Source organism: Abramis brama, assembly GCF_963993115.1.
Source record: "Abramis brama genome assembly, chromosome: 19".
Lineage (NCBI taxonomy): Eukaryota > Metazoa > Chordata > Actinopteri > Cypriniformes > Leuciscidae > Abramis > Abramis brama.
The window spans coordinates 4,697,492-4,924,726 of NC_139981.1; the positions used below are offsets into that span (position 1 = coordinate 4,697,492).

The 227,235-nt window shown below is 37.2% G+C and overlaps 8 protein-coding genes and 1 long non-coding RNA gene across 28 annotated transcripts; 8 read left to right on the plus strand and 1 right to left on the minus strand.

The window, feature by feature from the left end:
- The first annotated feature begins 4,056 nt into the window (after positions 1-4,056).
- runx3 (RUNX family transcription factor 3) lies at positions 4,057-63,896 on the plus strand. Of its 2 annotated transcripts, XM_084093111.1 has the most exons (8): positions 4,057-4,197; positions 4,468-4,582; positions 34,848-35,092; positions 36,053-36,209; positions 37,619-37,723; positions 48,234-48,392; positions 54,243-54,314; positions 60,492-63,896. In XM_084093111.1, exons 2-8 carry the CDS (start codon positions 4,525-4,527, stop codon positions 61,013-61,015), a joined length of 1,320 nt encoding a protein of 439 aa, XP_083949237.1. In that variant the 5' UTR covers positions 4,057-4,197; positions 4,468-4,524; the 3' UTR covers positions 61,016-63,896. The 2 variants fall into 2 exon arrangements, with proteins under 2 accessions (XP_083949237.1, XP_083949236.1); XM_084093110.1 differs by lacking the exon at positions 4,057-4,197 and having other exon boundaries at positions 4,336-4,582.
- LOC311069729 lies at positions 4,651-9,196 on the plus strand. 2 transcript variants are annotated; one of them, XR_014603553.1, is made up of 5 exons: positions 4,651-5,180; positions 7,481-7,539; positions 7,742-7,886; positions 8,515-8,642; positions 8,799-9,196. It is a non-coding gene; the product is annotated as an uncharacterized lncRNA (long non-coding RNA). The 2 variants fall into 2 exon arrangements; XR_014603554.1 differs by having other exon boundaries at positions 4,903-7,211; positions 7,369-7,539.
- Positions 63,897-86,359: 22,463 nt separating the features above from the next.
- On the plus strand, positions 86,360-102,805 carry chp1 (calcineurin-like EF-hand protein 1). The gene is made up of 7 exons (XM_084092500.1): positions 86,360-86,679; positions 89,402-89,474; positions 92,900-92,980; positions 95,927-96,054; positions 97,279-97,340; positions 99,075-99,197; positions 99,395-102,805. Exons 1-7 carry the CDS (start codon positions 86,613-86,615, stop codon positions 99,446-99,448), a joined length of 588 nt encoding a protein of 195 aa, XP_083948626.1. The 5' UTR covers positions 86,360-86,612; the 3' UTR covers positions 99,449-102,805.
- Positions 102,806-104,693: 1,888 nt separating this feature from the next.
- Positions 104,694-116,309, plus strand: khdrbs1a (KH domain containing, RNA binding, signal transduction associated 1a). Of its 9 annotated transcripts, XR_014603535.1 has the most exons (12): positions 104,694-104,945; positions 107,532-107,653; positions 107,734-107,850; positions 107,931-108,077; positions 109,107-109,240; positions 109,354-109,591; positions 110,104-110,177; positions 110,405-110,463; positions 110,641-110,811; positions 112,955-113,008; positions 115,210-115,224; positions 116,153-116,309. XR_014603535.1 is itself a non-coding variant. In XM_084092849.1 (9 exons), exons 1-9 carry the CDS (start codon positions 104,702-104,704, stop codon positions 110,742-110,744), a joined length of 1,239 nt encoding a protein of 412 aa, XP_083948975.1. In that variant the 5' UTR covers positions 104,694-104,701; the 3' UTR covers positions 110,745-111,547. The 9 variants fall into 9 exon arrangements, 4 of the variants coding, with proteins under 4 accessions (XP_083948975.1, XP_083948976.1, XP_083948977.1 ...); XR_014603536.1 differs by lacking the exon at positions 115,210-115,224; XR_014603537.1 differs by lacking the exon at positions 115,210-115,224 and having other exon boundaries at positions 110,644-110,811.
- A 3,021-nt stretch (positions 116,310-119,330) lies between these two features.
- LOC311069394 (CD276 antigen homolog) lies at positions 119,331-180,656 on the plus strand. Of its 2 annotated transcripts, XM_084092518.1 has the most exons (5): positions 119,500-119,832; positions 159,296-159,643; positions 161,289-161,564; positions 162,216-162,296; positions 179,237-180,656. In XM_084092518.1, the coding sequence occupies exons 1-4, from the start codon at positions 119,787-119,789 to the stop codon at positions 162,284-162,286; spliced, it is 741 nt and encodes a 246-aa protein (XP_083948644.1). In that variant the 5' UTR covers positions 119,500-119,786; the 3' UTR covers positions 162,287-162,296; positions 179,237-180,656. The 2 variants fall into 2 exon arrangements, with proteins under 2 accessions (XP_083948643.1, XP_083948644.1); XM_084092517.1 differs by lacking the exon at positions 162,216-162,296 and having other exon boundaries at positions 119,331-119,832.
- Positions 180,227-196,843, minus strand: zbtb8os (zinc finger and BTB domain containing 8 opposite strand). The gene is made up of 7 exons (XM_084092519.1): positions 195,925-196,843; positions 194,681-194,705; positions 194,252-194,373; positions 189,621-189,703; positions 189,485-189,537; positions 183,199-183,235; positions 180,227-180,623 (listed from the first exon to the last, which is right to left on the minus strand). The coding sequence occupies exons 1-7, from the start codon at positions 196,004-196,006 to the stop codon at positions 180,537-180,539; spliced, it is 489 nt and encodes a 162-aa protein (XP_083948645.1). The 5' UTR covers positions 196,007-196,843; the 3' UTR covers positions 180,227-180,536.
- A 134-nt stretch (positions 196,844-196,977) lies between these two features.
- Positions 196,978-205,636, plus strand: LOC311069392 (uncharacterized protein). 6 transcript variants are annotated; one of them, XM_084092509.1, is made up of 3 exons: positions 196,978-198,438; positions 199,812-200,027; positions 204,731-205,636. In XM_084092509.1, the coding sequence occupies exons 2-3, from the start codon at positions 200,025-200,027 to the stop codon at positions 205,535-205,537; spliced, it is 810 nt and encodes a 269-aa protein (XP_083948635.1). In that variant the 5' UTR covers positions 196,978-198,438; positions 199,812-200,024; the 3' UTR covers positions 205,538-205,636. The 6 variants fall into 6 exon arrangements, with proteins under 6 accessions (XP_083948635.1, XP_083948638.1, XP_083948634.1 ...); XM_084092508.1 differs by lacking the exon at positions 196,978-198,438 and adding an exon at positions 199,314-199,642; XM_084092510.1 differs by lacking the exon at positions 196,978-198,438 and adding an exon at positions 201,395-202,846 and having other exon boundaries at positions 199,664-200,027; positions 202,997-205,636.
- A 1,366-nt stretch (positions 205,637-207,002) lies between these two features.
- Positions 207,003-215,040, plus strand: LOC311069393 (uncharacterized protein). 4 transcript variants are annotated; one of them, XM_084092513.1, is made up of 3 exons: positions 207,003-207,781; positions 208,612-210,215; positions 214,168-215,040. In XM_084092513.1, the coding sequence occupies exons 1-2, from the start codon at positions 207,707-207,709 to the stop codon at positions 209,392-209,394; spliced, it is 858 nt and encodes a 285-aa protein (XP_083948639.1). In that variant the 5' UTR covers positions 207,003-207,706; the 3' UTR covers positions 209,395-210,215; positions 214,168-215,040. The 4 variants fall into 4 exon arrangements, with proteins under 4 accessions (XP_083948639.1, XP_083948640.1, XP_083948641.1 ...); XM_084092514.1 differs by having other exon boundaries at positions 214,171-215,040; XM_084092515.1 differs by lacking the exon at positions 207,003-207,781 and adding an exon at positions 207,793-208,055.
- Positions 215,041-216,744: 1,704 nt separating this feature from the next.
- glo1 (glyoxalase 1) lies at positions 216,745-222,464 on the plus strand. The gene is made up of 6 exons (XM_084092521.1): positions 216,745-216,974; positions 218,089-218,171; positions 218,653-218,793; positions 220,163-220,230; positions 221,186-221,275; positions 222,080-222,464. Exons 1-6 carry the CDS (start codon positions 216,906-216,908, stop codon positions 222,169-222,171), a joined length of 543 nt encoding a protein of 180 aa, XP_083948647.1. The 5' UTR covers positions 216,745-216,905; the 3' UTR covers positions 222,172-222,464.
- The last annotated feature ends 4,771 nt before the right edge of the window (positions 222,465-227,235 follow it).

Genomic DNA, 227,235 nt, shown 5'->3' on the forward strand with positions numbered 1-227,235 from the left:
ACTACAATTCCTGTTAATCCTATAATTTTATATTATAATTTATTTAAAGTGAATAAATTGTAATGAAAAATAAATTAAATTAAATAGTAGCCTAAATCGTAAGTGGAAGTGCATCTGTCAATTCATTGAATGTTCAAAATATTATGAATCTTTATTTAGAAAAAAATACACATTGGTTGGCCTATTCATGAGCATACATCAGCAATTACACATGTTTAGGGGAATAGGGCATTATTAATATACCATGATGTAAGGTGGTATGTGCTAGAAATGGGTAAACTCGTTCATTCTGGTGTCTGTGAATGCCACGCTCTCTCAGTTTAACTTTGTTCAATAGAGTGCCAGATTTCTATAGAGCCTTCCAGGCGAAAACCCGGCTAAAACACACCGTAAACAGGCCTTAATATGTAGCGGAAAAAACAACCAATCTGACAACACCAGCCACCAGTGTCTACTGACTCTCTTGTTCGATCTCGTTCATCAAAATGAACAAATCTTTTTTCGAGTCATTTCGTTCATTTAAGGGGCTTTAAATGTTATACTATTAACTGGCAAATTCCCACAACACATCCACCTACGCAATCTTGATCATATTCTGAATTAAGAAATCATTATAATGCAGTCAAAAATCGTTTACAGGGAACATAAATAATTACTTTACCTTCCGAGTCTTTCGTTCATTTGTCACGTGACAGACGCAATGAATAGATCGTTCATGAACGACTCATCACTTACATTACAAATCAAAACAAAAAGCAGCAAGGAGGCGTCGTATGATCATTTAAACGAGTTTTATGACAAGGTTGGTGAGGATGGGAAAAATCTGACGCATAGCTTCAGTGTTAAAACTGATAAAATAATTGTCTGTGGTTCTATATGGGCTGTGGCAATCATTTTGAAAAATAATATCTCGCAGCAACATGGAAAAAAAGAACTATGAACTAGTTCATTTTTGGAACTGTGAACTTAGTTCAAAATTTTGAGTATGAACTAGTTCATTTTAAAATTTGTGAACTGAACTTTGAACTAGTTCATGTAGAAAGTGCACTTTCCCAACACTGCAGCTCAAGAACATCTGGAGCTCAAGAGACCTGTCCTTGACAACAAAGATTCACCTATTTAACTCCAACGTATAGTCGGTGTTGCTGAAACCTGGAGGATGACCAAGATGACCATCAGGAAGGTTCAAACCTTCATCAACAGCTGTCTTAGAAGAATTCTCCAGATCCGATGGCCTGACACCATCAGCAATATCAACCTTTGGGAAAGGACTCACCAACTCCCTGCAGAGGAAGAAATCAGGAAGAGAAGATGAGGCTGGATAGGGTACGCTCTTCATAAAGCATCAACCAACATCAACAGGCAGGCGTTGAAGTGGAACCCCCAAGGAAAGCGGAGAAGAGGTCGTCCAAGAAACACCTGGCGACGTGACCTCGAAGCCGACATCACCAAGATGGGCTACACCTGGAACCAGCTGGAAAGAATGGCCAAAGACAGAATAATCTGGAGATCTGTGGTTTGCGGCCCATACCCTGCCAAGAGTGACGGGCAAAAGTAAAGTAATAGCTACTACAGCATTGTGGAATGAAGCATGTTTTAACATTAAATATACATATATATATACGATGCTATTTATAGTTTTTAAAATGTAAGATAATGTAATTACAAGTATTTAATTTTTGGATTCTGATTAAGATTACTATAAGAATGTTAAAGCTGAAATAATTTCTACCAGAATTTCTCAATTAATTATTATTTTCAAACACATTTACATTAATTGGAAAAACAGACAGTCCCGCCCCAAACTCAAATGATTGAGTTAATATTGCTTTAATTGGGTAAACTTTCATTTTATTAAATTAAACGTCACAGGATGAATCACAAAACCTGTGACTCTGGGATTAATGAAATCGAAATGGCTGACTGTAGTTAGTTTCTCATATTCCTTTCTCATCCTTCCATCCAAGAGCCTATATCCCCCTTCAGCGGCATAGACAGATTTAGACTCTGGGCGTTTGCTTTTGGTCCGAAAATGCGTTTGAAGTGAAGATGGCCACCTCATCACTGTATTTTTCCTTCTGTCCTTTGCTGTGTTCCCCCTTTATGAGTTGCACATGGGGCAGCCTGCAATTTATTCACCACAAAATAAGCCCCTGCACATCTGCGCTCGTGACCGCATGCTCTAGCCACCGCCCCGCTCTGCCCCACCCGTGGGGTGGAGGGACATTGGCAACGTTTGGCCCACCGCAGGTCTCTCAGCAAAACACTACAGTTATATTAAACTTAAATACAGGGGCTTGATAAACAAGAGAGAGAGGAAGAAAAAAAAACATCTCTGTCCGATTGCTGCCGCACTGCTTTGACCATTTTTGCTTGTGGTTAGTGAACGACGCTGCTAAGAAACCCTTTTCCCAAAACACAGAGCAGATGGTGTTTGTGTCTGAGGAAAGAAGCTGGATGGCCCCATCCTCAACGTCCGATACACACTCTTCGGGAATGCACGCACTTGTGGTGTACTTCCTAAATTTATACACAGTTATAATGTGCATAAAAATTAGAATACGTATGTTGAACTTGACATCCAAATTGACTCCATTTAATGTCTTAATATGTTTCATCTGTGCACATTATTCCAAATTTAAAATAAAATAAAAATGTTGAAAAGTTATTTAGTCATTTTAGGCAATCATCGTTCTAATTTTCCCACTAGTAAGTAATTAACATTACTAACTTACTAGTTAGTTTAACATTACAGCAACAGTAGCAAATAACGATATATTGTATGCATCAAGATGCTCTTGAGGGTAAATTTGACCTACTTCCATACCATTCTGGTCCTGAATGCCCATCATTGGATCCTATCAATTCCTAATGACTAATATAAAGTCCCGCAACAGTGTTCTTCCTATATTCTGTTTCACTCATGTGAAAATGACGTTTAACCAGCAGATCCCACACAGGTGCACACACAAACACACACTGACCGAGCTGGGTCGTTCTCATAGGGGAAACTTTGAGATTGATTTGCATGTGTATATGTGTGAGGTTGGGATAAGGTTGATAAAAAGCCCTGAAGTCATTCTGTGGCTTCACCATAGGCCACACTCCCTGGAAGTGTGTTATTTGCCTGACACACACACACACACACACACACACACACACTTCCACTGTGTCATTTTCCCTGTGTTGCCGGCTGACCAGCACACAAGTGCTCATTTTCATGGCACTGTGGTTACAACATCAGCTCAATCACACACACAACCTTATCTATCTATCTATCTATCTATCTATCTATCTATCTATCTATCTATCTATCTATCTATCTATCTATCTATCTATCTATCTATCTCACTATCTGATCTGTCTGTCTGTCTGTCGTTGCACGTGAGGTTCGTTCTAGGGACGAATTTCACACGCACACATACGCATACCTCCATGCACAGTTAGATGGTGTAGATAAACAGATACACATGCTTGCTTTTAACAGGGCCACTGAAATCAGGCCATACATGAAAGGTGTGTTAAACACCGCAAATATTTCGGAAATAAAAAGTAGGCCGCCCACAGCCATATTAAACTGTGAAAGCAGAGTACTGAGTACAAATGAGGGTAAAAAGAGAGCGGGAGGACAAATTAAATGACTGGCATGGCTGTTTTTAATGAGGCTAACATTGATAAACTATCAAGTGGTGAATGAGGGTGGAAGGGTGGTTTAACAGGCCCCCAAACCACCAGAACACACTTCAACACTCTCTTTCCCCAAATAATTCTCTTCTGTCCCGCGTTTTCTGCAATTTCTTTCACTGGAGAGTTTGTGTTGGGTATGAGATGTGTATTTTTGTGGTCCCTCTTATAGAAGGCCACATCATCCTCTGAGAAACCATTCAAAAAACAAGTATCAGCCAATCATTGCTGAGAAATGCACATTGGAAGGAAAAGAGAACTTCACTGCATACAAGTGAGAGAGAGGGAGTCATGTGACCTGAGTTCCACCAATCAGATCATGGGATTGCCGTGCAGCAGCATTACCGCAGGAGCCGTGACCTCGGATACCTCAGACATGCGACTGACAGGCCGTTACCACGGAGATCACCATTGCAAGAGCGTCAGACACCTGAACTTTCAGCTATCTGACTAGAACCACGTAGACACTACCACTTCTAGAGGTGACAGACATACAAAAGTGTATTGTCAAAGGTGAGTCCATCTCTCAGAGCTGCTATCCTCACTTAGTCTTTCTCTCTCTCTCTCTCTCTCTCTCTCTCTCTCTCTCTCTCTCACTCTCTCTCTCTCTCTCTCTCTCTCTCTCTCCACTCCATCGCTCGCTCTCACCACACGGCACATATGCTGTTCTGTTAGTCGGCTTGTGGCGAAAGATTCCTGTGGCACTCTCAAACCCCAAATTCTTGGTTGCAGGCAGTCTATGTAGTTTCTCTATTTCTTTTTCTCCGACTGTCATTCTCTCAGGCTGAAAGTCGGTAAGGCGGCGGAGAGGCCAGTTCTTTTCCCTCCTGAGCGGGACACATGGCTTCAAACAGCATCTTCGACACATTCTCCAGCTACTCGCCCAGTTTACTGCGTGGTAAGTCACCCGTCGTAGCATTCCCCTCCCTCTTTCTGCGCCAGTGTGGTGTCCAGAAAGCTAGTTTTGGTAGTTGTAACATTCATACGAGATCTGTCTGGTGTGTCTGCTGTAGCTTGCATGTGTGTCTGTGGCAGTTTAGCAGTTATGAACGTTTGACAGTACATGCTTGCATGCATGTGGGTTTGACGTGTTGTATATGGACTACAAACTTCCTATAATAACACTTTTTAAAGTGCAACCTGACAGTTTCCAGAAAAGGGCAGTTTCTGCTTGTTTTGTTTTGTATCAAACTGACTGATTTAAATGTCGCTGTTGATGTAATAAAGCATCATATAGATGTTGTGTGTCGAGCCTGTATGGCCTTCTGAGATACTGTGTTAAGGTACACTCTAAAAAGCGCTGGGTTGTTTCCCTAACCCAAATGTTGGGTTGAGGCAGTTGGATCTAGGGTTGGGTCAGTTTGACCCAACGTTGGTTTATAAATGTCAACCCAACGCATTGGGTTGTAGAAGTAACGGTTGGAGATGCTTCTGCGTGCCCGCCCTTTCAAGAGCTGAGGACGACGGACAAGACACACAACTTTGCCCTGCTCCAAGTAAGTTGATTTATATAACATCAAACGGTGAGATATACCACATAAAGTTTTGTTTAATTGTCTTAGTTATAGGTAGTTAGCTTGATTACTGATGGGAACGCTATTTTGAGCCTGGGTCGTTTAAACTACATAATAGCCTACCGATCGCAAATTAGAAATCAGATAACATTTTGAACCGCTGATATTGAGGTCGCCAAATATTTACGATTGAATTTGCATTGCTTAAGTAAATGGCACTTCGATATGTATGAAATGTTCCCGAACTATTTCAAATTTCCATGCGAAAAAAGTAGTTTTGAAACAAGCTATAGCTAACTATTAGCTGCTAATAGGCTATGGCCATACGTCCGGCTATAAGGACAGTCTGGTTTTTTTAAGGGTCTGTCCGCCGTCCGGCGCAGCTTTGAGACGGACGCTCATTTGTCATACAGCTAACCTAGGATTGTTATGGTGAGTTTTCTTTTAGTTATATCTTATTTTCGGAAATGTATGTGACGAGTTTACAAGCTAATTAAGTCTCAAACGCCGTCTGTAAAACAGGAAAAAACTTGATTACACGAGTAAATAACTACTTTGACCGAATATATCTGTGTATATATAAACCCCATGCATTTTATTTTACTGACATAAGCCTGTATTTGGCGATAATCGCCTGTTTTTGCACTCGTGAAGTTCAACATGAAAGCTTAGCGGCAGCCTCGTTACTCACAGTAACATGCCATGCAGGATAGAATTGCGAAACATTATTGGATAATTCTTATAATTGACATTTCTTTGGGCCAATCGGAATCTTAGCACTTTTTCTCTTGGCCAATCGGAATCTTAGCACTTGCGTCAGAATCTTGAAGCACACAGCGTCAACTGAGCTCACCATGAGACGCCTGTGGGCCTGCTGGCTTCCGTGCGAGTCTAATGTAAACTCGCGCATGCATTTTCCTGCATTGAACTTGTTTTAGCGCCCGCCAAAGTCTTATTTGATCGGTGAGTAATGTAGATGAACAGCTGCGTTTGTGACGGCGTATGCTTAACTGAAAGAACCACCAGAGAGAGAGAGAGCCGGTCGCGCGCGCGCGCACTCTGTAAACAAGACTTCACCGTCTCCAAACTAAGCGCTGTCTTGCTCTCTCTCCCTCGCACATATTAATCAAAATAAATCGACACGGTGGTAAAAGGTCGGAAGACCAAAGTTTCATGTGGAGCATTCGGAGATATTTTTTTCCTGAATTACCGCTGGTGTGAATTGTGCTAAATAAGTTGTCTTATCTTCTCTGAAAAAAATTCCGGACATTCAGCTGACATAAAACAACACTTTAATCAAACGAAAAAAACTATCCAGTGTTGAAATGTTTTCTGTGTTGACACAAATCTTGGATGTCCATGTCCTAAATGCTGGGATAATCACACAACGGGCACGACACGTCCAATTCGCGAACTAATGACTCCTTTGAACCGATTCATTATCATGAATGGTTAAAACAACTGATCTTTCCAACAGTGAACTCAGGAGACGTCTGAATCGGTGTATAATCAGTAACACTTTACAATAAGGTTCTATGCATTACATAAAAAAGTACAGTTTGCTTACTCAAGCTTAAACTTTAAAATAAATAAAACCACTTGTTTTTGTTTTAAAAGCATATGACTAAATTTTTCCATACAGTGCTATTAAGAATCGATAAGAGAATCGTTAAAGAATCGGATCGATAATCAGAATCGTCAGTGGCATTATTATTGATAAAATCGTATCAATCTATGTGAAGACAGTAAAATTATAATCAAACATTAAAGAACATACATGTTTATTCATTTTTTTTTCTTTTTAGAGTTAAAAGATTAAAACATTTTGCTAACATGAGGTCTTATTGTGTCACTGTCAGTCTTTTTACATCAGTGCAAAACCTGCTCCCCTCCATCTCTCCCCCCGCTCTATTCCCCTCCACACACCCCTCCCCTGCTCCTCTACCTCTCTCCCACGTCCCCCTCTCCTCTCTCAGCCTCATCCTACCATAGAGAGTTAAAGGAGGTGTTCAGGTGTTAATTTTTTTGCAACCTGGACCTTATTTCTAGCATGAAATAAGTTAATTTACTCACCTAAACAATTTGGTGTAACTTGCATTCATTCAGGAGATCTACGCACAATTGTTTGTGTGAGTAAATTAACATATTTCATGCTAGAAATAAGGTCCAGGTTGCAAAAAACAGAACTTGTCTTTTAACAAGTTCAAAACTCTAAGCAATCAACTATAAGTAATCAAATATTTATTGAGTGTCCTTTTTCTTTGTCTTTGTCTTTCTAATAGATAACTTTGTGAAGGACAAACTGAGTGGAACCTTATTAATTTAATCCCTGCGTTTGAAGGTATGTAACAATCCATTTCATTGTTAGAATTAAACACCATGCCAATTTTCTTTCTCTTTCTCTCATGTGTAATACTGCATAGTATTGTAAGTACTGGTTGAATAAATGAATGTTGTGTATTTTGTATGTGTGACCCTGTTAAATATTTGTGCCCCATTGCTTACTAAATCATTGACTTTTCCTGCACTTTTCCTGGACTTAGATATCCCAAGATTTTGTGATGCTGCAGCCCGAGGCCCCAGACAAATTGACAGCAAATTGGAACACACTATTCGCCCCAAGGATCATCAATCTGGCACAATAGGAAAAAACGGAGATCACAAAAAACTTTGATCTTCTTTCAGCAGGTAATGTTATTTGTAGAATGTTGATTTGAGATTTACGCTTGTGGGACACTGGGACTTCTCTTCTGCTTATACATTGTTTATTGTTTCTGTATTGCAAACAATTAATCAATTAACACTTTTCGGTAACACTTTACAATAAGGTACAAAAAAATTCCTTGGTTACTAGGGAACTACCCATTAGTTCCTGATTAGTTCCCTAAGGAGTTCCCTAGTAACTAAGCATTCTTTGTGTCACTTATTGTAAAGTGTTACCAGATGAACTAATCAGGAACTACTGGTTACTTGCTAGGGAACTAATCAGGAACTGCTGGTTACTTGCTAGGCAACTAATCAGGAACTACTGGTTACTTGCTAGGGAACTAATCAGGAACTGCTGGTTACTTGCTAGGCAACTAATCAGGAACTACTGGTTACTTGCTAGGGAACTAATCAGGAACTGCTGGGTAGTTAACCAGTACTTACTGGTGAACTCCCAACTCAGCCTTATTAGGGGACTACTGGTTAGTTACCAGGGAAAACAATAAGTGTTACCCACTTTTCCTATATTGTGAAAAATCTTCCTTCCTCCAACCATAAGATACATTTACTGTTGTATTTGACTGATGAATCTATCATATATATTTTACAGAAAAACAAGGGGAGGTTGCGTTGCAGCTGCTCCCGGTGTTGCTGCCAACCGGGGTATACAAGGTTGGCAGAAAACTGTGCTGCCCCAGCCGCCTTGAGTTCAGAAGGGCTTTTATTGATGTTAAGCCTGTAAGTTACAATGATTTTTACCTGAATTTATTTTTCTTCCTTATTATGAAGCTAAGGCATAGCACGTAAATCATGACAACTCTGGTGATATTGCTGTTGCTGTTACAAGTACCTGACCTCTTCAAACAACTTCCTTTTGTTTTGTTTTTCTTACAGGTTGGAACTAACCTGGCGGAATACCTGACAAAGGCACCCACAGAGTACCCCTTTGTACTCATGTTGGGGGACGGGCATCAGTGCTCCCAGGCCTTTGTTGTCATCAATGGGACGGGTCTGGAGCACCCTTCCCTTCTGGGAGCTGTAGATGTCTGCTTTAAGGCTTTTTTTGTTTTTGACATCGCATACCCAAAAGTTTGCAGCAAAGTTTGGGAGTTTATCCAAACAGCGCTCTTTGAAATCCCTGGACAAGAGGCAAATGAGGTCAAAATTCTCCAGGCTCAATTTAATTCCATTTAAATCCTTGAACTTGAACTAAATGTTTAATCAATTGCTAATGAATTCATTTTAAATTGTAATGAATTGTATGAAATGAATAAATATATTTTTAAAGACCAACTCATGTCAATTGACGATCTTTTAATTGGTAAATAAGAAATACAAACATGCATTGATAGAATAATGTTTTGAATATTATCTTTAATTTTATAAAAATAACTACAAGTTGCTTTCATAATGCAAAGGTTAATTGAAAAAAGTAATTTTTAATCCAAATGATACCCATGACCCATAATTTGGGTTGTATTCTTCAACCCATTGTTTAGTCAGTTCAACCCAACAATTTAGTAATTTCTACCCAACTTTGGGTAGAAAACATAACCCAACATGTTGGGTTAAATCAATAACCCAACATGTTGGGTTAAAATAACCCAGCGCTGGGTGAGACCCTTTTTGACCCAGCAGCTGGGTTATAAAATAACCCAACTTGGGTTGTTTTCAACCCAGCAGTTTTTAGAGTGTACATATGAAACCTAGATCAGGGTATTCAATGCACAAATCTGTCTTCAGATGTAAACTGCATTTACAAACTTGGAGCGCAAGTTACCTGCGCATTTATCCTTCTTAAGATGTTTGTTTTATAATGCCGCAGTCTGTTTGGAGCAGTTCTGATGGGTTTGGATCATAATGGCCTGCTCACCGCAAGCATTAGCACTATAAACGCACTCTCAGCGCAGGGCGCAAGGGAGGAACCAGCTAGACCAACCTTTACTGGAACTCACAAACCAGTCAACTTCTGGAGCCAGGGCACTCTCGGCCTTTCTGTGGTCGCTGTGTATATGTGTGGGTACGGGCCCAAGTCAACATTAGTGATTTACTGGCATCTGCATCTCCTGAGCACCTCAGAAGAGGCCATTTGTCACTATGGTAACGTCAACATGTGATGAGGTGCTTCCTGTCCTAGGATTGAGGTTTTGTTTTAAAAACAATGGCGAATCATTATCCTCATGCAATACTCATTTAGGGTGGGATGGTGAAGTTTAAAGTTTACGTGAAGCCACAGCTGATCCTTGCGCTGTGTTGAAAACCCTGTAACACCTTTTGTGTTCCCGGTCAAAAATAACCGTCCTTTTAAAAATTGCTTGTAAATCGTTTATAATGCTATTTTATCACCAAATATTGGATTCAAGCATTTTGTCAACTTGTTTTCTTTCAATTAGGACATGTTTTGTATTTATTTCTGAAACATATTGATCATAGGCCTCATTGATCTGAGGATAAAGTTCATCTCTGACAAAGAAAGCCTGTAATACTCAAAATAGTTTGTTTATGTACATAAATGTGTGTGTCTGTGTGTGTGTATCCACACATGCACAGGTCCAAGGCCTTTATCTGTAAATATGTGAACATGAACATGATGAACATGCTCCTGAACACTACGTGTTTCTCTTATTTTCGATCTTCCCCATTCATTTTCAATGGATTGTAATTTTTTACAATCTTTTTCTACAATCAGACAGTTTCAAAAATAAATACAAATCCTGTCCTAATTGACATAAAACAAGGTGGCAGCTATTGAAGGTTTTTTTTTTTTTTTTTTTTGTAGGCCGATCATTTTTGACTGGGAATACCACAAGTGTGACTTTGTGCCATTGTGTACAAGATAAAAGCAAACAAACCTCCTGGATGAACATTAAAGCACACTAGTGTGATAACTTGTACAGAACATTTTAAAAATGTATTCGATGTTATCAAAATTACCCACAAATAATGCTTAAAACCAAATAAAACCCGAACACAACATGTGATGTACCTGGTCTAATTGTGCATGATGCATCACTGCACATTACTCCAAATTAAAAATGTCTTCTTCATAATGATTTTCTTAGTCAGCTGACATCACAAATCCCTCCAACCACCTGTCATTCTCCCAGTATTTGTAATGCCCAGTTTTCACAATCCAGTCAGTTCCCAATGGATAAATTCAAGTCCCCTCCTACATTTTTTGAAGTTTTACTTAGAAATATGTAATATTAAGGAAGTAAAATTGGTTTGAAACTGCATTTCATGTTGAGTAATTTGTTAATCATTTTGTCTGATTACACAAATTTCATATATACAGTATAATACGTATATATAATTGTACATACAAAACTTAGAGGCATAATCCACTCCTCGCTATGTTTTGCCTATTTCTGTTTTGGGTGGCTTAGGCCTATTGCTTTATAAAATGTGTGTAATTGCCTGAAATAAGATGCCAATGTTTAATAAAACGTGCAGTTTAATAAAATGTACATTTTTGCATGTGGCAGACGTTTTTATCGATAGTGACTTACATTGCATTCAAGGTATACATTAGTTCATGCATTCCCTGGGAATGCTTTATATTAATCATAATAATTATTCTAGCAAGTAATATTCATTAGAGTAGGCTGTTTACTGTGGCCAAGCAATGTATGTTGCGCATTAATGCAACTGCTTGAAGAGCATCTCATCCAATCAGAATTAAGAGTCAAAACTGTTTTAGAAAACAAGTTGTGTAACTTTAAGATCAAAGAGCAAATCACCCCTCGCCAAAATTACAAGTGATGCTTTTAGTCTGGTTAAGTGACGACACCCAGGCCTGCAGACACAAAATATATACGGCCCGCCTGTGTTGTTTTTCTTCTTCTTTGCAGTCCGTTTCACATAGATGACAAAGATCCACCAATATCCCACTCATCTGCTCACATGAAAGCGTAGATGGTTAAGTAATTGATCCTCACATGTATGGTTGAGTCTGTGTTTACATGCATCAGCAGAGGTCTGAGCTGGTTAACATTACTGTAGAGTCTGGGATGGATCTGTGTGTGTTAAATAAAGTAGCTCAGAATTGGACAGAGTGAACACTGATGTCATCCACTCTATGAAGTAAACAGTAGCTAAATGCTAGCAGGGGGGGGTTTGTTTTCTATGTTCCTATAAACTCCCAGCATGCTGTTCCACTCTCATTGTAGTGTTCACTCACATTCTACCTGTTCAGTACCTTCAGTCATTGAACTATCTTGATTGATCACTAATCAGAACATTTGGGGAAGATGTATCCCAATGGCTGTGGTGGTTGCGTCCCTGCAGGATGAGCAGAGAGTTTTAGTTTGAGGATAAATAAATAAGTGCACACATCCAAAAATAAGAAAGAAAAAGAAACACAGAGACGGAAAACAGAAGTGTTAAAAAGTGTGTTTGCTTTAGTAACAGTTGCCAAAATAAGAGTCTGGGATGAGAGAGGTACCAGCTCCAAACTGTTTGCAGGATTTTTTTAACCCGTTGTTTTCTGAACCAATATAATATAATTTGCAACCCAAATTTATTTCTGTAATTCATTTATTTTCAATGAAAAAATGTAGGGTGGGGCTTGAGTGTATTTCCAGAATTGATCCAAAGTGAGCGTTGCATAACAGAATGGAGTCAGGTGATTGAACAGGAGAGTTTTTTAATGACGGATGTAGAGTGTCCCAATTCACGTACTTGTGCACTTTTCTATGTTGTTTTGTAGTCAAGTCAAGTCATCTTCATTTATATTGCGCTTTTAACAATGTAGATTGTTCCAAAGCAGCTTTACAGTGATAATAGGAAATTAAAGTAACAGAGATTGTTTTGGCTTTACATCAGCTCTAGAATAAAGTTATTGTCCAGCTAAAGTTAGTTTTGATTGATTCACTTCCGTCGCAACGATCATTAGCTATTAACACGACACAGTTTTAACAGAAAACTCTTAAGTTCTCTCTGCGCAAACTTTAAAAACGCAAACCTGTGAGAACGCTGATGGCGTGCACATCCGTTTTACGAGTTCAGTCTATAGGTATGCGCGTTTGAATATATGTGTGCGCAGGCGTGTAGTCCTTCCCTACAAACCAAACCTTAACAAACTTCTTGTCTGGCCTTAAAATTTATAATACAGAATTTAATCACGTCCGGAATTATCCCGACAACGCTTTATCTGTAGAGAGGTAAAGGGAGGGGAGGGAGGCCTTCACAGGGGAGAGACTAGTTGACACTTCAGGACTGCGTTGTCGTCGCGTCCAGGCGCAGGTTCTTATACCATATGCGAGGAGTGTGTTCACACTGAAAATTCCAAAGAGAATGTTGGACACTTCATGCACTCAAACTGTTGCAGCTTTAATTAGCAGAGGGGGAGGAGCTATCAAAATAACAAAATAACCTTGTAAGACTTATACACTACACAGTTGAGTACAGTGTGTGCATAGTGAATAAGTGCATAGTGTATAGTTCGTCATTTGGTAAACAACTTTTTTTTACTAGAAATAATGTGCATTGATGAGTTGATAACAATTAAGTGTAATAATGGGTATTGAGAATAGTGACTAGGCTCAGTTTTGATGTAGACTTTCAACAGTTATAGATCTTTTTTCCTTTCTGAGTTCTGAATTCTGCTTTTTCTGTTTTTAGAGTCAGAATTGCTCAGATGTCAAAACACGGCTGTATTTACTATTGGAATTCATTTGTGAATATGCAATATCCATTTTTCAGTTTGTTCGACCATAAAAAAAGGAAACCAAAGTGAATCAGGTTTCATAGACAAATCTTAAGCCTATTCCCAGACTAAAATGCATGTTTTAGCTTTTTTAACTGAAAGCAACTTAAAAATGACATATCTTAAAATATGTAAGTGCCATTGTTTTGTCTCAAGATGCACATCAGTAATGTTTTTTTTCGAAGGCACGTTTACAAAAGCTAAGGCATAATCCTGGCTTAATCTAAGCCCTGTCTGTGAAACCAGGCCTATGTTATCCAAGTTATCTAAGTTTTTCAGATATCCTACAGATTGTGTACATAAACAAAATCACAAGCTGGCATGCTTTTGGAGCCATTCACATTATGTATATGAAATCATACTTTATTGTAGAGCATTTGCTGTGTACCATATGTTTTTATAAGGGTTTACAGTAAGTCTAATAAATATAACGATAAGGCGATCTGAATAAATGAAAACTATGTGTGGTATGTACATTTATGCAGAATGTTTCCCCTGAATATATATATATATATATATATATATATATATATATATATATACAGAATTTACATCAACTGCAATGTTTTTCCAACATTTACAGTATTTCATTAAATTCAGAATTTTTTTCAATTCCAAACTGAAGCTCAACTTCACTGGAAAAAGTCAGACATGAGACGTAGGCCTATGCCACACACAGAAAAATAAATAAATTTTAATATTTAGTATTTTTGTCTTGTTATCCAGTACAAATATTTAACCATGCTTAGAACTTGAGAAGCAAAATTGCATATTAAGACAATTATTCAGATAATAAAGTGTTTGATCTTGATTTATGCATAAATCTAACAAATTTTGCTGAGGTTTAGGAATAAAACAAGAACATTTGCCTATAGAATTTTTTTTTTATAAACTTAATTTAAATACATTCTGTTTTTAAGTCAAATTTTCTTGTTTTAATGATGCTTAGATATTTAATTGGAAAACACAAGACAAAAATACTGCAAATGTACGTTGATGTACGATACAGAAAGAGTCTTGTAAAACGGTTCACACGAGTGACTCACAAGAGTGAGTGTGAGAAATAAAATTGAAGGAACAAGTCGAGAGGGTTTGTGTGTGTGTATGTTGCGTGTTAATCTGATGCAGACTCTGTTTGCTTCTGCTGCTTACCAGCAACCACAATGAGGTCACACCTGTTGCACTGAAACAGCAGTCTAAAACACACACACACACACACACACACACACTAAATATATAAATATATATAAATGTATCTATACAATCCCGCATACTTGCATTTATAGACGCATACACAAACAACCACATTCACTAAAGTACGGGTCTGCTCACAAAAATAATGCAATGCACAATCTTAAACATGCAATGTAAAAATTATTCATTTACGTGATCATTTACGTAGTTCTCGGAACACCACTAATGCATCTCAGTGCATTTTTTTATATATACCCTTATAAAGATTTTTCCTATTGTTCAAATCAAGAAGCACAGCAGATGAGCTGGACTTGCATGCAGTATCTGCACTGGACTCTTCAGCCTTTACTGAAAATTATTTTAAGGTTCAGTCCCATTTACTTTCTAACCAGCATGCACTGGGCTATGAACTATTAAGAAGGTTGCATAAGTTTGACTGTTTGCACAGTTACTGTTGTTGATTTTGTTGTCACATTTAGTAATTTGTTGTCTTGTGTGGCCAAGATAAGCTTGTTCCTCTGTGTAAAAAAAATATATATATTTTTTTGATTTTGGTCAGTTGATTTTTACCCTAGTTGCGTTTCATTTACCAAATATTTGAGGTCTGGTGTGTTGTTGTTGTTTTTTTGTTGTTTTGTCTCATGATTGTTCATATGATTAGTGTTCAGAAGTTTACAATATTGTCCCAAACCTGCAGGACTTTCTACCTTGGAACATAAAAATACATTTTGTCCATAAAAATAATGTTAGAGAGTCAAACAGCATTGGAGCCCAAAGTTCTTCAAAATATCTTCTTTTGTGTTGCACAGAAGACAGAAATGCATTCAGGTTTAAATGCACAACATGAGGGTGAGTCAATATTGACAGAATTTCCATTTTTGGGTGGGTTAACTATCGTTTTGATGATTGAATTCAACTCAAAAGCCATGCAAACTGTTACCTTCAGGTTTCCACAAACACCTCGTTTTGTACAGTGTGCAATAGGGCTGGGTAAAAAAAATAACGATTTCTCGATTTTAATCGATTCTCATTATTACGAACCGATATCGTTTTTTAAATCCCAAGAATCGATTAGTATATCCTGTTTTAGGTTGATGAATGAGTGGGACATTGTAGCTCGCCTCCCAAATAGCAATAAGCTTTGTGCTTTGTTACTTTTGATATGAAACAAAAGCCGCGTTTCCACCGCAGGAACTTTCCCCAGGAACTAGGAACTTTGGGGTGGTACTCGGTGTGTTTACACTGCAGGAACCAGGGTCTAAAAGAAGTTCCAGGTAAATATTTCCCCCTCCGAAAGTCCCTGCTCGTGAGGTAGTACTTTTTCAAAGTTCAGGAACTTTCAGGGGTGGGACTTGGGCGCTGAACATGCAAATACGAGCGATGGACCGACGATGAGGTTCAGGCTTTATTAAGCTTAAATTCAGAGGATGAAATCCAGTGGGAACTGTAAACTCGCACGCAGTCCTACGCCACCCGACTATTTGCCTAATCTTCACGGTACTTTAGACTGCGGTGGAAACACGGCTAGCAACAGGTCTGGGGGGGAAAAAGTTCCTGGTAAAAAAGTTCCTGGGACAAATTGTTCCAGGTAAATTCAGTGGAAACGTGGCTAAAGTCTCAGATTTCAAAGTCATCGCAGTAGCGCCTCAGTTCAAGAGAAGCGGATCATCTCCTCCACTTTAGTACCAGTTACAGCAACAAATAAACATGAATGAGCATCTGAAGGTATGTTAAAAGATACAGAACAACTTACCGAAATTCGTCTCATGTTTAATGTAATCGCTAAATCAGGCTCCGTCTACATTAATCCGGATAGATTTTTCCTTGAGAAAATGTACTGTGTCTGATATATATCCAAAATAATCGAATGAATCGAAATCAAATCGGATCGCAAGCTTGTGAATCGAATCGAATCGTGAATATTGTGTCAATACCCAGCCCAAGTGTGCAAGCGTGTGTACACAAGCACATCTGCATGCATGCACATACAGAGGTGCACACAGTGGAGTTTGTATCACACATTTGAATCCTGCCACAGTTTTCAGGGTTGAATTCGACATGACCTTACATAACACTAGCAGAACTCCAAAGCAAAGTAAAACTCCATCAGTTGGAGCTACAGAAAACATTTATCACATTATGCTCTGAAGTGTTCGTGGCAGAACTTAAGGACACTGAGTACTTAGATTTACCAATGCAGCATGTAGGACATGCAAAACTTCAGATGACTGCACAGAGTTTATTAATTTCATAAACACATGGTTCGTGCTCCTATAAATTGATACTTCACTGCGCTGGAGCACATTCAAAGGCTTTCAACTCCTACCCATTACCCTCTCGGCCCCTGAAAATATCAGCATCCACGGCAAGAACTGAATTCTGTAACCAGATATTGAGGGTCTGGATATTGGACAGGGAAGAGCGTAATGAAAACTGCATGAGGGTCTCAGCGGAGGGTCTGGCTTCTGTGTCTAATTTAGCTCAGAACAATTCCTATTTATAAAGCACTTGGCTCTGTTGTGGGACTGGAGTTGATTAGGGAAATGTCCCGAGTAACGGGGAGTATTTTGTAGAGATTTCTATTCACTGGTCCTGAAGCTAGTGTTCAGAGCTTGTGTCCGGGCATCTGATGGCCGTGATGAAGGAGAAATCTTCTCCTGTAGTCCCTTTATATTTTCTGAGGGATCATTATTTAGTTTGCATCTAGAGTTGTTACAGTTTCATTCTATTTTCTGACAGGGTATTTAGGGGGCTGTTATTCTATCTTTTATGTACATTTACATTTATTATTTTTGCAGACGTTTTTGTCCAAAGTGACTTTAAATATGCGGGAACATGTTTGAGGATGTCTTGAGTTGTTTGCTTCGCCATTTCTTAACAAATTCTATTCAGACCTCAAATTGTTTCTTTGCTGTATGAACAGTTATATTAACAGCAGAAGATATTAAATTTGAAAAGTTATGCTTTTTAAAAATGTAAATAAAGGATAAAGTTCTACAACACAGTGCTCAGCTGCTTAAAGGGGCTATATGTAAGAATTTTCATGTATTAATCGATTTTTAATTGCAGATGTGTGAACAGCTTGTAACGAAACTTAAAAAACAAGACCTTTCCTGACTTCCTAGGTTGTCTATGAAAGCCTGTAGACTGATTTTTATGTTCAGGACTAGAGAAAATCAAAAAGATGTGACATTTACACACGCTCCCGAAGGCCTCACTTCCATTCAATGAAATGAATGCTTATACAATGTTCAGAATGTTCGTTAACGGTATATCACTGCAAACGTATTTCCAACTTCTTTTTACTTTAAAGTGAAGAACAAAAAGAACTTCACTGTGAGGACCTTGAATGATGTTCAGTCTCTTGTACGCTACGTGTGCACGAGCAATAAGTTGCTGGCTGCAGTTTACTTAACGCCCACCATCGCTAATAACAAGGGTTTCTGAATTCTACATTAATGTCCATATACACTCTTAAAAATAAAGGTTCTTTATTGGCATCTATGGAACTTTTAACATCCATGGAACATTTGCATTGCACTAAAGGTTCTTTATGGTGGAAAAAGGTTCTTCAGATTATTGAAATGTTCTTCACACTAAGAAAAAAATGGTTCTTTTAATTAAAAGCTGATTACTGGTAGGTTCTTTTTGAAACCCTAATTTTTTAAGAGTGAAGACAGCATCCTATCCATACATCATAAATGGTGCTACTCATGCAGAGTGTAGGAGAGACTTGACTTGGTGTGAGCAAGTTGCAAAAACATTGTAAATAGACACAAATATAGGCCAACTTTTTGTATAAAATTGAAGAGTTATAATTGAATGAATGAAAAATATTTAATATCATCTCAGTTTGTTGGAATGTTTTTCACTGGGCATGTGGCAATGCATTATTGGATTGTCTCCTCCACTAAGAATGCATTCAATGTAGTCCAAAAGAAAATATCTCACAAAGCAGCATAACTGCCTTTTGATAGCCTTTCAGCTTTGTAGTGTGTCTATGCATACTTGAACATGCTTAAAGGGAAAGTTCTCCCAAAAATTTTAATTGCCATCATTTACTCACCCTCATGTCATATTAAACCTGTATGACTATCTTTCTTCTAAGGAACATAAAGGAGATCGTTTGAAAAAAATAATAATTGTGTCCATGAAATGAAAAGAATAAAGTTTGGGATGTGCACGAGGCGGAGTTATTATGGCGGGGAACTATCTCTGTTCAACTATTCTTCTGCCGTGACTGTAGCAGATAATTCACTATAGTGCCATTGCAGCAACATTGTGTGATTGCATTCTTAACTTGATTTATAAATTACACTGAAATGCAATGATTAAACAAAACAAAAAAAATCACATTTGATCCATTACAATGTGTTAGTTAGAAGGTTTAAGATTTTGCGTTCACGTAATAGCATGTTTCAGGCTTAAAATGCTGTCTACACTATAGGTTTTGGAACCAAGCCAGTGTGTTTCTTTTGTAAACCAGAGTACTAGACCTTGAAAAGGCCATTGAGTGTGGATCAAAAGTGTTTTTCATGTATGTGTGCTCTATTCAGTGGCAGCAGTGTACTGGGTTCACCCAGAGTTAGTCTGTGTTTTCAGCGCTTGGCTGTGTGATTGTGTGTGACAGCAGCGAGTGAAGCCGAATCCTGGGTGTATGCTAAACACATTACCACAACACACAGTGAGTTTGAGGAACAAGGTGTTCGGTGGTCCTTGCATAACGATCTGTCATGATATGAGAAGGTAGAGGGATGTCAATGTCATTTATAATGTCTAGACGAGCTATTTTTGAGAGACCCTCACTGCAGTGGAACAAACGTCATGAAGTCAGGATGTACACTTCCAGAATATCCACAGCACTGGAAAGCTCAGTGGAAATGCTCATAAAATAGTTTCTGTTTGATTCTCTGAGCATGTTAAAATAAATGCATCTAACATCTTTATAGCTCACATGTTCCAGTGAGTAATGGACCATTAGGACAGACTGCAGTCCCACAGAACAATTTGTTTCATGCTTATGAAACTTTTCTATCCAACACTAGTAATATTCTTATTGCAGTATTGCTCGTTGTTGCTCCTTATGATTGATTGTATATAGAGAAATGTATGCAAGACCGATAAGAGAATGTATGCACAGATAACTCTAAATTTTACTTGCAGAAATGCACGTATTGCCACTTAAAAGTCTTAAGATTTTTTAAATGTTTTTTGAAAGAAGTCTTTCGTGCTTATTTATTTGATCCGAAATACAGTTATATTGTGAAATGCCCTTTTCAGCATCATTACTCCAGTCTTAAGTGTGTCCTTCAGAAATCATTCTGATATGCTGATTTGCTGATCAAGAAGCATTTCTTTTTATTGTCTTGAAATATAAATCATTTGTAACATTATAAATATCTTTACTGTCACTTTTATGTGTCCTTGCTGAATAAAAATATTAATTTCTTTAAAACAAATCTACTGACCCCAAACTTTCGAACAGTATGTACTCGAAATGTATGTATGTAACAGTATGACGTGCACTTGAATATGTAATATATATAGCATTTGACGTGCAAGGATGGCAGTTGACCATCAGCATGAGAAATCAGCCTCTAGCAGATCTACATGTAAAAATATACAGTGATAAGGTCTGTGTTGGGAGTGATCTTGTTTGGCAGTGGTGTGACATACAGTTGAATGCTGATGTTTATGTTATGTTTTAAAGTGACAACATTTTGGAGTGACAGGAACTGAAAGGTTTACACCCTACTTTCAGTGAGAACATCAACAATTTACCGCCTTTTTTCTCTCCATAAACCGTAATGAAGCATCTACACTTCCAGGCAAAAGTTTGGACAGACCTCATTCTTTATTATGATTATTTTTCACATTTTAGAATAAAAGTAAAGGCATCTAAACTATGAAATAACATAAACCTAAGTTTGGGAATGGATCAAAACATGACAGAAATGAAAACTCTTGTATTTGAGCTTCTTCTTTGCTTTCTCTAGATGTTCTCTCAAACAACTTCAAGAGGTACATCCTATATTAGGAATATTTTTAAATGCTATTGAAGGAATTGCAGCCGGGCGCTTGTTGGCTGCTTTTTCTTCACTATTCGGTCCAATGACTATTCATCCATTAAAAATATATAAATAATATTGGGGTTGCAAAGAAATTCATAAGTAGAAAATACATTTCGATTTCTTTACCAATCACATTTTAGGCATGTAAGCCTTTAGATCAAAATGTTTTTAAAATCATGAAAAACATAAATTCAGAAAAGTGTGTCCAATGTTTTGACTCGTATCCAATAAATTGAGTTTGGGGAAGATTATATGTTTAATATAAGACAGGATAAGTGTTCGGGATAGTTGTTTAATGTAAATTTTATGTAAATTAAATGTTATTTATAATTTTAAATTATAATTTCTTTGCCATTTATTTTGGTGCCACTAGTGGCACATGCCACATTTTGGCTTTAAATACAGTACAAGACTTAAAGGAACTCGACGACTTTTTGGGACTTTAGCTTCTTCACCGTATCCCCCAGAGTTTGATAAGTCCATACATACCCTTCTCATCTCGTGCGTGCCGTAACTCTGTCTGACGCACCCACCGCTAGCCTAGCTTAGCACAAAGACTGGAGTAAATCACTCCGCAGAAGTAGCAGTGCTTCGCCCTTCTGAGAATATAGTTCCCAGTATGTATACAGTTAGAAGATGGCTGTGTCTCATGTGACCTTGTTATTTGTACACGCTGTGACTATACAAATCACAACATGTAAATAGGAAAATGTTGGCGTTATTTTGTCACTTATTGGGATCAGTATGCTAGCTGGAGCCGTTTACCTCCATTCTTTGTGCTAAGCTAGGCTAGCAGTGGGTGCGTCAGACAGAGTTACGGCACGCACGGCGATGAGAAGGGTATGTATGGACTTATCTAACTCTGGGGGATACGGTGAATAAGCTAAAGTCCCAAAAAGTCGGCGTGTTCCTTTAACAATATCGAAATTCAAGATGTAAGAAAGAAGACCAATTTTAAGACTTTCAGAATAGATAGCACAAATACAGCTGCAAAATTGAGTCTGAATGAACTGCAGAGGTTTATTATTTAGAGTTAGAGGTTTAGAACAAGAATATTTGAGGAATATCAATAAAGTCCTGCTTTAATGTGTTTACAGATTGGACTATTATAGTAATTTTGACTGTAATAAGAACAAGCAATATAAAATATGAAGCTAAGTTGTGCAGAGCCACAGACCACAGGGATTTTATCAGACGGACCAAGGAAAAGCTGGTCAGTCTGACTTTGTGTGTCTTCAGCTTTTCCGGTGTCATTAAAATGATATTCTGAACTTTGTTCTAGTTGAATATGTAACTTACTGATGTGTTTTAGTCAGTCCTAGATCTTGCTGTTGTTTTTTTTGTTTTGTTAACTAATCATGTATTTTCACCACACAGCTCGACACCTGCTCTTAAATGCTGATAAGCTTGTTTTCCATTAGTATCACTTTCAGACCTCACCCAACACCTGATTGAAAGTGTAGAGAAACTAAGAAACATTCGCCATTTCAAGCAAACACACACAGAACCTCCCAAACACACCCTATAACTGTTATTGCTACGGCCCCACCAAGATGCAAAACCACTAAGAACATTAGTGCCGCATTTTTAGCTCCGGTTCACACTGTGTTTTCACAGCGTAACTTGAACATTTCCACATTGGGACTTTAACCCTCAGAGATTCACTGTCAGAAAATTGCAAAGCTTCTTAAAAGCAATTCAGTCATGTCTACTTTCACTTATTATAGGTTAATATGACATAAAACAGTAAATAACTTTATGAAATATTATATAATGTTTACAATTTAAATCTCCCAGCATGCCATCCTCTTAAGAAACTTAAGTTTGGTCAAGAATAAAATGGAATACATGGAAAATTAGACTTCGCAATGATTGAATTGCCTCGTTAAAAATATGCCCTGGAGCATCTGCGCACAATCGTTTTATTTGTCGTTAAAACCTCAGACCGACGCGTCATCATTGTCTCAATTATCCGTCTGAAAGCGTGCAAGACTGATACGGGACGGAGACTCTTCTACCATGAGAACTCTCACACACAGACAAAAATCCTTAATCGTCTTCAAAACGTCTCCCTTCCTCTCTCCCTTATTTGCCAGAGTGCAATAAAACAAGTTAATTATGGCGTTGAAAATATGAGGATAATGATAGGATATAAGATGATGATCGCCCTGAGGTTATGAGTTCTTGATTCTCTCTGTTCCTTTTTGTTTTTTTGCTTGCTAAATCCAAGGCGCCCTTCCCAGAAAAAGCTGAAGTTGTTTACAAGCGGTTTATTGACTTGTGTTGGATGATGGGAGATTTTCAGGTTGATGTTTGTGTAAGGATACAGCTTAGAGTTCTTTAAGTGAATAAATATTTCAGATGATTATTTCAATGCATCTGTGGTTCACTCCAGTTAGAATGCCATATAGAAGATTATTTTTTCTGTCTTTCTTTTTTGTTTTTTTTTAAAGAAGGAATAGTTAAATTTTCCTCCATGAATCACAAAAGGAGATGTTATTCAGAATGTCCGTGCTGCTCTTTATCTTACAGTGAAAGTATATATCAAACAAGAAAATTGTTGGGTGGGACTTTATTTTATGTAAGTTACTGATTGGATAGTAAAAAGTGTCTCTATATGGCAGGTGGTTTGAAGGAAGAGGTTGAAAATTAAGGGGGCTTGGTGACATCAACAGCAAAGGAAAATTGTTTGAAATTGGTGGAGCAAATTATTACATGTATAAAAAGATAAATTACAATCTTTTTGATTTGGAATAACATGCATGGATGAATCATCCATAATAAGACCAGTAACGTACATTGTGGAAATATATAGCCACTGTTTTGATTTCATGTTGGACTTTGAAGTCGCAAGCTAAATAGACAAAAGCACAAACATCCAATTTTATGAAGTGTGCATTTTAGATGGGCAGCCCTTAAACTACAGTAATCTAGTATCTTTGAACAGTTCACAGACTATAGGGAACTTGCGAAGGTGGCCTTTTTATTCATCTGATGAGTTAGTGATTTTAATTCACGAGTGAACTAGCTTTAGATTTAATGTCTGGCATAATTTATTCTTCAATTGCGCACGTGCTTGACCTGAGGTAACACAACAAGTGTGTTTGTGTGTTTATGGAGCTGTTGCAGTTCCTTATTTGAGGAAAAGCCCCAGACAAACAGACAGGGATTTCCCTTTCTCTCTCTCACACACAGACACACACACAGACGCGTGCTTTCTCTCTTCCCATTCATCTGCCCTTCCGTGTCTGGACTTTGGTCAGGCTGTCTGAATCGCTCTCACGGCATTCCCACAGAAGTTGCAAAATCTCTCACACTTTCTTTCATTCTTGCAGACAGATGACAGACATCATGCTGCTGACTCCTTATGTCACAGTGATGACTTTGTGATTTCGTTCCATCTAGAAAACTTCATGACTAATTTTTACACTGTCACTTCCTGTTGGACATTCCATGCTTCATTTATCTGTCGTCTGTTTGAAAATGCAAAAGCCAAATGTAGGAAGTGAATTTAGAGTCAACGTTTTACAGGAACAGTCCCCCTAATGCAGGTTTTAACTGCTTTTTTCCACATGAACTGAGCAACTAAAAATTTACCAGCAAGAAATATTTCTTTATGACTATTCAAATTGAATTATTTTTAATTTTGCAATGTTTCTTTTTTTATTTTATATATATATATATATATATATATATATATATATACTGTATAATATATATATATATATATATATATATATATATATATATATAAACATTGCTAAATTAAAAATAATTCAATTTGAATATATATTATATAATTTATATATAGACCTATATAAATTAGAAATATTATATGATAAATACTTTTGTGAATTATTTCCTAATGGCAGTTATTCAGCTCTTTTTCATATTGTTTGGTGGCTTAATGCATGGAATATTCCATATGTGTCTCAACAGAGTTCACAACAGATGTTTTCTTTAGTATACGCTATACTTTAATTTGTACTTTACTGAATTTATTATATTGAATTTCCTAATGAAGTCACAGGCCAACTGGCAAGTAATTTTTTATTTATTATATCATTTATGGGTTGGTACTTCAGAAGATCAGCACATGTAATGTTTTAAAACTTCATTATTTTCACATTTACTTCTTAGGAAAAATATGTTTGCAAGCGAATATTAGCTCAGCAGTGTGAAAACACTTTTACCGGCCACTGATAGGAAGTCAAATTTGGCAAGCCCAATATGAGTGATTAAACATGCAGCAAGTCTGTTAACAAGCTCATTTTAAAACTCAATGGTAAAGACTTTACATGCTCTCAAATTGATTAGCTCAATTAACAGTGACATAACAACACCTTCCAGCACAGTGACTGAGTTTACAAACACACCAGAAGAGGGCTTGTTGACATCAGTCATTAAGGAAAGTTGTTTAGAGGCAGAATAGGAGTGAAATTTAGTTTGAGGCCATATTTGAAATTCAGAGACTTTCAAAGTTTGCAGCATATTACAAATGTGGAAATCATTAAAATTATTACGTTTTTATGCACTTAGCAAAGGCTTCTTTCCCAAGCGACTTACATTGCATTTGAAGGTCTACATTTTAGCATTGAATTCATTCCCTATGAATCGAACCTATGATATCTTGGCGTGTTATGTTGTGCATCTGCACCTTGTGTGTTGCAGTCAGAAAATTTGCATCAACATAATAATGCGTGTTCACAGCGTGCGTTCATGTGCACATGCTCTGACAAGCGTGCTGTTTTGATGAATTCCTCTGTTTTATGTCGACCTACTTTTTAAATTCCATCATTCCTTTCATATACAGCATACCTCCTCCCTCTCAGACGCTTGCGAGATGGAGCGCTTCGTCTGAACAAAAAAAAAAGATAAACATGTGGCTTTTGTTGCAGGCATAAATGAACGACAGCATTCCGCATGAAACCACATGAAAGGCCTCCCATATCTCACACCATTTCTCCTCTTTCTTTTCTACAACTTTATCTTGCTTTCAATTTTCTTTTTTGCTCAGCATTTGTTTTCCTCTCATGGTTTGAACTGCCCATTTCATATTTATCAATACGCCAATGCATCTATCCATCTATCTATCTATCTATCTATCTATCTATCCATCTATCTATCTTTTTCACCCTTCTCTCTGTCTCTCTCTCTGTCTGTGTGTTCCGGCTGAGAGAGGCCCCACCGCACGCAAAAACAAAGGGGCATTGTATTCTGGGTAAAATGTGGTAAGCAGACGCTGGTGGACGGCCCTAGCGGTTGCTGGCAGGCAGACACACTTCCTAACGCTGCCGGCACATGAGCTCTTGTTTTGGGAAAGCCCTGAGTTATGGCGGCTGTGGCGAGGGGCATTTATGAAAGCGGGACATGGCTTATTTTGGGAGCCAGTGGGGTGGAGTGTGAATTTAGGCCCCACCGCAAGGTCACTCCATCTCTTTCTTTCTCTCTCCCTCATTAAGACACCCGTACATCCATCTATTGTCAGGGTGGGACCACCGTGTGCCCAGTGAAACTCATCTCTCACTTACTCCATCAAAATGGTTCCATCAAGTCTGAAAATACATCTCAGTGCAGTGGCTCAGGGGGCTTTGAAGTTTTCCTAGAGGGTCAGATTTCCCAGCGGTGGTGGTGGATTACTGCGGTCCTGCTGTAAAAATAGAGCTGCATAATAGAAATGCATGCCAAATGAATTATTATATAGATAGATTATAAAGATGTATTATATAGAAATGGGATATCTTTCAATTAAGGAAATTGTTTTAGTCCCCAAAGATGATTTAAATGGGAAAATAGGTAGTTTTAAAGGTGGTGTGTGTAATCTTTTAAATACTTTATTCTTTATCCATGCTTAATGTGGAGAAACTATAAATAGCCATTTGCAAAGCTTGAGGCACTGTTCAAAACATTGTTCAGTGTGTTCAAGCATCACAGCCAGCCAAACCCAGCTGCACTGAATAACCAGTGATGTGTGTTTGGGAGCAAGACAATCTATTTGCTGACCAGCTAGAGTTGGTGCATCATTATTTTGTGTTAGGCATGGAAATTACACACTTAACCTTTAAAGGATACATCTTATAATATATATAAAACTTTGTAAAAGTGCCTAATACCTTATAACTCAAGGCTTACACCAAAGAAAATGAAAATGAATGCTTCTTATTTAATGCCTGCTACAGATTTTCGGCAATCCTATAAGATGATTACAAATCACACTGTAGTGTACGACATGGATCAATCAAAAAAATGTGGGTACAACATGTATGTAGACTGTAAGATGACGACACCAATTGATTCGTAGGCTACGACTCAAGTTAGTATTCGATTATGATGATTAAAACGTCATCAGCATGTGCTCTAAACAAATAGAGCAAGATGAATCGCACTTTGGCGATTGTGGTTATTATGCGCGCTGGAAAAAAAACAAGAGGAAGCGAAAGAGGAGATTATGGACGTGATCATGGCTAGGGAAAAGAGGCCAACTTGGCATGCCAATCTTGCAAATGGAGCTTGAGGTAAGTAGGAGTTTTAGTTTTAGTGTCAGGTCGCATTGATTAATACACCATTTCATGTTGCATTTTTATTGGTTGTCAGTAGACGTAGGTCATAGTAGCAAACACACTGTAAGATGATCATTGCTAAATTTCTGACTCTGTCAAATTATCACAGACTATCTTTGGTCGCAAGACTGTGACAACAACCGTCTTTGAACCTTCATCACTGTATGACGAAGTACCACCGTTTAGGAGCCACAACCACAGAAATCACCATGATTGATCATCTTTAGTCTGGGACCGCCCAAAATGGGCATTAGAATCAACCATAAGAAGTGGTCTTTGAAGAAACCCTCAACACACAAATTCCCACACAAAAGGTTGTGTGTTTGAGATAATGGTGATGACTCTGTGTAAATGACATCATAAACGTACGACAGAGTCATGGTGATTCTCAAGTGTTATGAATTCATAAATGAATGCCACTGGTCAACCACAGTCACAGACGCAAAAAGTGCTTGGTCAACGGTATGATTAACGAAACGCTGTACATTGTCTGACCACATATGAAAGAGCATTTTGAAGGAGCAGACTTGAAGAGTCTGAGAAAGTGACTTTTTGGCTTGTTTTAAATGAGATACATTTTGGTGGGAAAAATCATGCTGTTCGTTACTTCAGTGAAATGTGCTGAAGTCGTTTTATGCAGTAGTATCAAGACTTTTTAGAACCTTAAGACTGGTGTGGTATTTTTAAAAGGATTCTAACCCATAACCCATAATTTGCACCAAAAAAAAGGCATAATTTAGTTTTATATGCACATTGTACACCCTTTCTCTGGCTCATAGAATTAAATGTATTATTTTCCTGCTGTGCCTTTTAGACCCTTATAGTATGTAAACTTCCTCTGCACATTTTTAATGAGATAAAGCACTGTGCTGAACTTCTGCAGAATCTTTTTGCTGGGGTTTTCTTTTAGAATTTTCTGTCTTTTGTACATTTTAACGGCCAAACACTTTTCTGAAACACGTAATTACTGTAGATCACAGATTCAGTATCACAGCATCAAACACATAGTGAGAGACAGTCATCTCACGAATGTGTGTGTGTGCGTGGGCATGTGAGTGCAAATGGATGTGCATGTGTTTGTGTCTTGACAGATCATGAGCAAATATAAGTGATTCAACCTGATGAATCAAAATACTATAAAACCCAAAACTGACGTGATGTTGATGTTTATGAGGACTTGTTATGCACATTTAAACAAGCAGAACGAGCCAGGGAGACCGTGCATACACTGGCATTTGTATGCACTGATTTGATGTTTGCAAATCAGAACTTACTTTGATGTTTCCTGTGTCTCCAGCCAATGATGTTTCAGAAGCCTCGCTTCAGCTGATGCAAGGGCCGTAGCCTCCTCTAGGGGCCAGGAGGGCGACTATACCACCATGAAGTTAGTCCAAATCCAACTGAAAGAGGAAATGACATTCCATAAAACAGCATTTGATTTATTTCTCAAGGGAGGCATTTTTCTCAGACAGTTCTTCCTGCGGAGTCTCAATATTCCTAACAGCGTAATAAATCTTAGTACTTTTCTACCGCAAACATTAACTCGGATCTCTCTTTGTAAAACACTTCCTGCATGCTTCATGAAAAACAGACTGTTTTGATGACACGGTCCATTATGCATTTTCACTGTTATGTCACATATGTTCTCTGAGCATTCTTAGTTCATAAACATTTCTTGTAAAATAGATACTTCTAGTGCATTCACCTGTGCAAAAAATGCACAAATTAATATTGAATGAGAGATAATAATGAATGAGACACTGGGAAGGCTGGTGTCATAGACAGACACTGTCATCTGAACCCATCAGATATTTCATAGAGTAAGGAGTTTTTTAAAAGTTTTTTCATCCTACACAGTTCATGAGAGGAAATATGGCTTTAATTCTGTGTTCTGTGATGGAGTGAGTGCTTCTGGAGAGAAATACAAAATAATTGTTTGTTTTACATTCGCTGAAAAGATCCATATACGCTTTGAATGCCGTCATCTGTAATATTTCTGTGCAATAACAATTCAGATTCATCCATCAGCAAAATATGCTTTGATCTGACATCCTTTACTTAAAATATAAAACAAATCATGGCTTAGAGTGAATCATTCACCACATGCTTCACTGTATTTGACAAAAGACGGTAAACTAAGCTTCGTTACAGTCAACAGCACCGAGAGCGTTTATATATCCTATTAATATGAGCGTGCATTTATGTTTTTTCCTCATTTGAATGTACATTTTATTTACACTGTATTCGCTGCATGCAATGAAAATGAAGAGATGACATCACAAAGATGCATTGCACGTCTAGATAGGACACTGTGATGATGTCATAGGGACACCTGATATGAGGTGGGGCTGAAATTCAAGCATGTAAACGGGAGATTTAGAGTTGACTGCAGGTCATCCGTGCTGCTTTCTCAGGCAGACAAACCCACAGTTGAAACACAAGGAGACACTGTACGGAAGGAATGCTCTCTGCGGCTTCCAGACTTGCTCCCTCTGTAATTTGTAAATGTACAGAAATGTGCTGCCGCCCACAGAGGGGGGAAGATAGCAAATCCACAGACTTATGTCAGCATTTTATGCCCCGATTTGATTTTTATCTGCGGGTATGGAGGCCTGTGTGTGTGTTCGGGGGGTGATGACCAATAAAGTAATGTTTTACCAGAGCATTTTGGGCAAATATCTGTGGTTTCTTCTGATTCAGTATTCTTCAGACTGTCGTGCTGCTTTTGCAAGAAATCTAAGTGGGTTAATTTGAGTGTGTGTGTGTGTGCATGCAAGCCTAAGGAAAATGTGTTTTGTTTTGTGGTCTCAGAGTATATGACCATTGATATACAATATACTTTATATATATTGATTGAGCAACATAATTTGTGTCAAAATTATTTGTTTCGATGTAAGTTTGGATGATGGCAGAAGGGAGCGGAAGGCCTCTGGTTTGGCTGTATATTGAGTAGATATGGTCAAACGTGATTTGCAACAAATGCATGATATTTTTGGAATAACATTTAAGCAAATACTCCAAAATAATCACATCAGCAATGGTTAAACAATGTTCCGTTTATTTAACCACTTTTGGCCCTCAAGTATTTTATACAAGTATTGTTTTTCTTTTAGTAGGGTGTATGTCTTGGAGCTGCAGTGTTAGTATAAGCGTATATTACAAATTAATGTCCTATGATTGGAGCAGACAGTGTGAGCCATATTTGCACATCATTTGCAATAAATCTATTCCCTCCCAATTATGGAAAGCAGTTTGTTGATGTTCAGGCATACTGTATCGATCCTGTGCCAACCAGCCTTAAAAAAATAAAAAAATGTTTGTGCCTTTTGCAGAACAATTACTTTTTTACTATTCAGAATAATTCCCTTGTTTATTACATCAGACTTATCTAAAATAAAGTATATGGTTTTACTTTAATCATCAGATCATTTAATCTTTCATACCATTTACTTTTTAAAATGAATAGTTTATTTTATAATCAGTCTGCATTTTTGCGCGTCTGAAAGGGAGGGGAAATGTATTTATTTTTTAAAAGAAAACCTTACGACATGACATGCAGTGACTTCACGAATCAGGATGTTTGTGCAATGCATAGTGACAAACGAGTTTAGGAAAGAGCTGTATGTTGTTTAGTGTTTTGGGGAGAAAATCAAATCAAAAGGATCTTTTACTCCTGGATGCATTTAACCCCATTGTACCCTTGTAAAGAATGATGGCATGTGGGTGCTCTCTGAGTCTGTGACTGGAATATTTTTCACTGTTTGAACTTGAGGCTGTTTTTGAGGGCTCGTGCCTCTTTGTATGAACTCACATCATTCCTCAGCGCTTGATTGCTCGATGTGTATTTGACGCGGGCTGTAAGCGCAGATCGCATATCAGAGGGGCGCGCGTCATTAGGGAGGGCACGTTGCTGCGCGACTGTAACCGTAGAAACTGCGCGCGGAGTCTGAATATGACAGGCGCGCGGAGTCAGTCTGAGCGCGTGCGGTCACATATTAATAATAAACAGATGCTGAAAAATCACCGATATATGCATCCACAACCACCCCTGACCAGCTTGTGTTTGGGGAGGTTTCTTGACCTCTATCGTGTTCAGAATAACAATTTATGTTCACAGTGTCCTTGTGAAAGTATAGCTTGTTCTTTTTTATATAGCTGAATCAGTAGGCTATATAGGTTTCAACAACATCTTTTTTTTCTTTTTTTTTTAAAAGATGACTGGCGTATAGAAAACTGGCACCAAAGCATATAGCTAATTTACGCGGCGCGAGACTATTCATATTGTCAGATTGCGCTCCAAAAAAAATATTTATATATATATACATGTAATCATTTAGCAGACGTTTAAAAATTGTCTACGAATATATTTCTATACTATAGCATATGTTAGGCTACTACATATTATTGTAGGCTATATAGGCTACATTGCTATGATATTACTATTACTAATTATTAAGAAGAACAAGCGCGCAACAATATAATGCAGCAATTCCCTTCATGTAGGCCTATTTGAAATGCATGCTTATTGTTCATTAGAAATGGTTATTTTTCTATTAATTTACCCGAAACACTGATGCAAAGTGTGACTCAGTCATTGTTGTGATTAATCAAATTATTCTGCTTTATTTAAAGTAGTTAGTCAGTGTGCAACACGTCAACGTGTGCATATTAGCCTACTCAGTGCAGCGCAATGCAATGAACGGGTGGAAATGTGAAGGCGTGAAAAGAGGAAGATTGGCTACATGTAAATCCTCCGAGCAGATGTTGATGAAACATGCTAATGATCTTGAGATGTAGGATAATGTGCATATGTTTTGCTCGCTTAGACCATTAGTGTGGGTGAGACTTTGACTCTTCTGTTCACATGATTTCCTTACGTCGAGATCAAAATAAACTAACAGCATTAATGCTATGATAACAGAAAAAATAACAGTCAGATAATAATAATAATAATGTTATTATTATATTATTATTATTATTATATCTACACGGCTGTTGTTTTTTATTGTATTTCATTCAAATTATTAAGCACGCACACACACACACACACACACACACACACACACACACACACACGTGTATTTGTTTTCGTTTGTTTGTTGTCATTGTGTTTTAAGTGAGTGGATGTTCTCTCATAACCAAACGCTGGTTTCAAACTGAGCTCATCTTTAGCATGTAAACCCGCAGAATTCTGGCTCGAATCCTGCCAGCACGAGTCAAACCTCAATCCCACTGCACATACAAGCTCTCTGAAACACTCTCGATGTCGAATAAATAATCAGAATAATATTAATGACCATTACGAATTAATCTACTGTTAAATTATGACTACTGTAAAGACATTTCTGTAGGCTTTATGTGCAGTCAATAAATCATTTTAAAATTGTGATAAAAAAAATAAATAAAAAAAGATATATATATATATATATATATATATATATATATATATATATATATATATATATATATATATATATATATATATATATATGAAACATTTAATAATTCAGTTTGTGTTGCGAATCATTGACGACCAAATTAAAAAAGAAATATGTTAATTCTGATTGCATTTGATTGCATTTGAACTCGGTATTAAATATGCACTATGCAATAGCCTATATATATATAAAACAGTGTGTGTATATATATATATATATATATATATATATATATATATATATATATATATTGTATTAGCTGTCGGGTCATTTGTGGAGTGAGAAGACATCTGTTTTTCCCGCACTCTCATCTGAAACAATGCGTTCATGACCTGTTAATCAGCCAGTGAATAAATTTGTTTGTATTGTAGCGATTTTAGCGTTTTAAAGAACATTATCTGTATCATCACGAATAACCTTCGAAAGACACGGAAAAACGGCTTAACTCTATAAAAAAAATATGCATTAGTCAATATCAGATGACTAACAGTAACAGCGATAATCGCTTTATTTCTGTCAGTCTATTTTCTGCCTTTCTCTCTGTCTTTTTCCCTCCCATTCAGTGTCAGTTTAATGTTGCTTTATATCACTTTTTGAGGAGACACTGAAGGTTTTTAAACGACAAATGCGCCTACTAGTGGCGACAGCGTGAGCGCAGGGTGTGTCAACCACACAAGAACTCATTAAATACCATATGAGACTTATAAAATACATTATCATAATTATTGTTGTTCTGTTAAAATGGGGCTAACCCATTAATTCATTCATTCAATTAATTTAGCACAAGATACATGGAAGATATAGAAATATCTCAACATTATTTTCATAATTTTTTCATTCAAAAATATTTGTTTGAATGTTCATATCAAAAAATGTAAGGTTGCCACTGAATGTGTTTAATTATTGTTATTGCTGCTGTTTTAGCCTATTAATTTTAAAATATATATATATATATTTGTTGAAACAAAAATTAAGGTTAATTAACTATTTACATTTTTTTATTATTATTATTATTATTTTTTTACAAAAACAATAAAGATAAACTGGCACACAGACATATGCTTAATAACTTCAACAGAAAATATTTACATTTTTGTCTGTGGTTTTTAAAGGTTACACCTGGCAGACTAAACCTTCCATTATGTGCCATAACATGTGAGGGGAGGATTCAAATATTTATTGATAGTTCATTAAATGCATCGCTGATACTAATAGAGCAGCTTTCAGTTTTGCTTCGGCGCGTTTGATGAGTGAGCCTTGGTCGCTGATTGGTCGGTTAGACCCAGCCCTGATCGCTGATTGGTGGAGCGCTCAGCGCACTCCAGGCTATAATGAGATGAGTAAATAACTCTTGTTGCATAGCGCAGAGCGCCCCGTTTTGCATTCAGGCACGTCTGACTACCAGAAACGTTTTTCTCGGTTTTACTCACCTTTTACGCTTGAACATTCATTTGGAAACAGAACATTTTACAACTAAAGAGGACTTTATTGCAGAAACTCTTCTGAAATTGGGATTAATTTGTGTGGACTTTATTTTCGGAGACTCTGGACTGATAAGACGTAAAGTGTCGCTCTGAAAGTAAAACTGACATCCAGGAGCTGCACAGACCTGCCGTACACACACTCTGGAATAAATGCTATTTAATACGTGCATTTAAAATAACAGTTCCATATGCTTTGAGAGGCATAGTTAAACCAGTTCAATATCTCTTCTATCGTGCAGCACGAGAGTGTGTGCGCGCGTATGTGTGTGTGTGTGCTTGCGGTTTTTAGTTTTTTGCTGAAGTCAGTGGGAAACTCGAGCGCACTTTAACGCTTCTGCATCCTTTGTGCGGCACTGAAACGCAAAGTAAACGGCCACGGAGGAGTTTTCCTTGTTCACTACCACGGACTTTCTGTACTTACTTCACTTTGGGCGACTGAGCTCTTCGCGGGGTCTCACTTTTAATCTGTTGTGATGCATATTCCCGTAGACCCGACCACGAGCAGACGGTTCACGCCGCCCTCCGCCTCGTTCCCGTGCCCTAAAGTGACCGAGAACCCGAGTATGAACGCATCGGGTCCGCTGCGGTCCGGGCGGCCCGTGGAGACCCGCTCAGTGGTGGACGTGCTGGCCGATCACGCCGGAGAGCTGGTGCGCACGGACAGCCCAAACTTTCTCTGCTCAGTCCTGCCGTCACACTGGAGGTGCAACAAAACTCTGCCTGTGGCTTTTAAGGTAAATTATTTTCTGTAATATAACTTATTTCACGGCTAGATTAAAAAGTCAGTCAACACACGCCAAATAGCTGCTCGCGAGCAGAGCTCGCGCTCTCCTGAAGAGATAACCATAGCAACAGCAGGCTGCGCGAGCGTTTTCCGTTAGAATCATAGGATAGGAACATCAACTAACCAAGTACTATTTTTTATTATACATTTGTACATAATATATATCATTATCTGGTAACAAAATGAGGTGTTTTTTATTTTTATTTTTTATATCTGTAAGATAGTTGACGTTTGGTTAACTATAGGGGCGCCAAAATACAATTATGTTGTGCGAGCCAAGTTTACCAGTTAGGCTACTGATAAAAAAATCCTTTAAAAAGTCAACTTACCTGAACGTCACTGAATACTTAAAACACTGCTTGCAGATTTTATCTATTTATTTGATCTATATCTATTTTTTTCATTTATTTATTTTGATAGCGTGGTGACATAATTCTGCTTGTCTGAATATGAACAGAATTTGAACAAATCACGTCAGAGACAATTCGGCACATTTTTCTCTTTTCTCTGCATGGAATTTTATTATTTTTATTTAATTGTAAATATAGCAATTTTTTTTAAATAATTATCGCATCAACGACATTTAGGTTATAATGTTTTATTTGCGAAAATAATATATTATTATTAGGCTATATGCAACTGATATTCATATCTAAATTGTATTAATTTTAAAAGTAATTTAAAATAAAATTGCTTCTTGCAGATTATATCTGAAGGAAGCGATGTTCTCGCAGAGCTAATCATACATCTAAATATTAAATGCATTTCAGTGTATATGAGCAAGATTATGTTGTAATAATTATTTTGTAGGGTTGCAACCCGGATTTGTTTGGTCTGGGGTTTGGGGTTTATTGGGTTTGTTTGTGTTGCTGATTAGGTTTGTTGGGTTTCTCTGTGTGTTTATTATCAGGTGGTGGCTCTTGGTGATGTTCCTGACGGGACCCTGGTTACGGTGATGGCGGGAAATGATGAGAATTATTCCGCGGAGCTGAGAAACGCGTCTGCCGTCATGAAGAATCAGGTGGCGCGATTCAACGACCTGCGCTTCGTGGGAAGGAGCGGGAGAGGTGCCACATCTACTAATCTGTTTATATGTCTGTGATCTGATGCATGCGTGTTGTTAAAATCCAACAACATTGTGATAAAAAAGAAATTAATTTAAAGCATAGCAGTTCATTTTTCTTCATTCATACAAAGACAGGGCACAACTTGAACTCCTGAAATGCATAGACTGCCATGCATTTAAACTTGTAATGAAGATTTAGTCAATAAATAGGCTAAGGAGTTGTGGAGCAAAGGCTAAAACAGCATTCTTCAGTTACTTGTCCCAGAGAAATAATTTCCCCACTGCAGAATTTTCTTAAACGATTTGAGCTTTACAAACCATCTTGTTTGCACACCTAAAAACACCCTACCTCTTACATAGCTCACATTCTTTCACAAGCTTTTCCTTCTCGTCTTTTTCCTCTTGGCTCCGCTCCTCGCACTCACATTTTTCCTGTAAATGTTTCACTTTAAATAGTTGCAGACGGATGAGTGGAAAGCGCTGCAGTGTGCGAATTAAAAGTACCTTTCATTTCTGCAGTCAATTACCCCACCCTCACAGCCCTCATACAAGCCACGGCTTTCTCCCCCTCAAAGCGCAGCTTCATTGCATTTAGAGATCACACACACACACACACATGCACACAGACACAGCGGAGTCCCGGGAACAATCTGGAACACATTGTCTGACTAATCCACATCATAAACGCATTTGAAAGCGCATCAAAGCTGTAGTGCTGTCTCTTTTCAGAGGAAACTCATTCATTTCTCCCAGCTGTATGTGACCCACCTCACTGGGATTGTGCATGAATCTTTTATTTCATGCAGCCTGTGGGAGTTTCTATCTTTACCTTAGGGCTTTTCCGGTATAGGCAACTTTATATAACAGTCATTTTTTACAATCGAAAAGATAGTCCATAGATAGTCCTGTACACCACTTTCCAGATTAAACTAAGAAAAATTATGCAAATGTCATGAAGATTATTTTGTCATCAGCACATTGCTAAAATACTTACTGCACAATATTTGTTATTGTTGTAAACCACAAATACTTTCCGTGTTTCTCACTGCTACACTCAATCTGACTCAACATGCCAACAGTGGGGTTGAAAAATCTGAGACCACTTGCTTCTAATTTGCACTGTTTTCTCATATTTCTTTAAAACACATTTTATTATATGCATAATATTTTCAGAGAAAAGTTGATTTAAAAACATTAAATTAAATTTAGAATGCCGAATTTCATTTGTCAACAGCACTCAAGCCACATGAACAAAACTTGATCACGTTAACAAGCTTGATTCGAGAATGTTTATGCTTATTTCTAGGATTAAATGAATTTATTTCTGCGGTCTCATACTTTTGGATCATGCCAATATCTTTTAAAACCGACAAGTGACATTGTATCTCTGTGTCTTCCGGTCATCCTCAGGAAAGAGCTTCACATTGACCATCACAGTGTTCACTGGCCCACCCCAGGTCGCCACATACCACCGCGCTATTAAAGTCACCGTGGACGGACCTCGAGAGCCAAGACGTGAGTACAATTCCCCTGAGCGACTATCAAAAAGAGTGTTAACCGAGGTGTATGATTGTTTCCAGAAGCGCTAACAATGACAACATTATCTTTGGAAACCACCTCTTTGCATGACAATGTTCTGCTTGAACTTGAATGGCGTCACGTGTTTTGTAAAAGTATTAGAATTATTCACTGAGCCATTTTTAACTGATTCATTAAAAGAACTAATGTGATCTGGACTTTCACCGGTCATGCTGTGTGCATGAAACCAGTGCAGTATGCAAAGAAAGATGTGTTGTCTGCTTTATTGATGTATTGTCTGCATATAATTTCATGCTAGACTGCAAATCACAACTCTGTTGAAATTGCATTTCTTTTGCGGTGAAGGAGGCACTGTTTCATAGCGAGGGAAAGTATTTAAGGAGGTGATATGAGATGAGATAGTCTCTTCTTTTGTGTCTGCTTTATACCGTGTTATTTACTGAAGTAAAAACCAAGCCGAGCAGTCTTTAGAACATGTGCCAAGTAAAACAGATTAGATAATCTGTTTGTGCCTGGAGTTTTTCTCTCTGTATTATAGCTGGTAGGTTTATTATTGCACACTACGTTGCATTTTGTAGCTAAATCGGTGAAGATATGTAATAGTACTGATATTATACTATGTTAGGTGGAGTGTTAGGTGGCGACGAGTATTTGAACTATTTTCACAACACCGACGGCTTTAAAAGACTTATGAGTCACCCGCAGTTGATACCTGGGAATAGAGCCACTGTATGTGTGTGTGTGTGTGTGTTCCCAAAATGTACCGTGCAGTGTATTTCTGTGAGTAAGTGTTGTTTCGATGGCTCCGTGTATTCTCGTGTTTGGGTTTATACATACCTGCACAGCAGCATGTGTTAATATTAAACAGCAAACAGTCCTTCGTGGTCTAGATGGTTGCCAACCTCAGATGTCAGTTGTGGTGTGTTATTAAGCCTTTCGGGCACAGAGAGTGAGGGTGCGTCGCTGAGCCGCAAACAAAGAGGGTTCAATGAAAGTGGCCACTCTCTCTGACCAGCGGGGTCAGCAGTGCCTGACCACATTAGAGCCGCTGAATTAACACAGCACTGAACGCCTGCTAGGGGTACAGATCCATAACACTAATGCAGCCGCGACCACAACCAGAGAGAGCGAGAGAGATAACGGATAAAGTCAGTGCTGCTGTTTACATTTTGTCTTATTTGTTCGTACACTTGCCACCCAAAAATAATTTGGACAGTGTAATGAATTTATTTAATTGCACTAAATATCAAACCAAGTGGCATTTATAGCACAAGTACATGTTTTAAGCGAAACCACAGTTTTTGTAAACTTTTTAAAACTTTGTGGTGGGCAAATACTAGTGGAACATGTCCATAGTTAATGTGATGAACTACACCTGTGGTTACTCTGCCAGGACACCTGGGTGAATTTGAGGAGAACTGACTTCATACATCCAAAAAAGTGATGTTAAGTGAAGGCTGTCAAGAACATGCCCTGGCTCACCCCATTTCAAAATAATCTTTTGACAATTATTCACATCCTCCTGCCAATTCTATATATAAAAAAAAAAATATTTTTCTTAAAAATATTAAATTAATATTTGAATATAATATTTATACATTTATTTATATAATACATGTGTACAATTGTATTTAAATTTTTGTTTTACTGTATTACAGCAATGAGAACTTATTTTGAGAGAAAATGTGCTTTATAGTCATTAAAATAATGCAAACGATGCAAACAATTCTTATTGACCTAAAAATTGGCTTCATTTTCTTTATAATTTTTTTTTTCTTTCTTTTGAATGTTTGAAATGTAGTAAAAATCGTGGTACCCAATTAGGTCTGTGGAAAGCTCTAGTATCACTTGAGCAAATCCCACTTGGTTTTATATTTTGTAAAATGCGATGGCATGTAATAATGCAAAGTACATGCAAAAATCCCTTTTGGTTCAATCCGGCGCTTTGTTTATCTTTTTGTTAGTGTGTAATGCTAGATTTCCTCATGCATGTCATATTTATCATGTTGGCTCTCTGACATTTGGCTTGTAATGAATCTTTAGAGCCGTTTCCCGTAGAGCGGGTCGCATTGCCATAGCGTGCCTGATCTGTAGCCTGCGCTCACTCAACTATCACTAATGAACAGGTGCTTCAGACACAATGCAGTGGGAAATGGTGTGAGTGGTTATGGTGCAGTTACATTAGACTTAGAGATGCAAAATTACTTCAGACTCCGCAGTGAATATGAGATAATCTTTAATGTTTTGGTAAATATGAGGTAAATAATTATAATCTTTAATGTTTTGATCCCCTGTCAAAAATCTTTTTCAGTCATGCAAAATGAAACCCAGCAAAAATGCCTGCAAGTGTATGGAAGTGATTGGAACACTAAGGCTACGTTCACACTGCGAGCCTTAGTGCTCAACTCTGATTTGTTGCTCAGATCTGATTTTTTTGTATAGCCTAGCTGTTCACATTGTTGACAATATCAGATTCCAGTGCAAACATATCATGGTCCTGGAGTGACCCGCATGCACAAAATAATGATAAAAAGCATGCTGTCATACGGAATAGGGCTGTCATAGGGCATTAAAGTAAGAGAATACGCATTTATTTATAGTGTGATCTGCCATGGAAGCCAGCGAATTTATGCGCAGGCGATATAAAAAAACTAAGACGAGGATGCAAAAAAGGAGTGCATAATTTTTAAACATTTATGAAACGAGCCCTCATGTTTTGCTTGTATATAGAGCTGTCACTGTTATACTTACGAGTTCTGAGACTGTCCTTCACTGACTACCTTTCGCGATAGTCTTGATAACTTCAGGAATGTTAAATCTCTGAAGTGACTCCCATGAGCGCAGAATTGGGACGAATGTTGGTTTAGAGGGACGTAAAAGTCGCATGAATTCCGATTTGACTGTTCAGATCGAGGTCGCGTTGCAAATCATCTGACCTGTATCAGATTTAGGACCACTTATGGAAGTGGCCCAAATCAGAATTGAAAAGATCAGATTCTATGTGGTTTGTGCTGTTCACACTGTCATGAGAAAAACAGTCACATATGAGCAAAATAATTGGATTTCGGCTAAGTGACCGGCCCATAATGCTGAAAACTACATGTTCGCCACAATCGTAGATTGAAGTGTGTGTGTGTGTGTGTGTTTTTTGTGTATTCTACTTTTGTCAGATATGTTGTGTTGATGGCATCTTTCATGAGAAAAACCACACCCTCTCCTCCCCCAGGCGCGGGCTGACTGAGGCTGTGTGTGTACTTTGATAGTGCTGCCAATGGAATAATACCTCATTAATGTTTACCTACAGAGTTGATAAACCTGATAGACAGGACACCCCCCCCCCCCCCCCCCCACACACACACACACACACACACACACACAAACAACAGAAGCACAGGCATCTTGAAATGTTGAATGCACTCCATACTTAGCATAGATAAATTGTCTCCAGAAATATTTAAACACTTTATTCGCACGTAAAATGCACTGTAAAAAAAAATGTGTTTAATTCAATTAGTTTTTAAGAAAGATGCATGCCCTCTTGTTAAGCAAAAATCACCAGTTAGTTAAGTTAGTTATATGAAAAGCTTATGCAGCATTTGAGCACAGATGCTAGGTGGATTGATATTGTATGAGAAGAGAAGAGAAGAGAAGAGAAGAGAAGAGAAGAGAAGAGAAGAGAAGAGAAGAGAAGAGAAGAGAAGAGAAGAGAAGAGAAGAGAAGAGACTAGAAGATTAGTCAGGGGTTTCGAGTTCAACTGTATTTGCATTTTGGCACACATCTCTCAGAGGGCATGTAAATCTTTTAACAATATCATTTGCTGTGTTATTTTTCCACAGATATCATTCTGTGTTTCTGTAAATAAAGGAGTGTACATACATACATTACTATGTATGTGTGTGCGTAAAACACCTGCCAGGTGTGTCATCCATTAAATAATGCATGCCACACCCATATATATAAACGCTTAGTTCTGCATATTGCAGATGATAATTTAATCATTCAAAAATAAAGATAAAACTATAGATAAAACTCCTACTGGCTCTTTGAGAGAGTCTGATTGCATGCTTTAAAGGGATCATATTTGCTGTCGTTTTCTTCATTTGAGATTTTTCTTTCCTTTGGGAGGATACAAATCTTGCATTTGTGCGAGTGTTCTGCAATTTGTAATGGTGGTATCATCACACTAATGCTATTAACAATCGTTCTGCTATCTATGCATCATAAGAATGTTTCTTCAAAGCAACGCTGGTGGACATGGCTAACGGCGAGTGGCAGCTTTCGTCACCACTGACGCTAAATATGAATGGAGCCAATATCGGATGGCAAATGAATGGAATGCGTTTGAAAAATGAACAGACGTTTCATTACAGTGAAAACAAATGGTCAAGCATGCAGTGCAGATTTAGCCACTGAATGTGCGCATGGCTGCTTTAGCATGCAATGAATCCTTGCAGATCCTAGAGCTACAGCTCAGCGTTTGACAAATAAAGGGTAATTGAGGATATAAAGTTATATTCTGTCCTAGTTATATTCACCTCCCAGTCATATTTTCTTTTCTTTGAGGGATAAACTCGACAAAGGCTGACAAGAGAGACATTATCTATACACCCATGCACAAGTCACAAACACACACTCAGTATCTCCATCCCTGATCTTCCAAGCTCAACCTGTGTTTGCAGACACCATTAGCTGCTTTAAAGACTAATTTAATAAAGTAGCATAATAAAGCACCTCACAGTCCATGATAAATGTCTGAGAGGCATTGGGTAGGAGAGACAGAAAGAAGAGGGAGGAGTGTTACGGGAACATTATAGTGAATCATCTGTTTATTTTTCTGCCATTTTTAACAGTGAGGAAAATTCTGCAAATAGCCTAATTGAAGAAGCGAGATGTGCCCAGACTTCCAGTAACACACACACACACACACACACGCAGAGCTTGTTGGGAAAAGGAGAATTTCTCTCTGTCAAAGCGTAGTGTTTCAACATTTTAGGTTCATATCATGAGGAATCAATTTATCCTTGATCTTTTTAGATAAAAGACTTCATTGTGCCACGAAAACTATAATTTTTCAAGCTCAAAACTTTCTGCTAACATGTCTCGTTCCGCACTTCTGACGTCAGACAGATACATTTGACCATGACTGCCATACATTAATGAGGCCTGTTTGAAGTTCAGAAACTTGGCCCACCCAATGATGGTAAGATAACAAAGAGTAAGTAGAATAAATTCAGTTATTTACAGATATGAGAATTATATACTATATATATTCTATGGTATGTCCTCATTTAGAGAGCTAAGTAAACAATTATGTGTGTGAACAATAAGACTGAAACCTATTCTGCGTGATAGAAATATCTCTGTATCAGTTCTCACACTCCTGCAAGCTGCAGTTGCGTCAAATCCTGTCACAAGCACACACACGCGTGGGCGCTTGCGTTTTGAAATCAAGGGTCTCTTCCTGCCCTTTAACACCTCTAGCAGTTCTCATCACATCACCTCCTTTCTCTGTCATCTCCTCCCTAATTTCCACTCCATCTTCCAGAATAATCTCAAATAAAGTCTTCAGACAGTCAGTCTCCTCTGAGAGCTGCACGCTTAAAGAGCCGGGTGAAATTCCTCACGCGAAAACTCAGTTGCGTTTAAATTTCATTAGCTTGGCAAGGGAATGCGCTCCTAAATCACACTCTTAACACAAAGTGTGCTCGTTCTTTTGTCCTATAAAACCCAGGCATTATATTTCAGAACATTCCAGCTGCATACAGCCAGCAGAGAGCAGAACACCTCTGTTAGATGCAACACCTCCGTCTTGTGCTTACAAGATTCAAATGCATGTCGTATCATCTGGGTCAGAAGGGTTTCTTGGTTTGAGTTACAACTAGGCCAACCAAACACCAAACCACTCATTTGCAGGTGCATGCACATATGAACACAATAGCTCTGACATGCACACTGCCAGTCAAATGTTTGGACTCAACTACTCGTTGTTTATGTGACTATTTTACATGTTTAAGAAAAAGAGGAGGGCCATCAAAATGATGAAATTACAGAGTATGAGAACTATGTTGTGAATTATTTTTGACTGACAATTGTGAAACAAGTGAACTCATTTTTTCTTTCATAAAAATGATTTTTTCAAGAAATGTTATATTATTCATTATTAAAATATTATAAAATATATTTCAAAATATATCATATTTTTGTTAAGGAGTATTTGTTGCACACATCCAAAAACACATATATAATTTCTCAGTGAAGTCACAAACACCCAGAAACACATGTGCGCTGTTACGCCCTTTTTTCTTTTAATGCTTTTCTGCATAAGACCTGAACAGGAAAAGCAAAGAGGGCGTAACAAACACTGACACTGAAAACACAAAGCGGTGGGTGACTGCCTCTGGCTCATGTATTGTCTAATGGATATGAATTAAGGACCAAAGATAATTATAAAAGAGACTCTTTATTCCCTCGGATTTCCACATGACGAGAAGTGTTTGAGACACTGTACAACTCATTACAGGGACTTGCTCAAGGCCAATAATGATGGCTTAACCACTACACATGAATATGTTTTAATTTCATTTCAATTAGGTAAATGCAGCTTCAATTTTTCATGTAGTTACAGTCATTTCTTCTTTATTTTCATGCATATGTTTGAAGGTAAAGTAGCTGTATCAGTATGAAAGAACCAAAAAAAAAAAGGTACAATAAAATTACTTTTTTTATTTAAGTATTGTCTTACTCCCAGGGTACTTTTGATATCATTAATATTCAAATTTGAGGGGCAGAATCTCAGAAACAGAGTGCCGTGTGCAGTTTGAGGTTGAATAGAGGCTCTGTTCGGGATTTTAGTTTACTCCCCAACACACTTCACTGGCACAAACCCATTTCCTGTCATGGGTTGATGGGATTGGTCAAGCACTGCGCTGACATCACAACAGCTCTCAGATGGACAGAGAGTGAGTGTGTGAGTGGTTCGAAAAAGAAGACAGGTGCAGTGATCTTAGCAGATGTAGAAACGTCTCCAGCGTTCGTTACTACGGAAGCACACTTTCAACTGAGGCCTCGGTAACCACACCTGACGTTCGCACAATCTTACTCCCACCAACTGTCAACTACAACGGTGGAGGATAAAACAGGTGGAGCTCTACATTCATTTAAAGTCATTTTCAAGTCATATAGAACTGCTTTACAATGCATTTTCAGAGATGGTAACCCTATTGAACAAATTCAGACTACTCTCATCCTCAGACGGGCCATCCAAAGTCTGTACACACACCATCCGAAGCATACTGTGCATAAAAACAGGAATCGCATGTTTGCATTGTGGGAGATCTAAGGTTTTTGTCAGTCTGCCTGAAAGTTGTGTTTACAAGATACTGAGTTGATATGCAATGAGCATTTTTACTAATCATTGAATTACCAAGTTAAATTTTTCCATGTCTTTTTTTATTGGTGTAAATGGCACGTAAAAAAAAAAAAAAAAAAATTAATTGTGGTTGGTCATTTTATGCCAAAAGTCAAAAGTATGTCTACAATTTCTGCAGAAATGCTTTTAAAAATGAATAATTTTAATGACACATAGCACATGAAAAAACGTCCCTCATTTCAGAAAATCCAGCAAAATCGTATTTTTCTCCAAACCTTCTTCAGTCGGTCGAGCTAAAGCTCGCGTTACCGTCTGTGCAGATCAATTTCACAATGTTATCAAGTGCCTATCAGCCCCATTTATAGACACCCGTACAAATATTAACAGTGTGCCCGCCGTAACATGTCTGGCCCTCCACAGCAAATGTCGAGTTTCAGTCCTGCCCAAATGCATACACACTCCGCCAGCGCTAAAAGAGCCTGTGTTCTGTCTGTCCAAAAGGGGAACATATGTTTCTTTCTTTTCATCGTTAAAGAGAGAGAATGAAGAGAGAGAGAGAGAGAAGGAAGGAAGCTGGGCGTATCAGTCAGTTGATCAGTGCAAGTATGAAAGCTGAAAGTGTGCGAGAGGGCCTCTGTGTACACATACTCCATGTGCAGAAAGTACGAAATCGAATGAATGATGACGATGGCTATACTTCATATATCCCAGAACTGTTAGTGGGCAGGATGGTTTTACTCTAAGAGCAACGATGAAACTTTAAGTAATGCTAAAACGGTTAGTCAAGATGAGGAAGACATAACATTAACCAGTTTGGTCATTTGTGGTTGTTCTTTTTACACTGAATTTCTGGTGAAAAATATGTGTTTGCATGTCAATCTGTGCATTATTTGTGTAAATTAGTCAGGGGTCATTTATGAACATTTAGTTCATTGCGTCTGTCACATGACAAATGAATGAAAGACTCTAATTTTTCATTCAGAAAGAAATTAAGTGATATCTTAATGAATGATCCATTGAATCATTTACTCAACCGATTCATTCGAAAACATTGAATACCCAATTCAAGTGTCTTTGAGTCATTAAATCATTGATAATCGAGAATTATATGACAATCGATAATGATTATATGTTTACATGGTAAATATATTGTTTATATAATTTGTATATAATCTGATATATAATATAACCTGACAATCTGATCATGCTTCTTCTTTTGTGACTTGACAAATTACATTTCAGTACAAATTAATCTATGCTGCATGAAAAATAACACACACCCTAACCCATGGTGAAACATTAAAATGCATGTGAAGGTGAGAATTTGATTTGAATATCTTTATTAAGAGGTTGTGGTGTACATCTATATCTCCATCATGCAGTGTCTGTTGCAGTTGTGTTCATCCCAGTCCATTTCCCCATGACATGTGCGTGTATGTGTGTATGAGAGGGATCCACTCTAATTAGTGTGTCTGTGTGTGTCCTGTGGTTATGATATCATTCTCACAAAAAGTCAACATTCCTGTCTAAGTGCCCCCTTACCTATGAAATATTCATTCATCCATAATAATTCAGACAGGGTGAATGTAGCCAGGGCAGATGTAGGGTTTGACCCCACAGCCGTAACACTGCTCACACTAGTGCCTGAACAGAAAGGGTTTAACTCTATGACTTTACAACTGCATTAAGAAGATATACAGGATGTCAACAAATAAAGTGACTTAAGAGTGCAGCTTTAAAACAAATGCTTACTAAAAGTTAGTGCCTGAGGTAAAAAAAAAGTAATATTTATGACTATGCATTGCGTTTGACTGCTCTTTTGTGCCATAGGAGCTGTAAAGGAGATCTCAGTTGTTTTGCATTTCAGTGTTAATTTTGTCTCCTGAAATGTATTGAGAGAAATAAAAATAGACACAAATGAGTCATACAGTAAGAGTAGAACTAGAAAATGAATGTGGATAGCAGCTCATATCATTTGATTGATGTTGATTGCAGATTTTTGGAGACATTGTTGAGATCTTTTCTCAAACACTTGTGAGATCTCTTCTTTTTCTCGTGAAACATCTGAAAAGTAGGGGGAAAAAGTATTTAGTTGTTTTCTATTTAATCTCATTGCAGTCTTGGAGAAACAACTGGGAAATATTTTTTTCTTTCCTCTGGGATTATGTGTTTGTTTATCTCTCACTTTATAAACAAACCAAAAAGTACAAAAAAATGACTATTTATCATTTAGATCGAATGAGAGAGGGAGACAGTGCATGGCAGCAAATGGAGGGAGCGATAAACTAACAGAAATATTACCCCAGGGGTAAAGAAAAACGTGGAGTGATGCATTGCCCTTGGGTGAAAGAGAGGGCAAGAACACACAAAATCCATATCACAGCGTCTGTTATCTCTCTGTATCTGAATAAAACATTCAAATACAGCCATTACTCCACATTAAAAACCACAAAATGTTCACATGTTCTTCACACAAGCCACTGATAGTCACATTAAACTCATCCATTAGAGCTGACCAGACTACACATATGATGATGATGATAGTGTGTGTGTGTGTGTGTGTGTGTTTGTGTGTGTGAGTGTGTGTGTAATTGCTATTGAAGTGGGATGGCAAATTATTGTCAGTGATAAACACACACACACACACACACACAAACTCATAGCGAGGATTTTCTTGGTGATTTCCTCTGTGGATCATCAAGCATTACATGAGTCACGACTGAGTACACAGCTCTGTCTGAAAGCCATAAGCTCTTTTCCAGACCATTTTACACAATATTTGTGTATTGTTATGCTTATTAGAACATGATGTTGTTAGTTTTGTGAAATGCTAATGTCAAAATTTATTGGAATCATTTGCGAGAGTTGCTGCCTATGTGGAGTGTGTGCATAACCATAAAAATGTTTATAGTAATGCATAACCATATTGTTTATTTGCATAAACAAGACAACTAAATGAGTCATTTGAAGTGCTTTAACAAGTTTCACATTTCTGGCTCGATTTATTTCAAATAAGTGTCTTAACTATAAATTGTCTGTACAAAAACTGAGGGGTGAGTCAAACGTATGTTCCGGTTCATTCTCATTCTAATAACCCATCGCATGTGTCTCTGCAGGTCACCGTGTGAAGCCGGACGACCCTCACAAGCAGTTTTCCGATCGCCTGAGTGACATCGAGCGTTTCCAGAGGGCCAGTCTGAGGATGAACCCTGGCAACGGGACCGCCCGCCCCCACCAATCCCATTACAGTCCCTCCAGCACCACACAGATACCAGGTGTGTTTTGTCCCTGGATGCCCTACAGATCCTGTGTATGTGTTTGTTAGAGTCAGACGTTAGCTCGTCACAACAACTCGCACCTCCACGTCTGGAATCTAGCAACCCCTCTCGATCTCGGCTCCCACGTCAGCGTGTGTGATAGTGGGCGAGGATACGTTCTCAGACGCATGTAAAGACCTTTGAGCATGATGTCTGCTAGCAAAACAGCAAAACTCTCACTCTCTCCAAGGCACGTATGCACCTCGCTTACAGTCTATCTTTCTATTTTCTGTCCCTCTCGCTCAAATAAACATACACACCCAGGCACTTTTCGCACCCCACCCTTCACTCACCCACCTGTTCTCATACGCGGCAATGTGTGTGTGTTGCTGAAATGTGCTTCTTTTATTAATTCTTGTTTGCTCACTGTTTCTGCAGTGTAGACTGAATCACTCACATTTCTAAAGAACTCAAACTGGTGTGTTTTTTTACAGCCATCTGAGAAGTCGTGACTCATGTTTCAATCAAACTCTCATAGTTGCTCATCTCTGCTCAGCACAGTCATTAGCTAAGAAAGATCAATCGTTCATGAGCATTTTGTTTAGTTCTTAGGGGCGTAAACTTATGAATGTATTCCTTACTACTCTCGATTTGTAAGTTGGATAGTGTTTGTAAGCTGGATACACAGTGAAATCTTGTATATCAAACAGATTGGCTTTGATTTTGTCATTTCGTTAAACAATTTCGCCTTTTTTATTTGTTTTTGTTTGCTCACTGCATCTGTAGTGTAGGCAGAATCGCTCATATTTCTAATATCAACTCAACAGAGTTGGCATGTGTTATACGATTATCTAAGCAGTCGTGACTCAACATCTCTCTGCGATCCATCAAAAAGCGAGAAAGACCAAATGCTCCCGAGGGGCGTATCACGGCCTGCAGTTCTTTCATCTTTCTTTTATTCTTTTGACCATTCACATGTGAAGTCAAATAATTAATAATATATAATGAGAATAATGAGAATGATTATAAAAATATGTAATAATTATATCAAGAAAAACATTTATATTATAATTGATATAATGATCAAATATATTTTATATTAGTATAAAATGATTAGTTAAACATTTAAATATTTGTGCATAAATTATATATAAACTATATATATATATATATATAACTATATATATAATTTATTTCTATTTCAAGGCATTTAGACAAACAATACCTTGTGTTTGGTTAGGACATGATGTAAAAGTCAAATAATTAATAATATATAATGAGAATAATGAGAAAGATTATAAAAATATGTAATAATTATACCAAGAAAAAAATGTATATTATAATTGATATAATGATCAAATATATTTTATATTAGTATAAAATGATTAGTTAAACATTTAAATATTTATGCATAAATTATATATAAACTATATATATACGTAACTATATATCTAATTTTGTTCTATTTCAAGGCATTTAGACAAACAATACCTTGTGTTTGGTTAGGACATGATGTAATGGTCAACCGGAACCAATAAAAGGTTGGTTTCTTTCGTAACCGTCATTATTTCTGACTAGTTTATCCATCATGCGCTGTTGAATTAGAGGCGCTGGATGTTTCAGTGGTGTTTTTGTTTGGGGTATTTGGTAAATTCCTCCATCAGATTGACCTAAATTCTGAAGGGTGGACTCTTATTCTAGCATTCTTGCAAAACCAAAGCTGTGACTCATCCAGAGCTCAGCGCGAGAATAATGGGAGATTTACACTTACCGCATCAGTGTGTTTGAGCGGGTAAAGTACGTCTAGTATCCATATCTGCAGGTGGATTAGGACAGGAATTATGTCTTCATGGAGCTGTCAGAGGCCAAGACTGCCGACACACACATTTCTAGCAGACATAACACATTAACAGAGCTTTAGCTGTCGGGAGACTGCGTGTCTGTCACTGCTGTAGGCCGGTGTGTGTGATACATCAAAACCTGACTGTTATGTCTGATATTAACACTGTCTCTCTGTCTGTCTCTCGTGTCGTCCCAACTTCATCTTTATATCTAAATCTTAACACACACACACATTGTGTCAGACAGCTCTGTGTGGTATGAGGTTTGCAGACAGACATGTGTAAGATAGACATGTTTAATCAGATTTATTACCTTCATCACACAGTAATTAGATGGTCTCTCATTCCACCTGAGTGATGCAAACTGTGTGTGTGTGTGTGTGTGTGTGTGTGTCTGGTGTTGATTGCATCATCCCAGAGTCTTGAGGTTAGCAGATTGTTGATGACTGTAAACAGATATTAAGTTACAAAATTCACAGCACAAACACAGACATGGTTCATAGTTAAACAGATTTGTCAAAGCACACAGCGCCGTCCCACAAACACGTACACACACCTATTGTCATGCCAGAGGAGCAGGGAGGCGAATTCAAGTTGGCATTAGTTAACATGCAGCAACTTGCTTCAGATGAAAATAAAACGAACAAGGAATAAACAAACGAAAAGTTCATTTGAGTTCATTGAAGAGAATAAAAGAGATGCGGGCAGAGCTGTGTGGTGTGTGTACTCATGCGCTCATGCACATCCCACAGTCTGCGCAACTGACAAACACATCAAATTTATCTGTCAAATATTTTCATTTATATTAATTATATGTTGTTATATATTTATTAAATGATAATTTTGTAAATTTGTAAATTATCATTTTCATTATATATATTATATGGCTTGAGAGCTGGAAGGGAATGTTCTTAATTGTCATAAAATAATGGCAAGCTGTGCAAGACAGTCAGTGAACGGACAGTCCACTCCGTGTGTGTGTGTGTGTGTGTGTGTGCGTGTGTGTGTGTGTGTGTGTGTGTGTGTGTGTGTGTGTGTGTGTGTGTGTGTGTGTGTGTGTGTGTGTGACTTCAGAAAACGTTTGAGAGTTTTAAGTAGGTGTGGTGAAAGATTTGACATAACCTTCATGACTTCATGGTGGCTGTGTTTGTTTTTGCTGGTCCTGACGAAAGCATGCATTTCCACTCAGTGTTATACAGCTCTCTCTCTCTCTCTCTCTCTCTCTCTCTCTCTCTCTCTCTCTCTCTCTCTCTCTCTCTCTCTCTCTCTCTCTCTCTCACTCGCTTTCTCTCTCTCTCTCTCTCTCTCTCTCTCTCTCACTCGCTCTCTCACTTGCTCTCTCTCTCTCTCTCTCTCACTCGCTCTCTCTCGCTTTCTCTCTCTCTCTCTCTCTCTCTCTCTCTCTCTCACTCGCTCTCTCACTTGCTCTCTCTCTCTCTCACTCGCTCTCTCTCTCTCACTCGCTCTCTCTCAAATTCAAATGAGCTTTATTGGCATGACTTGTACAGTATTGCCAAAGCATTGGCCATTACATAAGCAATGAACAAATAATCAATAAAGTCAATAAATCAATCAGTAAACAAATCAATCAGTAAACAATTGCATAAATACATTTATATAAACAAGAAAAAAAAGAAAAAAAAACACCTTTGTACATTTGTACCAACATTCAGACAAGATAAGAATGATTCTGACTGCTCTCTCTCTCTCTCTCTCTCTCTCTCTCTCTCTCATATTTCATATAGATAGAAAAAACACACCATCTATCATTAGTACTTCACAACAGGGTATTTAAATTAATCAGTAAATAGTTTATTTGATCAATGAATGAATCATTTACATGACTGAACTGATTCACTAGAACAAACTGATTCAGTAGTTCAGTCAATCTACACTGCTGTTTGTTGGCATTATAGCCAAAAATAGATGAGTTCCTGTCATCCTCGTCCTCTCAGAGATGCACATATTGTACTGCTCACAGACAGTTTCTGTGACACTGCTTTAATAGCAGTAGAGATCTGTCTGTTATTGACGTTGTGCAACGGCCAATCAAAATATTTGAGTGAGATGTTTATTTTCAGCAGAAGCACCAGCTGTGGCCTGAATAAGAGCATTTATACTGAAGAATTTATCATTGTGCAGAGAAAACCAGAGAGAGAGAGACTGGGAACAGTGTGCCATTAGTGGTGTTTGCTAAGGCAAGCATCATTATTACTATTGCACATACTTATGGATATAGGGATTTATTCAAACTCCTTACCCTAAGTATTAAACTCTAGTGTGTAACATGTCCCGTAATGCTTGTTGAGGACATATGTGCTTGTATTTTTGGATCTGATCTGATTTATGACTTTAAAAATAAAATGGGCAAATTGAGTAGACTTGTATTGAAGGAGGGACTCGGGCCATCTAGAGACCAGAATATGACTTGGGTAGCAATGATCTCTCCAGAACACTCTAGAAACCACGACTAGCATCATGCTGACAAGTTTTGCATGGACAAGCACCACTCATATTTTTCTCAGAAAATGTAAAAATGTAGTTGCATACGTCTCATATCTCATACGTGTATGTGTGTGTTGCAACGATTAGCTTGTAACAACTATCTCATCTCGGACTGAGAGCAAACAGGATTCATTTGCATGTCAAATTGGCAGTTCAGTGCGCTGACACACACACACACACACACACACACACACAAACATTCTCTATATTTCCCAAAGTATCTTATTTTAGACTTGTGCAGCGACTGTTGCGTTTGTGTGTGCGAGACAGCTGCGTGTTAATGCTGATGGAGTGATTTAAAAGCTCAGATCATACACACACACAGGCATCACGCGCTAAAGATAAGATATGTGATAATCACACACACCTTTAACAGACACCCAAAATATCATTCCTCGTGACACGCTGATACTTTTCTTGGCTTGTCAGCAAAACAGAAAGATTTCAAAGTTATCTACTCATACACATGCATTTTGACAGATGGAGCTCTAACGTGTGTGTGTGTGTGTGTGTGTGTAACGTGACACCAGCATAAGATTTCATGTTTGTTTTTCTCAGCACCTTTGATGAAAACACTAGCAGCTCTTTCACACTGAGCGTGTGTGGACAAATTCACTCTGTTGCAATCCTACAAACACACACAGATAGGGCTGGGCGGTTATAATATTCACTGTTTATTCATGATGATTTTGCTGCCTAATTAAAATTAAGCAACAGCATCTCCGGTTTGAACTTCGTTAGCAAAAATGATGTTGGTAAGTTCAGATGACTTCCAATAATCAGTTTAATCCACTGTCTGTTTCGTTCGGTGAACTGATTCAAAACCGATTCAACAATTAATGTTTCATTTTTCTAAAATTCAGAAATGTTTACATTTAATAAAATGTTCAAGGAAAATATGTGTTGATAAAAATTGCTGTTTATTATTATATATTGTTATATTGCTGCATATAAGTGAAAAAAATATATTTTTTATTATTTGTGTCAATTTAAAAAAAAAGTAAATAAATAGCAAATACATAAATATCAATATACAGATATCTTAAATATTGTCAAAAAAGTATATAGAATTTTCTTTTAACTGCATATACTTTTAACTGTCTTTTAACAGCGCTTTATTATTTATTGCATTCATATTTATGTTTTTTTTTTAATTTTATCATTACGTGTTATTATATCACTGCATATGAATTACATTTTATTTTATTATTATGTGTGTTAATTTACAGCAATTGTTAAGATCAAATACAAATTAAGAGCAAATTAATAGATATCTTAAATAATGTCAGAGGGATATAAAATATTACGATTTTTTAGCAATATCACATATCGCATTATTTATTTATTTTTGTATTAATATTTTGGTTTGATACATTTACAAAAATTGCATATGTGTGTGTGTGTGTGTGTGTGTGTGTGTGTGTGTGTGTGTGTGTGTGTGTGTGTGTGTGTGTGTGTATTGTATGTATCTCATAGATTACCAGTTGACAAGTGATTAAATATGTATATGTTTTTGTTGCAGGATTATGGCCAGATCAGATGGACCCTCCTGCACTGAAGACATGCAAAGTGGAAGATGACTTACGCTGGTCAGGTAAGAGACTTTACAAACACACACCGGTACACATTATGTCCATAAAGAATAAGAATTCACACAAAGATGTCGTTCCAAACCCTTTTGACTTTCTTTATTTCCTTTTTGTGGTGATCTATTCCGTACCCACACATCTTTTTCAGGAATATGATTTTTTTTTTTGCATAAATGTTCATTGGTGCTCTTTTATGTTGTTAGTAGTTTAATAAGAGAATGAATCACTGTTATATATAGATAATCAAAAACCACACACACACACACACACACACACCGTTTACCTCAAATGACTTCTTTGTCTTTGATATGCAGATGTGTGTGGGTGTGTTGCAGTCCTAATGGGTGAATCATAATATTAATGATCCAATCAAAACGCAGCATTTTTGTGGAGGGGGCTGAAACAAACAGAATGTAAAAAATTATCTACTTTCGCTTTCACACACACGCATGAACCCAGAAACAACAATAAACATTCTCTGTGTGTGAAATACACACACACACACCTGCTTTGGCACATACAAACACTCTCACTTGAAAACATTCACACAAACTCTCGCTGCCATGGACACACGGCCACATACCTGGAGCTGGCATGGTTTTCCTTCCCCGCGGCGACGCAGAATTCCTGCCCTTCCTGTTCCCGCAAACCCCACACATCCAAACCAGCAGAGTCATTTTTACCTCCACCACACACAAACACCCACCAGCCCTTGTGATATTTAAGTTATAGCTTTCTTTAATTGCACTTTGACTGATTTATTATTCCTAATAGACTTGCAGTTTGTCAGGTGGCATTTTTCAAAACACCAGATGGCAGTTTCATCATAATTCCTGCTCTGTAAAGTGAGGAAATATTTGACGTTTATTAAAGGCCACAATGCACACTGCAGCCAAATATACTATCACTCTTCTACTGAGTGTTTCATTTCAGTCTGTACAGTCTGTAGTCACTTATGGGAGTGATTTTTTTTTTTTTTATGCATATTTTCATGTATCAAAAATAGCACAAAAACTTTGCTTGTCAATAATCACAAGATAGTTCAGGATATTCACTCCTACATTTAATTGTGGTTGTCATTCTTTGCAGTGTGAACATGGCCAAAGAGAGTTTTAAAACTTTTTTTAAAAGTCTTATTTGGAAGACAAAATTCAATTTTAGAATTTAGATACTTGTTCTAGAACCCCCAAATATGGAATCATGATTCGATTCGATTCGATCAGAACATATTATTGCAAAGTTTACCAGAAAATATTTTTATTGCTCAGAGTTTGCTCTTACATTACTTAGAAGATTTAATGAGGTTTGTAAATATGTCTCATTTTAAGTATCAATTTTGTCTCGGATGTTTCTCTTCTCTTCTAAATCTTTAAAATAAGCAAAAATGTATTAATTGTTGACAGACAGTAAAAAGAACGTGAATAGCTCAGATCATTTGGTCTTGGAAGAACTTGATGAGAAATGTTTGAGCTCATATTGAGATGTCTGACTTTGATTGCAGGCTCATCTGAGCTCAGCATGAGACGTGTTTGAGATCGCGTCTGAAACTTTAGAAGAGACTACATCTGAGGAGTTGCAGAGTTTGCTTCTGCTCTCCATCTCATTGCTGTCCATGAGAAGCAGTTGTGATAGGATGTAGATCTAATTTGCACTTTCTCTGTCCTGTTGGTTCAGAGGCCATGTGTTCTCTGCTGCAGACTTGCGTGAGTGTAATGTTGACTCACCGCTCTGAACCGCGGCGATCAAAAACGCCTGCAGGAATTATGAGATCCAACCGTTCTTATATTTCATAATAATTGCTTCCGAAAGAACTGAATATTGATTCCTTTCAAAGTCCTAGAAAAGCAAAAGCTGCTTAATAATTGTGTGTTTTTTGGATCAATAATAATACAGTCATTTCAACAAATGGATTTTAGAGTCAACAAGGACAAAATTCCTCACTGGAGAAAAAAAAAAAAGAAGCATTCCTGATCTATTCACAAATGTGTCTCATTGTGATCCAGGTCTTGAATCAATGACCTGATTTGTAAATCTCCAGTACAGTATCATATGTTTGTGAATGGTAACCTGACCCATGCTGATGTATGAGATCGCAGCGCGGCACATGTCGGAGATTAGTTAGTTTGCATGCGACATGCTGTGTTGTCTTATGGACTACAGCTCTAACATAAACACACAAGATCTACATGTTTGCCTGCGTCTCAGGTTCTCTGCCTGTCAAAATGATATGCCATTACCTTCAGTTATCATTAGTCAACATCCAGTGCAAACATTGAGCCACTTCAGTCTTTTACCTACTTGGAAAACTAGGCTATAATAGTATTTGGTTGAAAGTTACTCAACCAGCATTTACAGTGATCTGCATCTGGACACTAAAGTCACATTTATAATAGATATACACACTTATACGTCTTAATATATTACATACTGAAACGATTAATCACGATTAATCACGATTAATCGCATCCAAAATAAAAGTTTGTGTTTACATAATATATGTGTGTGTACTGTGCATAATTATTTTGTATATATATATATATATATATATATATATATATATACACACACATGCATATATTTAAGAAATAGTTGCTTATATATACTGTATATATATATATATATATATATATATAATTTGTCTTATAAATATAAATATTTTATATATAAATAACACTTAACACATCTTAAATATATACATGCGTGTGTATTTATATATACAAAATAATTATGCACAGTACACACACCTATATTTTGTAAACATAAACTTTTATTTTGGATTCGATTAATCGTTTCACAGCCCTAATATATATATATATATATATATATATATATATATATATATATATATACAAAATGAAGATCTTATGGTTGTCAAACGTTAGTGGGACATAGTGTGCAACAACAGTTGGTTAAAAGTAATAGTTTGGGGCCACTGTGTATTTGACAGGTTGTAGCAATAGTTTGGTTGGTTCCTGTGGGTTTGTTTCACCAGTTGAGCAAAAAACCACATAGTAGAAACTCAAACCATGAACAAGTAGGCAAGTCTGGGATCCACATTATTTTCTGATTGTTAGATATGTGGTATTTTTGATATCCTAGATTCTGACGCAAATATACATGATTTGATTAGATTATATACAGAGTAACAAGTATATATTTCAGTCTTTATGTCTCTCTATGTCTTTCTCTCTCCTGGCCGCATGATTTGCCTGGTCCAGGTGTAATCCATCTGTTTTTGCATTGCCATTTTACAGGTGAGGGCCGAGATTTGCATCCTCACCAGAACCCTGATCCCCACTCAAACATGCAATTCCTGCTGACTAGCTACTGCTTGCTCTTCTGTTAACAAACAAAATCAGCAGTCAAATGAGGCAAACCTCTGTAGTGAGCCGGGTTACACGCTTGACTGTGGGCTAGTGGAACACGGCGAACTGAACTGCTCACTGGGATGGGGGAAGGATAACGTATGATAGGGGTCATTCTCATGGAACTGTGACAGTTTGTCCATCACATTTTTTTTGTAAAAATTACCGCTGAATTTTAAAGAAGTTCTAAATTGCCATGGAAGAACAATTCCCCCTCTACTATTCTGACTAGTCATCAACAAATATGTTAATATTCTTTATATTATATTATAAAATATTATATATTTTTATTTATATTAATATTGCTTCTGCTAAAAAATCCTGTTAACTGTTTTATTCATATTCATTTTAGTTTGAATCGTGAATCCAAAAAAGGGAAAACCCACACCAATATTTGGAATATTTATTTTATATTATATTAATATTCAATGTTAATATTGTTTCTGTAGAAAATGTGTTTTTTCCCTTAACCGTTTAAATTAATATTAATGTATTCATTAATAGTAATATTTTTTCTGTATGTTATTTTCCCCATAATTGTTTTTTCATCTTTATAATGTTATTTTCATCATTAATATTAATATTATTAAAGGGGAAATTTACATAGGTTATACCACATGCTTTCCTTCTCTTTGCTCTTTTAAAGAGTTGTTCCACTGATACTAATGTAGATCATGTGCATACATGGAAACACCGCAAACTAGTAAGTCTCGAAAGGGGGTCAATAATGTGTTTTCTATGATTTTTGTGGTACAGACATCATAAAGTATGTCAAAACATTAATATGGCACTATATGCAAGTTTTCATTGGCCAGGCATAAAATGAAACTCTCAATTTTTATAATAACAATAACAACATGTTTCTATCCACCAAGGGGATTTTCGATAGCCTGGTAATACCAAACTCTGCTACTTCGCTTTGCTTCGTAGACAGAGTCTGCTATTACGCTGTCTCAGACTGAGTACAGAAGCGAAATGAAATTGAGCGGAAGTACGAAGTCTGACGTAGTCAGGCTAGATGTTCGAGCAACCTTCTGGAAACTTTCATGTTGTTAGTATCCTGTGAGGCACTAGAGGGAGACACTGAGTCTGAACATGTGTGTGTGTGTGTGAGAGGGTAGTACTAGTGAGGGTTAATAATGTCTACAGTTTGGGTGTTATATCTGGTTTGCAGCTGTTTCTCAACTCATTTGTCAGATTTCCGCTTTTCGTAATTAATCTCGTATGGTGTGTGGTCCTGGTAAACCCTATGTTATGGGGACAAAATATCCCCACAAAGATTGGCAATATCTGAAATCCTTGTTCTTGTGGGGAATTTGTTTGGTCCCCATAAGGAAAACAGCTTATATATCAGACTAAATTATTATTATTATTTTGAAAATGCAGAAAGTTTTCTGTGATGGTAGGTTTAGAGGATAGAATATATATTTTGAACAGTATTGAACATTATGTCAATGGAAAGTCGCCATAAAACGTGAAAACCGAAAGTGTGTGTGGGTGTGTGTCACATGAGTCTGGCTGGAATTTGTGGCCATTTCAGTTGAATCAACAGCAGCTGAAATCTTGAATTCTCCTCGGTTCGAATCAGATCCTGGCCCCCCAAAAGTGTAAAAGAGAAAGTCAACACCCCTCAGAGAGAAAGAGAGAGGGGGGAAACCTGAAGTTGAGGATATTGAAATGGAACTGTATGCTTTTCTCTCTCTTTCTCTGTTTCTGTTTGTAAATGGACCCAGTGCCCCAGACAAACGGGGGAGAGACTTTTAAACAAGTCAGTGGCACGCACAGACGGCATTCTCCTCCCTCAGGCGCCTGCATGCCAAAGCCTGCTCCAGTATCCCAGCAGCCCTTGCTCATATGCGGGCAATAAGCAGAAAAATAAAGCTAGAAAACAGATCAAACTGGCAGAAACGGGCAGCAGTTTGTGTTTGTGTGCAGGTGCACAGATGTTTCCCTTACACCTGTTCACACAGGACATGAATGCTAAATGAAAACCCCCCAGAACATACCAGTCTTCGTCATCTTCTTCCTCACCAGCCTCGTAACCTTACGCTTGCACTGTTTTTACAGTTTATCAGGAGTTCACAAATTACACTACACTACATGGTTAGATCAGTCTCTCAATAGGGTTCTGTGGCAATTGTTCATCTGATGAATTCAACAGATCATTTTAATATAATGCATATTAAATATTAATATAGTATAATATAATCACTTAAATGGTAAAGTCATGAACATGTAAGAGTTTATAATAATTTTATTTATTTAATTATTAATTTATTATTTAATACTATTTTATATTTTTAAATAAACATTTTATTTTTTAACTTTATTTAATTCAGTCTTGGTCTGAAATTTTTTATTTTATTGAAAATTTGTAAAAATGCAAACATTATTTTGTAATCCTAGAAAGCATGGAAATTCTTCGCCCAAAAATTGTGGAATATTGTGCACATTACTTGCATTCTGTTTTTCTTATTGTTGTAATGCAAAAAAAAAGAAAAGATAAAATCATTTACGTTTACAAAAACAGGCATCACTATCTTTGTGCAAAATAATATTTTTGTTTTGATTTTGGGGTGAAATGTTCTGTTCCTTTTTATGACGTTGCAGTTTCTTTAGACTTGAGTGCTTTATTTGAACTCAGTTGTATGGTTTGACTTTTATTTGAGCAAAAAAAGTAGATGCATTCTTACTTAGGATCATTTCTGGGTCACAAACATTTAGTATTTAATTTAAAAATGATTTGATCCATCATTTATTTTGATGTATATTCATGAAATTGTGTAGATGTTAAACTGTCGCTTTCTTTATCCTCAGGTTCGGAGCTGTTCCAGCAGAGGACATCTTTCCCGTCTCTGTCTCCATTAACGGCTCCTCGTTTCTCTGATTCACACATGCATTATCCGGGTCCGTTCAGCTACTCTGCTAACCCGTCCAGCACTGGAATCGGTGGTCTCAGTGTAGCCGGCATGCCCACCTCCAGCCGCTACCACACCTACCTGCCTCCTCCCTATCCTGGCAACCAGAACCAGAACTCACACTTCCAGACCAACTCCTCGCCGTACCACCTGTACTACGGCACCGGGTCCGGCTCCTACCAGTTCTCCATGGTCCCGACCGGCGGCGCCGGATCAGGAGGCGACAGGTCACCCACCCGCATGCTGACGTCCTGCACCGCGGCGGGTGGAGCCGGCGTCACCGCTGGAGGAAACAACAGCCTGCTGAACGCCAGCCTCGGGAACCAGAGCGACGGTGTGGATGCCGACGGAAGCCACAGCAACTCGCCCACAGCGATGAGCGCGTCGACACGCATAGACGAGTCCGTCTGGAGGCCTTACTGAGAGAGACTGAGAGGAGAGGGCGAAATTAAGAGGAAGGTGAAAGTCTTGCATGTTTGATCGTTTTTTTTGTTTGTTTCTTTGTCCTTCTATGACGTCAGTCGCTGATCAAATGACCAGAAGTTAGTTTGACAGGCTGGTGACCTTTTGCTCTGGACGCTCCATACGGCACAGAAACGGACCAAAACTGAAGGAGGACACAAGTCTCACAGGAAATTAAGGTGTATATAGATAGAATAAAAATTATCATAAAAAAAAGAGAAGAAAAGGCATCCCATAGTAATATATCAGCGACTTTTTTGTTACTGAAAAAGCTGAACAAACCAAAGAAAAGCAGGTTCTTCACGGACATATTCTGACGTGCCTGTAACTGAAAAAAGACAATTTATCCAGCCTTACAAACCAATCTGCCTGAAAGCTGTATCCCAGAGTGCTTTGCAACCACGAAACGCTGCAGAGATGAAAGCGTTTGTCATGCAGACAGTATGAAAGAGCTTCACGGAGCTGCAGGACCGTGGGACTTTTAATGTGTAAATATACCAAAAATGTCGCCCGTGACTTTCAGGTACTTTCCAAAATTGCTAAAAAAAACTCTTGAAATGGTGAGATGTGATCATATAATGCAAATGTGGGTCAATGTGAGCTTTGTGAGATGTTATGACTATGGGTTTTTAATTTAAAAAAAAAAAAGAAAAAGGATTTTAGGGGGAATCACAAAACCTGTCAGGAACATATCCAGGTCATATTTATTGAGAAATGAGAAATCATATTTTGCTGAAAATGAAAATTTGTCATTCATATTTTTTTGCAAAATGAAGCACGTTTGACCCTCAGATTCTTATTGTAATGCAAAACATAATGATGTATTATGCAAAATCATTGAAATTTACAAAAACATAGACATCATTTTCTTTATGCAAAAAATTATTTTTGTTTAGATATTGGGGTGAAATGTGATCTGGATGTGTTTTTGTGAGATTCACCCTTTAGCTGTGGGGTCTTGATTTGTAGAAACGTAAAACAGTGTCTAAAGACAGACAGGTGTTTGAATTATTTTTATTTTTTTCATTATTTTTTTTTCATTTGGTGTCTTGCTTTTCACCAAAATCACAAACAATTAATTTGTCTTTGAACTTGTGGAGACTTGTCTTTTTTGGAATAGTTTTAAGAGTAACTATTTCTTTCTCAGTGTTGATCGCTTTTTATGACTTTGCAGTTTCTTAAAACGATTCTGATCTGTTTGCGCTCAGTTTTATGGTTTGTGTATTTTTCTTAATTTTTTTTTTTTTTTACATTTAATTTATTTGAGCCAAAGTGGACGCGTTCCTATTCCGGGTCTTTTCCGGGGTCACAAGCATTTCGTATTTCTTTTCTGTTTTTCATTTTTTTTTCAATTTAATTTTTAATCTTTGTTTTAATATAAAATTGGAAGTTGTGCTACTGTAATATATTCTTTCTAAATTATACAAAACAAATTTTAATGTAATGTCTATGTTTTTCCAATGCAGCTTTAATGCACTAAAACATTTATTTAAGATGTTATATGTCCTTGTAAACCACATAATGGAGACATTCTTACCAGATTGAGTTCCACATGATATTTAGTCATACTGCCTGAAAGGCTTCAGTCCTCACAAGCCAAAGAGTCCAACAATCACCTGTTGTCATCTATGTCTCTAAAGTGTGAAAAATATGTTGCTCTAAGCACTTACATTATGTGTCTATTTTTCCTACCTTGTTCTTGGAATGACTGAAATCGGAGACAATAATTGGGCACGTTTGAAAGGAGATCAGTCTCGATTATTTGAATAACAAAACCATGCATATGCTCATACAAGGAGGGTAAAGTGGCCATGACACACACACACACACACACACACACACATTCGCGTAACAGGTGTAAGTGAATATTTCGGCCCATAACCCAGAGGTTTTTCCCATGCTCACACCTGCTGCCTTCACCTGAGGGCGAAGAGCCCCAAAAGAGCAAAGGAAACAAGTAGAAAGATGGATGAAGAGAGCCATATCTCCTTTCGCAATCATTGGTCATCCTTCAGGCCTTGTTATCCAAGCAGAAGTGCCCGTGTTCAGCTTGATTCACGGCCGCTTTGATGCCTTTATGGCGGCGGTAATTTTCCTTCCCATTGTGCCTCCCCTTGATTATTGCCTAAAGCTGCAGTCTACAGGAAAGATGGATTCAAAATGTGAGCTGGTCTAGTTACAGGCGGGAGTCTATTCTCTCCTGCGAGGACTTCTGGGTAATAGAAAACCGTGCTACGGGAAACATTCGCGTTTAATAATTCTCTCAGTGCCTCAGTCTGTATCTATTAATGTCTGTGGATATCAAATCCTGTCGTCTCATCGTATGTGAGTTTGTTGTGATTGTTGATTATGATTGAGCTGGATAATCCAAATCAAGCTAAATTAATATTTGCTGGCCCGAAATAAGACCAAAAATGCATCTATTTATTTCCACTATCAATGCTGATTTTTATTGTGTGTTGCATTGAACAGTCTGTTGACACCAAGGCTCTGTTCCAAAACCTAGTGAGCTTCCTACACGAAGCACGGAGGCTGTAACAAAATGTGCACAGCTATTTAAGTCTATGTGGGCTGCAGCGAAGCTCGGTATGTTTTGGAACAAATCCCAAATGTTGCCAGTGAAGTGAATATCACTGAAGGCCACGAGTCTGTGATGTTTGTAATGTGCACAGATTATAATCATGCTGAAAGAGCTAAAAAGCACAACACACTCCTGTAGAACAAAATGTCTTTTTCACTCATTGTACGTTTGTTATTTTGGTTCTGAAATATGCTCTTTTGTTCATTCATTGTGTGTTAATGATGTAGTTTTTTATGCATTTTAATTAAAAAAAGATCAGGATTTGCTTGTGATTTCATTTGTCATTGATGTTTTTGTAATTCAGCCATTGATTTTACAATGCAGTAAAAAAAATCTTCAATATTTCCACATTTCAATTGTGTAATTTTATTGAGATCACTTAAAGTGTAACTTCGCCAATTTTCAACCCGCTTTTTATTGTTACAACGTCACTGAACGATGTTTAGGCTACTTTTTCTCCGTGTTGCCTGGACCGAGAAGTGAAAACGGCCATTTCTTTTAGTTTTTCCCCTCCGTTTGGCCTAAAACACTGTTTTCGATATCCAGGTTGAATCCAGTTTACAATTCTTTGCAGCCTTTAACTGTTGCCTACTGAACTTTTACTCTTTGAATTCTTTCACCCACAAACAAAACAAGTCAATACCATAATGACTAAAAGTTTGCAAACAAAGTATTTCCTACTAAACCAAAACGATATATAACTCTGGTAAGCGTATCCAATGCAGACTGGTGGGAGTGGACTTAGATGGCAACATGCACAGTGCATTATGGGTGTTGAAGTTTTCCTAACTTTTTGGCAAAAGGGAAGACAGCAGCCTTTTTCTCTGTTTTTCTCTAATCGGGGGAAAAAATCTAAGACCGACAAGTTTTATTGAAAGTCCATTTTGCCAGCGGTACCACTTTAAATTTAAAGGTTTAACATATTTTAGTCACTTAAAAACAGCTTTAAGCTTAAAGAAATGAAACTGCTTCTGACTTTGACAATTGTTTGAAATGATGTACCCTCACATAACCTGGTTCATGATACTCAAATAATAAATAAATACATTTAATTTGACACTACCATTCAAAAGTGTTGGGTATGTAAGAGTTTTTAATGCTATCTAGTCAAGAAGTCCTCATTATTGCTGCATTTATTTAATCAAAAATACATAAAACAGTAATAGGTTACACTTTATTTTAAGGTGGCATTGTTACAGTGTAATTACTGAGTACTGAGTAATATTAATTAACTACATGCACTTACTATAGGGTTAGGGTATGATTAGAGTTTGGTTGAGGGTTAGTTACATGTAATTATGCATAATTAACTGTTATTGTAAGTACATGTAACATATGTAACAAGGACACTGTAAAATAAAGTGTTACCCAGTAATATTGTGAAATATTATTACAATTTAAAATACCTGTTTTCTATTTGAATGTAATTTATTCATGTATTTATTTGACAGAAATCTTTTATTAATGTCTTAACTGTCACTGTTGATCAAGTTAATGCATCCTTTCTGAATAAAAGATACAGAATTTTTGACTTTTGACCAATGTAAGTGCCCTAGAAAAATCTGTTTTATAAGCCATGCATAATGTATGAAACCTGCAAAATCTGCTAAACGACTACATTTATTATAAACATAGCTGAGGAAATACTCATATTTAACTGCCAAGCTTCTCTTGCATATAACCTTCTAACGTGTTTTTTTTTTTTTTTTTTTTTAAGCCAACATTCAAAGTTGTTTTCTAATTGAATCAGAGTGTGTTTATGTGTGGATGTGCATGCAGTCAGAAACTTCACACTTCACACAATCATAGCTGAGCTCGTTTTTCACGCCTTCCACCAGACAAACAGCAGCAGATCTATATCTTCACTTCACAGAATGTGAAAGATGTGTGAATGTTCCTATGGTCTGTGATAGTTCAACCCCTACGTCAGATTTAACTGTCTCAAACTCCTCAGGACACAAGCACAGATTTCTGCTGTTGAAATGTGAACATCTTCCTCTACACTGTAAAAAATAAAATCGTAAAAAAAACGGTCATTGACTGTCAGCTACGGCTGCCAAACAAAAACCGTAAAAATAAAGTAAAATATCCTAATTTAAGTGCAAACTTTTACAGAAATTTTCCTTAAATGTTTTACAGAAAAACACTGTTATTTTACAGCTATTTCCTGAATTATTACAATCAAACACCTTCATTGTAAAAAAATCCCATAAAAAAACAGTCAAATGACTGTCAGCAATGGCTGCCATACAAAAACCGTAAAATTAATGTAAAATATCCTAATTTAAATAAGTGCAAAATACTTTTACAGAAGTCATCATTAATCTTTTTTAACAGAAACACACAGTTAAAGCACAGTTATTTCACATTTATTTTCTGATTTTTTTACTGAAAAACATGCAGTTAATTATATGCATGATTTGGTGTGACTATACGTCACTGCATCAGCAACTACACAGTTACTGTCTGTTAAATAAAGCAACACACAGCATATCATCAGTGTTTCTCTGCTCATCCTGGACTGAAGCTCAGGCTCTACTCTTCAACACAATGGTGACACACAAAACACACCATACAGAAACACTTTAAACCCCAACAGAACATTAAACACTACCAGATCTCTCAGGATCTCAGCATCTTCACTTATTACAATCCAGACTTTATTTCTTTCATACTAACATTCTTATTGAGAATTAACAGAGGTTTAGAAGTTGAAGCTTTATTGAAAATAATAAAGTTTGATGTCACCATGATGGAGATCAGTGTTTGCTTTAGTTGGGCTCTTGACCTTTTAGTGTTTAACTTTAATGTTTCTCTGGTTGCTTTAACTGTGTGTCTCTGATGCACATTTGTAATTGTAGCATTCCAAAAGAAACTCAGATCTGATGATGTTGGTCACTTTTTAGTGATAATAGTCATCATGTAGTGTCCTGCTTTATTAATACCACCTGAAGTGAAATATCTGATTCAATTGTTACATTGAATGACCAAGATCATCTGATATTTTCTCCTGCATTTATTGCTATAACAGATGTGTATCAAATACACAGTTAAAGCAGCCAGAGAAAAACAAAAGTTAAGATCTGAAGGGTCATGAGCCCAACTAAAGCAGACACTGATCTCAATCATGGTGACATCAAATTTATTTTATTTTAAATTAGCATATTTTACTTTAATTTTATGGTTTTTGTTTGGCAGCCGCAGCTGCCAGTCATTTGACCCTTTTTTTACGATTTTTTTTACAATGAAGGTGTTTCATCATAATAATGCAGGAAATACCTGTAAAATAACAGTGTTTTTCAGTTTATTTAATTTAGGATGTTTTACAGTTTTTTTGGGAGCTGACAGTCATTTGACCATTTTATCATTTAACTGTTTTGTTTCTGTTAAATTACAGATTATATTTGTCATTTTACATACATTTTTATGTAAATTGAGAAAACAGAAAAAATACTGTATGAAAATTACAATCAATTTTCTGTATAAAAAATGTGAATTACTGTAATTTGTCATTAATGTCACAATACCTAAAATAACAGCTGAATTTTTATTTTACAGATATTATTTGTAATTTTACAGTGTTTTGAGTACAATTTAAAATTAAAGAAAATGATCGTCAAAAAATCACAGTTATTTTCTGTAAAATTAGGATTTTTTTTTTACAGTGTACCTGTCATGCAGGCGTTACTGTCAGACCATGGATGAGGTCACTGGCATCACACTCACAGGACTGTAAATATAGACCGTGAATTCACCTAATGAGTCGTGTTCAGTGAAGATGATGGGGTTGATGTGTGTGTGCTGTATGCCAACATAAGAAAACTACTGTCGTGTTTTAGGTTCTTGGGAGAACATGCATAAGTTTGTTATTGTATAAACTTGAGTTCGGTAGTCATAGGCTTTTTTAATTATTGTTATTTTAATATACGGTAACACTATAGGCCGTGTGTCCACCAAAGCGTTTTTAGCCAGCTGAAAATAGTTGCACCTCAATGCAGTACACGAGATCCAGGGGGCGGAGTTGGATCCAGATATAAGGGGTGGAGATGGGTAGGTTTAGGTATATGTAAGGTGGGAGGAGTTGGATCTGGATCCGACTCCTCCCCCTGGATTTCATGTTCTGCAGTGAGGACCATCTCGCTGAAAACGGCGCTCTGCTGAAAATGCCTAGCTATGGGCGCTTTAGAGCGTTTTGGCAGCGTTGTGTTTTTTTCAGTTGAGACACTTTGCTTGTTATGATATGGAATATCCGCGAAAGTGTTACTAGTACATTTTATGTAACTAGTGTTACTAGTACAGTGTTACATTTCGACACATATTTTGTTTCTGTGTTGATTCTATATTAAAATGTCGATACAATGTAATGTATTTTCTCTGGCCCTTGTTTTAAATGATTTTGTTCCATTATTATGCTTGTTGTTGTCATCTGTTGACGTTGTACAAGCAGAATGTGGCGGTTGGTCGGTGTGGTATTAGTCCTGCCCCTCCTCCACTGTGATTGGACGGTTGGGTAAAAAGTGACAGTGCATGAGCACTCCGTTTTACCCAAAGTTGAACATTCTTCAACTCTCGGTGACCTGTCAATCAATCAATCAATCAATCAATCTATCTATCTATCTATCTATCTATCTATCTATCTATCTATCTATCTATCTATCTATCTATCTATCTATCTATCTATCTATCTATCTATCTATCTATCTATCTATCTATCTATCTATCTATCGATCGGGGGGAGGTCTCCAAGCTCGCAATCTATCTATCACCTGCAGGTGCTTCTTGTTTGTCAATCACTCTTTGTGTGTATAAAGCCCTCATGTTTTCCATTGTCTTATCATCTCTTGTCCGTCATGAATGTAAAATCAGTGAGTTTTTGGCATTTTCATTTGTTTATTTTTCTGGGCTCTTATATTTTGGCTTTAAATAAACACTACAATTAGAATCACAAGTTCTCTTTTCCTATTGAACCCCTTTTTACAGCCACTCTCCCATAGAGCAGAGACAAACGTCAAGCTTTTAATTAACTAAAGCTCAAGGGGAAAATAAGAAAACCTTATGTGCAAGAAAGTTTCTCTCTTTCTTGCACAAACTTTGTAAACACATGTGTTTATCTGAAAATCTCTCTCATCTTCTGCAAGCCTGATCCGCGGTCAGAGCGTACACAGCACAGAGTACACAGAATAAGCCTCTTTCTCTGATAAATATCTGAAGTATAAGATGGAAACACAACATGGTTTCATCATGACATTTTAATAAAAGCTTAAGAAATTATTGCTGTGTCACCTTTGTTTGAGGTCATTAAGATTTTTTTCTTCCATTTATTCAGCAAGGATGCATGATGATCAGTAAAGAAATGTATAATGTTACAAAAGATTTCTATTTCTATTTTCAACATTGATAATAATAAGAAATGTTTCTTCTTGAGCATCAAATCATCATATCAGAATGATTTCTGAAGGATCATGTGACACTGAAGACTGGAGTAATGATGCTGAAAATTCAGCTTTGATCACAGGAATAAATTACATTTTAAAATATATTACAACAGAAAACCGTTATTTTAAATTGTGATAATATTCCACAATATTGCTGTTTTTACTATTTTATTAAATAAATGCAGCCTTGGTGAGTATAAGGGACTTTCAAAAGCAAAAACAAATCTTCTGAAAAACAACTTTATGAACTGTGGCTGTGAGAAGGCGGCTTTGTTTGGTTTAAAACAAATAAAAGAAGAAGTGGAAAAGTGGGACAAAGACAAACAAGAGCTGATATATTTTGGAAAAATAGGGGACTGTCAAAAGCAGCTTTGGTTTCTCATGGAAACCACTTCCTGGGTCATGGGGGAGCCCTTTGGTACCTGTGTCCATACGAAACCCATTAGAACTGTTCTGACCTCTCTTTTCCCAGCCTCCGTGAGAAGAGGGAACAAGCGGGCTGGAACCGGTTTGCTTCGGGAGCCCGTGAGCGCAGGACTATTTTTTAACTGGACCGGAGAAAAACAGACTGGGATGGGAAAGAGAAACTGAGTCCAAAATCACGATTCCCACACAGAGACTGTGAAACAGAGACCACAGGGACCAAAAAATAATGACTGTTTTCACATTCCCACTCACAAGGGGAGAGAGAAACCAAAACGACTTCTTCTTAAAAGATTTAATGGAGAATAATGATGACAATGATTGATTAAAATCTCATCAAGTACACTCACCTTCAATATGTGAACAGCAGCACAGCAGCATATGAGAGAAAATTCACAAATGAATGTTTTTACTAGCTCAACTGTTGCCTTAAGACAGAAATGAGATCAACTAGAAAGTGTTTCTTTAGTCTCCTTCTGCTCGTCAGATTTTTCTGGTGATCTCACACATCATTAATGTCTCAAACTATGCTCAGATTTGACCAGATACCAACGTCTTTTACCAAAACTCACAATACCTCAAATGCTTCCAAAACTAAATTATCCGAGCTGATATATCCACATTCATTTTACAGCTCTGAATGATTACTCTACATCAACTATTGACATATTTGTCTGTCAATTAATTTACTTATTTAAAAATTCTGCATTTACTGCAATTATTTGTGATGAATTAATGCACATTTCATGTAATTATTTGATTTTTATTTCTCCTAAGGCATTTAAATCTGAGACAATGCTAACTAAAATCTCCGTTAAGTTTTCTGAGATATCAAAGAGCAACCTTTGAGAAATACAACGTTGCTCAGAGGAACCAACCTGGAAAATCAATCCTCAAATGCACAATCATCTGACTATGTGACGATCAGACATACATTAATGTCCACCTTCAAGGCTAAAAGCAAAAAAGAGGCCCAGTTCCCATAATGCATCATGAGAACTGTTGCACAAGGCTGGTTTTCTCACATAAAAATGACATGCGATCAAACTCCAACAAGAATAGATATTGTTTCCTGCAGAACCCGGGAAATCAGGAGGAGGTGCACGAAGGGCTTGAGACCGTATCTTATAAGGGATCTTGGCTCATTAGCTGATTTTGGGAGAAACGGAGATGGGGGGGGGTAAACCCTCTCACACCGCCTCATCTCCCTATAGACACAGACCACGGGAACAGCACTCTTCCTGAAGATCTGGGAAATGATCTCCGCTTCTTATGACATTTTCATTGGTTTCCTTCTAAAAGCAAAAAAACACATAGATACAACCCCCGATTCTACCAAAAGTTGGGACATTTTGTAAAATGCAATAAAATCAAGAATCTGTGATTTGGTATTTCTCTTGATCCTTTATTTTAAAGGGTTAGTTCACCCAAAAATGAGAATTCTGTCATTAATTACTCACCCTCATGTTGTTCCAAACCCGTAAGACTTGAAGATGTTTTTGATGAAATCTGAGAGCTTTCTGTCCCTCCGTTGACAGCTATGCAACTACCACTGTGACACTTCAAAAGGTTTATAAAGAGATCGTAAAACTAATCCATACGAATTGAGCGGTTTAGTCCAAATTTCCTGAAGGACTCGATCGCTTAATATGATGAACAGATTTAATTTAGGCCTTTATTCACATTTAAACATTCATCAACTCACACATCAGTTGTGATAAACGGAAGCTCGAGCATGTTCGATTGATGTGCAAGAACCAATGAGGTTCATTCTCATGTTACGCATCACGTTTGAGCTTCAGCAAGAACCAATGAGGTTCGTTCTCGCGCGTCAAGCAGGTTTGGTTGAGCTTCTGTTTATGTTCACTGATCAATGTTTAAATGTGAATAAAAGCCTAAATTCAATATGCGTATCATATAAAGCGATGGTGTCTCTTCAGAAAATGTTTAACTTTTTGAAGCGTCAAATCATTTTTTATTAACAAAGTTCGGGAGGAGCATTCAGCATTCAGTTTTTAACAATAAGAGGTATATATACTGCAGACTTACCTCGGTTCGTTGACAGTTTATCGGCATCCCTCCACCACACCTTCTCCACACTTAACTACGTCTATACTCTGGGTTCGGGCCAGATTGCGAGCTCGGAGACCTCCCCCCCGAACAGCACGCCAAATACGCATAAAGCTTTTCTCCATCTAATTATATGTAAGTGTGAACTCGTGAGTGCGGCCCATCATGAAAAGGAGAATCAGATAACGACGACCACAGACTGTTGAGCAGCTGTCTTGTATCAGGCGAGATTGGGCTAAAAAAAATGAACTTGCAAAACTGCAATAAACAATTAGTATCTTCAATTCCCAAACTATTAAAAAGTGTAATTAATGTAAAAGGAAAGGTGAAGTGACACAGTGGTAAACATGCCTCTGTCCCAACTTCTTCGGAGTGTGTTGTAGCCATCAAAATCAAAATGTGTTTATGTTTACAAAATACAATTAAGTTGGTCTGTAAAAACATTGGAAAAATTTTATTTGTTCTTTTGTCAGTTAAAGGTTGAAGAGAATTAACAAAACACAGATTCTTGGTTTTTTTTTTTTTTGCATTTTACAAAATGTTCCGACTATTATGGAAATTGGATTGAGATAGATAGATAGATAGATAGATAGATAGATAGATAGATAGATAGATAGATAGATAGATAGATAGATAGATAGATAGATAGATAGATAGATAGATTTAACTTTAATCTGTGTCTAATAAAGCAGCATCTTTAATCATGTTCCTCAGGCTGTCTTTGAAACGGTGTCGAGTTACAGTGAGCACAACAGCAGACTGTGTGTGAGTGTGTCAGAGAGGGAGAGCAATTATGGTAATTATAACAGTAAAATAGGTCAGCAATGACATCCAGTCTGAGTCTGGTGATGATCAAGACAAACTCACTGGTCTCGCTGGGGGTCCGATCACACTTCGGTTCTGGGACTCGTGATTCAGAGACTGGAAGGTAAACCAGAGCATATGTATTCATGGGGTTTTGAAATAAGGTCTGTGGTAAACACAAGCTCAAGATATTTGCACGTTTTATTCTACAACATAATACATCAGTATATTGTTGTATAGCCTACCCCTTGCAATATATACCCCCTTGTGATTCTTTAAAGACTTTACTTGTCATGAAAACAGCGGTTAGGCCTATTGATAAATGTCTAAATTGGACTACCAAGGTTGTAGTCAGGGACATTAAATGCCATCGCGCCAAACAGGAAAACTAATTTACTCACTAGTTGCTTTTACATTTTACATTGTGTTTATAATCAGACTCTTTTTGATGATTTATCAATGAAGTTTAATGATGATGACATTGAAGTCATGTGACCTTGATGTAGTTTGTTTATAGCCAACATTTAGCTTTATACTTCTGGTGATTGTATTAAGACTTTTAATTTCATAAAAGTTGTGTTCATTTGTGAGGATTATCGTGATGAACAAACGTGTCAGAATCATAAACTTTTGTTGATCTCAGAGCTGATTTTCTGCATTAATCCAAAAGCCAATATTGGGTTTTTGTCAAGGGGAACCAGGATGATGATGATGAGGTTGGACTATTTCATTTGGAGAAATAAAAAAAAAAATGCAGTTGAGAAAACTGAGCTGTAAAATGATTGTGGGTTGCATAACTCGTCATCCGTTCTTTGCATGAATTTGATGAGAAATGTGTTACTTTGATTTGACTTGGCATTGCTGAGATATCTTCTAAAGCTCTAGACGAGACGCATGTGAAGTTAATGGGGTCTTTGTCCCTCAGATCTCCATTTAATCATATTGAAAAATGATTGCTATATTAAAGATTGTGATTTTATCAGACTTCACATTTACCAACAACCAAACATCAGTGTGTGTTCACATATACGTTTAACATTTTCAGAAATCGAACACCTTCGCATCTGCTCCCCTGAGGCTGAAACAGATCCACCTCTTCTCAATAGCTCCATCCGTCTGGAGGAATTCACATTTAGACATAATTACTGAGATAAAACACAAGGAATGAGAGGAGAAACAAAGCTCACACTCTTTTTTTAGGCCTGGAAAGAAAGAGTCATGTTGATGAGGGGGTTTTCCTCAGAGATGACAGAGCGGAGGTGGATCACAGGGAACGTTTCAAATGTGTTAATGCTCCAGATTACCTCACCAAACTGACCGTGTGTGTGTGTGTGTGTGTGTGTGTGTGTGTGTGTGTGTGTGTGTGTGTGTCTATTCTTTGATCATCTCTGCTGCAGATCCTCCACAGTACTTTGCTTTCATCCGAGACTCTCCTACAGGAAAACCCAAGACTAGCTTCAGCCTTCCTGGCATCCCGTCTCATTTGCAGTGTGCGTGTGTGTGCTGTAATGGGCCATAGCGTAGTCTGTTGTTTCATATCAGGCCTCATTAGCCAAACTGCTTTTGAAAACTAAGTGAAATTCTGGACATGAATAAAACACTCCAAAAACAGACATTGGTCACGAATAAAAACATGATTAAAGCGCCACAATTTTGAAACCTCTCTGTACTGCTTGCATATGTTTTATGAGTATTTTGATAATGTGCATTATAAAACAGATCGTTTTCAGGAAAATCGTTTTCACTGTTAAGGATTTTAAGGCATAATTTTTGCCATGTGCCTTTAGGTAGCAGATTACATAGTCGGAACGAAACGAAAGGTTGCGATATAGTCTTTTCTTCCCTGTTGTGACATATGAAGAAATGTAGGGCGGGACTTGATTCTGTCCTTCAGAAGCTGATTGGATGGTTGTGGTTTGCTATTGGTGGATCTCATGTGAGTGACAGGATGCCCCGCCCTCACGCCAGTAAACACATCATTAGAGAAGAGCTGTTATTTTGATTAAAGATTATGAGGACACATTTAAAATAAATAATGATGTGAACAGAATTTCATGCTGACTTTAAGGCAGCATCACAGACACTTGAAATCACATTTGAGTGAATCTCTACACTGTAAAAAATGTTCGTAATTTTAACAGTAAAAAACTGTAAAAAAGCAACGGAAAAAAAATGTTAATTCCTTAACGGTATGTACCCTTACTATATACAGTGAAAAACTGTAATAGCTCTCACGGGACATTTCATGTAATTTTACATTAATATACTGTTAAATGTACGGATTTTGGAAGTACACTGTAAAAAAAAAACTTACCGTTGCATTTACCGTACCTTACCGTAAAAAATACGGTAGCAAATGTTTACTAATTTTACAAAGTTTTACATCATCGAACTAAAAATTACGGTGAAAAACTGGCAGCTGGTTGCCAGTACTTTACCGTAAAAAATACGGTATAAATATTTATGTTTTACGGCATTGAACTAAAGTTTACGGTAAAAAACTGGCAGCTGGTTGCAGGCGATTTACCGTAAAAAATATGGTAGTAATATTTTAGGTTTTACGGCAGTGATCTAAATATTACAGAAAAAAACTGGCAGCTGTGGTTGCCAGTACTTTACCGTAAAAAATACGGTAGAATTTTTTTTGCTTTTACGGCACTGAACTAAAGTTTATGGTAAAAAACTAGCAGCTTGCAAGTGCTTTACCGTAAAAAATACGGTAGTAATATTTTAGGTTTTATGGCATTGAACATTGAACTGAACTTTTATATAAAAAATAAAAAATAAAAACCTGCCAGCTGTGGTTTCCTGTAATCTAATTATTGAGAATTACCAGAGGTTCAGACGTTGATGTTTTATTGAAAATAATAAAGCTTGAAGTTACCATTATGGAGATGAGTGTTTGCTTTAGTTGGGCTCTTGACCCTTGACTTTTTAACTTTAGATTTACTCTGACTGCCTTAACTGTGTGGTAACAGTTACACAAACAATAACACAAACGTTATGGCATGAAAATCAGAGAGAAAATGTGACCAGGTGATGATGGCAGGTTAATGATGACATAATCGTCATATTGTGGCCTGATTCACTGATCTCATAAAGAGTCTTATCTCTCACTTTATGAGCAAAGTGATAATATTAATTATAATATTAAAAATAAATATTTCATATTATTGAGTATAATATCTCTGTAAGCCAGCAGCGAGCAACAGATAATCTGAAGAACTTTAAAAATACATGGTGTAGAAAAAAGGTTTTGAACTACTGCTCGATTTAAACCAACACAGACATCAAGATTCAGCGTGTGAATCTCAACAACGGTGACAATCAACACAATAACCAGATAAAACTCTGAACATCACAAAACAAGCTACTAAAAAGCTGCAACAAAAACAACATCAAAAATAAAAGCAGATATAATAATAAAAGAAAATACTAAGGCAATTCAGCATAATGTATTCCTGCTGCAATGCATGCTGGGAGATACTGATGAGTTTTGATTGGAGGCTCCATCAAGTGCGCTGCACTTTTATCATCACCATTGTTGAGATTCATACGCTGACTCTTGATGTCTGTGTGTGTCTGAAAGATACAGCAGTTCAAACCTTTATTGTACACAATGTTTTAAAAATTATTCTGATTATCACAGCAATGATGGATCACATGCTGTAGAATCATAGGACTTCTATAATCAATAATGTAAAATTAATAACACATATAATCAAAGATAAGACTCTATAAGAGCTCAGTGAATCAAACATGGTGATTGCCATCACTGATACACAACCAACATCACATGATTCATTTCCTCTCTGATTTCCTAGCCATAATCAGTATGTCTTATAAACACAGAGTTACAGCAGGCAGAGAAAAACTAATGTCAGATAGTCAAGGGTCAAGAGCCCAACTAAAGCAGTCACTGATCTCCATCATGGTGACTTCAAATGAAACAATAAATCATCAACATCTAAACCTCTGTTAATTCTCAAACAGAACTGTAGACGTCTGACAGAAATAAAGTCAGTCTGGTTAGTAATAAGTGAAGCTGGTAATGCTGTTTGTGGAGTTGTTTAATCCTCCTCTACTGAGATCTTCACAGATTTAATGTTTTTTATCTTCAGTTGATTTCATCTAAATCTGTGGCTGAAGTCAGTTGTAGTTCTTGTGTTTCTGCTCGTCTCTTTTTTCTGTTCCTGTTGTTTCTCTAAATGGACATTCCCAGAATTCCCTGTGTGACACTTCACATTTGATGCTATTTCATTTAAATAATTATGTTTCTTCTTGGTTTTTGTTATCAGTTTTATACATTTGGGGTTTATATTACATCATATATTGTTTAATGAATGTTTATGGCATTATTTGGTGTCATGTGTGTGTCACCATGATGGTGTTTTGTGTTTGTGTGTATGACACGGTGCACCTTCTTAATATTAACATGTGCCTCAGTTTGTAGAAAACTAATGGTATACTTAAATCATCGTGTGCTTTTCTTTTTTACCACTTGTGTTATTATGATGGTTATCAGTATATTACAAAGATATAAAGCAGACTTTAATACTTTCGTGAAAGTTAATGATAACATTTATCGGTTTATGTAATATAACGGTTGTCCCGTGAAAACTAAAAGGTTCCTACTGTATTTTTTATGGTAATGTATACTGGGAACCACAGCTGATGTTTTTTTTACCACACATTTAAATCCTGCTGAAGGGTTTTTTTTTTTTTTTTCAAAGTAAGGTTGCTACCATATTTTTTACGGTAAAATACTGGCAACCAAGCTGACGTTTTTTACCGTAAATTTCACAGTTTTTTTTTTACATTGTGTTTTTTTGCCCGTAAATTTAAATCCCGTAAAACATAAAAGGTTGCTACCATATTTTTTACGGTAAAATACTGGCAACCACAGCTGCCGGTTTTTTACCGTAAATTTCACAGGGTTTTTTTTAACAGTGTAGTGCACAGAGTTGTTAAATGGCATGTTAAAGGGTTAGTTCACCCAAAAATTTTAATTCTGTCAGTAATTACTCTCCCTCATGTTGTCCCAACCCCCTAAGCTTTCGTTCATCTTCAGAACACAAATTAAGATATTTTTTATGAAATCTGAGAGCTGTCTCACTCCTTCATAGGCTTCTATGTAATTGCATCTGCCGGCCCAGAAAAGTTAGTAAAGATATAAAGATATATAAAATAGTCCAAGTGACTACAGTGGCTCAACCTTAAGTTTATCAAGTGACGAGAATACTTTTTGTGTATACATTTTCTTCTGTGTGTTCCTCTGAGTGAGTTCACGTAGTGTAACAGCGCAGCGCTTCTGGGTTGTACGTCAGAACGTAGAAGTCAGAAGTCGTTATTTTTGTTTGTTTTTTGCGCACAAAAAGTATTCTCGTCACTTGATAAACTTAAGATTGAGCCACTGTAGTCACTATTTTAACAATATCTTTACTAACTTTTCTGGGCCGGCAGATATCGATTACATAGAAGCCTATGGAGGAGTGAGCCAGCTCTCAGATTTCATCAAAAATATCTTCATTCGTGTTCCGAAGATGAACGAAAGTCTTATGGGGCTGAAACAACATGAGGGAGAGTAATTACTGACAGAATTTTAATTTTTTGGTGAACTAATAACCCTTTAATTTCTTGTTCACCACAGATGGATATTTTAATACAATTATTTTAATTACTACTTAATTACTAAAAATATACTTTTAATTTGATTGACTTTTTTTCACTAAAACTGTCATAATTTTGCTTTTTATCTCAATTTTCACCCTACATTTACATTTTTTGTTTTCTGACAAGAAAGAAAGAAAGAAAGAAAGAAAGAAAGAAAGAAAGAAAGAAAGAAAGAAAGAAAGAAAGAAAGAGCTGTGAGTAAAGCGTGTGTGTGTTATTGATGGTTAAAGCAGTCAGCGCTGTTATGCTACTTAATGCCACTGGCTTGAGCTAATGGAGCTATTAGACTAAAGCCCTTAAACCCCACAGAGAAACACAGACAGAGAGAAGCTGAGGGAAGATCAAGGGTCTCGTGCTTTACTTATGGCTGATGTTTCTTGAACTCAGATATGCATATCACTCCAACAGTGTTGGCTTTTTTGTAATTTGATGCAAAGGTAATATAGTGTAGTCTTATATATGTACATACTATTTTTTTTTTTTTTTTTTTTTATGAATGTATAAAGAACTTTGCAGGATTTACGATGCTGTAAAACGTAGACTATCACTAGCCAGTGAAACGGGTCCCTTACCCATTAAAGCATCAGGGTTAGATCATATTCACAATTTTGTGTCTAAAATATAAGTTACCATATTGACTTATTGTTTATTGAACTGTTGTATAAAATCAATTATCACATTTGTGAACGTGCTGATATTTGGGAAAACAGCATTTCTCGTGTTGTATATTCCTTATTAAAAACAAGAACTTGTGTATAGAGACATTTTTGCACCATATCTTTGTTTTTGGAAAAAAAATTGCTCATTTTGGTGGCATTTTTGCTCTAAGCCTCTGTTGATTTCCGCACCTGGGGCTCTTTTGAGAGCGCTAAAAGGGTTACACACGTTTTATGTTAATAACGTTTGGCATCTCAGAGACCCCAGATGAACAAATAAATTGCATTTCCTTGTTTATTTCCTTGTATATTATATTTCTTTTATTGTATGAATCACATTGAGCATTCTTAATTCTCAGTTCTCAGTGGAGATTCTCATTAAATTGAGTTTTTGTGTTTGGAAGGGCATAAAAGATATAAACTAAAGACAGAGAGAAGGATAGGAAACAGCTTTTCCACTTCAAATAACTATTTCCTTCAGCCGATGCCATCAGAGAACCTGCTGGTGAGCACACACACTTTTTCTGCAATGATTAATGATTACTATGGTATTACCCACCCGCACAAATTAGCCTACATTAAATCTCTATTTTTACAGCACATCAGCTGCCGTTACATTCTGGTATTTCTGATATATTTTTGAATACATAAATGTGCATGTATCAGCTGTCTTTAGCCCACACACACGACTTAAACTCTAAAGCGTTTATGCAATTGATCTCTGTGACATTGGCGCCCCCTAGTGACCAGAGAAAATATATTTTAAACCAATTTAATGAGTTACAGTAGTGTTTTACTGTTGATTAATTATTGATTAAGATTTGGCTAAAGATTTGAAAGCTGTAATATTGAACATTCAATATTTGAAAACTGTTTGGGCTCTTAATTGCCATTAACCATGTTATTTTAATATAAAAAAAAAAGTTTTATTTTCATGAGCCACTGCAATAAAACAGTTGCATTTTTATTGCTTATTATAACAGAGAGGCACCCGGCTAAAAAAAGTAAATAGACAGGCTCAACACCATTTAAAATCCAACAGACTAGTATGACTTAAAGTGAATATGTGATTCACACACACGCAACATTTTCAAATGAAAAGTGTGTGAAATACTTCAGTATCTACATGTACATCTTTTGCTGTCCTTTTCCATAAAGAGCAAAGTTGAGCTGCCAAGCTCGAAACATAGCAAAAAAGTACAATAAAAAAATCTCAAACTCCATTCATGCTTGTGTTTAATTAAAAATGTAGACTTTATATGTGCCTAATTTGACATCACTGATATGAAATGTCTATGAACATATGTGTCCATAAATGAGATTCGAAAGTAATGGAAATCTTACGTGAACATCAACTTTTATTTGGAATGTAAAGCTAGAGTAATAGGGACTTTTATTATATTTATATGGTGTTTTTTTAGGGGCCTTTTGAAACGTAGTAGCCTACTGGTAACCATCCACACTCCACATTAAATGTTTATCTTGTATTTCACTGAATAAAATACCAGTGTGTGGTTATAAATGACGTGAAACACAGGACAAGAATATATCTTTAAATTCTGACCTGAATGTCAATATACTGAAGCATTTGACTTAACTGGAAATGACAGCGTCTCTCCTGCTTCACCTGTGCTTCAACAGTGCTCTTCAGAACTCTAGAAGTGTGTTTCCATCCATATTGACTGACTGTTTGTGAGGAGAAAGTATCATTTTAAAAATATCTCTGTTCACACACAACTCCTGTCCTGTAAAAGTGCCATAATACACTCATACACAGAAGATATCCGCTTTCCCGAACCCACTGCCGGCTTCACGCCACTCCACGGGCTCTTGGTTGGAACGGAAGATCTCGCACAGATAAAGTTGCTGGAACCCATTAGAGCATCTGTGGATTTACAGGGCTGGAGAAACGCTCTTGCCCTCCAGACGTCCAAGAACAACACCCGCGTGTCCTGGCGGGCGTTCCCCTGTCCCGCGTGCGCTGCGTGCGAGTGTGTCTGCCGGGGGAACTCAGGCTCCAGCCGAGGGTTGAATACGGTAAGCTTTGTATTACAAGTCATGCAACCACTCAACTCTGAATATTTCTTGGCAGGAGCAGACATTTGCTCTTTTATTGAGCCTAAAATCTGTTTATTTTAAGGAATGGAAAGCCACCTGTCCCAATACGAGTTCATTAGGAATCATAGAAACGAAACCCTCCCTGTGCTTTTTGTATTCCCGCTCGGTATCACTTTACAATAAGGTCATTTAGTTAGGCTAATTCATAATTAACCTGAACTAATGAGCCATCAGCCTTTGTTAAAGGGATGGTCACCCAAAAATGAAAATGTTGTCACCCTTTATATTACTCATCCTCAAGAACTTTGTTCCAAAACCTGTATGAATTTCTTTCTTCTGCTGAACACAAAAAAATATACTTTTTTGTGGGTAACCAAACAGTTGATGGGCCCCATAGTATACTATGGAAGTCAATGGGGTCCATCAACTGATTGGTTACCAACATTCTTCAAAATATCTTCTTTTGTTTGTTTGCATCAACTCGAGGGTGAGTAAATGATGACAGAAGTTTCATTTTTGATTGAACTATGTTGGTTAATAAAAATGTGTTCATTGTTCATGTTAGTTCACATTAAAGGAGCTGTATGTAAGAAATGTATTTCAATTAATCATAAAATGGCCCTGATATGTCACTAGACATTAAGAAATCATGTTCATTTCAAATACTTATATCACTGACAACAGTAGTCCAGCCAGGATATTGTCATTTAAAAAGTGAAGTTGCAGCCCTCAACTGATGTTGATGTTGTCATGTTGTGTTTTGGCCTGAAGCTCCACCCTCCACCTATCTACCAATCACGAAGTCAGTAGTGTTTCGGCATCCGGGTTGCCAGCTCTGCTCTAGTTACCACAGCTGCAGCTACAAATGTTCGTGCTGGATCCTGCAGCCTATCTGGCAACCTCGAGTCAGGGGGGAGGGGGAGGGGATACACCACTCTACAGTAATTTGAAAGTGATTGCAGTACCAGTTTTGGCCACAATCTTACACACGGCTCCTTTAACTATTATGTTAACAGATACTTTTTTTATTTTAAATATTTAATTTCAATAAAGTATCAATAAATTAACATTAACTAAGATTAATACATGCTGTAGAGGTATTGTTTATCATTAGTTCATGGATGTAGTCAACTAATGTAATTTAATGAAATGTGTTATTTCACAAACCAAGAAATAAATATGCACTTTTAAAAATAAAGGTTCCAAAAGAGGGTTTGCATATGAAAATAACCTTTTTTTTAGTGTGAAGAGCAATTTAATAATCTACAGTTTTCCACGATAAAGAACCTTTTGTGCAATGCAAAGATTCCATGGGTGTTAAAGGTTCGCCATGGAACCTTAGAAGCCAATAAAGAACCATTTTTAAGGGTGTTGTAAGATACATTGTGCACCGGTTATGGTCCTCAAAACTGTTACATATTAGGTTTTGTGATATGAACGGCTACCTGAAATATAGAACATGCATTAGAATTGATCCCTCACACAGAAGAAGTGATCAGGAGCTCTTAAATCTCTTAAATCTGGGCCAGTAACCAGCATCAGTGTTTACACAGCTTTATGAGACATGAGTGTCTGGCAAACCCCTGAACTGATGATCTCTGCCCATTTAGTCTCAAATATTTAGTAATAATAATAACTCTTTTGTGCTAAATGTTCGATTATTTCACCTGTGTCCTCGAATTATACAATAATAATAATAATAGAGCTGCCATCATTATTAAAACACATCACACAAACCTCAAAAATTAAAATAGTATAAAGTTTATTTAATATAGGTTTGGTGTGAAGTGTTTTAATGTTTGTCTAATGTTTTATGTTGTTACAGTATGTTATCTTAAAGTTTGAAAGTGTTGAATAAATAAATGTAAAATAATAATAATAATAATAATACTGAATAAAAGTTCTTTCTGATTTATTTCTAATTTATCCCAGCTTAGTATTAGGGGAGTTATAGAGGTTTTCATCATATACATAAATGTCAGGCTAAAAAAAATCTTTAAAACATTTCTAAAAGGTACAAATATTCATTCGAGAGTCCAGAGGTTCAGCATTTGTCATATTTAGGTTTTTATATGTAGCCTATTTACCTAAATTGATATGTATTATTAAACTAAATGTTGCTAAATGTATTTTTTTTTTTTTTACATTTAATCATTTAGCAGACACTTTTATCCAAAGCAACTTACAAATGAGGAGAACAATAGGGCAAATGTGCAAGTGCTGTAACCAGTCCCAGTTAGACAGTACATGTAGCATGGTGTTTTATTTATATATATATATATATATATATATATATATATATATATATATATATATATATATATATAAGAATAGTAGGCTATAATATAGTGCAGTGTTATAAAAGTGTAAGTGTTAGTATTAACAGGTCAAGTGTTTAATAGTTGTTGCTGTTGTTAAATATTTTTTAACATATATCGTATATATAATCGTATATATATACGATTATATTGATATCTCAACGAATAGATCGATTTTTGCATTATTTGTATTGCTGGACGCAGTAATGAATGTCATATCTCTCTTCATGCAGTAGATGGCAGTATTGTCACGCAAACGCACAACGCCGTTATTCCTCTAGTAGGCGCTATTTTGCCAGGAGATTTGTATTTTAAAAAAGTGTAATCGTTTAAATATGTTATTGTTATTTACATACAAATTGAAATCTCTGAAACCAGAAATCTATATAAATGACTTTATTATCTAATAATTTTTCAGTAGCCTAATCACACATGACTGTGGTTGGTCCGTCCTACCATCGCTGTGTAAGGTAACAAATACCACGTGACCACTGTCTCACACTGTCAAACCCATTTATTCTATAAACCCAGATATTTAGTATAATAGTAATAACTCTATCGTGCTACAAGTTCGTGCAACTCTATCGTGTCCTCGAATTATATAGCCTAATAATAATAATAGAGCTGGCAGTACATTTCTGAAATGCATAACTTGGACACAGTCACTTCTAATAACATATCACTCTAAATTGTAATGTAGACATGCATTTTCTGTTAAGCTGCTTTGAAACAATATGTATTTTATATATATATATATATATATATATATATATATATATATATATATTATATATATAATATGATCTTAAAGCTGATTGCTTTGGACATGTGTTGGAAAGCACTGAATGAATAGATCAATACATTCAAAATATTATTAAGAATAAGAATAATAAAAGTGGTTTCTGAGTTATATCTGATTTATTCCAGCTCAGTATTTCTGGTTTATATATTCTGGTTTTCAGGCTATTAGACAGTTATATAGCTATCTGGTTTATCAAGTGCAAACAAACAAAGCATTACGATTCCTTTTTTATTTCTAAGCCAAATTTATGTACAATGAAAAACTTATTTGAATGCTACTCAGATTATATAGACATAATACAATAAACCTCACGTATATATAAACAAACAAAAAATACATACAGGAATTAGAAAATAAGTGATAAGCAATAAGATAATCAGTGACAAAATAAATAAGACAATAAGGTGGCAAAAGTGACATTACGAAGTGTCCAGTATTCTTACCTAACACAAACATTAGTGTGTGTTGAACAGTCTTGGGGTAGAAACCATTCCTGAATCCTGTAGTGCGTGTTTGAATAGTCAGAGGGCAGAAAAGCGACTGTGATCGATCATGATGCTCTCTCTCTTCTTGAGGCAGTGTGTAATGTAGATGTCCTCAACTGCAGGTAGATTTCTGAGCGGTGTTAACAACGCTTTGTGAGGCTTTCCTTTCCAGTGTGGAGCAACAGCCGTACCAGGACGCAGTTCACCCCCCCGTAACAGACTCCACTGCACTCCTGTAAAAGAGCTGAGGACTGAATGAAGGAATGAATGATGGATGCTGCATGCTCAGTCCATGTGAGTTTACATTTATATTATGTATATAAATAGAGTTTACAAAATGAAAAAAATACATCCGGAATATTTCATAATAGCAAGAATAGCAAAATCCACTCAACACACAGTAGTTAAATTATACATTCACCCTCATAATCCTATAATGTAAACTCACATGGACTGCGCATGCAGCATCCATCAGGATTATGAGGGTGAATGTATAATTTAACTACTGTGGGTTGAGTGGATTTTGCTATTCTTGCTATTATGAAATATTCCGGATGTTTCTTCATTTCTCTCATTTTGAAATGTTTCACACAAAACATCTTTTGATTGGTGTTTCCTGTGGTCTGTATGTTCCTGTGTCCTCAACAGACTATTAGACTCTCTGTTACTCTCTTACCTAAAGCTCAGCTGCTGACACCATCCTCGCGGAAGTGACATCATTTTTTGTTGGGAAAACAGCACCAGATTAGCCTTGACAGATCATCACATTGACTGGGAATTATCTATGTTAAAGTATTGCTCAAACAAGGGGAGGTGAAGTAAATATCCTTCAAAATGTTCTGTAGCTGTTTAAATTATTTTTGTATTTGTATATCAAACTGGTTTTTTTTTTTTAATGAAATGTTTCATTGTTTTTTTATTTGTAGGTTTGGTGTGATTTGTTTTAATGTAGTTTGTCTTATGTTTTTGATATTGCCGTGTGTTATGTTAAAGCTCTTTGTTCAGCACTGGGCTGAATGAATAAATAAATGTAAAAGAATAATAATAATAACAATAAAAAAGTTGCTTTTGATTTATATCTATTTTTTCCAGCTTAGTATTTCCGGTTTATACAACAAAATGTGCCCTTTATTATTGCAAACAAATATGGGAACATAATATAATTGCAAACATAATAAGAGAGCTTTATAAAACTCTGATCTTATATTTTGTATGTGTCAGCTGGTATAACATTTGTGGTAACACTTTATTTAATGTGTCCCGCTACATTTATTTACTATAGTAATAACTATAAATTAGGTCTAATTACATGCAACTAACCCTAAACCATACCCTAAGGACAGTTTATTACTATAACTCAGTACTTAAATGTGTAATTACACAAGAGGGACACATTAAAATAAAGTGTAACTAAATTTGTATATTTGTAACTATAAAGCATACAAGCAGTGTAATGAACAAACCAGCTTGTAAGGCAACTGCCAAGCCGTTTCCAGAGCAATGAACTTTAACTCTTGGTTTCCATCATGTTCTTTCATTCTCTAGCTTCTCTCAAGCTATAATTTATAGTTTACATGTCTGAGCTTGACTAGGGCATTTCTGATGCCATTTAATAGGCTAGATTTTTTTAAATAATAATACTTTATTTTATTTCTTTTTACAGCAAAAGCAAATTTATTTTAAGCCACATAAGTAAAAAAATTATATTATAAAGAAACAAACAATCGGTTTAGAATGTTTTAGTCTTTATAAGTAAATTTTGGGTTTCAAAAGACAAATGAAATGCAGTTCTTTTGTGCTGTTCTCATGCTGTGCATGTTGTATTTTCTGACATGGCATCCCGTTTCATTGTCACTTTACACGCTTTATTCTATTTCTAGGAATTATTTTGCACACGCCTGGCCCTTTAAATCCCGCCCAACTTGACAGACAACCGCACAGACCAATCAAAACGCGTTATTCTACAGGCGTGGCTATAGCGCACACAAACGCGAATCGGCATTTGCTGACGTCATGGAGATCCACTCCGACCTGCCTTTAGCTTAGCCTCTTAAAACTCTTCCTTTTTTCATCTGGATTTGTTTTGTATCGCTCCTGGTCCGGGTGTAATTAAGAGGCAAGCGGGTAATATCTCCGGATAGACAGTTGCGGAGGCTGACTGCTCATCTGACAGCCTTCTAGAGCCCTGTGTTTAGAGATAACGAGTGAATTTCACGTGTTAGCTCGAGCTGATCTTCAGGAGAAACAGCAGTCATGGGCTCCAGAGCTTCATCTCTACTCAGAGAAGAGGACATTGAAGAAATCAAGAAAGAAACTGGATGTGAGTATTAGTTTTGTGTGGGTTAATAGTGTGTTTGGCTCATATAGACTTGGTTTGAGAGTTCTGGTGATGATGACACATGCGTTGATGTAATACAGTGCTTTCTGTCTTAAATGGGTAATTGACTTCACATACTTTAGGGAAGTATACATGTCTTGTGGTGTGACATTTAGCTATACTTTTTAGACCTGCAGTGTGCTAATGAGATACAACTATGATATACAGGGTGGGCCATTTATATGGATACACCGTAATAACATGGGAATGGTTGGTGATATTAAAGTCCTGTTTGTGGCACATTAGTATATGTGAGGGGGCAAACTCCTCAAGATGGGTGGTGTGTACTAATATATACTAATGTGCCACAAACAGGACTTTAATATCACCAACCATTCCCATGTTATTACGGTGTATCCATATAAATGGCCCACCCTGTACTAACTAACTATACTGTAATAAAACTAGAAAGTCTATAGGAGTAGCTAATATTATCATTTTTAACAAAATAGAAGCTCACAACATGTTATGTTTCAACAACCTGTATAACAAACCTAATTCAACTATTAGTAGAGGTCTCACAAGCAGGTTTGAGAACCACTGAAATAAACTGACTGGGTGACCCCTGCTCCTCTATGGGCAGATGATGATGATGTGTGTGTGTGTGTGTGTGTGTGTGTGTGTGTGTGTGTGTGTGTGCTCCTGTCTGTTTCATGATATGAGTGGGGTGGGGGTGTGTGTGTGTGTGTGTGTGTGTGTGTGTGTGTGTGTGTGTGTGTGTGTGTGTGTGTGTGTGTGTTGAGGGGCAACAGATGAATATCTCTCATTTTCAGAAGCTGCTGGTGTGTTTGTCTCAAATACTGCAGTACAGATATACACTACACTGCCTGGCAACAACAACAACAAAAAAGTCGCTGTTTAGATTTAAATAGGCAAATGCTTAAAGCGATAGTTCACTTAAAAATTTTAATTATGTCATCATTTACTCGCCCTCAAACCTGTATGAGTTTCTTTCTTCTGCTGAACACAAAATAAGATATTTTGAGGGGTGTCTGTAACCAGACAGTTGATGGACCCCATTGACTTCCATAGTATTTTTTTTCCTACCATGGAAGTCAATGGGATCCATCAACTGTCTGGAATGGACAGATCAGGGCTGCGTTTTCCGAAAGCATCGTAACCCTAAGTTGATCGTTGAGACCACTGGTGGCAATTGTTCTACAATCAACTTACGATGCTTTGGGGAAACACATCCCAGACCATCAGACTGGCGTTTAATAGATCAACCAGCCAGCCCTATTTTTTCCTATAAGTTATATCTGGATCAGGGTTTGGTAATCTGCACTGCACTGATGCAAATATTGATATTTTAATGACACTGTTTACACCTGTGCAGCTGTAATTAGAGGTTTACTAAATGTTATGTGCTCTGGTGTGAGGGCCGAGAAAAGCAGCATTTTCTGATCTCTGCCGTCTCAGTGCTTTGGCCTTCGGCACGGATGAACCACATGAGACGTACACCCCCACAAGATCTAGAAATAGACTGAGGATATGGTTTATACCTTACTGGAGCTATTGGGTTATATGTTAGTCTTTATTTTGCAGACCACACAAACCTAACTCAAAGGGGCTGCAGGCTTTTTAAATGTTTTGAATGGCTGTTGTTAATATTTCATAGTTTCTAATGCTCAGATTTGTGTGAATGTGACCCATTTAATGTGTTTGTAAGCCCATATTTCACTACATTCCTGTAAAGCCACATGAACTGCTCTCCTACGTATAATTGTCGGATTTTCCGCTCTCTTCCTCTGGTGTCAAAGCCCACAGGGAACAATCCAGGATTTCACACTGGTTCTCTTTATAAGGTTGAGTTTTAACATGTGCTGCTGTATCCTGTGTAATTTCATTTATCACGTAGGATTGTTCTGTATTCATTTACTTCATTTACTCTAAGCTGTGTTGATCAAAGACTGAATTGTTGTGGCAGATGTTCCACTGATGTGGTCGGAAATTGCCTTTACTGTGTTAATAAACAACAGTTTATTTGTGTAGGGATTTCCAGGAATATATACCGTTCCAAAGCCACTTTATTTATTTTTTGCTAAATGTATTCGTTTTGAAGTGAAGGAAACACAGCCAATAAGAGTCAAGTATACATAAAACCTCATGAAGTTGGTTTAGATAATGAACAGTGTGTAGAGCTGGAATCAAAACAGTTTTGATTTATGAATTATGGTCCCTTTTTTGTAGTTATTTAATGGTTTTGATGACTTTAGTTGAACAAATGTACAAGCAAGGTTCACTAATCATAAAAAAATCTAAATATATGCAAATTACAAAATCTCTAATTATCCTGCAAATAAATGTATTTTATTTATTTGCAGGATATTGGATATTTTGTCATTTTCATGTATATCAGGGTTTCTGTGGGTCTTAAAATGACTTATTTTTATACATATAAGGCCTTAAAAGGGTCTTAAATCAGAGCAGAACATCTTAAGTCTTAAATTTACCTTAATAAAACCTACAGAAACCCTGTAATCCTGTCTAGATTGATCTCAAGTTGTTAATATCTTGCTCATTATATCTTGTCTAGTTTGAGAAATCTGTAGTATGTAAGGTCATTGAGATAAGCCTTAAACCAGTCAATCTGATGATCACATCTGTGACCTATTTTTTACTTGTTCTTAACCAGACTTCATTTGTGTGTGTGTGTGTGTTGCAGTCTCCCACAGTCAGATCACTCGCCTCTACAGCCGCTTTCACAGTCTCGATAAAGGAGAGAACGGAGCGCTCAGGTACGAGACACATGAGTTACATGAGTTGAGTAATAATGAACTTTAACCCTGTGATGTTACAACACCTTTGTCCCTTTAGGAAGCAGGTATTACACAAGCAGCTCAGTTATATCTTCACGCTCGCTTTTAATTTAACATTCACTCCAGCCTCAGGCTCTGTAAGTTAATATGTTAAGGAATGTCTAGCTCAGTGTTTGAGTTTTGACTGTGAGGAAAGAGTTTTTCCTATTACATTGGTAAAAATATGACTTTTACTGTAAATATTCCTTGTAAAAGAGTTAGCTCAAGGACAGTAATGAAGCACGCATTTCCTTGTGTGACATTGCCGTAGTCATTTCCATAATGTCCTACGTGTGTCCTCTGGAGTGACCTCTGTACACACCATGATTATTATCAATGAAAGTATGAAGAATATAGAACGCAAGCTGTGCTGGTTGTGTTCTGGTAAATATAGCAGTAATGGTGCATTTACAGCACAAACTGTCCACAAGTATTGCAGTATGTTTTATTGTTGTGCATATGACAAATAAACATTACTTAAAAAATTAACCGTTTCTAATTAACCCTCTGGTGCTGTTCGGACGTTTTTGACTGGAAAATGTTATGTTTTTTTATTTTTTTTACTTCATCGGAATGGTACAAAACTTGGTAAAGGTTCGGGAACTTGCTATGTAAACCGGAAAAAAATCTAAATATCATGGATATGATTTAAAAAAAATTAAATGGTCCTGAAAAAAATAGTCACACTTATACTGTTCGTGGTCAAAAAGGACCGCATTGGAAACGAATGGGAAGCGAATTTCATCTAGTGGAAACGTTTGGTACTGCGCACAAACAAAATCTTACTGAAAAGCAAATCTTTTGAGATATCAACCTCAAATTTGGAAGACAACTTGTTTAGATTTATGGCTTTAATTTTGTCACAGTTTTTGAGTAAAACATGTTTTGGAAAATATATATTTTATATAAAATTTAAAAATAGTATTTTTATGCATTTTTCAGAATAATAAACTTAAACTTTTTTATTTCACTTTTAATTAACTATTCCATAAATTGAATTTAGTACCATAAAATCCCCCCTAAAAATACAAAATATTAAATAAAAACATTATCAAACTAAAATATAGTACATTCATTTCATTGCAATAAAAAAGATTCAGTAATTTTTGACCGCCACCAGAGGGTTAAAGTGTAACGTGTACAATCATAGTCAGATTAAATAAATTGTCAAAAAAACTAAATAGAAACCCAAAGTACACTACCGTTCAAACATTTGGGCTTTTTCTTTTTTGAAAGAAATGCGTACTTTTATTCAGTAAGGATTCTAAGGATAAATTGTTTAGGAGTGTCAGTAAAGGCATTTATAAAAAAAAATGTAATCTATCCATCAAAGAATCCTGAAAAATTCTATCCCAGTTTCTACAAAATTTTAAGCAGCACAACTGTTCTCAACACTGATAATGATAAATGTTTCATAGCAAATCAGCATATTAGAATGATTTCTGAAGGATCATGTGACACTGAAGACTGGAGTAAAATTCAGCTTTGTTTCACAGGAATAAATTATATTTTTGATCAAATAAATGCAGTCTTGCTGAGCATAAGAGACTTCTTTCAAAAAGCCCCAACCTTTTTGAACGGTGTTGTATAATAAGCCAAATTCAACTTTGAAAACTGACACGATCTGAATGATTTTCGTGACATGTCTTATGAAACGAAACTCATTCTGTTGACCAAATATGCTGAAGTCACAGGTTGTGTTCTTGTTATAATTGTTTGTTTTTAATGACAACATCCTCTGTGGTTTAAAATGATGGTTACTTCAACAAACATCCTCAGCGATATGGTTAGTATGAAAAAATCCCGATCGCTGGCGCTGCACGTCAGGGTGTTGATGACCTGCTGTACATGTTGTCACCCCAAACATCCGTCAGACTGAGATTAGAGACGCAGACTCTTGTGTTTGAACAATAAATAACCTCTGAAATCCGGGCGGCAAGGTGTGTGTCCTGTGTGTGTGTGTGGAGGTCACCGGCACTGCCACTTTCCTTATGCACGAGAAGGTTGCTCCCAGAAATAATCCGTCACTAAACTCTTTTTTCATCATTGTAATGGGATTACGGATCTAATTACGCTTTCTGCACAGTAATTACGTTATTATTACTCGTATCAGCCTTTACTAGATGAACAATAAAAGGATAGACATCAAAGTATCCTTTTAACAAGTCCCATTTTCGCAGAATCAGGGTTGGGCTGTCCTGTGAAGCACAGCCTTATGCACATTACTTTGTCCAATGTCAGCTCAAGAGCACAGAGACGTGCGCATGCCGAATAATACTTATTGGCTCAAAGAAACAAGCCTGAAAAGATCAAGCCGTATCAAATGTTTCAGCAGTTTTACTTTTCACCAGGAAAGAAATGCTTGAAAACAGTCATTGTTAGGGCAGATTTGTTTGGTTGTGTATTCAGGAAAGGACGTTTTTACAAGAACAGTCATTTAATCGTTAAAAAAGGATGGTTTCTCATGTTATTTCATTATTGGAAAACTTTTTCTTAATACAGTAACGATACACCCGACTCGTTTCCATAGAGGCACATCTGTAAAACCTGAAACTCATCCGAAACGTATTTACACACAACAGTGGTGTGAAGAATTTCAATAAATGTAATTGGTTAATGTATCTTTTTAAGTACATGTGATTTACTCCAATATATTCGCAATGAGTAATGCAATAGATTTTTGAAGGCATCATAGAGATGTATGCTTCACTGCTTTTGATATCCCACAATCCTGTGCGTTCCATTCTGTGACAGTTGAGCTAAAATATAAAGATGGCGTCTGAAAGTTGCAGTTGGTGGTCAGATTTTGTGTAAATGTAAGTTGTTGTTTTTTTTTATACCAACGTTTTCCACTTCTGATGTAATTTCGAGCGTGAAAGTTTTATTGAAATTGACCTGTAACTTGTAATTTTTCACTGTAAGGAAACAGACTTTTTATTACTCTTAAAAATCAACATCTGGTGTGGATGTCTATTTTTAAGAGTAATAAAAAGTCTGTTTGACCCATGCTTTTTTTGCTTAAAGGTGGAGACTCAACTTTATGCATGTTTTGTAAGATTCCCCTCTCTGTTAAACATATTTTATTAGATTGTCCTGGACTTAATAGTAGAATGCTCTCTTATGAAGTTACCTCACTTAAGGACTTATTTAGTAAGATTATGCTTGAAAAGGTTTTGGATTTTTTATCATATGTTAATTAAAAAAATCTTGTATTAAATGACTTGCTGTTTTTGTTTGTTTGTTTTTTATTGTATTTATATGGTATTTGTATTTTTGTAATTACATTTTTGCCATCTCTCCCTCTCTCTCCCTCTCTCTCTCTCTCTCTCTCTCTCTCTCTCCATCCATCCATCTGTCTCTCTCAGCCGAGAAGACTTCCAGAGGATTCCCGAGTTGGCCATAAATCCTCTTGGTGATCGGATAATTAATGCCTTCTTCCCTGAGGGGTGAGTAACATCTCAGAAGACATTTGAGATATTAGATCTGTTATTAAACTAGTATAGTGTACTGTATTTTATTTCTGCTTGTAGGCCTACAAAGAACAACAACGTATATAAGTTAAAGAAAACAACAGAACATAAGTAAATGGAAAATAAAGATAAAATGGGTAATATTACAGTGAGAAAAGGGTGTTCATATGTCACTTAAAAAGGTAAAATAATTAATTTAATAAATTCTATTTTGGATAATCTTATTTCAGCACCAATAATTATTTTTTTTTTTTTTCCAATTTGACATTAAATTTTAGTGTTGGGTCCGAGTCCACCTTTGTCGAGTCCGAGTCAAGTCCAAGTCCTTACCAATCAAGTCCGAGTCCAAGTCCGAGTACAAATGGGCCCGAGTCGGACTTGAGTCCGAGTCCTTAACATCCGAGTCCGAGTCGAGTCCGGCCGAGTCCACAAAGATTTCAATGATTTGAAATTGACCTTTCACAAAGACCCGCCCCTCTTAGTTACTGTTGCTATGTCTGACAAGCCATTCTGCTCTCAATCCACACAGTGTTCTCACACAGTGAAAAATTTATTGCGAACAATGAATACCATTTTGTGGCGCTTTACTGTATAGTGCCTTAGTTCAAGCAGCATGTGAACTGATCATCTATTTTAGTTATAGCACGATTTAAACATGAATGAACATTAGAAATGCAAAAAGATGTCAATACACACCTTTTAGTTTTGATTTGGTTTGTTTGTCAGACAAAAATGGTGGATATCTGCTTTATGATTGGTCACATTATTCAGAATCTGCAAGGTAATGCTCAAGAATATGCAACACGATGCATTAAGAGCCAGGGGTAAACGTTTGATCAAGAAGATAGTGATATGTACATTTTTCTTATTTTCTTTTATGTTAATATCGTATTTAGCCTCTGAAGGGCAGTATTAAATTAATTAATGAATTTTTAAACAAAATATGAACAATTTACACCAATTTACACGCCCTGGCTCTGAATGGATGTTTCCTTCTTGTGCATCACTGAATGTTTTCAGTGTTTGTAATACCAGTAGTTGTGTATGAATCCCAGTGTGAAAAGATGGATCTCAAAATCATACAATCACTGCTAGTAAAGAGTCAAATATGCAGAAGATGCTGGAAAAGCAAAGAATGTGCAGGAGCTGGAGGATTTTTCTGAAGACCATTGGGCAGTTTAACTGTTCGGGACAAAGGGATTCATGAACAACCATTACAAAAAAACAAACAAAAAAAACAGTTGTGGATCATTCAGGCAATGACACACAGTATTAAAAATCAAGCTTATGTAATTTGTCTTGTAATTTGTGTTTGTATTTTGTCTTGTGGACTAGGCTATAGCCTAGGCTACTTAAACATCTGTAATGTGAAAAAGCTTTTTCAGGGCAGTATAAAAAAACAACAAAAAAAAAACGTTTTTATGATCCGTATTATTAAAAAATAAATAAAATAACATTTTAGAGGTTCTGCAAGGTGTATGTAAACTTATTACTAAAGTATAATGTAACAAAAATCATAACATTATTAGACCCCAAAATGTTGCAATGGTTATCACGTTCTCATGTTCTCATGCTATGGTTACTATGTCAAATCATCGCAATTTCATGACTCACAGGACTATAATTTAGCGGGTTCACTCGCACATTTAAATGCTGTTATCACTCCTCAAACTTTACAGCGTGAATGTAACCACTGGTCCTCTAGAAAACACTGAAGTTGTCCGCACTGCAGTGAATCTCTTATTTACATCGCGTCTAGACTTTGTTGTTTATAAGGAGATTTTTGCGAAAGGATAAAGCTCGCGCTGATTCTGAACATTTTGAGTGAATTCTCCGCATGGTGACTAAAACGCCTCTGATTTGCCACTGCGTTCATGCGCGTAATATACATGTCTGTGATTGGCTACAATGCTCAACGCTGAAACAACACTAACGTTAGCTTCGTTTCGTTTTTGAATAATAAAATATTGTGTCCTCCAGTGGCCGGACTCGACTGTACTCGGCAAATTTTCCGAGTCTAAAATGTCCGAGTCCGTGACAAGTCCGAGTACAAATTCACCCGAGTCCGTGACAAGTCCGAGTTCATTCAAAATTGGACTCGAGTCCGAGTCCGAGTTCGAGTACCCCAACTCTATTAAAATTTATTATAAACGTATACACTTCTGTCCAAAGATTTGGGGGGGTAAGTAAGATTTTTTAATGTTTTTGAAAGAAGTCTCTTATGTTCAGCAAGGCTGCATTTATTTGATCAAAAATACAGTAAAGACTGTAATACTGTGAAATATTATTACAATTTAAAATAACTGTTTTCTATTTGAATATATTTTGAAATGTAATTTATTCTTGTGATACAAAGCTGAATTATCAGCATTATCGCTCCAGTCTTCAGTATTCTACTTAATATTTTTGTGGAAACCAATGTTTTTTAGGATACTTTAAATAAATGAAAGTTAATATATAACTTTTTTTTCCCCCTCTTTTGGCTTTGGGGGAAATTCTTGACCAGTTTCATCACATTCGTCTAGATTTCTCAGAGGATATAGTTTCCATACAGGTTTATTAGTGTTTGTGTGGGTTTTTGGCTGAGATTGTTACTGTAAGATGTTTAGTAACAACTAAAACTATGTTATTGCTCTCTCAAAACAGACAGCATGTGGGTGGTGTCACATGGGTTGTTGGTTTCTTCATGATTTATTTGGTTTCGAGTGTTTGTTTCTTGAAGCATGAAGAAACTCTCTTGTGGGCATGTCTGTAAAAAACATTGTAAAGCACGAGTCTAAATTAGGACTACAGTTTTTATAGCATCAGGGATCTTGTCTGGGCCTATAGAGATTCAGATATCAGTTGCCAACTAGTGTGGATCTTAGTAAACAAAACAGAAGTTTTAAAGTTGTGTGTTTCTCTCTCTCTCATGTGTCTCAGTGAGGATCAGGTGAACTTCAGAGGCTTCATGAGGACTCTGGCTCACTTCCGTCCTGTGGAGGACAATGAGAAGAACAAAGCCCTGACACCTGGAGAGCCGCTCAACAGCAGGACCAACAAACTCCTCTGTAAGTTCAGCCCAAACATCTCTCATATCGATCAGAGAAAGCATCTTGGAAAGCTACTTGTGTGAAGTAATCCCAGAAGGTGCTCTTTGGTTGGGTTTCAAACATACACTTTAGAAAAGAGTCCAAGGCACTTCTCCCGGTACAAGAAAGTTAAATGGCCTTTATTTACATCATATGCTAATCACAATAGAACATTAAAAATAGTTAGAATGTAAAAACAAAACAAAAGAATCATTGCAGAGGGACCTATCATATTGTTCACTTAAACATTCCTTGTGTTTCATAGCAGGAAAGTCATTTCTTGTAAAGACTAATGTCTTTAATCGTGGGAGCATTTCTAGAGCTCACATTTGGAGGTCCCTAAATAATTTTCAAGATTATGTTACAAAAAATATATATATATTTTAAATAAATGCTGTTCTACTGAACTGTCTATTCATCAGAGATTCCTGAAAATAAAGTATCAGGGTTTCCACAAAAATATTAAGTAGCACAACTGTGTGATAATAATTAGAAAAATTTATAATAATCAGAAAAGTTTCTTGACCAGCAAATCTTTTGTGACACTAAAGACTGGAGTAATGATGCTGAAAATTCAGCTTTGCATCACAGGAATAAAATATACATTTTAAAATATACTAAAATAGAAAACCGTTATTTAAAATTGTAATAATGTTTCACAATATTTACCAATATTTTTTTATCAAATAAATGCAGTCTTGGTGAGCATGAGACTTCTTTCTAAAACATTTAAAAAATCTTACCGACTCCAAACTTTAGAACGGTAGTGTATATATAATTTTGAACATTTTTAAATGCTTTGAGTGAAATACTGTACACAAATAACATAATCAGATGGCAGAATAAATTCATTGAAATGGCCAGTTTTAACTGATTCATAAAACTTGACTAAAAGACAATACAATTTGGAAAATACAAATTCAGACCTGAACAATCAGTCTTATAATTTCTTCAGTTTCATCAAAGCTTTTTATAAGCAGGTAAAATGTCATTTCCCGAAAGAAAAGAAGGGCGTGAACTGATCCTGGTCTTAAACCTAATTACTGTTTGTATCGATTCTGTAAAACCTGCTTTAGTTCACAGCTATTCTTTATCTCAGCTCAGGAAAGACGTTCTCTGCCACCAGCTCTTGCAGTGTGTTCATGACCATAGTGTTGCGATTTAAAGCTTTTCATAATTCGATTTTCTCTTATTTCTTCACAGTCGCTTTCCGGTTATACGACCTCGACAGAGATGACAAGATTTCTAGAGACGAACTGCTACAGGTGAGAGAATCGTACAACAGAAAGCCTCTGCACTCGGCTCTGAGATGGGACACAAAAGAACGTTCTGTGCCTGAACAATGAAGCGCTGACTCAAATGCCCTTGCCACCTGAAACCAGCTATTCGTATTCGTGGAAGACACTCTGTTAGGCAGGGAAAACACTTAGTCATTCAAGCTGGATTTCAAAAGGTCATTCAGGAGCAATTCTGGGGACTTCTGGGAAATTTGTTTTACTATCAAAGATGGAAAAGAGATTTTGAGAAAAAGAAAACCGATATGAATGTTTAGTTTATTTTATTATGTTATATTTTGCATAAATGCATAAAACTTAGTGTAATCAATGAACACTTTAATGTTAATTTAGTTACAAAATGCTTCTTAATTATCATTAGCATGTGAAATCTTTCCACAAGCGCGTCCTATTCTATTGCTTTCTGTTTCAGGGAATATTTATTTATTCAGTCATTCATTTATTTAAATCATTTTATTTTTAAACCTTCACTATATTTTATTAGTAATTTTTTTGGTCAATTTATTTGGTTGCATAGTTTATCATGACTTTTTCCACTCTCAGACCATTAGAATTCACCCTTCGCCACGAGTGGTTGATTGACAGACAATCTTAACGCCGAATCCGCCATTTTGTCCGACAAACAAACCAGACAGGAAAGTTAGTTGATTAACATTGGTGGACTTGAACTTGAAAAATGGTGTGTATTGACTTTTTCCCACAGTTGAAACTACATACCTTCTTATGTTCATTTATGTTTATTTTGTGCTATAACTAGTAGGAAGGGGTGATCGGTTTGCGTGCCGCTTGAACTGAGGCGCTACAGCGATGTCACTACACATTTAAGAGATAGTTCACCCAAAAATTAAAATTCTGTCATTAATTACTCGCCCTCATGTCGTTCCAAACCCGTAAGACTTTCATTCATCTTCGGACCACATATTAAGAAGTTTTTTATGAAATCTGAGAGCTTTCTGTCCCTCCATTGACAGCTACGCAACTGAAACTTTGACTTTTCAAAAAGTTCATAAAGAGATCGTAAAACTAATCCATATGAATTGAGAGGTTTATTCCAAATTTTCTGAAGAGACATGATCACTTTATTTGATGAATATTGAATTTGGTCTTTATTCACATATAAACATTCATCAACTCACACTGAAGCTCAAGCATGTTCTGTTGACTTGTGAGAACCAATGAGGTTCATTCTCGTGTTACGCATCATGTTTGAGCTTCAGCAAGAACCAGTTCTAATGCGTTCTGTTGAGCTTCTGTTTATGTTTGCTGATCAGTGGATGCACAAAGCTACAAATTATCAGTTATTGCAAAATAAACAAAAAAAACGCTGGAATTTTAGCTACAGATTGAATATAAATAGTATCCATCCTACTTGTATTATTTTAATGTAACTGGTGAGCCAACACTGAATAGGCATGGAAATGTCATGATTGTTGAATTATTCCGGTTTCTGACATTAGAAATCCAAGGGTTTCAGTATGAACCATTTTTGCAGCTCAGTTTCAAAAGATGGTCATTTGTTAAACCTCAGGAGATCACGTCAAATTATATTCCTCATGAAATAAGCCAGTTGAGAAAAAAGTGAATGCAAAGAGAATTGCAGTCTGCTTTTCAGCCTCTAGAGGACACTGCATAACAATGTAAAAAACAAATAAGACTCAAACCCCCCCCCCCCCCCCCCCCCCCCCCCCCCCCCCCCCCCCACAGGTGCTGAGAATGATGGTGGGAGTGAATATTTCTGATGAGCAGCTTGGAAGCATTGCGGACAGAACCATCCAGGAGGCGGACACTAATGGAGACATGTGTATCTCATTCAATGAGTTCACCAAGGTAATTCTAAAAGGGATTAGAATTCAAAGAGTTTGTGCCCCACCTAAAGGGATAGTTCACCCTAGAGTTGCCTTTTGTGTTTTAACGAGAGATAGAAAGCAATACAGGATCGGAATGACATGAAGGTGATTAAATGATGCCTAATTTTGTTTTTGGGTGAACTATTTCTTTTAAAATGCCTCTTTTTTGTTCCTCAGGTGTTGGAAAAAGTGGACGTCGAACAAAAGATGAGCATCCGCTTCCTTCACTAAAGACCAAACGCGTTCTGAACTCTTGAGTGGAGATGATACGTGTCAATATAGATAAGACATGCCCCCGATTCTTATTTTTGTGGGACGATTCGTGCTTGATAAACATAATTGTGTTACTTTAGTTCCAATCGTCTGTCACTCTTGGGTTGCTGTTGCACTAGATGGATGGCGTGTCCTGGTGCCTTCACTGTTCTCAAAAGTCACTGTGGCTTTTCTCTCGTGTATTCAAATGAAATTTATTCCAGCTGTGGAAAGAACTTTCCAGATGGAGAATATTGCTATTGACATTGATGGATGCTTTTCATCACCATCGTAAAAGGCCAAATCTGTTGCTTCTGTAATAAAGAAATGAGTTTATGAGGTTTTACATGAGAAACTTTCCTTCACGCCCATGCAATTACTTTTATGACCGTTTAGATCTCGAAGTTCACTTTTAAATAGGAAAAGTGTGTAATTTCTGTGTCGCTCCAGTACTAACACGAAACTCAGATCTTTTTGTGTAAGCCACCCAACATTTTCCAAAACGCTTACCCTAAACAAGGCCGTAACCATGCCTTGCACTTTGCGGGGGACCTTTTTTTTTGTGTGTGTGTGTGGTCTTTTTATTTAAATTAATTAAATGATTAAAAGAGTATTAAAAGGAATAAAGAAATATTTGTAGGCGTGAACTAATCAATTAAGCCTATTAGCAAATTATGTTTTATTTAAAAATATGCACACATGCAATCTTATTCGTATCGCTAATGTTGAAAACGCGAAATGTTTCTAGTCTCGTCACTTTTAGTTATGCATGAATAATGTACATGATACCATGTTTTATTTCGAAACGGCAAGACTTGATAAAGTTCAGTAGTTTGCATTACTGGATATTGCCGTGGGTCGTTTAACATTTCTGTCGTGAAACAGTCGTCAAATATTATATGATTAGCTACTCACATCTTACCATACACTCTCATCATTAAAGCTAAAAGCATTGTGTTTGATTTCTCACTCGTCTTCAGTGAACCGTAAACCCTGCCTTCTTTGATTTGATTGGCCATCTCAATCATTCTAACAGTGATGAGCAGATCGGACTAAGAATATAACTTTTCTTAGTCTGACTTTTCATCAGCTGAACAATCGGTGTGTTAAACAACAGTACAATCCATTGAGCGCACTGTAATTCTATCCATCACAGCATCGTTTTCATTCCTGTCAAAAAATGAAATATGGCGCTACCCTGACTAAGGTCTGTGATGCGCACCAAAGTTTGTGTTAGAATGTGAGAAAAAACTTGTTGAGGAAAGTATGTTTTACTTTTCTCAGTGATCAATTAGATTTTAGATCAATTTAGAGAGTGTACAAATTGCAATTTTCACCTTCCAGATAATAAAACAGCCTCAAAAAATCAGCTAGATTTGCTTTTGAAGAATGGACTGGAATTATAGAGGGACCATACAATAATAGAGATTACATTTAGACCAGTAAACATCTATACATCTTAGCAACATGGAAAAAGACACTAAGAGCTCTTTATCAACCCCATAGAAACACCTTGGCACCCACCAACAATGCCTTAGCATCACGTTTTGCACAGTCAAACTTCTGAAAGTGTTCAAATCTAGTGATTTTTTTTGCAATACTGTTTAGTCGTGCAGAATTTACTCACTTCACCTTCAAGCTTGGTCAAGTCAATTTCATGAAACTAAACATTGGTTTAGTGTTGTGTTGTGTGTGATTTGTGATGTATGTTCTCAGAATTGTCATGCATCGTTATTTATAAGTGTACTCTGAGCCAAAGCGTCACTCCCGTACTACATCACTGTGCTGTTATTAATCATTTAAACCGCTGAGCGAACGCTTGCGTTGATCAGGGTGGGAACTACAGTCTGTTGCATTTCAATGCTTGTCTTTGATCAAAAACACTGATTATTTAATTATCAATACTGCGATTAAATCCATGTATAGTATCGCTCACAGGTTCTTGAAGTTCTGCTGCGCTTCTTGTAGATTCTTGCTTTATGTAAAGATTCTTATATAAGCTTGAGTTGGACTTGGAAAGGTTTTCCAGAGCTTTTCAAGAGAACAAAGGAAATGAAATCATTCAATGTGGTGTAATAATTATGATGTACATTTAAGGTGTTGACTCTAAATTAATAAAAAAAGTGCCATGATTCCCTGGTGTTCAGTGATGTAACTGGTGTGGTTCGGTCTGTAGTGCGTCAGACTTTTGATTTACAAAGATGGTGCGCTCATAGTACAGTTTTTCACAGTTGCTATGACACATTTCACAATACTTGGGTTACTTTATCAAAACTCTTCACACTGTGAGCACAACATCAGTATATGTGGGCTAAACTATTTATCATTGCTTTGGCACAAAATGCATTCATTGATGGCATCTTTCAAATTACGTGAATAGATTTGTCTCTTAAGACACAAACTCCACTGAAACTCTACGTATCAGGCCAATTCGCACGTTTACATAATGTAAATGTACATACTCCTCTCAAAACTGTTGAACATGTAATGGGTGACACCACCTTTTTTTTAAATCCAGTTCTAAGGACCATCAAGATCAATACTTCTAATATGACATGCTTTTATTAAATTAATTTATTTGTATGATTTATATGTATAAAATGGGCAATTATAGCTGTTTATTAGAAAGCTGGCATCATTCATGATAAAAACAAAATCCTATCGATCAGAGGGCAGAAGGCATGTTGTGTATAACAAAAATTCATATATTAAATATGATACTGTGGGCTTGGTTTGCAGGGTTAGGCTAAAATAAACAGATTTTATAAAATAGACACCAGGGACATTTTTCTACTGTAGTGGTCAGAATATCATTGAAATATCACATGAATTTAAAATAAGGACAATATACAATATAATTTTGTCTTTTAATTATTGTGGTGTAATATTATAATTAGTACACTGAATTTTTTTGTGCCTTTTTTAAGATTTACAAATTGATTGGAACAAGGGAATGGACCATTTAGATAATGTGATTCATAAATTAAAAAAAAAATGAAAATATTTAAATTTATTAATACAAATCACATAAACTAAATGGTCCATTCCCATGTTCTAGTATACAAAATGTTTTATTTACTCATTTAAAATTCTTAGGTCATAGTATGAATAATATGTAAGGATTATTCAAATCAACTTGATGGAGTTTTACTATACAATTGAAATTTATAAATCTTAAAGGCTTAACTTTTTTGTGTGTGTAATAGTGATGAGGTTTTCCGGTCAAACTGACTCTCTGCCTGTTTTAATTGTTTTAAAACCAGCTAAAGTCTTAAATTCATAAAGTCATGGCATTAAATGTATTGCAAAAAATAAAATAAAAAATGAATATCCTTCTCCAGTATTTTTGTCCTGTTTTTCAAAACAGATATCGAAACATCTTTAAATCAAGACACATTTACTTGAGATGCAAATGTAAAATGCCTTGGAAAAAATTGAACAAAATGGGGGGTTTTTTGTACATTTTCTAATTGTAAATAATATTTTCATTTTAATAAACTGTGAATATACTGTATACAGTAATTGCAACGTTTTACTAATGTAACCTTTGGAAACAAAGTCAGTAAAACATATAGGCTTGGAAGCACAATGAGATTAAATTCAACCATGTTCTAGTATGAATCTCTCTCATTTCCTAAGACTATATTCAGGAGATAAAGCAGACTCCTGCTGCTCTGCTCCCATTCCCAAGCACCCATTCATTCATTGTCCTATATGCCAGACATGCTGCAAACGGCACCATTTATGTTTCTTTGTCTTCGCCCTGCTCGCATTCGCATTCTTACCCTGTGTGAAACTCAACAATATGACCTAATCAATATTCTTTTGTCTCCAGTCTTCACATTTACATGTTAAAAACAATCTGCCCCATCAACATCAACCTCCATACATCTACTCATCTTTGCACTTGTAATGTCAATCTATAAACATCACCAAGTCACCCGGTTTCACCCAGTCATTTCTGAATTGTCTTTATAGAATTAAAATGATTATAAAATATTTAGGACTTAATGTGGTTATTATGGGTCACTTGCTCACTTTACTTAAATACTCAATTATTATTCTGAATTGTAGCCCAAGTCATTTTTATTTTCTGCACATCTTTAAATTAGATTCTCATTTTATTTTATGTTAAGGTCAACATCCAGATTAGGTTATGGTGATCAGATTTCTGAAATGGAGAATGGGGAAATTTCCTAATTTAGTGGTCAAAATATCATTGAAATCTTAATTTTATGAAAAAAACAAACACACACACACACACACACACACACACACTTAGAGAGACAAAGGATTTTTGAATGTGTTTGTTTTTATTTGTTGTGTTCATTCTATATGACCTACAATCATTATAATTAGTAATTATGATGTTTGCAGGTAACTGGTTTTAATACAATTCCTCAAAAATCACATGAAAAGTTAAATAGTAACCATTGCAAATAGCAAAACAGTAGAGTAACAAAATTACAACTTCACAAAAATTGCGAAATTAAAACAAATATGAGATTATATGATAAAACTGTATTTAACCTTTTTTTTACGTTTTATAATTGTATTTTATGTTTTCCTTTTCACAAACTCTAGGTATGCTATAGCTTAAAGTAATTACAACCTTTTACAAATATAACCTTTGAAAGTGCTTGATCATAGTTTAAACTCAGAAACACACAGCCAGTTGTTGTTGTTTTACACCTTTTCTTTTAGAGCTTCCAGCATTTAACAATAGCCAGGTATATAAAGACAAAAATACAAATAAATAAACAACTCAGATGAAAATATTGAAATGGTTACATACATTAATACATTTAACAGCTTTCTTGTTTTTCAGATTATAAATTGTCTTTAGGTATTGGAACTCATTTCAAAATTAGAAATAGTGGTTTATGATGACCACCATACTTATGTATACTAAATTTTGTTAGCAGAAGTAACAAATTAATCAAATAATATTCCTTATGGAGAGACGTGTAACAAGTGAAAAAGCCAAATTAAACATTGTAAAAACAAAGTCGAAAGCTGGGCATGATATTATGCTTTACACCTCTTATAATGCATAATCACGTTTGAATTATAATAAAGTTAGGCTCACGATGGGCCTAAACTAATTTCTACCCGTGACACCTGACACCTGGCACTTTTCTCAGCGCTGATCGGAACCGTCCAATCACAGTCGTTTGCCATCAGTAGTTGCCCCTCCCCCTGGCTCTAAAACGGAAGCAGATTTGCCTCCTGATGTCACTTCCACCCGCGCCATTAGCCGCCGCTTCCTTTGTTCAGAGAGTAGATAAGCTTCAGCACGCGCTTGCACCACCAGCTCTGACTTCGCCTGATTTCTTCGCGAAAACCGTGATCAACATGGATGCTAATAACAAGAGGAAGAGCAGCAGCGGGGACAGTAAATATCTGCCGGAGTTACTGGCGGAGAAAGACAGTCTGGACTCCTCGTTCACGCACGCGATGAAACTCCTGAGTGCAGGTCAGTGCGTCTCTATTCACCATTAAACCAATCACGCAGAACTTCTCTAAAATGTTTAATATTGAGCCTCGAGATGTTTGAAGGGTGGTTAGTTCATCTATACTCACCGGAGAGAGTTTCACGTGCCTCGGTGAAATGCGTGTTTGTAGGCCTGAGGCGGGGATTTGCCCCGGTAGGCCGCGTCGTGTTTTTCAACGCAATGCTGTATGGTGAGGATTTAGTTTTTTGTTTTTTTGCGTTATGTTGAGTTTAATTTCGGGTATGTGGGAAATAACTATTTCTGCCGACCTGCACGTTCAGTTCCTGATAGGTTTTTCTCATTAATCATTATTGAGATTAATTTCGCCAGTTTATTGTCAGTTTATTGCACTTAGTATGTAATTCATTGCGTTTTTATCTGGTAGACAATGACTCTTTTTGTTTTAATCCTGTTTCCCATTGAGAATTAGGTCTCATTTGAACCACGTTGAAATCCATGTGTTCCTGATTCGGCCACCAGGGTTTTCATCAAAGAGAACCGTTTCTGATTCAAAGGTTAAACAGGAAAAATATATATAAAAAAAGTGCATGCAACATAAGTTAAGTGCATTTAGGCCAATTGTAGAGTTCAATGAAGTTGAAAAGGTAGTTTTCAATGTATCAAATTAAGGCAGCATCACGTGCTTTCCTTTGTGGAGAAGGGCAATCCCATAATTCCTCTGTAAGGAACCCCAAGATTGCAGACAAAGAGATGTGGATTGTTTATCTTATCTTTTATACATTAGTCTATTAAAAGTCGTATTTTCATCTCTATTGTTGTGTATATCTGAGTGAAACTGCTTCTCGAACAGAAATCAGGGGTGGGACTTTTATTATTGGGGAATTGATTGAATCGTTCTCGTTTGCATTTGCTGTGATCATGTGATCGACAGGTTTTCCCGCCCTCGCGGGGATTTATGCACCGTTATGAAAGATGGCTGGTCCTCTCCTGTTTTTGACGACTAATCTATTTGTTGAACAAATGTCTTTTCAGTTGCATAAATATTAATCTTTAATTCTCAGATTTCTCTATCAGCTTGTGCAAGTTTTTGGCATAAGTTTAGAGATGTAGAATGGGAATTTCTGGCTTAAACAATTTATCTAAAAGTTTCTGAAGTCTATTAAATTATAGATAATTGCTAACCAGTAAATTATAAACTTGCTCAATTTAATAGTATTAAGTGTAAATTTTATTTTTTATTTTCAAGATTTTGATATTTAAGATTTATGGATTTCTAAATATTCTATTGCATGCAAGACTCTTATGTTGTAATATATAAGCTTTGAGAGAATGTAAGGTGACCCCTTTTTTTTTATTCAACTTTCATGTATCCCCTATTTTTTGGTAGTTCTTTATCTTGCAAGTCAAAAACTAGAATTTGCATTAAATGTTAGCGTTATTTGTTTGCAACAGGTTGGATACCACATTCAGTTTTAGGTTTGTTTGTCTTTCACACAGGAAACAGGTTATAGTTTCATTCAAGAAAGCAGAATCCAGATTTGAAGGCCTGCAGTTGATGTTTATTTAAATCCATTAACCACAAAGATCAAAGGGCATACAAATCAACATCAGTCTTTATCATTCAATTAAATTAGATTTTCCATTATCACAAACCATTGTGATTTTGTCCATCCTGACAGAAACTGGTAACCGTGACAACACTGTGCAGCTTCAGCAGTGACTGGGGTTCTCAACTCTGCCCTCAAGATCCTCTTTCAGCTTCAGAGTTCAGCTCTGATCATCATCTGCCTGTAACTTACTAGTAATCCTGAAGACCTTGATTAGCTTGTTCAGGTGTTTGATTATGTTGGAGCAAAACTCTGCAGGAAAGTGCATCTTGAGGGCCAGAGTTGAAGAGTTTCTGCTTAATTTGGTTTCTTTAACAAGCAAAGTTCTAGTAATTTTGAAAAACCATGCTAGTCCTGAGCTCTGTGGGAAGAAAATGAAAGTTATTATTTATTTATTTTTATACTTTCTATTCAATAACTGCAACCAGCTAGTAATTGCACGTTTAAATCAAAGTGCATAAAACAAAGTAACAGTTCTCAATTTGTTTTTTAGAATGTTTGCAACTTCTAGGATTGATTGTGGCAATTCAAAATTGGACCGTTTTGTGATCCAGTCACAAACAAGTCAAGTTGCACGGGTGTATTTGTGGCAATAGCCAACAATACATTATGGGTCAAAATTATCGATTTTCTTTTATGCCAAAAAATTAGGATGTTAAGTAAAGGTCATGTTCCATGAAGATATTTTACCATCAATATATAAAACATTTACATTTGTGAGTGAATGCAACAGTTGCGAGCATAAATGGACGACTCCAAAGGCGAGAGGATTTTTCTCAATGTTTAAATTTTGTTGCACTCTCTGATTCCAGACTTTCAAATAGTTGCATCTCTGCCAAATATGGTCCTATCCTAACAAACCATACATCAATGTAAAGTGTATTTATTCAGCTTTCAGATGTATAAATATCATTTATGAAAATGTACCCATGTGACTGGTTTTGTGGTCAAGGGTCACATTTCTTTTTGCTGTGAGCTGATGAGTCTTTTCTTTTGCAGAGATTGAGAGGGTTCAGAAGGGTGAGCCTAAAAAAGAGTCCGAGACATACCTGGATCTGTTCACTGCCAAGAACGTGAGGGTGAAAGAGCGGGTGCTCATTCCCGTCAAGCAGTATCCTCGGGTAAGTCATGCGCTGTCAGTTCTCTACAATGCAAGGACATGTTGAACGTTAAACTAATATTTCCTCATTTCTCCTGTCAGTTTAATTTCGTGGGGAAGATTCTGGGGCCGCAGGGCAGCACCATCAAACGTCTGCAGGAAGACACCGGGGCAAAGATCTCAGTGCTTGGCAAAGGATCCATGAGGGATAAGAACAAGGTAATGAACCGGTCTTTGCACTGCTAATGAGTTTACTTTAAATGACCCGGTTACTAAAGCTTAAATTGTGAAACCTTCAGGAAGAGGAGCTGAGGAAGGGTGGTGATCCGAAGTATGCACACTTGGCCATGGAGCTGCACGTGCACATCGAGGTTTTTGCTCCCATTCCCGATTGTTACCTGCGTATGGCGCATGCCATGGATGAGGTCAAGAAGTTCCTTATGCCTGTAAGTGTGAATGCAAGCCAACTTATACTTTTACATCTTACTTTTTCCCCCTTTTTTTATCTATGCATGAGCCGGTCACTGGAAGCTGTATTGGCCGATACGATCACTAAAATAAATACTACATGGTTAATGGAGGTCTTCAAATAGACTTACTGGCGTTGTTTAGCGATTTAATGTTTTTTTAGAATAAATTAAGAGATGGGAGTGTTTATTGGCAAGCTATATGCAACATTCCATTCCCTTTCTTAAAGATGATTAGGAACAGCTTGGAGCTTGAATATAGCATTCCTGTGGGGGAAAAGAAGTCTATCAACAAAGTAAAACCACTGCATAGTCTTCACTGTTAAATTAAATATAGATTAAGTCTACTAAAGAGCAGTGAGTGATTTGGTCTTATTTATGAACTTTGAAATAGACGACAGCAGATTTATTGGACTGCTGTCACTTTAAGAACTACTGCACGGATCCAATATACCAATGGTTCTCAATTCCAGTCCTCGTGACCCACTGCTCTGCACATTTTGTATGTCTCCCTTATTTAACACACCTGAACCAGATCATCAGCTCATTAGGAGAGACTCCATGAACTGAACTGAGTGTCAGATAAGAGAGACATACAAAATGTGCAGAGCAGTGGGTCACGAGGACTGGAATTGAGAACCACTGGAATATACTGTTACACATGCAACTTATTTCATAACTGTTTGTTCACTTCAGACATAACCGATTAAGTAAATGCTCACCAAGCCGGCATTTGGACTTTTTTTTTTTTTTTTTTTTTTTTTAACCCAACATATACTTTGCTTCTCCATGTTCCACTCCACCCGGGAGTGCACGCACAAAGCCACTCGGAGAGTAGTGTTTTCTTTGTGGCTTAATGCTGTTTTTAACTCTTAAGCACACCCTGCAGTTTAGCAACAGTATACTGCATTTACGGTAATCGCTGATTTGGTGGTTAAGTTTAGGCTTTAAGCATTGCTGTTTAAATCTGGCTTTTCTCTCTCTCACAATCCTTTTCTCTTGTGTCAGGTGGATGGTCTTGATGAGATGCATCCGGATGCTTTCATGGATCCAGGGTTTTTGAATGGCTCCCAGGATATGTCTGGCCACGGCAGAGGTCTCGGCCCTCCTGGCAGAGGTCGTGGGGGCCCACCACCCCCTAGGTGAGAGCCACTAACAGATATGTAGCAAACAGAGGCTATATTTGATATGGAGTTGTTATTGCTCTGAACAATCATAAGTGTTTGGAGTGTATATGTAATACATTTTCTCGCAGGGGTCGCGGTATGCCCCCTCGTGGAGCACCACGTGGAGGAGCTCCAAGGGGAGGTCCAGGGCGCGGAGCTGCATCACGAGGAGCCCCAGTGGGACGGGGTGGTCCTCCACCCTCCACACCAACCAGAGGAGGAGGTGCCTCTCGATCAAGACCACCAGCCCAGACTCAGAGGATGACACCAGCATCTGCTCTCTCCCACCAACAGCACTCGGCCAAACCTGAAGCTTACGGGGAATATGTGAGTATATATCCACAACACATTACTCCTGTTTTATATTCGCTGCCATTGAAAAGTTTGAGAGAGAGAGGGATATCTATAGATATGTGTGTCTTGTAATATAATGCATCCTTGCTGAAAGTAGTTTTTTCAATTTTAAATAAAACGCTGTACTTTTGAACATTTATTCTGTTAAATATTTGTGCAAACCATATTTTCAACATTAAGTCTTTATTAAACATCAAATAAGCATTTTTAGAATATTTCTGAAGGATCATGTGACACTGAAGACTGGAGTAATGATGCTGAAAATTCAGCTTTACCAACATGGGAACAAATAACATTTTAATTTGTATGTTCAAATAGAACAGTTATTTTAATACTAGTTTGAATGCATATCCTTCATTTGATGACACATACTTATTCAGTCACAACTAACCATTCTGTTGGATCGAGCCAGTAATTTGTAACTTAAAGGCTTCGCAAATCTTTATAAATGTTTGACATCTCCATTGTCTCCTATGCTTTCTCAGGCCTATGAAGAACAATATCCAGAGGCTGCCTATGAAGGATATGAGAGCTACTACAGTCAACCTGCACCACAGCCGTGAGTGCCTTTTTAATCTTTCTTTATATTTGAGAATATTTCCTTTGATTGATTTCCAAAAAGTTTCATTTAGTTTCAAGTTAATGTTTCCGAGAAAGTCGAATTGACTCAATGTAATCCTGTAACTTTCTGCCTGGCCGAAGTCCAAGTCCTGCCATGATTTAAGATTAAGACTCCGTTTAATAAAAACAGCTTTTGATTAATAACTTCCTTTTTTCCTTCCACAGAGACACAGAGTATTATGACTACGGTCACGGTGAGGCACAGGAGACTTACGAGTCTTACAGTAAGACATATTCTCGATTGTGTAGTGCATAGAATGGTTATGTTGTACAGCAGCTCTTATGTTAGATGTTTAGCATGCTTAAACTACATCAGCCAAGTGCCTAATGCAAGGAAAAGTACATATGATGCACTTACCCTTGAGTAAATATCCATGTTTAATGTGCATTTGTGTGTTTAGCAGAAGATGACTGGGAAGGCGCTGCTTGGGGTGGTGCTGGTGGAAAAGCACCGGCTCCCCGCCAGGGCAAGTCATTTCGGGAACACCCGTACGGCAGATACTGAGAGCTTTCCGTCACTGCAGTTGTTTGGGCAACCGCCTCCCCTTCGTAACTTCTTGTAACCACCTAAAGTAATTCTAGTTGTTTTTGTATCCTGTTTTGGTTAACACTCCCTTTTTAATATGAATCTACTCTTTACGTAGGACGATGACCATTTATAAGTTCAACATGACACGTTTTAGATTTGCGATTATATGCTGTGCTTATATTCTCTTTGCATTTTGTTTTACTTGTTTTTGTTATTTTATTTCTTTTCTTTTAATGGTTAACTGTTTCTGAAAAATTGATACCTGAATGCTAGATAATTAGCTGACGTCCATGTGTAAAGTGACTTGCTAAAAAAAGAGAAAATTGCCTGTTAATATCACTTAGATTTATTACAAACGCGCTTTTGTAAGGCATAACAAAAAAATTGAGGGATGCTCAAAAAAACCCATTAGTTCCTGTACAAACCAACATGTTACTTAGTTTTCAAAGAACATATTCCATTTGGTTTGAGGCTATTTATTGTTTGAAAGTCTCGTGAAAAAATTCAAAATTCGCATCATCTGATTCCTTTTGTTAAATGAGCAAAACAAATATCGCAAAGGTTCAAGTTTACTTCTAGACAGGTAAAAGTACAGCCCTCTCAAACCTTTGTACGTACAATATCCAAATATTAGACTTGTTTTTTGGTGTTTTTAGTTTTTCAGTTTCCGAAATATTAGCAAACTTGTGTGCATTGCCTAACTAGGGAACTAAATATGTCCAAAATGTGTCCCTATCAGTTTGTCAATAAAGCATAGTTTTCTTTTACAGCCTTCAAAACGTTTGTTTTTGACTTATTAAAGTTGTAATAGTCATCCTATATAAAACTGTCAACTGTTGCAAACTGTCAAAATTCTGCATGCATTTTATAACATCACAATATTTAGATAGAGAACTTTGTTTTGATGTTCAAAATATATTGTGTATAAACCGTTGATAAATAGCCTGCAATTAGCGTGGAGTTATTTGTATCAAGTAGATCGTGAAAAAGCTGCACCTTATGTCTTGTACAGGAACAATTGACATCAGAATAACATTAAAGACAAATATTTCCAAAATCTGTTACCTTGGTCCTCCAACAAGCTAATCTGAGTTGTTTTTGTATTTCTGAATAATTTAAAGGGGTCATATCCTTTAAGTCAGTTAATGCTTTTGATGGTCGTTGTACTATGAAAAAATTCAGAGCTCAAAACTTTCATGTAAATGAATTAAGTCAAGCCACGACGCCTATTCGGTGAGACTACTGGGACAAACTACGATGAAGTGTCTGCCTGTTTTTGGTGCAAAAACAAGTGGATTGATGTGACCTCTTTAACAATAGTCAACCTATTCAACATTAACCAATGATTTATACACAAGGAAATCCTGGCATTTTAATGTGTTTATACCTGTTTTAAAAGCGATAACCCTGTTGCAACCTCGCATCAGTCACTAAATCCCTCTGATGTCACAGACTCTACATGTTTGTCTTCTATTGAAAAGGATCTTGAGGTAAGACCTGCAGAGTCACCTCTAAAAGCACAGATAGATTCCCCTTTTTAAAAGGTAAAGTATACATGCACAAAACAGTTTAGATGTTTGGTGCTCATATGGTAACTTTGCGTGCAAAACAACAAAAAAAGCAAAAGAAACGGCATGAGATGTATTGTCCAACCAGATCACTCAACACAAAGGCTTTCGTAGCCCAGGGTCAAAGTTTTGACCGTGAAGATGATTTCAAATGTTCAGTCTTACCTGACTTTCGCCGGCTTAAACGACAAAATTGGGAAAGATGGCGTAAAGTGTAATGCAAGCTTCAAAAAGGTAATATCAACCCTAAACTTCTCTCTTAGCACAACTGTTCATTCACTCATTTGTACACAATCATTGCAAATTCAAATTGCGTTGTTTACAAATTCAAAAGTCAATATTCCTAAACCTGGATCATAACACATCATAAAACATTCAACTTTCTCAAAACAAGCTTAGTGTTATTTTATATGCAACTCTTGTTTTAAAAACAAATAGATTTTAGTTTTGTCAAAATTACACTGTTATTAAAAGTTTTCTTGTAGCTGTACAAAATAGACAAAAAAAGTCCTCAAATTTTACAAGCATTAGATATTTGTGTAGAGCTGGACTTGTCTCTTTGTGAAATTGTCGTTTTTGTGAGGTCTTGTGTACTAACTCTTCTCTTGTGTTGCTCAGTGACTGATGGCGAGAGCTTCTCTCCAGACTGGGTCTACTAGGCAGCTGCTACAGGTGAAGTGTGTGTAAATATTTAATGAGTTATCAGCAAGCAGTTTAAATGTGCAAATACAAGAAATTGTGCACAAGAATTTATAAAACAACTTTAGTTGGATCTCGTGGCTCCACTTTATATTAGGTCTTTAACTACGATGTATCATTTGATAAAGTGCACTTGTGTACTTGTTTTTACACCTATATTTTAAACACCTGCATCTAATTACATCTGTAATTTCTGTGATTCAGAGTTTTTTAGTTTTGTTTTATTTTGAATTGGCTCTTAAAAAAAAAAAAGTTTGGTTATGTGCTGTCACTTTATGTGACCCTGGATCACAAAACAATTCGCACGGGTATATTTGTGGCAATAGCCAACAATACATTGTATGGGTCAAAATTATAGATTTTTCTTTTATGCCAAAAAATCATTAGGATATTAAGATCATGTTCCATGAAGATATTTAGTAAACTTCCTACCGGAAATATATAAAAAAATATTTGAGTACAGCACAATCGTGAACATAAATGGACAACTTTAAACACTGAGAATCACCTTTTAGTTTTTTTTTAGGGTTTTTTGCACCCTCAGATTACAGATTTTCATATTGTCCTATCCTAACAAACCACACATCAATGGAAAGCTTATTTATTCAGATGATGACTGGTTTTGTGGTCTAAATATTTTATATTTTATAAATATATAGTCCCCTCCAAAAGTATTGGAACAGTGAGGCCAATTCCTTTATTTTTTCTGTAAATTTTGGGGTTTGACATCAAAAGATGAATGAGACAAGATCAACATTTTTGCTTTTATTTCCAGGTATTTACATCTGGATCTGAAACACAACTTAGAAGATATAACTTATTGTTTGAACCCACCCATTGCTCATGTGACAAAGTATTGGAACATGTGACTGGCAGGTGTGTTTTGTTGCCCTGGTGTGCCCTGTTACATTGATTATTCAAACAATAAATAGCACTTAGTGTCTGCTCTCTGTTTCAGATTTTGGTTTTGCCTGTGCAGACTGCATTTATAATTAGGTGTGTAACCAACATGAAAACCAGAGAGCTATCTATGGCTGAAAAACAAGCAATTGTGAAGCTGAGAGAAGAGGGTAAATCAATCAGTGCCATTGCACAAACATTGGCCACAGCCAGTAAAACCATTTGGAATGTCCTGAGGGAGAAAGAAACCATTGGTGTATTAAGTAACAGACCTCAAATGGGTAGATCAAGGCTAAAGTTTGGAGAAAAAAAGGATCTGCTCATGACCCTAAACACACAAGCTCATCTGTGAAACACGGAGGTGGTTATGGCTTGGGCTTGCATGGCTTCTGGGATGGGCTCATTAATCTTCATTGATGTAACATGATGGTAGCAACAAAATGAACTCGGAAGTGTACAGAAACATTTTGTCTGCCAATTTACAGAAAGATGCAACCAAACTGATTGGGAGATCCTTCATCATGCAGCAAGATAATGACCCAAAACAAGAAGTGGAAGGTTATAGACTGGCCAAGTCAATCTCCAGACTTAAACCCTATAGAGCATGCATTTTACCTGCTTAAAAAGAGACTGAAGGGAGTAACCCCCAAAACAAACAACTGAAAGAGGCTGTGGTGAAAGCCTGGAAAAGCATTACAAAAGAAGGCAAAAGTTTGGTTGTCAATGGGTCACAGGCTTGATGCAGTTATTGCAAGCAAAGGATTTGCAAATAAATTAAGTCTTATTCACTTTAATCCAAGTTAATCTGTTCCAATAATTTTGGTCACATGAGCAATGGGTGGGTTCAAACAAAACGGTGTATCTTCTAAGTTGTGTATCAGATCCAGATACCTGGAAATAACAGCTGAAATGTTGATCTCTTGCCTCATATTTATCTTTTGATGTCAAACCCAAATATTTTCAGTCTACAGAAAAAAAATAAAGGAATTGGTCTCGCTGTTCCAATACTAACTATATATATATATATATATATATATATATATATATATATATATATATGTGTGTGTGTGCTTAATTTAAACCTAAATGGCAATATTAATTTATTTTTTACCTTTTTTTTTTTTTTTTTTTTTAGTGCTTCAACTTATTGCTAAAGTAACTTAATTTCAGTTTTTCAGCTAATATATATACATCTTATTTTCAATTAGCAAATGTTTATAAGGGATGTTTACATGACTTTTTTTTTTTTTTTTTCATGCATTGTCGATCTGCAGAGGACAAACTTGTCTGTTAGTACACTGTGTAAACGTACCTTTCGTTAACAATAATAACCCTGCTGTAACTGCATCTATGTTTACACTGACCATTCCCTTACGCCTTAAACTGAACCATACCACCAAGCTTGTCCCTTACCTTACCCACATCCCACCTCACTAGCAGCAAAAGTTTTGCAATACAACATGTACATTGTACCTAACCATATTTTATTTTATTTTGCCATAAGAACATGGTAATGAAACCTAATATAAAGTGGGACTGATTTGTGATTGAACTTGTACATAACTGCATTCATTGGCAGAATCAAATGGATTCTTCATAGGTTTTGAACCTCAATTTCCATAAATAAGGTCTTTTGAGATTTGTCACCTTTGATCTTGGTACTGAAATTTATTTATTTATTTTTTTGGCTAATGTTCTGAATCCTGATAAACATTCTGCCCTTTTATTTTAGTCTTTTAGTTTTAAAGAGTCTGACAAGGACATTTCTATAGAATGCTACTTTCTAGTTGTACTCCTGACTAAAATTTTTTTTTTGTTGTTTTGTTTTTTTCCAAATTTGTCTTTTGTAAAGTGTTAAACTGAATCTGCATCTCTAAAGCTTGATGATGTTACATCCAGTTTCCTATCCCATAGCCAGCTCTTTCATGTTTTCTCTTGACTGGAAGTGTCATGGGAAAAGTTCAAATTCATTGGACCAAAAATAACTGGTTCTCTAAAAGTGTGCCTTTCTGTGGGACTTGTTTTGTATTATGTGTTTTAGTATGGTACGTGTAGCACCAAAGTTCACCTTGCTATTTTCTATGTAGCTAATTGGCATGCATGTCAACAGATCCTTGATCTTTAAGTGAGGAAATGCTAAGTCTGCAAGACATTTTAAAGGTTTTGTTCCAGTGTTTGACTCACTTTGTCTACAACCTTTTTCTTTGTTTGTTGCAGGCTTTCGGTGCCATTTTGTACAGAAGAGGAAATTTACTGTACTTTTTTTATACAATCTTGTGTAAAGTTTAGTGAAAGTCATTTTTAATGTATTTTAAGTTGTCTTACTCTTTTTATACATGCATTTTTGGATCCCAATAAATGATTTTATACAGTTTTATTGAAGTTGTGAAATTTTAACTTGTCTTCAGAATGAGAAAGAACATGTTTGTCTTGCTAAAGTTAATTGAATGTCTCCCAGTTGTCACTTACATTTCAGTAAGTTTAAGCTAAGTTTATTTTAAAAATTAAAGCTAAAACCGTCTAATGTATTGGATTTAAATTAGTTGACAAGGAGTTCGTTACAATGTTTAAGGGGATTCATTTGGGGGATACAAGCCATTAGAAAATTGGTTCCTCTGTTGTGGTGAACTGGCTTTTTCCTGGTCATTTTAGTGTGACCACTTATTGCTGCAATTGACCAAGCAACATCTATTGTAATTTTGATGTGTAGTTGCCACGGCATTATTGGTCGTTACTAGTGTGTTGCGGATGTATCAACTCAGGTGAATAATTAAAAATGCCTTGAAGGAATTCAGTAGGCTATTAAAGGTAGGGTAGGACAGGCAATTTTGGAAAAACTCTTTGAAAGCATAAGATCCACCCTCTCTTAAAGGATTAGTTCACCTCAAAATGAAAATTTCCTGTAATTTACTCACCCCAATGCCATCCAAGATGTCCATGTCTGTCTTTCTTCAGTGGAAAATAAAGTATTCTGAGGAAAACATTTCATGATTTTTCTACACACAATGGGCTTCAATGGCAACCAGAATGTTGCTCAAATCAATGCAGTTTATGTACTTTTTAACCACAATTGTTCATTTTGTGCTGGTCTGTGACGTGCCAGGCATTGCAAAAAAGTAGGGGAGGGCAAAAATTCCATCTCACTGACCTTTCCAACGTGATGACGTAATACGTGGTGCGTCACAGACCAGCACAAGATGAACAATTGTGGTTCAGTATAAAATTTTTGAAAATGACTGATCATTTTGCTAGACAAGACCCTTATTTCTCGACTGGGATCGTGCAGAGCCCTTTTAAACTGCATTGATTTGAACATCAACATTCTAGTTGCCATTGTGTGTAGAAAAATCCTGAAATGTTTTCCTCAGAATAATTTATTTTAAATTTTCATTTTGAGGTGAACTAATCCTTTAAGAGCGTATCCAAAGCCACACCCCAAAAAGCGCATGAACGCGTACAACAGGGAGCAAGGCGTTAAATCACTTAATTTTAACAAGCTTACTGTTTGTGTGTTTTGCTATGGTGTCAAATATAAATAAATAAACTGCTATACCTAATGCAGCAAAATCCTGTGTTTGGACCATCAAATCACAAAAGGTGTTTCTGAAATTATTGAGGGTATTTTTGTCTTGTCCATCACTTTTTTCTTTTCTTTTTTTTTATATTAAGAAAAGCATCTCAAGCACAGTACAAGTATCAGATTGTTACATACTAAAATGGAGGGAAAAAAAGCTAAAATTAAACAAGCATAATAAATACTCGCATACGAAAGAACATATAGGCCTAATCACAATAACATATGCATATACATATAAACAATTAAATAAACCAGAGAAAAGATAGTTTTATCCAGAGCTTGTCTCCTTAAAATAATCTAAAAATGGTCTCCAAGATTTCAAGAAAATTTCGGGTTTCATTCTAACTCCAAATTTAATATTTTCAATTTTGGGGGCAAAAAGTAGGTCAAAAACCCACTGACGGTAGTTTGGAGGAGAAGGCAGCTTCCAATTAATTAGTATAAGTCTTCTAGCCAACAGTGTGCAAAGTGCAATATTATTCCTCTCTAAAGCTGCAAGTTTAACATTTTCCAGAAGGACCCAAAATAAAGCTGTCAATGGGTTGGGGTCTATTACTGTGGTAAGAATTTCTGAAACACAACTAAACTTAACTGCATTTTGTCCATCACAATTTTGAGAGTGAATCACACATGCAGATCGTTTTCAATCTGGAATAGATGTTTTCAACCTCGTTACCTGATATGCTAATTGAGTGGGAGATTCCAGAGCTCACCTGCATATTTGTAAGTGGACCCTAGTGGGAAAAAAAGTATATTGTATTTGAAATGTATTCCCTTTTTCAATAGTACATTGCAAATATAATATCAAAATACAGTTCTCTTCAAATATATTAAAAGTATATTCGCAACATGCCTTTACCTATTTTCACAATACTTTTAACACTTTAAAATAATTGTACTTTAGTATATTTTCAAATATATATATATATATATATATATATATATTAGAAAAATATACTTGCAGTGAAAATTCAGTTTAGTTTTTAGTATTTGCACTTTATTAAAAAATATATTTTAGGTATATTTTAACTGTGCTGGAAATTATCATTGTAACCCAGCAAGCAATAGCCGTCATTCCACTGTCTAGATTAATTACAGATCCGAAATAGTCCCACTTCTAGCCAAAATAACCTTGAATTTGGTTACATGGCATTATATGAGATGAGATGTATGATATTCCATCATGTAAGCAAAGTCAACAGTGATTACAAGGTGTTATTCTTGGGCTATATGGTTAGACATCTATTCATTTTTCACAGAAATTTAGCCTTGTTGTAGCCTAGGGGTCAGGGCTGTGTTTTTGGACAGCTATTAGACGTCTTTTAAATACAAAATTGCTGGCTGGGAACATTGCATTGAAAGTATACTTTCAAAATACATTACAGTATACAATAGTATTTTTGTACAAAGTATAGCTCAGTTTTATTTGTCTAATAATGTACATTTGTTATTGAAGACAACGTATGTAATTTGTAGTATTTGGAATAAGCCAAAGATATTAATGAGCCTATACTTTTTACTCAAATATATCACACAACAATAGCCTTGTCCCTCTCTCTCTCTCTCTCTCTCTCTCTCTCTCTCTCTCTCTCTCTCTCTCTCAACTGCCCTATCCTAATAAAATACCAAAAATGATTATTTATTTTTAATTTTTTTTAAATAAAAATATATATAAATACACTTATGGTATATTGCTTGTATGTTTCGAAGACACTCGTAATGAATTTGTAGTACACTTTAATATCACTAATCAAGCATGTAGGCTAATTAGTCCCTACACAGGCATATACTTATACTAAACTTAATCTACTTCCACTCAGAGAGAGGTATGACGGCAGGGAGAAACATTTGGAAGTTACTGAGGACAGGACAGGTGTCGCCAAAGGAGTCTGAAAAGTAGCTAAAAAAGGCGAAGTTGGCACAACACTGACGGTACGGGATTCCGCCCACACACGCTGTTCTGATTGGCTGTGAGTATTGAAAATTATTTTAAATTCGCAAATTATTTGTTGCTGGAATCATCATCGCATCGCGTCTGGTTAGGACAGGGTGTAAGAAGTTGGATCCAGACTCTTCAAATTGAGTTGCTTCAACCGCGGACTATAAAGAACAGCTCGCTGCAACAGCCATTTGGCTCAAAAGTCTGAGGGGTAACATACGCGTTTATTTCCCTCTCTAAGGGAAAAGGTAAAAGATACTTTTTGCACTCGTTCCATCACCATTGAACCAGAACTGTTTACATGATTTACTGGCTTAAAGTAATCATCATCAGGAATGCTGCCGTCTCTTCTTCTGTTGTGGATCTTACTGCGTTGCGCAGGTTGGTACAAGGATTTGATCTGCGTTTTGTAACTTCGTGTTTCTCCTTTCATGGACTTACTGTCCACGCTGAAACTAGCTGATGTTTTAAACTATAGTTTATAATATAGGCTTACAGGAGAGCTAGAAACCTAAACAATCACAGACGGGTTAAAAACTGTTTTTATTCTCTAGAAGTTTTGTTTGCATTTCCATGAGAGTCAAACTAAACCGAGTGGAACTGTGATATTTGCATGCGGTTGTTAACCCTATATCATTCCAAATGAGCATGTCTACTTATCTAATGAAGTTAACTCTGTAGCTTAAAGAAGTTTAGTAGAGTAGCTACTTGGACAAAACAGCAAAAGCACAAAAAAATAAAAATAAACTCTTGCTGCTGTATGCTTTTATCTCTGGTGATGAGGACAAAGAAAGGTTTGAAGTTTCCATAAACAGCCTGTGTGGTGTTGAGCGCGTATAGGCAGGTGGAATACGGACAGAAAACCTTCAAAACGTGTTCTCATATTCATGATTGTAATGTTTTCATTAAGACTATGATGAAAAAGAGTAAATACCACTGTAAAAACTTTTAGTATTCTTTATTCACTAGCACTTTACAATAAAGTCTGATTTATTAACATTAGTTAATCAATATATTTACTAATACTGAGCAATATATATATATATTTTACAACATTAGAGCCTTTGTTAATGTTATTTAAGCTAATAAAAATGTGCATGTTAGTTCACAGTTTATTAACTAATATTAACAGATACAACATTTGATCTCGTAAATGCTGAGATTAACATTAACTAAGATTAATAAGACGTATGTTGTTGATGTTAAGTAATGTATAGTTAACCTTATTGTTAAGTGTCGCCCTTTATTCTTTAAGGACATATTAGTAAAGTTTCTTTTAATGATACATATTTATACTTATCCTTTTCCTAAGTTTAATATATATTTGAATATGTTGGAAGTATGAGGACAGGTGGCTTTCAGTGAAAATGTTGTGATCCTTTTTTTAATATTCAAGATTGTATTTGTCATGTACACAATTTATACATCGCCTACATATATATATATATAGGCTATATATATATAATGGAATACAGCTTGCTGTGAAAGACTGTGCATTAAATATAAATAAAATGTTCATAAAGACCTCAAAGTGTAGGCTAGATGTAGTTATTTTTGGAAAGTCGCTATTTTAACAGCTGGCAGACATCTGTGGTGGATCTCAAGAGGAAGTCCGCAGCTAGCTATAAACCCATAAAACCCAGTAGAATACCTTGTTTTGTAATTCAGAATGAATTAGCCATGTGTCACACACGTCTTTGTTTTATGGGCTGCCTTAGACAAATAAACTTTACTGAAAACAGAAGCAGTCTGACCCTGCTAATGTTTTTGTTGTAATGGGAGACGCTGAAATGATAAATGCATTGGGGGAAGAAAGAAAGTTATTTTGGCATTTTGACCTGAGGGGGAGTGAATAATTACACAACTTTTGAGTGAACTATCTTTTAAACAGCCCGTAATTGAAAGTAATTGTTAATTTTAGTGTATATTTCAGCTGAGAATAAGACCTCACGTTCAGAATCGTGGCTTAGATGACTGAGCATCAGTCTGGTACAAACATCAACGGTGGTTCGCGGTTACTGTGTTTTTTTTTCCATGTATGACATGTTCCTGTCTGAAACAGTCTTAACCTTATCCCTACCAATACCTAAATCCGAGGGAAGTGATAGGTGAATGAGACTGATGTAGAAGCGCCTACCCCTGGTTGTAACATAAACTTGACATCAACTGGAAACTTGTCACTCAAATCTGAAGTAATGAAAACTAAAGATGTTGATCCATGTTGTACTTGGTGGAATCACATTCACCGTAGTGAACAATAAAAAAAAAAGACTCCATTTCATAGTTTGAGGCACAAACGCAGTCCTGATACTTTCTTTTCTTTTCTGTCATGCCTGTTAACAAAGAAACCTGTTTCATCCAGCTTTTTGAGTCCAAAATGAAATTTGCAGCTGGTTTGATGACTTTTTGCTAGGGGTGCACCGAAATTTCGGTCGCCGAAAATTTTCGGCCGAAATAAAAAAAACAGCCGAAAACGTAAACCGAAAATGAATGTCACCCACCCCTCCCATCCGTGCGCAAGCGCTTAGGTTTCACTCACGGTCGAGCTGTTATCACGCGTCTGCCTATCAAAGATTAAGCATGTCAAATGGCTGTCACTTATTGCACAATCGATCGGACCAACCAACACAAGTTTCGAAAACGAAAATAGGGAATCGATTTTAACGGCCTTCTCTCGGAGCGCGTCCAGCTCATCACTATACGCTCGCAGCGAACGCGCGTCACACAGCAACTGCAGGTTCTGACCAGTGGTGTAGTCTAGTTTTTTGTAGTGAGTATACTGTAATATACCGCCTCATACTCACCCATCCCAGAGCGTCACCCCATAAGCACCACCACACTCACTAATGCATACAGTATGCATCGACATGAAATTGAGAGCATTATGAAGTATTAGGTGTTATCAACATGTCAATTTATTATAAGCAACACAAGACTTTAACAGCCAATGACATTTACAGCTGGGGAGACTGGACTGATTTTCTACTGTTTAGTGTTAATCACCATCTAATTTAGCCAGTTAAGAGCTACATTTAGCCTTAGATGTTATATGAATATGGTCCCTGAAGCACAGGTTTTATCAGCTGACAATTTGCAAAAAAAAAAATAAAAAAAAATAATGAAACATTATAGGCACAAATACAAATTTACCTTTAGAAATGGTGTTTAAAAAATAAGGAAAAAAAAGGTGTTATTGTTTTGGCAAGTTTACTGTTTAAATTATAACATGTATGAAAACTTGTGTGATATTCCCTTAAAATAACGTTTTAATAGATTTTATTATTATTATTATTATTTTAAAATTCATTTTACTGTGCAATTTCTTTCTAATTTCTTTGAGTTAGACCAAACTTTTATTTTGTTGGGTTGTAGACATTTGAGTTTCTGTGTGTTTTAATAAACTATTATTATTATTATTAGGCCTACTTGAAGTATACTCTACTGTGCAATAGTAATATATTTCTGTTATAATTTCTTCAAGTTATACCGAACTTTTATTTTGACAGGTTGTTTTGAAGACATTACAGTTTCTATGTGTAGGCTATATGAAACGAATGAATGATGATAGTTTTGTCAAATTAAATGGTGAAATTCTCGTGCATTGACTCTCATAGCAGCTCTGCGATGAAAGTGCACATGTTTATCCTATCCTACATCATGTCTCAATACAGTGAAACGCTGAAAACACCACGAGCGTGAGTCACGCGTGCTTCAGTGTGTGTGTGTGTGTGCGTAGTGGAGCACACATTGAGCGCTCATTCCCAGAGACGCGTAGAACAATTGCAGTCTCTTTTAACTTTAATATTCACAGACACTAGTCCATATCATATCCCTACTTTTGATTTATTAATTCAAAAATAGCCAAATTCCGTGATGACGCTTAGCAAGCTCCATTTGTGACTGGATTCCGCGATTCGGTGTCGCTTCGCAAACACTGACGGGGTGAATTTATGAATGAAAGTGTTAAAGTTCTGACATAAAACGAAGTTGTTAAGTATCCTCACGATTTTTTAAGTGGGTATACGGAAATCCTTGGCCTTTTCTAGTGGGTATACGGCGTATACCTGCGTATCACGTAGACTACACCACTGGTTCTGACACACACACACACACACACACACACACACACACACATAGCCTATTTCTGCATAATATAGTGCATAATATGTAGCCTTCAGTAATGTTTTTCATTGATGTTATGGCAGTCCACATTGCTGACTTGTGCGCGTCTCAAGCGCCCTCTTTACGTTTGCCCTAATGCCTGTTTAGTTGTCCGTGGATTTGCCTATATTTGCTGTTGAAAACGGATCAACGCCAAATATAGGCAATTTACTAACGATTCAATGAACACTTTGCCTATGTCTCAAAAATCGAACAGGATTTTTTTTTTCCACAAAAATGACAGCCCTATACGAGAGGACACCAAAGTTACAATATGTAACATTTGTTCTGCAAAAATCTCCAAAATTGTGGATTTTTTTTGCACAATTTTTAAAAAACTATATTATTTGATGGAACATAAAACTTGAAGAATAATTATTATTTATATTTATTGTTAAAAATATTTTATGTTTTGTTATGTAACTGTTAATAAAAGTTTGATTATTATATTGTGATTTTTCATTTCAGATCCATTAAATTCAAGCAATATATATATAAGTTTTTAAAAGAAGCCATTTTCGGCCTCAGTTTCGGTTTTCGGCCAAGTTCATCCTAAATTTTCGGTTTCGGCCCAGAATTTTCATTTCGGTGCATCACTACTTTTTGCCATTTGACGCAGTAATGAAAGTAGCACCAGCTTTTTCAAACAAAGAGAGAGAAAAAACAATGTCATTAGTCCAAACAGTGGGCCAGTCCTCTTCAACGTTTTGTTGAACAAAAATGTCTTTGTTGTGTCTCAATGGAACTACTGTTCAGTTTGGTGTCAGTAAGTTTTCCTTTTTTTTTTTTTTTTTTTAGAAAGAAAGAAAGAATGTGATTAAGCAAGGATACATGAATGCTACAGATACTTTTTGTCTTAACAGTGTTTATATGCTTCTGACTGCAGTATAACCAGTATAATATATTTAGAGGCCAGTGGAGGTAATGCGCAACAAACGTTTTGTAAAATATTCTGTGTTCTGTAAAACGGGTTGCATTGCTTCCGGTTCAGGTCTTTTGTATATGCTTCATTAAATATATAGCCGTTTTTTTAAAGATGCATTCAAAGGAGCGAGCAAAGATGAGCTTAACCGTTGTCCATCGCATATGCATATCTAAAAGTTTTTTATTTTACTTCTTCTCACTAACATTTAGATATTTAAATTGTATAAAATGCCAACCATATCCATAGTCAGTATTGCCATCGATTCGTACTGCCATTAACACTTTCTCCGACAAGCGGATGCGATAAGACCTTTTTTCCTGTTGGTTCATTCATGTGACGTTTGTAGCAACTATGTAATAACAAAGCATAATATAATAACTGCACATAATGTAATAGGTATTACATAATTAATGTAATAAAAATGTTTTTGAATCATAAACAATCTTGAGCTCATAATGTAAAATGATTTTCCAATGTAATTTCCAAATGAAATGTATTACATTATGAACACACTGTAGCAACTTATAATGTAATAATAGTTTAGAACGTGTTGTTTTAGCGGGTGTGAAGTAATTACAGGCAATACCAGCACATACTATTGCACATAATTGCAGTTATGGCATGACTGTATGACCTTTTCCAAAACTGTATGACTTTTTTTCTGTGGGACAATATTTTGATAATGTTTCAGTGTTTTCATCCATACAATGGAAATTAGCTAATTCTAATGTTGTTTTTTGGGCTGCATCGTTCTTTAATATATCTAATTTTGTGTTCTGCAGAAAAGATTTATTCATACAAGTTTGGAACAACATTAGTGTATAATTAAATGATGGTATGATTTTTATTTTGGGTGAACTATCCCTTTAATTATTTCTCTTAAGATATTTTAAAAACAGATTTAAAACAGTTTTTTATAGAACATTTATACTCAAACGTCAGCAAACTAATGAAATTGCATCTGGTAACCTTTAGGAGGCTAAATTAAATCTCTAGTCATGGGGCTCATAATGAACAGCGTCTCGCTGTGCTCGCGTGGCAACAGAACACAGAGGAGGGCTTTGAAGAGTGCAGACAGGTAAACAAGGCTTCTCAGAAATTACAGCTTTCCATGAAATGTAGGCTGTCATGGAGACACTTTCATGGAGCCATCAGCACCAGATTAGCACTTGTTTATCTTCACCAGAATTCAAATCACTTGCACCTGTTCAGTTCACCCTCATCAGCCTCACCATATCAAGCCTGCACTCCCTTCAGTTCGCTGGTCTTGTCACACGTTACACAGACTCTTTCTGCTCTCACCAGAGATTACCAGCATTTCCGTACCTGGTCTTCATCTTCATCTCCTTCATTAGTCTGCTGTCTTTGGATCCTCATTGCCTCCCTGTGTCTTTGTTCCCTGAATGTGAATGTGACTACTGTAGGAGCACATCTGATCTCTTCTGGAAGCTGGGTCCATCTGCGGCTGGCATATAGCTAAAAGCGGACTCGCCATGCTTTGAGTGAACCCTTGGTATTTCTAGCTGATGTGATCCTAATGATCTGAGTGATCTGTTAGGTTTATATTCAGTGATCATATCTGCATTGTATTGAGGTCGTAGGCCATTGAGTGATTTATATACCAGTAATAATACTTTAAAATCAATCCTAAATGTAACTGGGAGCCAATATAAAGACCTGAGGACTGGTGTGATATGTTCATATTTACAGTCAAAGACCAAGAACCAGATATGATGAATGAAGACCCGGAGTCAGAATTATAATAAATAAAAAAAAAGATTTACTGAAGATAGTTTGCAGTTTAATCAGCAGAAGTCCGCTTCAAGGCTCACACAGGACAGGAGTTCGTAGGCTATGGCGGGCCGGAAGGTTCAAAAATAGGACTAATGATTTGTCGTGGGAAGTCACTTTACTATAGCCACTAGCTACTGACTTTCCCACTGATAGGCCAGCGGTGGATCTGTATACCCTCCTCACACAGCGGGCGACTCACTTTCCTCACACAGCGAGCGACTCACTTTCCTCACACAGCGGTTATAAATTATCTTTAAAATAGAATAATCTTAAAAAGTGACATTTCCATTTTTGCTGATTTACACTGGTATCAAAATAGGTAAAACACATTTCAGAGTTACATACACCATTATGTTTTTCTACATATCACATTTGTTAACTGTATGACTTACTTTCATGAAAATCAATTTAAGATTATTGGTTCAGAATATTATGACGTTTACAACACATACATGTAACACTTTATTGAAATATTTAGTTATTGCAGCACCACAGTATTTGAGAAGTGTATGATTTTATTCAGGGTTCGAAATGACTTAGGACTCTTGGGGGGTCCCCTACAATTTAATTATTAAATATTAAAAATTCTGAAGACTACCTTGCTACACTATATACTGTAGGCAAAATTATATGGACCAATGTTGAAGGTGGGATAATGGTCTTGGGATGTTTTTCATGGTTTGGGCTAGGCCCAGTATTGTAGTGGTGTCTGGAGAAGTGGCTATAATCTAACAGGTAAACCTCTAACTCTGGAGCAACAAAGTTACAAGTTATTTTTCCTCTTTTTCTCTCCATGATGCAGGATTCTAAATTAAGAAAAATTATATTAGCTTCCTAGATAGCTTACCAAGCTCTCATGTATATACTCATTCATGCTCAAATCACATTCACTTTAATCAACTCACAGACTTGAATTAAGTCCTGGTTATCTTTCGTAATCACTGACTGGACAAGTAGGTTGTTAAGATAGCTTTGAATAACTAGTCTAGCTGCTAGGTCTTCTATGGAAGCTTGTTTTCGCCAATTAAACATTTTAAAAGATAACTGCGACTTTTATCTCACAATTGCTAGTTTACATCTCACAATTCTGACTTTATTTCTCAGAATTGCGTGAAATAAAGTCGCAATTGCGTCTTATAAAGTCAGAATTCTGACTTTTTTTCCTCGCAATTCTGACTTTATATCACGCAATTCTGACTTTATAACACATAATTGCAAGTTTATATCTCGCAAATCTGACATCTTTTATATAATTTAATATAAAGTCCAATTCTAAGGGAAATATATATATATATATATATATATATATATATATATATATATATATATATATATATTATTTTTTTTAACTCAGAATAGTTTATATCTCGCAATTCTGACATCTTTTCTCATAAAGTCCAATTCTAAGGGGAAAATATATATTTTTTTTTTACCTCAGAATAGTTTATATCTCGCAATTCTGACTTTATAACACGCAATTGCGACTTTATATCATGCAATTCTGACTTTATATCTCCCAATTGCGTATTATAAAGTCAGAATTGCGAGATATAAACATGCAATTCTGAGAAAAAAAGTCAGAATTTCAAGTATATTTCTCGCAATTGCGAGTTTATATCTCGTAATTTTGACCTAATAACACACAATTGTGACTTTATAACCTGCAATTGCGACTTTATATCACGTATTTCTGAGATAAAGTCAGAATTGTGAGATTATAAAGTCTCACTTTTTTATTTTTCACTCTGTGGCGGAAACAAGCTTCTGCTGTTAGCTGGCAGATGATTTGGCTTCATATAAGTTAACGTTACAGCTAGCAAGAAACGTTGACAAACGCACTCTTCTAATCATTACACTGGGTATCTAGTTAATGCAACTTTTGATATAGGAACTAGAACTCCTAATATTTTACTATAAGCAATTATGGAGATATAAACATAATCGAAGCACTTACAGGATTTTCACTCAGGATTTCACTCTTTGTGAGGTTTCGTTTTGCCGCGTTCAGCTACAGTGCGTGTCTGCGGGAGCACCACAACAACAATCTGTGACGCTCTAGCAACTCACACGGCTATCACAATCATTTTTAATGTTATATATATTTGTAGGGGACCCCCCAAAATCCAAAAATAAATTCTTATGGGGGGTCCCTAATGACTTATGGAGGGTCCGGGACCCCCCCAGACCCCCCTCATTTCGAACCCTGATTTTATTATAATATTAGGCCAATGTGTACATGACTCGCGTGAGGAGAGTGAGTCGCTCGCTGTGTGAGGAAAGTGAATCGCTCGCTGTGTAAGGGAAAGTGAGTCGCTCGCTGTGTGAGGAAAGTGAGTCGCCCGCTGTGTGAGGAAAGTGAGTCGCTCGCTGTGTGAGGAAAGTGAATCGCTCGCTGTGTGAGGAAAGTGAGTCGCCCGCTGTGTGAGGAAAGTGAATCGCTCGCTGTGTGAGGAAAGTGAATCGCTCGCTGTGTAAGGGAAAGTGAGTCGCTCGCTGTGTGAGGAAAGTGAATCGCTCGCTGTGTAAGGGAAAGTGAGTCGCTCGCTGTGTGAGGAAAGTGAGTCGCCCGCTGTGTGAGGAAAGTGAATCGCTCGCTGTGTAAGGGAAAGTGAGTCGCTCGCTGTGTGAGGTGAATCGCTCGCTGTGTGAGGAAAGTGAGTCGCCTGCTGTGTGAGGAGGGTAACGTTACGTATACAGATCCACCGCTGGCCTATCAGTGGGAAAGTCAGTAGCTAGTGGCTATAGTAAAGTGACTTCCCACGACAAATCATTAGTCCTATTTTTGAACCTTCCGGCCCGCCATAGTAGGCCGCCCCGTTTACAGTTACAAAGATCACAACAGTCCTTCACCAAGGTCTAAGCTACGTCCTTGCTTCAGGTTGCATTTTCTGATTGGCTAGGAAATAGATAAACAATAACATAGTAATTTTCTAGCCCACACACCGACACACAGCTTTTCCAAGGTTGGATTTGGCCAGACTCTAACAATAACCAGATGAGTCATCTCAAAACATCAAGGAGAGAATACTTTTTTTTTATCTCAAGGAGAGAATACTTTAATATAATGCAGGATAGTAAAGCTTTAACAAAGAAATGGTCCCTTAAACTATAGACTTCAATGACCCCTGTGATCATTGCTGTCAGAGTACCCTAGAAAAACAGATGAATGTATATCACATGTTGAGGGTTATCCCAATGCCCCGTACATGTCAGCACGGCCTAGATACAGAGATCCGAATGTACCTAAAAAGAGCTGGTTAAACACTCACAGCAAACATATGATCAAGAGTATATTTGAATCATTCATTGAATATAGAAATTAAATTAATAATCATTCAGAAGGATATATAGATATATACATATATAAAGAACAGACCAGGGATTTTGACCTGCAATTGGCTTCATGCCCAGTTGCACTACTTCCTGAACTTCAGTCGGCTCCTTTGTTTCCTGTCTGCCATTATTGGACAAACTGATTAATCCAGGTGTGCCTGACCTCAGTAACAATAATCAGACACACCTGGATTAATCAGTTTGTCCAATAATGGCAGACAGGAAACAAAGGAGCTGGCTGAAGTTCAGGAAGTAGTGCAGCTGGGCATAAAGCCAATTCATGAGCAGCAACTGTCCTATGGTCTTTTTGGGAAGGCCAGTGAGGAGTCCATTCCAATAATCCACCCTGCTGGAGATGAAAGCATGAACAAGTTTCTCTAAGTCTTGTCTGGAAACAAAACATCTAATTCTTGCAATATTTTTGAGATGAGAGTATGCCGATTTAGTTATTGCTTTGACATGACTACTGAAACTAAGGTCTGACTCTAGTGACACACCAAGATTCCTGACTTGATTTTTAGTTGTTTGACCCCTAGAGTGAAGGTATGCGTTCACCTTGAGAACTTCATATTTGTTTCCAAATGCAATGACTTCAGCTTTGTCTTTGTTTAACTGAAGAAAGTTTTGGCATATCCAACTGTTGACTTCATCAGTGCATTGGCACAGGGAGTCAATGGGGCTGTAATCGTTAGGCGATAGGGCTGAGTAAAGCTGTGTGTCATCTGCATAGCTGTGGTAAGCAATGTGGTTCTTTTTCATTATTTGGCTCAGTGGGAGCATATACGGGTTGTGTATTGATTTTAAAAAACTCACACTAACATGCAAAGCTTTGCATGGAATAGCCCTTTCTCATATCCGTGACATAAGCCCTATTCGCACGGGATAAGTATTACGTGGTGACCTCTAGTAATTTGTAATAATTGCGGAGGTTGTCTGTGATCTTAATCCCATGCGAATCGACCATGTCTGTAATTTGTAAAGTAAAAATTCCACCTCAAATGACCTACCATATTTTGCCGAACACCGAGGTCCTGTGATGATATTAGTCCCGTGCGAATCGCCATCTCTGTGATTTGGTCTTTTATAATTTTTTCAAGGTTTTTGTTTCCTGTGCGACTTTTTTATCCATCTTTCGCGAAGAATGGAGGCTGCGTTTTGATAGTATTTTGGGTGCTGGGTCCTATCGCTATACACCATGATACGATACAACTATACAATTTGCAGAAAGAGAAAGCTGAAAACCATCAGAAGAGAAAAAAAAATGATTAGATGGAGATGGATGATATGTATAGCAGCATGTGGTAAGGAACATTCTTCCGTTTATGATCATACAGCTAGACGTCTAGCTGTCTAGTCTAGACCTATAATAATGACAAGACATTTCGGAGTTAAACGTACAGTATGGAATTTTTTCTCCACTAGGGGTCGCTAACCTATTTACAATAACAAAGGCGTAGTTTGATGACGCAACATTTGCTAAGAATTATGGATCTTGTCGTCAACGTCAAGCCGACCGATCTAATAATGTTTATGGATGACTGATGTTTTTATCATGACTGTGATATGAAGCAGTTCGGGATTGCTAAGAGACAGCTATCAGCTCCACACGCGACGCGAGTCCCACGGATATAAAAGGAATATGGACATTTCATTCTACCGAACTACACGTGAGTGCAGAATTACAACTCACAGGTCAGTTTATTAGACAAATTAAACTTGTGAGGTAACGCAGCGCTGTTTCACTTGGTCTAACATTACACTATCACACTAAACTGCATTTGAATGTGTTGAAATGTATGTGTTAGTCTGTCTGTATGAGACTAGCAGTAATCTAGATCAACATTAGAATAACATACAGATCATATTCTGACATTTTATCATTGTTGAACTATATAACATTGATTAGTTTTATGTAAATGTGCTCACCTGTTTAATAAAGTACATGTAGGAGCGGTCGAAGTCACGGACGTGAAGCTCTCGTTTGTATACTGTCTATGGGAGCTCTAGGCATCTCGAAAACACCGCGCTGATATTGATTCTCGTTTTAGTTCTCCTTTTTTATCCGAAGGGCTTGCCATGGTCCACAATGTTTGAACGAAACAACAACAGCGTGCAAATAGACATTGCGAACTACAGTGGTCCACGTCTGTCGTCTTGGTTACTATCAGACGGCTCTGGTTCATAGCTCTGGTTGCTATGGCAGCACGAGCGGAAACCAGGGACAACACGGATATGACGCCATTGACTGCGACAAAACGGAAATAAAGAAACGTGCCGTGTCTTCGAATTAAATAAAAATTTCTCCTGGTTTGAAAGTTGTTGGAAACAGTCGGGATAATGTAAGTACACAACTAAAAAATATATATAACATAGATATAGTGATTTTTGCTATTTTTAAAGCAAAAAAGTTACATATTGTGCCTTTAAGTCAGTAATCTCGAGTAAAATCACATGCTTTTATCCCATTTATCCCGTGCATATGCGCCACAGGAAATTCAGATGTGGCTGGGTAATTTCTAAATCACACGAGGTCCCCAGATAATACTAATCCAGTGCAAATAGGGCTTTAAGTCACCCTGTACAGGCCTTCTCATTAGCTTCGGTCTGCTGACTCTCTTACTTTTCAGCAGCCTCCCTGTAAATGAAAACCAGGGGAGCTTTCTTTGTCTGCACCCAGGTAATGGAATGCATTTCCTCTTACTGTAAGAGATTAGACAGTTTCAAGAAGTTGCTAAAAACCCATCTTTTTAAACTCACTTACATTGTCAAGATTAGTATTCAGTTTGTTTTAGTTGTATTGCATTTCTTGCATTATATTGTATTTCTTTAGATTATTAAAATGTTCTTCACACTAAGAAAATATGGTTTATTTAAGAATTGTTCACTGAAAGATTCTTTGGGGAATGAAAAATAGTTCTTCAAAAGCACAGCTGTAAAAACACTTTATTTTTAAGAGTGTAAAACTAGAATATATTCTTTTGGTACAGGACGCAGCGAATTAGAAACTCCATACCCACTCCGAATACCTTAGCACTTAACAGAATTGTAGTAATTTTCCAGTAAATGTACTGTATCAGCAAAAAAACTTAGAAAAGTGCTGTATGTAATGTAAACTATAACATAACTCTGTGCCAGGCCAACATTTACACCACAGCGGGGAGTTTTGCACAGGTATGCTGTTTTATTGACTGTGACATTTTTTTCTGAGGCATTTACAGGAATCTCTTTAAACGGTCCTACATCTGGTGGTTTACAACTTGTGAATGTGCCTGTTAAAAGACAATAGCCACATCATGTTTTTAACAAGGGTATTATAGTTTTGCATTTTTAAATTAGTTTGTATTTTAATATTTTCAAATTTCCTATAAATTTCAGTTTAGTTTTAGTTAGTTTCATTAATGGTTTTGTTAATTTTGTTTTTATTTTGTGAACATTTATATTTAGCTTTTATATATTTAGTTTCAATTTTTGTAATTATAGTTAAGCAGAGTTAACAGAACACTTCCAGTAAAAGACATTTAATTTAGCAAAGTTTAATGTTTGCAGTTTAGGCTCCAATACAAACTTTTACTTAATATAAATTCCAACGGGTACAAACAGGCAGGATACTCACACACACTAAGTCCCAATTCGCCTACTTATACTACGACCTAAAAGTATAGTGTGCATTGATCTGCACTTCGAATTCTAACCGGAAATAGTAGACCATCCGGGTATCTTTGTGTGGCAGTTTGCAATTTTAGGTTAAATCAGACATTCTCTGGTTAAATCCGACTACGCCACCCGGAAATAGTCCGGGAACTTGTTCAGGTACACAAAGCACGCAGATACGTAGTGGCTGAGTTAGATAACAGACAACGATGATCGTACAAAACAGTTTTTTTATTCAAGAAGACACCATTTAATAAATACAACACGATCTTCAATAACAAATCGTAGAGTCAGATAAAACAACAATCACACACACACACGCACACGCGCATACCACTTCAGAACCTGGGGGATTTGTCCTGACTATTAGATCAACACAGCAACCACTCGTGCTCTCTCACAACACTCCACCCACTGTGAACACTGCAGACTGTCAGTCAAACCACCACCACACCCAGAATACTTCAGGAACCACGGGTACCCCAGATTGACAAGACAAGAACAATCAATATAACAATAAACACATACTCTTTCCACATAAAACTCTGTCAATGAAGCATATAGTCACACCCGGCCATAAAGGCCTGTCTTTCTCAGTAACAATACCAGCCAACCAGCTGATGCTCGTGGACCGTAATCAGCACGATAACGGGCGTTAATGGGTCATTCCCCCATGTCTTGACAAACATATTAACCACAACAGAAAATCAATTCAACACACAGAAAATCAATTCAACACAAACAAAACAGAAAATACAAAAGAAAACCAAACACTCCTAATAATATACAAATATAAGGGTGACACACATAGACCTTCGTCGCGGTAAGGTTACCCGTCCTCAGTCCACCCGTCGAGAAACACTGTGACAGCCCCAATTTAGATGTATCCTGGCAGGCTGTATGCTCGGCGCGTATTTTGATCAGCTCTGACGTCGTCCTTGACCGGATGGAATTCGCATACAAGTTCACAGAAACTGTAGTTCAAATAAGAGACGGAAGGGCGGGCGAACACAGCGACTTGGGGGTAAAACACAATCCGTTCGAAGTCGTTCAGCATCACACATAAATAAGAGTTACAGAAAGTAGTACGAGCCGACAGCGTCTTCAATGCTCCCAGAATCTGCAAAGCCCGCTAAGCCTGTTAAGCCTGCTGCAACACCTCCACGCCTCATACCACTATTAAAACATAACATTAGGTTTAGGAGATGATCATCTCGTTAACTTAGGCATAAGAAGAATGCATCACATACCTGCGGTAATTAACTCATGCCGCGCAGTGCACTCAAGACGTGCTAATAAAAGGCTCGCCATGATAAGAGTTCACTCCACGTTCTCCTCCACCACACTGCAAGTTAAGCGAGTCCCAAATTACCCTTTCTGATCCAAACATTCATGCACTTGCCACAAAAGCACTTACCTCCTAAACCTAAACCGGCGCCCCAGAATGACGTCACCTCCCGAACTCGGAATAGCACGCTTGTCTAGATGCCTACCGCATCCCTTTTTATACCCACAGAACACCATATTTGGGAATTAACCCTAGATGGCTGATTACATCACCACAATCTACCCCCCCATTAGTCATCGTAGTCCCGACGATGAACAAACTTCAGGAGTCATCCCAGAGACTAAAAAAAAGGAGACGAGTCATCACTACATATTACGCCAGAGGATAACATGCCTCTTCCCACATCCGCCACTGCCTTTGGCAAGCGATGGACACTTAAAAACAAACTGACCAGCTATTAGCCTTATCCTTTAAAAAGACAACCCCTGAAGGGAACTGGTGGCATGGATGCTAAAAGAATGGAAAGGAAGAGTGAAGAGTGAATTTGCACCACAACGCAACCACTTGTCATGACAGCTACACAACAAGAACACAAATGAGATACTTGCTACAAGTACTCTGCCATGACGGCTATACGACGAGGAACAAGTGATACACAAGTTCTCAGTTATGACAGCTACACAAGAAACACGAATGAGATACTTGTACAAGTACTCTGCCATGACGGCTATACGACGAGGAACAAGTGATACACAAGTTCTCAGCTATGACAGCTACACAAGAAACACGAATGAGATACTTGTACAAGTACTCTGCCATGACGGCTATACAACGAGGAACAAGTGATACACAAGTTCTCAGCTATGACAGCTACACAAGAAACACGAATGAGATACTTGTACAAGTACTCTGCCATGACGGCTACACGACGAGGAACAAGCGATACACAAGTTCTCAGCCATGACAGCTACACAAGAAACACAAATGAGATACTTGTTACAAGTACTCTGCCATGACGGCTATACGACGAGGAACAAGTGATACACAAGTTCTCAGCTATGACAGCTACACAAGAAACACGAATGAGATACTTGTACAAGTACTCTGCCATGACGGCTACACGACGAGGAACAAGCGATACACAAGTTCTCAGCCATGACAGCTACACAAGAAACACAAATGAGATACTTGTTACAAGTACTCTGCCATGACGGCTATACGACGAGGAACAAGTGATACACAAGTTCTCAGCTATGACAGCTACACAAGAAACACGAATGAGATACTTGTACAAGTACTCTGCCATGACGGCTACACGACGAGGAACAAGCGATACACAAGTTCTCAGCCATGACAGCTACACAAGAAACACGAATGAGATACTTGTTACAAGTACTCTGCCATGACGGCTACACGACGAGGAACAAGTGATACACAAGTTCTCAGCTATGACAGCTACACAAGAAACACAAATGAGATACTTGTACAAGTACTCTGCCATGACGGCTATACGACGAGGAACAAGTGATACACAAGTTCTCAGCTATGACAGCTACACAAGAAACACGAATGAGATACTTGTACAAGTACTCTGCCATGACGGCTACACGACGAGGAACAAGCGATACACAAGTTCTCAGCTATGACAGCTACACAAGAAATACGAATGAGATACTTGTTACAAGTACTCTGCCATGACGGCTATACGACGAGGAACAAGCGATACACAAGTTCTCAGCTATGACAGCTACACAAGAAACACGAATGAGATACTTGTACAAGTACTCCGCCATGACGGCTATACGACGAGGAACAAGACACTTGTTACAAGTGCTCTGCCATGACGGCTACATATGACTGAAAACAGCCACATACTTCCCGTAATACTAAAATAATTCTAGTGCAATCCCCCCCATTAAACACGAGGGTGATGCCTAATCTTCTCCCGTGCTTCCCCCTCCAACAGTGTTGCAGCAGGCTTTTGCCGAACTAGTTGCTTCGGTTTCCTACATAACGCATGAATTTGACAACGCCGTTCCCGCGGAATGAACACGAAGCGTTCGACGGTACCAATATTTGAATCAACGGAACTGGACGCTACCGGTCGCGATACACTACCAGAGGCTGCGCCAGGATCAAGCAACACAACCGGTGCCCGTTCCTGTCGCAGTCTCTCATTGTCAGCCTTTAACTGAATCAAAAGATCTCTCATTTCCTGTAGTTCAGCCTCCATAAATAAATACTATAGGGGGCACTTACCAGACGAATGTCCACCGTATTGTCACCACTCAAGCAAAACACACACAACAGGGACAAAAACAAAAACAATCACAGTGTCTGAATCTATACGACAGCCACAAAACCCTGCCGACTACGCCAAATGTGGCAGTTTGCAATTTTAGATTGAATCCGACTACGCCACCCGGAAATAGTCCGGGAACTTGTTCAGGTACACAAAGCACGCAGATACGTAGTGGCTGAGTTAGATAGCAGACAACGATGATCGTACAAAACAGTTTTTTTTATTCAAGAAGACACCATTTAATAAATACAACACGATCTTCAATAACAAATCGTAGAGTCAGATAAAACAACAAGCACACACACACGCGCATATCCCTTCAGAATCTGGGGTACCCGTGGTTCCTGAAGTATTCTGGGTGTGGTGGTGGTTTGACTGACAGTCTGCAGTGTTCACAGTGGGTGGAGTGTTGTGAGAGAGCACGAGTGGTTGCTGTGTTGATCTAATAGTCAGGACAAATCCCCCAGGTTCTGAAGTGGTATGTGCGTGTGTGTGTGTGTGATTGTTGTTTTATCTGACTCTACGATTTGTTATTGAAGATCGTGTTGTATTTATTAAATGGTGTCTTCTTGAATAAAAAAAACTGTTTTGTACGATCATCGTTGTCTGCTATCTAACTCAGCCACTACGTATCTGCGTGCTTTGTGTACCTGAACAAGTTCCCGGACTATTTCCGGGTGGCGTAGTCGGATTTAATCTAAAATTGCAAACTGCCACATTTGGAATACTCATTTCAACATACTACGATTTGGGACGTACTAATTCTAGTTTCGCATACTATTTAGGACGGATAGTATGCGAATTGGGACTCAGCATAAGTGTAATGGGTAACAGACAAAGAATGACTGAACTTGAGGAATTTAAATACTAAGACAGATGAACACTGATTAACTGAACACAGGTGATGTAGATGATGATGATTAACTGATACAGATGAACTGGGGCATGTTCAAGTTCAAAACGGTGCGCAACATTTTGCTACGGTTTCCGGGTTGAACGTCATGTTTCCTGGAAACGGCGTGCACCGGGGTTTGAGATACGTTTTCTCTTGTTTGGTGGGTGTGTCAGAACTAAAGTCCAATCAGCAGCAACATGTATATAAAGCAAGTGGTATTAAAGTGAACTCGCAAAATGGGTTCAAGGAAAGTAATTTACAAATTTGTTTGATTCAGTTCGGTATACGCAACAACTGAGGATATTAGAAGACATGTTTGTCTAAAGTTTTATTGTAAAAAATATAGGATATCAACATAATGATGTAGTTGTTTATATTTTTAGCTTCATTGCAAGTATAGAAATAAACAATGGTAATTAAGTGTTTTTCCTAAAAATGAGAAAGAAAATACAGGGTATTAAAACAGTATGAACTACAAATAAAGTCAGTATGTGAGGCTAAATAGATGTGTTTTAGTCTGAATTAGGTGTGTGCTTCCATTTCAGTTTCAGCAATCCCTTCACTCGATTGGGATGTTCTCTCTTTTGTTCTGGGCGGCAAGTGCAGTAACTGTAACATCGGGCATATTTTGTAGTATTAAACACATATTTATACCGACTTCATCAGGCTCCGAAAATTATTCACAAAGAACACAAAGAATGGCCTTCTCAGCTGCCATAGTTGCAACTCTTGCGTTATCAGAACAGTGTGTTCAACGCATCACCGTTTCTGTTTAAAAAACGTTGTGCAACGTTTTGTCGGGGCTGAACGCAGCCCTGATAATGATGAAGACACGTGACAAGAAGACAGGCAGACAAGCCCAATGAAAACAAACTAGACAGAACATAACTGTGACAGTGGGCTAGACATGCTGTTTGTTTTTTCTGTATTCTCATCAGTGTGGTCTTCTGTCTAATATGTGTGGTATCTTATTGATTATTAAGTTTCACATGAGATGGTCATCTTACCTGGAATTGAGGTAGACCTACAGCTGTTTTTGCATACGGTCGAGACATGATGGAAATAGGCCTAGTCTACTTATTTGGCCATTTCGGCTTCTTAAGCCTGCAAAAGAGCCGCAACGGTCATACATCTGTCTTGTTTACTTTGAAAAATAAAGTAGCACAGTCCAATGGAAACACTTGATTTTCCGGCATATGATGAGAGCTTATTAATTATGAAAACGATTATTTATTTTTGCTAATTATTATTTTATTTCAGTTAGTTTTTCAGTAACTGTTGTTAGTTTCGTTTCATTTTAGTTTTTCATTTATGTTGACATTTCTATTTTATTTCAGTTTACGAAAATGTTTTTTGACAAATAGTTTTAGTCTTAGTTTCAGTTTTCGTTTACATAAATAACCTTGGTTTGTAAATGTTAATATGAATGCTGAATATTATGGAAGCCATTTTCTGCCAAATTTAAATAAATAAATTAAATGATTAAAGTGAAAATTAAAACCAGATTAACGATTTAATTACAGAAAATTGTATGCAAAAAATGTGACAAAATTGAGAATGAAATTAAATGATTTCATTTTCACAGCATTATTCCTGTCTAATTGAAAAATAAAATGCAATTGGTGATTTCACATTTCATTTTCACTACAGTCTCGAGGCAAGACTGACAATATTAAAATGAAAAGCCAAACGTGAAAAAGAAACTGCAGTTTTTACAGTGCTCTTTAGTAACGCTCACGGAATAATAGTGACACAATTCAAATACAAATGTAAATTTTCATTTTCATTTTAATTCCTCTTTTATTTCACAGTTTTCATTTTCGTTTTCATTTTCAAAGACAACCTGCATGCAAATTCTATGTTAATAAGTGGGTGTGGCTTATTCTAGTAACGGCGCTGAAACACGCCTTTTAAAGCTAGAATTCATAACCTAGTTATGATGTTAGACTCAGACTAGACCATAATCGACGATGAGGTTCATTCATGTATTAGGCTGTTTTGGAAATTCAGCTATTTGGGTGTACAGAAGTCTTAGTAACACAATTTCTACAACAATTATAGCCAGACATTAATACCCACTGGCTTTAACCGAGAACCTCGGCCAATGTTTCATATTCGCGTCGTGCCTAACAACGCCCTTCAGCCGTGACTTATTCAGATACAGCACTAGCCTAGAGTACCTTATTGCTTTTATAAAACGGTTACCACGCAATACAAATATTAATCCCGAAACATATGTATCTATGCAACTTTCATGAAGTAAAATTAATCACTAAAAGCCAACAAACAAAATAAGTTACATTATTTCTCCATTAGATGGAGACAAAGACTGTCTTAATGAGTGAGTCAGTCAGTCAGTAGAGAAGACTTTTGAAATGACTCAAACTTGTGATCACGGAGAAGAAAGACGCAACTGACATTACTATAGGCACGGACAACCCCTATTAACTGTTAAAAGTACAAGATATCACACCGGACATTCAAACGGATTTTTTATTATGAATATAGGACTGACCTGAAGGAAAATGCTATAGCCTACTGTAAATGCAGGTACACTCGCTTTCTCGATCTCATCCAGAAGTTGTTACTGGAAATGAAAATCAGCATTGTGATTCTTTTTGTACACAAACTTAAAATAACCAAAAGACACGTAACAGTTAAACAGCGGACAGATACAGGCTAGTGCTGTATCTGAATAAGTCACGGCTGAAGGGCGTTGTTAGGCACGACGCGAATATGAAACATTGGCCGAGGTTCTCGGTTAAAGCTAGCGGGTATTAATGTCTGGCTATAATTGTTGTAGAAACTGTGTTACTAAGACCTTTGTACACCCAAATAGTTGAATTTCCAAAACAGCCTAATACATGAATGAACCTCATCGTCGATTATGGTCTAGTCTGAGTCTAACATCATAACTAACATGGTCAGGCTGGTTGTTTCCATGTTCTAATGCTGCGGCAGCTTCCCGCAAAAGCTCACTAACAGATTTCGCCATATCTCGTCGTCTCGATTACAATATAATCACATTTAAATAATTTCGTTTCACACATTCAACTCATGCACACGGGATGTCGACGACTTCGCTTTACAGAAGGCGTGCCTCTAGCGCCGTTACTAGAATAAGCCACACCCACTCATTAACATAGAATTTGCATGCAGGTTGTCTTTGAAAATGAAAACGAAAATGAAAACTGTGAAATAAAAGAGGAATTAAAATGAAAACGAAAATTTACATTTGTATTTGAATTGTGTCACTATTATTGCGTGAACGTTACTAAAGAGCATTGTAAAAACTGTATTTGTAGTTTCTTTTTCACGTTTGGCTTTTCATTTTAATATTGGCAGTCTTGCCTCAAGACTGTAGTGAAAATGAAATGTGAAATCACCAATTGCATTTTATTTTTCAATTTGACAGGGATAATGCTGTGAAAATGAAATCATTTAATTTCATTCTCAATTTTGTCACATATTTTGCGTACTGTTTTCTGTAATGAAATCGTTAATCTGGTTTTAATTTTCATTTTAATCATTTAATTTATTTATTTAAATTTGGCAGAAAATGCCTTCCATAGTATATGTCCTGATGCTACCTGGACAAAAGCATTTATTCTTTGTTGTGTATTTTTAGGCAACTAGCTAAGTTTGTCAGATCTGTCATTATCTGTAAACTGAAGGTTGAAATCATGGACAGGAAACAATAATTGGGCCAGAGCCTCCTGAGTCCTGGACATTCCAGACAGTATTATATAGTTATAAATAGTTTTATTTTGCACCGTAAAAAACAAAAACATTTCACAGATTTGGAACTAATACCTATATAGAGGCCATTACAATAATCCAGACAAGTTGAAATAAAAAATGAACAAGTCTTTAAAGGACAGGAAAGATTTCACTTTGGTGAGTTGTCTCAATTGGAAAAAATAGATTTAACTATCAAGTTAAGCTGTTTGTCCAATTTAAAATCACAATCCATAATAACACCATTTTTTTTTTTACATTGGGCTTCACAAGTGGATTCAATTCACCAAGGTCCAAATCTAATGACTCATAAGTGCCTCCCGGCGTAAACAACATAACTTCTGTTTTATTTTCATTAAAACTAAGGAAATTTAGTGCCTTCATTTCCTCAAGACACTGCAATAGAGGCGCTAAAGTGCGAGTAGGCTATCTTTTCGTTTCAAAGGCAGATAAATTTGCGTATCGTCTGCATAATGAAAAGAAATGCTAAATTTCCTAAAAATATGTTCTAATGGGAGCATATACAGGGAGAACAAAATAGGCCCCAAAATGGAGCCCTGGGGGACCCCACAAGAGAAAGAAGCCGTTGAGAAGACTTCCAAAAGTCTCAAAAACGAACTGAGAAAGTTCTTTCAGACAAATAAGATATAAACCATGCCAACGCAGTACCCTTAATACCAACACATTGTTCTAAGCGAACATTTCTAAGCAGAAATGGAAGTTTCGAGATAGATCTAAAATTAGCCAAGACCGATGAATCCAGATTGGGTTTCCTGATTACTAGTTCGACTGTTGCATGTTTAAAAGACTTAAGTACAACTCCCGAGGACAGGCTACTATTTATAATTTCAAGTACTGTAATTACAAGATTGCTGTACTGTAGATGCCATATCATATGTCATCCATCTGGCTCTTTCACATCTGAAACACAAGAACACGTGTCAGAATTCTTTTAATCGATTTCAGTTCAGCATTAAATGCTATTCTGCCACAGACACTCTTTAGTAAACTCTACACACTCTGACTTAACGCCACGGTCTGCAACTGGGTTCTGGACTTCCTTACTAACAGAACTCAAATTGAAAGGATCCAAGAGATTACATCACACTCTCTCACTCTGAACACCGGAGCCCCTCAGGGCTGTGTTCTCGGCCCATTACTGTTCACGCTACTCATCCATGACTGTATTGCTCAGCATCGGAACAATCATATCAACAAGTTCGCTGATACAACAGTGGTGGGCCTAATCTCACATAACAACGAGACTGTGTACAGAGAGGAGGTGAGAAACCTTGAGCTGTGTTGCACAGACAACAGTCTGTCCTTCAGTAAATCTGCTGCGGTCTACCCACCACTGCGCACTGCGCAACGGAGCGCGGTGGAAATAATTGGAAGTTTCCAGGGCGTTCACATAATTAATGATTTCTACTGGAACCAGACCACCACTTCTCTGGTGAAAGCCCAACAATGTCTACACTTACAGAGAAGGCTTAAAAATATATCATGAGTGAGATCATCATGAATAACTTTTACAGATGTGTAGTGGTGAGCATCTTGACCAATAACATCACAGTCTGGTTTGGCAGCTGTTCTGTCACTGACGAGAAGACCCTACAGAGAGTAATAAAGACTGCCCAGAACATCATTGTGCCAGACTGCCATCTGTGGAGGACGGTGCATTAAGAGAGTGAAGTTGTGAAGGACAGTACCCATCCCTCTACTGGATGTTCTGCCCATGTTGTGGCAAATTCAAAGTCCTTTTTGGTTCAGGTCTCAAAAAAGCTCTCAGAGTCGAAGTTCCAGATCAGAAGAATTAACTTTATTGACAAGCAACAAAGTGAGACGCCATCTGGACATCTAAAGTTACCATTCCCAGTCCTCATGTCTTATACTTTTTTCTTATTGCTAGGTGCCCAATGGGCACCTTCATATCTGTCTCCTCTTCTTTGTCACTCCTTGTGTCCTTGCCACCATTAAAAACATCTTCCCCTAGACCTTCTTCTATTGGTGGAACATCTCAAAACATTTTATATAACACATTTTTCTTCCAGTGCCTCCCAACACCTGCATCCCTCCTACAGGTTTGTGGGTACTTATCCATTCTCTTATCCTTGTGACCTATTTTCTGCTGGGCATTACAGCATTCAGACTTTTACATGAGACAAGGGAAATTCTCCAACACCCACTGCTATCTGGAAGAAGACTCAGAAGCATCCAAGCACTTGTCCGAGCACGGACTAAAGAACAGTGTAAGCCCATTTATCGTTCCAAATGTGGGTTTCTCATTATTTCATCTGACTCCATAAATGAAAAAGGTTTTAATGATATCTGAGCATCATTAAAAGTGAGCAAATGTTTGATTATTCTTTTTAACTCTTTATTTTACCTGCTCAGATTAGGAAACTATGTCGCTATTGAGGTCCTCACGCCTTCTGTTTTACGCGGGTCTCATGATCACAAACTCGCCAGCTTCGGTCACTAAACAGAGGTAATTGGATATATACCTGAGATGGTCGCATTCACGCTTACACAATCAAAGATACTTTGGTATAGCCCCCATGGAATTGCATACACTTGAATTTAACTTAAACGTTTACTTCAGTAGAGGTATGGCCACTACTACAGATATAAGTCGACCAACTTTACTTCTCTTATAATAGCTTTGGATTGGCCATGCTGTGATTTCTCACGTACACTTATCTAAAGTAACATTATATTGAAACAGAGACAAGACAAATTTAGGCTGAAACAGCATTTGCTGCCCTACACAGAAATTCCCTGCTTGTCTTTGCAAAACCAAGTACTATTGCATTAGCGCCAAATATTAGTCATCACTAATCTGACACAGATTTGAGGTAACATACATCCATTTAGTCTACTTGAGAAAACAATTTCAGAGCAAGTTAGAATAATCAAATGTAACAATTTATTATGTCAGGTAAATGTATCATGCCAATTTCATAATCAGTTCAAAGTTAATCAATACAATAACATAAAATGCTCAGAGATAGAGTAAAAGATGTAGGTGAAACCCGACATTTTGAAAAATACATAATGCTGAAGTCTTTGAGATCCTTCAACATTATGGGCTGATCTGAGTTACAGAATCGCCCTGAGCCTCTTGTTGCAATTCATTATAGACCCAGACCAAGACAGAAACTTCTTTCACATGGAAACATTTGCTAACAATGGGAATTTGCATTCAGAGTTTACACCTTTGGTGAGCAGAATCCCATTTGCCTGGAAGACACACCCTCCTCGGTGTGCGAGTTATCTCTAAACTCTTAAAAACTTTAATTACCTTATGGTTTACTTCTTTGGGAATGAACCATTTGTACCAGTCACACTGAGACATTTAAAATGATACCAAACATGTATAAAACTGTATGATAATAATTCACATTTAAACCATATAGATTTTTGGGTGAATTTCAGGTGATCTCAGCATGAGAGGAAGGGAGTGGGGGAAGAGGGAAAGAGATGAACTTACACAAGTCAAATGGGGATGCTAACTTCACAAGAAAGAGTTCAAATGTTCATTTCCAGAAAGATCCTTTGTCTTCTCAGGGGAGTGGTCGTTCCACAACCAGATGGCATTTTCTAAATTCTCAAGTATTACAATAGCTTCTTTCCCAGGCGATCAGGTTATTTAGCACTGGCTGACCACTTGACTCCTTACATAACATAATTTTGCTTGTGAAAGTCTTTTTATCCTCTTTGTCCCTGAGGAAAACCTTATATTTAAAAAAGAGGATTATGGTTTGGGTTTAGTAGGTTATATTTAAGCGATCAAAAATATTTTAACAGTATGGCATAGAAAAAACATTACGTAATTCCATTTCACCAGCTCCTGATTGTTACTTGCCTATTGAAATAATATTAAAATTATGTCACGGGGTGAAGAATCACTCGACAAGGCAGGCTTCGTGAAAAGGCCCCGGAGGGTGGATTTATTTACAATCAAATAAAACTGGTGAAAGTAGGTAAGCCGGTGCGTGATGGCTGGTGCTCTAAGTGCTCTGCAGTGCTCAATCCAATCGAAAGTGGGTGTCCAAAACGTGCTCCAAAGTGGTGGGCTGTCGGTCACTCGCTGCTTTCTGGGGAGAACAGAGAGAAAGGTTAGACCAGCGTTTCATTCGGCTCGAGACCAGAGTCTGTCTGTTTGCTCAGCTGCTTATGTGGCTGTGAGCTTATATTTACCCCTTTTCCACCAAAAAAGAACTGGTTCGGAACTGGTGCTGGTTCAAAGTTGGTTCAACTTGCGAACCTTCTCAGAACCTGTTTGTTTTTCCACTGACTAGAGAGCCCAGCGAACGACGTCATCACTGTGTACGTTGCCATAGGCTACAAAGGGGGTCGTAAACCGGACGCGCAGCGCCGCGTCTAGTAACGTTACATCTCTCACCTGAAAATCCGATAACATCAGCAATTTTCTGATTTCTGTAAATGAATATTAAACTAAATGTATATTGCAGCACAGGGTAAAGTCAGTATACATTAACTACGATATGAGACACATACATGCAAATTTAATATAAAACTATGTAACGTCGGTTATGTTGCGCGGCAGGATTTTGAACACGGTCCTGAGCCGTTGCTGGGCGCCGCGGACAGACGCCGAACGGCGCCGCCGGTGTGTGTACACTTCTAGAGAATAATGTGTTTGAATTTAAAAGACGCGGCGCTGAGCTGAGCTGCGCGTCCGGTGTGCGACCCCCTTTAGCTTCCCTAGAAACGCTTGCGCCAAATTCAAACATAACAATTACAATGGCGGACTACACCGTCTTTCTGCAAATGTTTCTCCTTGCTTTGCGATCCTATATTGGGGTCAGAAGAAGACGTTTAGAACACATTTGTGCTGCTCGGACGGAGGTTACGTTCGAGAAGAAGTTCGACAATAACCCCGCCCCCAGCATGACGTGGTTAAAGAACGGTTCTAGTCCAGCAAAGAGTTGGTGCCGCTCTGGAACCAATTTTCCTGGCCGAGAACCGGTTCTTTGGCTGTCGAAACACAAAGAACTGGTTCGCGAGTAAGCACCGGCTCCGAACCGGCACCAGCACTGCCTTGGTGGAAAAGGGGTATGTGAGCAGCCGTGACCATTCAGCCGGCAGTGAGGACGTGCAGGTGTTTTGTGTTGGTTGCCAGGGCGACGCTGATTCCTCCGCGGACGCTCGTCACAATCTTTATAATAATAAATCCTCTTTTCTTCAACAGTACTTTTTCTGCCTGTCCCCGGTATTTGCTTTACAGTACATCTTTTCTAAAACTGTGCTATAAAACAATTTTTTTTAGATCATTTCTACCTTTTTAATTGTGTTGAACTCTCTGCAGGGTTCGTCATGTGTAGCCTATTACATAAAGGGACTTTTCCATGAAAAGGTGTTTTACAGTAGAGTTGTTTTGGAGTTGAGACTTTGGTGCTGTTGCCATCGGGAAGTCGTTTCTCACTGTAACATGACCCGAGCCCTGTCCTTTTCAGTAGATGTCATTTATCTTGAGAAAAGCACACCATTGTCTTTGTACCATACTGTATCAGGAAAGGGATTTCTTTTTTTTTTTACACGTTTATTTTTTTATTTTTATGCTTCAGTGATGGCTGAGTTTGACACCTGCTTTTTTTTTTATAGCTGACAGGAGATTTGAAGACAATATATTTGCATTTGGTCCGACGTAACTTTTTTTTATGTGTGCTTTATTGTTTGACTAAAACAATAAGGTGTCTGTACAGTGGTAATCGCCTCTCAAGAAACTGTATCCTTCACTCTTGTCAAAGACCCAGCATTCCCATGGTCATGGAAAACATCTAGGAATTTATTTATATTGTGATTTCTTTTTTTTCTTTTTTCTTTTTTTCAGGCCTGGAAAGGCCATTGAAATTAATAAAATCTTCTTTTTTTCTTTTCTTTTTTTAAATCTAGGATTTAGATACGTTATTTTGTAGTTATGGTTAGCTTTAAAATATATTTGCCTATAAATTATTTTTTAAAAATCCTTATGAATTCATCACAAACAAATGCAAAAGATGTTTTCATCTGGGAAGATGGCGGCAGAGTGGCAGGTACTGCTGTCTTATCTCTCCTAAACCATACTGGGAGACCGCCAGGTTATCATAAAATACAACATGAAACTTGGGCGCCTCGGCGATATAAAAACTTTGTTAAAATCAATACGTCCTTACGCCATGTTACCTTGGTGATGCACCTGCTTTTTTTGATGGGCACACAAATGTGGGGGAGCTGGTGTTCTACCTCTAAACGTGCGCTTATGGACTCAATTGGAAAACTCGCTGTCGGCCTGCTGGTGGAGTTGTGGAGCCAGTATATCCTATAGTCAAATATCCTAGATTATGGTCAAGCGAGGCGTGTGCAAAGTGAGCTGCATGGACACTCTACAACACCTGTGTCAACAAAGCCAGGCCCAGCCATCGTCCTTTGCACAATCCTCCTTTTGTGCAGGGATTTCCACTCATATCCTGGACCGAGGTCTTTGGACATTTGCCGATCAGCTGATCCTGACATCCCTAGACCGGCGAAGTGTGCTGCTTTTACCGGCGCAGGAACTCGAGGTAATATTCCTCCAACAAAGTTACATTAAGCCTGATAGCAACATTGGCCAAATGGCGATAACATTGTTCCTGCACAGAAATTGAAATTGTTTCAGACTGTGAATCATGCGAGCGTGTTGTGGGACGCAAAAACGAAGCCGAAAGGCATTTTTGGTGGACATCTGAATATACGTAGCATTATCTCAAAGACCGAACAACTTGAACACGTACTGACGGACTCAAACATCGATTACTTATGCCTCACAGAGACTTGGTTAACCCCAACAACCCCTTTATCTGTTTTTAATATTCCAGGGTAGGCTATAATGTGTACAGACGGAACAGAAGGAAAGGGAAAGGGGGTAGAATCCTGATATATGTGAAAGACAGCATTCAAAGTCAGCAAATAGTCTTTCTATTTAAAATAATTTGGAATGCGTGGGGGTAAAACTGACACTATCCCCCCAAATGTATTTTGCTGTCTTTGCAGTCTACCGCCCTCCTACTGCCACAAAATAATTTTATGATTGTCTTAATGTTATACTTAAACAACATGGAAAAATGGAAGTCATTCTTATGGGTGATTTTAACTTAAACTGGTAAGATAAAACACGTAGGAAAAAGCTTAAAGATATTGCCAAAACTTTTCAGATGACACAGATGATCCATAAGCCCACAGGAATAACAAAGTCTTCCCAAAATTGCCAAAAACACGCTTTAAAAATCAGAACTCAATGAAGGGGAAATCCATGCCTTTTATCGCTCCAAAGGACATGGCCTTCATTGAAAATGAAATAAAGCAAATAAACTGGCATGACACCATTGGTAGTTTGCCCTGTGAGCCAGCCTGTGCTGATTTAAAGGGGACCTATTATGCCCCTTTTCACAAGATGTAAAATAATTCTCTGATGTCCCCAGAGTGTGTATGTGAAGTTTTAGCTCAAAATACCCAACAGAATTTTATTTACAGCACGTTTAAATCATCATTTTTTGGGGCTGTGAAAAATTCATTATGCAAAATTCACTTTTGTATGGTGTTTGGACATAAATGTGTGTTGGCAGTGTGTGTACACAACCACCCTACAGTGATAAAAATCCACTCACTCCTTTTTTTTAAATCTCCATAAATCAAAAGCAGTCTCTCCAAACGACCCGTTTTCAGAATGTGGCTTTAGTGACATCCCTAAAGCCACAGGCCCCGCCCCCGAGTGTTGACTGACACTGACACAGCTCTCTTTATTTACTCTTGAAATCTGCCAGCCACTGAAGACGAGGTGGATTCATTTTGTTTTCAAAGAAAATGCTCCCTCAACTCTACAGAAATTTATGTAAGTTACTTATGCACTTCTTATACTGTTTACTCAGCTCTAACAGCGATTTCCTGAAGAAAAACTGATGCTTCATCATTTGTGTGACATACAGTAAACTTTATTAAACTCATCAGTATATTTTGTGTCATCATTCAGACAATTAGATCGTCAGACGGAGTCCTACAGCAGGCTTGCATTAATAGTGTATACAAGCAATGCTAAATAGGTTATAATCGTAATTAAACTAAACTATACCTTTTCCAACTCCATACAGCATATATTCTCTGACTCTGTAGGCATTTTTATGGTCGAAATGAACACCATTACTGTGACTGTTTGTTTTATTATTATCATCTTCCCTGTTCTAGCTCTGATCGCGGGATTCGCGGCTGCTTAGGCTCCGCCCTCTGTGACGTGAACCAGCAGCTCATTAGCATTTAAAGGAGAAGCACTAAAACAGTGCGTTTTTCACAGACCCAAAAAATGATGATTTAAACGTGCTGTAAATAAAATTCTGTTGGGTATTTTGAGCTAAAACTTCACATACACACTCTGGGGACATCAGAGAATTATTTTACATCTTGTGAAAAGGGGCATAATAGGTCCCCTTTAAGTTTACCAAAAATTCAACTCACACAAGCTTTAACCTGTGATGATTCTTCTTCATTTTCATGTTAAAAAATTGTGCAACAAATTGAAATTTAATTTAGTAAATTTTAGATACATAAGAAACTCTCTCACCACTGAAGCATCCAGTACATATTTAAATGCAATGATCATCCCCCACCTTTTGTACTGCATTACATCCTGGTCTCAGGCATGTAAAACAGTCATAAAACCTTTAGAATCTTTGTATAAAAACTGCCTCAAAATCCATGACAAAAAAACACGTCATTATCATCACTGTCATATACGGCTAAATATGATAGACTCAGTTTTGATAATCTAATAAAACACTCAAATGTGTCTTTGCTACATAAAATCATATATAGTGCTACTGCTCCCCCCTGAAAAAGTTTGTAATGCTCTGCTCTGAAAAAACAGTGCGAACAACTAGAAGTGTCACAAGGGGGGACCCTTACAAAAAAAAAGTATACTTCAAGTTCATTTTATGAAGTATACTTGAGTAATGTTCAAGTATATTTTTAAGTATACTTTATGTAGTAAGTATACTAATGTCAATATGTACTAGTAGTAAACTTGTAAGTGTACTATTTTAATACCGCTTGGGACTAAATTGGCCCACTTGAAGTATATAAAAGTATATGTTTAAGTGTACTATAAGTGTAATAGTAGTAAACTTTAAGTGCACAACTAGTTCATAATTATGATTCTCATTTGTACTGCAAGTGAACTTATGAGTATACTAGTAGTTTACTATTTTAATACTTGTAGCAACTTTGAAGTATACTCTCAGTAAACTACTAGTTTAGTAGTTTTATACTACAAGTTTTCTTTAAAGCCACAGTATGGAATTTTTCTCCACTAGGGGTCGCTAACCTCTTTACAATAACAAAGGCGTAGTTTGATGACGCAACACATGCTAAGAATTATGGATGTTGTCGTCAACATCAAGCCGACCGATCTAATAATGTTTATGGTTGACTGAATACATCGATGCTTTTATCATGACTGTGATATGAAGCAGTTCGGGATTGCTAAGAGACAGCTATCAGCTCCACACATGATGCGAGTCCCGCGGATATAAAAGGAATATGGAAATTTCATTCTACCGAACTACACGCAGAATTACTACTCACAGGTCAGTTTATTAGGCAAATTAAACTTGTGAGGTAACGCAGCGCTGTTTCACTTGGTCTAACATTACACTATCACACTAAACTGCATTTGAATGTGTTGAAATGTATGTGTTAGTCTGTCTGTATGAGACTAGCAGTAATCTAGATCAACATTAGAATAACATACAGATCATATTCTGACATTTTATCATTGTTGAACTATATAACATTGATTAGTTTTATGTAAATGTGCTCACCTGTTTAATAAAGTACATGTAGGAGCGGTCGAAGTCTCGGACGTGGAGCTCTCGTTTATATACTGTCTATGGGAGCTCTAGGCATCTCGAAAACACAGCGCTGATATTGATTCTCGTTTTAGTTCTCCTTTTTTATCCAAAGTCTGCTTGCCATGGTCGTAATGTTTGAACGAAACAACAACAGCGTGCAAATAGACATTGCGAACTCCACAGTTGTCCGCGTCTGTCGCTTTGGTTACTATCAGAGGGCTCTGCTCATAGCTCTGGTTACTATGGCAGCACGAGCGGAAACCAGGGACAACGCGGATATGACGCCATTGACTGCGACAAAACGGAAATAAAGAAACGTGCCGTGTCTAAAAATTAAATTAAACTTTCTCCTGGTTTGAAAGTTGTTGGAAACAGTTGGGATAATGTAAGTACACAACTAAAAAAAAATATAGATATAGTGATTTTTGCTAATTTTAAAGCAAAAAAGATACATATTGTGCCTTTAAGTGAACTTAACATCATACTTATAGTTTACCATTTATATATTATTTTTGCTCTTTTATTGTACTCTCAGTAAACTATTAGTTTAGTAGTTTTATACCGCAAGTATATTAGAAAGTTTTCTTTTAGTGTAGTCACAGTAAACTACTAGTTTAGTAGTTTTATACTAAAAGTTTTCTTTTAAGTGAACTTAACATTATACTTATAGTTTACTATTTATATACAATTTTTGCACTTGCAGTAGGCCTATACTACTATGTTCAAATGTTATTTTTTATACTTGAAAAATACCTTTAACTCTACTTTAATTTTAAAAACCTTTTATTAGCTTCATGCATCCTTTTTTATCAACACTTGAATGTCGGTAAGTTTCATAAAGAAAGGCAACATTTTAAACAAAATAGTTGAGAAAATCACATTTTTGTCAAAGACTACGCCTTGATCAGATTCAGAACGATGATCAAACACAGATGGAGTAAATCGAGTCCGACATCCCCACAGCTTCAGTCGTTTTCTCTTAATGGGTTACGCTTTATTTAGAAACATTAAGCAGTTTTGATTTACAAGCTGTTTAATGTTTGATGATCACATTATTTTACATTTGAGTGAGCAATCTTCTTGTTTCAGCTTCTTCTTCTCCTGTGTTTTGATCCGGAGATTCTGTACTAGAAGATGTCATAGCGCCCCCTACCGTATACCAGTGAAAACATGGATAGCTGGAAAATTCAGTCAATGGTGGGGAAAAGTTGAATTAAAGTAAATTCCTATGTACACCAGTGGACTAGCCTACACAAAAATTCAGATACGCAGAATTAGAAACATATCTGTTTTATATCAATATTTTAATCAATATTTTCAAACAAACTTTCATAAGACTGTATATGAAAAACGATGTAAAAAAAAGTATATTTAATAGGCTACTCAATCAAAAGAGTTAACACAACTACAAGCCAAGTATACTTTGAATAATGAAACTTTTAAGTATATCTCGATCAAAAGATTGAGTAGCCTACAAGTATAGGCCAAGTACACTTACTGTAAGTGTAATTAAGTATATTTTTGAGAAGTATATAAAATGTAGACTGAAAGTATGCTTTCTTCTTTTTAGTTGAAAAGAAGTATACTAATAGAACCCTGAATAAACTTATTTTCCATGCTTATTTTACCCGAAAGTTTGTTACTATATAAAGCTGAATATGTTAGTTTATACAACAGTGTGTAATATTATGTTTTTAAAAAAGTATTTAATAGGCTACTCAATCAAAATAGTAAACACAAGTACAAGCCAAGAATACTTAGAATACTTAATTATACTTTTAAGTATATCTCGATCAACAAGAGGCCAAATATACTTAGACTTTTATGTCAGTATAAGTCAAGTATACTTAAAGGTATAGTGGAGGATCTTTCCGAATTTTAGATAAGACCCGCCCTCTCCACTTTTTGAATAAGTTTGATTGATTCACCAGAATGATTGACAATTAGGAGGACCAATAGTATAGGTGATCCACCCGGAAGTAAAAAATCCTCCGCTATACCTTTAAGTGAAATTTGAAGTATAATTCTGAGAAGTACATAAAGTATATTTCTGAGAAGTACATAAAAAGTAGACTGAAATTATACTTTCTTATTTTTAGTTTAAAAGAAGTATACTAATAGCACACTTGAATAAACTTCTTTTTCGTAAGGGGAGTGTAGCTTCCCACAACGTAAAACTCATGTGTGGCCATGAGGCAGTGGGAATACCCTTTCCACGGAACATATCTTATGTACAGATTCTCACACTTTCTCATGACTAACAAAGAGTTGGTTGCTAAGTAAGCAAGTTTGCACACATCTTTGAGATAAGAGTGTGTGTGTGTGTGTGTGTGTTAAATATGGGAGTAAAAAACAAACAGGTTTATAAAAACAGAAACAGGGAGGCCATCAGCCCATTTAAATGGGCTGATGGCCTCCCTGTTTCTGTTTTTGCAAACCTGTTTGTTTTTAATTACAATGGACATCACTTTATCCATAATCCTGTGGAATTTCTATTTTAAAATCGTTAATTTGTTTTAAAATTGGTCATACCTGCCCAGGGACTACAGGTGGAAATTAGCAATTGTTGCTATAACCTGGCCCAAGACATATTCTCTTGTTTAACAATAATAATAATAATAATAACTTTGACTTTTATAGCGCCTTTCAAGAAACCCAAGGCCGCTTTACAAGGGGTGGGAACTGGTTGGGGGGGGGGGGAAATTAGAGACCAAAGGCCTCTGTGAACAAGTATGCCTTGAGGTGCTTTTTGAAGGACAACAATGTGGGGGCATGACGTATGTGGAGAGGTAGTTTGTTCCAGAGGGTGGGGGCAGAAACACAGAATGCTCTATCACCAAAGGTCCGTAGCCTGGTGCGAGGAGTGGCAAGCTGGTCCTTGTCAGAGGATCGCAGGGACCTTGGCTGTGAGCAACGGTGGAGGAGATCTGCGAGGTACTGGGGTGCAAGTCCATGGAGTGATTTGTAGGTTAGGAGCAGGATTTTGTATGAAATGCGGGATTTGACAGGGAGCCAGTGAAGCTTCTTGAGTGTGGGGGTGATGTGCTGCCATGGCTTCGATCGTGTCAGGACCCTGGCAGCTGAGTTTTGGACATACTGCAGTCTATCCAGGGTCTTACTGGGCAGACCATACAGCACACCATTGCAGTAGTCCAAGCGGGATGTGATGAAGGCATGGATGAGTGTTTCAGTCACAGAGTCAGAGAGTGATGGCCGGAGTCTGGAGATGTTTTTGAGGTGAAAGAACGCCGACTTGGTGGTGGTTTTGATATGGGCCTGGAGTGAGAGTATGGGGTCCAGGATGACACCAAGGTTGCGTACCTCTGGGGATGGCCTGATGGTATAGCCATCCACAACCAGGAAAAGATCACTAACCTTCTTAGCCAGTGATGGAGGGGCCACCACCAGGAGCTCCGTCTTCTTATTATTAAGTTTGAGTAGGTTAGCAGTCATCCAAGTTTTTATTTTATGCAGGCAGTCGACAAGGGATATGGGAGGAAGCTGAGCCGAGGGTTTGGTACTTATGTAGAGCTGTGTATCGTCAGCATAGCAGTGAAAACTGAGTCCATGGTGACGAATGATTTGACCAAGGGGGAGCATGTAAATGGTGAACAGAAGGGGGCCAAGTACCGATCCCTGGGGCACACCATGATTGACTGGAGCAGGGGTTGAATTTGAGTCTTTGATGGTGATGTATTGTTTCCTACCGGAGAGGTAAGACTGAAACCAGGAAAGAGCAGAGTCAGTGAGTCCTAAGTATTCATGAAGGCAGTTGAGGAGGATGGCGTGGGAGACCGTATCAAAAGCCGCAGAGAGGTCCAGGAGGATGAGGAGACTGATGAGGCCATTATCGGCAGCTGTGAGGAGGTCATTCATGATTTTGATGAGGGCGGTCTCGGTGCTATGGTGGGGTCTGAAGCCAGATTGAAAGGGTTCACAGAGCTCATGGTGGGACATGTGTTGCTGTAGCTGAACAGCCACAGCTCTTTCCAGAATTTTGCTGAGGAAGGGAAGGTTGGATATAGGGCGGTGGTTGCTGGGATCATCCGGGTCCAAGCCAGGCTTTTTCAGTGTGGGGATCACCACAGCAGTTTTGAAGCTGGTGGGGACCACCCCTAGTGCCAGCGAGATGTTGATGATACTAGCCATGGCAGGGCACAGGGTAGGCAAACATGCCTTTACCAAGGTAGTAGGCATGGGGTCCAGCTTGCAGAAGGTGGACTTAGCTTTAGACACCAGGTCCATGACTTGGTTACGTTCCAGGGCGGCAAAGGAGGAGAGAGAGCACTGTGGTGGGTGGACTGAGGCAGTTGAGTTGAAGTCCAGCAGTTGATGGGCAGGAATGGACGGAATTCCTGTCTGGTGAAGCTGCTGATAAATGGTGTCCACCTTTTCCTGAAAAAACCTGCTGAATTCTGAGCAGAGTTCAGCAGCATCAGAGGGTTGGGGGGCATCTGGGGGGCGGAGAAGACGGTTGATCGTTGAGAAGAGACGCTTGGGATGGTTCTGTTGATTATTGATGAGAGTGGAGTAGTATGATGTTTTTGCCTGAGAGAGAGCTTTTTTGTAGTCCCTGACATGGTCTTTGAAGATCTCGTGATGGACAACAAGGCCAGATTTTTTGTGCAGCCTTTCAAGCCGCCGCCCAGCCGCTTTCATGAGGCGGAGCTCAGGGGTGAACCAAGGAGCTGGCTGGGTGAAGGAGATGGACCGGGTCTTCAGAGGGGCTACTGCATCCAGGCTCAGAGAGAGGGCGGTATTGTAGTGCTCCACAAGGCCATCTGCAGTATGGCAGGTAGGATGCAAGGCAAGGTGTGTTGCAAGCATGTTTGACAGCGTGGGTATGGACACGCGCCTGATGTTCCTGAATGTGATTGTTTGTTTAGCACGGTGCTTAGGTTGTGGCATCAGTACAGAGAACTGGACGGCATGGTGGTCCGACACAGCGAGGTCAAGGCACTCGAGGTGAACAGGGGTTAAGCCAAAGGTACACACCAGGTCCAAGGTATGCCCTTTGACATGTGTGGGACCCTGCACATGCTGTGACACATTGAAACAGTCCAGGAGAGACAGGAACTCAGCAGCAAAAGGGCAACTGCTAGAGTCCACATGGATGTTAAAATCTCCCATAATGATGGTGGACGGGGACATGGGGCAGACAGCTGTGAGTAACTCAGAAAACTCAGAGAGAAAAGTGTTGGAAGCTTTTGGAGGGCGGTAGACAAGAACTACCTGGAGCTGTGCAGCCCCAGCCAACACAAAATGAATATATTCAAAAGTTGCTGAGTTTGTGGGGAGCTCCTTAACAAGGATGTCAGAGCGGTGAATAACAGCCAACCCACCACCACGGCCCTGACAGCGAGGCTTTTGGATGTAAACATAGCCTGGGGGTGTGGCATGGTTGAGTGATAGGAAATCCTGCTGAGCTTGCCATGTCTCTGTCAGGCACATGAACTCCAATTTCTTATCAATGATAATGTCGTGTATTAATCCAGCCTTATTATTCAGTGAACGGGTGTTCAGGAGCATGAAAGTTGCAATCTGGTTAGTGAAAGTAGCGACAGGGGGAGCAGTCGAGTCAACAGAGGCCAGAGGACGCAGGTTGATTAGCTCTGCGTGACGATTGCTCTGATGACGTCGCAACACGGAAGTGTGGCACCGAACACCTGACACAGCTGGAGTTGTACTCGAGTGGACAAACTTATGTCGGGTGGCCCTGTGCACATAACGAGGACGACGCAGAATATGGAGAGACTTTATGACATCCAGGCAGCTCGGGGAGATGAAGGAGTAGAGTTTCTTTAGTTCCGTTGCGGAGTATTTAAAGAAAGCCATGCCAGGAGTGCGCCCAGCTTGGCTAAGTGACGTTAGCAGAGCCGCAAGCTGCGCTCCAGGTAGAGTCAGCAGTAACGACGGAGGTGGACTGGAGGTGAAGCCGGTGTAGCCTGTCCAAAGGTAAGACCACAGTTTGTCCGGTAGTAGTAGTCAGTTGAAATGGTCCAGGTAACGTTGATGGAGACTAGCTGCTAATCGCACAGTAAAGTTGAAGTTGATGGCTACTTGCGGAGCCAACAGATTAAATAGAGGCGACTTGTTAACAAGGTAACTGACGGTTGCAGAAACACAGGATTAAATCAGGGAATTTGTAAACGGGTAACATGGACGTGAGAAGCGGCGACATTCACGCCAGCGTCCTCTCGCAGCGTCCTCCGTTTAGCATGCTTGTGCGAGAGTTCGTGAGCTTTTATTATATATAACAAGTTATATATAACAAGTTTAATGTTTATTTGTGCATTGTCCCTGTTTCAAATAAAACAATTTCCATTCCAAAAATCATGGAAATTCATGCAGTTGTAGCCACTTTGTGGACTGAATGCGGTCTGGATACTCATAGAAGTTGTCACATGAATCAGTTTTATATATGTTTTTTTTTTTTATCATTTTGTTTTGCTTATATCAGTCACTTGCCTTGCCTTTGTGGAAACAGCTCATGAGAGATTTTATGTTGACCTAGTTATTTGGTCATGCAAAAGTAACAAGGTCCAAAAACAATAGGTCAGACAGTCATGGATTCAGTAATTTTTGTGTTGACATCCAGTCTCATTTTGTGTCTGACTCGAGGCTGATATTTGAGTCAAAAATAATGTAATGTCTGCAACACTTGTTTTGAGTCAGCCTGCCAATAGACTCTGTTACAAAACCATACTCCCAACAGGCAGTATTCATTTACAAGAGACCTTTTTGCCAAAATGATTGAATGTATGATGGGAAAAGGATTCACAAAAGGCATTACAACAGTTTCAACTGATTTATTACTGATTTGAACTCATTTCATATTGAACGAAACTGGCTTCAGCTGAATAATGACACTATTGTCTTTTTAAAGTTGCTTTACAGTAGAATTGATCTGTTTGCATCATTGAATCATTATTTTCCTGTTTATCACTGTAAAGCTGCTTGAAAACAATCTGTATTGTATAAAGCGCTACAGAAATAAAGGTGACCTGACTTATGCTGATTAGAGTATTGCATCAATGTGCTGTGTTAATGTGGCGAGCAGGATGAGAGGTGAGAGAACGGCACGATTGATGATGAGTGACGTACCGGTCTCGTATCTCTCACGGAGGAGCGGAAGCATAAGAGGAGCGACGACAGTGAAGAGCGAGAGAGGACCAGGCCTGGACTTATGTTGGGTTTTGTTTGTTGTGTTATATGTGACAGCAGTCATCCATGAGGGGCTGCTGTCTTTTACTTTCGTTTTGTATTTGTTTATTTTATTATTAAAGTTTAATAATAAATAATAAAGCTGAATGTTCGCCGGTTCCCGCCTCCTCCTTCCCACAACAACGAACTGTGTTACAGTAAATATGAAGGAATTTTCCATATTGATTTTTCACAGGTGTTTTACCCGTATTTTAATGAAGGCATTGCATTGTGTTTTAGAGTTAAAGGAAATGTCTGTTAACTTAACAGATAATGTTCTGGCAGAAATGAGTTTTTCTACTTTTCCTACTGTTTTTTTCTTTCTTTTTCTTACAGCATTCAAATCCTTAAATATGAGATAATTTACTTGAGAAGCAACGTTGCATACGATTTTATCTATAAGTGTAGACTATTAAGTATCGACCATCATATTAAAAATGCAATCTTTGAAAAGTCCTTATGCTGCAGTGTTGCATCTCAAGTAAATTTATCTCAAATTTCTGGATCATTTAACTGGAAAGCTTAGCAGCGTATTAACGTCAAATTGAAATGGGTGTCTTTGTGCACTGTATAGTGTAAGTAAACAGGCATTGAATGTATTTGCATTAAATATACTAAGTTGTGCTTCCTCTAAACATTATCTCTCAATATAATTATAATTTCTCATTCCTAGACTCCTTTTCCGTCAGAGTACCACCCAGTCCTGTCGTCGTGGACCGTGGAGTAACGGCTTTACTTTCCTGTGAATTCGAGCCAGACCTGAATTTCTCCCTTCTGGTGATCAACTGGCAACGGGAAGAAGATGCACGAGTGGTTCACAGCTTCTACTACCAGATCGACCAGCTCGAACGACAAAGCCCAGATTATAAAGGACGAACAAAGTTAAACCACAGTGAACTTCCTAAAGGAAATGCATCTCTGAGTATAAAGAATTTTGGACTGAAGGATGCAGGGAAATACCTGTGCACAGTGAGCAACACCAAGGGAACTGGCAAAGGAGAGCTACAGCTGGTCTACGCAGGTAAATGCCAGCGTTATTTTAGTATATTTAATATACTATTCGATTTGTTTTTATTCTTATATTTTGTTTTTATTTTAAGTTTGGTGATTTTGTTGTGCATTTTTGTAATATGTATTAGCTTTTTTCAAATATGTCTGTATGGTTTTATTAATTCTAAGTTTCAATTACTTTAGTACATCAAGTTCAATTAAATAAAAAATAGTTTTGGTTGTGCTCCGGCTCTGCGTGACTGCGGATGAATATGGTTATCCTACTGCTCATTAGACGGTTACTAATAGGCTTAAGAGATATAACCAGTTTAGATGGAAAGGATCTCAAGCTGACTAGGAGACGTTATTGTAGCTTTACCCATTAATAGACACAATACTTCCTTGAAAATAAATTCCAGCACAGCGCTACAACAACCATAATGAAATGATCTTCACAATAGATAATGCTTTACAATGAACTCTGCTAGAGAGCGACATATGGCAAATTATCTGTTCAATAAAATAACGTACTCACCTGTTGTAGGCTATAATAAAAACGCCATCTTGCGTCGCTTTTACAATATTTCAAATCCCTCAGTTCTCGCCATCTCCAAAAAGCCAAGCCTATGTTGATTCTTGTTTTATTACGAGATCTGTCGCTTTCTATTTTTGCCAGCAGACAATCTTCTCTGTTTTGTTTATATATATATATAGAATATATATTTTTTATATTTATTTATAATTGTTTTTATTTATAAATGTGTGATTTCCAGGAGGTTTGAGATTTAGCTGCTCCATGTCAACCTTTCTCACTCATTGTGACAACTAACCTCTGCCACTCTCACACTAAACAAGCGTCAAAGTAGCCGGAGCAACTTTTCTCTAATTACGGATATGACAAAACACACAGGCGAGTGACATATGTACGCAATTTCCCATAAAAACCATCCCGACATGTCTAAAATTAACGCCTGTTTTCACAGACAGGGCTTAGATTAGGCAAGGATCAGGCCTTAGTTCAGTTAGGACATTTAAGTAGCTTAGAAAAAAAACATTACTGATGTGCATCTTAAGACAAAACAATGGCACTGACATATTTAAAAATGTTCAGTTAAAGAATAATTTCAGTTAAAACATCTCAAACATGCATTTTAGTCTGGGAATAGGCTTAAGCCTTGTCTGTGAAACTGATAAACACTTATAATAAGCTTACCATAGTGAATAAGGGTAAAACAAAAACACATTTTGGAAGAAGGATGGATGATGTATACTCATTATTTAATTATTGTTAATTTTGAACAAAAAAAGTGACAGTGTACCTTTAACTATAATAACTCTGCCAAACACTAGTAGTCACCATTCAAATTAAAACAATCGTTCTGTAATTATTTACTCATCCTCATGGTGTTCCAAACCCGTACGTTGCAATGTTTTAGGTGCAACATAAATTAAGGAATTGGAACTAACGAGGGTGAGTAGATAATGACAGGAATTAATAATGACAGGATAATGTGAACTATTGCATGACTATCCAACTTTTGTGTTGAAACTCTGTATTCTGTACTAATGCATATACCAAGTCAAAGAGATTTTGACGTCTTGCAGTTAGATGTGAGAGATTTGAATGAATGTATTTGATTTGGTAAATCATTGTATGTGTGTTTTGTGTCTTCAAGCCTCCTATTCCGAGCCGAGGTTAAGCATCCATCTCAAATCCTCCGCTGTGACGGTCCAGTATGAGACGGAGGGCTACCCGAGGCCAGAGATCCTGTGGCGGGGGTCGGGGGGTCAGAATCTCACTGACCACGAGGAGGTCTTGTCTGCATCAGATGGAGGGCTGTACAACTTAAAAAGCAGCTACGTAACCCAGAATTCAGCGTTCAATTTCACGTTTACTCTAAAAAACCCTACAGTGCATCAGGAACTACAGAGGCATGTTATCCTCAGCTATGGTAAGCATTTTCAGGGGGAATGTTTTTTTTATTTTTATTGCATGGCTCTATGGGATACTAGTTTACATTTGATCAGTCATTTGATTCATTTTATTGTGTTCCAAACCGATGTTACAAAAATATGAGGATTTGACGGATTTTTGCAAACGTTTGGGGTCGGTCCAATTGTGGAATAATATTACAATTTAATACAACTTTTTTCTATTTGAATATATTTTAAAATGTAATTTATTCCTGTGATGCAAAGCTGAATTTTCAGCATCATTACTCCAGTCTTCAGTGTCACATGATCCTTCAGAAATCATTCTAACATGCTGATTTGCTCAAGAAACGTTTCTAATTATTATCAATGTTAAATCAGACAGCTTGTGCAAAGTATGGTGATTCACAATATTAGCTGTGATTCAACAACTGCATATCTTGGTTCTGTGAAACACAGCAAAGCCAATGATACTCGGGTATGGAGCAGAAATAACGCAACCTTTTCAGGCCTTCCCAGTTCCCGCTCTCTAACCTCTCTCCAGCACTAGAAAGCTTCTCCAATATTAACATGATTCCTAAAGCTCTTGACTGATTGTAACCCTTCTTTTTCCAGTTATATTCCTCTGACCCTTTCCTCTGGTAATATCGCAGCTATCTCTCTTTCTACAGTCTTTCTACAAATGTCTGGCTTGCTCACCCTCTCTCCTCCCCCATTGCGAGTGGACGCCCCCGACTGCTGATTGGCTGCAGGTGTGTTTAGTGCTCAGTCTGATCTTAATTACTTTGTTTGCTTCCCGTAGTGATGCTCGCACAATGTTTGCACTTCATCACAGATGATGACATGCAATGTTTGTCAAACACAGACGTTTCTGACGTTTTCATGAAGCAACAGAAACACTTTTCATTCAATACTTTATTTTCTGCCTAAAACAAACACCTGTACAAACAAAAATAAAGTTTAACATAATATTTAAATACCAATAAATGAGCAAGCCGACTGCTCTCGCATAGCTCTATTCAAGATGGCCTTAATTTTGTATTTTGATGGCATATGTCATAGTGACGTGATGTCGGCACGGTTTCAAGCTGGACAAAATTGCTAATCGCCATGCACTACTTCAAGTCAGATGCCAATCGGTCTGCGCAGTTATCTGCATAGTCTTGAAGTCTTCATAATACATTTCCATATATGGGAAACTAGTGCTTATGTTCAATATATTATTCTGTATATTTTCAAATATACTGTTAAACCATTTAATATATTGATAATTCATATATGGGAAATATATTTTCATTGCGTAAGGGATCATTGCTGTGGTTTGCCAAGAAGCAGTTGGTGAAATGGCAGTAGGCCTAGTTCAAAGTATTCCCATTGGACTATCTGAAAAACTCTCTGGTTTTGGCAAATTTGACAATAAAGGGGATAGTTCAATAAAGGGGATAGTCCACCCAAAAAAGGAAATGTCATTTAATTCAGGGAGATGTTGTTTTCCCAACAAAATATGTGGTAATAATGTTGTCTGGGTGTGTCATATTATACCAATTGTTTTCATTATTCCAAGTTATTCCAAGTATGCCAAGTGTTATTAAACCATATCAAATATTTGCTTGTCAAACATCTAGTGAAGTGCTTGTTTGGGATACATCTGCTTCAACTATGAGGCTCTTATAAGACGAGATTTTCAGGGCACAGTGAGATCTTCTCGAACTTATCAAGCAGTATGCAAAAAAACGTGAAGCATGGAAGGACAACCAGTGGCAGAAATGGCATTATTTTGGTAAACAAGTATGCTTTTTTCACATCCAGATGACAACGTTGACACGGATCATCCCCTCCATTTCTCTTTCTCAGACACGCCTTAGCACAGTTTTTCCAAAAGCTGTAATAACATGAGCCACATGAAAAGGCAGCGATGGTTTTGACTTCCGTCATATTTTATGATGATACATTGGTGAAATTACAAACATGGTATACACATTCTGAGACTTGAAATGAAATGTATAATTAGGAATTTTATGATGTTAAATGTTTTAAAGTCGCCTCCCTTACTTCTCCTGACAGGCCGTCACTGCTTATTTCATGTTCAGGGTTTGGACAATATAGTGTTGTAAGGTTCACGCCGTGCGGCCTGGTGGCCAATCTTATGATCTGATCTCTGATTTTACAGTTTATTAGTAAGAGCAGAGTTTGAAGGTTGAATAAGCAGAGCAATAGCACAGCTCTACATAAAGAGAAATATCAGAGTTCAAAAGAGGAAAAATTGTTGGCGCGTCAATGGCGTTGGCTGGTCATTCTCTTCTGTGTCCAGGGAAGCATGTATTTGTGCTGTGTCAACAGCTCTGGTATCCAGGAAAATGTCAGCATACATAGATAAGCCACATTCAACAGGAGTAACTGTTGACACGAGGGATCTGTCTGAAAGGGATGAGTGGATACAACCCGGATGGGATTGCGGACAATGTGAAACATATTTTTCTCCGAGTCTTTCCCACGTCATTTTGGAGGAGCAAGTCAAAAAACGTTTTCCTCCACCAGCATTTGTTTATTCAAGTGTGCTATTAGTATACTTCTTTTAAACTAAAAATAAGAAAGGATGCTTAGTCAAATTTGTATGTACTTCTCAGAAATATACTTAAAATTGCACTTAAGTATACTTGACTTATACTGACAGAAAGCTCTAATTATATTTGGCCTATTCTTGTACTCAGTCTTTTGATCGAGATATACTTAAAAGTATAATTAAGTATTCTAAGTATACTTAGCTAATAGTTGTGTTTACTGTTTTGATTGAGTAGCCTATTAAATAGCCTACTTTTTTCATAGTTTTACATACAAACTTATAAACTTTTTTTTTGTTGAAAATATTAATTTATAAAGAAAACAGATATATTCTGAATTTTTGTGTAGGCTACTGCACTGGTAGTGTACATAGGAATTTACTTCAAATCTACTGTACTCTTTGTCTGAACTTTCCAGATATCCATGTCTCCAAAAGCAACATTAACAAAAAGCTGAGAAAATATTTTTTTTGGCGAAGATTACATCCGTACAGTAGCCTGGAAATCCAGACCTAAATCTAAAAGATTAATGGTCTGGCATCAACTAATGGAAATCTGCCAGCTCGAGGGGGCGGCACCAAACATGCATTTGAAAATCTCACTGCACGCAATTGGATAACACTACGACCAATCACAACAAGTTATCGCTTAGCTACCAGTGGAGCTAACTGGTAGATTAAACTCTTACCATATCTGGTCGGCAAAACAGCAAGAAAAGAGTCTAAATCGTTCATTGTAGCGGCCAAAGCCGTTTCAAACAAATGGTTTTCATCCATAGCCATCTTGCAATGATTACTAATGACTTCGGCGTCGCAGCGCTGTCGTCATCTCGCCTCTGGCCCGCCTATATCAGATAACCCGATGTGATTGGTGCAGCTAATAACTTCGGCGTTGCCGAAAATTGGTGCAGCTCAGATCGAGGGTCATATTTAAAGGTCCCGTATTATGCCCCTTTTCACAAGATGTAAAATAAGTCTCTGATGTCCCCAGAGTGTGTATGTGAAGTTTCAGCTCAAAATACCAGATAATTTTTTACAGCATGTTTAAATTGTCATTTTTTGGGGCTCAGAAAAACACGCTGTTTTAGTGTGTGCCCTTTAAATGCAAATAAGCTGCTGCTGGACGACCCAGGGGGAGGAGCTTCATGAGCTCGCGCTCAGTCTCTCAGGACAATTTCATCTCACGGAATGATGATAATATCAGAAACTCTCAGTAACGGTGTTCATTTCGAGTCGGACAATAATGCCTACAGAGTCAGAGTGCTGTATAGAGATGGAACAGGTATAGTTTAGTAGTTTAATTACGGTTATTATAACGTATTTGTCATCTGCTTGTATGTATCCATTTTTTATTAATAGCCTACAAGTCTGCTGTTTCGGACCAGGTCCGAATGATGATCAAACATATACTGATGAGTTTAATAAAGTTTATTGTACATCACACAAAAGATGAAGCGTCAGTTTTACTTCAGAAAGAGCTGAGTAAACACAGTAAGTTATAAGAAGTGCGCAAGTATAAACGAATTTCGGTAGAGTTGAGGGAGCATTCCTGTGGGCGGAGGTTAGTCAAAAAACGGTTCTAGTGACGTCATTAAAGAAGGAAGTAGAGGGATGTAGTCCAAACGGGCCGTTCGATGTAGGCGACTTCTGTTAAATAAAATATCTCGCTTGGCATTAAACTTTGAGCTTTATAATTTTACAGATATTATTTATACTCTAACAACAACATTACACACTAACTAAAGTTTGAAACATGGGATCACGAAGAACGGGACCTTTAATGAGCATCATTTCTCGACACCAGAGTAACTCGCTGAGCAAATTCAACTTGTGCTCTCGCGAGAACTCTGGATTGCCAGGGAATCCGTACAGTCGATTTGAAGTAAATTCCTATGTCCACTAGCCTACAGATACTCAGAATTAGGAACATATCTGTGTTCTTTATAAATCAGTATTTTCAAACAATGTAAGTTTATAGGAGTAAAACACAACTACAATAGAGTTAACACAACTACTAGCCAAGTATACTTAGAAAATTAATTATACTTTTAAGTATATCTCGATCAAAAGATTGAGTACAAGAATAGGCCAAACACACTGACACTTACTGTCAGTCTAAGTCAAGTATACTTAAGTGCAATTTTAAGTACTGTACTTTCTTAGTTATGACCGCCGCTAGCATAGCTAGCGAAAGCGGTCATATAGGGATTGTCAAAGTTTTTTTTTTTTTTTTTTTCGTCATCTACTGAATTTTTACCAGGGACACCGAAACACCGGGGAACATGAAATTTGGTGGGCATGTAGCCCCACTAGACTTTTACGGAAAAATTTCGTTTGGTCCCCGGGGGCCACTCCCCCCCACCCCCCCCGCGCTGGGCCCCCCCAAACCCAAAAAATTCTGTTTTTCCTAAATAACTACCTGAACCGTGGCACCGAGGATGAAGAAATTTTTATGGTATGTTGCTCTTAAGGGCCCACATCAACCTAGCCCATAATCACTCATTTGTGATTTGCGCCCCTTCCCATAAAAAATGAAAATGCAATATTATTCTGCTTTAATCGCCCCTATCTTCAGTTGAGATGTTCAGAACTGCACCATATTTCATGTGTATGATTAACTTGACATCCTCTGGGGGTATGCTAAGTTTCGTAGAATTTCATCCATGGGGGGGTATAAAATAAATTCATTTATGTGCACATTTAGTGACTGTACACTCATCGGCCTGTAGATGGTGCTGTTGAGCGAAGGGTTGCTGGTTTAGGATGATACTGTCTCACACACACACATGCAGGAATACAAACAAACGCAAGCATGCACACACACTGACATCCACACGCACAGACACACACCCATACACACACATACAAATCCACATGCACAGACACACACACACAAACACACACGCGCACACACATGTACGCACGCATACATACACGCACAGACACACACACACACCTTTTTTTAGGTATATACATAAACACGCAATACAGCCAAATTGCTCCACGTCATTTATTTTTGTGGAAAGCCAGTGCAGGCCTGAGCGGCGGTCATATTTTGTACCGCCATGCGGTACATCTAGTTTTAGTTTAAAATAAATATACTAATAGCACACTTGAATAAACTTCTTTTTTTACAAGGGAAAGACAAGAAGCAGGAAACGAATCACTCCAACTCTATCTATCTTTCTGTCTCTCTATCTACACCGATCACATTGATGTAATTATTGGCATGTGTTGAGTAGGTGTGAATGTGGAAAATAAGCTCAAGTGTTTTGGTCTGTATCTCTGGGGGAATTTTGCTGGTGTCAGGCTGACGCAGGCTGTGTTCTGAGGCACTATCATTTATAATTATAATGAGAGCCACTGGAGGCAAGTTGAGAGAACCCAAGTGCAGTTTATTATAAACAAAAACAAAAACATGGCATGGCATGAACATGAACTTGCACAACAACAGATTTACAGGAAACAATACTTGACAAAGACACATGGCAAACATGAGGGCTAAATACCCACGAGACTAATGACTAGACAAGGGACACCTGTGAACAATGAAACAATGAACCAATGACAACATGACACATCAGACAAGGGAACACATGGCAGGATCACATGACTTACAAGGGATCACATGACAGACAATGAAACATGACTTGAACAAACCCAAAAACAAAACCGTGACAATAATTAAATATAAACACTTGAGATAGTGAAAAAAAAAAGTATACTACAAATACATTTACATATTTATGTGCTTAATATAAAAACCCTGCAATTGTACTTTTAGTAAACTAAACTGGTATACTTAAAGTCTGCTAAATTGGAACAACTATTTTTGTGCTTAATGCACTTTAGTTATCCGGAAATACTCAAATAAGTATATTTGACTGGGCTAAAGTGGAACTATTGCAAGTATACTTTGGGTAAACTTTTAATATATTGCATTTAAAGACCGATATCATACAGTGATCATACTATCCTTAGTAATGGTGATATTAAAACACATTTTAGGAATAATCATAATTTGATAGTTTAATCAAAATTTTATATCAGTAAGTCTTAAGTGATATGTCATTAAATATGTTACTGCATTTGAAGTATATAGTATGAAAAAAAAGTATTTTAAATAGATTTTGGTATTTTTATTTTTATTTATTTTTTTGAGTTTTGAGTCTTTCTGTACTCGTTTACATATTTGGTTTGTAACCTCAAACAACCAGCACTGAATCTCAGTCCTTGCGCCTATTTACACTGATCAGATAACTATAGCGGTTTGTTACAGTTTTTCTCGATTGCTTAAACACATTTCTTGAAACTATGCCTCGTATTCTCAAAACTGTAAACACAAATCCATAACGCCTCACCCAATTCCCCAAACATCCTATTTTCAGGTCAAAATGAAGCTCTACACTCAAAACCATTCATTCTTGCTGAAAAAACAAACTTTGCCCTCAGACATCACCACACGCCCTCAAAATGACACACACTAAGTTACAACATAGTCTAACACACTGGTGCAATAAATTCAAAACAACATTTCCAAAACTGGTAAGTTATGTTGCTTGTGGTCCCAAGACTATAAAGGATGATGGATGCCCTCCCTTCGCACTCTGTGCCACTCTGTGTGACCGTACGACTGCTGGCCTTTTCTTGCAAGAAAATAAACCTCATCCAATACTATTGGAAATGTTTGTCTCTTATTCAGTGATAGAATTTTGTTTGCCACCACACCTCCCTGAAGGTTCTCGAGGCGACGGTAAAGCAACTCAAATTTGGCCTTACTCGTAGCCCAGCCTCCCTCATAGTCACACCATTGACTAAGACATGGGCAACTAGAGTGACTTGAATTTCATCTGAGACTGCTTGTCTTCTTGCCCTTCCTCCTCCTCCTTCTTATCCCTCCTCAATCTCTTCCTTCATGTCTTTCTGGATCCATTGTTCCAAAACTCAATAAACTGATTTGGGCCCTTTTATCTATCTATTGAAGGTTCTGATTGATGTGTGTTAAATTTTGTTAAATCAAAGATGCAATGGGAGTGAAAGCTGTGTCATCACTGGGGAGAGAATATAGCGCTCACCACTTTTAATAGTGCAAAATGCCCGTGCAAAATCAGTTTTTGTGTGTGTTTTTAGTAATTGTTGGTTTGCTGTGTTTGAGTGCTCATTGTTACAATTGCACAGTAAAAGTTCAGTGACTTTTTTTTTTTTTGTGCATGGGAGAAAGCACACAGTGAACTCCGAGAAAACGCTATGCTTGAGCAAACAGTTTGTGAATAGGCAACTACAAATGATGCCCGTGAAAGAGACTGTGAACGCATTGAATAGGATATGTTTAGTTGGTGAATAGCATAGGCTACTATTACACTGTAGCGATAACGTTAAGCGCACCAGAATGAAATATAATATTCAGAAGTAAATAGCATAGCTGACTTACAGATTCAGTTTACATCCACAAATGAATAAGCGCGTCGATTCAGGGAGCAGTGCAAAGTGCCCGTGCAAAATCAGTTTTTCTGTGTGTTTTTAGTAATTGTTGGTTTCTTGGTAAAGAAAACACATTTTTACTGAAATTAATCAAAAACCAAACTATAATATTCAGAAGTAAACAGTGTAGCTGACAGAGTGTTTGTCAGAATGTTTATTTTTAAACCACAACCTTCTAAGTGCTTCTTTTACTGTTATTTTGAACGATATCTTTAGCATTTCTCATCCAAACAACGTCGCGAGACACCTGTCGAGTTTGAAATCCATCGGACTAACGGTTCGAGAGATATGCGAATAACACACACACAGAAAGACAGACAGACATTCCTGTAATTTATAGAGAGATGTTGAGCTTTCAGGATCTGACACCAAAGGTTGAATTTGTTGACAGTTTGTGTGTTTGCTTGCTGAGGAAAGATGCTCTACTGTTCATCTCAGGCGTGACATATCTGTGGCGATGTGTGTTGTAGTAGTAGCACTGTCTGCCAGTATAACATGCTCTCACACCTTTATCTTTTTTTTTAACCATTTTGGGAGGAGAAAAATGGTAGTTGTAGCTTCACTAATATGTTCACTTAAAGTACTAATATGTACCTTTAAGGTACTTTTATGTACCATTTAGGATGTAAGTGACAGCTGGCCCAGTGACAACGTTGTACCTTTTTTTCCTGGGTGTTCATGCCCAGTTTCGTTTGGAATGTGTTTTAAATGTATTTGTAAAACGTAAAATGTATTTAAACCTCGAAAGCGTTTCAGAGGGCATTTACACCTATTTACACCGTCATTTCATGATCTGATCCAATCAGAGAAAATGCATGATGTGTGTAAATGCATGTTGTGTGTGTGGTCCTGGCAAACTCTCCATTATGGGGACAAAATTTGGGCATTTTTTGGTCCCCATGAGGAAAACAGCTTATAAATCATACTAAGTGATTTTTTTTGAAAATGTAAAAATGCTTAACATTTTCTGTGATGAGTAGGTTTAGGGGTAGAGTTAGGGTTAGGGAACAGCATATACAGTTTGTACAATATAAAAATAATCATGTCTTTGGAAAATCCCCATAAAACATGAAAACACAATTTGTGTGTGGGAGTCAGTTCTGGAGAGTAGATTGAGATTAGATTGAGAATCGGTCCTTCATTGTCTGATTGAATAGGTTTATCTCCATTGCACATTTTTTCCCCTCGGGACAATAGTATAAGTATAACCCTAGGTAAAAACATTTGTTGTATCGGGTGTATTTTTTTTTTTTAAATAACCTAGTTCCCAAACCAGCATTCATTGTAAGAATAAAAGCCACAGTGTCTACAAGGTGACATTGCAAGTGATTGATTGAGACACAAAAGTCTCTTTGTCAGTTTTAAGCAAATGGGAATCAGGAGGTCAGACAGTGCAGCTGATTGCTTTACAGACTTTTCCAATGTCAAACTTGATTTTTTTTTTTTGCTGATAGAAGATGATTGTATTACGGAGCCCCTGAAGGGACCTTTGCAGAATAAAAAATATACAGACTTTCGCGTGTGCACGAGAAAACTATCGCGTGCTCACGCGTTACAATTTCCGGTTTGCGTTATAGTGTCATTACTACAAATGTGGGAATAGGGATGAGATGAGAGAGTGCTTAGAGCATGCCTCCAGAGATTTGTCTTATTATATGGAGATGAGAGGGTGTCTCTTACATTGGAGAAAGCGTAACTGCTTATTTGGATCACACGAGGCACTTCAGCCGCAGTTCAAAGTTTTATGACAGTCAGTTTCTTGTGGAGTATTAGCGCGTTGGTCTTGTGAATAATGTTCTGTATTTGGTGTTATATCGCTAGTAAAGGTACAGTAGGACTGCATTGTTTGTGGACTGTGCTTTACTGTGGGAGAAAAGCATTAATATCTCTATTAGCAGCAAAGTACTAGTCATTGTAGGCCGCAAAAAAACTACATTTAAGATTACACTAAAAACTTAATTGTAATTTAATACATATTTAATTAATTAAAAATGTTTTTATACCATCATTCATGACAAAGCGTTATATCATCATCATTAAGCACACAGCAGTGGACACAACACTTCATGTCTTATTTTAATTAAACAACATACACATATTTATAATTAAATTCATGTTGTCTTTATTCATTAAAATGCATAATCAACGTCATGTGCAACGTCAGTTACAATTCAAGTCTTATCATAACTGGTAAAACCTGAAAGTCAAAGAAAGAAAACATCTGTATTTTATCTGTATTTCTTTAGACCATAGCCTACAATATCACTCAATATTATAAATATTAAATAAGTATATAAATACTCAAATAAGTATATTTGATTGGGCTAAAGTGGAACTATTGCAAGTATACTTTGGGTAAACTTTTAATATATTGCATTTAAAGACCGATATCATACAGTGATCATACTATCCTTAGTAATGGTGATATTAAAACACATTTTAGGAATAATCATAATTTGATAGTTTAATAAAAAATGTATATCAGTAAGTCTTAAGTGATATGTCATTAAATATGTTGCTGCATTTGAAGTATATAGTATGAAAAAAAAGTATTTTAAATAGATTTTGGTATTTTTATTTTTATTTATTTTTTACTTGGGATGTCATGAACAAAACTTTTGAGTCTTTCTGTACTCGTTTACATATTTGGTTTGTAACCTCAAACAACCAGCACTGAATCTCAGTCCTTGCGCCTATTTACACTGATCAGATAACTATAGCGGTTTGTTACAGTTTTTCTCGATTGCTTAAACACATTTCTTGAAACTATGCCTCGTATTCTCAAAACTGTAAACACAAATCCATAACGCCTCACCCAATTCCCCAAACATCCTATTTTCAGTTCAAAATGAAGCTCTACACTCAAAACCATTCATTCTTGCTGAAAAAAACAAACTTTGCCCTCAGACATCACCACACGCCCTCAAAATGACACACACTAAGTTACAACATAGTCTAATACACTGGTGCAATAAATTCAAAACAGCATTTCCAAAACTGGTAATTATGTTGCTTGCGGTCCCAAGACTATAAAGGATGATGGATGCCCTCCCTTCGCACTCTGTGCCACTCTGTGTGACCGTACGACTGCTGGCCTTTTCTTGCAAGAAAATAAACCTCATCCAAGACTATTGGAAATGTTTGTCTCTTATTCAGTGATAGAATTTTGTTTGCCACCACACCTCCCTGAAGGTTCTCGAGGCGACGGTAAAGCAACTCAAATTTGGCCTTACTCGTAGCCCAGCCTCCCTCATATATGCCTCGTTTCCACTGAGCAGTACGGTACGGTACGGGACAGTACGGTACGGTTCGGGTCTGTTAACCATGATCTGGCTAGCGTTTCCACTGCCAACAGTACCCTTACTTGATAGGCGTGGTGTTTCGATCAACGTCATTTTCGCGCGAAGAAGAACATAGAGCATGTAGAACATGCTACAATGGATGACATGCAGCAGATCTTGTTCTTGCTCCTCGACATGTTTGTCACAAGAAGACAAGCGCCGACATTAGGCTTTTCTCAATATCAAGTACGCAAAGTTTGTACTTGCCATGTGCGACTCCTACATGCAAATGGTACAGAGCGTTTTTAAAAGCGTCACTCAGCTCGCTCTGCTACTCCGGTTATCTCTGTTAACTTGCTCTGTATGTACATTTTAAGAAACAATAAAACGAAATATGTTATAAAACACCACTCTGCCTCTTTTCGTTTTCATTTAAATAAATGAAACATTATAGGGACACAAATGTGGTTCATGCGCAACGCATATTCATTATTCACTGCACGTTATACGTTATTCTATTTATAACAAAACGAAATTTAAAACACAACCCTAACGTTACCTCTTTTCGTTTAAATAAAAAAAAAAAAACATATTCCAGGCAATATATGCGTTTGTACAAATGTTGCAATAAACATCAGTGATAATCTTGTAATAAAAAAATGACAAGAAACCATATTTCTTTTTGTAAAATTTCAGTTTTATCAATAATAGCCTATATAAAAGTTTAAGTAAAAGGTACAAGAAGCTATACAATAAGAAATAAAGCAAACAATTCAGTCAAATATCCAAATGCAGCGCTCTAGTCTAACATTACAAGTAAAGTTAAATATAAATAGCCTATAACGTTAATATGAAACTAAACTTAGCCCTCAGCCAAAACGATTGACAGGGAACTCATTATATATTCACGAGAGCAAAGATCGCCCGTTAGGTCTACACAAGACGAATTATATCTCATGTTTAACCACTACCGTCGGAGTAAGCGACGAACGTCAGAAGATTAGCCGAGGAAAGGCTCATCCAGCCGGGAAACATGAGCGCCGAGCCCCGCTGAACGCATGGATCTCACAACCGGGGAAAAAAAAAATCATCTTTATAAATAAACCACAGATTTGAGCTTTAAACAACTACATTCTCGCCTGAAAAACTCTTAAAATTACATTTCGTGATACAGTAACAGTAGTATTATATTAAACTGTATATTAAAAAATGGCGCTTCTTATGTTGTCATTCCCCTTGTAGCACGCGCAAGTGACGATTCTCTGTCAACCAATCAACGTCGTGCAGTGAGTCTAGCTCCACCTTTTAGTACCGTTCCACTGTGCTAGGTACCCCAATGGAAGGGTACCTAAAAAGTGGTACGGTACGGTTCGGCATTTTGGTACCATTCACAACTTTTGATAGTGGAAACGCAAATAAATGCGTACCGTTCCGTACCGTACCGTACCGTACTGCTCAGTGGAAACGAGGCAATAGTCACACCATTGACTAAGACATGGGCAACTAGAGTGACTTGAATTTCATCTGAGACTGCTTGTCTTCTTGCCCTTCCTCCTCCTCCTTCTTATCCCTCCTCGATCTCTTCCTTCATGTCTTTCTGGATCCATTGTTCCAAAACTCAATAAACTGATTTGGGCCCTTTTATCTATCTATTGAAGGTTCTGATTGATGTGTGTTAAATTTTGTTAAATCAAAGATGCAATGGGAGAGAGAGCTGTGTCATCACTGGGGAGAGAATATAGCGCTCACCACTTTTAATGAAACTAGTGCAAAATGCCCGTGCAAAATCAGTTTTTGTGTGTGTTTTTAGTAATTGTTGGTTTGCTGTGTTTGAGTGCTCATTGTTACAATTGCACAGCAAAAGTTCAGTGACTTTTTTTTTTTTTTGTGCATGGGAGAAAGCACACAGTGAACTCCGAGAAAACGCTATGCTTGAGCAAACAGTTTGTGAATAGGCAACTACAAATGATGCCCGTGAAAGAGACTGTGATCGCATTGAATAGGATATGTTTAGTTGGTGAATAGCATAGGCTACTATTACACTGTAGCGATAACGTTAAGCGCACCAGAATGAAATATAATATTCAGAAGTAAATAGCATAGCTGACTTACAGATTCAGTTAACATCCACAAATGAATAAGCGCGTCGATTCAGGGAGCAGTGCAAAGTGCCCGTGCAAAATCAGTTTTTCTGTGTGTTTTTAGTAATTGTTGGTTTCTTGGTAAAGAAAACACATTTTTACTGAAATTAATCAAAAACCAAACTATAATATTCAGAAGTAAACAGTGTAGCTGACAGAGTGTTTGTAAGAATGTTTATTTTTAAACCACAACCTTCTAAGTGCTTCTTTTACTGTTATTTTGAACGATATCTTTAGCATTTCTCATCCAAACAACGTCGCGAGACACCTGTCGAGTTTGAAATCCATCGGACTAACGGTTCGAGAGATATGCGAATAACACACACACAGACAGACAGACAGACATTCCTGTAATTTATAGAGAGATGTTGAGCTTTCAGGATCTGACACCAAAGGTTGAATTTGTTGACAGTTTGTGTGTTTGCTTGCTGAGGAAAGATGCTCTACTGTTCATCTCAGGCGTGACATATCTGTGGCGATGTGTGTTGTAGTAGTAGCACTGTCTGCCAGTATAACATGCTCTCACACCTTTATCTTTTTTTTTAACCATTTTGGGAGGAGAAAAATGGTAGTTGTAGCTTCACTAATATGTTCACTTAAAGTACTATTATGTACCTTTAAGGTACTTTTATGTACCATTTAGGATGTAAGTGACAGCTGGCCCAGTGACAACGTTGTACCTTTTTTTCCTGGGTGTCCATGCCCAGTTTCGTTTGGAATGTGTTTTAAATGTATTTGTAAAACGTAAAATGTATTTAAACCTCGAAAGCGTTTCAGAGGGCATTTACACCTATTTACACCGTCATTTCATGATCTGATCCAATCAGAGAAAATGCATGATGTGTGTAAATGCATGTTGTGTGTGTGGTCCTGGCAAACTCTCCATTATGGGGACAAAATTTGGGCATTTTTTGGTCCCCATGAGGAAAACAGCTTATAAATCATACTAAGTGATTTTTTTTGAAAATGTAAAAATGCTTAACATTTTCTGTGATGAGTAGGTTTAGGGGTAGAGTTAGGGTTAGGGAACAGCATATACAGTTTGTACAATATAAAAATAATCATGTCTTTGGAAAATCCCCATAAAACATGAAAACACAATATGTGTGTGGGAGTCAGTTCTGGAGAGTAGATTGAGATTAGATTGAGAATCGGTCCTTCATTGTCTGATTGAATAGGTTTATCTCCATTGCACATTTTTTCCCCTCGGGACAATAGTATAAGTATAACCCTAGGTAAAAACATTTGTTGTATCGGGTGTATTTTTTTTTTTTAAATAACCTAGTTCCCAAACCAGCATTCATTGTAAGAATAAAAGCCACAGTGTCTACAAGGTGACATTGCAAGTGATTGATTGAGACACAAAAGTCTCTTTGTCAGTTTTAAGCAAATGGGAATCAGGAGGTCAGACAGTGCAGCTGATTGCTTTACAGACTTTTCCAATGTCAAACTTGATTTTTTTTTTTTGCTGATAGAAGATGATTGTATTACGGAGCCCCTGAAGGGACCTTTGCAGAATAAAAAATATACAGACTTTCGCGTGTGCACGAGAAAACTATCGCGTGCTCACGCGTTACAATTTCCGGTTTGCGTTATAGTGTCATTACTACAAATGTGGGAATAGGGATGAGATGAGAGAGTGCTTAGAGCATGCCTCCAGAGATTTGTCTTATTATATGGAGATGAGAGGGTGTCTCTTACATTGGAGAAAGCGTAACTGCTTATTTGGATCACACGAGGCACTTCAGCCGCAGTTCAAAGTTTTATGACAGTCAGTTTCTTGTGGAGTATTAGCGCGTTGGTCTTGTGAATAATGTTCTGTATTTGGTGTTATATCGCTAGTAAAGGTACAGTAGGACTGCATTGTTTGTGGACTGTGCTTTACTGTGGGAGAAAAGCATTAATATCTCTATTAGCAGCAAAGTACTAGTCATTGTAGGCCGCAAAAAAACTACATTTAAGATTACACTAAAAACTTAATTGTAATTTAATACATATTTAATTAATTAAAAATGTTTTTATACCATCATTCATGACAAAGCGTTATATCATCATCATTAAACGTACAGTATGGAATTTTTTCTCCACTAGGGGTCGCTAACCTATTTACAATAACAAAGGCGTAGTTTGATGACGCAACATTTGCTAAGAATTATGGATCTTGTCGTCAACGTCAAGCCGACCGATCTAATAATGTTTATGGATGACTGAATACATAGATGTTTTTATCATGACTGTGATATGAAGCAGTTCGGGATTGCTAAGAGACAGCTATCAGCTCCACACGCGACGCGAGTCCCGCGGATATAAAAGGAATATGGACATTTCATTCTACCGAACTACACGCAGAATTACTACTCACAGGTCAGTTTATTAGACAAATTAAACTTGTGAGGTAACGCAGCGCTGTTTCACTTGGTCTAACATTACACTATCACACTAAACTGCATTTGAATGTGTTGAAATGTATGTGTTAGTCTGTCTGTATGAGACTAGCAGTAATCTAGATCAACATTAGAATAACATACAGATCATATTCTAACATTTTATCATTGTTGAACTATATAACATTGATTAGTTTTATGTAAATGTGCTCACCTGTTTAATAAAGTACATGTAGGAGCGGTCGAAGTCACGGACGTGGAGCTCTCGTTTATATACTGTCTATGGGAGCTCTCGGCATCTCGAAAACACCGCGCTGATATTGATTCTCGTTTTAGTTCTCCTTTTTTATCCAAAGTCTGCTTGCCATGGTCCATAATGTTTGAACGAAACAACAACAGCGTGCAAATAGACATTGCGAACTACAAAGTTGTCTGCGTCAGTCGCTTTGGTTACTATCAGAGGGCTCTGGTTCATAGCTCTGGTTGCTATGGCAGCACGAGCGGAAACCAGGGACAACACGGATATGACGCCATTGACTGCGACAAAACGGAAATAAAGAAACGTGCCGTGTCTTCGAATTAAATAAAAATTTCTCCTGGTTTGAAAGTTGTTGGAAACAGTCGGGATAATGTAAGTACACAACTAAAAAAAATATATAACATAGATATAGTGATTTTTGCTATTTTTAAGGCAAAAAAGTTACATATTGTGCCTTTAAGCACACAGCAGTGGACACAACACTTCATGTCTTATTTTAATTAAACAACATACACATATTTATAATTAAATTCATGTTGTCTTCATTCATTAAAATGCATAATCAAAGTCATGTGCAACGTCAGTTACAATTCAAGTCTTATCATAACTGGTAAAACCTGAAAGTCAAAGAAAGAAAACATCTGTATTTTATCTGTATTTCTTTAGACCATAGCCTACAATATCACTCAATAGGCTATTATTAAATATGGTAATGTCGCAAATGGATCCTACCTCTCGCGACATTCCCTTCTTTGCATTCTCTCATATAATACATTTTATCGTAAAATCTACATAGCCTCAGGCTTATTCCCAAAGTATTGTTTTAAGATAGGATAAGTGCAGGCAGTCGATAGCTATTTCCTCACAAAAACGGTTATGTGTGAAGTCTTTTCTCCATATCCATTAAATAAACAGACTCTGTTTCCTTTCCTTTTTTTGGCTGAAGGTTGCAGGCTTGCCTTCTAGTGGCTTTTATGCATCCAACTGTATCCATACACTCTCATCTCATCCCTTTTCCCACATTTGTAGTAATGACACTATAACGCAAACCAGAAGTTGTAACGCGTGAGCACGCGATAGTTTTCTCGTGAGCACGCGAAAGTCTGTATATTTTTTATTTGTGCAAAGGTCTCTTCAGGGGCTCCGTATTAAATTGATCAAAAGTGCCTGTAAAAACTTTTACATTGTAACAATTTTCTTTTTAAAATTGAAAATAAATGTTGCTCTTTTGAACCTTCTATTCATCCAAGAATCCTGAAAAATCTATAATGTATGCAGCCTTTATGAGCATTAGAGACTTTACAAACATTACAAACTCCACTGACCCCAAATCTTTGAACAGATAAAGTGTCATTTAAACTCAATATGAAATTGAAATAAATTAAAATTTGATTCATCAGTGCACAATATTTCAAAGGAAAAATAATTTTCACTTTTATGTTAAATATGACTGAATATTCTGTTTGAAACGTCATTATAGAAGTAAAATTGCTCAGTTTTATGTTGACTGTATAAGGTGTTTGGAAATGAATATTGTGTAGATCATTTGTCAGTGACATGTTCCTCATGTCTGTCTTTTATTTCAGATGAGAACATCCAGAACTCCAGAACATCTGTTGTGGTTCTGTCTGTATTGTGTGCCATCCTCCTGTGTTCAACAGGCCTTCTGCTATGGTTATACTGCAAGCAGTGATGACTTCATATTACTGGACTGGACATATTACTAATTCCTATGAATAGCTTTTATATTCCTTTGTTGAACTTACAACTACTAAAGTGGGCTTTTATTCTTGTATTTAAAGTAGTTATGCTGCTCAACTAAAGTTTTTTAATATAATCCAGATTTTGGTAGAGAAGTACAAGAAACCATTTAAGTTGAAGTGTGTGATTTTTGTTGCAATTGCAATCCATTAGTTTAGCTTGCACTCCCAAATCCTCACTGAAAAAAATGATTCGTTGAATTTAATAAAACATTTTATCGTAAGTGGTTGCACACAATTGATTTTAGCTACATTTAAACAAATGCATTAAGTTGAACTTAATCAATTTTAGTTCAACTTAATGCATTTGTTTAAATGTAGCTAAAATCAATTGTGTGCAACCACTTACGATAAAAAAATTGATTCAATTCAACGAATCATACATTTCAGGCTTTTTAGCTTTTATAAAAAGAATCAAGAATAGTCTAAGAAATTTAACAAAAATTACATTTTGCAGAATTCACAGCTACTTTTTTTAAAATTGCCATTAATGGAAAAAGATGTCCATAAAGTGATGCAATTACAATATCAAGCAATGCCTGCAACACTGGCTCAACCCATGAGTTAGAGCCTCAGAAATGACACACTTCAGCTTTAAGACTGATATATTTAAAAACATTGACTGGACAAATATTTGTTTCTGTATAAATGTGTCAGATCACTGAAAGTCATTGTAGCTGCTGATGTCAAAGGATTACACTCTCTCTCTCTCTCTCACACACACACACACACACACACACACACGCACGCACGCACGCACACACACACACACGAGAGGTTTACTTTCACCCTTACATTAAAATGAACAGAATATAATGAGACTGATGAGATGCATTTTATTTTTTTAACTTTAGTACAAAAATAAGCTTGATTATGCATAGCAATGATATTTAAGTCATTGTAAATGACAGTATTTATTTTGGGTCATGTTTAAGTATTCACAAAATGAAAGGATTTTTTAATATCATTATTAATCATGAAAATCAGTCCAAAATATATAGTATTTCAGCCACGTAATCCACATAACACTCCACAGTTTACAGAAACGGCACCTCTCACATTCCAACCAAGGTACAATCTTTTCAAATCATGTCATTTAAAATGAGGTTTTGAATCAGCTGTAATTTTAAATATCGATGATGACAAAGATTTCTGGCTTTTCTGTATCATGTACCTGCATAGCAGAGTAGGTGATTGCTTTCACCTCTGTACCCTGCAAAACAAGAAAATAAAAGCATTAATCTGATGCCTGTTTAAATGAAAGTGTATTTTATGCACCAAAGGGAATTTCAATGTTTTCTTGAGTAACCCGGGCCAGAAACGCCCACCCAATGGTTTGCTTGGACATTCACCAGTGTTTCTGCTCAAATGAATAAACATATAGAGCTTGTTATGTCTGAGCTTTATTATATTTGGAAACAAGTGGACTGAAACAGATGAATGTTCCACTATTCATATACTATTTTAGAGATAAATCAGACTCCGGTATAAACAGCTCGGTAAAAATGTCAAGACACATAGTACAAGATAACAAGTTTTGTAAGTACGATCATAAATGTAATAAACATTATATAACAGTACTTAAGCTGCCTATAACATAGACAGTGGTCAGTATCAACACAGTCATGTTTGTATAGCTCCAATCTACTCCAATATCTGTGTGACAAAGTTACATTTCATTAGTATATTTCAAATCAGGAATTAAATCTGATAATAACTGCATCATAAATTTAGCTTAAATCATCTAATAACAAAAAAAGAAGAAGGTATTTTTCAGACTGGTCCAGCTAATGCACATGTACTACAAACTAGAGGCTGACATTTTTTCGGGAATCCCGCGGGTCACGGGAATCCCGGGGGTCACGGGAATCCCGGATGGGAAACAAAATCACTATTAATCACGGGATTGGGACGGGACAGGAAAAAATATCAGCGGGAGTGGGCTGGACCGGGAATCGTAATAAAACTATGATACCCAACTTTATACACAAATATACAGTTTCTATAAATAAACTCTATTTAAAATTTGAACTAAATTATATTTGCCCTTTCTCTTTATGCTCTCCTGTTTGCTTTGGTGTGGCTGGAAAAGTGAATGACGTGCTCCACACACGCATGAGACACACGCTTTTCACACGCCACACATTACATCCATTTTCTCACGCACAGAAAAATCGCAAAGCAAAGAGGACACGGAGACCGACAGACTAGACAGAGCAGGTTACTTTATGATATAAAAAAATCTCAGCTCTCAGATTCTGTCAATTTTATTACGAAATTCAAACAATAAATATCGTTTTGGCGCTTGTAAATGTTACGTGACAGATCCCTAGCGCACGTGAACCGATCATCTCTACTAGCTAATAGTTAATAAAGACGAATGAACACTGTTGAAAGATACAGTACAACTTACCGAAATGTATATTCCTCATACATAATATCGATCAATCAGTGTTTTTCATCAGCGTGAAGAGGTCAATAACATAGCTGGAGAACAATTATGTCACATTTACCTCAGGAAAGCCATTTAATGAACTTAATATAGGCTATAGCACGTAGCTGGCAAGAAAAAAAAAAAAGCTATAGAGAGTATTTTGCTAAATATGTGTTCTATATTACATATTTATTATATTTTTACTTGTATCATTAAATAAAGTTGTTATTATAATAATAAAAAAACGCATTATATTTAATTTGAGTTATTTTTAACCTTAAATAATAGCCTACTACCAGCTGATAGGGCTCTCTGTATGTTTACAGCATTAGGTGAGTTGTTTTTTTCTTGAGAAAAAATAACGCCTATCTTGTGTAGCCTACCTAATATTTATCCAAATGAGTCAATATTAAATCAAATCACAATAATTGAATTGAATTGAAATAATAAAAAAGCGTAGCTTACCAGAAATTGTACCATGTAAACATTGTAACATGTTGTCACTAAACCTAATAAAAATCAGTTTAGTTACTAAAATGTTAGTGACAATCACAATACACTTATTGTGATGCATTTTTTTTTTACTGTATACAGATTCCGGTCAAAAAAACACAACACGGGAGTGGGAGGGAATAGGAGTCATTCTTCTGGGATTGGGACAGGATTGGATGTTTTTTCGTGGGATTGGGACGGGACAGGATTTTTTTTTGTGGGAGTGGGACGGGAGAGGTTTGAAAATCCACTCCTGTGTCACCCTCTACTACAAACAGACTACTATATGGATTCCATATTGAGCATTATGATTTCTCCCATTATTTTTATATGATAATTCTAATTCTAATTCTATTGTCAATTTCTGTACTCTGGTTCAGGGCTGATGCAAGCAACAGAAAACATGTCCAATCATGCATAGTGGTTGAGGTCAGCTAGAAGAGTCTGGTTATGCATGCATTTTCTACAATCAATTAAGTGATTTTGTGGTCATTTGAATGTTTCTTTGCCCATCGTCAACTTCTGACGAATGTGTTTTGTAGCTTGCAGAAATCACTGTATTTATGAAACTCTCATGACTCTGCTACGACTTGAAAGGAAGTTTATAGTTCCAGCTTCCATTTGTTATTGCGGTCAGAAAGAACAACACGCCGGTCATAATCCCGGTGGATTTCCATAATGGATTATCAAAAAAATCAACAAACCATGAATGCCCATTGATGCGTTTTCTTTATAGGCTTCATTGCATACCAACAACATGAGCTACTGTTTAAAAAGATGGGGTTTAACTAAAACAATGCCAACCACAGATGTAGTTTTATTTTATAGACCACAGCTGTGGCCACAGACAGACAGACTTTACCTGTGGGTGCTTATTTATGCTGAATTCTTCACCCCATCTACAAATTAAAAAGGGAGAAAGAATAAAAGTTATTTTAGGAAAACATCATTCACACCTGTAGTTCTCAGAAAGCAGACATAACGGTCGCCAGCTGGAGTGCCCTTGAGAGCCACCAGAGGGCACTACACAACAGACCGCTGTCACTCATTAGCACTCGTTGTTTTCACCTGTGTCTCATCTTCTCGATTGCTCACCCTATATAAAGGCGGGCACACACTGTGCGATTTTCGTCTGATTTTGAGCCGAATTATGAACCGTGCGACTCTTTTTCGGGTCGGGCCGATTTTCAGCTTTGTCGTGCGTCGTTTGTCGTGCAGTGTTCATGCAGTGTACAGGGGGAAACGAGAGGCGATTAACCTCTCCCGACCGGCAATCGGATGGTCGGATGAATTTCTGGCATGTTAGAAATTTTGGTCGCTCCTCGTGACTATATCGCGCAGTTGAAGCAGAGATACGAACCGATTGCCCTAAATTCAGTGTTTTTCCCTCACTGCGCCTGCGCGAAAACAGAAGTTTAACCATTTCATCTGCAGCAAAAAAAAAAAAAAAAAACGAAAAGAGGGAGATCTTTAAGTTCTGTAGTTCAAACTAGCTACAAATTACTGTTTCTTACCTCCAGTCCGTGTTGCAAAATGGATTAACCATTACCCCAGTGATCTCAAACTCAATTCCTGGAGGGCCACAGCTCTGCACAGTTTTGCTCCAACCCTAATCAAACACACCTGATCCAGGTCTTCAGGATTACTAGAAACTTCCTTGCAGGTGTGAGTTGGAGCTGGTTGGAGCTAAACTGTGCAGAGCTGTGGCCCTCCAGGAATTGAGTTTGAGATCACTGCATTACCCACTTCTTCCAAGTGATGTAGGCTACACTTTGCCTCTTTTATTAATTTGTTAAACAATGTTTTTGAAATAAAGCTGTTTTAATTTTCATTGATGAATTATTGCAGTGTTCGGACATATTATAGACGGTTAATAATTAATGATATGCCAATAATTCATTGTAATCGACCTAAATGTTTTAGACAATTTTCAATGAGGAGGAGTAGCCTAAGCTGTGATATTTTATTATCCTCACAGTGCGTTGGTTTTGCGGTGATGCGCTATGAAATTATTGCGTGGCAATTTAACAGCCTATCACTTTAATAATAAAAGTAGCCTAGGCCTTCCCTAATAATAATATAGGCCTACAATAATTGCCTACTAATAATAATTGAATACATAAATTGGAAATGCTAAATCATCTTGATATTGATAGCTGATGCTTGTTTTGACAATATCTCTGGATACATGATATCGTCTATAGGCAACCCAGCACGAGGGTTTATCGCGCTGATTCGGGCATATTTCACACGTATAGTGTGAGCAGTGAAGTCGCAGATCGACGTTCGGACCGTATAGTGTGAGCACAGAAATCCTGAGCTTTGGCTTTACATCGCATGCGATCTACTCGTTCAGTGTGAGTAGGTACCTTGCTGAAATCGCACAGTGTATGTCCGCCTTAAGCCTGGTTCTTTCTGTCATTCCCTGCAAAGTCTTGTTTAGTGTTTATACTGCATTTCTGAGCATTCTCCCTGGTTACATTGTCTCTTGGATATTTGCCTGTTTTTTTTATTCCCTTTTTGCCCTTGCCTGCCTGTTTGCCTGTGATTGTACCTTTGCCTGTGTTTGATTGCAATTCTGGATTACTCAAATAAACTGCATTTGGATCCTCAGGCCTTTGTGTCTCAGAACAGTGACGCAGACTCTGAAATCCCCAATTCCAAATACTTGCTGGGAAAGTCTCTGCTGGGAAAGCCAACCACAGTCAGGAATGTGAGGCCGCCCTCAGGGCACGAGGAAATCAAGCATTGAAAGTTTATTTGATGCTTCGTTAAATAGGTTGGCTAGACTCACAATGAAATGCCTTGAATAGTGAAATTCAGGTTTTATTTTACTAAGCAAAAAACACACACTGACTACAACATAATCAGTTATTAGTGGGTTCTCTCTTGTTTTTGCATGTGTTCATAATTTCTTTGTATGATTGCTTGGCCCAAAATTATCTCTGCTCAATTTTATTGCATTATCACAAATAAAAGAACTGACTTCAAGCACAGCTAGCAATATGCTCACAAAATCTTTAACAAATTTTGTATGATATTCGAATAGATGAAAATGTGAATTTTCTTAGGCCAGACGTCACTTTTGGCCACTACTGTATCAAATCTCAACTGCTTGATCCTATCTGCTTAATGAGACTAAAAGGAAAGAAGATATTAAAGGGGTCATGACATGAGAAACCAAATTTGCCTTGATCTTTTGGTATATAAGAGGTCTTTGTACCATTAAAACGTCCTGCAAGTTTCATAGCTTAAAGGACAAATCCAGTGAAAAATGAACCTGGGGTTAATTAACACATGGTTACCGAGTCGATCGTTCCCTGGGATGCATTTTCATGAAAATCAAATGTAAAGAGTTTTATCTTTAAAAACAGATTATCTTATAACACTAGTATATGGGGCACAGAGTAAGTAAAAGTAAATCGCTAGTTAATACAGACAGTTTAATAAGAAGATACTTTATAAAGACAGTACATTACGCGTATACAGGCAGGATCCATCTTGGAAAACAGTCTTGACTAATCGAGCCACGAACGCCGTGCTACGTTAGATTTCACAAACGTAATTCCTATCAACCAGCTCACTTAGCACGGCGTTCGTGACTCGATTAGTCGAGACTGTTTTCCAAGATGGCTCCTGCATGTAAACGCGTAATGTACTGTCTTTATAAAGTATCTTCTTATTAAACTGTCTGTACACTTACAAAGTTCTCAATGCTTCGGTTTCTATGTAAGGACCCTCATTATGCTACCGTGTTAGTGTGAGGCTATTTTGAGCCTTGTTAGTGGTATTAACTAGCGATTTACTTTTACTTACTCTGTGCCCCATATACTACTGTTATGAGCTAATCTGTTTTTAAAGATAAAACTCTATACATTCGATTTTCATGAAAACGCATCGCAGGGAACGATCGACTCGGTAACCATGTGTTAATTACCCCAGGTTCATTTTTCACTGGATTTGTCCTTTAAGACGTCCTCCCCATTATAAACGAATCATTTATTTAATCAAGCTCTAAATACAGCTCGTTCTGGATCCATGGTATGCAGTGACGTCACGGTACGAAGTGACGTCGTTTGCATATGACCGCCTCCAGCGTAGACAACTACGCTTCAAGCGCAAGATAACTACGCCTCATTTCATCATCGCACCCCTGTCACGCGCTTCACATGTGTTCAGTCGACGTGCAGCGAGTGAGTGTTTACAAGAAGATTTCATGTCACGCAGATGTGCTGTTCCTGGCTGTGGACAAACAACATGTTTGAATAATATACGCTGCTGAAAGATCCAGACGTCAGGGGAAGATGGATGCAGTTTATTTTTTGCGGACGTCCCAGTCACGGCAGTGTTAATTTAAGCGTGTGTTCTCCACATTTCAAGGATGAGTGACAGTTGAGAGCAATCGCAGTATGATGCTGGCTTTGCCAGAAAACTTTTGTACAAGATAAGGCCGTGTGGACTATTCTGGGCTCAACAACGACGACGCAAACTGTAAGTAATTTAGGCTATTTAAAACTTAAAACTTTTTTAAAACGTTAATTGCAGTTTAATTCATTATTGTTCAATAAAAAAAAAAAAATTTTTTTTTTTTTTAATTCATTATGAATAATCACCGTGTTTTTATTTAGTTTAGCCTACTTATTGTTTTCATGACCGTCATGTTCATGCCCCGTAGGCTATTAAAAGATGTAGGCTGTCAAACTGACAAAATAGTTTCACACTTTCTATGTGGATGGGCTGATGCATTCTTAGTTGTGTTGATGGTTCATTTCCTCTGATTCCGACTCAAACATCATTGCAATCGCCATCGCCTCACACGCATCACCCGTTACTATGGTAACGGTAAACACAGCTCCGCAAAATCCGCACGTTTTGACAAGGGGTCGTTAACAATTGATGCATAGGCACTGACGTTATCCAGTCATAACAGTGGGTGTTAACCATAGACTGTAAAAAAATATGGACGTAGTGTCCGTGACGTCACCCGTAGGTTTCTGAAGAGCATTTTTGAAGCCTAAAGTAGGCGGAGCCGGCCGTCGCCATCTTGGCCTCGCGTCACTCCCGGATAACAGAAAATAGGCAAACAGGCAGGGCGTGAGTGGAGCTGAGGAGCCGAAATCACCTAGCTCGACGTCATAGATATAAACACTGTTTTATATCTATGATATATCTATAAACACTGTTTATATCTATGGCTCGACGTGATCGAGTTAGCTGATGATGTAAAGCCAATTAAAAGTTCCTGTTTTTGCCCTTCGAAATATTATATTATAATATTTAAAAGACACGGCTACAAGTGAGACTGTGTATTGTGATTCTGTACTATTCTGCTAACGTTAGTTGAAAATGTATTATGCAGTAACTTAATATTACTCTGAGAGTGTGTGTGTGACAGTGATTTATGTGCACATGTCAGTCACTCTTTCTTATGGTCCGTCAGCACGGCATCGCTCGTCAAGTTCGTAGAGAGCTTATTCAGTCCATTTTAAATTCTGATTTTGGCCGCCTCTCAAATGGGTTATAGATATATATTGCCTATGAAGTTAAAGTAAATGCGCTAGAAAATCCGCGCTCCTTCATGGATGTGCATTTATAGCATGGACGGAGAAAGCGCCGACGCCTGCATGATTTCATCTGACGGTACATAAAAGCATATTATAATCTATATCTGTTCCGTGAGAGCAGAACGAACGAGCCTTTATTGACGTTTTTAAATCTGAAAACTCCAAAAAGCAACGAAATTGTCAGACATCCATTAGTGCATGTTCACAGAGGAAAACTGAAATAACGTTACAGCGCTGGTTGTTCTCTCGAACGATACTCGACGACAACAATCCTAAGCCGTGGGCGAAGTTAAGGTTACTTAATGGGTGTATTCAATTGTATGAAATAATCCCGAAAAAAAAGCACAAAACACGGCAGAGATGGCAAGTTCAGCAGCTAACATTTGCTGAGGTGAAGTGACGGCTAGTAACGTAACAACAGACAAGCGGCTAGCATTGACATCAGCGACAACCCACCTGTCACTCAAGTGGCCACACCCTTAATTATGCAGAACTTTAAATATTAATCAACTAAACGGATGAGTTATAAAAAAATTCACCCCCCTCACAGTTGTCATGAAGGGCAAAAATAGCTGTATAGACCAAAGCCACATACAGACACCAGGCTGTAAACACGTTTTTTTCTGCTGTAAAATTTGGCATTTTAACATGGGGGAGATACAGATTTGACTCACTTTTGACATCAGCCTCAAGCGGCCAGTCAACGAATTGCAGTTTAACTCACTTCCGTGTTGGTTTCAAGAGAGAGACGGGGAGGTTGCCGCTTGGTGTTAACACTGAACTCTTAACGGGGAAACACCCCCAAAACAGACTGTTTGAATCAGAGCATGAGAAACACGGTGGGAAAAGGTCATAAATCACTCAATTTTAAACGTTTTTTGTCCAAAAGAGTAGTAATACTATAATTGCACCTAAGGGAACATAATAAAAGAAAAGAAAAAAACATGTCATGACCCCTTTAAGATATTATAAACAATAACATTATGATTTTCTGTAAAGCTGCCTTGAAACGATGTATATTGTGAGCAGAGCTATATAAATAAATTTAACTTGACTTGACTACACCAAAAGATTTGGAAGCTCCTATAATGACACCAATCCAGAGGCAAAAATCATCTTATTCATTTGTAATATGCAGTATCAGTGTACTCTTGCTAAATCATTTATTTTGTAAACTGAATATAAATATCAAATATTTCATTGTATTATAGCAGGTGTATTGCTTTTCTTTTTTTTCTTTTGTCTTTTTTCCCGGGAAATTTGAGTCACATGTTGTTACTCGTTTTCTTAGAAACTCACCCTTTGATGAAAATGTCATCAAAATATCACCATGAAAGATTTCCAGTGAAAATCTCACTTTCACTGTGAATCCGATAAAGAATGCAGGAATTACATCATTTTGAGTCTTTCCGAATCAGCTTCCTGTCTGGCTATGTAGAACCAACCCGAAGAAAATTCCATCATTCGGATCAATACACATAAGGTTAGCGTTCTGCCGAATGTTTGCCAAATATAACTCTGTGGGACGTGAGGTACAAGACTTTTGGGAAGGAGGCTCTCAGCTTTCCTGGAGTCCGAACTTACCCAATAGAGCGGATTCTGTTCTGCATGCGGTCTATATGCAGAACTTTGACTTCCTGAAAAACAGGAAGAGATGGGAGATTGTTGGAAAATAGATTAAGGTCAGGGAAAATAAAACATCAGTGTGTGCATGTGTTACCCTTGGGACGAAGAACAAATCAGCGCTAAACTTAAAGAGCCAGTCATCCAAAAAATGGAAAAGAAGTGACTCCATATCGTCTCCTGAAACAAAACACACCAAGCAATCACTTAGTTCGCTACACGTTTTATTTTACTATGAGAGAGAGAGAGAGAGAAATAAGAAAACATAGAAAAACACTGACTACAACATAATCAGTTATTAATATTTTGTTCATAATTTCTTTGTACACAGCCTGGCCAAAAAAAGTTTCCTTGCGTGATCACAAATAATACAACTGACTCCACGCACAACTACACAATAAGCTTACAAAATCTTTAACAATTTTTAAATAATATTTGAATAAAGGCTGAAAATATCAATTTTCCAAGGCCGGACATCAATTTTGGCTGATGTACAATGAAAAACAAAAAGACAATTATTCAGTTGCTTTTGCTTAAAGGAATTGTTTTGAACCTTTTTGACTCCAAGCCCCCCATATAAGACAATATTCAAAGGCTCTCACATCTAAGCTGTAAGCAGAAGTAAATAAACTCAAAAATATGAGTATCTCAATTTAATGTTGTACTTTTTTCTCTGTTGAATCACGAAAACAGCTCGGTTTTCAGTGTTTTGCTCCATAAAAGTCTGAAAAACGGAATAATTAAGCACTATAGATGTGGTCTTTGTCTCATAAAATGTTTTGGTCATCTGAAGTCATGCAACGGCTATATAGATCAGTTTTCATTTCTGCCTCTGCACACTTTGAGAACTACTAGACTCAGCTCATTAAAATTTAATTAATTAGTTAGTCTGCTCCTCAGCAGTTTAATTATGATGACATAATCCAATTTAATTTCTAGAATGTGGTCTGGTCTGGCTTTGAAGCTTTAAAAGAGTGTTTATTGCAGAACAAACTCTCTCTGACTGGCTTATTCACTAGATTCCAGTAAACGCTTCACCTCACACTATAGGGCAGGGTGTTGCCATGCACCTCATGATACGATACACATCATCATAAATATAATAAATCATGAGTGAATCACGACTGAAACTGGCAAACAAGAAAAAGATACAGACTTGCTCTGTGTGTCCAGATTGGTTGGACGATCTCCAGCCCAAAAGCTCATCAAAACACACCTATTCTAAGGAAAACACACCCAAAACTTTAACTGCCAAAATAATGTGATATAATTTTATTTCCATGCAAATCAAGGTTGAAAAGGGAAATTTTATCTCCTTAAATGATTAGTTCACCTCAAAATGAAAATTTCCTAATCATTTACTCACCCCAATGCCATCCAAGATGTTCATGTCTTTCTTTCTTCAGTGGAAAAAAAATTAAGCTTTTTGAGGAAAACATTTCAGGATTTTTCTACACAGAATGTAGAAAACACCAAATCAATGCAGCTTCAAAGGGCTCTGAACGATCCCAGCTGAGGAATAGGGTCTTATCTAGCGAAACGATCGGTCATTTTCTAAAAATAAAATAAATGTATAAACTTTTTAACCACAATTGTTCTTCTTGTGCTGGTCTGTGAAGCGCCAGGCATTACGTAATCAGGTTGGAAAGGTCACGAGTCACGTCATCTGTCTCAAGTTATTTGTCTGTGTACTCCGGTTCAAAAAGATAGAATTCCATCTCATTTTCTCTTCCAACTTCAAAATCCGACATCTTTGTTTTAAGATAAGACCCTATTCCTCAGCTGGGATCGTTCAGAGCCCTTTGAAGCTGCATTGATTTGGACTTCAACAATACCATTGAAGTCCATTCTGTGTAGAAAAATCCTGAAATGTTTTCCTCAAAAAGCTTAATTTCTTTTCCACTGAAGAAAGAAAGACATGAACATCTTGGATGGCATTGGGGTGAGTAAATTATCAGGAATTTTTCATTTTGAGGTGAACTAATCCTTTAAAGCAGGATAATGATGACAAAATAAAAATAAATTAACTTCCCAGGAAACCGGATCAAATCAGGGAAAATCCTTCAAAGAGAATTAGCAAATATGACTAAAATATTCAGAAAGAAATCATATTTAATGTCAACAGTAAGAATAATCCAATTTAAGTGCAAAAAGTGCCCATTATAAGTGATAGGAATGCAGCGTATTAGCAGGCATTTCACACACGTTCATGCACACACCATGACAAGACAAAATAAGTAATTTATTGATACATATTGTAGAACATAATGCAGAACTTTGCACAGTCAAAACTAATCAAGTCCAGCAGCTGTCAAGGACGAGTCGAGTACCAGAGTCCATTCTGGACGGTTTAAAAGATGACCTGATGCTGGACAGGAGTTTTTTTCCGATTTTGATTAACTCATTCAATTGTGCTATGATTTCAGAGATACAATCATATTTACCAGGAGCCTTCGCATCATCTCCTACCACAGATGTAATATGCATTTTGAGAGTTGGTCAGTCTCCCACTTGGTTAAACTGAACCAATAAGGGTAATTTTTGTGTTCGTAAAATAACATAGAAACGAAGAGGAAAAAACTGCTGCTTTTTGTCCACAAACCCAATGCATCTTTCTCCTGATCAAAAGAAGCTCGATTGGGCTGGAATCTGCCCGATCTGACAACACTGGTGTTATGTTCACGTCACTAAAGTCTGATCCAAAAACAGCAAGCCTGATTAAACAAGAAAGGAAACACTTCATTCCAGCACTATTTTTTTTATCTGTGGCTCAGTGGGTCTGTGATACGAACTGGAACAAGGAACTGTCTCTATGCACTTTGAGCGCACACACACACATACTAACTTTCTGAATTTCCTCATGGGGACTATACAAATTCACACACACACGCACGCACACACACACACTGTTTAATATGTATGGAGAAGAACTTCGTTTTTTCATGTCCTCAGCCAAATTAATCTTACACACACACACACACACACACAAACAGGCGCACACATCTTTGTGGGGACTCTCCATAGACTTAATGGTCTTTATACTGTACAAACTGTATATTCTATCTCCTTACACTAACCCTACCCCTAAACCTACCCATCACAGAAAACTTTCTGCATTTTTACATTTTCAAAAAAATATAATTTAGTATGTTTATTAACCCATTTCCCTCATGGGGACCGCTGCCTGGTCCCCACAATGGAGGTGATCTCAGGTTTTACTATCCTTGTGGGGACATTTGGTTCCCACAATGTAATATAAACCAAAACACACACACACACACACACACACACACACACACACGTATGGAGAAGAACTGAAGCCAAATGAATCTTCCACATTGTCTCTGTGTCCAGACGTTCATCTTGTTTGTTTGCACTTCTCACATGCACAAAAGCTTTATGATTATTACTCAAACTGGACCCTTTTGGCATCATTAATTCACTCCTACACTTATTCCTACATTTATTCACTCCAACCGGCCAAAAGTTTGGAACAATTACAATTTTGTAATGTTTTTGAAAGAAGTATCTTTTGCTCACCAAGCCTGCACTGATTTGATTAAAAATGCAATAAAAACAGTAACATTGTGAAATATTTTTACAATTTAAAATAACTGTTTTCTATTTGAATATATTTTAAAATGTAATTTATTCCTGTGATCAAAGCTGAATTGTCAGCATCATTACTCCAGTCTTCAGCGTCACATGATCCTTCAGAAATCATTCTAATATGCTGATTTGCTGCTCAAGAAACAATTCTGATTATTAACAATGTTGAAAACAGTTGCTGTTTAACATTTTTATATGCTTTATATAAAGAGTGATACACTATCATTCAAAAGTTTGAGAAAATAAATTAATACTTTTATTCAGCAAAGGCACATTAAATTGATTAAAGCGACAGTGAAGACATTTATAATGTTACAAAAGATTTCTGACATTTAGATTAATCAAAGAATCCTGAAAAAAGCTTCACGATTTCCACAAAAATATTAAGCAGCAGAACTTGTTTAACAACACTGATAATAATAAGCTTCACTGTTTATAACTGAGAATTGATAATAATTGAGCAGTAAATCTGCATATTAGAATGATTTCTGACGCTTTCCTGTACAATTGGTTCGATTCCTAGGGAATGTAAGAACCGATCAAATGTGTTTCTTGAATGTAATGTAAGTCGCTCTTGATAAAAGCGTCAGCCCAATGCAAAACTTTAAATGCACTGAAGGATCATGTAGATCACTGAAGACTGGAGTAATTATGCTAAAAATTCAGCTTTTATCACAGGAATAAATTATAGAAAATATTACTTTTATTATAATTATTTTATATTGTAATAATATTTCACAATATTAGTTTACTGTATTTTTGATCAAACAAAGCCTTGGTAAGCATAAGAGACTTCTTTCAGAAACATTAAAAAATCTTAAGTATTGCAAACTTTTGCACCATAAACAAAGCCTTTCTTCATTTATAAAATTCCCATTGTTGTAACTCTCAAATCTCCTTTGTACTTTTCAAACTCACCATGTCACAATCGGTCACATGACACACAAAAACCAATGGAATTTAGCATGAATTTCATTTACAGAAGCTCAAATGAGATTTGAGATTAAAGCCTACAGGTTTAATTTTTCTACTTTTAGTGTTATTTATTTAGTGTTTAATACAGTAGAATCCTGTAATTCCAGGTGGTCTGAAAAGAAAAGGTTGAATATTGTTTCCCACCTTCTGATTCTACTTCTACAGTGTCAGTGGGTTCCACAGTTTCTGTATCCGTCATGTAGCCAAACATTCCCATTGCACACTGCTCAAAAGCCTCTTCCAGAGAATCTCCCCACGAATGAATCCTGCAGTAAAACAATAAGCAAATGTGTCAAAGTTGGGAATGTCACTATAAAAATGTTTTTCTAAACATTCAAGGGTGGGTTTCTTAAACTTCCCTTCATCTTTAGCTTGTTATAACCAAACATTCTTGCTCTTCCTGTAAACTTCCGGGACTGAGCCAATGCTGAACAACTCATCACATCAATAGTGATGCAGAAATGACATATTTTCTTTGAAACCACTGTGTTTTCCATCTGATGTTTATTTGTGGAGCTTTGAGATTTCCTGCAATCTTTGCAATAAAGTAACAGTACACAGGGAAATACTTACTGGACATCTGCAGTATGATCAAGATCTGAAACAGAAGATCAGATATTGCTTTGATGATGACATGATTTTGATTAAAAATAAAGCTTCCAAAAGGGGGGTTTCGCAGTGATCTTATAAAGTTTTAATCTTTAAAGAAATCTTTTTTTTTTTTTTACATTTGAAGAAACATTAGAAAGAAACATTTTCCATTTATGTTAAATGTTCTTCATGGAACCATCCATGCCATATAAAGAACCTTTATTTTTAAGAGTGTATATATAAATATGTGATGAAACAAGAATTTGAAAACATTGAGCAATCACGGCACTACAGTATTTTACTTCCAAACACTTTCTCTTTTTTTTTTATAATAAGAGCTGAAAACACAAAAGAAGATATTTTAAAGAATATTAGTGACCAAACAGTTAATGGGTCCCATTGACTTCCATTGTATGGGAAAAAATACTATGGAAGTTAATGGGATCCATCAACTGTTTGTTTACTCATATTCTTCAAAATATCTTCTTTTGTGTTCAGCAGAAGAAAGAAATTCATACAGGTTTGGAACAACTTGAGGGTGAGTAAATGATTTTCCTTTTTTGGTGAACTTTAAGATTGAGGTATTAGAACATTATATAATACAATATGAAACAAATATTTTGGGAGTATATCACAGATTATATAGACCCTTAACATTTAATGATTTATTATCAATAGATTATAGTTTTCGACATTTGTTTAAAAAAAAATGTCATCATAGGTTACGTTTGAGTTTTCAAGTTACACCGTTTTGACCTGCAGGTGTCGCCAGCGCGCAGTGTTTCAGCACTTCGAAACCATAGACTGTAAAAAATCTACTGATAATTCTGCAAAGCAAATGCGTTTATTTTTTCTATCACTACCTCATACACGTTTTACCATAACTAATCTTAAAATTAGGTTTAGGGAATATATATTATTATATTTTAAATAATTTGCTATCATTACCAGAGACGGGCTCTGTCATTACGTAAATTGTGCGTGGTGACGTAAGTCACGTGACCCAATTTATTTTCATGAACCTTCACAATACACTCGCCTGTCAATAGTGCGTTTCTGTAACGTTCCCGTCAAGTAACGTCCATACATTTACTTATATGTGACTCTCATGTATGAATGACATACTTTTAAGGACATTTAAACCACGATTAAGTACGTTTTGTTTGTGTTCGTCACTGGATCTACATGACGCATGCGGAATAGACAGTGAATTTGATTTCACTTACACTCATATTTCCTGGTGATTGGAGGGTATTTTGACTTTGTTGCTTTTTGCGCCTCCGTGAGATCAAGTTCGCGGTCATTCATTGTCCCGGTTTGAGTTATTTTATTCCTTTGTAGGGGTTATCTCCGTGAAAACATGCTAGACGTGTGAAGACAGAAACAGTGAACTGTTATCTATCACAAGAGTCAAAATCTATGCACAAAGTCAAAATAAAAGTCCCGTTAGGACTGCAACAACAAAAAAACCGTAATACATATTTGCAACAGTTTTATAAATGTCATCACTTTTTAAATGTATCATTTTTCATGTTACAGTGCAAGGTTGTGGTAATGATAATTGTTGGTATTGATTTAGCCTACTTGAGCTGTAAATCCAGCAGCAAAGCACCTCATTCAGCCATAAATGGATAATTTTTCATTCACTAATTGGAACCACTTCAGTAGATGGTAATGGAGGAGTAGACCGAGGGTTAATATGTCATATTAAATGTCCTAATAATTAATTCTCAACTTTGATATTCCAGTAGGCTTGGTACTTGGTTATGTGAACTGGTTTTAAAGGATTAGTTCACTTTCAAAAAAATTTTTGCTGATAATTTACTCACCCCGATGTCATCCAAGATATCCATGCCGTTCTTTCTTCAGTCGAAATTAAGGTTTTTGAGAAAAACATTCCAGGATTTTTCTACAGCGAATGGACTTCAATGGCATCTAACTATTCCAATGTTCAAAGAAGGTTCAAATGTCCGTCTCAACGCAGCTTCAAAGTCTACACGATCCTAGTCGAGAAATAAGGGTCTTATCTAAACGATCGGTCATTTTCTAAAACAAATATATATATATATATTCTTTTTAACCACAAATGCCCGTCTTGTACCATCTCTGAGATGCGCCACGTATTACGTCATCACGTTGGAAAGGTCACGAAAAAAATAAAAATAATAATAAATTAAAACAAAGATGTCGGACGATTTTGAAATTGGAGGAGAAAATCATAGACAGTAAAAGAAATGGACACAGCGACCCCATTGGATTCAACAGAGAAAAGTGAAGTCAATTAGAAGCACTAACTTCCTGATGGTCAAGCGAACTGCGCAGACTCAAACTGAGCTTGACGACGTGGATGTGACGTGAGCAACCCGTCTGTCTTCTAGTAGCTGTGCCAAGAGAAATCTGAATCATTCCCTTCCGAAACTTGCAGAGACGGAGAGTGTGAGTAGGAGCTGTTCATGAGCTAGGAGCAGGAGAAACTTTTGCTAAGTATTCTGATTAATTATTTTGTAATTTTGCCTCCACGTCCCCCCGACTGCCCGTGAGCTTCTCCTCCTGTCCATACGGTAATCTCTCTACTGTGCGACAGAGAGTCATGTGGTTATGACGCAATCGTTAGCCTATTTTTTACAAAAATGGCTTCTACGGGACCATAACGTTAGATACAAGGTAATGGAGCCTTTTATACATTTTCGTGTTTCTTTAGAAATAAATAATGGACAAATGGAGTCTTTAAATGCCTCAGATGTAAAGTTATTCGCTGTCAAAGTGACGCCAAAATGAATGGAATGGAATGCTAACAGCAGGTGGGGGTCCGCTAATCAGTGGCGGCGCCCGGGGAAGCTTCAGTTTTTTCCGAAACATTGGCCCCCCTGGAGAAAATGAGATGACATTTTTCGCCCTTCCTTTTTGAACCGGAGTACCCAGTGGGGGTTCAGCGAAAAAATCGACAGCAGGAAGTGGCTGCCGTTGACAGCCGGAAGCCCTGCCATATTAGGATGGACCTGCCATTTCGTGGCAGCCAATCAGTATCGTCCAAAGTAGTAGCAACCAATCACATGTAACTGGAAGTCAAGTGACAGCGGCCAATGGTCAATGGTGGCGCCGGCGATAACCATAAAACATGGTAAATCGTGTTAAACCATACTAGAACATTTTAAAACTTTTTCAAACTTTCTGGCTAGGCTTTTTCAAGCCAACTTAAAGTTTGTCTACGAACTTTACCATCAAGTTCAGGATTGTGGTCTATCATTTTGATTTCAGAACAACAAATACAAAGCCTGTTTCAACAGTTACAGCTGCTTCATTAAACAAAGACAAGAATATATTAAAGTAGTACTACAAATGTAAAACTGAACTTAAATGATAGCAAATATGATTTTAAATAAAGGTAATCGATGAGACAAAGTTCTTTTTTTCTTCTTCTTTTAGACAGGTGTAGCCAAGTCAGTAGGGGGGCGCTGCTGAGGGTATCTGTAGAGGGTGTAATTTCCCTTTAAATATGCCACTTCATATGAGTGGAATGGACACTGAGTTACCATTGCAGCACATTGCACGTGAGTGTCTGCATGTTATCAAATCAGGTTGGAAAAGATCAGTGAAATACCCTTTTGTATGTATTAAAACAAATGACTCTATTGTAGAGAAGTTGCTTTACAGGCCCTTACGTTGGCTATGTTGAGCGATGGATACGAAAGACTCTTGTACTTCCTGTGGCTTTTGAAATCAGCCAAAAGGCAACTAAGGTATTTATTCTTATTGATGTAATGCTGGAATAGCTAGCATATTTTAACATTGTTGATTTGTATTAAATATATGGACAGTGGTTTCTAGTTGGAACTGTTATGATGTGGTGCTAGTTTTCAATGTTATGTATAGATATAATAATTAGTTGTTTTAATGAGTATACTTTTGCTTTATTTACTATTGTCTTTTCTTTGTAGAGTTTGATTTGCCTTGTGCAACTGATCACTGTTTTCCCTGCCTTTATTTTGTTTTTTATGGTTTTGTGATTTATCTTTATTTCTTTGTTTTTTTGGCCCAGACATGAACTGGTTGTATTTATATTTTTCATAAGGTTTATTTTGTGAATTAAAGCTAGGTCATTATTTACATGTTCCGTTATTGAAACTAAGGGGGGAAGATACTCACTTTGATTCACCAAGTGTGGTGTGGAAAGAGTTTTGTGTGTAATTGTGCATTAAGTTTGCTGTGTAGGAAATTTGATTTCTTTTGGGGTTATTGTATTTATTTATTGGTTGTGTATATTTTCTTTTTGAAGTGTTGTCTCCCTCCATAGTTACTTGTATTGCCATCCTGTGCTAAGTAAGTTTGGCCAGCTTTTGAGTGGAATCAAATGAGACCAGAATTCATGTATTTAATAAAAACTATGCTTTGATTTGATCATCACTTTTGCCTTAAGTTTATTCATTTAATTGGATAGCCGAGCGGGGAACCCCGTAGTGATTTGGGATCTCCTACCCAAACAAAATTGGAGTGGCGTAGTCAAGAGCAGTTACGAGCACCCTTATTGCCCCATCACACAGGACTTTCGTTATTTAAGTTTAAATGTATATTTAATATGTATAAAGAATATATATTAATAAATGTACAATATAATGTAATGGAAATTATTATTTAGCCAGCTTAGACCATGTATGGTGTTAAAGAAACTGCAAGTTGCATATCATCTTCTTCCTTACAGCTGAAGACGAGTCAACAAGGACATTTGCAGAAGAACAGAGTGTTCTTCTCTAAAAACAGATAAGCTTGCTTGCACTAAGAGCAAAATATATACTTGGTTGTTTTTAGAATGACGTGTGTGTGTGTGTGTTTGTATAGCAAAGGGGTGTTAGAATATGTGTGAAAATGGAAATGGAGATAACAGTGTACATGGGCTTGTATATCAGAAAAACAAGCTCTGGTACGAAGAAGATAAGAAAGGGAGAGGTAGATATGAGTTTTTTCTTTGTATATAAACTGGGCAAAAGGAGAAGTCGAGGCCCTTCTCATATCAGACTCTGCCTGTTGTGTGAACTGCCTTTCTTGCAAGGGTTAGGGTTTAAGCTTATACTATAACCTTTGAGATATCCAACTGTCTTCCAATTATTGATTTTAGTCTAGAAAGAATTTCCGTGACAAACTGGCGACGAGGATGGGATCGCAAAGCTGATGACCTCCGTGGACGAAGCAATTGACTGATCATTCCAAAGACAAGAAGTCTATGGCTCCGATACCCCAACTTTAAACTGTAAGGGACGGGAGAATTGTGGACGCCACGGCAGGCCTAGGCGGACGCGATCTCGAGTAAAAGAAACCCAGCTGCAAAAGCATGGTGAGGAACATTTTTGCACTAATAAAATATATCGCAAAGGGGTCAGTGAGACGTGTTCTCAAAAGGTAAAGACCAGTAGTGACGATTACTGGCAGGGTGTGGTGACCACTCGGGGAAGATTTTCAGAAAGTTATCTGAAAAAGGTAATTAGTGCAAAAATGGGTAATGTTAATGATAAAGAGTTGGAGACAGTTGTTTATCTGATATATAAGCCCATGTACACTTATCTCTATTTCCATTTTCACACATATTCTAACACCCCTTTGACACGCACACACACGTACACACACACACGTACACACACACACATACACACACGTACACACATACACACACACACACGTCATTCTAAAAACAACTAAGTATATATTTTGCTCTTAGTGCAAGCAAGCTTATCTGTTTTTAGAGAAGAACACTCTGTTCTTCTGCAAATGTCCTTGTCGACTCGTCTTCAGCTGTTAGGAAGAAGATGATATGCAACTTGCAGTTTCTTTAACACCATACATGGTCTAAGCTGGCTAAATACAAATTTCCATTACATTCCACCCCTTTTTCATATCTTGAAAACAAAATAAAACAGAAATAAATCTTCAAAGAAAATAAATAAACCACTCGTTCATTTGAAAATCATCCATCATCATAGTTTGCCTGGTTTGGCCTTTCCTATAACAATTTCATTAGTCAAATTCATGAGCATTTACATCAGCATTATCCAGAACCATATCATTATACCTTTCTGAGTCAACATGGTCCCGTGCTTTGAATCTTCTCATTGTTACATATTCACCACCCATTTCCACTGACATTAGTCTATTTGTCACAGTTCTGGCAATAACTGACTGGATGCAAGTAATCAGACATGGAATCACCATTAATATTATCAGACATACGCACAGTATCGGGGCGATCACGGTTATTCCCCTGCTGACCCAAGAACCAACCATCTAAAGGTTTTCCCATATCTGATGGAGTGGCTATGGTCTCTTTCATGTGTTTGATAATATCTGATACATTATGACTTACATCAGGCAAAATTGAAGGTCACCCTGACTACAGGACCCCAAGGGATGGCTCAATGGGGAGGTAGATATTTTTGTGTGTGGTGGACTTCAGGAAAAGGTACCTATGTCCCGATAACCATCAAAATGATTGAACCACCTAATGAAGGAAAGGAACTCTCCTCATTGATAGATACAACTAGCATAGAAGAAGAAGAACAATGGTTAGAACAGCAATTCAGTCTCGATCATGGAGATAAGACAGTTCTGCATGCTAGAGCACAATGTGAGGGAAACAAAGCATGTATGTTAAGTATCTTGCAGAGACAGGCATTACAGATAACTGAGTCATGTTGGTGGTGTTTGCAGATGGATAGAACTTGGAAAGCACAGCCATTGAGAAGCCAGCACATGAACGAATTAAAGGGGTTAATTTCTTGTGGCACGTGGGAAGCATTAGTGGGGAATGGAAATATTGAAAGGAAAGATGTCAGCTGTACAAATCCAACAGAGCATTACACAGGTGGGCATGTATGGGCAGTGAAACCGCAGGTAGGAGATACTATACCTTTGAGATCTCCAACTGTCTTCCAATTATTGATTAAAGTCTAGAAAGAATTTCCACGACAGTGATTACATAGGCATTTCTTTCTGTATGTATAGCCTATATTTAATTATTTAACAAACATGTACACTCATTCATAAATTATATTTATACATGTAAAAATTAATGTATATGAGTAAATTATCATCAAAATTTTTTTTGAAAGTGAACTAATCCCTTGTTTGTTTCGTGTTGATATACATTGCACAGGATTTGCCAGATGCAGTCATTTGTCATGTTATCTCCCATCATACATCAGTGTTATTTTTTATTACTCTGAACTCATGAAGTCTCATTCAGTGAATACTAACAAGCAACTGGCAGAGACACATAAACTCCCGGCAGCTGCTGTGTAAATCACGGCAGGAATGTGAGGACGTAGACAGTACATTTCCTCAGTGAAGTCACAGGGGCTGAATTTGAGAAGGATGTTTCGACAATTTTGTCAGACCTTTCCATTTTTAGTCCATAAATAAACACAAAACTGAAACTCAGTCTAAACGTTGTAATTTTGAACTTCCTGACCGATTTCCATCAATCTGATTATAGCTTAGGCTACATTCTAATGCTTTCCAAAATGATTTGCATTGGTATAATGCTGTGTTTTTATATGTTTTATCTAAAATTTCTACATCATTAACTCTTATTTATATTATATATTGAAGAGATAAACTCAGTGTCACCTGATAAGAGTTGAATAATAAGGCCACCAATGACATCATATAGCCTACTTTTGCAAACTCTTTTGCAGTAAATGAAAACAAGACCTTTATCAGAACCTCGTTTACATAAAAATGACATCTCCAAAAAAAAGTCACTGTCACTGATGACATCTCATATTCTGTCTTCACATCACAAATAGTTCTTTATCCATAAAACGTTTCCACTCCATTCTGGTCACATACTGGGAACACAGACGAGCGATACAAAAATGTCCTAAAGCTGTCATAGTAATGGGACAGATGACCAAATGACCAAAACTAACTGTTGTAAAGGGTGTTATTCTGATCAGAACAACAAAAAACACGGACCTTCTTAACCAAGGTCTCTGGCAAATGAATGTGATGTTCCTCCTAAAAGCAGAAGGGGGCAGTACTGTGTAACTTTAGTCATACTGTCCAACCGTGCAATAAAGAAGAAGAAAGCATGCACGAGAAAGTTATAAATGGACCTAAGAATGTTCTGTTCATTGCAACTACGAGAAATATTGGTGATTTGTAAGTAAATGCCTTGTTGTTACGATATAAAATGCTTTAACAGTAGGTTTCTGATTGAGTCTAACTTTTGTGAGTTGACAAACAATTCTCTCTCTCTCTCTCTCTCTCTCTATATATATATAATTGTAAAAACTTTTTTATATATAAAAGTTTATATTTTATTTTTAAAAATGTCTTTAAATAGTCTTGTGTGTGCATGTATGTATTAAAACCACAAATATTCCATGTTGTCTCTGTCACTCAACAAAATCAAGCCATTTTCATGTAAATGCTGTAAGAACTGAGTTCACTTTTTTGAGCTGTTATTTAATTCCTTTAATGGGTGATTATGAATAAATGGAAAAAGTCAACATCTAATGAATCTTGCCTCAATGAAGGCTCATGCACAACAAAGTTTTCCTTTCCTCAGTTTACTTAAAGGAGTCTGTAGTTCTCTTAGCCGAAAACTCCCCTGCTAAACATACAGACACATTTATATTCTTGCATCTTGATTCTGTCATTGGTTCACTGACTTCCATCTGTTGACTCTTTCCTGTTGTTAACTTAGTGCCTAATAACTTCCTTATACACTCACACATATGCTCAGTTCCACTTATTCTCATTGAAGACTACGTTTCTTCTAATGCAACAAACTTCATACATTAAAAGTATACTATGCACATTTTTTTGTTCAAAATTTAAATTAGTCAGTCTCTAAATGTGCTTTTGTCTTTCACTGATTCACTATGTTAAGCCTATTATAAGTGTTATTTTAGACCTCGGGATAGTTTTTGCGTACATGCGTCACTCGCCCGTTCATTTTTAATTTGTAGCTTGTCTTGGTAAATATGTAGGCGATCAAATATTCAATATCTCTGCTCTCCGTAATTAAGGTAGTTGGTTCATTATCAGCTGGAGCAGTTCAAACTAAGATCATGTAATTTAGGCCTCCTCTGCAACCTATTTTTCCCCTCAGCACTCTAAAAAGTGAAATACTTAATGGTGATTGGCATATTTTTGGCACCTTCAGACTCGCCTTATCACAGTTTTATGAATGGCAGATTCGGCACGTTTGGTGGAGGAGCGGCGGTAGTTCCAACTTCAGTATTATTTCATGATGTTAAACTGGTGAAATTACCAAAAAAAATTGAGTGAGAAAGGTTGACATGGAGCAGCTAAATCTCAAAACTCCGGAGAATCAACCTTTTAAAAAAACAAAACGCAGAACAGAGAAGATTGTCTGCTTGCAAAAAAATAAAATGCGACAGATCTCGTATTAAAACAGGAATCAACATAGGCTTGGCTTTTCGGAGATGGCGAGAACTGAGGGATTTGAAGTGTTGTAAAAGCGACGCAAGATGGCGTTTTTATTATAGCCTACAACAGGTGAGTACGTTATTTTATTGAACAGATAAATTGCCAAATGTCGCTCTCTAGCAGAGTTCATTGTAAAGCATTATCTATTGTGAAGATCATTTCATTATGGTTGTTGTAGCGCTGTGCTGGAATTTATTTTCAAGGAAGTATCGTGTCTATTAATGGGCAAAGCTACAGTAACCTCTCCAGCTATAGTCAGCTTGAGATCCTTTCCATCTAAACTGGTTATATCTCTTAAGCCTAGTAGTGATCGTCTAATGAGCAGTAGGATAACCATATTCATCCGCACAGTCACGCAGAGCCAAAGCACAACCAAAACAATGTTCTTCCACTAAATGCATGCAGTTTTGCTTTTTTTTGCTAGAAAAGCAAAAAGTAACATAGTACCTTTTAACTGTGGCCTAAGTATTTAAATAACTTATGGGGTTGTTGTATTGTTAATTTATGTGAATTTTGGATGGCTTAATTAGTAATACATTTGAAGAACAAATCTGAATGTTTACATCTCTATTCAATCTGTTTCCCTAGGTGGTGGTTTGGAGTCCTGACTGCATCGAAATGAAGCCTTCTGAGAATTTTCTTGGAGTTTCGAGGGCCGAGACGACTAAGGAGAGTACGGAAACTTTGGTGCTGAGCAAAACAGAAGGATCGGCTTTGCTCTTTTGCCAACGGCTGAAATATACAGTGAGAAGTATTCAGGTGCCCGATGGAAGTCCTTCAGATACTAAAACAGAAAACAGAAAACTAAAACGGAAAACAGAAGCTGAACCATCCATCTCCCGCTTTTCAAATGGCAAAAAGACTTGTGGTAAAAAATTCAGCTGTAATTTGTGTGGCATGGAGTATAAGCGGAGCTTAAACCTGGTGCGTCACATGCGAATACACACAGGAGAAGCGCCGTACACCTGTGAACTCTGTGGGAAGGGCTTCCGTCGTTCAGACTGGCTTAAATTGCACCTCACTATCCATACGGGAAACAAACGGAAGCGCGTGAAGAGATTCAGTTGCGATCAGTGTGGGAAGAAGTTTTGTGACTCCACCGCACTCCAAAGTCATTTATACAAGCACAGAGGCGAGAGGCCGTTCGCCTGCGCGTATTGCGACAAGACGTTCTTCAGTCAGACTGATCTTAATCGCCACCACAGCGATTCTCATTCTGAAAAACAGTTCTGTTGCCCCGTGTGTGGAAGCGGATTCTCACGCCGCTCGACGCTGCAGAAACACATGCGGATTCACACAGGAGAGAGGCCTTTCTCCTGTCCAGACTGTGGAAAGACTTTCCCTTATAAATACTCCTTGGATATGCATTGTAAACTGCATTCAGACAAAAGTTGATGTAATGCACATTCATGCATATCACATGAATGTATGATTTACTCTGTTTATTCTAATTTATTTTCCTGCACAATGCCAATAAAGAACATTTACATTTCATTTCTGTTTTTTTCAGTTGCTTATAGATAATAAATCATGTTACATTTTTTCTAAAACAAAGTTATACATATGCACTATGAATAAAAAAAAAAAAATTCCAGGACATGCAGCTTTACAACATTTGATGTCTTGTGATGTCATGTTATTCCCCTCAAAAAAGTATTCTTTAGATAAGGTCTGTAAACTCCTTTCAGTCTCATCTCATCACATTTCAAGAAAAGCAATGTATAAAGGTAAGTGGTATCACATATGATTGTGTAAACATGAATGTAGCCTATAAACCACTCGAAATGTAGGCTATAATCAGTGTGCGAGACAAGGTTCATCTCTACAAGAAGTCAAATAATTTATTGCCATCTAAGGTTGATTTGATCAAGTTAATGGAGAGTAAATGTTCTTTAAATTTAAGCATTTGTGTTTCTGTATTTGAATCCTGAAATTTTGCATTCACTAACGTCTAAATACACTTTCCTCCTACACTTCTTATAATTTACCTTATTTAGTAGATGCAGATAACCCTTAATTTCTCTTGACCATATACATTATTTCAATACATTTATAAAACCATATTTATTGAGCAACACGATAAACTCTCGGCATCTGCTGTGTGAATCATGGCAGGAATGTGAGTAAGCGGTAAATTTACTCCCAGGGGTCACAGGGGTTGAATTTGAGATTGACACTTTCAAGGTGTGACGTAAACTGGAATGTTCGGGAGTTGCCCAGAGAGAAAAAAGAAAACGTGGGATGGAATGAAATGAATGCAACCACTCCACGTAGGCCTATAGGAGGATGAGTGGGGAAAAGTACTCAAATTAACATTCTGCTCGCCAGTGATAATAACAGTATGTGACCGTTAATAAGCCACCACAACCTCATTTTATTTAATATATTCATTCATTTTAATTTACATTACTTTCAATGACTTTATGAATTTATACTGATGGTCTTAAAAATCTCCCACTTTTTTTATTTTATTGCAGAACAAGAACACCAAAGGATTTACACAGAGTCGACTATACAGTTTTGGGGAACAAAGTTTGACCCCATAAAGACAGACCAAAATGTTCAATGGAGACCAGGAGTCAAATTTTAAAGGGATACTCCACTTTAAAATGAAAATTCTGTCATCATATACTCACCCTCATGTTGTTTCAAACCTCAATAAATGTCTTTCTTCTGCTGAACAGAAAGGAAGATATTTAGAAGAATGTCAGTAACCAGACAGTTTCTGGTCTCATTGACTTCCATAGTAGGAAAAAAATATACTATGGAAGTCAATGAGACCAGAAACTGTCTGGTTACTGATATTCTTCTAAATATCTTCCTTTCTGTTCAGCAGAAGAAAGACATTTATTGAGGTTTGAAACAACATGAGGGTGAGTATATGATGACAGAATTTTCATTTTAAAGTGGAGTATCCCTTTAAGTTCAATTAGTCGATAAAGTTTACAGAAGACACGAGTTCTCCACCCTTCCAAACGCCGTAGAAAATGATAATCCAGCCTCGAACTATCTTAGAACACAGAAAAACCAATACAGATCAGTTTATGCCATTTTCTAAAGGTTCTGCTTGGTTAACAGTACAGGTAATTCAAGCAATGTCCGAACGTGAAGTTTATGCAAATGTGGTTATTTAAAGACAATAAACATGACACGTTAAGTTCTCATTCATGCTATCGGGATCACTTCTTATCTGTGCGGCTGTTGACTGTTCCTTTGGCATGGTCACATGATAGCATGCCTATCACATTCCTAACAACTCCTGCAAAAATAAAACACAGGCAATATCTTCCTCTTCAAGGTCGAGTCACAGCACATCGCCAATACATCCACACAGAGCAAACATGAGCTGACATTAACTTCTACTAATAATTCATTGTCTTATTTCAACATAGTGATCAATGGCGCTGTAAATCTTAAAGAGTTACGTGTATGGCAAGAGCAACAAAATACACGGACCTTTCAAGCCAAGGCAAATGAATGTGATATTCCTCCTGAAAGCAGAAGGGGGCAGTACTGTGTAACTTTAGTCATGCTGTCCAACCGTGCAATAAAGAAGAAGAAAGCATGCACGAGAAAGTTTTAAATGGACCAAATAATGTTCTGTTCATTGCAACTACAATAAATATTGCCGGCTTGCAAGTAAGAGCTTTGTTATTACGATTTAAAATTGTTTAACAGTAGGTTTCTGACTGCGTCTAAGTGTTGAGAGATGACAAATAACGACAAACAAATCTGACAAACATTTAGGGTCTCTCCCTACGTTATGACCAAATGTCCTCGCAAAACCATTAACATTTTTTGTTCCCCATGAGGAAAACCGCTTTAAAAATCATACGAAATTATGTTTTTTGAACATGTTAAAAACTGTGACGGGTAAGTAGGTTATGTCTATGGACAGTCCCCATATAATATGGTAAGTAACACAACATTGTGTGTGTGTAGGCGCTCTCTCTCTCTCTCTCTCTCTCTCTCTCTCTCTCTCTCTCTCTCTCTCTCTATGTCTAGGTTTCAGGGAGGAAACATTTATTAATTTTATATATATATATAAAATGAAGGCTCATGCACAACAAAGTTTTCCTTTCCTCAGTTTTCTTAAAATAGTCTGTAGTTCTCTTAGCCGAAAACTCCCCTGCTGAACATGCAGACACAAAATGAATATTCTTGCAACTTGAAAACAAGTTCTGTCATTGGTTCACTGACTTTCTTATGTTGACTCTTTCCTGTTGTTAACTTGTTAGTGCCTAATAACTTCCTTATATACTCACACATATGCTCAATTCCTGTTATTCTCATTGAAGACTACGTTTCTTCTAATGCAACAGCCTTCATATTTGAGGTTGAGTGTGGAGTAATTGTCCAAATAACTTATGAGGTTATTGTATAATTCATTTATGGGGAATTTGGGTTTGATGAGAACAGTTGAGGAATAAATCTGAATGTTTACATCTCTATTCAATCTGTTTCCCTAGTTGATGGTTTGGAGTCCTGACTGCATCGAAATGAAGCCTTCTGAGAATTTTCTTGGAGTTTCGAGGGCCGAGACGACTAAGGAGAGTATGGAAACTTTGGTGCTGAGCAAAATGGAAGGATCGGCTTTGCTCTTTTGCCAACGGCTGAAATATACAGTGAGAAGTATTCAGGTGCCTGATGGAAGTCCTTCAGATACTAAAACAGAAGCTGAACCATCCATCTCCCACTTTTCAAATGGCAAAAAGACTTGTGGTAAAAAATTCAGCTGTAATTTGTGTGGCATGGAGTATCGCCAGAGCATAAGCCTGGTGCGTCACATGCGAATACACACAGGAGAAGCGCCGTACACCTGTGAACTCTGTGGGAGGGGCTTCCGACGTAAAGACTGGCTTGTACTGCACAGCAGTGTCCACACGGGTAACAAACGAAAGAGCATGAAGAGGTTCAGTTGCGATCAGTGTGGGAAGAAGTTTACTGGCTCCACCGCACTCCAAAGTCATTTATACAAACACAGAGGCGAGAGGCCGTTCGCCTGCGCGCACTGCGACAAGACGTTCTTCAGTCAGACCAATCTTAAACGACACCTGGTCGATTCTCATTCTGACAGCAAACAATTTTCTTGCCCTGTGTGTGGAAGTGGATTCTCACGCCTTTTTTCGCTGCAGAAACACACGCGGATTCACATAGGAGAGAAGCCTTTCTCCTGTCCAGAGTGTGGAAAGACTTTCCGTTATGAATATACCATGAATGTGCATCGTAAACGTCACTCAGCCAAAAGTTGACGTAATGCACATTCATGCATCACATGAGTTTATGATTTATTCTATTTATCCGTTTTTTGTTTTAAGCCACATCCCTTTTATTGATTTTTTTCTTTTCTTACTGAATCTCATTATACCTGTTCAGTGCCAATAAAGAGCTTGACTTCACATAATTTCCTTTTTAGTTTTGATTTCTTTTTTAGTTTTTCTACATTGCTTACATTTTTTTCAAGTTATACATACAATACTGTGCAAAAGCCTTAGGCACATTTGTATTTTTTTTTGTTTGTATTTCCAGTTATTTATATATTTTGCTGTAGTGTATATCTTTAATAATCCAGTGAGATTTTTGTATGCACGAGGAGTCTGACACCTTGTGCATACAAAAATCTCACTGGATTATTACAATTAATGGCAAAATTAATGTTTGGAAATGTAAACTGATATTTCCTACTGACACATTACAGCAAAGTATATAAATAACTGGTTTAAAAAAAATTTATGGTGAAAATACTAACGTGCCTAAGATTTTTTTTACTACTGTATAAGCACTGCTCTATGAATATGATCAATTTCCATCATAACCTGATCTCCGTTAAAACACTATTTATAAAATTATGTTTTGCTTAAAAATGTATTATTCTCCCTCCCCCAACAGATTTTTTGTAAATCAATTTACTGAGCAATACTTTCAGCATCTTTTGACGACAGACGGGGGCAGCACTGACTGTCTTCGGTTCTGCTACTCAACCGAGAGAAGTGAAGAATGAAGTGTTAAAAGTTGGAGTTGCTCATTTCTGGTTCAGACTCCGAGGATGTTCCCTTGAACAAGAACATTGCAAGTAAGTGCTTTATGATTAAGATTTAAGATAATTGACCAGTGATTTTCAGATTGAACTTGTAACCTTTAAAGTGAAAACTCAAATATATAGGCATTTAAGTTAAAATCTGAATACGTGCATAATGGAAAATAGGGCTGGGTGGACAATATCGATTAAATCGATTTTGTCAATGATGTTTCCCGTTGATTCGTGAGCAAACTTCTTCAAACATTACAAGCAAGCCTGCCATGCAATAATAGAAATAAGCTTTGCTACTTTTGATATGAAACAAAGTGTCAGCTTTCATATTTTGTCACTTTTATCACGAGATTCATGCAATAAATGCCGTTTTGACGTGTGACAGATTGCAGTAGCCGTCTGTCAATACCCAGCCCTGAAAGAAACTATATTGAAATATTTAAATCGTCTTTATAGGTGGGGGTTTAACGTCGCATTAAAATAGTTACGTGGTTTGACAAATGTATTAAAGAACGAACATTCCTAGTTGTTTTTCAGATAATATGAGGTTATGAAAGCTGCAACGGACTGTTACACAGAAAGCCTTGCTTTTGCCTTTTAAACATGCACTAGACCGAGGGGATTTCCATTGCTCTTGCACCTTGTGTCTTTTGCAGCTGCTGACCTGTTTTTGTTTTCTTTTATTCTCATTTCAGTTCTTTGCGTCTTTTTTCTTTCACAGAGAACGCGAGAACGTTCTAAAACGGCATTCTTTTAGAACGCCGTGTCGTGTCATCCGCAAGACGCATCATACAAACATTTAGATGTTTTCGCTTATCAGAGCATATGTCTCGTGCCATGTGTTTTAAAAGTTAAGCTTATTTTAACTTGACACGTCATTTTGAAAACCCGCAAATATAGGCAGGTTACTGTAGTGGTGTTTAAAAATAAATAAATATTAATTTCACCAAGCTGGTTGCTCATTTAAACCCTCATTTGTACCAAGGGATAGGGTTAGGAATAAGGGTTGGTTTAGATGCATGTAATTATGCATACTTTATAGTTATTACTACAGTAACATTTACTTATTATTACAGTGACATTCAGTGTTACCATTTTTTTTTTTTCACTTTTTTTTCCCCTTCAAAGTTACTCTTTGAAATGCTATTACATTAGATGCTAAATCAAAGCAAGTGTAAAGTTGTTTTCAGAGCTAGCTTTCTGCATTGCCTTTTAACCAACTGATGTTTCTTAGAATAGTTCAATTCCCTCACTGTATGCACACACACTATTTATATTCTTTCTTGCAACTTTGAGTTAGCCTATATACAACTAATAAATATATACTGTAGCGACTAAGTACCACTAAATGCTACCGGTTGATGACTGATAGCTTACTTTCTTACGTGAATTCAATAAGGCTCATGATCACACACTCATTGTTAACAGTTGAACATTTATTCGTCTTCCTTTTAGACAAACGCCTGTCATTTGAACACAGTAAAAAACTGTTCGCCTCCTCAATCATCCAACACCTGAGTGATTTTTTCGGTCAGAAGCGACCGAGGACTCTCTGAGGGTTAACCATTACCCCAGTGATCTCAAACTCAATTCCTGGAGGGCCACAGCTCTGCACAGTTTTGCTCCAACCCTAATCAAACACACCTGATCCAGCTAATCAAGGTCTTCAGGATTACTAGAAACTTCCTTGCAGGTGTGAGTTGGAGCTGGTTGGAGCTAAACTGTGCAGAGCTGTGGCCCTCCAGGAATTGAGTTTGAGATCACTGCATTACCCACTTCTTCCAAGTGATGTAGGCTACACTTTGCCTCTTTTATTAATTTGTTAAACAATGTTTTTGAAATAAAGCTGTTTTAATTTTCATTGATGAATTATTGCAGTGTTCGGACATATTATAGACGGTTAATAATTAATGATATGCCAATAATTCATTGTAATCGACCTAAATGTTTTAGACAATTTTCAATAAGGAGGAGTAGCCTAAGCTGTGATATTTTATTATCCTCACAGTGCGTTGGTTTTGCGGTGATGCGCTATGAAATTATTGCGTGGCAATTTAACAGCCTATCACTTTAATAATAAAAGTAGCCTAGGCCTTCCCTAATAATAATATAGGCCTACAATAATAGCCTACTAATAATAATTGAATACATAAATTGGAAATGCTAAATCATCTTGATATTGATAGCTGATGCTTGTTTTGACAATATCTCTGGATACATGATATCGTCTATAGGCAACCCGGCACGAGGGTTTATCGCGCTGATTCGGGCATATTTCACACATATAGTGTGAGCAGTGAAGTCGCAGCTCGACGTTCGGACCGTATAGTGTGAGCACAGAAATCCTGAGCTTTGGCTTTACATCGCATGCGATCTACTCGTTCAGTGTGAGTAGGTACCTTGCTGAAATCGCACAGTGTATGTCCGCCTTAAGCCTGGTTCTTTCTGTCATTCCCTGCAAAGTCTTGTTTAGTGTTTATACTGCATTTCTGAGCATTCTCCCTGGTTACATTGTCTCTTGGATATTTGCCTGTTTTTTTTATTCCCTTTTTGCCCTTGCCTGCCTGTTTGCCTGTGATTGTACCTTTGCCTGTGTTTGATTGCAATTCTGGATTACTCAAATAAACTGCATTTGGATCCTCAGGCCTTTGTGTCTCAGAACAGTTCATGACGCAGACTCTGAAATCCCCAATTCCAAATACTTGCTGGGAAAGTCACTGCTGGGAAAGCCAATCACAGTCAGGAATGTGAGGCCGCCTTCAGGGCACGAGGAAATCAAGCAGTGAAAGTTTATTTGATGCTTCATTAAATAGGTTGGCTAGAATCACAATGAAATGCATGAATAGTGAAATTCAGGTTTTATTTTACTAAGCAAAAAACACACACTGCCATGCCATGCCATGTAATAATAGAAATAAGCTTTGCTACTTTTGATATGAAACAAAGTGTCAGCTTTCATATTTTGTCACTTTTATCACGAGATTCATGCAATAAATGCCGTTTTGACGTGTGACAGATTGCAGTAGCCGTCTGTCAATACCCAGCCCTGAAAGAAACTATATTGAAATATTTAAATCGTCTTTATAGGTGGGGGTTTAACGTCGCATTAAAATAGTTACGTGGTTTGACAAATGTATTAAAGAACGAACATTCCTAGTTGTTTTTCAGATAATATGAGGTTATGAAAGCTGCAACGGACTGTTACACAGAAAGCCTTGCTTTTGCCTTTTAAACATGCACTAGACCGAGGGGATTTCCATTGCTCTTGCACCTTGTGTCTTTTGCAGCTGCTGACCTGTTTTTGTTTTCTTTTATTCTCATTTCAGTTCTTTGCGTCTTTTTTCTTTCACAGAGATCGCGAGAACGTTCTAAAACGGCATTCTTTTAGAACGCCGTGTCGTGTCATCCGCAAGACGCATCATACAAACATTTAGATGTTTTCGCTTATCAGAGCATATTTTAACATATTTAAGCTTATTTTAACTTGACACATCATTTTGAAAACCCGCAAATATAGGCAGGTTACTGTAGTGGTGTTTAAAAAATAAAATAAAAATAAATATTAATTTCACCAAGCTGGTTGCTCATTTAAACCCTCATTTGTACGAAGGGATAGGGTTAGGAATAAGGGTTGGTTTAGATGCATGTAATTATGCATACTTTATAGTTATTACTACAGTAACATTTACTTATTATTACAGTGACATTCAGTGTTACCATTTTTTTTCCCCACTTTTTTTCCCCTTCAAAGTTACTCTTTGAAATGCTATTAGATTAGATGCTAAATCAAAGCAAGTGTAAAGTTGTTTTCAGAGCTAGCTTTCAGCATTGCCTTTTAACCAACTGATGTTTCTTAGAATAGTTCAATTCCCTCACTGTACATGCACACACTATTTATATTCTTTCTTGCAACTTTGAGTTAGCCTATATACAACTAATAAATATATACAACTACATAAATATGAGTGTTTTATTTCTCAATCTGTTTCTCCAGTAGCTGCTGTTTCTCTTGGTGTCCCGGCTGCATCGATATGAAGCCTGAGATCAAAATGGACGAGTCTAATACTGAACGGGAGAGTTCATCAGAGACCCCTGGTAAAAAATTCAGCTGTGAATTGTGTGGCAAGGAATATAGGCGCAGCACAAATCTGGCGTGTCACATGCGAATACACACAGGAGAAGCACCATACACCTGTGAACTCTGTGGGAGAGGGTTTCGGTGTGCACAATGGCTTAAAATGCACAACACCATCCACACGGGTAACAAACGAAAGATCGTGAAGAGCTTCAGTTGCGATCAGTGTGAGAAGAAGTTTTGTGTCTCCACCGCACTCCAAAGTCATTTATACAAGCACAGAGGCGAGAGGCCGTTCGCCTGCGCGTATTGCGACAAGACGTTCTTCAGTCAAACCAATCTTAATCGCCACCACAGCGATTCTCATTCTGAAAAACAGTTCTGTTGCCCCGTGTGTGGAAGCGGATTCTCACGCCGCTCGACGCTGCAGAAACACATGCGGATTCACACAGGAGAGAGGCCTTTCTCCTGTCCAGACTGTGGAAAGACTTTCCCTTATAAATACACCTTGGATATGCATCGTAAACTGCATTCAGACAAAAGTTGATGTGATGTACATTCATGCATGTCATGAATTTATGATTTAGCCTACGGTTTATTCTTATTTGTTTTCAGCTATGCCCTTCTTATTGACAATTTGTACCTGCACGATGCCAATGAAGAGCTTCACATGGTTTCTTTTTTATTACAGTTTTTCTTAATTGCTTGCATACTAAAGACAGTTGCAGTAAATCATGTTAATAATTTTCTAAAATAAAGTTATACATATGCACTATGAATCTGCTCAAAACATGCATCTTGTCCTGTTTTCTCACATTATTTTCCCCAATAACAAAGTTGCTTTTCTTTAGACATGGTCTGCAAACTCCTTTCAATCTCACATTTCAAGAAAATCAAAGGTGTGCGTTTTCACATAAGATTGTGTAAACGTGCATGTACAAAACACTCAAAATGTATAATCATACACTGCAAGACAAGGTTCATCTCTACAAGTCGTCACATTTTGTGCCTGTCAATCAAAAAATTATATTCTTAGATTTTATTTTTTATTTTTAAGCACGCTGTGAATAGTTTGCATTGAACTATGCAAAGTGAAATGTAAGCTACAAATAGCTAGCAATAACATTTTAAGATTTAAACTGTTAAATTCAAAATAAAAATAAAATCTACCCCACCCCCTAATCTACCTGAGCTCCATCTCCTTTTCCTTATATACTTTGAAGTTTTTATGTTTTTTATTATAAGTTATTAAACAGTATTAATCCTTGTTATGACCAACAATTCGTCCGTTTCCTAAGACAATCTAAAGGATCGGTCATGCTGTGTGTGATACAATCGCATAAACTCATCAGTTTCTAAATGTTCTAATATAATTACTTTTTTTTTTTTTTTTTACATTTGTTTATTTTTTTTTTACATTTGCATTTTTATTGACTGAGGATCTGTATTCCTATCTCTCCCTCACACACACACACACACACACACACACACACACACACACACACACACACACAATTAAATTAAATTCCCATAGAGGCAGGCAGATTTTTATTTTTAAAGGCCAGTTACTTCATGGATCCAGGATACTATGCATCCTGATAAAGTTCCCTTGGCCTTTGGAATTAAAATAGCCCCACATCATCACATAGCCTTCACCATACCTAGAGATTGGCATGGAGTACTTTCCCTAAGATCATCTCTCAATGCAAATCAAACCAGCTATTAGGCTAACTGAAATAAAACCATGCCAATCTCTAGGTATGGTGAAGGCTATGTGATGATGTGGGGCTATTTTAATTCCAAAGGCCAAGGGAAATTTATCAGGATGCATAGTATCCTGGATCCATGAAGTAACTGGCCTTTAAAAATAAAAATCTGCCTGCCTCTATGGGAATTTAACATAGGGGTGTCCAGACTTATGCACCCTGTATTTTAAGGAAGAACATTTATTTATTTACGATACATTATTCATTCACAAAGAAAATTGGTGTCCTTAAAGGTTGGATTTTTCCTAATTTTTTTTTAATTAAGGCATTAAGTTCAATTTCCAAAAGATGATTTTTTATTCCTCTTTTTAGTCAACTTTAGCATGGGTGTCTAAACTTATGCATAGCACTGTATTTATGCCTTTTACCTGTGTCAATGAGTTGACAATACATTTGATCCGATTTCTGGAATATATCACTCAATCTATACATTTTCAGTTTACACACAGAGCTCATAAATTCACTCATTCACACAGGATGTGGTATACTTCTGTCATCTTACAGGATGAGTGTAAATGTGTGAGCCACAGTCTCCATCACATTCATTCATAGCCTCCCCTGTTTCTCTCAGTTCATTAACCCTTTTCTTTCTGTAATTTTTCCTCCTACACTTATTATAATTTATTAAGTTGATGGGAAGAGAACACTCACTTTCTCTTGACAATCCATGCATGATTTCAATACATTTGTGTAAACACACTTTTACTGAGAATTGTGTCTCCCTCTGCAGGAAGGAAAGGGAAACTACAGCATCTCAGTTATTTCATGGCTCCTCCCACAGGTACGTCACGCCGCCGACGTTGCACGCAATGGCCACGCCTCCTGCGCGGGTTCTTTCTGCCAGACTGTCAGCTGTAAGTCACCAAACATCAAGCCGAAGCACACCTAAAAATGACCGACCAAGGGCTGACGAACGAAGCAGCCGCCGCTGCGTGTAAAGACGGAAACCCCATCACTAAAGTAAGACACTGCTTTTGAGTCCAGAACTAGAGACCTTTCAATCAAACACGAAGATGATCGCTCATTTCCCTAATCTCCATTATAATTCAAGCACTGCAGGAAAATAGTGCGATTCATAACATCTCTCTTACGTTGTTTATTAGTGATTTATCCGCATCTATGTTTGTTACTCAACTTAGTTTAAGTTTGTATGCGTAACTGCTTTATTGCTCAGTCATGTGGAAATGCAAATAGACTTGATTCTGTATGGAATGCAGATTGATATGTTAGTAACATATCAATCTGCATTACATTCAGAATCAAGCCTAATTTTAATTAATTTTAATTAACTTAAAGTTCCTATGATGACCTTTGACATTTCACACAGCTTAAGTGTTAACCTGCGGCTCCTAGAGTGTCATACAGAGCAGTGCAAGCGGACAGATTTTACCATAAGGACTCAAACTTCATATATCAGGGAATTCTATTGTAACACTTTGTGTCCATTCTTTGAAAAGCATGTCTTAAACAATCCTAACCAAAGATATGCTACAAAATAACACCTGTATCAGAGAGATGAATAATAATGAATTTACAGTACAAACATTTACCAGAGATTCCTAGACTGATGTTTGATGCATTTGCAAAACGATAAACTACTCTTCTTTTTTTGAGCTGAGCTGCAAGATATTACAGAATGACCAGATATGGATTTCTAAAAGCATCATGCACAGCCTGAAACTGCATCAGCTGGTTATTTTCAACTCCAAATTCACTGCTGAATAATTTGAATCGACCCTTTTCACATTTACGGGTTTCTCAGAAGCGGAAGTCGTCATAGTTGGGTAAACTTCTATAGCGGTGAATGAGAGACTACATTAAATATATTTTTTGTGTTATACAGAGATATATACAGAGAGAGAGATTGATAACGGCAAAAATTTGTATTATTATTATTTTTATTATTATTGATACAGTGTTACTCAAATGTCTGAGACTACTAATAAAAGTTTTTTTTATCAGTCCTCCAAAATGGTCTTAGACTTTTGGTTGCCACTGTTGATCATTTTCATCGCCTTATCCATCTTTTAAATTATGTTCTTCTGACCAAAAGTTATTCATGCCACTGCTGTAGGACTTCATGATGCAGCAGACAATGCTGAGGGTTAAGGATCCAGTTAAATCCCTGGATTTCTACACACGCATCCTGGGAATGACGTGAGTTTACTATTGTGAAAGATTGCATCTCTCAGCACTGAACTTTTTCTCTGTGAATGAGAATGTGAGTTCAGTCTTGATCTTTTCATTTGCCCGGTTTCACAGACAAGGCTTAAGCTAGTCCCAGACTAAAATGCATGTTTAAGTTGTTTTAACTGAAAGCAACTTGCACTGATATATCTTACAATATGTGCCTTTGTTTTGTCTCAAGACATGTTTTGTCTTTTATCTAAGACACATTTATAAAAGCTGTTTAAATGGCCAGGGTTAATCCTGGCTTAATCTACGCCTGGTCTGTGAAACCAGGCCATTACTTTATAATATCCAAATGTGTTATGCATGTAGAAATGTTTTGCATTTTAGTTCAACTTTTGGCTCATAATCAAAATTGCATATTAAAATGCATTGCAATAATGTGAAATGAGCTTTAATTGCTGACCTTTGCAATGAAGTATTTTTTAATGCGAATGTTTTATTTTAGGCTGTTACAGAAGTTTGATTTTCCCTCCATGCGATTCACCCTCTACTTTCTGGGTTATGAGGATAAGAAAGAGGTCCCTGCAGATGTGAAGGAGAGGACAGCCTGGACATTCTCCCGCCGAGCCACTATAGAGCTCACACAGTAAGTTCAGGTTAAAACCTTCAGCGTCAGCCATTTAAAAGTTAACCACTAACCTTCTGCATTGAGTAGAAAAGCCCTTTACCAACTTTACCGTGATATCTGTTAGGTTCTGTTAAGGCAAATTCACACTGCAACCAACAGACGCAGACCAACATTCACCAGATTACAGCACGTCACTTCTCAGACATTCCAACTTTGTTTAATCTGCGAAAAAGAGCGCTTACAGGGACGCTTACACACTGATCCGAAACCAGGTTTCAGTTGCCGTCTGTCTGTGTCTGTCGGTGCAGTGTGAATTGGCCTTTACAGTATGTGGCGTAAGACCTGAACATTTTTTAATTGTAGATCAGGGTTTGTAACCTTTGGCACGCGGAGGGATAATCACTGGCACGGGACATTAGCTTAAGAGGAGTCCCTGAAACTTACATACGGATGTACAATTTGAGGTACTTATTCCTTATAGACCAATTTCGAGCCGACGTCACAATTACGTCACAGCGTTAGCTGGAGGCAAAGCAAAGGGAAAACTGGAGGTGGCCAATACAAACCAGCACAGATTCGGCTACATAATAAGGAGCTTAAATTATAATTTTTATTATTAAATGTCATCTTGTTGTGTTGTTGGGTGCAAGAATCGACGAAAAATGAGTATGCTGTATCTGGAATATTTATTTCTAGAAAATATTCACATCATTAAAATTGCACCGTAATGTCACTCTTTACATTGTCGTCTTCTTGGCGCTGGCTAGGCAGAACTGCGGATCGTACCACACAAGTCTTGTACTTGACCATTCAGCACATAGTTATAGTCATCTAAAGATTTAAATGCCCTCAGTTTCTCTTTACCCTCGGTTTCTCTATCAGGTAGTAGAAGTCAGGCCACTCAACCGGAGGTAGCGTTAACGTTAATCGTCCATCCATTGACTGAGCGGGTCAGCCAGTCTGGTTCCGTCCTTTAAAATTAACTTTTGCAAATAACAATCACAGTCCTGCATATTAAGATAAAATCGGATTTTCTCCAGTCATTGTTAAAAAAACAAGCTAACAAAACTTGCAAACTAACGTTAGTGAAGCGGCCAGAGGGATCGTTCTGCCTCCAGCTAAGCTCCGCCCACAAAGAAACGTCACCATGTTTACTAACTGAAAAGGGGTCTATAGTCTATAGTTTTAGTAAAAGTGTGAGATTTTAACCTCTCTAGCACACAGATCCGACAAACCATTCGCGGGGGCCGAGGTGCGCGCTTCTGTGATTATCCCTCTGTGTGCCATAAGGTTGCCGACCGCTGTTATAGAGCCTGTCATCAGAGGTCCAAGGTTTGAAGCTGTTTTCATGTGCCATTCTGTATTTCTCTTTTCTCTTTTTAATCAGTAACTGGGGTTCAGAGACAGATGACAGCTCGTCTTACCACAACGGGAACACAGACCCAAGAGGCTTTGGTGAATATAACAAGCAGAACACAATTTCTCCCTGTCATAGTATCGACTGTGATTGAAGTCGGGCTAGACTATATATATATTTTTTTTTTTTTTTTGTCTTTTGACTATACTCAAGATACATCTCCAGCCTAAATTGGTGTTTATTAATTTATAGGAACCGTCATTTTGACTAAACAGCCATCTTGCATGTTGCATGTATGAACTAAAAGATACAAAAAATATAGTTAAAATATTTCACTATATGGACACAAGAAACATTTCACCAATATAACAGTTTACATTACCGAACAGCAATATTTACCCACATATATATATACCCACAGACTTCAGTGAACATTTTTGAATGATAATGCAAAACTATTCAAATTCAGATTTATTTCCTTTAATATATTTTTGTTTCTGATCTTTAAACTAGAGTGGCTAATAAAGCAAGCCATCATTAGGAAACGTAATGTTCAAGTAAGCAATAAGGTACAAGAGGCGTCGACTCCAGCAAAAACATTATTTGATGACGTGAATTCGCTGTATCTCATTAAACACCAGGACAAACTCCAAAACCCCCAAACACAGACCGGCACATAACGCTTCATAACTGCTGATGCCATATTTTTCAACTTTGGAGCTTCTGACGGTTCCGTAGATGTCACAGAGAATTCCATCGAGTTCCGTCTTGGTGATTTGTTTAAAATCAATGCTTGCGACCCTTTTCATCACACTTGTCCCCTAAGCATTTCACCATCATTGTGACATTCATGATGTTGCAATATTTTATATAGCCAGAAACATATTTATGTGTATGTATATATATATATATATTATATAAACATAACATTTTATGTTAGATGCGATTAATTGATTGGACAGCCCTATGGCAAATGTAGTCATGGTTAAAAGAAGAACGTAATATACTTAAATTACATTATTAACCTAAAAATGTAAAATATATTTATCTTAGGCCATATTGGAATTGCTGTCCCGGATGTCTATGCTGCCTGCAAGCTGTTTGAAGAGAATGGAGTGACCTTTGTAAAAAAGCCCGATGATGGTAAGTTCTTTCATATTATCCTATACAATTATTTTAGTTACATAGTGTATCTCCACCAATAACAAACTAGCTAAACTTTCATTTCTAAATATGTTAGTCTCGTGGAATGTACAAATTTAGGATGTTTATATTTGTATGTTTACTGTGTTCTTAATAGCATACTCTTAGTATTTATGTAGTATATCATATGCAGATTTTCTGTTTGCATGGCATACCCGGATAACTTTTTTAAAGTGGTGATGAACTTGGAAATCAATTTTTCCTTGAGCTTTTGACATACAAGAGGTCATCATACTATAAGAATATCCTGTAAGTTTCAGAACTGAAAACTTCCTTGTTAGTCCAATAAAAGCTTTTATTGACACCAGGCACAGCGAACGACAGGTTTTTCAAAGTGGGGATCTATGACGTCAAAGAGTATCAAACCCCGCCTCCGCAGGAGAAGATCAACGCCATCTTCAACACTGCTGGTTTAGCCCCGCCCACCAATTCGTGCATTACATGAAACTCATTATAATATGCAAAGCTGTTATCCAATCATAGCAGTGGGCGTTTACTTCAAAGTCTTCAATGCGGCACGCCCATAAAAAACGAGCGTTTCAGGAGCAAGGCTCAAAACCAGGGTAGTAAATAGCCTATTACTTATTCATTTTGATGTTTTTGAATGTAAAAACCAAGCGAATGTCATAAGTTGACCTCAGACAACAATATAAAATTGATTTCCACATGTCACTGGAATAAGCAACTGTCATACAGAAATACTTTGTTTATTTTCATTTTATTTTCATTCTGTCTGTCGTGCAGGTAAAATGAAGGGCCTGGCCTTTATTCAGGATCCTGACGGTTACTGGATTGAGATTCTCAGCCCCAACAACATGGTGTCCATCACTTCTTAAAGACTGTTGTTATGCTGTGACCTGATCAGAAGACACTAGTTATGAAAATCAAGGACAGTTTGGGATCAAAAAATGGTGATATCTCTGTGCTCAGTGAAGACAGACTGTATGTATGACAGCTGCAGTGTGTTAGACATGAATTAGGCTGAATGTAACAATGCAATTTGACACCTTTTGAAATTATGCAGTTCTAAGCTTAACATTCTACTTTATTAAAATAAAGTTTTGAATTGATGCAGTCCCAGCCCTAAAACCCTACATTTTATTTGTTCAAATAAAGCAAAGAAAGCATTTTTGTTGTGTCACTCTTTTGTTGACTTTGAAAAAAGTACAGTAATGTTATTGGCATGTACCCTTATTAGGATTTGTATAAGTGGAATACAGCCTCAAGCACACTTTGCAGGTTTGAACGTGCTGGGACAGGGTTTGAATGAACAGGGTTTAAGAAGATCAATTGCTCAAACAGTTGATCAGCATTAAAATGTGACTTCAAGCAGAGTTGGCTTTCAACAAAAGCTTAAAAACTTGTATGTGTGGTTGCAAAATGGGTTTGGTCAAAGTGAAGAATCTTGCATGGGAAGGATCCAACCTGTTTCTAGATTCACTTTATGATAAAGAATGCAGTTGGTATAATTGGAATGCATCCTCTTGAGGATCTGTAATAATAAAGTTTTGTTTTGTTTAGTCTAGATTGGTGTCTATCTGCTAAAGCTGTTCAGTTTTTAAGTCCTAAAGCCTTTTACATCTAAATGCGGAAGGACAATGGGAAGTTGAGCTGAACATTAGCTTCTTAAAATTAGTTTAAAGGGATAGTTCACCCAAAAATGAAAATCGTCATCAATTACTCACCCTCCAGTTGTTCCAAACCTGTATCTTTCTTTTGTTGAACACAAAAGAATGTTGATAACCAGACGGCACCCTATGTAGTATAATACACCCTTAGTGTTTTTGTTTTTCCTTCTATGAAAGTCAATGGGTGCCGTCAACTGTCTGGTTACCAACATTCTTTAAAATATTTTGTGTTCAACAGAAGAAAGAAATTCATACAGGTTTGGAACAACTTAAAGAGTTAGTAAGTAATGACAACATTTTCATTATTGGGAGAACTATCCCTTTTAGTTAGCTAAAAGTTACTTTAGTTTAGTTTGCTTACTGACTTTAGTTCCCCAGTATATTTTTCTCCATACATTGGAAGTCAATGGGGCCATGCAATCAACTGTATGGTTAAAAATATCTTCTTTTGTGTTCAGCAGAAAAAATAAATTCATACAGGTTTGCAACAACATGAGGGGGAGTATGGGAAGTATGTGAGCAAAGTAGTATGGGTAGTGACCATTATCCTATTAAATGTAGTATTGGGATGGAAGTAGAGGAATGTCTTGAAGAGAACATTCAGAGGTGGAGATTTAAAAAAGCAAATTGGGAAGAGTTCAAAGAAATATGTGAAAGTAAAATGGCAGGTATGAAAGTAAATTTAGGAGACAGAGAGGAACTGAATAAGGAAATAAATAATATTCTTTGTGATACAGCTAATGAGGTAATAGGAAAAAATAAAGGTATCAGGGTAAAAAAGGCAGTACCTTGGTGGACAGACGAATGTAGTGAAGTAATTAAAATGAGAAACAAAGCGTTAAGAAAAGTGAAAAAAACATATTTATTTGATGACTTAATAGCATATAAGAGAGCCCAGGCAGATGTAAGAAGAGTAATAAGGGTGAATAAAAGGAATTATTGGAGGACTTTTTGTGATGAAATAGGTGAGAGTACAGATATAAGTGAAATGTGGAATATGATAAGAAAGATGGGAGGGATTCAAATGTATAAAGGTGTCCCAACGTTAATCAAAGATGATAAATATATTACATCTAATGAAGAAAAGGCAGAGGAGTTAGTAGAAGCTTTTGTAAAGGTTCACAGTGATAGTAACATATCAGATGATATGAGAACGTATAGAGAGCAAATCATGAGTGAAAATCCCAATACAATGGTTCAAAGAGTGCTTGAGGGTGATGTAATGGATGAAGGGTTTACCATCTATGAGTTGAAACGGGTACTACAAGGGGTCAGGCATACATCTCCAGGGAAGGACGATATATGTTATGAAATGATAAAACATCTTTCAGATGTGTCCCTGATTGTTATCTTACTACTTTTCAATAAGATATGGGAAATAGGTAAACTTCCCTCTTCATGGAAACATGGTGTAATCATTCCAATTGCGAAACCTGGGAAGAATCATTCGTTAGCATCTAGTTATAGACCGATTGCATTAACATCAAATATGTGTAAATTAATGGAAAGAATGGTAATAGGCAGATTAAATTATGTTATAGAAAAGGAAAATCTTTTGTGCCCACATCAAAGCGGATTTAGAAAAGGACGAAATACTATGGATTCAGTTATATGTTTAGAATCTGAAATCAGAAAGGCAATGGTAAATAAAGAAGTATTAGTTGGAGTATTTTTTGATGTTGAAAAGGCTTACGACATGTTATGGAGAGAGGGACTTTTAATTAAATTAGAAAAGATGGGCATTAAAGGAAAAATGTATAATTGGATAATGGATTTTCTGCTAAATAGGACCATTCAAGTTAGGGTTGGGGCAAGTTACTCTAGGATTTTTTCAATTGATAATGGTACACCACAAGGAAGTGTGTGTAGTCCAGTACTGTTTAATATCATGATTAATGATATCTTTTCCAAAGTTGGACAAGGTATTGGAAAATCCCTGTATGCAGATGACGGTGCACTGTGGAAACGGGGTAGAAATGTGACATATGTGGAAAGCTGTATGCAGAAAGCCATCATAGAAGTGGAAAAATGGGCTAATAACTGGAGCTTTAGAATGTCTGTTGAAAAAACAAAAGTAATATGTTTCTCTAAGAAAAAGAAATCACCAAGTACTAAACTTAAGTTATATGATAAGGTATTAGAACAGGTTTCAGAAGTTAGGTTCCTTGGGATCTGGATGGATTCTAGACTTACTTTTGCGTTACACATCAAGAAAGTGGTTGAAAAATGTAAAAAGGGAGTTAATGTTCTCAGGTGTCTTGCAGGAGTAGATTGGGGGGCAACTCGGTATTCTTTAAAGAGAATTTATTGTGCATTGATAAGGCCAATTATTGATTATGGTGGCATAGTATACAGTTCAGCAGCACCTTCCATACTAAAGAAAGTAAATGGAGTACAATCCCAGGCACTGAGAATAGCATGTGGGGCATTTAGAACATCTCCAATCTCTGCTTTGCAGGTTGAAATGGCAGAAATGCCTTTAGAAATTAGGAGAATTAAGCTGAAAATGGCGTATTGGTGCTCCGTAAAGGGACATGCAGATGATCATCCAGTAAAAGATGTGGTAAAAGAATGTTGGGAGCATGAATATGCAAGCTTAAATAGTTTTGGATGGAATGCTGATAAAGTTGCCAAAGATATTGGAATAGATGGTATAGTCATGAATCATACGGTAATTACACCAAGTGTACCCCCTTGGATGTTCAAAATGCCTTTAGTGGATCTACAATTAAACATCATAAAGAATGAAAAGGAAAGGTGTTTATCTATGAATATAGCAGTGGTAAATTATTTGAATCAAAACTATAACAATAGTGTTCAGATATTTACTGATGGGTCTAAAAATCCTCAATCTGGTTATACAGCAGCAGCAATATATATACCTCATATTGAACAAAGTACTGTTAAAAGGCTGTCTAATGATATATCAGTATTTACAACAGAACTCATGGCAATATTCATAGCAATGATATGGGTAGAAGAATCTAATATTAAGGATACAGTCATATGCTCTGATTCATTCTCAGCTTTGTGCAGCTTAAAAAGTGGAATGTCAGATGCTAGACAAGATATCTTATACGATATATTACAGATTTTGTACAGAATAAATCCACTAGACAAAAATATATCATTTTTATGGGTACCAGCTCATGTTGGAGTTGAGGGAAATGAGATAGTGGACAAACTGGCAAAGACGGGATTAAAAAAGGATGAAGTCGACATAGAGATTCCATTAAAGCTGAAGCTAAGTGCATTGTAAGAAAAGCTGTTATAAATATCTGGCAAGACAACTGGAATAAGGAGTTAAAAGGAAGACATCTGTATAATATTCAGGATACAGTGGGGAGTGAAAGGAGAAAATATGGATCCAGAAGAGATGATACAATTATCTCGAGGATACGCATTGGGCACACCAGATTAAATTATTATTTACACATGGTAGGTAAAAGTGAGACAGATGGGTGCATCCATTGTGGGGTGGCAGAAACAGTGGAGCATGTGATTGTTCAATGTCAAGCATATAATGATGAACGAGCTCAACTTGTGGAAGATCTAAAGGAACTGAAAGTTCAGCTAGCAATAAAAGATTTATTTCAGAGTGCACAGATACAATCAAAAGTGTACCCTATTTTATTTAAATATTTGAGAGACACACGGTTGATACATAGAATATAAGTTTAAACAAATAAGTTTTTTTTTTTTTTTTTTTTGTTATTTATTTATATATTTTTTTTTTTTTACTAGATAGTAGTTTTCCATTCCATCATCCTAGGTATTCACACTCCATCCCAGTAGGTGGCGGAAATGCACCAAAAGCTGGTTTGCCAACCGCCAATAAACAATAAAGAAGAAGAAGAAGAAGAGGGGGAGTAAATCATACGCTGAGTCAAAGAGTTGGCTGAGTCCCAATTCGCCTACTTATACTACGACCTAAAAGTATGTACTTTTTTTGTGAGGAAAAAGTACATACTTTTGAGTGTGTAGCAAAAGAGTATGCACGTTCTGGGACATACTTCGATGACGTCATGCAACGTGAACTTGAACGTGGTTGCCTAGTTACGCACACCTCGACTGTTAACAAAACATTTTACATTTCATTCATTCTTATATGTCCAATATAATTTTATTTACTATTCCCATCTTTTTTTCCACAATACATTTACAATGTGTTTTACCAAATTGAGGAGTGAAGCAGGGCGTCGTCGTAGATCAACCAGACGCAGGTCGTTTGTGAGGCGGCTGGTTCTGACGTTCATGTGCAAATGTGTAACG

Coding starts and splice junctions, on each gene's coding strand:
- zbtb8os (XM_084092519.1), bottom strand. CDS start 196,006: ATGAATGACCGCGAACTTGATCTCACGGAGGCGCAAAAAGCAACAAAG. Junction 194,374..194,680: donor GATCATACTGCAGATGTCCA/GTAAGTATTTCC, acceptor GTTTTACTGCAG/GATTCATTCGTGGGGAGATT. Junction 189,704..194,251: donor TGTAGAAGTAGAATCAGAAG/GTGGGAAACAAT, acceptor GTTTTGTTTCAG/GAGACGATATGGAGTCACTT.
- runx3 (XM_084093111.1), top strand. CDS start 4,525: ATGGCTTCAAACAGCATCTTCGACACATTCTCCAGCTACTCGCCCAGT. Junction 36,210..37,618: donor CGTGGGAAGGAGCGGGAGAG/GTGCCACATCTA, acceptor GGTCATCCTCAG/GAAAGAGCTTCACATTGACC. Junction 54,315..60,491: donor AGATGACTTACGCTGGTCAG/GTAAGAGACTTT, acceptor CTTTATCCTCAG/GTTCGGAGCTGTTCCAGCAG.
- LOC311069394 (XM_084092517.1), top strand. CDS start 119,787: ATGCTGCCGTCTCTTCTTCTGTTGTGGATCTTACTGCGTTGCGCAG. Junction 159,644..161,288: donor GCTACAGCTGGTCTACGCAG/GTAAATGCCAGC, acceptor TGTGTCTTCAAG/CCTCCTATTCCGAGCCGAGG. Junction 161,565..179,236: donor GCATGTTATCCTCAGCTATG/GTAAGCATTTTC, acceptor CTTTTATTTCAG/ATGAGAACATCCAGAACTCC.
- LOC311069392 (XM_084092507.1), top strand. CDS start 199,562: ATGGAAATGGAGATAACAGTGTACATGGGCTTGTATATCAGAAAAACA. Junction 199,643..204,730: donor AGAAGATAAGAAAGGGAGAG/GTAGATATGAGT, acceptor CTGTTTCCCTAG/GTGGTGGTTTGGAGTCCTGA.
- khdrbs1a (XM_084092849.1), top strand. CDS start 104,702: ATGTCACTTCCACCCGCGCCATTAGCCGCCGCTTCCTTTGTTCAGAGA. Junction 104,946..107,531: donor GATGAAACTCCTGAGTGCAG/GTCAGTGCGTCT, acceptor TTTCTTTTGCAG/AGATTGAGAGGGTTCAGAAG. Junction 107,654..107,733: donor CCGTCAAGCAGTATCCTCGG/GTAAGTCATGCG, acceptor TTCTCCTGTCAG/TTTAATTTCGTGGGGAAGAT.
- chp1 (XM_084092500.1), top strand. CDS start 86,613: ATGGGCTCCAGAGCTTCATCTCTACTCAGAGAAGAGGACATTGAAGAA. Junction 89,475..92,899: donor GGAGAGAACGGAGCGCTCAG/GTACGAGACACA, acceptor TGTCTCTCTCAG/CCGAGAAGACTTCCAGAGGA. Junction 96,055..97,278: donor CAGGACCAACAAACTCCTCT/GTAAGTTCAGCC, acceptor ATTTCTTCACAG/TCGCTTTCCGGTTATACGAC.
- glo1 (XM_084092521.1), top strand. CDS start 216,906: ATGACCGACCAAGGGCTGACGAACGAAGCAGCCGCCGCTGCGTGTAAA. Junction 216,975..218,088: donor ACGGAAACCCCATCACTAAA/GTAAGACACTGC, acceptor CCACTGCTGTAG/GACTTCATGATGCAGCAGAC. Junction 220,231..221,185: donor CACAGACCCAAGAGGCTTTG/GTGAATATAACA, acceptor TATTTATCTTAG/GCCATATTGGAATTGCTGTC.
- LOC311069393 (XM_084092513.1), top strand. CDS start 207,707: ATGCACGAGAAAGTTTTAAATGGACCAAATAATGTTCTGTTCATTGCA. Junction 207,782..208,611: donor TAAATATTGCCGGCTTGCAA/GTAAGAGCTTTG, acceptor CTGTTTCCCTAG/TTGATGGTTTGGAGTCCTGA.